General features: G+C 38.3%; 17 protein-coding genes, 1 long non-coding RNA gene and 2 other non-coding genes across 33 annotated transcripts in view; 11 read left to right on the forward strand and 9 right to left on the reverse strand.

Annotated features, from left to right (window-relative positions):
* Positions 1–9,159, reverse strand: part of adgrf3a (adhesion G protein-coupled receptor F3a) — a 17,256-nt gene extending 8,097 nt beyond the window's left edge. The window contains exons 1-12 of one of the 2 annotated variants that reach the window (XM_023285529.3): positions 8,497–9,159; positions 6,583–6,690; positions 4,873–4,927; positions 4,775–4,787; positions 4,541–4,669; positions 4,289–4,441; positions 4,062–4,165; positions 3,919–3,977; positions 3,688–3,812; positions 3,092–3,310; positions 1,059–1,301; positions 826–963 (exon numbers count right to left, since the gene is read on the reverse strand). In XM_023285529.3, the coding sequence (XP_023141297.2) occupies positions 826–963; positions 1,059–1,301; positions 3,092–3,310; positions 3,688–3,812; positions 3,919–3,977; positions 4,062–4,165; positions 4,289–4,441; positions 4,541–4,669; positions 4,775–4,787; positions 4,873–4,927; positions 6,583–6,602 (1,258 nt within the window). In that variant the 5' untranslated portion in view covers positions 6,603–6,690; positions 8,497–9,159. The remainder of the gene's footprint in view (positions 1–825; positions 964–1,058; positions 1,302–3,091; positions 3,311–3,687; positions 3,813–3,918; positions 3,978–4,061; positions 4,166–4,288; positions 4,442–4,540; positions 4,670–4,774; positions 4,788–4,872; positions 4,928–6,582; positions 6,691–8,496) is intronic. The other variant, XM_055006069.1, reaches the window with a different exon arrangement.
* Positions 9,160–9,305: 146 nt separating this feature from the next.
* slc5a6b (solute carrier family 5 member 6) lies at positions 9,306–22,064 on the reverse strand. Of its 3 annotated transcripts, XM_035955187.2 has the most exons (18): positions 21,925–22,064; positions 21,699–21,798; positions 20,238–20,317; positions 19,671–20,115; positions 19,518–19,583; positions 18,706–18,757; positions 18,555–18,622; positions 18,122–18,276; positions 15,426–15,566; positions 14,781–14,910; positions 14,374–14,462; positions 12,822–12,934; positions 12,657–12,727; positions 12,489–12,575; positions 11,298–11,470; positions 11,111–11,217; positions 10,910–11,031; positions 9,306–10,164 (listed from the first exon to the last, which is right to left on the reverse strand). In XM_035955187.2, exons 4-18 carry the CDS (start codon positions 20,016–20,018, stop codon positions 10,036–10,038), a joined length of 1,851 nt encoding a protein of 616 aa, XP_035811080.1. In that variant the 5' UTR covers positions 20,019–20,115; positions 20,238–20,317; positions 21,699–21,798; positions 21,925–22,064; the 3' UTR covers positions 9,306–10,035. The 3 variants fall into 3 exon arrangements, with proteins under 3 accessions (XP_035811080.1, XP_023141260.1, XP_035811082.1); XM_023285492.3 differs by lacking the exon at positions 20,238–20,317; XM_035955189.2 differs by lacking the exons at positions 20,238–20,317; positions 21,699–21,798; positions 21,925–22,064 and adding an exon at positions 21,467–21,654.
* On the forward strand, positions 21,952–28,430 carry cenpo (centromere protein O). Of its 2 annotated transcripts, none has more exons than XM_023285498.3 (6): positions 21,952–22,129; positions 22,293–22,447; positions 24,053–24,203; positions 24,446–24,717; positions 26,142–26,301; positions 27,212–28,430. In XM_023285498.3, the coding sequence occupies exons 1-6, from the start codon at positions 21,952–21,954 to the stop codon at positions 27,319–27,321; spliced, it is 1,026 nt and encodes a 341-aa protein (XP_023141266.2). In that variant the 3' UTR covers positions 27,322–28,430. The 2 variants fall into 2 exon arrangements, with proteins under 2 accessions (XP_023141266.2, XP_023141267.2); XM_023285499.3 differs by having other exon boundaries at positions 22,296–22,447.
* A 2,101-nt stretch (positions 28,431–30,531) lies between these two features.
* On the forward strand, positions 30,532–36,359 carry tp53i3 (tumor protein p53 inducible protein 3). The gene is made up of 7 exons (XM_023285497.3): positions 30,532–30,682; positions 32,146–32,213; positions 32,309–32,479; positions 32,600–32,867; positions 33,787–33,999; positions 35,304–35,500; positions 35,702–36,359. Exons 2-7 carry the CDS (start codon positions 32,166–32,168, stop codon positions 35,897–35,899), a joined length of 1,095 nt encoding a protein of 364 aa, XP_023141265.1. The 5' UTR covers positions 30,532–30,682; positions 32,146–32,165; the 3' UTR covers positions 35,900–36,359.
* Positions 36,360–40,139: 3,780 nt separating this feature from the next.
* On the forward strand, positions 40,140–48,404 carry dnajc5gb (DnaJ (Hsp40) homolog, subfamily C, member 5 gamma b). The gene is made up of 6 exons (XM_023285490.3): positions 40,140–40,296; positions 40,579–40,708; positions 43,216–43,429; positions 43,582–43,735; positions 44,764–44,829; positions 45,854–48,404. Exons 2-6 carry the CDS (start codon positions 40,596–40,598, stop codon positions 45,940–45,942), a joined length of 636 nt encoding a protein of 211 aa, XP_023141258.1. The 5' UTR covers positions 40,140–40,296; positions 40,579–40,595; the 3' UTR covers positions 45,943–48,404.
* Positions 48,405–48,500: 96 nt separating this feature from the next.
* Positions 48,501–56,977, forward strand: LOC111578619 (proton-coupled zinc antiporter SLC30A2-like). Its single transcript, XM_023285526.3, has 8 exons — positions 48,501–48,638; positions 48,724–48,920; positions 50,123–50,269; positions 51,433–51,586; positions 51,670–51,868; positions 53,906–54,011; positions 54,087–54,221; positions 55,479–56,977. Exons 1-8 carry the CDS (start codon positions 48,574–48,576, stop codon positions 55,610–55,612), a joined length of 1,137 nt encoding a protein of 378 aa, XP_023141294.2. The 5' UTR covers positions 48,501–48,573; the 3' UTR covers positions 55,613–56,977.
* Positions 56,978–57,251: 274 nt separating this feature from the next.
* On the reverse strand, positions 57,252–79,054 carry coq8ab (coenzyme Q8A, genome duplicate b). The gene is made up of 15 exons (XM_023285503.3): positions 78,468–79,054; positions 77,004–77,157; positions 73,633–73,941; positions 73,483–73,549; positions 70,472–70,543; positions 66,980–67,105; positions 64,839–64,924; positions 64,611–64,751; positions 64,433–64,514; positions 64,197–64,290; positions 60,136–60,277; positions 59,811–59,918; positions 59,660–59,725; positions 59,080–59,166; positions 57,252–57,856 (listed from the first exon to the last, which is right to left on the reverse strand). The coding sequence occupies exons 2-15, from the start codon at positions 77,136–77,138 to the stop codon at positions 57,563–57,565; spliced, it is 1,809 nt and encodes a 602-aa protein (XP_023141271.2). The 5' UTR covers positions 77,139–77,157; positions 78,468–79,054; the 3' UTR covers positions 57,252–57,562.
* Positions 79,055–82,203: 3,149 nt separating this feature from the next.
* On the reverse strand, positions 82,204–151,362 carry LOC111578615 (putative deoxyribonuclease TATDN3). 4 transcript variants are annotated; one of them, XM_055005754.1, is made up of 11 exons: positions 151,225–151,362; positions 89,805–89,953; positions 89,687–89,719; positions 89,514–89,587; positions 89,353–89,437; positions 85,922–85,984; positions 85,728–85,837; positions 84,291–84,346; positions 84,080–84,192; positions 83,820–83,900; positions 82,204–83,623 (listed from the first exon to the last, which is right to left on the reverse strand). In XM_055005754.1, the coding sequence occupies exons 2-11, from the start codon at positions 89,856–89,858 to the stop codon at positions 83,480–83,482; spliced, it is 813 nt and encodes a 270-aa protein (XP_054861729.1). In that variant the 5' UTR covers positions 89,859–89,953; positions 151,225–151,362; the 3' UTR covers positions 82,204–83,479. The 4 variants fall into 4 exon arrangements, with proteins under 4 accessions (XP_054861729.1, XP_023141288.2, XP_054861730.1 ...); XM_023285520.3 differs by lacking the exon at positions 151,225–151,362 and adding an exon at positions 91,017–91,148; XM_055005755.1 differs by lacking the exon at positions 151,225–151,362 and adding an exon at positions 90,358–90,485 and having other exon boundaries at positions 83,820–83,897.
* On the forward strand, positions 92,810–102,478 carry fuca2 (alpha-L-fucosidase 2). Of its 2 annotated transcripts, none has more exons than XM_035955193.2 (7): positions 92,810–93,126; positions 94,754–94,941; positions 95,077–95,416; positions 95,490–95,700; positions 97,027–97,217; positions 99,204–99,312; positions 100,876–102,478. In XM_035955193.2, the coding sequence occupies exons 1-7, from the start codon at positions 92,939–92,941 to the stop codon at positions 100,912–100,914; spliced, it is 1,266 nt and encodes a 421-aa protein (XP_035811086.1). In that variant the 5' UTR covers positions 92,810–92,938; the 3' UTR covers positions 100,915–102,478. The 2 variants fall into 2 exon arrangements, with proteins under 2 accessions (XP_035811086.1, XP_023141291.1); XM_023285523.3 differs by having other exon boundaries at positions 92,812–93,126; positions 100,872–102,478.
* On the reverse strand, positions 93,756–93,844 carry trnar-ucu (transfer RNA arginine (anticodon UCU)). Its single transcript is given in 2 exon segments — positions 93,756–93,791; positions 93,808–93,844. It is a non-coding gene; the product is annotated as a tRNA-Arg (tRNA).
* hivep2b (HIVEP zinc finger 2b) lies at positions 107,671–121,624 on the forward strand. The gene is made up of 7 exons (XM_023285487.3): positions 107,671–108,050; positions 110,964–114,882; positions 115,421–115,578; positions 115,746–115,921; positions 116,251–116,349; positions 116,758–117,545; positions 118,927–121,624. Exons 2-7 carry the CDS (start codon positions 111,064–111,066, stop codon positions 119,329–119,331), a joined length of 5,445 nt encoding a protein of 1,814 aa, XP_023141255.2. The 5' UTR covers positions 107,671–108,050; positions 110,964–111,063; the 3' UTR covers positions 119,332–121,624.
* Positions 122,363–129,729, forward strand: txlnbb (taxilin beta b). Of its 2 annotated transcripts, none has more exons than XM_023285489.3 (10): positions 122,363–122,520; positions 124,780–125,026; positions 125,331–125,422; positions 125,510–125,680; positions 127,634–127,828; positions 128,138–128,257; positions 128,342–128,416; positions 128,509–128,601; positions 128,833–128,928; positions 129,007–129,729. In XM_023285489.3, exons 2-10 carry the CDS (start codon positions 124,798–124,800, stop codon positions 129,526–129,528), a joined length of 1,593 nt encoding a protein of 530 aa, XP_023141257.1. In that variant the 5' UTR covers positions 122,363–122,520; positions 124,780–124,797; the 3' UTR covers positions 129,529–129,729. The 2 variants fall into 2 exon arrangements, with proteins under 2 accessions (XP_023141257.1, XP_035811079.1); XM_035955186.2 differs by having other exon boundaries at positions 122,383–122,520; positions 124,759–125,026.
* Positions 131,245–137,244, forward strand: LOC111578618 (uncharacterized). Its single transcript, XM_023285524.3, has 9 exons — positions 131,245–131,422; positions 131,614–131,707; positions 131,872–131,925; positions 132,147–132,192; positions 132,277–132,404; positions 132,499–132,613; positions 135,100–135,222; positions 135,309–135,446; positions 136,400–137,244. The coding sequence occupies exons 1-9, from the start codon at positions 131,314–131,316 to the stop codon at positions 136,517–136,519; spliced, it is 927 nt and encodes a 308-aa protein (XP_023141292.1). The 5' UTR covers positions 131,245–131,313; the 3' UTR covers positions 136,520–137,244.
* slc22a3 (solute carrier family 22 member 3) lies at positions 139,660–147,432 on the forward strand. Its single transcript, XM_023285527.3, has 11 exons — positions 139,660–141,165; positions 141,596–141,699; positions 141,796–141,950; positions 142,774–142,942; positions 143,047–143,164; positions 143,255–143,358; positions 143,499–143,713; positions 143,793–143,901; positions 144,776–144,888; positions 145,010–145,109; positions 145,433–147,432. The coding sequence occupies exons 1-11, from the start codon at positions 140,767–140,769 to the stop codon at positions 145,473–145,475; spliced, it is 1,629 nt and encodes a 542-aa protein (XP_023141295.3). The 5' UTR covers positions 139,660–140,766; the 3' UTR covers positions 145,476–147,432.
* LOC111578622 (afadin) lies at positions 148,033–164,825 on the forward strand. Of its 2 annotated transcripts, none has more exons than XM_035955183.2 (24): positions 148,033–148,354; positions 149,555–149,747; positions 150,255–150,355; positions 150,510–150,631; positions 150,741–150,829; positions 150,981–151,022; positions 151,156–151,361; positions 152,184–152,329; positions 153,002–153,096; positions 153,208–153,479; positions 153,752–153,895; positions 157,876–158,074; positions 158,166–158,257; positions 158,876–158,962; positions 159,056–159,121; positions 159,227–159,300; positions 160,423–160,541; positions 160,615–160,773; positions 160,908–161,005; positions 162,097–162,237; positions 162,344–163,165; positions 164,005–164,083; positions 164,178–164,229; positions 164,486–164,825. In XM_035955183.2, the coding sequence occupies exons 1-24, from the start codon at positions 148,259–148,261 to the stop codon at positions 164,577–164,579; spliced, it is 3,588 nt and encodes a 1,195-aa protein (XP_035811076.2). In that variant the 5' UTR covers positions 148,033–148,258; the 3' UTR covers positions 164,580–164,825. The 2 variants fall into 2 exon arrangements, with proteins under 2 accessions (XP_035811076.2, XP_035811077.2); XM_035955184.2 differs by having other exon boundaries at positions 148,034–148,354; positions 160,911–161,005.
* Positions 164,242–169,046, reverse strand: dusp23b (dual specificity phosphatase 23b). Of its 2 annotated transcripts, none has more exons than XM_023285516.3 (3): positions 168,889–169,046; positions 167,377–167,656; positions 164,242–165,080 (listed from the first exon to the last, which is right to left on the reverse strand). In XM_023285516.3, exons 2-3 carry the CDS (start codon positions 167,644–167,646, stop codon positions 164,895–164,897), a joined length of 456 nt encoding a protein of 151 aa, XP_023141284.1. In that variant the 5' UTR covers positions 167,647–167,656; positions 168,889–169,046; the 3' UTR covers positions 164,242–164,894. The 2 variants fall into 2 exon arrangements, with proteins under 2 accessions (XP_023141284.1, XP_023141283.1); XM_023285515.3 differs by lacking the exon at positions 168,889–169,046 and adding an exon at positions 168,632–168,805.
* A 75-nt stretch (positions 169,047–169,121) lies between these two features.
* trnal-cag (transfer RNA leucine (anticodon CAG)) lies at positions 169,122–169,204 on the forward strand. The gene has a single exon. It is a non-coding gene; the product is annotated as a tRNA-Leu (tRNA).
* Positions 169,205–170,770: 1,566 nt separating this feature from the next.
* Positions 170,771–194,389, reverse strand: gng2 (guanine nucleotide binding protein (G protein), gamma 2). 2 transcript variants are annotated; one of them, XM_023285502.3, is made up of 4 exons: positions 194,215–194,389; positions 181,413–181,478; positions 175,171–175,292; positions 170,771–171,736 (listed from the first exon to the last, which is right to left on the reverse strand). In XM_023285502.3, exons 3-4 carry the CDS (start codon positions 175,255–175,257, stop codon positions 171,608–171,610), a joined length of 216 nt encoding a protein of 71 aa, XP_023141270.1. In that variant the 5' UTR covers positions 175,258–175,292; positions 181,413–181,478; positions 194,215–194,389; the 3' UTR covers positions 170,771–171,607. The 2 variants fall into 2 exon arrangements, with proteins under 2 accessions (XP_023141270.1, XP_023141268.1); XM_023285500.3 differs by having other exon boundaries at positions 194,219–194,388.
* A 2,451-nt stretch (positions 194,390–196,840) lies between these two features.
* LOC118471307 (uncharacterized) lies at positions 196,841–202,890 on the reverse strand. Of its 2 annotated transcripts, none has more exons than XR_008600084.1 (3): positions 202,753–202,890; positions 201,007–201,053; positions 196,841–196,969 (listed from the first exon to the last, which is right to left on the reverse strand). It is a non-coding gene; the product is annotated as an uncharacterized LOC118471307 (long non-coding RNA). The 2 variants fall into 2 exon arrangements; XR_004848590.2 differs by lacking the exon at positions 196,841–196,969 and adding an exon at positions 200,725–200,860.
* A 1,658-nt stretch (positions 202,891–204,548) lies between these two features.
* frmd6 (FERM domain containing 6) lies at positions 204,549–238,553 on the reverse strand. Its single transcript, XM_023285517.3, has 14 exons — positions 238,393–238,553; positions 227,370–227,656; positions 226,166–226,256; positions 223,497–223,576; positions 221,488–221,564; positions 221,172–221,358; positions 218,979–219,134; positions 217,897–217,962; positions 217,125–217,193; positions 213,345–213,519; positions 211,577–211,885; positions 210,408–210,539; positions 210,155–210,246; positions 204,549–208,448 (listed from the first exon to the last, which is right to left on the reverse strand). The coding sequence occupies exons 2-14, from the start codon at positions 227,466–227,468 to the stop codon at positions 208,158–208,160; spliced, it is 1,824 nt and encodes a 607-aa protein (XP_023141285.2). The 5' UTR covers positions 227,469–227,656; positions 238,393–238,553; the 3' UTR covers positions 204,549–208,157.
* Positions 238,554–272,013: the final 33,460 nt, after the last annotated feature.

Below are 272,013 nucleotides of genomic sequence, written 5' to 3' on the forward strand. Positions count from 1 at the left end.
GCTTTTATCCCTGTCGAACATTCTACAGATAAAGCATGCATTGTAAAATAAAAAAATAAAAATTAATAACTAATAAAAAAAACATGAAACAATAGACTTTAAATAACCCCAACATTTCCCTTGTTTCCCCCCACATTAAAATATATTGATATATTTACAGTAATTTTACAAATATTACTTTTATATTTATTAGAGTAAAGTCTGAGTTTTCCTCTCATTTTTCCTTGATTGCTTAAAAGATCTTTTTGTTGACAATGATAAAGGCTTTTATAATTCACAGTTATGCCCCAAAATGGGAATTATGCCTCTTGCTTCCGGGTGAGGCTGAGAACTGGGTTTATTTTATGTTTTTTCATTGGTTTGCATCTCTTTTTGGTCTTTCTTTGGTCTCTCTTGTTTTCTTCTTATTATGTGGCTCTGTGTAGCTGTTTTGAATTAATTTCTGAGTGGTGTTTGTGGTTGTTTGATTGACTAGCAATCAAGGAATATTAACTATTCCTTTAAACAGAGGCTCTGGATCACGACTCTTTGGGCCCCTGAGCCCGTTCCCTGACCATCAATACACACTTTTAATCTATTTAAAGTTGTTTAATTTGAATATTTCCTAAAGGTAAATCAAATGTTGTTGGAATTTTAGTTAAAAGTGATATTAATATAATATTATATTCCACTGTGGGATTGTTTGAGGTCAATGGAGTGCATAAGTTTCACAATAAGAATTTGAACATCCAAATAAAACAGCAAAAAATGCATGTGCTGCTAGAAAATATGGAGCGATGTTGGACAATTTCACTATTTCCAGACAATTTTATAACCAAAACATACCATTTATGAAATTGATCGTAATTTTGCCACTTCTGGTTTGGTTGCATCTGTTCTTAAATATGCACTGTAGTTCTGCAGGTTTCAAGGGTGGACTACAGGTCATTATTTTCTCAGCTGTATAGACTATTGTTTCTTGACCTGCAAGGATCAGACATGCACAACATGTACTATCATAGCAAATTTTGCACGAGGGTTTACTTCAGTCAATTGGCAAAGAAGGAAAATGAACTTACTCTTGTATAATGGTTTCTGCAAGATGCCGTCACCTGTCCAGGTCACCTCATAAGGCTCACTGCTTTTACTTATCTCACATTTAGCTGTTACTTTCACAACAGTCCTTTCACTTTCACAGCGAACAAATGGTGGCTGGGTGGAAGTGTAGATGTTTGGCAGGAGGGAAACATCTAGGATACCGGTGGCTTTGTGCACTATGGTGACGAGAGATCGCTGTTGTTCGTATGTACATGTGTAGTTTCCTAAAAAAAACAAGAGTTAAAGCCGCAATGTGAAGAATTTTTAGGTTATTATATATGAGGGGACTGTTTGCGAGAAAAATAGAAAATCAAATAAAGTCTGGTTTCACTGGATTCATCTGACTTTGTTTCTGCAGCTTATTTGACTTAAACCTGCAGTGTGGAACTTTTGTCGCCCCCTTCTGGTGGTGATAGTAACTACACAAACACTGTAGACATACATATAATGTAGAAACAACAATCCATCTGCTACTTTCTTTTAAATCCGGAGCTTCATAACCTTTTCTTGGATGCTGTTGAAAGCGTTTTCCATCAATATTTCACCATATTTCAAGCTGTTGTATTCTACTCAGTGGTTGTCGCTAAAATTGCTCACTTATTCAGCACAACTTATTACTGGTGCAGGAATGTCACCACAGACATCAGGTGAAAAACTATGTTACACTGCAAAATAGAGATTTACCAGGCAAATATTGTTTCAACTCGTTAGTCCTGCACTTCGGCTTTAACGGAAGACAACAGATTTTTTTTCAGCCACTTGTGAGTAGCAAAAACAAGCAGTGAAAAAAATCATCATCTTTCCAGATGTTATGTATTTGGTGAGAAGATATAAACATCATTTTTGATGGGTTATAAGAAAACTTGTGGGAAGCCAGTAGCAGATGCAATTTAATGCAATGATGTGATGATAATGAAATATAACAACTCCTGTCAATACTGTCAAGCATGGTGGTGGTAGTATTATTAGGGTTTTAGATTGGACTTCCCAAAGTCCTGACTTAAACCCTATCAAGAAGTTGTGGACTAAAACAACAATTATGTATCAGGAAGTCAACAAATCTGACCAAACATTAGCATTTCTGTATGTATTTTTTTTGTCATATTTCCAGACCTACAAAAAAATCTTTGAACACACCAGAATGAATGACGGTGTTTTGTGACAAAGATGCATGTGTTTCTATATGATAGATGGATAAGTGGATAGATAGATGATATATATATATATATATGTATATATATATATATACTCATTTAAGAATTTTTAAAAAAATTTATACTACAGTTTATGAATATTGTTTCAAGGGTTGTGCAATCAACACTTTACTTAAGCAAAGGCTCAGAAGGATGGTCAGCAAAATGCACCTAAAGTGTCAAAAGTAAAAGTATTAATTTGACAAAGTTACTCCTTATGGTAGCGATATTATACTATAATAATATTGGATTATTGACTTATTTCACCTGTTAACATATAAACAAACTTTAAAGCTGCAGCTTCTCCTTGTGGTTCTAATTTTACCTCCTTTATATTGTGTTGAGTTGTTGGACTTTGAGCAACGCATAATTTTTTACCCGTTAGTTGTACATTTAGTGTGTAAAATCACAAATTTAGCACAGTTTCCGTAAAATGCCATCAAGCTTAGAATGTGCAGTTTTACAAAATCAGTGCAGCAGAACTAAATGACTCCACCACTTCATCCACCACATCACCCACAATGCACCTCCACCACTGACCGTTTCCTTGAAGATTCAGTTGTGTTACTTTTTCTAAGGAGAGATGAGCATATGACTGGGATTTTGGGAATCTTTCCATCTTTTCGTTTCTATCAGCTTTGATTAAGGCTGTCAGATAGATGCAGTAAAAGTACAACGTTCCGCTACAAAAGCCGAAGTAGAAAGTTGCATAAACTATACAAGTGCGTCAGAATTGTGCTTAAATGCACGACTTACCTGAATGTACTTCACTCTGTTGGGTTAAAGGTCTAAAATGTGAATACAGCGGCTGAAACCAATACCTTCCCAGAGTTCAGACACTTCTCTGATGGTGAGATTGGTCTCCCTTTTTCCTAATATTGCCACATCTGCGATTGTGCCTGAGGTTATGTCAAATATTCTGTCCGGTCTTTTCAGATTCCACTTTGGCGTAACGTTCAGGTCCTCCGTTGACTGGCACCTGAGGACGACGCTCTTTTCGTAACACACGAGGGTCAGCGGCATGTACAAGCGGACAAAACCTGTGAAAATAAGAGCTGGATTAGTGTAGAAACAACAAATACTGACACGAATCACCTCAGCTTAATCCTGGATTAAGTGTTTTGCACGTCTGGGAGACATATTAACCTCAAAAAGGTGCCCAGCTGGAATATACTCATGAGAACTGGCCCATTCATTTATGTCCTCTGTACTGGACATTTGCTTTTGATCGATATCTTTTGATTCATTTGAGCTACTCTACTAAATCCTGACGTGCTTTATAGAGGACATCCTGGCCTTTCTAATGATATCTCAAGTGACTGGGTGGGAAGAGAGGAACTTTGTTTTCATGCTGTGACAAAAGTACACTGAAGCTGAATCCTAACAGGTGCATCCACCACCGTCTTTGCAAATATACCTGCAGTCTCCAAATTAAGCGTCGCCGGCAGGAATTCGCTCAGCTTTAGGGTTGTTTCAATCAGATCATTTGAATAGACCCGGTCATCAATGTTCATTTTAAAATCTGCAATGATGCTTCCAATCCTTAAGCAAAAAAAAAAAAAAAAAAAAAAAATGAAATAAAATAAAATACAGGTTTCAGTCACATATGGAGCACAGGTAGCAGAACAGTATTTTATTTGTAACATACCTGTATCCTGTGATTGTTAAGGTGACAAATCCCCTGATAGTGCTGTACACTCTCTTCATCTAAAAACAGAAGGCAAATATTATTCTTGAATGCTAATTAATCAAATATTGTGCTGTTTATTTATAAACACTTGTTTGTTTTACCTCTATGAACAATGTGTCATTACATTTCTTGTATTCTTCAGATGTGCTCTCTCTCAGACAATTGGAATGATTTTGTCCCAGAGTGAGAGACCCTGAAACAGCAACTGTGGAGAAAAAAAAACATAAATGGAGTTTCTGGGATGTTTTCATGCCAGATGCACCAAAATGCACACTTGTTGTGCTTATGTGTACATGAATGTGCAAAGACAGTAAAAACAGCCACGTACCTGAATGGACAGAAACACACATTTGATCTGAGTTTGTTGGGAAGGTGCATTCTGAGTCGCCACAACACGTCTTGTTAGACCAACAAACGTCGTCACTCCACCTGTGGTTTGGTTTGCAGCTACACTTTACACCTGCCGAGTCCTCCTTACACTCTTTTTAGAAAAGAAAAGCACAACAGTTTCACTTGGAGTTTATTTTCTGCTCTTAAAAATTAGCACATGCAATGTTTGGAACACTAGAAATCTGCTCACCTGTCGTCATTTTCAAATCATCGACGCTCAGGTTGGTGTCGTCCACAAAAGGTCTCAGTAGCTCGGTTATGTTTCCGATTGCATTTTTGTCTATTTTCAGTTTGACATAGTACTTTTGCGTCGAGTTTTCTGAAACATGCAAAACAAACGGACATCAGAAAACACTACATCTGTTCAAGAACGATGCTGGGCTTCACAGAAATGCCCATTTTCACAATCTTAAAATCACTTTACCTTGTGCAGCAGCCTGGAAAAGAAAGAAATTTAGTTTAATGCAATTTGATGGCATCATTTTGAATTTTATAATGTCATCTGTGTTAAATGTGACAAACCTGACAGACGTTTAGAGACAGGATAGAAAGGAATATGAAGGTCCACATCATGTTTCTGCAAAAAAAAAAAAAAAAAAAAAAAAACCACATCAGAAGGCATTTCAAACAAAAACTACAACAATAACCCAATGAGACAAACAAACAGCACAATTCAGTGCAACTAGTCTGGCCCAGAATTCCACCTTTACAGTGTTTATAGTGGCCAGCTGAGGAAAACGAGTAAATTTAATGACATGTTTCACTGTGAGATAATTATTAAACGTGACCTATGAAAGGTGTGTCTATTGTTTTCCCATTTACATACATGAAGGAGGCACAATATTAAAAATCGATCAACTGAATATGATGCTAGTCTACAACAACAATAACAATGTTGTTTTGTCGAATATTCAAATAGAGTCTCTTTTCACTTCCCTGCAGTCAAAATACAAGTTACAAGGAGTCTGTAACTGCAGTTGCACTGTACGTTGCTCCTATAATGGAGTGTCAACCAGAAAGTTCAGATATTATTAACATGATATCTATATTTCATTTTTAAATGTCACAATTATTGTCAATACCAATATATTTTTTAAAAAATTTAACTGAAAATTAAAGACTTTAAAAATGACACAATTACACATGCGTACAATAATAATAATAATAATAATAATAATAATAATAATAATAATAATAATAATAATAATAATAATAATAATAATAATAATAATAATAATAATAATTTTATATTGTTACAGATTTTTTCCCCTATTTCATTGAATTACAGATAATATTTTTATTTAAATATCAACCAAAAACAAAAAGCTATAACTATAATTAATGATAATCTGTTCTTTGACATTGTTTGGTCGTACAATTACACTAGTTTCCCCTGTATTTAAACAAGCAATAAATATTGTTATTTTACAGATATTAGCCGATATTTGAAAGAAAAACTATATATATTAAATACAGAAAAATATATAGCAGTTTGAACTGTTACTTTACAGGTTTTCCTGTTCTAGTAAATTACAGATAAGGTCCAGTAAAATCACAGAAAAAAATATATGAATTTACAAATTAACAAATGCCAAAATTATAAATAACACCTACATCAATAATTTATATTTTTGTTAAAGATAATTTGTTCTTTTACAACATTGACCACAAAATTACAGTTTATAAAATGGTAAATAAACAAGCAAAATATTGTTATTTGACTGGTACTTGACATTATTTTCAAGAAGAAACTATGAATATTAAGGACTGAAAAATGGTGAATCATTTTTTCAACTGTTATTATACAGATTTTCCCTGTTTTTCTTAATTACAGATATTTTATTTAACAATATAAAATCACAAGAAGTATTAATTTACATGTTGACTGCAGAAAAAGAGGCCAAAACTGTAAATCATGTCCACATCTGCATTTTGACAAATAGTAATTTGTTCTTTTGCAATGTCTGGCCATAAAATTAGACAGTTCTATTGGATGTAAACTGGCACAAAATGTCATTAGTTTACAGATAACAGCTGTCATTGTCATGGTTTTTACAGTGAGTAACCCAGATGTGTCTTCTTTTATTACTTATAGGATCGAGCAACGACAAATACTTCAGCAACTGCTTCAGTTCACTTTAGTGCTGTGCTTCATTTTAATGGCTTGAATAAAAAATAAATTAACATTTCTGTTTTTGAAAAATAATAAATGTAGAAAATGAAGCGGCTGACCTGGTTTTCTTAGCATGCATCAGTGAACCGTCACAGCAGCATCTCCTGATGTTGAGGATCCGTCTGCGCTCATGAAATGTCAGCAGTACACTTACAAAGCTGCTTCAGCTGAGAAGGAAATGAAAAACACAAAACAGTATTTACGAGAAGCTGGTGGATTTTACTGCAGAGAGACATGCAAAGTGAAAAAGCCGTCATGTGGCTCTAATTTGACTTTCAAATTTACAGACTGTGTAGTGTTTGTATGATTAGCACATTCTGCTTGTACAGCTGCGTGACATGGAGTAAGAAAACACACACAGTATACAGAAGAAAGAAAGATATTAAAGCTGAAGCTTACTACAGTTAGTAAAACTGTCAAAAAAAGAAAATAAAAGAAAAAATCTGTGAAAATATATAAGATACATACAGTTTAACAGTGTGATTTTACAGCATTGTAAAGGAATTAAGTATAATTTGTTAAAATACTGATTTTTAAGTTAAGTTTTGGCCTGTTTTAAATACAGAAAAAAATTGCAATTTTTATAGTTGGGACAAAATTAATTAATGTTTGTAAAAACACCAATTTTTAAAACTTTGATGAAAAATATGATTGCTTTTGTGTGACCAGCAAATTCACCTGGGAATGTTTTTTTTAAAGAAAAAACTGAGTTATGTAGCAGCTTCATCAAAGCACACATTAGAAACATGCTGAAATGTTGATGAAAGATTTGAACAAGCAGTAAAACCTCCAAACATCTTGCGACTAAAGGAATTTTGCATCAAAGAGCGGTCAAAATTTCATGCAAGATGAAGCCTACAATAAGTTATTTCAGCTAAAAGGGAGCAATGAAGACACATTTATAGCCCTTTTTAATGAACAAATTATTAAAATGTTAAAATATTAAAATGCTTCCATCGAAACACTGTTGTGTTTCGATGGAAGTAGAGGACAGAGAAGCTTTGTGCAGCTGGACTCATTTATTTGGTTAAACTTCATCATAAAAGATCTCATATTTCTCATCTGACAAAACATGAACCCAAATGTTCAGTCAAATGATATTTATGAGGAACTGCTCTGTTTAGGTTGTATGCAGAAGGTAAAATTCACAATTCTGCACAGTATTGAACAAATGCATGAATAAAAACATGTATTTCAGATTCAGGGAGATATTTTATAAAATATTAACCATTATCCTTGACTTTTGGATTCAAAATACTGAAAATGACTTTTTTTCATTTTGTGCAACAGTTTGCTTTGTGTGATATAAACATTATTTTATATTTATGCAACATAACTGGTGTCATCTGATGAGATTAAAGCACGGTTCTTCTTTTTGTACCATGGAAGAAAGTGGTCAGTCAGAAACTCCACATACTTTGCAGAGGTCATTTTCACACCTTCAGGGGCTCTAAAGGGGCAGACCAGCTCTCTCCCCATGATTCCGGCCCAAAACATAACTCCACCACCTCCTTGTTGACGTCACAGCCTTGTTGGGACATGATGGCCATCCACCAGCCGTCCACTACTCCATCCATCTGGACCATCCAGGGTTGCACGGCACTCATCAGTGAACAAGACTGTTTGAAAATTAGTCTGCATGTATTTCTGGGCCCACTGCAGCCATTTCTGCTTGTGAGCATTGGTTAGGGGTGTCTGAATAGAAGGTTTATGCATAACTGCAAGCCTGTGGAGGATCTTACACCTTGATGTTTGCGGGACTCCAGAGGCACCAGCAGCTTCAAATACCTGTTTGCTGCTTTGTAATGGCATTTTAGCAGCTGCTCTCTTAATCTGATATATTTGTCTGGCAGAAACCTTCCTCATTGTGCCTTTATCTGCATGAACCCATGTGTGCTCTGAATTAGCCACAAATCTCTTAATAGTACGATGATCAAGCTTAAGTTTTTGTGAAATATCTAAAGTTTTCATACCTTGTCCAAGGCATTCAACTATTTCACACTTATCAGCAGCAGAGATCCTTTTTCTTTCCCATATTGCTTGAAAATGATGGTCTGCTTAATAATGTGGAACATCCTTCTTCAGTAGTTTTTCCTTTAATTGGGCTCACCTGGCCAACTAATTATCACAGGTGTCTGAGATTGATTTCAGTCATCCAAAGAGCCCTGAGACACAATACCAATACCATCCATGAGTTTAATTGAAAAACAAAAAAAAATAATCTTTATGACACTTAAATACAATTTGCATAATAATTTGGAACGCGGTGTACTGATTCATTAACATTAAGTAGCATTTTAATGTAGCTGGTGGCTGTAGAACTAATTAATTGACATTTCTGTACTGTTGGATGCAATTTACCATACAGCAATGCATTGTATTAAAGTATATGTTTATACTATTAACTAAAGCTGCCATAATAACATAACAAAGCACAATATTTCCCTCTGAAATGCAAAGTAGAATAAAAATGAAAGCACAAAGGAGAAATATCTCAGAATTATATCTCCCTATAGTACAGCGCTTGAATAAATGTACTTTTATTACATTCTACCTGCCTGGTAAAACTCTACATCTGTAAATATTGAGTTTGTAATGCAGGTTTTAATTAAATAGCACTAAATAAGACTAGTTAGCCAATCTGCTATTGCAAAACTGGTGCAGTGTGTCTTTAATCAGGTACTTCTTTAGGATAATATTTTTCCCAAAAAATTTGTTTCTATGATTTAAGGTAATTTTGAGTTGTAGATGATGAAAATAAATCAAGAAAACATAGCAAAACTTTAACTACAAAATATTTAATCCCCTTTAGAAAAAGGTTTTTACAATCAAAATTCACTAATACATTCTTAAACTGTAAGGCGCTGTCACGTCACAGGACTCCTGGCAAAGCTGCAGTAGTGCTAACAATAGTCAAGTATACAGAAACTAAGGATAGAAAACATGTCTTCTGGCTGTAAAGCTTATTAACCTGACATGCAAGACTCTTACTCTGAGAAGTCGTGGCTGTAAACCGTTTGGAAAAAGGGAAGACCTTATCAAAAGAATACCTGGCAGCTGATTAGGTGAAGATCTCAACAGCTAAAACACACATTCAGCTCCCAGTAGATCCTAACAGGACGCTGATTTTCTGATAAACTGTGGATCAACAACAAGTGCAGAGCTTGAAATCTGAAAAGACGGATTCTGTTGCAGCTTTCTGCAACATAAGAAGCTCACTGGACATCTAGTTATTGTCATATAGCAGAATAGTGCAGTGATGTCACGTGTAATGAAAAATGAAGCAAGTCACCAACTGAATGTCAGCGACAAATAACACGATCAGTCGTGTCTCTCTGTGATAAACAGACTCAGCTGCAAGTCCTTTCTTGATGACATGAAAAGCAAAAAAAAACATGACCATTGACCTTTTGGTGCGTCACAAAACAAAGGCACCAAAGTAAAAAAAAACACGTATATTTTAAGTGAGTGCGCTTTGTGTGGAGACGATTTCCAGCCTCACGTGAAAGACGTCAAACGGCTGTTTCATACTCGACAAAAGGAGCTTCAGGAAGAAAACTCTCCATCTCTTCTTGTGACGCTCCGACCAGTCCGTTACTTTCTTTGTGTTGTGGAGGAGACGACCTTTGTGGAGGTGCGAGCTGCAAGAATCAGTAAAAACAAAACAAAAACAAAAAAAAGACACTGAAAATCAATTTAAGTAGCTGATTTCAACTACTAAACATCACATGTTGTTTCTTTTTATTAGCTTGTTAACAGACTCACAGCGATGATGCTAAAATGCTGATGTTTAGCAGGAATTATGCTCTGTAATAGTCCTTGAGATATTGTCATTTCAATGTGTAAACAAAAACGGGTGCAGTTTTTAAGTTTTTATCTCAGAAAGTACTTGATATGTAAACCTAAAACCATTTTAAAGACTTTCCGCAAATCAGAGATATTCAAGCTGAAGGTTTTGATGATTTGAGATGGAAGAACTCAACTGTGATTTGAGTCACGTGTATTTTACCAGGTTTATTGAACGGATATGAACAGAAAGAAAAGGTTTTATTCACATGTTTATCATTCACACATCATCCTGTGATTGAATTGATCATCAAGTTTCCATGTCTGACAGCCTGCAAATGATCTGTTTGTGTGCACCACTGCGGACCCTCAGCTCTAAACAGACCTTGTAATCAAATTCTAACGTGCTGCAGGTGCAGTTTTCAATATTCAGTTTCAGTGGTCAGCAGCAGTGGCTACTAACTTCTGCATTTTGATCCTCAATGATGAGGAACAGACCTAAACAATACTACAAACAGGACAACAAGTCGATGTTGAGTTTAACTTCATTGCAGGAACCTGTTTTCCCCTGTCTGTAAATAAACTAATCCGTCTACTCACCGTCTGTCCCAGAGGAGTCACACAGCAGAGCTTCTTTTTGAGGTGTTCAGGTAGAAAACAAAGCAGCTTCCCCAACAAGGGATAGATTGTTCCTGGTGTCACATCTTCTTCTTTCATTGGGCCTGAACAGGAACACATGTAGTTAAACATTTAAAGAGAAAAGCTCTGAATTACAGGGAGCATGTGTAAGAACTTTCCTACCTGTGATAAAGCTAATGATGAGGCCAATCAGAATGACTGTGAAGCAGTTGAACCCGCTGTACCACATGTAGGACAGCGAATAAAACCTCTTCAGGCCGGAGGGTCGGCTGAAGGACAAAGAGATGATTGACCTGTGAGATGACCGGAGTGAAAACTGAACATACCGAGCTGTCGGAGTGATTCAAACCTCAGCGTGACGTTGCTGAGAGCCGTCTGAATGGCGGCAGTCGTGTCGTTTGACAGCAGAGCGACTCGGCAGTCAGGCGGCAGCGGTTTCATGCCGGAGGTACGAGTGACGATGCTGCCGACGCCGATCCAGAAAGATACAGTCAGACCTGCACCCAGACCAGCCACCGCTCCCTGGAAACAACAGGAAAACAACATTTTTCCCTCAACATTGGCTTATTTTTGTGAAAAATCAAATCATTTTATGTTACTTGAATTAACACTTTCAGTTAAAGAGCTCATATTATTCACATTTATAGTTGTAATTGAATTTCTGGGGTCTACTAGATTATGTTTACATGCAAAAAATGCATTATTCTTCTCATACTGTACATTACTGCTGCACCTCTTCTCGTTTCTGTAAGACCTACTCCCGAAAAAAAAACTCATAGGTCAGCTGTCTTGACAAAAGTGAGGCTACCTTTTGTAACCCCAAATCTCTAAATACAGGGATGCAGTTGTAGCAGAAGTAGCTTTAATGAGAACATATTTGCAAAGTGCAAGGAAGCTGCTCTTTTGTTTGATGGCTAAACTAGCTGCTAAATAGACAGTCCCATATTGTGCCCCTTTGTAAGCAAATTACTATTAGTCTCTCATGTCCCCACAGTGTATATTTCAGCTGAAAATACTGTAAAGATGGTTCATTTCACCATGACTGACCATAATAACTCCTGGATTTAGGGCTGTTTTGCTCTGGCAACCAATAAACTGCTTCTGTTCCCGCCCCCTTCAGGAAGAAAACACTCTCTGTGTGTGTTATCGACAGCTCTGGCTTGTAAGACTAGGTAGCTAACAAGCTGTAGGGTGGCTTGAGGAATGGCAGGAGTGAATGTGTTTATATCATAACTTCTTTTTTCCACCTCCAAGTTTAAAACAACCACAAAACACAATAGAAGTAGATTTTCACCATATGGGGTTTTACATCTTTCACTAATCCCTTAACAAGTCCAGGATTTATAGAACAGTTCTTCCTTTTTTTTTAAGTCACACTGCCTCTAGCATTCATTATATTTGTTTAGGCCACCGATAAATTTAATTTTTAGAGTCCCAAAATGTCATATGTCTCCCCTTTTTGTTTGATATAGACAATAGGCAGAATATACAATGATTGTATATTGCCAAATGACTCTACATCTACTGAAGTTGAACTTACGATGGCGTTGGCCCAGGGGAAGAACATCCCGAGGCAAAACAGGCCGAGAATAGGACCACCAACCATCCCAAAGATTTTCAAAGCCACCTGGAGTTCAAACACGATCATCAATCAGTGCGAATTCAGTGAAAAATGTTAATTATTAGTTTAAACATCATGCGAGTTTACCTGTAAAACTGAATCCCCCATGAGGTGAGTGAGATAGGCCATGGCCAGACACAGCAGTCCATAGGACATGGCTTATGGAGGAGACAGAAGTCAAAACTTTAGAACAAACTTGCTGTTCATGATGCAGCTCTTGTGATGCAGAACTTGAAGCTACAGAGAACTGACCTAAAGCTTTGGACAGCAGAGTTGCTCTGGCTTCTGTCATGGCGGGAAAATGTGGTTTGATGAGATCCTCCATCGTCACAGTAGCCAAAGAGTTGAAGGCAGAGGAGATAGTGCTGCACAGGAAATGCACCAGAATATACAAACCATTAATGCCATCTTTTTAAAGATAAGCAAAATATTAAGCATTTTATTTGAATGCAACTTAATTGAACTTTTTTTGGCACAACTTGTCAGCTGCTTAATCAGTTAGGAAAGTTTAACAAAAATGTTTTTTTCTTTGTTGTGAAGTGTTTCAAGTTACAAAGCATTCTAGATGTTTTGTTTTGCATTATTATAACCTGCAGCACACTTAGGTTTCAGAAAATATCACTAATTGATATCTGCATTTTACATTTTCTGTGACTGTTGAAAGATGGAACTTTTCAAGACAGCGTTTTCACATTTCAACTCAGACACCATCAGATATTATTTCATCTACTTGTCTAAAATTGAAGATTCTGAATCAGCTGCATGATGAGACATAACAGAGGACTCAAAGAGTAAAGCAAAAGATCATGCATTTTCATTTAATTTAATTAAACTCAAATGTAAACCTATTGTTTTGGTGGTACAATTTGTCACCTGCCTAATCAGTTAGGACAGTTCAACAAAAATAACTTTTCTCTTTGTTTTTTTGAAGTATTGTGCATGAGAAAATATTCTATATGTTTTGGTTTTTGTAACATACAGCTACACGTGTTCCAGAAAATATCATCTGCATTTTAATTTTTTGTTAATGTGAGCTTAAAGATGGGACTTTTCATGATTATTTCATCTACTTGTTCAATAAAGATTCTGACTTAATTGCATGATGAGAAATAACAGTTAAAAAGGATCCACAAAAATAAACAACCGGTTATGCATTTTATTCTTGTAATTTAATTAAACTTGTGAACACCTACACTGACAAGCGTATACTACAGGGAACTGACAAAAAACTGAGGACACATGATTAAAATTTATGTGTAGCTGAAAGGCCCTACAAGAAATTCTCACATCATGAAGGTTGTAATGTTCAGTTTTTCTTAAAATTAATATACAGAGATGCTTTTTTTCAACCATGTAATCATTTTAGAAGCTAAAAAATTTGGCGCTGTTGTATTAGAATGCATTAATTTTCCCCCAAAAAACTGCAAATGAAGTGTATTTATACATATAGAATTAAAGTTAGCCAAGAGAAAGTCTTGATAAAATGTATTTGATGAGAATGTTGAATGAAAAATGTGGTTGCCAATAACAGAACATTGACAAATTAATAACAATTGTAAAGTCTGTGCTCAGAAAAGTGTCACAACCAGTAAAATCAGAGGTAAAAATTTATCAATTGCAATGACAAACTCAGTTAAAGCAACTTTTACTTATCTCAAATCATGTCACGAACCATAAAAACACCTGAAATGTGAAATGTTTACTCAGGCATTATTGTATTGCTTACAGATTCTGTTTTGGCTATATTGAAGTGGGCACAATCAGACAATATGTTCATATACTGACACTAAGGAAAACCCTGTACCTGAGCGCTGCACTGAATAAACAGGCAACGAACAGTCCAGGCAGGCCGGGCAGACCCTGCAGCATGTCCATCACAAAGTATACCACCATCTGTGAAAAACATTAGCATATTTTCCTGGAACCTTCACCTTGATTTGCATGAATGTATTAGCTACCAGAAACAAAACACACATTCGACAATGCAAGGTCTCTCTGCCGCTAAACAGAATTACTGTAAAATATGCAAATAAAGCCTCGAGCTGCTGCAGTTTTTACATGTCTCTACATAATAACTGTTCTTGATTGTTCTTCATGGGTAATCTCTAGATGCAGGGAAAAAAAGCAACAATGTAATGAACTACATTTCCTGAACAGAAGGATGATGCCTCAGTGGATAAGGACACTAAAAGAGAGGAAATAGCAACTCACTGCATCCCTGGAGGAGCTTCCCAGCTTGTCTGAGTGATCTTCTCCACAGTATCGTGCAAACATGACCAGACCCATCACACAGCTGAGAGCCAGAGCGAGCTGCAGGGAGGGAAACACCATGTAGCAGGACCTGCAGACACGTACAGATAAAGCGATAACATCTGAGGTCAAATTCATGTCATTTTTCTGCTAGTGGTTTGCATTGAACTCTACAGAAATCACTTGATTATTACGAAGAGATTGTAAAGAGATTTCTGAAGCTATTCAATCAACTCCAAGCAGCTTCTGGATGTTTTTCCTGCTCCTGTCACATTTTACTTCACTGTGGGTTCATTTCTTACTGCTATATAAAATCCTGCACTTCTATGGAAACAGTACAACCATGACTAGAAACAGAACAGTATGACAGTTATAATGTCATAAATCACGGGAAAAAATTAAATCAACATGTACAAAATTCATGCAACAGAAACCCTCCAAATACACAAACATAAAGAATGCAAGTTATAAACTGGCTGTTAACTTTACATAATGTACCTGTTTAGTGTCCAAACAGTGAAATCAAAACACGTGTAAAATAGAGACTCACTGACTTTCTTTCACATTTGATTGTGTGATGAATTTCTTGTCTTCCACTCTGCATACCTGACAGCTTCTTTCTCTGTACGTGAGCTGAGGTATCTTTGGACCTGAGCCTGGTTCACTCCATACAGGGACAACATGAGGAAGATCCCTCCAACGCCCAGAGTCCAGAAGGTGTGTCTCTCTGTAGGATCTGGGTTCAGGCTAAAACCAGGAGAGAAAAGGGCACTTTATTAGTGAAATTACTAAAAAGACACCATATTGATTCAAAACAGATGGACAAAACGCTGTAAGACGTGATGAATAAAATGTGTGCGCATGAATTTGTCTCATCAAGCATTCAGCGTAAAGAGTGCACAATCAATAAAACATCACCACGTGCAGGAGTGTGTGATCCTGAAATCTGAACTATGTAACTTGAAGCATTTAATCAAAACACAGTAATTTGTTTACTGATTAGCTCTTTACTTCTGGTTTAAGTTGCACAAATCAGACTAGATGTTATTACTTCCTGTTTGCCATAGCTTCAGTGGATCTGTGTTAAAGTTAACTCAAATCATACATCACATTAAAGTCAATGAGAGATATGATAAGATAAAATTTTATTGATCTCGAAGGACATTCTTGTATCAGATACTGCTCAGAAAAAAACAAAATGACTTGATGTGAGAATTAATGCAGAGCCTGGTAGAAAAAGCGTAGAAGAAAATGGATTCTACGTTGCAAAAAAAATTGTTTCAAGTTGTTTTACTTATTGGCTGCCAGCTTCAAATTGAATATAAAATAATGTTTACCCCAAAAGTTTTAATTTGTTCAATAAAGCTGTACATTAAGTTTGGATCAAATGTCTGTGCAATACAAAAAAAGTCCTCAGCTTTTAAAAAACGTAGATTTGCTGCTCATTGTTTTGTTGTCTCTCTCTGCTCTTATCACTAAATCCTTTCCGAGTGGCAGGCAGCTGTTTACAGTGAATAACTTCTGATAAACTGACCACACCTTCCTGTTTAAATGTTAGCAGATGACAGATACAGGTGGTGACGAGCTGCTGGTAAATACTGATGAGCAGTAAGAAGCTAGAGAGCAAAATATTCCTCTCTGGAGTCGCTACATATGAAAGCAGAGCAAATATTAGCCTTAGATTCATTGAGTGGACAGAAGCATAACTCCAAATGAATGATGACGTTGCTGTGTCACTGCTGAATGTGAAAATAAGATCAACAACAATGCTGCATCAGTTGGCTCAAAAAGCAACATTATCTGATAAAAACCTTCTCTAAAACTGCATAAAACACGATTTGTAAGTGATGACAAGGACTGTTGAGCAACAAATTCAAGAAATTAGATTATTTTTCCTTCTCCCTCTTCAAATAAATTCACAAAATTAAAGCGCAGATTTCCATAGACCACCTACAGGACTAGAACTACATGAAACCCAGACAACTGATTCCAAACCTTTTCACAGATATTCCCTAACCATTCCTGATGCTGGTCACAAGGTGCACTCAAAAAGTTTTGAGAATTCACTTAAAAAAAAAAATTAAAAATGTACCCTTTAAATTTGCCTGCTGTCCCTTTGTGCAATGACACACTGCTCCCAGGGTTCCTGTCGCATCTGGAATGCTTTCTGGAAGTTTGTTCTGCTGGCGTTTATTACTCTGTCAAGGAACGCGGTGGAATTATAAGACGATTGGCGTACGTTTGTCCGTCTGTTATTCCATCTGTTCACAACATTACTCAAAAACGGACAAACGGATTTTGATGAAATTTTCAGTGAAGGTCAGAAATGACACAAGGACCAAGTGATTAGATTTTGGCAGTGATGCGGCTTATAGTCTGGATCCATGGATTTGTTAAAGATGTCTGTATCATTGCAAGATAGCAGCACGGCGTCACTGTAACTATGACAACCAGTGAACACTACGTCAGCTGCCTGCTGACAATCACATGATTGTGATCCTACTACAAATCCACCGCTCTGGACTTATCGGGACTTATCCGTCGGAAATGATACAAGGAACAATTGATTAAATTGTGGGGGTGTTTCTGAGTCCCATCAATTCCCGCCACCCGCTACATATTTAGGTCACGTTATTCGGTATCTGTACATAACGTACACATGCAGAACACACGCCTGTGCTCAGCGCAAGATCATTTTATGTGTGTTCTATGTTGACGTGATTTCTGATCATCAGTAACTAATAAACAAATGCTGCATTTCTAAAGAAAAAAAATGCTGCATTTCTGACAATGCCATATGGGGGAATGTCAAACTTGTGCTGAGAACAAACATCAGATTCTGTTTCAAACTGGCCCAACCTGCATGCTGTTGTCCCCCAGGGTCAAATTCTACTCTAATGCCCTGACGCATCTGAGGAGAACATTCAGCAAAAACTACCTGAACTCCTGCAGGTGCCAACATGACACAGGCTGCACCCACCAAATAACTTTTTCCCACCTGTCCTAACTGTTAGATATGTCTCTCTGCATAATTAAATGTATGTTGAAGGGTTGATGTTTTGACACATCGGTTACAGATCCAGCACACATCACAGACAGCGCTTGGTACTTGTTACACAACAGGACTTCCAGAGAGTGTTTCAAACACAGTAGCAGCACTGAGAGAAATGTTTTGCTGCACAAGAAGAATTTTTCAAAGGGGATAACAGCCAAACGGGAATAAAGTGCGGCATTCATTTTCTTAAGAGCAGATTTGCAACTTTTTGACCTCATATTCTCCTACAAACAAACTTGAGACTCACTCGAGACCAGCAATGCGGTTTCCCTCCCAGACTTTCCTCCACACTTCAGACACTCCTCCCGTCCTCAGAACTCCCACCACAATGACAGCCAGCTGCCCTGCAAACATCACCACCGTCTGAAAGACGTCTGTCCAGATGACAGCCTTCAAACCACCCTGTGAGGAACAGACATGGGAATGAATCTGATAAATGCTGACATTAAAATGCCAGACAGGAAACAGACATAGAATACAGGCATTTCTGGACATTTTTTGTAGAATTACCATCTTTCTGGGATGAAATGCATTTATTTTCTTCAAAGCAAAGTGCAATTTCATGGGATCTTGTTGGTTCTAAATGTGCTGCGATGACAATCACAGGCAGCAAGTCAACATCATTCAAATCTCAGAACATCAAGTTTAGCTCTATGAAAACAGTCGTTCGTATAACTCACCAGTGTTGTGTACAATGTGCACACTAGTCCAGTGGCCAGCACTGTTCCCCACAATTCAAATCCAGTTACTGAAAGAAAACACAGCAACACATTGACCCACAAATTTTATTTACTCATATTTATTGAGTCAAAGTAAAATAAACAATCTTACCTGCGTTTAGTGCAAAAGCTGGAGTATACACACAGACTCCCATATAAATAACCTGTAACCAAGTAAGTGAAAGAAATCACAAACTATCGACTTCATGAAGGTAAAAGGAAAGAAGATTTTGAAGGAAATAAATAGATGCATCTTGCAATAATATTTGCTGAATCCAGTGGTGTAATTTAAAATCTACAGCTACAAAAGGTCAACAAAATTTGAAAATATAAATTAAAAACAGATTTTTCCCCTTTTAAATGTAATCAGAAGTTGCCAACAGTTTCAGAGCAGCCTAACGTTTTGGAATTTGATTGCACTCCGATGGGTTAAATGCACTAAAATCACACACGTATCTGCATGTAGTTGCTGTATGACAACAAATCATTTTACCATTTTACCATGAAACGTCACATCTGAACTGGTTCTTAAAGACGACAACTAGAAATTAACTAGCGGCAGGTAGTATTTCAGGCTTTCTCTCATTAACTTTTCTGCCCCAGGTGTGAATGCCTTTTGGTAAAATGTGGGTTTTATAATTATTGCATTGTGGCAGAATCATGCAACAGTGGATTTATGAGCTTTTGGAGGTTCCTGGGGGTAAATTCTGTTACCTTTGTCTTTATTTTTAGCATAAAGATGTGACAGAGTCTCACGAATACAGAGAATATTTCCCATAATGTTGAAAAATATCTTTGAACTATAAATGCTTTACATCTGGGACAAAAAAAGTGCTGATACTGTTATGGTAGTTGAATCCCTATCAGGGGCTAAAACATTGAATCAGTGCATCCTGACTTAATTATCTGAAGTGTTGCACCCACCATTTGAAAGATGAAGGTCAAAGTTCCACAGATGCGCACTGTTTTGTTGAAGCGCAGCTCAAGGTACTGTGAAACAGAACAACATGAGGACTACAGGTCATGACGCTCCTTCAAATCCAGAGCAAGAACAACAAATAAAAAAAGTCAGCGTACCTGATAAGCGCTGGAGATGCGAAGTCTGTACAACACTGGAATGAAAACATGAGCTGGAATGATGAGGCCCAGAATGTAGGCGCACCCGATGAACCAGTACTGAGTACCGTGAGTGTAGATCTCTGCTGGGACGCCGATGATCGCCACGGCCGACTGGAAGGAGGCGATGAGCGACAGGGAAACTGGAAGGCACCCCATGCTCCTGTCTGCCATCAGGAACTCCTGCGTGGTTCGCTGACGGCCTCCAGACAGAGCGTAGTAGAGTCCGATGGCCATGGAGGCGGCGAGTAAGACGGCAAATATCACATAGTCTACAACCGTGAAGTGCTTCTGGTCGGACGGGTCCATTGTGATCGTCTCCTGGCTGCAGCTGGAGAAGATTGTGAGCTCCACAGTCAGACAAGCGCTCTTTGTTCACACCCATCAGTCAGGAGAGTCCAGCAACCTTGAAGAAGCGGAAAAGAAGCCGGTTGAATGTGTGAGAAAGCCACCCGAAGTGTTTTATAAATACACATCCAAACATTTTTATCACATTATCAGAGTGGCAGAGAAACAAACTTGCACAACCTGGATTCCCCTGAGCTGGTTTGTGTTTCTTCCCAGGTAAACATCAAGTGACTGCTGCCTATGTTGTCACCTAAAATGAACTGTTCAGAGCATAACGGCATCGTTTTATGAGCAGTGGGACTCGGCGTAGATCACAACAGTCTATAGTGCAGACGAAATTAGGTCACACAACTTTCCCCCACTTGTGCTGATCCAAAAATACTGACAACTGTTTTTGGAAATGGGAGCTTCGAAGGGGAGGTTCTCTGCTACTGTGGCAAAAAACAAACAGCAGCAGCCAAACTGTGAGTTCTGAAGGTTACGGATATCAAAAGTTTAAACAAGTGCGGCCAGCTGTGGATGGGAGAGATTTAGTCAGTCATTTCAAACATTTGTTCTCCTGAGAATAGACCATTATAGCTTTTTGGCTATAATAAAATGTTGAAGTTAATCCAGTTTGAAATCCACACTGACAGGGATAATAACAGCTGCAACAGTTAGCCGATTACCTAATTAGCAGATCAGCAAAAACCTATTTGGCAGATTTCTCAAGAATTTTCCAGTACACATGAAAATGTCAAATATTTGCTAGTTTCTGCATCGAAAATGTGAGGATTCACTGCTCTACTGTGTCTCATATGGTTATAAACTGAATATCTCTACGTTCTTTAGACAATTGCTTGGATAAAACAAACATTGTAAAGACAACAACTTCAGGTTGGGGAAATATTGAACAGCAGTTTTTTAACAACGACAAAAAAAGAAAAGACAATCGAGAAAATAAACAGCACCTCATCAATAGGGAAAATAACTGTGTACATCATTTGCTATCATATTCAGTTAAGCTGCAACTACAAGACATTTTCATAATGTGATGGTTATCAATTAACTATTTCTGATTCACATTTGTAAATAGCAAAACAACCAAACAAACAAAAATACACCTTGCATCTTTAGAAGTCTTGTTTTGATTTACAGTCCTGTTAAGGTGCTCTCATTTGATAAGCTGGAACCAGATAATTTTGGTCATTTCTTCTTAAAAACAACTCAGACTATTAATAATTGTCTAAACGGCTGCTGATTAATTTTCTGTCATCTGAAATTTTGATTAATTGGCTAATCAGTACAGCTGAAACCCAAATATAACCACAGATGAAAGCACAAAATACAGCAAGGTCAGTAAAAACAAGCTGTTAAGTACCACAGCAAGGAATATTATAGGTTTAATAAAGTCCCACTTGTTGACTTACGTTCTAATTTATGCTGATTGTTCCAAGTGCTGATATATTCCTCATGTGATGTGTAAAAGTAGCTCCTTAATGCACCCTTTGACCCTCAAATCTCTGACAACTGCTGCATAACTTAAGTGAACTTGAGGAAATGTGACCAGAAAATGCACTTAGTCAAAATAATTTCCCATCTGTGTGACAGAGGTGTGGTAAGAAAGATATAACCAGGTGAAATAACCTGAAACAGACTCACCTTTAGACGCCAGCAGTGGTTATCCGGGTGAGGCTCGCTATCAGTGCGGCGCCATGCTGTTTAGGGAGACGTTCAAGAGCGCCACGTTGGTCAAAAGCAACTGGTTTGAGCATTTTCATGAAGAAAAACAACAACATTAGACAATACAGGAAAGAAATCGTCTACTAAGATGGCTCTCATGTGTTTAGCTCTTTAGTAGTGCTCACAAAATGCTGAATTAACCCACCTTGGCTAACCTCTCTGTCTGCTCCATATGATCGCAAACTGTTTAGAATTTTCTTCCGGGGTTGCGGTTGTGGGCGGTGTTGCTAACGACGATGCAGCCGCCAAATTTAAAAACTTGTACTGGATGTTTGTAGCTCAACAGCGTCATTATTCACAGCGAAATAAAGAAAAAGACTCGCGAAACATGGAGGCAGCGTCCACGAAAGGTATCACTGAAGGCTAACTAGCTTAGCGGCTCTGCTAGCTAACCCGGAAAGCAGTTTGTTGTGATGCTAGGTTAGCTAGCAGATGCTAACGCTGTCAGTTATTAGCCCAGTGGGACAAACTTAACTCGTGGTTGTGAAATGAGAGTTTTTGTTTTTTTACCAGCAGGTGTTTTGAGTCATTTGAGTTTGCTGGAGGTTCAGGCAAGGAGCCGCAGGACTCAGCCTCAGCAACAGAGCCGGGTGAAGGAGCTAAAGGCTAAAGTTGAAGCGCTGAAGGTGCAAAAGCAGCAGCTGGAGGCAGAAATAGAAACACACCAGGTGAGATTATCAGTTTATACTAATAACTTTCATTACCAGAGGCGATGTTAACACCTTCACACTCTGAGACCAGTCAGGAATCTGTAGCTCTCAACACAAACCAAACACTTCCTGGAGGTAGCATTTATTTTATGGCTTAATTACACAGATAAATAACGTTATTAAGTGGTAAATCTATTGCACAAGGGCTAACAAAGTAGTCTGACAAACAACGCAAATGCAGGTCACCCAGAAGGCACCATAGTAATTATTAAGATTAAAACAAAAAGACTAAAGAAAGAAAAATGCAATTTGTCAATAATAGACACAAAGCAATGAACCCTATATTTTTTGTCTTATTTTAATTAACTTATTTTTATTTTCAGCATTTAGATTTTTAGTAATTTAAGTACTAATTATCATACTTATATTGTATTGCTTTGCCATGAGCCACTGCATTTGTCCTCATGTATTTTTATCTGAACAATAATCTGGCACAAGAATTTCCTTTTAGATTAATTAAGCTCTATCTTAGCTTAATATCAAGTCATTGTTAATTATCTATCACATCCCAAACACTTACTCATAAGTGCTTTCCAATACAAGATGATAGACATCAAGGCAAAGACTTAAGAGTTTTATTACCTAAATTTGCCTGAGTAATCTAAACATTACAGTTGAGACCCTACAATATGATTAATTATGCCAATTTACCAGACAGATTTAAATATAAGGGATAAGGCCCTACAATATGATTTAAAATAAAAATGTTCCTAATTTAAATATTATAGTTAAAATCCCTACAATATTATATACTTCATCAAATAACCTAATGAAGTAGCAATGTCCAACCCCAGACTTATGCCTATATATTTATACTGTATTATAATATTATATAACTGTTTACATATACCATAAGATCAATATATATTCCATATATACTGATGAACTAAAATACTTTATATTATTATATAACTTTTTGCACTTGGCGTAAGATAAATATGTATTACATACATACTGATTAAGTAAAAGTATGTACTTAAATTTGAATATGAGCATATGCTTTTCATCTGTTTATATTTGCATAATACATGACAAAATAAACAGTTTTTAACATTAATGAATATGTGATATTAATGTTTTCTAAATGATGAGACCGCATGAATTCAGGAAATACGCGTTTTATCCTATAATTGCAGTGGCGTCAGTGTCTTGTAAATACATGAGCAGGAATGTTTTATGTTTATATGTTAATTTAATAATTACCAACCTGCTGGAGGATCTTTTTTTTGTAAGTCATTTGTTTTGAATTAGCAATAAAATAGACAGCCTTATTTCACTATTCCTTGTCAATCGGTGTTTTAAAATGTCAAGATGATGTCCTTAACTGTCTTGTGTTGTCCACAACCCAAAGATATTCAGTTTACCATCACAGAAGAGGAAAGAAAACAGAAAATATGTCAAATTAACAAACTGGAATCAGAGATTTCTTGTTCTTACAAAATTACTACAACAATCAACTGTCAGAATAGTCAGATACTTATTACACTCATTGACGACAATGTGCGTTTATCGAGGTGTAAACGTCACTGCAGCTTTATATTCTGTTTTACCATCATGTCACAGAATCTCCAGAAACTGAGGTTGTCTCTGGACAAACAGTGTGCAGATGAAGAAGATGTGGAAATGGAAGAAGACTCTGAAAACTCACAGCTTTTACGACTGATGGCCAGACATACACAACTGAAAGATCTGCTGCACGCTCATCACCTCATTGGTAACAACATTTAGCTGTTTCACATTAAAATATCAAACATTTGCTGCTTCAGCTTCTCAAATGTGATGATTTGCTGCTTTTGTGTGTCTCATTTACTTGTAAATTGAATATCTTTAGGTTTCTTAAGTTCTTCGGATGATTAGTTGGAAAAATCGAACAATACAAGCACAGCACCTTTAGATTAGTTATTAGCTCTTTATCTGTCTGCTTCACTCCTCTCCTTCATTCTCTGTTTTCACCAGGTGGGTATGACATCATTAAAACTCATCAAGGTAAAGGAGTTTGTGTATCTCTGGCGACGGCATACGAGGGCGTCTACTTGGACACCTACAACCTGGAGATTGACCTGAAGCCGACAGTGAAGATCGGCCGCCACAACATCCCCCCCTTCATCCCCGTAAACAGCCTCGCCGAGGTGAACGACATGCAGACAAACATGAGGGCTTTTCTGGATGCCCTCAGTCAGCATCTCAACGCCTTTGCTGGACGCAAGCAGCAGCTGAAGCTTCTTAGGGTGCCAAACTTCACTTTTTTCAAAAAGAATATCTCAGAAAATGTCTCAGAGTAAGAATCAGAAGCTGTGTTTTTTGGTTTGTTTTTTAAAAAATGTATTTATTTGGATGGAACGTACAATCTCATAAGTTTACACAAGGTTGGAGTAAATAAGCTGATTTAACACAAAGCTAATTTTCATCCATTGTACCGAACATAAAAGAAAAACATACAGGGTTACAGACGTAGTAAAACAAAGACAATGATGATGAATTAATTCTGGCTGGGTTAAACCTACCTTAAGAGTTAGCGGCTGCAATGACTGCAATCAATCTCAAATATAAAACTAATTTCAGCAACTTTATAGAGGGTCGACAAGAGACGTTTACTAAATGGTGAAATATAAATTTATGTTACCTAGTAAACAAAAAGTCCCATATCAGTGTGTCACAGCAACATAATATTCTGATTGTTAAATTTAAAAAAAAAAAAAAAAAAGGTCAAACTTAAAAGTTACAGCAAATGTCTTTGCGACAGGACAATTTATAGATTAGTCAACTGACAGAAAAGTAATTGACTTAATTGCTTACATATTTTTTTTTTACAGCAAAATACTAAAACTTCACTGGTTCTAATGTCCGAAAACCAACTTCGGCTCTGAAAAACTGACATTGTGAGACCAAAATGTTAATCAGTCAATAATCAGCAAATTAATTTACAAGGAAAATAATCAAAACTTGAAGACTCAACTTCTAGTTTAATTCAAATTCATTCTGTAATTTTAGATATTGTTAAAAATATTACGAACTGCAAATAAAGTCTCAACAAATGTATTAAACTTGAAAATGTAGCATCAAGCACATAAATCAAAAACAGCCTATTTAACCTGTCAGTGCTGCAGTTTATTTTGTAAATTTTCTACGCTTTTTATGACATCGTTATAACTGATAATCTGACATTGATGAAACTGGCCCAACAGTACGGTGCTGGTTTTAGGCACAAATTACTCTGGAGTGAAATATGGAGACTTTGAAAATAATGCATTAAAAATAATATAATGAATATTTTTGGCTGAAGATAAATCTTCATGACTGTATGTTTGGGCTTGTTGTCCTGCTGCAGAGTGAATATGCACCTCAAATGCAAGATGGATAAAAATGTAAACATGTTAATTCCTTAAAACCTTTGCACAATATTATATATGAACCTAATTACATCCTCTCGTGTGGCTGAATGTTGGGCAGTAAAAGTCTTTGCTATCGTCCCAGAACTTTTGTTCCATTCATACATTTTAAAAGATTTAGAAATGATCAATGCCTATTTGAGTGTTTCGCTCTGTTCTCCATTATAGGAAGCAGAACTATGGCAGTAATAGCAGCACAAGGATCATGTAGTGTTTGTTATCAGAGAATATCTAACTGACAACATCCTCCTGCTTGTTTCTAGGAGCAACATAAGTCCGTCGAAGTGATGGAGAGTAATGTTCTGTGTTCGATACTGGTGCTGATGTTCAAGGTGCCGAGTGCGAAGACGGCCGTTCTCTGCACGTTGGACTACACAGACCACAGCAGCTGTCTTCCAACGCGAGTCCACTTTGAATGTGAAGGTAGGATTTGAACCGACAGCATCAGTATGTAACAATATAATCCTCGAACAGTGCAGCTCTGAAAGCACAGGACAAACCACTTATTTTTTTATGCTATTCTGTGCCATCAAACAGACAGAACTTTGCATTTCACTAGTTTCACAGCAAGCACAGGATCATTTTTATCCTTTGGAACATCGCATTAGAGCTAAAACAATCAGCCAGTTTATTAGTTTGTCGACTGATAATGATTTATAAATAAAGTTGAACTTGTGTGTAATTAATTAAGTTCAACAGTCAATCTTTCTTTGTTCTGTTTCTCTGATTTGCTCTTTTACGTCTTTTAAATTATATAACTTTTGGCTTTAGCACAACAAACAACTTGAAGATGTTGTTACCTGTCAAGATGTTCTCATGTTTCATCAAATAAATAAGTGAAGCAACAGCAGCCTGTCATCACAAAAACATAATTTTCTAAGGAGGGCTGCAACAAAAGATTATTCACACTGTTGATTAATTTGTCAATTATTTTCTTAATTAGTTGTTCAATATATAATGTCAGAAAATGGTGAAAAATGTTGATCTGTGTTTCCCAAAGGTCTAGAGGACATCCTCAAACATCTCAAAACGCAAAGATATTCAGTTTACAGTTTATAGAGTAACGAAACTGGAAAATATTTGAATTTCAGAAGCTGAAATCAGAGAAATTTGACCTTTATTGCCTCCAAAAAAATCACTCAGATTCCTGAAATAGCTGTAGATTAAATATTAGTTGACAACTAATTGATTTAAAGGTCAGAGGTTGAATCAAAAGTCAGTCAGGTGTTTGTAAAAAACAAAACAAAAAAACGTACACTTTAAGTATAATAATGCCGTTTTTGTGAACTTATGTCTTTGTAATATTTACTTTTTTTTTTTTTTTTTTTTGCAGACAAGCAGCTTCCCGACTCTGATCAGTGGAAGAAAAACTGCAGCTTACTTATGGAGACTCCAGTGCATACAGCTTTGACAGCCATGAAGAAAATGGGGGATATTGTGTAATTTATTCAGCTTTGTTTTAACATTTTGATAAAATAATAATGTACATACTCGTAGTTTATGATGAAACACTATCGGTTTTCTTGTGTTGAGGTATTTAGGTATAAATAGAGCTTTCAAGATCGTCTATGGAGGCTCCACTGGTATTTCCACGTTGCCTTTGTCCTTGAGTTTCTCTATAAATGCCGTCACCCTCTTGTGTAAAGTTTCCCTCTGAAGCTGCCTCAGACTCTCCATTTCCTCTCTGGCTCTCTGCTGCCGCCTCTCCAGCTCTTTCTGTGAAATCGAGTCGATTCCTGCGATGTTCTTCATCTGTCTGAGCGACACACTGCTCTGGATGTTTCCTCTGTGTCTCACTGAACTCGTGGGTTGAACCGGCGGAGCTGAAATTGATCGATTCTGCTCCGTCGGTTTGGCTTCTCCCTCATGATTTTGGTAAATTCGTCCATCGGATGTGTGATTAACTCTGCTGAAGTTTCTGTGCTGGCCTATTTCTCTCATGGCGATGCCGACGGTCGCTTTTGGTTCGCAGATTTTCACCATCACCACTTTTCTCCTTTCATTTAGCAGCGAGTCTCTTCTTTGTTGAAGCATTCTGCAGGTGTATCTGTGCTGTTTGTCCAACATGCTCAGTCTAAACTGCAGATCTCTGTCCTCCTTTTGGTTCAACACTCTCAGCTCCCTCTGCAGCACCGATCTTCTATAGATTAGATCCATTATATGCACCTTCTAAAGGAAGATAAACATTTGTTGTCACTATTTCTCTGTAAATTAAAGCCAAAAATGTTCTTTTCTTACCTGATTAGTGTTCAGTCATACAGGTGTATTTGCTGCCATGGCGTGTGTAGTGTGTGTAATGTAATAGCCCATTGTAATGTGTGTTAAGTGGATGCATTGTTGTTCAGTTACTGTGCATTGACACATTCCTTTAAGATTGAATTACAGCAGTCACGGGGCTTCTTTTGCACATTACACAACCAGTAAAGTAATGACTGGTTGTCATGCTGCTGCTGCATCACATGATCCTTCAATTTAGGTTGTGAAAATGGGGCTGGAATTTTTTAATCATATTGTAACTAATAACAAAATGTAATAAAAAAAGGTTCCCTGTATTTCAGAGATGAGTTTCTACATTATGGATGGTGAGTTAGCATAAACACAAGTCTGAATTACTCAGACTGTCCTATTTAAAAGGAATTATTGTCACATTTTCAATTACTATAATTAGGTTAAAAAAAAAAAGTTGATAAAAAAATATTTCTTTTGTTCCAGGTAGACTTTCTTCAGTAGTTTTTAATATATTTTTCTTGAGTAGCTTATCAGAGAGTCTGACTCAAATATTGCTTTTGAACTCATCGTGTGTATATCAAAAGTGAAATAAGATTCTGAAAATACAGCGGTTGTGAAAGTTCTCTTCTGAGAAAGGTTTGCTTTGCCACAAATCCACCAGCTTGTTTCATATTTCTTTTCCCAGTATTGTTTGACAGCAAACTTAGTCTTAAAGCCATAATGCTTAGTTTAAATTGATTAGTTCATTACTGTTACAGCAGTCGCTAACTATTCTGATAATCAGTTCGAGTCATTTTTGGAAAAAAAAAAAAGTAAAAATTTAAATGTGATTATTTCCTCCCCTATGGCAATAAAAAAACTGAACGTCTTTGGGTTCTGGACAGAACAGGACATTTGAGGATATCATCTTGGACTTTGGGAAACAGTGAGACATTTTTCACCATTTTTGTATATTTTATGTAACAAACCAATTAATTGAGAAAATAATGAAAATTTGCTTCAGTTGAAGCCCTACTTAAATCTCAGGGCTTTGGTGCTTTAAGATTTTTAAAGGTGTCATCTTGGACTCTGGGACTTTTTAAGTGGTGTTTTCAGTCCCATATACCAGTACACAGTACCAGTCAAAAGTTTGAACAACTTATCTCATTCAATGGTCTAAATTTATTTTAATTATTTTCTACATTATAGATTAACCTCTTGATGCCTGCATTTATTTACTATATATACATATATATATACATATATACACATGAATATATATATATATATATATATATATATATATATATATATATATATATATATATATATATATATATATATATATATATATATATATTCCTAAAGAAAATGTATGAGTGTTTAAGTCCATCTAAATACAGCATTATGACCGGTTGTAGATATTATGGACAGATGTCGCGATTTCGCTACAAACAGAAATATTCAAATTGCGTGAAGAAATATTTGTCACATGAAGTCTATTTTAACAAATCAGCTGTATAAGCAAACAATAAGCTGGTACAGATTTTTATCTTACCACAATTTAGCTCATTTTCGTCAATTTCTCCAAATTGGAGCCTCCATATATTCGCTTTGCTATCCATAGCGCTAGCTTGCATAAACAGGATGTAGGTCCCACTCCGACCAGTCCTACGACAAATTAGTGCTAAAGGTTCCAGGTACGTATTGAATATGCACTAACCGGTATTGGGGGAATGCAAGAGGTATGATGCCAATACTGAAGACATCAAAACTATGAAAGAACACATATGGAAACCAGAATATGTTTCATAGTTTAGATTCTTAATTTTAATTGAAATAAATAAAAACTTTTAAAAGAGAAGGTGTGACCAAACTTTTCACTGGTACTGTGTGTTCATCACTAATGAAAATTTGTGTTGTTATTGTAATCTCATCACTGGCAGGAATTTAACTCTACATGACTAAATTTCTCAATTCTCTTTACTTTTGTCAGTTTAAAGTCTTTTACATTTGAAGAGGAAGCAATTAACTGTTAACTGCTCCTCTAGTCATTCATATTTTTGACCATAACAAGTCTTTTAGAATACTCTTTCCTGGTATGAAATAAAGAAGAAATGGAGGAAAAAGACAGATATGACACACTAATAGTCAAATCAAAACTGAAGTTCTTTTTGTCTTATATACGTACACTGGAAAAAAAATTAACATTGATGAAATTTATTTTCATTAATTTCTCCCACATGTAGGACAAAATATTCTTCCCAAAATGCTTTAATCTTTCTAAAGTGGAACAGCGTTTTTTCTTTACTTTTACACATTTACTTTGTATATAAATTATAACATTAACTGTTGAACACAGTCTGCTCAATTAATATCCTGCAAATTTCCAGAAACAAGACTTTAGGAGTCTTTGGCTCATTCTTACAGGTCAGTATCCCTTTAACAGCCCCTGTCTTTGGTTAGAGAGCCTCCCCCTCTGGAGTTTGATCCCTCCCGCGCCAAACAGAGTCTAGTGTTGAAGATGGCTCAACAAAACTTCCCAAAAAGTCTCTCAGCCTCCTCAAAGCTGATCAGCTCTTGACTCTGCAGCCTGGTGAGTTCATTTTCTCTCATGTCTGAACATTATTTACATGTAGCAGAGTTAATAACTGTCATTTATCAGCTGTACGTTGTCTCCAAACTGTTACATTTTCTTCTATTCGTAGCAGTAATGTAATTTAATTAATCAGTTGTACTGATTAAGGTGCTTTAATTAAACAGTTTGACATTGCAGCGCATGCGCATTGCGTAACGCCTAATTACAACGTAGCCGTGGAAGTTCAGCGTCTGTCTGGTCACTACTGAAACACTTTACGGTCACTGCTGATTTCTGTTCTCTCTTGTGATTTCCCCTCTACTCTCTTCTTCCCCTTTCTTCCGCTAAATAGTTTTGTTATTAGTCGAACGCCTTTCACTACTCAGTTAAGCTAACGGCTAACTAGCTGTAGCTCGGCGCTGGTACGGAAAGCCAAAGGGGTCTAAACTTATCGGTGCGCGATATTTGTTAACGCTCATAAGCAAGTTTGGTTCAGCAAAATTACCAAACAACGACGGTAACAACAACATTTAACAATGTTTCATCCACCCATACACATTAGGAGACACAGAGCTCTGCAAAACTACACACGCCAGCTACTTTATTATTTATATGCAAAAATAAACGTATATATTCATAATATACACCTATGAGATCTAATGCAATCCAATACAACACCTCTGGTATTTCTACTTTTTGTTTATTATTGAGGTCATAGTGGGATGTCGTGGTTGTAGATTGACTACACAGCCTTTTAAAATGTTCCAAATTTTTGGTCCACTCATTAATATACATGAGGGATGCAGTAAGTAATAAAATAGTGTTATCAACTTTTTTGACAATGTCTACAAAAATAGGAAAAAAAACTTCAAATATTGGCACAGATTTAAGATCAAATATGGCGATTTGATCACACAACAAACAAGTGTATCACCAAGCAAAACATAAGTGATTAGAAACAACAGAAACTGTAAACCTGTACGTTAAATAGTCTATATACTAGTGCATCTCAAAAAATTAGAACAAAAGTGAAAAAGTGCATTTTCTCCATTATTTAAGAAAGTGAAAATGTCATGTATTCTAAATTGACTATATGTAAAGTGAGAAAATTGCAAAGCATGAAAATTTTCACTTTATGTGTAATGAGTTCCAAAGGTAAAACAGTTTACTTTTAGATTTAAATGAAAACGTTTTCATGATATTCATAGTTTTTGAGCTGCACCAGTGCATGTGCATACACAGAGTAAAAGCCTGAAGAGAAATCCATATATTTAGAAGTTTATTATGAAGAATAAACTGTGTAGGAAGATCCATAGTGGAACATTAACTTATACTTGTATAACTTATAGTCATTTTTCAGTTAATCAGTTTGCCCCTACATTTTTGTGAAACTGCCTGTTACAGAATATAAGTGTGTTTTCTGTAATAACTGGTGTTCTAACTACCTAATTTTTCTCTTATTTTTGTGTATCAAATCACAGTTGCCACTGCTGAAACTCAAATGCATCACATCCTGCAAACTGGAAGATTTTTGTTAAGAAGCCAAACAGTAAGTGTTTCAACCAGACCTTCATAAAGTTGAACTGTTTGCAGGAAAGAAAGGCATTTATTAAAAAACAAAACCTATTTTATTCTCTTTTTTAGGCCTGGCACGGGTGTTCGAGTGTTGCCAATATGATGCAGGCGGTGTGTGTTGACGTACCTGGAGGTCCAGAGAGTTTGTTACTGCGAAGCGTCTCCAGACCTCAACCTAAAGATGGAGAAGTCCTGATCAAAGTTCATGCAGCTGCTCTCAACAGGGCAGATTTACTACAGGTTCTGACAGACCACATACTGTACAATCTACTGTAAATGTCACTGTGTGATCTGTGAAAACAGTCATCGAACACATCTCCGCTCATTAAACCTGCTCCATTTATCTTGTGTTTCCCTCAGAGACGAGGCCTTTACCCACCTCCCCCGGGTGAGAGTGACATCATGGGCCTGGAGGTCGCCGGTACCGTGGATTCTCTGGGTCCAGGAGTGAAAATGGACTGGAAGCCAGACGACCGGGTCATGGCTCTGCTCTGTGGAGGAGGATATGCAGAATATGTTTCTGTCCCCGAAGAGCTTCTCATGTCTGTTCCCTCTAATCTGACCCTCAGCCAGGCTGCTGCCATCCCAGAAGCCTGGCTCACTGCGTTTCAGCTGCTGGTTTTTATAGGTACAAGCATCTTCTTGTTTTTGTGACCTTTGCTAAAAAAAAAAAAAAAAAAAAAAAAAATGCCACCATCTGAAGTCCAATAATGCAAATCAAAGGAGCTGCAAATAAATTGATAGTGGTTAAATATATCACAAAGTACCATTAGAAATGGCACATGATTCTTATTCTCTGGACGTTCAGGGATATACTTTTTGGTAGAGACAGTCAAAGATTTGAGTCTTCTTTCTGTAAAAAAAGAAATTTGAAATGATCATATATACTAAAATTATGGCTGATATCATGATATCTGTCAAAATGCAGACAGATACTTTTAATGTAATCAAATCTAATTTAGATCAGTGTCACATGAAGTGGGATTCTTTTCCTCAAATTTACAACTTAATTTTGTTCTATTATGTGATTTTGTGTAATTATAGCATAGCTGTTGTTACAAAATATTCACAGAAATATTTAATTTTAGCCATGTACTTTTTAAATTTATTTATAGGTTTTTCTTTTTAAGTATGTCCTTTTTATTAAATACATGTATAATTTTATTGTACTATTTCTACTGTAATTATTTTTATTTTATTTATTTTGTTAGTTTTATTTTTACATAAAATAATCATTTATGAAGCAGTTTTTAACTGTTAATAAGCAGTACTGGCAATAATAATTTCATATATAGTAAACACTGTATATATATTTAAAATACTTTATTATTAGAGATCATTGGAATAACTATTTCTTTCATTTGTCCAATCAGAAAATAAAACAAATGCATGAATCTATTTTGAATATAATTCAGATAAATGTTAGCTGAAGTGGGATTCATTTTCTAAAATCTCTGCATCATTTTTTTTTGACCTTTTACACAACTTTTTATTACAAACAAGAGGCCGATTTTAAATTCTGCACCTGTTTCTTGTCTCTGCTTCAGCCCAGGTGAAGGAGGGTGAGGTGGTTCTGGTTCATGCTGGAGGCAGCGGAGTCGGAACCGCCGCCGTCCAGCTGGTTCGTCTGTTTGGTGCCGTTCCCGTCGTCACTGCAGGGAGCGAAGAGAAACTGAAGATGGCCGAGAAACTGGGAGCAGCAGCTGGATTCAACTACAGAGAAGAGAGTTTTGCAAAAGGAGTTCAGGACTTGACAGGAGGTGAGCTGAGCAGACAGAAGACAGGGTGGTAACGGTCATTACTTTAGCATATTTGTTTTCTTCTTATTGCAGTGATCTAGTAAGCAACACATTAGTATTATACAGACGTTCTCTGGGATTTATTCTCCAGTGCCAAGATGGAAGCAGTCAATGCTCACAGCTACACAGTTCTTCTAGTTTTAAACTGATGAAAATGTAAAACATGGAGAGAGAGAGAGGAGTTTAAAATATTAGAATATCAACTTAGAGTTTAACTAGTCACAGGTTTAAACTTTAAAGGATTAATCTATCTTTGTTTTCTCAACAAATCTCCATCTTCTCCATCTGTACTTTCCAAAATAAATCTGTTACACAAGTTGGACATACGTAGTTTCAAGCTAAATAATTTCCAAAACAATGTATAAGAATTTTTTATTCTGTCAGTTGGGGACTATTTTGAACTGAGGATTGATAGTAGTCTAGCTTCAGGATTATGTATGTAATGCATTCAGAATAAACGATAGTGTCCCCCTGTCCATCTTAATCAAGGAGTATATCATTCAGTGAAACAGACAGAAGTGTTTTTCACAATTAATTTTAATGATAATAAATTATTGTTATTGTTGTCATTATTATTACTAATGATAAAATAAATTATTTTGTATGAATATTATGCTGTGTGGTACAGACAAAATAGACATGACAGACTGATAGCACTTGATAGAAGGATCAATTAATCCTTGGTTTTAGTCTTTTCATGGGATTTATTGAATATAAACAGATGTATCCTTGAATTTGTCATAAAAACATGCAGGAATTTTCTATTGTTGTTTTGTGCAATACATATATGCACTATTTGATTTCCTTTATTTTATTTATTTACTATTAATATTTTTTGTTATAGCCTTTTTTCATGGTTTTACCCACTACCTTATTTTATTCCACTTGTTCTTTTTCTTTAATTGGATGTGACATTTTTGGCGCTTTTATTTTTTTATGTGGTGGTGTATTGATTTAATTAGTAAATCTTTAATCATGTTTAATACTGTCTCTTCACTTTTCCCATGCTGGTCTTTTTCCTTCTGTTTGGAGTGTCCTTTTTTGCCCTGTCTGTCAAACACTTTGTCAACTCTGTTTTTTAAAGGTGCTTTATGAATAAATGTATCATTATTGTCGTGTGTTTTAGCGATGACTTAATTCTATTTAGGTTAGCTCTTGCTTTTGTTCATGACAGTTTACTATCATGTTTCTACTGGTAACTGAGGCTTCATTAATTCCAGTGCAGTGAAAAAGGATGGTATAAAATATTACCTGTAATTTCACAGGTAAGGGGGCAAACGTCATCCTGGACTGCATCGGTGGCTGCAACTGGGAGCAGAATGTGAGCTGTTTATCTGTGGACGGCCGCTGGGTTCTGTACGGGACGATGGGAGGCCGAGCCGTGGAGGGAGACCTGCTGGGTAAACTGCTCTCCAAGCGAGGCCACTTGCTCAGCAGCCTCCTTCGCTCTCGCAGCCTTCAGGTGAGAAAGCAGAAGTCGGACACCAGCTGTGTTTCTTCATCTCTGCGTACAAACATACTGACTCATGTCCAGTGGAAATTTGACAGTTTTGCACTTCTCTGTTCTGTCTGTGCCTAATATTCCATAATGAGGCAATTTATCAGTGAGTTTTGATACATGTCCGTCTGAAACTGGGCCTGATTGTGCGTTTTCTCTTCGCAGTACAAAGCGGACCTGGTAAAGGCTTTTTCACACAGAGTTTTACCACATTTCTCAGCTCAGTCGGCTTCCTTGAGGCCAGTGATCGACAGCAGCTTCAGTCTGGAGGACGTCGCAGAGGCTCACAGACACATGGAGGCCAACAGAAACATGGGAAAGATTATTATTAATGTGATTCCGCCTAAACAGGGAACTCAGTGATTAAAGCCTGCAGTAAAACGCAATGAACACTATGTCTTATGAATCTTACAACACAGTTTCACATGAAATCTATTTGTCATGTAGATATGCATTATCCACCAATAAAATGGTTCAAATACAACCTTTTTTTATTGCTCTTTCTTCTGTAGTGAAGATTATATAATGCTAAATGTTATTATCTGTTCATACTGGAGGCTGCAGCAGAATCACAGCTACAGTCACTATCATTTTCTATTATAGATCTTATGAAATATAACAAGAAGGCAGTGGAAAAAACAAGTATTTTCCAATTTAAATTTGATGCTGGCTCCTTGTCAGCTGTGCAGTAGTAGAAAAGTACATTAAACACAGTAACCTTACACTTCAAACTTTTCCAAGAACAATTTAATGCCTACTTATTGTTTCAATGTGAAATAAAATGAGTGAAAGTAACAGATATTAAAGCTTGACTACAACAGGGTGTGTGGGAGGAAGGCTTTTTTTTATATTGACTCCTTGCTGGTGATTAATATTGTTTTTTTTTCTTTTAATTTTTCTTAGTCAAGTCACTGTTGCTTATATAGTACATTTAAAGTACATTTAGAACTACAGCCAATGAGCCAAAGTGCTTTCCAATAGAGAAATAACAAGCAAATTGACCTAACTACTTTAAATATTGAGGTTAAGACTCTACAGTACTATTTATTACGTGAATTTAGGTTAAGAGCCTACAATATTATCTAAATGAGAAATTAATCGACTAACTTAAATGATAAAGCTAAGAATTTGCAACAGTGATGATGAACAACAGAGACATAGGTGTTGAGGATGATGATGGAAATGCATTGAAGTCAGATTGCAGATAGTCATGATAATAAGGGCTAGGATGAAGATGGAGGTCAGCTTGATGAGTGAGCTGTGGAAGATGTCCACATGGTACCTGGCCACCATCAAGCTCACAAAAAACGTCTGAAAATTCCGGGACAATGACATTGATGGAGACTTGTCTCCTTTTCTAGGAATGCTGATTTTATTTTTCAGGGATCAACATGGTCATGGGGTACATTTGGTGCCCTAGGGCAAGAATGTACTGATCTAGTGAGGACGACCTTTATCTCAGATGAATTGTACAACATTGTCTGTTCTTGTTACTGAAAACATATTAATGCTAGATTAATGACATGGTAATACTAGTCCTGCATCCATAAAGAAGTAAGGAGACTCAGAATAATGTTCTTCTTGCTGGAGATATTTTGAAACAGACTTTCACTAGGTATAAGCTTCAAAGCTGTAAGCATCATTTGTTTTCCTCTTCAGGCCTAAACAATAAGCCAATGCAATTTTAAAACACGTGAAAATATCTTAAAATGTTTTTTAAAATGTAAAAAGAAATAGTTGTTCATGGATTTACCATAAAACTAAATGTAATTATTTTTGACATTAAGTTCATAGAGTTTTATGTTGAGTGCTCAGGCGCATGTAGTCAACAGGAGTGGATGTGTGTGTAACTTTCTGAAGAAAATCGCATTTTTGAAAAGAAAGTAAATATTTGGTTTTTTCATGCCCTTATAAGAAAAAAACAACAAAGAATAATTTTTTATCTTAGGCTTTCATAATTCATGCATCGGGGGTTAATTAAACAGTTTGACATTGCAGCGCATGCGCATTGCGTAACGCCTAATTACAACATAACTGTGGAAGTTCAGCGTCTGTCTGGTCACTACTGAAATACTTTACGGTCACTGCTGATTTCTGTTCTCTCTTGTAGTTTCCCATCTGCTCTCTTCCTCACCTTTCTTCTGCTAAATAGTTTTGTGGTTAGTCAAACGCCTTTCACCACTCATTTAAGCTAACGGCTAACTAGCTGTAGCTCGGCGCTGGTACGGAAAGCCAAAGGGGTCAAAACTTATCTGTGCGCGATATTTGTTCACGCTCATAAGCAAGTTTGGTTCAGCAAAATTACAAAACAACGACGGCAACAACAACAACGTTTCATCCACCAATACAGATTAGGAGACACACGGTGCTCTGCAAAACTACACACACCAGCTGCTTTATTATTGGTATTGGTAATAATAAACGTATATATTCATAACATACACCTATGAGATCTAATGCAATCAAATACAACACCTCTGGTATTTCAGAGAAAAAAGATCAAATGCTTCTTGTTGAGACAAATTAAGGCCCCATCTTAGTTCCAGTTCTAGAAATGGTTTGAGAGATTGTGTCTAGGAAAATGTGTTCAGGGGAGCTGAGCAAACTGCATGAATGCAGTTCAGTTCATTTGTGATGGTTGTGGTTCTAAGAGGACAAGGACAGCAGAAGAGGAGTGTAGGAGGGACACTTACACTAACCTGAGGGGAGAGACCAGCAGCCGCTTGGAGATTTGTGGAAAAGGAGTCTAGATTTAACTTTTGTTGGGTCCGACAAAGACAGAAGTCCACATCTAGTTCAATCAGGATCATCCAACCATACATCTGAGATCAGCTCACTGTCAGTAGTTTCATATTGCTCAGGAAAATCCAATGTATCCAGTCAGCTCTTGGAGCAAAATCCACAAAGTTAACTTATGTTTAAACGTCCCACATTTGTTTAAAGCCAAGATGCCCAGAAAGTGGATTAAACTTCCAAATATCTCCTCTTTTTTCCAACTCTCACTCCACACTCTGTTCCTCTCCACACTGCCTTTGTTAGATAATCAGCTCACAGGTGTTCCTGATTGTTTCCTCCCATCCTCTTGTGTCCAGGTTAAATCATCCATCCATCCATCCATTATCTATACACCGCTTAATCCTCACTAGGGTCGCGGGGGGGTGCTGGAGCCTATCCCAGCTGACTTAGGGTGAAGGCAGGGGACACCCTAGACAGGTCGCCAGTCTGTCGCAGGGCCACATACAAAGACAAACAAGCACTCTCACATTCACACCTACGGGCAATTTAGAATAATCAATTAACCTCAGCATATTTTTGGACTGTGGGAGGAAGCCGGAGTACCCGGAGAGAACCCACGCATGCACAGGGAGAACATGCAAACTCCATGCAGAAAGATCCCGGGAAAGCCGGGACACGAACCAGGGACCTTCTCGCTGCAAGGCGAAAGTGCTAACCACTACGCCACTGTGCAGCCCCTCAGGTTAAATCAGACTAACAGAAATATATGCAATGCAATAAAAAAATAGAGTTATCACTTTTTGATGTCAACAAAAACTGAAAAAATCCCACCTCTTTCTCAATTTAAGTTTTCAATTTAGTTTTTAGCTTTGCTTTATTGCTATGAACATATTGGTATGGACAATATTGCCACAGTATGAAAGAAAATATGATAATTATGTTACATGACAAACAAAGTGCATTTATGATTTACCTAGCAAAACACAATAAATAATTATGAACAATAACAAGAAACAAAAATATTTTAAAAAGAAGTAAATGCGTGCATTAAATGATCTAATATGATCTATACTTTTCATCAGAAAACAAGAAAATAGAATTTTTATCTGACTTTATACCTATTTTTATCTTACTCTTAGTAAACATGTGCGTTAAATGATCTAATGTGATTTGTACTTTTCATCAGAAAATAGGAACATAGACTTTTTCCTGACATATCTATTTTTTTTATCTTACTCTTAGTAAACATGTGCATTAAACGATCTAATATGAGCTACGCTTTTCATCAGAAAACAGGAAAATATATTTTTTATATGATTTTATGCCTTTTTTATCTTACTCTTAGTAAACATGTGCATTAAACGATGAGCATTAAATGATCTGTAATGATAATGATAATAATAATAATAATAATAATAATAATAATAATAATAATAATAATAATAATAATCAATTTTCATCAGAAAATAGGAAAATATACCTTTATCTTACTTTTTCGTTTTACCCTTGTTTTAATGGTTCTACTGCCGTTTTTCTTATGCTGTATTTAGTCTTTGAATTTTTAAATTATATTTTTAACGTATTACGACATTTTTCGTGCTTTAATTATTGCGCTTGTATCATAGACTGTATCAGCTGATATTATTGAAATGATTCATATATACTGGAATTAGCAATGCAATAATTTCAACATTTAAAAATTCCACATATATAAATCAACATTTCACTATTTACCTCCATTTTTTCACTTTTCTTTTGCTACTTAATTCTTTTATTAATGAATGAATGAATGAATTTTGTTATTATTTTTTTAATTTTTACCCATGATCCCTTGCTGTCGCGCACTTCCGGCTCCACTGTAGCGGCGGCTCTGAACTCTGAACTTCTCTCCGGGTCCTGAGGAGATCAACACAAAGTTAGGAAACCGTGTGACACTCTCTCCAAACGGAATAAACCTCAAGTCAGTCACCGGACAACTTTCGGATTCTATGATTCGACGGAAAACGACAATATTTACTTGTCCGGTACGTGAGTTTCAACTTTGTGCTAAAGTTCCTCCTGTCGGTTGACGAACGTTAACCCCGCAGGCTTTAACGAGTTAAACGTGGACCTGCGTCTTAACCAGCTTAAACCAATGTGGTGTAATAATACTAGTTCTGCCGGGACTTCCAGCATTCTTAACTTTATTTGTCCCGTTTTATTTGCTTCCTTATTGTACTTCTGAGCCATCACAGTCATTCCTCTAGTCAGTCCGCACTGCATGTACCAGGAAATGATTTGTAGTCTTCATGGTTTGTGTTTGACAGCCGCCACAGACTGAAACATGGAGGATCCAGACAGAACTCAGAGGAGGTTGTCAAGAGCAGGAGACAGTTTGTACAAGATCCTGGGTCTGGAGAAAGGAGCATCTCCCGAGGAAATAAAAAGGGCGTACAGGTGTGTTGTAATAAGGTTTTCCCATTCATTTATTCAAAAAAGTGACACATAATCGCCACAGCTTGTATGAGACCCCATTTGTTATGTAAAGCAAGTTGATTTCAATTTCTTCAGTCCAGGGTTTCTGCAGTGCATTAAAAAGCATTAATAGTCATTAAATTGATTTTGTGAAAATTAAGGCCTTAAATGGCATTAAAAATCATTAAATTTGATTCTCAGTGGTATTAAAAATTCTTTCTGCAATTTTCAAGAAAAATATTTGACAGTAACAATATAATAATATATGATTATAGACTGCGATTCGTCAGATACGTGCATCTGCATAAACAGGCCGAACCATTGTGATAATTGTTCCCGGCCGGTTGGGTACAATTGCCAAAAACTGCATGTTTGTAAAGTTGTCGGCAGGCTGGACCAGGTGGAGGAGAACTGGGAAATGCAAATTCCATCAAAAATGGCTAGAAAACATGGAATTCAGAGAATGACTACAGCCTGTGGGTGGTCAGGGGTGGTTTCCGGGTTCAGAAATAGTGAAATGTAGGGACAGTTTTCATATAAAAATCATCTTTTACAAAAAAAAACCAAACCTGTGTAATTTGTTGAGTTCACGGTCGTGGCATTAAGATTTTTACAGTATAGCATTAAAATGGCATTAAAAAACGTTAAATTTGACTGGCTGATTTCTGCAGAAACCCTGCAGTCTAAGAACCACTAGAATCTGCACCCTGTGTAAGTAAGTGCTTAACTACTTACTATTACTGTGAATATGACTATCTTAGCGCTAGGGTTTGACTGATTATCAGTTTGGCAGATCCAGTATTCAGAATTTTTCTGATTATTGGTATCGTTATTTTTTTAAAACTGAGTTCCAACAAAATAAATTAATTTAAACGTGCTATTTTGCTTCTGATGCAGCCGCCTCTGTATCTATAATCAACACTGTGGTGTCGTATGCTGCCCTGCCCAAGGCTTTATCTGATTGGTTACACATGACAAGCACTGAAGGATAAATGTTGACAAGTTCCCCTTTAAAGGTCACATGTTGTGAAATATTTTAATTAATCAACGTCTCACGTGTCAACACAGTATGTCCTACAATTTTTCACCTCAAAATAGAGCAAAGGCGGTTATTTTATTTCATTATAGTGTGATTCACCGGATGTAAGTGGTGGGTTTATGTCTGCCATTGGCTGGTTATCTCAATGCTATGCAACAACAACAAGAAGAAGAAGCTTTGGGCAGCAACTTACCACACAGAAATGGAAACTGAAACTATATGTTTTGCTGAAGATTTGGATCGCACAGTCACGCTGCTCTACTAGTTATTTTTTCAGTGGATTATCAGTTTTAATCACAGTGCTTGTCTCCCTGCTTGCAAATGTTCCACCACAAGATTATCAGCCTCAGCGTTCCATCCTTTGCTTAGCTCCGCCCACCATCACTGGGGTTAGTTTAGAGAAATAGAAAAAAGCCAGAGCGTTTTGTTCCTCTATCGCAGAAAGGTAGTGTGGTGCAATCAGAACATTATAATTTACAGATTAGGTTGGTTTTAGTTTGGTTTCAGTGTCTGCAGCTTTAAATGCACCTGAACTGCTGCTAACCACACCCACTTCAGGAAGAAGACTCTCTCTGCCTCTGTGATCGACAGAGCAGGACAATTAATTATAAGGCAGCAGATGCTAATGTGAATGAGTGTGGAAGACTAGGACTTTCTATCAACTCTGACTTCCTCTCTGAACAATCATTTGACATGAAGAATTTGCCAATTTATCTTATGTGTTTGGTGTGTTGGTCAGACAGTGTTACGGCTGTATAATCAGTAGTTAAAGGGCTGCAAATTGGGAAGTGACAATTAAGTGATTGCTGGTTAACATGCAATTTCAATGGGCTACAATCGAGTCACTATTTCAAACTCCTCATGGTCTGACGTGTGGACATATGGTCAAAGTAAATTGTAACGTTAGCCATTTTAGCAGCACAACATGCTAAAACTAAGGATTCTTCTTGTTGTGGTGACATTGCCATTAAAAATAAAAGTAATCTTCTGCATGTTCAGTCCTCAGATTCCTCAGAGAGTGCATGAAGACTTTTGTGTTCACTCTAGCAACTAGCAGCTGAACATTTGGTGTACTTTGCCTGTGGCTGAGACATTTTACAGTTAGCGGATGACGCTTTAAAAAGTTAATAAACTAGTAAACTACAGAGAGAACTTCAAACTTATTGTGCTTACAGATTCTACACAATTGTCCAATAAAACAGTGTAAAGTAGGTATGGTCAGATTGCTAACTCCTGAAAGTTACACAAATAGTTGAGACAGACAGGTGTTCAGGGAATAGGGTTTCTAAAACTACCTGACCATCTAACAAACTGTTCTGATTTAGTATACCAGCTCCTTAAAGGCCAAATAATCTACATTTAAGTGCATTCAGTTGATTAAATTATTGAGTTAATTGCAAACTAGTTGGATAACAAAAAGTGATAATTCTAACTTTTTTTTTTCCCTCAGAAAACTGGCATTAAGGCATCACCCCGATAAGAACCCAGACAACCCCGAAGCGGCTGAGAAATTCAAAGAGATCAACAACGCCAACGCCATCCTCAGTGATGAGAACAAGCGCAAAATCTACGACGAATACGGCTCTATGGGCCTCTACGTGGCCGAGCAGTTCGGGGACGAAAGCGTCAAATATTATTTCCTCACGACCAAGTGCTGGTTCAAGGTAAGAGGCATGGGATGCTGTCTGAAACCTGCAAACAAGTGAATATCACACAAATAGCTGTGTAGTAATTGGAAGTGGGTTCAGCTGTGGATTTGAATTTGTATTAAATTGTCTTAAAAAACATCACATGTACTGACATTGATTTCCTGCAGGGTCTTCTGGTGTGCTGCAGTATTATCACCTGCTGCTTCTGTTGCTGCTGTTGCTGTTTCTGCTGTGGAAAGTGCAAAGCCGAAGAAGAGGAGGAAAATTTCGTCTACATGGACCCTGAAGACCTGGAGGCACAAATCAGAGAACAGGAAGCAGGTAAGGGGCTTTAGAGGGAGGCTATCTTCTGCAAAATGTCCAGAAAATCAAGGTACATTGTGATAAGTTAAGACGAAACAATCGTTAGAATGCAATCTGACCCCTTGTGGATGTACATTTAACTCCTCCAAATACACCATAGACTGTGCATAAAAGATGGATGTAGCCTTTAGGTCTGAAATGTAAAATGCCTTAAACCTGCATTCTTTCTAATGGCCAGCAGGAGGCGACTCCTCTGGTTGTCAAAAGAAGTCTGATTGTATAGAAGTCTATGAGAAAATGGGCTTGATTTATTATCTCAGTAAACATTTTCCCAATGAGTTTATGGATTCAGTTAGCAGCTTCAAGACTGTAAATACATCATAGTATAAATAATGGTCCCATTTAGAGTAAAATAGTCAACCCTAACCCCAGGGTATGTTTTAAGGGCTACCTTGTGTTTGAAAGGTTGCCACAAAGTATGCAAGCATTTGTACATTTTAGTAAAAATCAAGCAGCTTAACACCACACTTGAAATTGGCTTTACAATTTGAGGAATTGGGATTTTTCTGACAAATAATGAGATTTTATTTAAATTCAGTTTGATATTCATCATATAATAGATTTAAAACATGTTAAAAACAATTCTTAAGCTCTAAGCTGTCATAGAGATTTAAGGAATACTTTGATATTTTGGTAAATATGCATCTGGAGATAGCAGGTGGTTAGCTTAGCTTAGCATAAAGACTAGAAACAGGAGAAAACAGCAAGTCTGGCTCTGTTCTAAAGTAACGTTTGTGTGTCTACTGCTGCTGGTAGACAGTTTGTTGACTTTAGACAGAGGCAGGGTTTCTGTTTGCAGTCTTAATGCTAAGCTAAGCTGCTTGCAGCGACACATTTACTGTCCTGTGCAAGAAAATATCAAACCATTCCTTTAAATTTCTGTATTCACTTACATTGAAGCTCTGGAGACTGTCTGATTTATACATTTCAAGCAGTTTTGTGAGGAAGCAGTGTGGGTTTTCTCAGTGTTGAATTGTGTTTTACAGCTGGAGACCCTGTAATAGTTATTCAGCCCAGCTCTAGTGACTCTTCTAGTGCTGCTAATACTACAGGTAAAGCTCTCCCCTCTTCAGGTAACGTTCAACATCCTCAGCTCGCTGCCGCTTTGTGCTGCTTCAGATCTTAGGGCAGTTTTTTTTTTTTTTAAACAAGTTAATGTTTTAGCAGCTTCTAACACTGCAGCTGTGGACTGTGTTCCTGTGAAATAACACACTAACAACATTTCAGTGTAATTATACCTCAATACATGGGTTAAAGAATGCAGAATTATCACAGAGGGTGATGTATTTTATGATCTGTGTTGCATATCCTTTAGCCTTCTGAACCCCAAGCAGTTTTTGGACATTTTTTGGTACAATTAACCCACTGTGGGATCATTTTTTATTTCAATATTTATCTCTTCATCTCTGCATCCAAAGCCAGAATAATACATCATGTATTTAAACAGGCATAGACTTGAGCTAAATGCAGTTCTTCAACATCTTCTTGAATACATGAGCGACTTTCCCATATTTTAAAATGTCTCGAGGCAAAAACAGATAAATTAAAGCACCTCTGGGAAAGATTTAGAAGTTTGCAAAGCACTTTCTGCACAGATTAGGTAAATACATTCACTGAAAAAGAGGATTACATTTTGTTAAATAATTCAAGTCCCTCTTACAATTGTTGACCACCGTACTGGGCTACATGATAGAATCAGATCTCCTTCTTTGCTGCAAGATAAACTGAGCATTTGTTAACTTTTTAATGTAACAGTAGAATTTCCTCTGTTCCACTGTAACTATCTTTTAAAGTATCTTCCTATTTGTTGATTAAACTCCTAAAATCTCATGTCTGTGAATCGAAACTACATATTTGAAAGTTTTTTGTTTGTTAAAAATAATCCCTTCCTGCTTTAAAATCACTTCAACTCCCCTGCATCTCGTTCTTATTTTTGAAATATGAAGTCTGATTCTGTCATTTGTGTGCTTCAGTGTGAACATAATCAGCCACGAGGATGACTGCAGATTTTGCTCATTGTACGTATGAAAAAAGCACCATATGGACAAATTAAACTCTGTTTTTCTTTACCTTCAGCACGTGAAAGCGACCCGATCGTGACTCAGCCTCAAGCGTCCAACGGCACCACGGAGCACGGAGCCATCCAGATGCCCTGGAAGGAGTAGAAAGAAATAAACGCAGGAAGAGATAAGCGAGCTGGTGACTGAGTCGTGTAAACCCGGACGGCTTCAGGTTCTGGACTGCAGCTTAAAACCAGGTTATAATCAGCGTCTGTGCTGAGTTTAAATGCAGTTTGTGTCTGACGTGCAGAAAACATTTTCATCTCAGAGGCTTATTTGTTTACATGAATCAAGCAGCGATGTGATTGTGCCATAGTTTTAATTATTATTATTTTTAAACTAATGGTTTCATATTTATCGTTTAATTCTTTTATTTGTGAACTTTGGGCAGAGACGAATTTCATGCAGACCAAAGCCTCTGATGAGCTCCTGATTAATGTTTAGTGCACTTTATATTCACAAGTTTCTATTTAATATCCTAAAAATGCCATGATGGTCTGAGAACGCCTCGGCCCAAAGTTCAGAAACGTTTTATTTGTTTTATCAACAGGCTGATTCAGGTTTTTCAGGTCAGTCACAGCGCACATAGAGACACACTGTAGTGGTAAAACAAAGGGCTTCCTGACATAGTGGACCTCTGTGATGATTCTTTAAGATTAAACAAATGTTTGAACGTTGTTGCACATTTAGCTGATAGCTTGGAAATATATCAGAGAAGATTAATATTGTGATGTTTTTAAAGAAAAACGCTCAAACCCCTTCCTTCTGAGAGTTTGATGGTACCATTGTTCATCATGTCTGTGCTTTATCGCCTCAGCTTTACATAGGATGAAAAAAATCCCGATGGTAGTGTCGTCAAACTGAGCCATAATCACAGAACAACTGCTGCAATAAAGCACATATTAATTGACAGGATGTGAGACATCCAGATATTTAAGCGCCACAAGTTTAGGTTTGTAATCAAGGTAGCATTTAGAAATAGGAAACTGTTGCGTACAGATATTTGCGATGGGCCACAAACACAGCATTAGAAGTGATTAGCTTAGCTTAGGAGGAAAAAGCAAGCTTGATGTCTCCTAAAGCTCTCATTTGGCTGGTAATGTTTGTCACGTGTCGTATTTCTGGGGGTGGTTAGCCTAGCTTAGCATTAAGAGTGGAGGCAGGGGGGAGCAGCTAGCCTCTCTGACTTTCTGGACTCCAATCTGCAAGATAGTTTCATCTCTCAGCTCCACAGTTTGTTGTAGTTATTTATCTGTTTGTTATTAAACAAAGGAGATATCTGCTCATTAGCTTCCAGCCTTTATGCTAAGCTAAGCTAACGGCATCCAGACACAGACGCAAGTTAAACCAATTTTCTCTGACTCTTGTCATAATAGAGCACATATTAATGGACAGGATGTGAGATGTCCAGATATTTAAATACCACAAATTTAGGCTTGTAATCGTGGCAGCATTTAGAAATATGACACTGTTGCGTACAGATACTTGCGATGGGCCTTGAACGCAGCATTAGTAGAGCTGGAACTGGCAAGCGATTAGCTTAGCTTAGGAGGAAAAAGCAAGCTTGAGGTCTCCTAAAGCTCTCATTTGGCTGGTAATGTTTGTCGTATTTCTGGGGGTGGTTAGCCTAGCTTAGCATTAAGAGTGGAAGCAGGGGGGAGCAGCTAGCCTCTCTGACTTTCTGGACTCCAATCTGCAAGATAGTTTCATCTCTCAGCTCCACAGTTTGCTGTTTATCTGTTTGTGATTAAATAAAGGAGATACTTGCTCATTAGCTTCCAGTCCTTATGCTATGCTAAGCTAACTGCATCCAGACACAGACGCGAGTTAAACCAATTTTTTCAATTTCCGACTCTTGGAAAGAAAGTGAGCGAGCATTTAGAAGAAAGTTTTGCTGCTGTTGGTTTATTCGCTGCACACAAGTCAAAACACACAAAGTACTGATGACGGCGACACAAACGATCAGAACTTTGTCTGCGCTTGACACTAAAGCCAACGTGTTTAAACACTTCATTTTTCAGATTTATTGCCTTTTTATTTTTCTGGTTTCCTGTTTAATCAGAAGCATTAAGACGATATTTTCTCTGTGGTGTTTGGGATTGTTATTGTTATTGTAAATTCTGAGCTATATTTTTGATTGGAGGTTTTATGATGAATTGAGTGTATATTAAGATACAGCCTTAAATTATATGATCTTTATTCATCATGTTTAGAGTATATTTTTCTGTTTTTCTTCCAAGAGGAGTGCCAGTCTGACGCATGCTTCTGGACAATCCCAGTGTTTTGTGTATTTAAAAGTCCATTCGTATACTTTTATGTGCCACAAGTCATACTTGACAAACTTCACAAAAGTGCCTGAATATATTTTAGTGGGATATTTTTCTTTATTTTTTTGCTCCAAGTTTGATTTTTTTTTATCAAAGATTGTAAGAAAATTGTATATTTACTTCAATCATCTCAACATTCCCTTATATTTTTCTACTCTTTCCACTTATACCTGCTTGTAAACTGTGTACATTTTAAAATTCCTGCAAAATGAATGTTAATAAATTTGGATTATGCTGGAAAACGTCGTTTCACATCTCCTCTTTGCTCAGTAACCATTGGCTCCTGCAGTGCTCCACCCCTGACAGATAACTTGTGTGTTTTAGAGCAGGTGGTAAGTTGTCAAGCTTCACTTTAACTCCAGTTAAACCTAATAATCAGTGAGTCTCTGACGTGCAGTCACTTAAAGACATGGAGTTCTCAACGGATTCAGAGAAACAGCAGCTGATCGAGACTCACTTGGAGCATCTTATATGGTAAATCTTTCACCTTTTTACCCTCGTGTAAACTTAAATTCAGCACATTTTGCTTTGAAATGTCTGATTTTCTGTCCTCTGTCAGGACGAGTCCTCCAGAAGAAAAGTATTCAGGCTCAGAGTTCAGTGAAGAAACCTCCAGTGTGGATGGTTCGTGGGAGTCTGATTGGTTTTGTCAGGAGACGACTGGGATGTCTGAAAGTCAGACGAGACGTTCGGCCAGAAAGAAACTCTACGTGGCCTGTGCTGTCAGCCTCGTGTTCATGACCGGAGAGCTGATTGGTACAATCAAACACTGATGTCCTGCCCTGAATGTATTTACATTTTTGAAAGAATTAGGTTTTTGTATCCTGAGTTTTTAAAAATTTGTCTCAGTAAGCTGTCAGCAACATTAACCCTTCTGGGTTTTTTGCTCGTCACATTTTTTTTTTTTTTTTTAAACTCAGTGTGGGCTCATTTTTCACAGCAATATAAAGTTCTGCACCTCTATGGAAACAACACAACTGTAACAGGAACTAAAGAGAACTTAAAATGGGTTTTGTGCACAATTGTAACACCATAACCCATAAAAATTATTATTTTACAATTTTAAAAACCTGGAATCACCATATTTAACATTTTCCAAGCGCTCACAGATGTTACAACTACTAAAAAAACCTATGGTGGCTCCACATACTATTAATAATTTCCATTTTTAATTTGTTTCTATACTCGTTTCCTCTCTGTGAACACTCTGCAGTTCAGCTGAAAAATCTGAATTTCTGTCACATCACTGCTGGCCACAGCTGAGTCACTAAAGGCTTCACAGTTGCACCAAAGCCTGCAGAATTTTTAGTTATTTACAGAATCTGGTTCGAGCAAATATTTAATTTTTGGCATTTAAAAAAAATATGTAGATTAAAGTGATTTTGGTTAAATATCGCATCTAAGGACAGTCCGAAAGATGAAAATAATCGCTGAATTTTTGTCATGTGAGTGTTGGTTGGCGATGAGTCACTAAAGGCTTCACAGTTGCGCAAAAATATACAGAATTATTAGTTTTTTACAGAATGTATTTGGCACAAATGGTTAATTTTTAGTGATTTTTTTTGCACATAGAGTGATATTAATGAAATATTAACACTTTAGGCTTTAATCTGGATCATTTTCACAACAGAATAGCAAGAATCAGGCCATTTTTACCGTCACTGGCTCTGTAATTTTGGCATTTTTTGTTAAAAAAAGATTTAAAGCGAGTATTAAATTGATAAACATGAATCTCCAGCCTTTTCACAACCTGCCAAATGTGAAGTTTAAAGTACAGAGAGCTTCATGCTTTAAACAAGTGAGATTTACAAATGAATTCCTGTAAAGCACGTTGAGCGATTCATCCTGGTCTTTACTAGTCACATTAGAAGCTTCCTCTGCTTGGTAAATATTTCCTCTCTATCAGTTCACACACATGCAGCTTCTTCCTTACCTACTGCTGTGTTTCTCCTCTGCAGGTGGATACGCTGCTCACAGTCTGGCCATCATGACGGACGCAGCTCATCTTCTGACCGACTTCGGCAGCATCGTGGTCAGCATCTTCTCTCTGTGGATCTCGTCCAGGCCTCAGACACAAAACATGACCTTTGGATGGCATCGAGCAGGTGGGAAAAAGTCACAAAACAGAAAAAGTTAGAACGTAATCATACTTTTAAGCATCCCAAACTGGTACTTTTTGATGCCCTTGCAGCTGGTGATAGTAAAAAAAGGGATGGTTACAGCTTTGATGCAGATTTTAGCATGTTATTATTTTGCATTTTAGGTGTTTAAGCTGCTTTCTGGTGCACAGACTACTTTCTAGAGCTGCTTTTGCTAACTCTAAAATGTCTCAACAACAATCAAAGCTCACCAAATGTTCCGCTGTTCTCTTTACATATTTCTCAGTTTCTGTTGTCAGACCATGGAATTAGTATGAAAGTGACTGAAATGCAGCTCGTTAAGACATGATAACTAGCAACTACTTAACAGCCATTTCCCAAGCTGCCGATCTGCACAGCTAAACTACAGATTTTATAATCAGAAAAAACTCACCCCAGACGAGTTAAAATTCTGAGCTACTTCCATCTAAAACGACCACTCAGAAAGTCCCGGCCTCACACACTCACTCGCGTCTGTTTGCTGCCATGTGGCGTCAACTGTTTGCTCCACAGACACAGAGAGAGTCTCCTTCCTGAAGGGGGCGGGGACAGCAGCAGCTCAGCTTAATTTAAAGCTACGGACACAGATACGGCATGCTTAGTAAAGTACAAAAACTGATTGCACTAAAATGTGTACAATTATGGTAAAATAAACCATTTTTGTGGTATTGTGAGCTGAAAATTTAAAAAATGATGTGACACTTTGCTGAAAAGGGGCTCCAAAGTTATGTTAAGTTTCATTTTATAGCAGATTTTGCTCACTTTTAGGTTCATTTTGCAGCACCTGTCTTTGTGCGTAATTATTTTTGCTTTGCTTTAATCAGTATTTAGAGCTTTGTTTCATATACAGTCAAGCCCGAAATTATTCATACCCCTAGCAAATTTTGACTTAAAGTTACTTTTATTCAACCATCAAGTTTTTTTTTTCGTCAGAAGTGACACAGGTGTTTCCCAAAAGATAAGATGATGTACGAGAGTGTACATCATTGTGGAAAAAAGAATTTCTCAGCTTTTATTTACATTTAAAAGTAATTTTAAGCCAAAATTTGCTAGGGGTATGAATAATCTCAGGCTTGACTGTAAATGACTGTTTCCTGCATCTTCTATAACTCTCGTGTTGTTTTCCACAGAGATTCTGGGCATGCTGCTGTCCATCGTGTCCATCTGGGCTGTGACGGTAGTCCTGGTCTTATCGGCCGTCCAGAGGATCACGGATGGAGACTATGACATCGACAGTCAGATTATGCTCGTAACTTCAGGCTGTGCTGTCGGGGTCAACGTCCTGTGAGCGCGCCGAGCTCACTTTCTGAATCATTTCTGTTTGTTCTAGATCAGCTGCTCTACTAAAAATAGTCTGCTTTACTCAGGATGGTCCTGATCCTGCATCAGTCTGGCGCCTCACATGGCCACAGCCACGGGTTTCCCACCGTCCGGACGCACCAAGACAAACAGCATCACGGTCACGGTCATGGAAACGCGAGTGTGAAGGCTGCTTTCATCCACGTGGTGGGAGATCTGCTGCAGAGCGTCGGCGTCCTGCTGGCTGCAACCATCATCCACTTCTGGGTGAGCGGCTGCAAAAAAAAAAACACTTCAAAATCACAAGAAACAAGGTTCAGAGTCTACAGCTGGGCAATAGCGAGTCTTTCTGCTCTTGATTCAGGAATCTCAGCCGCTCTTTCTTGCAGATCACTCCAAGTTCTGACATATTTTAGTCTTTCTTACACTCCAACAGCTAGTGTTTTTTTGTCATGTTTTAGAAGTCAACCTCTTTTCATTTTCACCTTTTCTTGACTGACTGCAGGACATTTACATCCTCAACCTGCTGATATTTAGTTAAATTTGTTGTTCCGCTCATCTCACTTTCACACAATTCAAAAGCAGAATATTTAACAGGTGTAAGACTCTTTTTTCATTAAGTGCTGCTCTTTTCCCCCGAGACTATGATAAAAAAAAACCAACGAGGACTGCATAGAAATAAAAGAAACAAATAAACTGCCCAAAACGAACCAGTTATTTTAATAAATCTAACTCTCAGGTTGAAAACTCAAATTCAGACGACTGTTTCCGAGGTTGAAACTAAACTGTTAATAGAAAAAAGGCTGATATACTTTAACTTAAACCCTTAAAACAGAGTAAAAACAGAAAACTGTGTTGGTTTTACGGATGCAATGAGGAATAAAACCCTGCAATAACACAATTTTAAAGGCAGATATTACTTTTGATATTTGCAAATTAAAAAAAATCTGCTAAACATTTATCAGACATTATATTTTCTGTATACAATCAAAGATAGGATTAAACATTTTTAATAAGGTCACCTCCTTGCTCGGTCTCGCCACTGCTCCCGTCAAAAAAGGGGCAAAAATGCCCAAAAACATCTTTAAAAATTGCTGTAATTATTACCAATAAATGTACAAGACAAAAACATTCACTCTGGTGGACATTTTTGGGATCCATATGCAGCAATTGTTTTGACATTTGTCAGCTAAAATACACACCAACACCAGAAATGACATTAGTTATGTGTGAATCTGAATCTGGTAGCTTTCTTACATCGTCCTGCTGTTGTAAATATTCACCAGAGCAGCAGATGTGCGTTAATCCGCTGCTGAAAATAGTCCCTGTTTTAGTGTAAAAACTGCAGTGTTGAGGTGTTTTAGGAAATTATTTTAGAAAATGTTAGTGTAGATTCTCAGTTATCTGGATCACAGTAATCCTTCATGGTAATTTAGTTCTGAAAGAAGCCTCTTAAATGAGAAGTGAAACATCTCCAAGGGCCAAAACGAGTCGTCAAGTTGCTTTTTACTGAAGCTCTTAACTCCGTTGTGTAACGACTTGTGTGTCAGGATTTACGTTGTTTAAACAAACAGGACTGAAGCAGAGCCACACCTCAGGCTCATTGTCTAAAGATTTAGTTATAAATACACAAATGAACATAAACAAGAGAGAATAAATCCACAGGAAAAGCCTCTACATCAGGGGTTTCAAACATGCGGCGACTTTGTAAAGTGTAAAAATTACAGAGAAGACATTAGTTTTACAAGTTGTAGTTTTGTAAAACTATAAATTTATGATAATTTCTAGACCATGACAAGTTGTTTGGATCATAAAGTAAAATACTAGATTGTTCAGTTCCAGATAGCTGTGACTAAACCTTTTGTGCTTTTTTTTTTTAGATCCACTGTGATCTGGAAGTTGTAATGTGTAAATGATAAACTGAGGCATAATGTTGTTGAAATTGAACTTATTTCTTGTAAGAAATTTCAGGTTGTTCATAATGTTTTGTAAAAAGATTGTTTCTGAAATGTGAACATTTTTCAGAATGTACTTTTTTGCACTAAAACAAAAGAAAAATTTAGAGTTGTCGTTATTTATAGGTTATTATGCTGTAATTTTACTGGTCCAGAACACTTGAGATGAAATTGGGCTGACTTTGACACCCCTGCTCTACATGCACAAGTGTACTTTAGTGTCTAAACATGTAAGAACACAGAACGGACTCTTGGTGAAAACATGGAGTTAAATTAATAACATTTTTGCTCAGTATTAATCTCAACTGTGTGGTTCTGCGTCTAGTTTTATCTCTCGTCTTCCTCACAGCCTGAATATAAAGTCGCGGATCCGATTTGCACCTTCCTGTTCTCGGTTCTGGTTGTTGCGACAACATTTCCGGTCACGAAGGACGTTTTCAGGATCCTGATGGAAGGTAAACGCGTCCGTTCACCTTCATTCTAACTTTAATTACACCAGTTTATGTGATGTGTTTGTCTGCTGTGTGCAGGAGTCCCTCAGGATCTGAGCTTCAGCGCTGTCAAAGATCTGCTGCTGTCTGTCAGAGGAGTCGCTGCTGTTCACGGTTTACACATGTGGAGCATCAACATGAGTCAGTCTCTGCTTTCAGTCCACGTGGCTGCAGGTAAAACCAACACTGCTAATCTCTACATACACGGAGCGTAGGGGAGGTGCTGCACAAGTAAGAATAAAGGCTGATTTAGCAGCTTCCTACTTCTCTCCTACTTCTGTCCTGTTTGTTTGGTCAAACTGTTTACATTTTTCCTGCATTTGAAGTCTCTAATGTACAGAAAACATTGCAGGTAATATGTCACAGAAGTGTTGCAGGGCTGCAACCAACGATTATTTATCATCTGAACCCCAAAACCTCCCAGCATGCTTGAAAGACTTTAAAGAGCCAGAAAGAATTACTGGACTTTCAATTTTCCGACAGTCCTTGAACTACTCATCTGTGGAAAAATAATCCAAGTCAAGCTTAAAATCACAACTTTTCCTCCAAATCTTTTCATCCTGCATGTCTCGTTCAAAAATTTACAAGAAATTATACACATTCTATTAAAAAAAAAAATGTGCCCATTGGTGCAACTAAGAAGCCATGAGCAACCAAAAATCACAAAATGAAAGCACTTTTCAGCTGAACTGCAGGCAGTGTTTACACAGAGCACAGGGGAGACAGGTAGGTAAACAATGATTAATTTAAGTAGGAACACATCCAAATGTCTTTTTTTTTGTTCTAAATATGAGACAAAACATGCAAAATTTAAGTTCAAAGAGTTAACAAATGCTAGAAAAACTGCTGATGGATCATTCAACTAATCATTAGATCAACAAATTATTTCAGCTCTATAACTGGCTTCTAAGTATGTACATAAATAATAAAACTCATGAATTGTGGAGGTTAATAAATGTTCCTGAAGCTACTACTATTACAAGACGTATCGACTTATAAAAAGGAAGAGATGAGAACTACTTGAAGGAATTTTCATCAATAAATCTGATATTTTTGGCAGAATTCAAGGCTGGTCCAAATTACTGACCGTAAATGTTGCTTTATTCTACAAATGTAATCCGTTTTTCTTTTGTTTCTTGTCTGCAAACAAAGTTTTACATCTCAGTAAGATTAATCAGGATAAGCGTCGAGCCAAAACTGTGACCTTTTAAAGACCAAAATACATAATAAACTGTTAATATGTCATAAAAATATCCATTTCTGTTCTGGAGTTTTGGTTTATTTCGTTTCTGGAAATACAAGCAGGCAAATTCTTGCTCGTGCTGAAGATAAAATAAGGAATAACAAAGTAAAAGTCAAAGAAGTGACGTGCTGTCAAGTCATCGACGCCTCAGCACTGATAGAAAACGTTTCCTTTATTTGTTTACACAGAAGAAGATTCTGATTCCCAGATGATCCTCAGGAAGGCGACAAAGCTGCTGAGATCCGAGTTCGGTTTTTCCAGCATCACGATTCAAGTGGAGCGATGCAGGATTTCTGCTGACAGCCTTGAAGCTGTAAGATGAGTCCAGACCAGACTAATGACTGGAAAAGAAACGAATGAGGAAAAGAGTTCCTCAAGAAATGGTTGCTGCAGTGGAACAGCCTCTGACTCGAATGTTTTTAAGCAGCAGCGACGTTTTACAGCAGGACTGTTTTCCAGCTACACACTGCAGAAAGTAGTCAGACTCCGTCACTTTTTGCAAGTTTTATTAAATTAAAATAATAAAGTTTGCATTCTTAGTTTAATCTACTCCTAACTACCCAACATGACATATTTATTGATATTATTGTTTTGTGGATTTTTTGAAAGAAAGAAACTGAAAACTTGGTGGCTCCGTCCATCTTTTATATACAATCTATGATCTGAATGCTTTTGAGGAGAAATTTCAGTTTTACATTTTTAATAAATTAGCATAAATTTCCAAAACTGTGGTTTTACTTTGTTATTGTAAGTTATTAATTGTAGACTGATGTGAAAAAAGTCAGTTTTTCTATCTAAAACGAAACCTACAACACAGTAAAGTGTGAAAAAGTGACAGGGTCTGACTACTTTCTGGAGTTTCTGGTTCATGTTTTGATTGCAGGAGTGCAGTACTATAAAGCCAGCTGCTTTAACATTTAATTACATGTATCTGATGCAGATACACATAATTACATTCAAGCTAGTTAAGAAGAACATTACAAATACCCACATTGTCAGTTTTCTCATTACAGATATCTAGAATTCAGCAGCAGATATCTGTAATGAGAATTGCAGCTATTACAGCTAAATTATAATTAGCTGTAAATCCAGTTTTAGGTGTCTACAGTTTAGCTCTGACTAGTCAGAATTCTAGTTCAGGATGTTGTTAAGATATCTGCATTGTCCTTTTCAGATATCTTAAGTTTGAACTTGTCAGAGCGACATTATAGAGGTCTTGAACTGCAAATCTGCCAAGTGAAAATGTAATTACAGAAATCCTGAATTAGACTTTTAACTTGGTAAAATTGCAGATATCTGTAATTACATGTCGTAGGTTTGCTTCTCAAACTGCAGACAGTTTTACCACCTGCTAGTCAATTTCAACCACAAGTCTCTGATGAACGAAGCTATTTTATGACATTTTAAACAATCTTATCCACCACAGTTTTGTCTGAAACAGTGTTTAAATTTGCTGGACATCCATGAGCAGCATCATACAAGACAACTCAGACCAGTCATAATGACATTTGCGATGTCTGCAACTATTATTTTAACCAGTCAACACTGAATTACAGATATTTCATTATCTTTTGACAACAGATAGATTCTGGTATAAAAATTCAAACTGTGCAACTACAACTAGTCAAAATGACGTCGCTAATGTGTGTAATTTTATTTGTGGAAGCTATTAAACGTTAAAACAGGCTGCCAGAGCTGCTCTTCTTCTGTATATATGTAGAATCTAAACCTATTTATTCATGCTGAGAAAATCCTTGTGACAAAGTACCATTAATTTTAACCTCTAATTTAATATCAGTGTATCTTTTATGACCTCTTGTGTTTCCTTAGATCCCATGTTGTATAGTTTCCTGAAACATATGGATTTTTAACCTTAGTTAGCTGAGATCTGTTTCTTTTTTTAGCTTTAAAATAACCATCTGTGTTTATTTAAATACATTTTCCATGCCGAGTGGAACACATTTGATTGATTTTTGCAGCATTGGTGTCAATTTATTTCAACTGACAACCCGGTCGGATGGAGGAGCGCGTCCTCACGCCGTCCAGGCACATATGAGGTCGTACAAGAGGTTCATTCAAACAAACACATACAAATAATAAGAATCACACATTACTTCTGGAAGCTACGCTTAGTCTGGACGGAGGAACTTGAGGACATCTTCTGGCCGAGGCTTCCCAAAAACATCTTCTCAGATCAGAATGTATGAGTTAAATAGTTCAACATACCACAAACAATCCTAGAAAATCCCTCAGAGAACATGCTTGTCTGTCTTCAGGGTGCAGACCGGGGCCGTCCGTCCCTCCAGTAGTTCTTATACGCCTCCTGGAACATGTCCTTGCAGGCGATTTTGGCTTTTAGTTTGGAGCAGATGAGGAAGGAGCCGCCCATCTTCCTGTGCAGAGAGTAGGTTTCCTCAGGAGGAGGCGTCAGTCGCTCCTTCAGCATCACTGGGATCAGTCTGTGGATTCGCTCCGTGGTGCTCTGAGCTCCAAAGTCGAACGGCTCAGAGGAGGAGAAGGCTTCACCGAGGATCATGACGGCGTCGACGTGGGCGTTTTCCATCGCCTGGTCGCAAAGGACAGACAGGTTGTTCACACAGAACCTCGTCGGTGCACTTTACACTTTTTATTCATGTAGTATATTTTATTGTGCATTTTGTGTCCATCAGATATTTCTGCTTATTTATTTGTTCACTTCACTCTTTGCGCTTTTTACTGTAACAACAGAATTTGTCCTTTAGGATCAATAAAGTATTTATATCTATTCTATTCTAAACCATCCTATTGTATTCTATCCAATTCTATTCTATTTCACTATATTCTATTCCACTGTTCTATTCTATTCTACTATATTCTATTCCACTATATTCTATTCAGTTCCACTCTATTCTGTTCTATTCTGTTCTCATACACTGAGGTTATTCAAAGTTCTTCACACGCAAACGTGAGAAAAAAATGAGATAAAATGTGATAAAAAATACAATAAAATTAATTAAAAACAGTAAAGACAAGTTGAATACAGTCCCCACAGATTTATAGAATCATTAAAACTGACCGACTAGAACAGTTACAAAGACAAGATCAGAAAAATAAAAGCATAAAAGAGATAAAGTTTAATATAAAGTGAATAAAAGTGCAGACAAGTACTGGCAGCTTAGACTAGGGATTGGAATATTTTAATTTTATTTAATTTACTTACTTGTTTACTTATTCATTCATTCATTTATGGGCTGATACCAAACACTGTTGGTCCAGAAAGGCTGGAAATTGATATTTGGATCCACTACTAATTAAATGCAATCACTTCACTGGAACTGTATCAATTAAAATAACAATAGTTAGAAGCAAGTGACAGAAGTAAATTTTCTTTATTTTCTGTATAATTACCGTAGGCTTCACCAATCATCCATAATCTGTAAAGTGAGGTGAAACTGTAGAGGAGGAAATAATCAGTGTTGTTGCAGTTCCACCCAAATGACAGCAGAGGTCGATAAAGACTCAGATCAGACGCTGAGAATGTTCTGATTAAATCATCTCTTAACAATTCAGTTCATATATTTATTATTTAAAGTGTGTAAAACCAGCTGCTCTGTCTGGAAAATCTAAACTGCATGTTTTCAATTCCAGACTTGAGTTTTGGAGACATTTCTGCTGGAGGTTTTTGTATTTTTAACAACATTCCTCAGGACCGAAAACCTGTAACCTGCAGGTGAACTAGTAGCACCATCAACTAAATATTGTTTAAATAAACTGCAGCTGATGTGATTCATCACTATAAAGATTCATCACCTTTGACTCGTATCCTGTGAGGAACTTCATGTCTCTGGATCTCTGCAGGACGCCTTCTCTGTTCCGATCTGCAGCTTCCTTAATAATCTGATGAAACAAATACAGAATACAAGCCCAAATGTTAATGAAAAATTTTACAATTTTACACCTAATTATGACCAATTTTCTCTGATATTTCTGGCTGCATCTTGTACATACATACATAGTCATGGAAAAATTATTAGACCATGCACAATGCAAAGGGAACTCAAAGGATTGGGACTAAACAGCTGTAGCTCTAAGAAAACCACTGATCAGTGAGGCTCCGACTCTCCCATTATCAATATAAGATCTTGGTAGCAAATTAATGCAACTCTGGACAGAAATAAATGCCGTGACATTGCAGAAGCTTGTCGAAATGATGCCACAGCGTCAAAGCTAATGGTGGTCCAATGAAATATTAGAGTGAGTGACTTTTTTATGTATGTTGCTGTAACAAGATAAATTTCTTACTTGAACACTTTTATCTTGTGTTGCATTCAGACTGAAATATGTCAGAAAACGGTGCAACGTGACAATGAAAATTTCTGCAGTTTCTCACCTCGATGTAGGTGTCAGTGAAGCTCTTGTCAAATCCTCGTGTTGCTCCAAAATCCAACAGTGCAACCTGAAGACATGAAAACAGAAAATACAAACCGTGTGCCTCAGTAAAAACATTATGTGACGCTAAATACTGACTGGGGCACACCGACCTTATGGTTTTGTGGATCGAAGAAGAAGTTGGACCAGTTGGGATCAGTCTGCATGTATCTGAACTCAAACAGCTCCCTCAGGCATAAAATCAAGATCTGCTCACAAATCTGGCAACAGGAAACATGAAACACTGAAGCTGTAAGAGCTAAAATGGTTTTCTGTCCGACATGCCGACGCGTCTCCGGAGGTTTTAAAGGTCTCGTGTCTCGGTTTCTGGCCCGTCACCTTTAACACCTCCACAGAGACGCTGTCGTCCTGGCACAGCTCATGTGTTTACTGTAAGCGGTGTTGAGTTCGGGGCGATGGGACGCTCTGAATTCGTACCTCATTCCTGACCTCCTCGGACAGGTCGGTGGCCCGGTCCAGAGGGAAACCGTGCACCAGCGTGGCGGTGAGGACGTGACGGTTGCTCAGCTCGTCAATCACGTCGGGAACATTAAAGAAGGGATGATCCTTCAGCAGCTCTCTGCCAGACAAACAGTTAAAGGACACCTGAACACAACCCCAGAAATACCAACGCAGGACAATAAACAGTCGCTATTATTACCCAGACAACTTAAAGCAGCATTTATACGTTTATATATCTACATTTTATAGGCAAGTAGCAGTTTTGTCTCTAGAGAGCAGTGTTTTAAAATGGATTCTGTAAATATAATCTTGCAATACCATTTTTAATTTTTTTTTGCGACCGCCAACTGAAAACAATGAATTTAAGATGATAAAATGCAAATGTTTAGACATAGATTAGGTTCTACAGCTTCACAGTAATATTTAGCTTTGCTGCAGCTTGTCGTCTAAAGAAGGGACGACGCCTTTAAAAGTCCTGTTTTGTCCGAACAGGAGTCCAAAAACAAAAGATATCCATCAACTCTGCGGTGGTTTTAAGCATCTTTCACCTCATTCTTTGCTTTGTGTGGCCATCAGCAGCTTCAACATTCATTAGCAGCTGTTCTCTGTGCATCTGACGACTCAAAGACCAACACTGACTCTTCTTTGAGCTCTGCTTTTGGTCTCCACCAACTCCAGAAGGGAAATTTCTGGTTCTTTAGCTACATTATGTTCTCCAGCTAGTAGCCGTTTGATGCTGTTTCTGGTAGAGTCAAGTGGGTTTGTCAGAAAAGTCAATGATAAAAGTGAACCCAAACAGAGAGGTGAGCGCCATATTAACAGGAATGGAGCAGATTCTGCAAATGCTCACATAAGTTTGGCTTTAAACCAGCAATAGCTATTTTTTTTTGCCATCGCTAGTGGAGAATAGTGAACTTAAGTTGATATAATGAAGATTGTTTACATGTCCAGTAGATTCAGACCAACAGTGACTCTCCTTTGAGCTCTGTTGTTGTTCTCCACCAACTCCTGAGAAACATTTCTGGCTCTTTAGGTGCATGTTGTTCACCAGCTAGTTATCATTTGGTGCAGATTCAGGTGACGTCAAGTGGATTTATTAGAGTTTATCAGAGAAGCTGCCTGCTGCTAAAAATGTCAATATTAAGAGTAAACCAAAACAGAAACAGGAACAGAGCAGATTCTGCAAATGCTCACATCAGTTTTGTCTGAAAACAGCATAGTTAATTGTTTTTTGGAACTTTGGGGCAGCTAAAAACAAGCTGAGAACAGTGAACTTCAGTTGATATTATGAAGATTTTCAAACATTCAATAGATTCCGAGCAGCATCAACATCAGAGGGGTTTTCTGGGGACCTTATGAATCCACATCCAGCATTGATTCTCTTTTGAGCTCTGTTTTTGGTCTCCGCCAAAAGGGAAATTTCTGCTTCTTTAGCTGCGTTACATTCACCAGTTAGTTGTTGTTTAGTTCTGATTCAGGCAGCAAGTTTATCAGAGAAGTTACCTGCTGCTGAAAATGTCAATATTAAGAGTAAACCAGAACAGAAACAGGAACAGAGCAGATTCTGGAAATGCTCACATCAGTTTCGTCTGAAAACAGCATAGCTAATTTTTTTTGCCACTTTGGGGCAGCTGAAACCAGCGGAGAACAGTAAACTTAAGTTGATATAATGAAGATTTTTAAACATTAAATAGGTTCAGAGCAGCATCAACATCCATTCAGAGGTGTTTTCTGCATACCGTTAAACTTTAAGTTCAACAATGACTGTGTTTTGAGCTCTGTTTTTGGTCTCCACCAACACCAGAAGGGAAATTTCTGCTTCTATAGCTGCATTATGTTCACCAGTTAGTTGTCGTTTAGTTATGATTCAGGTAGAGTCCAGTGAGTTTATTAGAGAAGTTGCTTGCCGCTGAAAATGTCAATGTTGAGAGCAAACCAAAACTGAAAAATTAAGCTCCATAAAACCCAAACAATGAAGTGAACGATGCTAAAAGTGCCGTAGAGTTGATAGTAAGTCTAGACTCTCTGTGGATTTGTTACAATACATCACTATATGTATATATATTTACGTTTTGGACTGTTGTTAAGACAAAACAAGACTTTTTAAGGCATCACCTTTAACACAGTCCCTTCTTTTGATTACAATCACCCCTATCTGGAGACTGCGGCAAAGCTTGTCATTACCGTGAAATTGTTGCCTGGTGGGTCTTTCTAGGAAAATCTGCTGAGGAATCAAGTTCATTTATTTTTTCTACAACAGCAATAAACCCAAGAAAACATTCTGTAGTAAGCCTGAGTTACGGTAACCACCATGACCGGACCAACAACAAAAATAGTAGCATCATAGGTAAAACCACCTTCATCAACGTGAAATCCAAGAAAAAAAAGCACTGAATGCATAAGTGAATTCTGGGAAATGTGAAGCAAAAACAACAGCAAAAAACAGCTGACTGAGCACCAAAGGTGAACACAAAACAAAAGGGACATCAGATCCAAAATGTAAAACCAATTATGGCTAAAATGATAACTACGACTATTTTGAACCATATTGAGATCATGATTCATCGTTGATTTTATGAGCAATGTTTGTTTTGTTTGCACGTTAAAAAGAACTTCTCACTGCTAACACCTGCTTAACAAACCAATAGTACAATGTACAGATGTTCCCTAAACACCTCACATGCAGACTATGGCAGCTAGCTGGACATCTGTGCCCAGAGAAGCTTCTAGTCTCCACTCAGTTATTGCAGGTGTGTGACCGAAAATTACTTTGAAAAGAGGAAAATCAGTGTCCTAATGTCAGTTTTACCTAACTTGTAAAGATTTTATCTACATAGGTTGTTTTCTATGAGCAGAGTGTTTTTTTAACATCAATACTGCAACTAATCATGTTAATTTAACTGTACAAAGCCAAAATCATGATCATGATTACTGTTCCTTTAATTGTGCCCAACATCACAGCTGGGTTTGGAAACCTGGTGTCCTGAACACCTATAAGAGGTTATGAGATTAATTTTGAAAAAAATCTCACACTTTTCTCTGGAATTGAAGCCCAAAACTATGTCACCAAAACTGAGGCATGTTACCTTAACAGAAAAATGTCAAATATGAACCATTTATCACAGGAAAAAAATGTAAAAACAGACAGATTCGTCAGATCTCCTAATTTACGATGGTCCTTGAGCTACTAAACTATGATCTAAGCTCAAGATCACTTTATTCTACATGTCTCTTTTAAAATTTTGCCCAAAATAAATTGTTTGCAATTATGTACAGAACAAAATATTCAATGCTCCTCAGTGCAGCCTTAAAACCATGACTGATTCACCTGCAACCAACAGTCAAATGACAAAAATTCTGAAACATTTTGGTCAACTGCAGGCACCATTCTTCCCCCAGTTTTAGTAAAACCTGTTGGCACTTGGAAAAGTGTTGTATGTGTTGATTACAGGTTGTTTTTGTTTTTTTTTAATAAGTAAAGAAATTCAACTTTTGTTGTTTCTATTGTATGATTTATGGCACTATAATTGTGACATACTGCATAAAAGACATTTCTGAGTTCCCCTTACTCTAATACTATCCTGTATCTGTACTTTTTAATACTCTTTTTCATTATATCAGCACTGTCTGTTTTTTTTCTGGTCTTCTATCAAACCAATATGCACCTATTTTTTTTTTTTATTTTTCTTAAGTTGGATGAGCTACAGGATACATTGAATTTCCCCAACGGAATGAATAAAGTATCTGTCTATTTCCATCTACTTCTAGTCATGGTTGTGTTGTTTTCATAGAGGTGCAGGACTTTATATTGTAATGAAAAATGAGCCCACAGTGAGTAAAAATGTGACAGGAACAAAAAAACACCCCAAAAGTTCATATAAAACAATCTGGAGGGTTAAAATCACTCTTCAGTTGAACTACTCACATGCAGCCAATGAAGAGAGACCTTTAATATCAACACTGTTTGATATTAAGGGGTGGAAAAAAAAGATGGCACCCACAGATTGTAGAAAAGACAAGTAAAATGTAAAACTTACTGGAATTTTTTGGCACACTTTGCCTCTCTTATGTAATCACACTCCAGGGCTAACTCACGACTCATGACCTTAATAAGATGTTCAGGAAACAGCCCTGTCAAAAAAGAGGGCAAATGAGAAAAAAGTGAAAATCACGACTGCTGTGGGTTCTTATATTGACATTACTGCAGGTTCCAAACTTCACACAAAAGCAGCTGTTATCATAGAAACGATAAAAAATCCTCCAACAATGTTACCTCGAGGCAGCGCGTTGCTTAAACTCAGAGCGGTCATGATATTATTCACGTCACTGTCGATACTCTTGGCGACTCCAGGGTACTGAAGGGGAAAAAAAGAGATTTGATTGTGTGGATTTCTTTCAATTTGCTGAATTAGGTTACGGTTTTCGTGTTTTATCTTTGCGCAAGTGCTCACCTGGATCTTCATGGCCACCTCTCTGCCATCCTTCAGTCTTGCTAAATGAACCTGACCGATGGATGCCGCTGCAAACGGCTTCTCCTCAAAATACTCCAGCTTGTCCCTCCAGGTCGGGCCGAGATCACTGGTGACTGCTTTCTGCAGGGAAAAGAGGAAGAAAAAGTGATTGATTGAGGATATTATTAACTGTGTTTATGTAGTTTGCTGCAGCTCTTCATACTGTACCATCATCTGCTTGGTGGGCATGAAGTCTGCACTCTGTCGAACTCGCTCGAAGATTTTAGCCAGCTGAGGGTTGATAAAGGCGTCATCTGATGGGAATTAAGAAGAACACGGTGCAGTGAAACATGTAGACTGGATACTTGCTGGTCTGAGCTACCATTTAAAGTGCATGTATTGTTGACGAAAAGGTAAATGTGCTGAAATCATCTTGGTTTGTTGCCAACTAAGCATCAGGTGAGACAAACTCCCTAGAAATCTTTTTAAAAATTCAGGAAAGACGCTTTAAGTGGAAGTTACAAATGCCCTTGTTTATTTTAAATGATAAGAGAAAATGATATTACTGTTGACAAATCCATCACGTCAGGGTCCATTCAGTAGCTGTCGTGGACCTTTAGACTGAATCACACCATCTTAGTCAGCACATACAGTTGGTTCAGTTGTCATTTGAAATTTAGATGTTCAAATTCCATTTATTCTATCTAAACTCAACAATTTCTCGCAAGAGGAAAGTTATTTTCGAGAACCTAAACATTAAATTTTATGTAGGAAACCTGCATTTTCCACATTTATTTTCATTAAGACTTCATTATCTGATTTTTTGGACACTCTAGTGCAGCAGAAACACTTTTACCTGATTTAGTCACTTCTTAAGACATTCAGGAGTTACAGAGAAACTTATCAATCATTTGGTGAATGTAAGTTCAGTTTTAACTCTGGTTTTGGTCTCCACCAGCTCCTGAGGGAAACATCAGGTCCTTCAGCTGCTACATAACTCCATCATGTTCATCAGTGAATAGCTAAATTGCATGTTTGCTGTTTGGTGAGCTAGCCAAAAATGATTAGGCCCGCAAATAGACCAAATTTAGTACACAGTAAGAAATAATTCAGCCCAAGTTCGATACAAATGGTGCCCCAGAATCAGCTAAAGTACACTAAACTGGTCTGAATCCAGGTGCTGAAATTGAACAAGGTTTGTACCAAATTCTGGTCACCATACACGATCTATATTCAGTCTGAATGTGGCTAAATGTGCTAATCGTCAGTCCAAACTGGCGTAATCCATATAGCCAAAACCTAGACAAATCTAGCAACCGTTCAGCTGATTATCCAAAAAAGCCAATAAACAATGCCTTCAGATGGATGAGAGTGAACTAAAACAGCAACTGTAGGGTCTGACAGCAACACAAAGTGCTGAATAATAGAAAAAAGTCATCAGGCTCCTTCAGGTAGCAGCCATTTGATTCATCGTTCATGTAAAAATATGAATCGTAGCAGCTTTAAGTTGGTGAAAAATGACAATCTCTTACATCAAAATCTTCAAATCCTTTCGAAATAGGAAATAAGTGTTATTTAGCCAAACAACACGACTGTAATCATTAACTGAAAATGCAAAACAGTATTAATTAATCACAAAACTGTCTGTCCTCTCCTCTCTCTGCTGATAAAGATCATCTGGTGAGACTGAAAGCTTTACAGAAATCTTAAATGGAACTTGAGGCGATACTGTTCAAGAATGAACCCTGAAAATCTGCATCAATACACTGGAAATGAAGGTTAAATCTTCGTAATATTGTCACATGTTGTTTAAATTTCAAAACAAGTTGAAACATGCAGAATGGAATCACCTTCAAAGTGAGTGTTGCTGGACGACCTTGAGGCTTTTTGAAAGATTTCCAAGGTTTTATCTATCAGGAAGCAAACTCTGTAACTCGACTGCTGCAGCGATGTTACATGAGTTGCACAACAACACCGTACTGTAAGTTTAAAGTCGGCAGTGTAAGTTTAGACTCTTGCTGCCTACAATAGCTCAGCTGGAATGGCACTTATTGTGTTCAGCTGGCCCCTGGTTTATTTTCGGTGATGACATTTTGCTGTTGGTAAAAGGGATCTTGTTTGTTTGCATGCGACTCCGAATAAGAAACGTGATGAAGTGCCAGACGGTAAATCAGTATTTGGTCTGTGATGAAAAGTGAACCTTTATTTGCACACTGATACATGAGGATTTACTGCCCATAATATGCCTCAGCAGTGTCCAGATGTCCTTGTATTACATAAAGTCAGTTATTTACTGACTCAGTAAATATTAATTATTGTATGCGTTAACAGTAATTACCGCAGTTTTAGTGCACTTGTATAAACCTCACCTTGAATACTGAGCATCTGTCCGAGTTTTAAAGCAGCACCTCGGACTTTGCAAAGCGTCCGGACGATTCTTTCAGCGTTGGCTTCGGAGAGGAAGGTGTTAGAATCCAGTACAGCCTTTTTATCACCTAAAAACATAGAGATCATTTAGTAGAAGCAGAATGATAGTTCCTCTTCCTGCATCTGCATGGACTCCACAACTCTGTGTAAAACCTAATAACTCTTGCTATCCCTGCATCATCTGACAATGTTCAAAGGAGTTTCTTGCCAAGTCAGGAATGTTTCTTTCTCATTCTTAAGGTGCCACCATAAATATTCAATGGTGTTAAGGTCAGTCCATGACGCTTCGCAGTCCTTCGTTTTCTTTGGCGATCAAGTTGGCCTTCAACGCTTTGAGGTGGTTTGTGTGATCATTTTTGTCACGTCCCAGTTAAAAACCTTCAATCTACCCGCAAATTATTGCTTTGAAATAACCTCATTGCTTACATCCACACACTCCAACTGTGCCAACGCTTAACTGCAATGATTCAGCTGATTTCCTGGTAGCATATAGTATTTATTTATTTATTTATTTTTACAGAAAACAGATGCCAAAAACACCAAAACAACCAAAAATGACACCTTGAAAGTGATGAGAGTGAATCAAAACAGCAAAGTTGGGGGCCAGAAAGCAACACAAAAAGCTGAATGCTGAAATCCAGCAGACCAGAAGTACCACCTCGACCCAACTATGGTACAAATGATGCCCCAGAATTGGCTCAAGTATACTGGTCTGGCTCAAGTCCAGGTATTGAAACTGAAACAGGTCTTCACCAGATTCAGGTCACCACACATGGTCTATAGATGATCTACAAATCTGGCAACCATTAATGAGCTACAGTCGGCTTACTTTTGGTGCCAGAACTGAGCAAAGTGTGCTGTCACTTAACTTTAATGGTTCAGTTGACTACCTGGCAGAATATAGTAGGTTTGACAGAGATTTTTCACTGAAAACAGGTGCCCAAAACTCCAAAACAGCCAACAATGGTGCCTTGAGAGTGATGAAAGTCAATAAAAACTGTCAATTTAAGTGCAAAATAGCAAAACAAAAGGTTGAATGAATGAAGCCAAAAACTCTGTATTTTCTGCAATTATCCTCTCTTTGTTTTGACTTCTTGACTTATGAGATGTCACGTTGTTCTGATGCAACGTTTCCCAGTTTCACCATGCTACTTAGTACAGCACAGCCCTATAAATGTGTATCAAATGACATCTTAATGAATGTGGACACAAATGGTCCAAAACTGGCAGACCAGAAGAAATAATTCAAGTCTGGTACAAATGCAGAACTGGCTCTAGCACACTGGAAACATTCAAGTCAATGTCCTAAAACTAAACCAGGTCTGTAATAGATTCAGGGAACCACACATGATCAAAAGATGATCTACAAATCTGGCAACCATTACCGAGCTAGCTTGCAGCAAAGTAACTTCAGTGATTCAGCTGATTACCTGGCAGTATATAGTAGGTTTGTCAGAGTTTTTTCACTGAAAACTGATGCCAAAAACACCAAAATAGCCAAAATTGATACCCTGAAAATGCAGCTACAGTCCAAACTGGCTAAATCCACACACCCAAAATCTACACAAATCTGGCAACCATTGCAGGGTTCACTGCTGACCTTTAACCTCAATGATTCAGCTGGTTTCCTGGTAGTGTTTAGTAGGTTTGTCTGCATTTTTTCACTGAAAACAGATGCCAAAACAGCAAAACGGTCAAAAAAAAGCATCATGAGAGCGACAGGAGTGCAGCTGCTGTGAACTGGTTTTCATCTTGCTGTTGACAGGTTTAGTTTACGAACTGCCCTCATGTCATGTGGAGTCCCACAGGGCTCCGTCCTTGGCCCCATTTCGTTCAGGTTATATCTGCTGCCTCTTGGCCATGCTATTCACCCCTTCACCGCTACGTTACGTTGATGATTCCCAGCTGTATGTCTCAGTTTGAAAATCATGACAATCAGGATTCTCTGGATACTGCCCTGCTGACATTGAGGGCCAGATGGTTTGACACTGATGACACTCAAGTTCTGGTTGTTTGACCTGATCATGTTTCCAACAGTATCACTCCCCAACTTGGACCATGAACCATGAACATGTCAGACACAAATTTGGGAGAACTCTGGTTCAATTTCGCATCTACAAATGAGAAATATTGTCAAACCATGCTCCCCAAAAGCATAGCTGAGTGTCTCATCCACAATCTTATTTTCCTGTCTGGACTACTGCAACTCAGGGAACACATAACTCCAGTCTTGGCTGAATTACATTGCCTTCGTTACAAAATATATAATTCAGGATTATCTTGGTTACTTTTAAATACTACATTATCTGGTTCCACTGTACATCTTGGAACTTTTAACCCCTTTTTCTGCACTGAGACATCTCAGATCAGAGAAGCAGTTAGTATTTAAAATCTCCTGGTTCATGTTTAAAACAAAAGGGGACCATGCTGTTTTTTTTAAGACCAAAGCTCAATCTGTTAAAAAAGTTTTTAATGTTTTACTGATGCCCTTTTCTAATGTTTTAATGTCTCTAATAGTGCTTTGTTGGCTTTATTCAGGTTTTACTGTCTTTACTAATGTTTTATTGACCCTCATCAATTTTTACAAAGTATCTTGTAACTCCTGTTTTTAAAGGTGCTATAGAAATAGAGTTAATTATTATAATTAACAATATTGAGTAATTTTCTGCTGGAAATCTGAGGCACTGCCACATGTATCAGAGGTGAACAATGACTGCAAGTTACTTCAGCAAAGATGACAAAATCCACCTTAGCGTCATTTGAACGCAACTCAAGTTAATCTGACCTTTTGTGCACAAGAGTTAACAAAGTCAATGATGCAAGTTTGCTCAAATTAAACTGCTGATCTTGAAGTACTGCAAAATCTAAAATGTTTCTTCTTCATTTTTCATGTGTGAACATCTTGTGCTTTTAAATGTGTCAAATTCTTCCCGTAAAATGATTAGTTCCAAGTTTCAACGATAGATTTTTGAGTGTTAGACCTCCTTTGAGGCTGCAGCCAGTTCATTTATCTGAATATAAAGACTAGAAATAGGAAGGAAGGTGTTTTCTAAATGATCAGCATGTTTGGTTATGTTTGTTTAACCTGTACAAAAACTGAAGTCAGCAGTCAAACTATTTTCTTTACTGTGAGCTTGCAACACATTTCTGTCTGTACCCCAAAAGTATTGAATTCCAACCCCCAGTCCAGAGTTAGATTACCTGAGATGATAAACATCCTGAAGATAAATGAGCAAATATTTGTTGTTTACACATATTATCTTAATTGTCTCTGTTAAATGATAAGAAGCTAAAACCTGCACTAAATCATTTTTATGACATCACCAGCACATTCCAATATGACCACACTAGTCTTGATGGTCATTAAAGTCCCAACAATTAATCATTACCAAACCTTAAAACAAATAATAAAACATAAATCTTCCTCTTCTCACCTTTTTCTTTGGTTATGAAATTCTTCTTGGCGAATTCTGCCATTGCTCCGATTCCCAGTCCAACTGCCAGACCTGCAAAGAGAAATTGAAATTTGAAAAAAAACAACTTACTGAATAAACTGTTAATAGATTATCATCCTGTTTTTCTGTTTATGAGTCCCAACAATGTCCTTACATGTGCCCTACTCTGCCTCTGATAACAGCAGCAACAGAAAAGGATGTGATAACAGCAATCAGCAACCAGAGGAGGGTTTCATTTCTGAGTCCTTGAGAGTTAAGGAGCAAATTCAGGCCAGGAAAGAGTGGAAGTAATAAATGATACTGCTGTAAGCGTGCTGCCCTTTGATGAGAGGAAGGCTGGCAGCACGTTTTTATATTAGCTAGATCCTCCGGCATGTTCCAGAAACATTTTCTCAGCTACTGATACTCTGTAACTCCAGTCTGGTGGCAGAGGACAGCAGCAACTCCCACTGTCTGACCCCGACTGTGGAAATCTGCTGAGGAGGCCAAAATTAAGCGTTCAAGTCCTTCACCGTATGAGAAAAATAAAAATTAGCAACGATACTATTTAGGAAAAACAACCAGAATAAAAATAAGATGGACATAAATAATGAGAATCTGTTGGTTGTTCATATAAATTTGATGTAGCAAGTAGAAAATTGTTAAAAAAAAAAGAAAAAAAAAAAGAACATAAATATTTTAAAAACGTAAGTGCTGCAAGTCAATAGATCAAATCTAAGGCATTATAGGAAATTACTGGATAATAAAAAAAAAAAGAAATATGTACAGTGTGCAGAAAATGTGCTAATTATTCACGTGAGAATGTGCAAAATGACTGTATATGGTGTAAACAGCCCGAGATGTGAAAAGGATAATAATCCTATTTGTCTAATAGCATGGACTTTTTGCCAGATTGCACAAACTCTTGTCATGTTTACGTCCTGTAGAGCGATTTGTGAGTCTCCCATGAGCCTTTGCTGCCATGGAGGAAGTACCAGCGCTGCCAAACTCATTTACACAACTCTGTTTGTACAATTTATGTCAAAAATAGTTGCAAGTTAGCTAAGAAAATACCACAGTCCATTTAGGATTTTGCCAGTAATCACGAATACTGAATAAAAGTTGAGATTCTAGGTCATTTGATTTGTAAAGAAAAGCGTGAGCTCAAGTTTAGGTTTTATTATTGACTAATCAGATGCTTGTTTTCTCATTTATTCCACACATTTAAAGGATGTCAGTCAACCACAAATAATCATGAAAGGTCATTTTGTGTGTATTTCTGCTCTAAAAATCACTTCAATGAAAAATTCATTTGCAAAATTGTTGCAGATCAATTGTAAATTTAGAATCTTCATGCACATGCACACTTGAATGCAGTTTTTCTGCAAATGCGGAGAAAAACATGAGAGAAACACACATGAATTCAAACAATGCAGTTTTCAAATTGTTTAAAAAAACCTGTTTTGCAAATGGCTCGTGAGGAAGGAAATTCTTTTGACATGTCTGGATGACAGACGCGCTCGGCATTTTGGTGGAGAGTGAACACAAAGTGCAGCTGAAACTGAAAAGGTCACGTACACTTAGCCAGTGATTCATGTAAAACAACATGTTGGGTGTTTATTTAATTTAGCTTTTTTTGCTGACAGTGCACATTGTGATTCGTTCTTGGCTCTGCTCTGCTTCACATTCATACAAGATGACACCTTCCCAGCACCTGGCAGCCGACCAGCTTTCCCACACTGGCTGCAGAGCTCCGCTATGGGAGCAACCAAGGATCAAACGCCTGCAGTAGCAGCGCAGTACAACGTTTTAGCAGTTATTTTAAAGATTTTTCCTGCTTTGATAACAGATATCTAATAAAATCACAAAAAATATTAATTTACATGGTTACTGTAAATTGAATAAAAAACAAAAAAAGTCAAAACTGTAATGTCTACATCAAAAGTCTATATTTTCACAAACAGCAATTTCTTCTTTTCATTTGATTGTGCAACTGCACTATTTTTTACTGCATTTAATTTTTTTTACATCCTTATTTTACAGATGCTAGAAATGTTTAAAAGACAAAATATGTATCTTAAGGAATTAAAAATATTCAGTGTTTTTTTCTGATAGTTTACAGATTTCCCCTGTTTTGTTAAATTACAGATATTATCTAGTACAATCACAGAAGAAAAACTTAATTTACTTGTTAAGTTTTAAAAAAAAAAAGCCAAAAAAGTAAACAATGTCTTCACTCAAAATGTGTATTTTTATGAATAGTAATTTGCTCTTTTATAACGTTGGACCATAAAATTACACTATTTCTGCTTCATTGAAATCAGAAAAAACATTAGTTTACTGATATTTGTCATTATTTGAATGAAAAAGGCTGGATATTAAGGATTGGAAAATTGTAAACAATTTTTAAACTATTATTTTTTTGCACATTTTCTCTATTTTGGAAAATTATTTAAAAAAAATATCTAGTAAAATTACAGAAAAAGCATTAATTTACACAATGGAAAAAAACTGTCCATAATGTCCATAAACATCAAAATTGTATTTTTACAATTAGTTATTTGTTCTTAAACAACGTTTGACCGTAAAATTACACTATTTCTACAAATCTGAAAAATATATATTTTACTGATATTTGTCATTATTTGAATGAAAAATTATGTGTACTAATGATTTACAATTTATAAATATTTTTTAACTCTTAATTTATTTGCACATTTTCCCTGTTTTGGTAAATTACCCCGAAAAATCTAAAAAAAAACAAAAAAAAACAGAAAAAGTATTACTTTAGACATTGCTAAAAAAAAAAAAAAAAAAAAAAAAAACCTAAAACAAAAGTACATAATGTCCAAATCTAAAATCTGTATTTTTACAATGAGTTATTTGTTCCTTAAGAATATATGACTGTATTTAAATCAGCTAAAAAATATCACTATTTTACAGATAAAGTTTTACAGGCTGTTCTTCTCTGAGGTGCAACATCACCAACATGCCAGTAAAAACACACCCACCTCCAAAATTCATCAGCCGTCCTATCCGTGTGACCGGCACCTTCCTCTCTTTGGCTTTTTCACTCAGCTGAAATAAAAGAACTTTAATTACAAACAGCAACACATTCATTTAATTCAAACACCAATTAAAATAAAAGGAGACACTTGTACCACTTGTTTATGTTGCTTCATGTCGTTTTTCTTGCCGTTCCTCGCTTTATCGATATCCTCCGACGTCAGCCGCCCCACTGTGGAGTTGTCCTGGTTAAATAACCTCGTATGTCCAGAGAACAGCTGACCTGACCAGTCTCTGTGGCACTTCAGGCGTCTAGTAACAGACCTTCCACTGTAGCTCCCCTGGCGCTCATTTGCGCTTCTAGTAAAGCAGGCGCCGAAACAAGCTCCCACAGCTGAGTATCTGTGAAAGTGTGCCGCAGTCGCTCTGTGGATGCAGACATCCTTTGGTCTGTTGAACGTCTCCTGGATGAACAAATGAAAGTTTATCTAAGTAGCTGCTAAGTTCTGCATGACCTGCAGCACATGACGATACAAGAGGATGAAACTGTTTATGAATTTGTGCTGTTGAAGTCCCTGTTTCCCCTGTCTTTGAGCACATATTTTTATGTTTTCCCCATAAAAATAATCTCTTCATGCCTTAAAATCACTTAGATGATTTATGAAGTCGATGCCTCCATCTATAGATGATGAATACATAAAGTTGCATATTCGGCATCTTGACAGGATTGGTTCTTTGGATTTGTGACATAATAAACCCAAAAAGTCTGAATCCGTGTTTTTGAGACTGCCATCGCTATGCTGCAGTTTCAGGGTAAAAAAGCTCAGCCATGGTGTTTACTGCTAATTTCGGTTCCAGCATATAAACACCACCATATAGGCATGTTAACAATGTCAAAACAAAAAAACAGTTTTCCACCAGAGGGGATCTTTAAAGTATAAAATCAACTGCAACAGTAGTCATGTCCGTCCTCAACAACAGCTGCTGCATGCACCGCCTTTAATTACGATGGTGGTGCTACACTGCTTTGTGCTTCAAACCCACTGAAGCTGAGCTGCTCTTTACACAGGAGGGCCCTTGAAGCTGTCTCTATGAAACTGTGCAGTAAAAAATGATTATCGGACTGCAAACTCCTGCTAGAATGAGTATCAGGCATCAGTTTCAACTGCCAGGTGACGAAAACACAACACGAGCCTCAGCAGTGACTGTTGATGTCCACACTATGGCCTGCAGGTCAAAAGTCACCTAACCTGGTAACCTGAGGATCAGATTAATGTTACATACTATCATACAGCCCCATTTGCCACTAATTTAGCTGCACAGATACATACATGCTTTTGTGCTATTACATTTACATGTTTGCAGCAACCAAAAAAATCTCATTTAAAGAGGTGGAACCAGTGAATTTTGGATATTGTCGCCTAAAAAACATGACTTTAACTAGCACCACTACATCAACTAACCTTTTCAGGTCAAGAGCACTAATTACTCCCCCAAGGAACGGCGGTCTGTCTGTCTGTCTGTCTGTTCGCAACATTACTCAAAAATGGACTAATGGATTTGGATGGAATTTTCAGGGAAGGTCAGAAACAACACTAGGACCAAGTGACTAGATTTTGGCAGTGATGCGGCTTATAGACTGGATCCACAGATTTGTTAAAGATTTCTGAATCATTGCGAGATAGCGACATGGTGTCACTGTAACTATGACAACAAGTGAACACTACGGCCGCTGCCTGCTGATGATCACATGATTGTGATCCTACTACAAATCGACCACTGTGGACTTACCAGGACTTATCTGTCGGAAATGGTACAAAGAACAATTGATTAAATTGTGGGGGTGTTCCATCAATTCCCGCTGCCTGCTACATATTTAAGTCATGTGATTCGGTATCTGTACATAAAGTACACAAACCCACAACAAATTTTAGCCCTGGTAGTCCATCAAGTTCACCAACCCTCCACAAAATATGAGGGACACCTCTTGCAGAGTTTGGTCCAGTCATTGCATTTTTTAACTTATCTGCACCAGCTGTTTTCTAAGCCCAGTCTTTCATTGATATCCAATGTCACATACAAAGCATCAGAATGTTTCATTACTAATACAACAGCTCTGGCTGGAGGGTATTAGGTGTCAGAGAAGACTTTGTCATGGTGCCCCTTTACAAGCTAAACTCCCACAATGCTGTACTTGCCAACACATAGAGTCCGTATTCCGACGGACTCCCTCCTCAGGTTACTACAGTGTTAAACAGTAACAGATGTGACCAGGTACTACAGCTAATCTCCAATACTTGTTCTGACATGCGAGTAGAAAATACAGGATTTTGCTGCCTTTTGGAGCCTGTGGAGCAGGAATGTAATTTTTGTTCTTAACACACTGCGGAGCTATTTAATTGTCATGCATAAATGCTGGATTGATTTTAATAACTTTAATGTACCAAAAGTTATCTAGGAAAATGGCATTGGATTATGACTCAGTATTGGCAGACACAAAATATTATATGAATTGGATTGGATCGGCGGCAAAAAACTTGATAAGACATCCCTAAAGAACATTACAAGGGGCTTTTTAATGAAAACCAGCTAAAAGATGCAAATAAAATCTTCCTAAAGATGTTTCTCATGCCAAAGTGTGGCTTTTGCTGCCCTGTGATTCTTAATACAAACACATTTTTGATGAAATTGCAAAGTTTTACCTATTTATGCATTTGTGAAGTAAGTATGTAAAAAAATCTATAAAGCTAAAGTCAGTTTTTTGTGAACATATACATAATGTCACTTCATTTTAAGTGAGAGAAACTTATCTCAATGTTATTTGGAAAGCATTTATTTCCCTGTAAAGAATTAAATTCAGCAAGAAACTTTCCACATTTTTGTCATTATGCTGTTAATAATAATAAAACACTAGAGCGCCACCGATATATCAGTTGGCCGATCAAGAGTATATCGGTATTGTGTATGTTGTCCGATTTACTCTGATTTGAAAGCTTTGTTTTACAGGAAATAACAGCAAAAAGGCTTCTGGAAATTTAGAAACGGTGTAATGACATAGTTTGTCCTGCAGAGCAGCTCTGAATCCAATGCGGCACATGTAGCAGAGTCAGGTGAGGAGTCAATCGGTGTCTTAATGGTAAGATTCTAACTACTTTGTGTGAAATACACTGCTGGAAAGTTAATAAACAATGACCCCATAATTTCCAATTTCCATAACAGCTCTGACATAAATATAAACAGCATCATCCCATACATATTATGAATTTCCCTAATATCGGCATCAAGAAATCCAGTCTCATTCAGGCTCCATAAAACCCCTCTATCTGGCTTTGGAAATCCACTTGAATCCTTCACCACCTGCTTTAGAACTGAGCTCCTCTCCTTTCTGGTTTCTATTCAGGCATCCTCGGCCTCATAAAGCTGCTCGCTAACCGCTGAGCTGCTGATGGTGACAGGAACAACTACAGAAGGTATCTGGGTTTCGTGTTTGTGAAACATGAGCTTCAAATCACGGCTGACTGCTCACCCTTGCTGATCCGGCGCTGTGATGGAAGTTGACCAGCCTGTGGTTCCTGGTGCCGGTCAGGCCGCCTGGCGGAGTCCTGCTGGCCGCCTGCTTCACCCAAGTCAGACCCCTAAAGACCACCAAGTCACCCGTCATGATGCCGACCTAAAGAGACCTGCAGAGGAATAACATCAGGTTAGGCGGTTGTAAGGCTCTGTTGGTGAAACGCAGTGTAAAAAAAAATGGGTTTTTAACTGTAATTTTTTTCAAAACAATGAACAGATTTTCCCTGTTCTGCTAGATTACAGATAATAACTAGTAAAATCACAGAAAGAAAGCATTAATTTACCTGTTAACTGTTGGATACTTAGGATTGAAAAAAAATGTCAATAATTTATTAGGCTTTCTATTTTGCTAATTTACAGATGAGATCCAGTAAAATCAGAGGAAAAAAGCATTAATTTCCATAAGAACTGTAAAATTCACAAGCCAAAATGTTAAATAATATTCACATAAGACAGATTTTTACAGGTATTTGCTGTTTGTGTAAACACAGCCTGCAGTTCAACCCAGTTCAGCCGAACAGTAAGTTGTTCTTTTACAATGTTCACCATAAAACTACACTATCTGTACTTAAATCAGGGGAAAAAAATCTATATTCTACTGTTATTTGCTGTTATTTGCAAAAAAAAGTTGTTAAATCACATTTAAACCTGTTACATTTAAAACAAAAAAGTAGTAAAGTCACAGAAAATAATTATTATTTGCTTGTTAATTGTAAAGAATAAAAAATTCCCAAACTCTACATCATGTCAACATCAAAAGGCTGTATTTTTATAAACAGTAATTTGTCCTTGTACAAAGATTGATTATAAAACAAGGCTTTTTTTCACTGCAATTAAATTTTTAAAAAAGTTTACATTATTTATTTTAGAGATATTTGTCATTGTTTGAAAGAACAATAGGGACTGAAAAATGGTGAAGTTTTTGCAGGTATTGTTTTTCACTCGAAAAAATATCTAGTAAAATTACAAAAAAAGTATTAATTTACATGTTGACAGTTGGAAAGAATAATATCGAACACAATAACAGTAATATTACTTTAAAGTATAACTATTTAAATCTGCTAAAAATATATATCATTATTTTAAAGATATGTGCACCATTTTTTAAAAAACTTTTAGGATGTTACAGTAATACACCATTGTATTTTTTCTTGGCATGCTTGCTGCAGGTTTTCTCAGTTTTTCACAGGACTATTTTGCAGTGAGTGTAGAAGATAAAGTGGAGGAAGCATCAGTTTCTGTTCCCATGCTGCTGCTGCTCGACTAAAACAATCTGAACAAACACTGATGAAAGAGCAACATTAGCTCAGCTAGCAGCCTGATAAAGGAGCATGAAGTGGAAAAAATAAAGAGAAATCTAAAAAACAAAGACAGCAGACACGAAGTGCCTCTGAGCTGATGTTGAAAGAAGGAAACTCACCAGCAGAGTCCTCAGTGAGCGGATCGTTCAGGCTGCATAGCGCTGCAGCAGCCGCCGTTCACTTCGATTCAACTTCCACCAAAGCGCCACAAAGTTTCCTCCGGCGGGGCAGAAGGACACCAGAACCTGCCCCAGGCGACCCCGGGGGCAGATAGACTCTCACCGGCCAATGAGGCAGGGCACAGCCGCGGGCTGCGACCGTCAACAAACCTCTGCACTGGTCGGACGTTGTGTCAGTCGATGCTCGGCGGCCGCGTGTGACCGCTGACGTGTCAGGGCGGTCCCTGAACCTAACACGTGGTGCGTTCACGGACCACTCCCAAAACAAAGAAAGAAACACGAGTTATTGTGTTACTCCAGCTCAAATCACAACAGTTTCTACTAAACCATCTCTGATTTGCTTGAAATTTCTATGGGATAAAGTTGATGTATTTCTCAAGATATCTGTGCACTTTTACCTTAATATATTTAATACTTGGAAGTATTTTTTTAAAAAAGTTGCACATTGACCTACTTTCAGCTCACTTTTTCCACACATTGAAATTTGAGGCTGTTAAAAAAAAATAAAACTTGGATTTTCACTGTTATTTCTCAACATGTTACTGATTCAGAATCTGCAATACTGGACAGAAACAAAAATTAAAAATATTGACTGTAAAACAAACAAACAAACAAAAAAAATGTCCACATGTATTTTTAATAAAAGCAATTTGTTCTTTTACTTTTGACTGCAAAGGTATACTATTGTTACTGTATTTAAATGAGGATTTTTTTTACTTTGTAGATATTTGCCATTATTTTTTTTAAATGTCTAAGAATGAAGGATTGAAAGACAGAAACATGAGTTATACGGTTATTCAAACTCAAACAGTTTCTACTAAACCATCTGATTTGCCTGACATTTGTATAGCATAAAGTTTATATATTTCTAAAGATATCTGTGAACTTTTACCTTAATATATTTAATACTTTAATACTAAGATTTAGTTGCCCATTGACCCACTTTCAGCTCAATTTTTCCACATATAAAATATATAAAACTTGGATTTTCACTGTTATTTCTCAACATGTTACTGATTCAGAATCTGCAATGCTGGACAGAAAAAATAAATAAATTAACATGTTGACTTTAAAAACAACAACAAAAGCAAACTGTAAACAATAACCACATTGAAAAAAAATCTACAAAAAGTAATTTTTTCTTTTTATGTTTGACTGCAAAAGGACACAATTGAGACAGTAATTGCATAATTTTTGAGGTGTTTCAGAGAGAAACAAATGTACAGTGCCAAATAAAAAGGTACACAGAGCAGGTGAAGGAAAAAACATTCAGAAAATCAGTACTATTCATTAAATATTTGGGGCAAATCCTCGGACACCACCATTTTCAGATCTGCACATTTTAGATTGAACTTCAAATCTGCCTCCAGAATGACGACTGAATTTAATAAGCAATCGAGGAGACTTAATCACTTGTAATTTCAAAACATAACAAAGTAAAATACTTAGCAATACACTTCATTGTGTTCCTATTAGATGTTGCAGAAATTTACAATTTTTTTTCCTCAGATATGCTTTTTCCTCAGTTGGGTATACAGAAATACACAAAATTAGAAAGAAATGAAGAAATTCTCCCTGAGTTGCTCGTTCTCTGATGAATACAAGACGGTGTGATGAATAAAATAATGCAGCATGAAGAGAAGAATTTTTGGTTACTGGTGGTTTTCTGAGGAGTAACGTAGCTTTTATTCCACACAGGAAGTGAACATCACTCGCTAACTTTAGTGGAACATTGATTCAGTGCATTTATACATTTAATTGTTCATTCTCTCATTTTAACAGCCTCTTTTCATGCGTCTTCCTCAACAAAGCGGCACTAAAAGTTTATTTGTATGGAAATTTACTTTAGATAGATCATTAAAAAAAGCAAGAAAAGAAATAAAAATGAGGAAAAATTATAAAAATTAAAAGTAAACTTAGTATCATCTTAAATAGAAGTCTTAAATATGTCTCCAGCTTCGTTTTAAAGTAACCTGAGAGGAGTGGAGGATTCATGTAAGGTCGACATAGCCTTCTGGATTGTTTGCTTTTATCTTTGATTTATTTTTTTAATTTCCGTCTTAGGTAGACCTGAATAAAGTCCATTACGGTAATCAGGTGGAGATAAAAGTGTCAGTTTCTCCAGATGAATCTCATCTGACTTCCTCACAATGTAAACAGGATAATCACATCACCTCATCAATACTCTAATTTCCTACTAAAGAGAGAAGATTGTGTTATTCAGTTTTATCCTCACTGATAAATGTAAATGGGGCAGATCAGATGTAACAATCATCTGTAATGGACCAAATGACCAAACCGTTACAGATACAATACCAAGACAGCTAAATCAACACCTCTAGAAAAAGGTTAACAGAAACTAATCATTAATGTATGTAGGTTACACTACAGGACTGCAGTTAGTTTTCGCTTAATATACTTTTTACAGTGACAAATGAATGTACTTGGATGATTTTGAAAAGCACTTTAACTGTATTTAGACAAACAAATGATATAAAAACTTTCAATTTACACTAATTTAAAAGCCACAATTGTGTTAGGGGCTTTTAAAGTCCTTCTCAAGTCATTAATTTGGCTCCTAAAATCTTATCTCTGTGTATCAAAGTTATATAGTACATAAAGCACATAAACCATCGAAAATCATTATATTTTTAAAACAATTTCTGCTTGATCATCTAGTTTGCCTGAAATGTTTATAGTATAAAATATGGATATTTGGATTGATATTTGAGCAATTTTAGCTCAATGTATCAAATTCTTTCCAAGTTATTTTTAAAAATTGCCCATCAACCCACTTGAAATCTGAAGCTGTTTAATCGACAATATCTCAGAAAATATTAAAAAGCAAGAAATTTTCACTGGCATTTCTCCTATATTGGAAAAGTGGATCAAGTAATCTCTGAATATGGGTGAGTTGAAATATAAAAAAGAAAAAGTAAAAAAGAAACTGGCATGAAAAGTCCCACCTTTAGGCACCTATTAAGAAAGAAACTGATGAAGCAGAACTCGACTAGTGACATTTTTTAATCACGTGTAGTTGCATGTCACAATAGTATAAAAGAAAACATATGGAGTACTTTTTAATATGAGATACTCATGCACCAAAGTGAAAAAAACGTGCTCAGAGATGGGACTTTACATTGCGGTTTCAATTTTTTTCATATTTCAACTCACCGACAATCAAAGATTATTTGACCTACTTGTCAAATATTTCAGATTCTGAATAAATGGCATAATGAGAAACAACAAAGAAAATTCCAGGCATTTACATTTAATAGCTCCTGAGATATTGTCATTCACATAGTTTAACATTTTGACAAGTTTAGCTTATTGAGGGGCATCGTGCAGAGTCTTCTGTGACATTTAATGACTTCTGGCCAGAGTTCATGTGTTAAATCAGTCCAGAACCAGGAAGAAAAGCATTCCTACATTCCAGGAGGATGGAAGAGGTGCTTCATCAGTTACTATAAATGCATGTTTATGCACACTTTAACTTTCTGTAGAGTCCATCTTGTGACTTTGGTCTTATTTATAGACTATATGATCTACTTGTCCAATATTGCAGGTTCTGAATCAATGACATGATTAGAATTAAGAGTTAAGAATTCAGGCTTTTACCTTGAGTTGTTCCTGACATATTTTCTTTCAAACATCAAATTATTTCAACGTAAGAAAGTGGATCAACAAGCAGTTTTATTAAATATATATATATTTATCTTGGAAAGTATTGAATACATCCATCTAAAACTTCACAGTTACCATTTTAAGTATACAGTTAGTTCAGGCAAATCCTAGGTGGTCAAGCACAAGGCCCATAATGATTTATTTGGATTGACTCCCAGAGAGGGGCTTTAAAAGAAAGAAGCTAGATCCTAAATATCCAACGGTGTGATTAAACTTAAACTATTGCACAAATTTAATACATCGGAGCTGAAATGTAGGAGCTCATGAGAAGCACCTGAAGGCAACGCTACCCCAAACACGTGAACTGTGGTTGATCCAGAACCATTACAGTCAGAATGACAAATCCTCTTTCAATTAGAATGAGAGAACATGGCCTGAGAACTTACTAATTTTATATCACTGCTCTGTTTAGATCAACTGAGTGAAACTGTAAATGTAAAAACCCCGGCATGCTGTGATTATTCACTGCAACCTGATGTCAGTGTTCAATTAAGAGACCGTGACTCACGTCGGTAAGCTGTTGTTGTAGCATGACGAGGTGTTTATGAAACGCTGGATGTTTCACATGTATCACGTGCATGAAAAATACACAACTCAAGTGTTAAATTGTATCTCACCTCTCTTTTTGTAAGAATGTGGACATCAACAGTCGCATACAGATAGTCCATAAATTGTTTAGATTTTAATATGAGGCTCTGACAGCCCCACTGACCCTGAGTGCCTTTTCAATATATTTACATCTCAGGGCACCTGGGTTCAATCAGATTAGCGCATAGTGCATTCATGTGGTGCCAGATTAGTGGAAAAAATTAGTTCCAGGTTGAGAAAATTCCATGTTACACCCTCTCAGGTCAGAAAAACAGCCTCACAGACACAGAAACATGGCAGGAAAATAAGTGAATATTTTTGTCGGTTGCTAAAAGTTTTGATTACTGATGCCAAGTATTGCATGTAATCTGTAATATGGTATCAGCTGCTGTCCATGTATGTGACCTGGGGTTATTCATTAGCAGCAACCCTGATAAGTTTCTTTACTCTTTGTCATCACACGGATACAAAAAACAGCTGTCAACATGTTGTTTAAACACTCTAGGTGTTAAAATACAACCTTTTTAAAAGAATCCATGTTCTTACAAGCGCACAAACGCATCAAAGTCGAAAAAACTGCTTCCCATCTCACACGAATGCACTATTATTCATTAAGATAAATTAAAGATTGCATTTGTAACAGAAGATTATGGACATTTCATTCTGTAAACAAGGCTTTGTCAGGGTCTGATGGCAGATTTCAGCTTCGGGAAAAGTCGGAGAGCGTTTTGTGTCGTCACCTCCATCACCTTCTCCAGCGACACTCCCTTGATTTTACTGATGTACTCGGCAGAAACGCTGATGTTCTTTGGCTCATTTCTCACCTGCAATCAGGACACAAAACTAAAATTACCTGACACACATGAATTTAAAAAAATGGAATTATACAGTATTAAAAACAACAAACTATTAAAATGCAGCAGCTTTTATGCAGTAGAATCAAATTTGCTACAAAAACTTTGGATGAAAATGAAAGAAAACATTTACTTTAATCAAAATGAATAAAAGAGAAGATTTTACCTGCTTTTCTGGACCGAGAGCCGGTGAATCAGTTTCCAGACAGATGCTCTCTAATGGAAGCTGTTTCACAAGTTTTTGCTTCTTGGTGGAAAATTCACAAAAAATAACATCAGTCATTAACACCCAACGTGGCAAAGTCAGAATGCCAGTGCTGTCCGAAGTCTGTAAATTCCTGTGAATTAAGTCTGTGTATTTTGTCTTTTTCAGCATGTAAATGACAAATAACTTGACATCTTGCAGTATCAGGTGCTCGGATGTACCTGTTCACTCCGTACTATAGATGGAGGGATAGAAAAGAAATATCCAGCCTTCACTCCCTCCATGGCAACAGACGGTTTCCCATCAAAGGCATGTAGAAGGGCTTTTTCAACACCTAGTGACATTACAGAGGAACTGCAGGTTATTTCTCAAACACTCGAATAAAAACATTTAATCCTCGTGTAAACAGAAGATGTGAACTTAGCAGTTCACCTTGTTCCTTCAGGAGGTGGATGGTGGGTCTTCCTGCAGACCTTGAATGAACATTCCTAAAAAAAAAAAAAAAAACACAAAATATTATAGAATTTTGTTGGCTATTAGATGTGTGCCTGTTGGTTTACGAATTCTAAAAAAGCATTTCAGCACAACAAACATAAGAATACAACAACAATAATTGCCAAAAGGTCCAAAACTTGACAAAACTGTGTATTTTGGGCAAAACCACTGAACTCCACGACTCTGACTTCTCCTCATTTAACCCTCTGAATCTTAGGCAGTTTCTGGGTGCTTTTTGGAGACATTTTCCCTCATTGTGGGCTCATTTTCCACTGCGATATTAAGTCCTGCATCTCTGTGGAAACAGAACAACCATAACTAGAAGCAGATAGAACTGCAAAATGTCCTCTGTGCAGCATAATAAAGTTAGAATGCTATAAATCACAAAAAGACAAAAATTAAAGTTGAATTTCTTTGATTATTTATCTTAAAAAAACTGAAATTATGTGTGCAACATTTTCACTACATATATTTTGATTTTCTTTCCATACTTGTCTCTTATCATTTGTTTGTGAACACATCAAAGCCCATGAATTTTTCTCATGTGACTGGTTGTCAGTAATAGCTTAAGGGTTAGGTTTAGCTTGCACCAAGAAGCACAGAATTTTTTGTTTTTTACAGAATCTGGTTACTGCAAACTCTTTTTTTAAATTTTTTTTTTAAGCAATTTTAAAGGAGATACATAGAATAAAGTGATTTTGACAATGAAATGTCACAATTCTAAGCTTTTAAGCTCAGATTGGGTTAACTTTTCCAGCACAACCCAAAGCCACACATGAGTAGTTCAAGGGCTGTTGGAAAGTTGATAATCTGTAAAAGTTTGTGGCTCTGAATAATGGTGTAATTTGGGTGATTTTGAAAGAAGAAAACATTCCTTTCCTTGGATTATTTTGGCTCTTACAACACTTCAACAGATACTACTGAGAGACTGGAGGAAGAAACATCTTAAGCACAATGTTCTACAACAATTACACAGTTAACGGTTTATTACAGGGTGACTAAACTATGTTCTGAATCAGCTCGATCAATAAATGAGTAGTCAATGTAGTGGTCTTGCGTTGTCAGTGGACTGTTGTACTTATCCTTGAAGGAAGTGTTTGTGTAGTTTGTGCTGCACTATCTCAGTCATTTCAAAAATCTCTAATAAATTCTTCTTTAATGAAACTCTGCTGCAGAATGTCAAACAGGAAATTGAGGAGATGCCAACAGCAGCTGGTTTTTAATCACTGATAAACATCTCAGGGAGGATTTCTAGAAATAAAGAGTTTGTGTGCAAGTGGACTTCTTCAAATTAAACATGATCAGCTGAGTAACATCATCATTCCATTAACTAACTCATTAACTCATCAACTCAATCAGCACAGTGACACTCACAGAGGCAGATCCAGCTCCTTGGCTATCTGTGCCTGACGAATCAGGACCTGCCTTTGATTCTCTTTATCAGTGTCATTGCTGACGAATCTAGGGGTAAAATCCAAACCAACCTACAAGAGAAAAAGGCCAAACTGTAGTAAGACTGTAATTAATGATGGAAACTGTAATTTCAATCAAAAAGGGTGACTCTCTACCTCCCCTATAGCGACAAGTTGATCTTTGTATTTCTCTATGATGGGCAGAGCAGCATCAAGATCCTGCAAAACAGATAAAAATACAGCTTTTAACAAGTCATAGCAGCATCAGGCAAACAGTTTTACTAGTCTCTGAGATTTCTGACTACCATTAAAACACAGTTGGGGATTTAAATAAATTTAGAAAACATTTCTCTACAGTAACAATGTTCTCCTTACAACAGATTATCTGCAGACCTTTATGAGACCACTTCAGTGGAACTATTAGTCTCTAGAATAAAAAAGAATAAAATCAATCATCCAAAGTAATAAGCTTGCTGTTTCAGGAAAGAAGCGCTGCTGTGTTTTAATGCTGTAAGCACCACAAAGGATTATTTAAAACAATGTTAACAGAATAAAAGAGAGAAACCCATGAAAAGCAACAGCACAAATAAACAGAATAGACTGAGTAACCACATAGTAGACATTTATAACAATCTTAAAATTACAATGTGGTGAAATACAACAACCATATTAGGGTCTTAAAGTGCAAATATACAGACGGGCGACAAATTAAAGGAAAAGCCAACATAAAGTGCCGAAGTAAGAGTCCTCCTGGGCATTGATTCTCCAAGTCTTTGGACTCTGCTGAGGGAGTTCAACACCATTCTTCCCAAAGATATTCCCTCATTTAGCGTTTTGATGATTTTGGTACAGAGTGCTGTCTAACACATTAGTCTAAAATCATCTACACATGTGAAACAGTTGAAATCTTAGTGAGGTGTAATTTCGTTCCTCATTAAACCATTCAGTGACTCTTTGTGTCCCATAGATGGAGGCATTGCCATCCTGGAAGAGAGCTCTCCCATCAGAATGCAAACATTTCATCACAAAATAAAGATATTACTGAGAACAACTTTGTATTGGTTTGCAGGGCACGTTCCCTGTAAAACAGCCTTGATGATCCGGAATTTTCTTCTTCTAAATTCAGACAAAACTGAAAGTACTGTGTTTGACTGTAAACACCTCAGAAACACACTATCTAGATAGTCACTCTGGATGGAATTTCCATGGCCTCCAGTTCTACTGTGAGAAACCCTGGAGTTACTTTTGACCAGAAAATGTACTGTAACATAGGCCAGCAACAATCTCTAGGACAGCCGACTTTCTCCTGTGTAGTATTGTTACAATTATGGACATTTAGTATCAGAGTGATGCTAAAAATCTATATAATATGTTTACTGCTTTTAGGTTGGACTACTGTGATTCCATATTAACAGGAAGGAACAATAACTCTCTAAAAATAGTTAATCCAAAATACTGCAGCTAGAGTTCTGGAAGGAACCAGAAAAACAGATGATATTCCTCCCATATTTTCTCCTCTTCATCCACTCCTTGTAAAATCCAGAACAGAATTTAAAATAATCTCTTCTAACACACAGCTCTTAATGACTAAACTTCAACCTCATAGAGCTATATTATGCCAAGAGAGCATGTTGCTCCTGGACTGGATGTTTACTTCTGGTTTAAGTTTCAAATAGCAGTATGAAAAAAAACCTCATCTTTCAGACTCCCAGTTTGTGTTCAGGAGGTAGATACCCTCTCTACTTTCAGGATTAGTATTAAAGCTTTCTTTTTAAAGAATAATATAGTCAGTTCTGCTCAGGTGACTCTAAGCCATCCATTAGTAATACTAATAGAAGCCCAGGCTGCTTGTGAGCTTCCCATGATGCACTGCACCTCTCTAATTTTGAGTGTCCTCTCTCTCTTGTAATTTGTGTCGTCTCTGAAGACATCCACAGCTGCACAGCCAATCAACCTCCTCATTCTTTACTGTTCTCTTCCGTGTTGTTTGTCCGATTTCTCTCTGGTGTCTTTTTCTCTCTTCCGTTTGTCATCACCCTAACCAGTCGAGGCAGATGTCCACCCTTCCTGCACCTGGATTTTTAAAAATTTTATTTATTTATTTATTTTTTTAGCCTTTATTTATACAGGTAGTCTCATTGAGACACTGAGTCTCATTCTCAAGAGAGACCTGTCCTTAAATACCATAACAACACAACATTGAGTCACTGATAAACAACACTAAGGGACCTGTACTGGACAATACAACAACAAAATATAACATTGAGTTCCAGACAAACAGGGTCATAACAAAACACAACATAGACATCAAAATGGATGTGCAAAGCGCCAAGCAGTGAAGTTAAAATGTAAAAACACTAAGAGCAAGAACAAGTCCTAAAAGATGATATTTTCATAGTGTTTAAAAGACGTTTGAAGTCCTCCAGGGGAATCAAGTGGGACAGCTTCAGACTCTGCTGTAGTGAGTTCCAGGCTGAGGGAGGAAAGTAAGAAAATGCTGTCTTTCCGAGCTCTGTGCGGACTGAGGGGACGGTGAAAGTAATGAAGTCCTGGGAACGTTGACTATGGCTGAACTGTTTATGTGACATGAAAGAGGATAAATATGTGAGCAGCAGACCAAGGATGGATTTGTAAATGAAATGATACAAGTGGAGAAGTCTGCGCGTGGACAGTGATGACCAGTTAACCATGGAGTACAAAGTGCAGTGGTGTGTGAGAGGTTATAAATCTAAGTGCTCCATGATTAACAGCATGCAACAGTCGGAGAGAGTGGGTCGAGGCATTCATGTAAACAATATCTCCATAATCAAGTACAGGCAAGAAGGTGGCAGCTACAAGCCGTTCCCTGGCATTAAAAGAAAAACAGGATTTGTTCCTGAAAAAGAAATCCAACTTTAATTTCAGTTTCTTTAAAAGATTTTTGATGGGGGTTTTAAAACAGAGGCTATCATCAATTGTGATGCCGAGGTATTTGTAAGAGGTCGCCAACTTGATAGGGGTACCTTGATCCTTGATCCTTGATCATTCACCAGCCTTTCGAGAACCTCAACTAAGATACAGAGTTTGGAAATGGGTCTGTAGTTGTTTAACTGCATAGGATCACCGCCTTTCAGTAGAGGGAGTACAAAAGCAGATGTCCAAACATCAGGAATGACATTGTTTTGGACAGAAAGACAGAAAATATGTGATAGTGGTTCAGCTATGGTATTTGCTGCCAGCCACAAAAAGTAAGGTGGGAGGTTGTCAGGACCTGCAGATTTTTTAGTGTCTAGGCCCTTTAAAGCCTTCCAAACCTCTCTGACAGAGAAAGGTGTGAAGGTAAAAGTCTTTCTGCCTGAGGCATGACTCATAGGGGGAAATTTGTCTGATTTACCATAAGATACTGTGTCAAACAAGGAGCTGGACGCAACAAATCAATGTCACTAAAGTGCTACTGACAGGGAATCTTTGGATCTGCTGGGTTTCTTTCTATTATATAATACTGTATAGCTTTCACCTTACTATGTGAAGTGTCCTGAGATGACATATGTTGTGAATTGGGGCTACATTAAAAAAAAAATTGTAATTTTAAACTGTGTCATCCGTACCTGGAGAGAAGCTCCTCTCTGTTGCTCTGGGGAGACTTCTTGGACAGGGTGGACTCCTAAGCAGGGAAAAATAAAACCTGGAAACCTAAGAAAAAACGACACTGTCAATTAAAACAACCCCAAAAAAGTTAAATTACACCATTTAAAGTTGGCATAGTTACCTCTGTGACAACTCAATAACCTTGTCAAATTCTCCAGCATGCTCAGCCACGGCTAACAGTCCCAACAATCCAGCCTAGATGACAATACAATGACAATAATGTCGTAAGAAATGTATCTTAAATAAGCCCAACAATCACTATTTGATTTGAAGTGTTTAAAAGAGGCGGCTCACCTTTTTTGAACTCTCAATCACTTCTTCTATGTCCTGACGACAAAAAGAGACAAAGTTAACGCCTCGTAAGTTTCAAAGATAAAATAGGAATAATTATGGATTTGAAGTGCGCTCATACCTTGTCAAAATCCCCCGCAGAGATATGACAATGACAGTCGATGTAGCCATGCATGTGGACGCCGCTGTTCCAGTTTAACTGGTGATCAGGTTATCTGACGATAGTTTCCGTCTCCAGATGTTTCATCCGCAGATTCGTCACGGTCAGACCTGGATTTGCATGAAATAAAGATACCAGATGAAGAAGACCTCGCCGAAAAACGCCAGCATCATTACTTAATAAAGTCTATATCCATGTTAATATCATCTACAGACAGTAAAAAGAAATGTGCGGGCCGAAATAAAAAACACTGGTTCAGGAAGTGGTTCGCAGGTTTGACGTGTAATTCAAAATATAAGGTGCAGCAAAACGCAATGGAATCCCCCTTCACATTTGTTGGATTTTTACCTGCTGTATCTTTGCATTCAATCGGTTTGAGACTCTTTTTTTAATAGAACCAGCCAGAAAGAGAAGATTCTCCCCTGTCTGGGAACACTTTGACCTGATTTCTCCTAATAAAGTAGGCACATAACAAATGAAGTGTAATATGTATAACTGTGACAACACCACACACCGCTTGTTCTAATTTTTTTTCTGGTATTTTAAAAGGTGAAGTGTCTGTTGTGTTCCAAGGAGCTGGAGAAATATTGTCCAAAAAAAGAAGCCGCCTGGATCCCAGCACTGTGGAAAAAATGATATTTTTGAATGAAAACAAATAAAATGTTGTCCCTACTTTTGTTTTACAGGTTGTCACTGGTACCACACGCACAGTCACAAAACAACAAGTTGCAAAAGCACAATAAATTTCATTTATATAGCCCTTATTACAATTAAAAGTATCTAAGCACTTTACAGAAAGCCAGAACCTGACATCAATCAAGCAATCAAGCTACAAATCTCAAATATCTCCCCAATTTGTTTCCATTTCCCCCTCTGTCCCTGCTATCAGGAAAAGCAGACACTATATTAAGTATATTACTTGTTCATTGGAATTATCAGTTAAGCACAATTCACAGCTTATCATTATAGGCACTCTGCCTGTTTTACTTTTATTTGTCCAGTTGATGGCGCAGTAGAGCAAATGAAGCACCATGAAGCTTCGAACCACGAGTGAACCAATTGGATGGAAAACCTCTGTGCTTCATGAAGCTTCATCTCGCCATCACTACTTAAGACACAAATAATAACTTATAAAAACTTCTGTCAGAGGAGCGTGCTCAAACTGTGACTCACCTCTGGCCATGCAGATTACCGCTCTGGCCACAGTACGCATGCTCGGTGCACATTGCCGCGGGGACACACACGCAGGCTCTTAAAGGGACAGGCACGAGAATACATGAACATAAACCACAACTAATGGAGGATTTTAGTGAAATACAATGTCATGTATGACAATCTCTTACATACAGACAGTAAAAAGAAATGTGCGGGCCGAAATAAAAAAAAACACGTATTTTTCAAGTACGGTGAGAGGATTCGAAACCACATAATCCAGCGATAAAATTACAAGACAACCGTCTTATTGTGCTACCGATCAGCTTGACAAACATTCCGCTTCATCTACATAGATCACTGTCATCCTGTCAGGTGTTTAACACCTGATGATTGTTCAGGAAACACGTCCGTGTTGACTGGAGATAGTCACATCTTAACACAGGCTTCCTGGTTAAGAACGAGTCAGACAACTATTTATTGTCTCACCAAGAAAACCCACAACATGAAAGCACGTCCGCTGCTGTGTTGTGTGTTAGTTTGTGTGTTCAGTGGAACAGATCCAGAGCAGAACTGCAGGTTTAACTCGGGTTTGTTCTCAGAAACACTCAGACCCTCAGTAGCCTCCCATCAGAACAACACGCAGCAAAACATCAGCTTTATTTGCTAAAATGCATCGGAACAAACTGAGACCACGTTGTTTAAACTAGTCACTCAGAAAACAATAAAAACTCGTTCAGTCATCCACGTCCTAACCGTCATTTCAGAGCACTTTAACCGCTGACAATATTTCTTTTTTAAAGGAAGTGAAGGGATCCGACCTGGTCAAAACAAACAATATATCTGTGTGATTTGTGTCTTCCCAAACACCCTGGCTGGTTTAGAAATGGCAGAAGATACTTTTAAAGATATCGCAGAGGAAGACTAGAGTGAATTGTGGTGTTTGACAGTATCTGATTTAATGACATGCTCCTAATCCACCTTAGAGTACATGTAGGCTAAATATACAAATATGGCAGCACAATATCTTCAGAGTCCAACAGGAATATCTGTAGCTGTAACGTTCAAATGTGACTGTAGTCACTTCAATACATGCAATAGGTGCTCGTGGCTCATTGTGTAGCGCGAATAAACCTTTGTTTGTTTTTTACCAGATACAATCCCTTCACTTCCTTTAAAAAAATATTGTCAGTGGTTAATGTGCTCTGAATGACGGTCAGGACGTGGATGGCTGAACGAGTTTTTATTGTTTTCTGAGTGACTAGTTTAAACAATGTGGTCTCAGTTTGTTCCAATGTATTTTAGCAAATCCAGCTGATGTTTTGCTGCGTGTTGTTCTGATGGGAGGCTGCTGAGGGTCGGAGTGTTTCTGAGAACAAACCCGAGTTAAGCTCGAAGTTATGCTTGGATGTGTTCCACTGAACACACAAACAAACACACAACACAGCAGCGGACGTGCTTTCATGTTGTGGGTTTTCTTGGTGAAACAATAAAGTTGTCTGACTCGTTCTTAACCAGGAAGCCTGTGTGAAATTGTGACTATCCCCAGTTGACATGGGCGTAACCCTAACCCTGGAGACGGAAACTATCGCCAGTTAACCTGATAACCAGTTAAACTGGAACACCGGCATGCTCCAAAACCAAAACAATAACGGCTTCCTGATATAAAAATGAAGTGCGCATGTGCGGACACGTTGGCGCGCTACATCTATAACTCCGCGTAGCCCAGAGGAGCGGTGTCTATTAAATTTGATTAGTTGAACCTCAGCGGTGAGTAAATTGGTGTAATTCAAACATTCCCAGAAGAAGCTGCATTTTTTTCAGTTTTTGAGGCGCAGCATTTTCTCCGTTTGTCTGTTTCATTTCCGTCATGTTGATGTCATGTTGATATCATGTGATTTCGAGCCGTTTATTTGTGTCACGTCAACTGGTGTTGCCTTAAAATGGCTCTAAATGTGGGTTATTTACTCGTATCGATGCTGCTGATCGGCACCTGCGGAGCCGAATACGAACCGAATTGGAAGTCCATCGACTCCAGACCGCTGCCCCAGTGGTACGACCAGGCCAAGTTCGGCATCTTCATTCACTGGGGGGTGTTTTCTGTGCCCAGCTTCGGCAGCGAGTGGTTCTGGTGAGCTCCTTTTCCAATATAATATCACAGAATCTCAAATTTATGAGCCCTTGATATCCAGGAAACCGCAGCTATACTAGTTATACACATTCCTATTTGTAATTAATGTACTATAGCGTGTAATTAACCCCAAATACTGTGTGTGGGTTGGAAGCATTTGAATCAGATTAAAATATAGGTATGACATAGAGAAATCTAGGCTGAAAAACCTCAATTTATGGTGCATTTGGTAGCTCTTCTGGAGCTCTTGATCATCTCTCATAGTCTTCATCAGCAGTTGGAGTTCATATGAGGTTGTTCTACTGACCAACATCTGTCTTATTTATTTCGATTATTTGTGGCATATTTAGATTTTTAGAAATTATCATTTTTAAAAAGCATAATGCTAAAAAAGTGCAACTTTGCTGTGTGACAAATATATATAAAATATATAAAAATCTCATCACTTGTATTTGTTTTATATTTTGCTTACAAAATAAACTTGACACTGGAGAAATATCTTCGCGAGATTCTTCGTAATAGTTGAGCATTTGGGGAAAACTTCAATAATTTACCCAACTAAAATACAGTTAGATCAGAGAACATAAGACAGAACTTTAATGATCCCGAAGTAAGGACTTGAAAAAAAGCGACTCCGGTGGGACTCGAACCCACAACCTTTAAATTTCTTCGCCTCTAACCTAGAAGTCCAATGCGCTATCCATTGCGCCACGGAGCCGTTGAAGTTTGCAGCGGTCACATTTCTGGTCAGTAAGATGTCATGAAACTCATTTAAAAACCGGAGTTGGTAAATTTGAGATTTACGTTTTATTGCGTGCCTTATCGACCGGAACCGCAAAATATTCACTTTACTGCCATATAGAACAAAGAAAATCTTCAAATCGTCCGATTTGAGAAGCTGGAGCCAGGGAACATGTGGCACGTTGACTTGAAAAGTGACTACAACTAGTATTCGATTATTAAATTTGCTGTCATTTAATTTTCTGGCAATTGACGAGGGTGGGAAAAAGTTGTTTAAAGTTCAAACAACACTTTAAATGGTGAACTGGAGTGTCAAATAGTTCATTTTCTGCATTCTGATGATTATTATGCACCACTTTGCAGACTGAAGTGCATATAAGTTACTTATTCTGTGTTTAAATATGTAAAACTAAATGCAAAAATCAAGCACCAAGGGACAATTCAAAAAAATAATGCAATATAATGAAGTATATAATGTGTTCATTTGTATCATTTGCTATAAATGTTGAAATATTTACCCTCAGATCGCCGATTGAAGATTAAGGATTAAAAGCTCCAGTATGGCTGCTAAAAGAACACTTTTATTATAACATGAAACCTCCCAGAGTTAAATTTTTGTAATCACCAATCATGGATCTAACCTGTTATTACATAGGGAATTTAGAATTCTAACATTTTCAGGATATTATAGGAGGTTAATGTTAAAATATCTTTAAGTAGATATATTCTAGGTTTATTTTATGTGACTTACAATTAAGTTAAGCACATCTGGGGGTGTCATCTTGTGTTATTGTACTATCCCTTTTGTCAACATTCTTTCACTTCCCCAAAAAGTTACAGTAAATGTTTCACATAGAGCCTTTTCTGCATTCAATTTGTGTTCCAGGTGGTACTGGCAGAAGCAGAAACTAAACCCGTATGTTGACTTCATGCAGAAGAATTATCCTCCAGACTTTAAGTATCAAGACTTTGCACCTCAATTCACCGCTGAGTTCTTCGACGCCAAAGAATGGACGGACATCTTTGTCTCATCGGGAGCAAAGTACATCGTCCTGACTACGAAACACCACGAAGGTACAACACGAATAAAACTGTGTTTTTATAATGCTTGATAAGAGCTTGTGCACAAAGACCAAACATCAAGTGTATTATTGGGAGTATCAGTGTTTCAGTCACACAGGAGCTGTTTTTTGTTGCTGTGCTTCTCAGGTTTCACACTTTGGGGCTCAAAAAACTCATGGAACTGGAACGCCGTAGACGTTGGACCAAAGAGAGACCTGGTGGGCGAGGTGGTGGACGCTCTACGCAGTTACAGCGACCTGCGTTTAGGACTCTACCACTCTTTGTTTGAGTGGTTTAACCCACTATTTGAGCAGGACGCTGCCAATGTTTTTACTACCAACTACTTCCCCACCACTAAAACTCTGCCTGAGCTTTACGAGCTCGTTGTCAAGTACAAACCGGAGGTGCTTTGGTCCGATGGGGACGGAGACGCTCCTGACAAATACTGGAACAGCACAGGTTTCTTGGCCTGGCTCTATAATGACAGGTACACTTGGAAAAGAAGTTATTTTGCCCTGTTTTCTCATCATAGGTAAAAAAACTGAACCTCTTCTTTACAGTCCAGTACGAGACACTGTGGTGACAAATGATCGGTGGGGTCAGGGCTCCATCTGCACCCACGGCGGTTATTACACTTGCACCGATCGCTACCAGCCAGGACACCTGCTCCAACACAAATGGGAAAACTGCATGACCATCGACAGCAAGTCCTGGGGTTACAGAAGAAACGCTCCTCTCAGCGACTACCTCAGCATCGAGGAGCTGGTGGCGGTGAGAGTTTAAGACCTGTTTTATTAGGCAGCAAAACTCCTGAACTTGATATAAAATATGATTAAATGGCTATTTTAATGATCGATTCATAATTGTAGTCATTTTCAAGAAAAAATATGCCTCTCAAATGTGACAATATGGTGCTTTTCTTTGTCATAAATGACAGTAAACTGAATATTTTTAAGTTTGGGATCGCTAGTTAAAATAAGCTGTCAAAACATCATTTTGGGTGTTTTCATCTTATTTTTCACTGTATTTGTAACAGTTAATTCCTTTAGAAAATCATTAATTGCAGTCATTCCCAACCATTAGTAACAGTCTTGTTAGAAATGTGTCTACTAAATAGAGTCTAGTGTGTGAAAAACAAAAACAGTTGAGACTAGTAAGAGTTTTTTTCATTCAACAAAGATGCAAAAATATACAATTTTTAAAAAAGATTATGATTCTGTGGTAATCACAATCTGCTGTAATTATCTGAAATGAATGTGACAGATATTTGTTAGCAAAACAATCTGAACTTGCTTGCTCTGGAGCTTTTGACCAGATTACACCTCATAGGAAGGCATATTCCGAGCACCTCTTACGGCTTTTCATACATTCTTGATGTCAGAAACAAGCAGTAGTGCTCCATCTGCTGGTAAATGCAGAGTGTAGCAGCCAAAATCCCTGGAAAACAAGAAGGCCTTGAGTGTGTTTGTTGAGACAGACATATATCCTGTTACTATCTATCTTCCCTTTTACTTTGTGTAAAAACACAAACCATAATCCAAAACACGTTTTTAATTAACATTTCCCTCCTTCCTCTAACTGTTTTTGCAAGAATCACTGAAAATAGATGCAAATAATATTTTTTTACCATTTGTATTTGATTTTCAGAATAAAGGTTTAATTTTTTGTCTTGAATTGTCAGGAAAACGGTGGAAAACATATTTAAAATTTGAACAACGGGCTATAACCCAATGATATTCAGTGTGTTATTGTAGAAGACAAGGGTAACCAGCAAATATTTGCTTTTAAGAAGCTGAAACCTCTGAACTATTAGCACTATATGCTTTTAAAAAAAAATCAATATACATTAAAAGCCCTTATTTAATTAATTAATCATGTAATCAATTAATCGACCAGTTTGAGGGGCTTAACTTGCAAGTTTGAGCAACAGTTCCCTAAAAGAAGACCCCCGTCCAGCTAGAAATCTTTATATTCCAAGCCTTTTTTTGTAGTTTTGTTTATTAGTAGCTATGTGTTAAACTCAGCCAATTATGATGTATTAATGTGCAACAGACGCACAAATCAGCTTCAACTCCTGTATGTTTTTGTGTTTTTCAGACACTAGTAGAAACTGTGTCCTGCGGAGGAAACCTGCTGATGAACATCGGCCCGACACATGACGGAAGAATTGCTCCGATCTTTGAGGAGCGTCTGAGGCAGATGGGTCAGTGGCTGAAGGTGAACGGGGAGGCGATTTACAAAACAACAGCGTGGCGAGCTCAGAAAGAAAGCGTCACTCCACATGTCTGGTGGGTTCCCATTTCTGTTGGTACGCTAGGGTTGGCTTACAATGGCCAACACTGGGTAAATTGTCTAAGAATAGTGTCCTGCAGAGCCTTTATGCACTGCCCAGCCAAAAAAAAGCACACTCTAATAATTTGTTGGACTGCCTTTAGCTTTGGGTATGGCACTCATTCAATGTGGCATCATTTCGATAAGCTTCTGCAATGTCACAGCATTTATTTTTGTCCAAAGATGCATTCATTTTTCACCAAGATTTTATATTGATGATGGGAGAGTCGAACTGCTGCACAAAGTCTTCTCCAGAACATCCCAAAGATTCTCAGTGGGACTGAGGTCTGGACTCTGTGGAGGTCAATCAATCTTTATTGGTCATTGCACATTTTCATATACAATGAAATTTCATTTGAGCTGCCCTGCCAATGACAGCTCCGGCTGCTGCGCAGTGCTGCGCACACCTTTCTTGAAGAAAAAAGAAAAAGGACATGTTGGGATCTGGGTAGGGATAGCAGAGGGTAAAAGAAAAAAAAAGGCTCGTTGTACCAAATGAAACCTCCAATGTTGGGAAATTCAGTTTGAGAAGGAACCTAAAAAATCCATGTGTGAAAATGATGTCTCATGCTCCCTGATCCACTCATTCATAATGTGAGCTCCGTGAATCCTGGCATCGTCATCTTGGAACATGTCCATGACATCAGGGAAGAATAACTCCATTGATGAAAAGACCTGGTCATTCAGTATATTCAGGTAGTCAGCTGACCTCATTCTTTGGGAACATACAGTAACGTTGCTGAACCTGACCAACCCCAGATCATAACCCTGACCCCCACAGGCTGGTAGACACTAGACATGATGAGTGCATCACTTCATCCTCCTCTCTCCTTACCCTGATGCCCTCATCACTTTGGAACAGGGTAAATCTGGACTCATCAGACCACATGACCGACCACGTTTGATCCTCAAAGATGATGGTTCTCCACTATCCTTCAGGTCTTAATAATGCATTGGATGGTTCATAACCTGACTTTAGCAGTTTCAGAAATCTCCTTAGTTGTTTTCTTTGCTTGATGCAGGCCAATAATTTGACCCTTCTGAGACGGATGAACATCCTTTCTATGACCACAGGATATGTCTTCCAACATGGTTGTTTAAGAAATGAGAAGCTCCTCACTGCATCAGCTAGGGTTAAATAAGTTATTGCAGCTGAAACATATTCATCACTACAGTAATTATCCAATGGAAAGCTCTTACCTATTTGCTTAGTTAAATCGAGGTGGCAACTTTTTTTGACTAGGCAGTGTATTTAATGAATATATGTCTGTGTAATATGTAGAGTTTAAGTTGTTGTCAATGAAAAATGTAGCTTGAGATGGACAGGTGGAAGCTCCACAACCAGTGGACGTTGTTTCCCATATTTTCTTCTTAGGTACAGCATTATCAATCAACAAATTATCCATTATTTACAGAAGTGAAGTACAACGGTCAGTTAAACCTCAGTATGTTGACTTTATTGCACAAGCTGAAAGGATATAGAATTACTGTGTAAACTGAGGTCTAGCTGGACTTCACTGAGTGTCACAGAAGTCTTTGTCATGGTGCCTTATGGTTAAACCTTCACAATGCTCTCTGTTTGCCAACAAGAATCTGCCCATCACCTCTGGTCACTACAGTACAAAACAGTGGCACAAACAAGTACTACAGCTAATCTACACTACTTCAAAGTATGTATTATATTGAAAAGTGGTATGGGATCAGATCTGCAGATAGTACATATTAAATGTCTCAAATCAGGGCCGAAGGAACTTGATTGTTGGAGTGATGGTTACAGCAAATGTGGCACATGCTAAATATATAAATATGCCTACCAGCATGCTGTATATTCTTGATAATTATACATTGTTAATTATATTTAATGCTCACATAACAACCTGTACATTGACGTTTAGCTCCAGTTTATATCCTCAAAGTTCTTTAATGAGCCTTGCCTTCAACAGGTACACCTCCAGACCTCAGGAAAAGTCCATCTTTGCCATTTTGCTCGAGTGGCCGAATAACGGATCAGTGATTCTGAATGAACCGGTGGTTACACAAGGACAAACTCAGGTAAGACTGGAGCGCTGCAGATATTTAAGTCAGGTTATTAGCGTCTTGCAGGTACAGTGTATTAATATTGGTGTGCTTGGCTCTGAAACACCAAAGATATGGAATGTAGTCAGAAAGGTTTATGTGTTGTTGTAAAAACTAATTATCGGATGGGATTTCAGTTCTAGATTCACCTCTAAAAAATCTACTATTAATCTTTAAACATGGTGTTTATTGGATGCTGGTCAATAAAACACTTTCCAGTTCCTGCACGGTTGCATTTTCTTTAAGTGTTGATCCAGAGTGAAGTACATCCTCAGCACTGACACCACTGAACCATGAAGTTGTTGGTTACTAATTAGCAGTAGAGAGTGGGGTTGGATTTATGTCTAAGTTTTTAAACTAAAGTCCGTGCTGTTAGTCAGTAATATCTGTATGAAGAGACTATAGTGATTAGCATGTTAATGCTGGTTAAGTCACTGTATAGTGGGAGAAAAATTAATCTCACTCTTGTTTTTGTTCAATTAATCGATCAATAGTTTTGTCTAAAAGTGTCAGAAAGTAGTGAGAACTTCCCACTAGAGTCTGGTATTTCAAAAATAGCATTAAACCATCAAATATTCAGTTTACAAAAGAAAAAGCAGCAAATCCTAGCATTGGAAGCAGGTGGCAGCTTGTTGCTTTAACCCTTTGAGCCCAAAAATTCACCAGTGGGTTTGAAAGGGATCTTTTCACAAAAATTCTAAAATTACAACATTTATCAGTGCTAGAAACTGTAAAAACAGAAAGAATTTAAAGACAGAAATTACCCAAATTTTAGATAACAATTGTGATACTTCATCAAAATCACTTTAGTCTACATGTCACATTAAAAATTAGTCATAAATGAACCATTTAATCTATCGAAATTCTGTAAAATAATAAAAATTCTGCAGTCCTCGGCACAACCATTAATTCATTAGCTGTGACCAACAATTAAGTGTCAAAATCTCTACTTTTATTCAGATGAACTGGGTTGAACTGCAGGCTGTGTTTACACAGAGCAGACAGGAGACAAATATAAAATGAAATTAAAAATGTAAATAGTAAAATATCTGCCCCCCCCCACCCCCGCGCAATATTGGTAACATCTGAAGAAACTTGGAAAAATAGGACACGTTGATACTTTTTTATTTTATTTCATAAGATAAATATTCAAAGAAAAACTTTTCAACATTATTGTTTTCTTTTTTCATGATTTATAGCATTATAGATGTCTTCTACTACACAAGACTATTTTAATTTCTGTCTACGTCTAGCCATGTTTGTGCTGTTTTGCTGTGTTTTTAATTTAAAAAATAGTTAGCAGTTAATTCTACATCAGTAGCTGGTTTTACAGATTGCAATAAAAAAAAAAACTTTATATAATTGAAGTTCAGTATGTCCACAAACGAGTCAAACCCTCCTGTTACAATGTCCAATAACCACTCTCCATGAGGTTGACTGGTTGTTCATGGAGCACTTCTCTCTTCTTTTTTTTTACTCTCTTGTCTTTGTCAGCATGTCAGGCTTGTTCATGTGTTGCTTTTGTTCTAAAAAAGGTAGAGCTTCTCGGTCACGGGTCTCTGCAGTGGGAGCCTGTAAAGCCCAGCGGACTGCAGGTTCTGCTGCCCCAGCTGTCCTTCAGCCAGATGCCATGCCAGTGGGCCTGGACACTGAGGCTGACAGGTGCCACTTAAAGGAACCTAAAGAGGAACCGACAGAGCGACCCAACTCTTATATGTTCAAATTACTGAACACAACTGGTATTGTCATGAAATCGGTGATATTCTGGGAACAAAAAGGGCACATGGTACTGTGATTTGTACTATGATGAAAAATGTCTTTTTTAAATAATCATGCAGGGAATCAAGAATAAGCATTTTACATGATTATGATAAAGGTTGTACAGTGTGAGTGAAAAGTCATCTTTAAGTCTAGAAACATCTATGAAAACCTTGCTATACCATGTGTGCATTAAACTAATGACTAGATGTGACATTTATGACCTTTGATGTCAAAACATCGGGGAATATGTTTGAGCTTTTGATTTTTGGTACAAAATTCTGCACTTTTGTTACTATTTTTACATATTCCGTGATTTTTAAGAAATCTGTCGCACTGGTCAGTGTGGCTTTAGGTGAAGGAATGTTCAACCATATGAACCCCAAAACCCACCAGGGGATTTGACAGGCATGTTATTGCCAAAAAAAAAAAAAAAAAAAAATCAACAAAATTACACAATTTATCAGAGCCTGAAACTGTAAAAAAAAAAAAAAAAAACCACAAGCTGTTCCATCTGGAAAATTAACTAAATCTAAGTTGAAAATTGTAATATTTGATCAAAATCATTTTATTGTACATATCGAATTAAAAAATTCACTAGAAGATAAACAGTTTGCAACAGATAAGGCAAATAATAAATGAAATAAACAAAGCATGGCTCCAAAACCGTTTACAGAGGGCCAAGCTGTCGGCCCTACTACTAATTTTTATAAATTAGTAGTAAAATATCTCTAGTAAGTGGAGCTACTATTTCTTCCTGTATTGACAACACTTTGGAGTCTAAAATCAACATGTTCTTCATGTTGATTTCTGTATTTTTCTATTCTTGCAAAGCAAATAATCAAAGAAATTAATCTTTAGCTTGTTCTTTTTTAATATAATTTATGGCATTATAACGTTCTCATACATTTTTGAGCTCCCTCTGCTTCCACCCATGGTTGTTCTGTTTCCATAGAGGTGCAGGATCTCATCTAGCAGTGAAAAATGAGCCAACAATGAGGTAAACTATTTGGGTTATTTTTGCTTGTTTGTTTTTTTAATCACCCAAAGTGACACCATTTATAAGACATGGGAAACCAGGAAGAATAATTGGATTGGATTTATTATTAAATAAAGTGTTTGTAGGAACCAGATAGTTCTAAGACTTTTTGGCTGACCTGCAGGCTGTTTCCACTGTTGTTCTATTTTTATTTGTTTGTTGTTTATTATTTGCCTTTTTTTCTGTAAACTATCTTTGAGTGCCCTGAAAAGTGCTATAGAAATAAAATGTATTACTATTATTATTACTGGTAACACCTGTGCCCACTTGGAAAAATATTGCACACTTAAACTCTGGGATTTTGCTTTTTTTTCCTAACATAAATAAACTTCTTTTAATGATTTATTGCATTGTAACCGTGTCGTACTGCACAAAAGACATTTTTGAGTTCTTTCTACTTCTAGTCATGGTTGTGTTGTTTCCATAGAGGTATAGGATTTTATACTGCAGTAAAAAAATTAGGCCACATTCAGTAAAAACAAAAGAAACTGGTTGGGGTACAGATGTTGAAATAAAGCAGCTGGATCTCTGTTGATGTGTTGTGCATTAACTCCAGCAGAAGCCACGTTTTCTGATCATTTCTCAGCTTGGGGTTATTTCAGTTCCCTCCCCGTGGCGCCCTCTGCTGTCCACACATAGAACAACACCTGATCCGCCTCCTGTGACATTTTAATAAAGAACCCGCCGTTGTGAAACTGATCCGTGCGCCCCGCTGTGCACCGACGACCCGAGGAAACAACACTCCGTCTGAAGCCGCAGTAAGGAGCGTCTAACACCGGTAAGACTCCGCTCTCCGCAACTCCACACCGCGGCCGTGGCGTGTTTTTCAAGCCGATCGAGTGCACCTTTGCCCCGGCAGATCCGCAGCAGCAGCAGCGGCGGCGGCAGCGGGTAGGTGTATTTGTCACCTGAGCTGGTGGGTCCGGTGCAGGGTGCACATCTCTCTGTTGTGTCTGCTCTCTGTTGCACGCCTTTAAGGTGGGAGGTCCCTGTTGTGCAAATGTTCCATGACGTGCAGATGGGGGGTTTGCAAGGGGTTCTCACGTCCGTGCATCCCCCCTTTTCTCCCTCTTCCTCTCCCCCCCCCCGCAGCAGGCTATCCCCAGCCTGAGACCCGCACATGGCAGCTGATCCACCAAACAAACAAACAAACAAACAAGCAGAAAGCTGCGAGGATGCAGATCAAGTGAGCTCACATTTATACTGCAGGGTTTGGGAGAAATGGATGGTGATTGACACGAAGATAGAGCCGCAGTGTAATTTGATTTAATTAAAGCAACTGCAATTTAATTATTAAAATTAATAAGTGAAGGATTTTCGCTAATCTAGGAATTTTTATTATCGATTAATGTGTGGATTTTTTTAGTCGATTAATCAACATTACATTTGAGTGACAAAATGAGCCCACAGAGGGTTTTGAAGGCATTCCTTTCATGTTTTTTAAATGTTCCAAAATGATACAATTTACTACGAATCTGGAAAAACAGGAAGACTAGTGGGATTTACAACTTTAATGCGTTAATCACGTGTTATTTTTGATTTCAGCTGCACATATTTGTAAACTCATGATATTTAAACTCAGCAATTTGCCAAAAAATAAATAAACCATCTGTATTAACCAGATTCTGTAAATAAATAAAAAGAAAATGTGACCAACACCCACATGACAAAAATTTTGACTTCTCGACTGAACTGCAGGATGTGTTTCAACAGAGCAGGTAGGAGAATATAGAAACAAATTCAAAATGAAACTAGTAAATGTTCCAGGGATTAATCATGTGTGACTATCATTTTGTTGTTGTTTTCAGTTTCATCTAAAAAAAAAAAAAAACACATTTTTTTTTTTTTCGCAGTATTTTTAACACCTGTGAGAATTTTTGTCCAACCGGTCCATAAAATGTAAAAACATAAAGAAATACAAGATTTTCCACTTTCAGAGTGTGGTTCCAGCTAAGTCTAAGCTTAAAATCATGATATTTCATCAAAACCATCCAATAGTTCACCAAAAAAATAAACAGTTTGCACTAATCAGATTCTATGAAAATATATATATTAAAAAAAAAAAAAGAAAAATCTGCATTTTCACAACCAAAAAGCCATCAGTGACTCTGCAGCAACCAACAGTCACATGAAGAAAAATTCAGGGTTTTCTTGGCTGAACTGCAGGCAGTGTTTAGACAGCAGATATGACACAACGATGTGAAAAAAAAATCTAAATAGTGAAATATCAACAGTATATGTACGGTTGTAATTTTTTACAGGTATTGGTAACACCTGGAAGAATGTTATGTGTGTTAATTCCAGGTTTTCTTGATTTTTTGTGCATGAAATTGGAAATTTGATTGGAATTTCGTATTTATTTTTCTTAATATATTTTGTAATTTTGCTTCAACGTTACTTAAAAATTGCTGATTCACTTCACTTATATTACTAGCTGGTGGCTAATTGACAAATTGATTAATCCTTTTAGCCAGAGTTCAGCGCATTAAAAAATTAGGAGCTAAACAATTAAAATCAGTTTGAAACAATGCAATTAGCAAATCGCTAAAGCTGCAATTTAAAAAAATCATGCTGTCCTAGTCACAGTCACACTGATGATGGTGTCTCACGTAGTAACGATTCATCACGATTTAAATCTACTACACAATTAATATTAAACTCAAGCTATATTATGTATGTATTTATATACATATTCATGTCAAAAAATCTGTTAGACATCAATTTTTGAATTTCAGTACGGTGTGTATGATGAATGCATAAGGGACTTAAATGAAGGCAGCATTTTATATAAAAACCCGAGAATACTTTCTATATATCTGATTTTATGCAAATTGACAGCAGCTGTACTTAAATGTCTGTCAGCTGAAGAACTATAAGACAGTTTGATCACATATCTGTCTGGTCGACTGCCTGCTCCTTCCGCTCATTTCTGCAGCCTTGGCGCTGTAATCTGTGGCAATAATTATATATGTAGACAGGAACTGGGAAACTGTTAGAGACGTTGGCATGGTTGCCATGGAAACACACAATCATGTCAGATTATTTTCAGGTACTGCTGTGATAATGGCATAAGTACGCCCGCTCAAGAGGCTGACTCGAAGAGATGGATAAATGAAACGGTGGATGATTGAGTTAAAAAAAAGAAAGAAATAAGGGGGGAATCAGGAAAAGTTTTCTGAATGAATTGATGCATCAAAGTGAGACGTGGGAGGTTTTAATGCCGTTTAGTGTCAGTATCAGCTGTTTGTTCAACCTGCAGGGTTCAGTGTCCCCTGTAAGTGATATCTCAGGCAGCCATATGACTGCCACTACAGCCAGCAGGGAGGAAAACCTCATTCCTTCCATTCATAAACATTCCCCCACTCTCTCCCCCCTCCCATCTATTTTAATATCATTAGAGGCCTTCTAGTAGTCGGATGCATGTGTGGCATTCAATCACATGCAAATTTGTGGCAGATTTGAGCCGGTCAGCGGAGCGGCGGTGTAGCTTTAGATAGTGGAAATGCCAAGCAGTGTGGAACATCCTGGGGGACAGACCATTACATTTATAGAGGCGGGCGACTTGACCTTCACTGCACATTGAGTATCAGCCATTTTAGTGCCGCTCCTCTAGATACTGAATACAGCATAATGGATCTCAGCTGCAGTGCAGTTAGTTAGCTTCAACTTCATCTTTGGCTTGTTAGAGGCTATATCTAATAATAGCTCCCTGCAATTCCATACTGTGGAGGGACTCTGTCAATACACAGTCTCTGCATTCACTGCTGCTCCGGCACACTGCGACTTCACTGTTTTCTCAAGGAAATGCGCTGTGAAATTACAGTTTTTCAGGCTGCTCAGGAAATAAAAAGCTCGGATAGGATTTGTTGAACTGGGAGGTGAAGTTCAACAGTAAGTCATTGCATAAGTTTAAAGCCTTTGTTCTGCTGCGTAAGCTTTACGTTTCAGAGCAGGAGAGCTCTGTAAAATACGTCTTAACCACAGCAGCCAGTGCAAAACCCAAAGCCAAGGACTCCTATTCATAGAGGCACCCAGTTGTTCTCACCCAATGGCACAGAGTGAAACTGAGCAGGATGGTCAAAGCGGGTGAAGTATTTATAGTTGTGTAAATTACATTGTGTTGAAAGGCCAAAGTTTCACACAAGCGACAGATCATAAATTCATTCAGAATCAGGGGAAAGACCTCATTTGATGTATTAACTGACAGAAAAAAGGAGCAGCTTCTTAACAAATGATGGCACGAAGACAGTTTGGCAGGTCAGACCTACAGTATATCCAAAAATCACTGTAAATTAATATTCAGTTCACTCAAATTTAACTGTTATCTGCTCCAAAGCAACACTATTTAGGTATCCATGTCAGCAAATGAATAAAAAGATGGAGCAGCAAGGTGACAGCACTAATCAAATACATGCAGTGTAGTTATAAAATACAATATTTCCCACTAGAATGCAAAATGAAACACAAAAGTAGTTAAATAAACCCACTTTCATATGCAAGTCACACTTTAAACTTGTTGCAAGTAAATACAAAATATTGGTAGTTTCATCACAATATATAATTGATTGTGAGCTAATATTACTGGAAAAGTATCTAAAAATTAACATTACCTGTCAAATAAACAAAAATTGTAAACTATTAATAACTTAATGAGCTAAGAATTTGAGTAAATGTATCTCTATTTTAGTGCTGACTGCAAAAATCTGTGGAAAAAACATGATCAGGAAGCATCACAGGCTTTGTTAATTCAAGAATAATAGAATATTGCATTGCATATTGCAGAAGTTTGGTAAATACTGACTCTAGTTGTTATTCCTACATACACTAACGCAAGTGTTTAGCTTCAATTCTAATTATAATACACATTATCATTGATTTAAGATGAATAACCGGTTTAAAATGCAAAATATGACAATGCAATCTGTGGCTTTAAGGTTACATCTCTATTTGCCTCTCTTTCTTTAGATTTCCCTAGTTTTTGCGTTAATGCAGAGGCTGTAAAAGCTTAATGTCGCACCAAACTCACACATCTGATTCACAGGATGAGGTTTGCAGCTGCACATAATCTGCAGCATTGTCCTAGTTTTTCCTTTTTTTTTCCGTGTTAATGACACCCTCATCACGACTCTCTCCATTCACAAAGCAAATCCTGTCGTGACGGGAAGAACTGGCTCTGAACAGGCTGTGGGTGTCTCAGAATTCAGAGAACATGTCTAATTTTTGCAGCAGCAGCAGCCTCACATCCAGCCGCCTTTCATTGAGCTCCTTCTCAGCATACGCGCTGAATAGCATCGCGCTGTAGGAAATGTACATTCAGAGCTGCTGCACCATGTGATTAGAGTCTTTCAAAGCACTTAATGCATTTCTCCTCTGCTTTGCATACACTGTAATGCTCTGTCCAGTGTATGAGCATAGATATTAACAGTCAATGAATGCAGGTACCTGAATGGATTCATGACTTCTTCCAGGTCAGACAGTTTCAGGTTAAAATAAATGCGTTTGAATGAAGTGTGGCTATGCAGAATAGTGGCATTTAGCTCTGTGGATCATGATAGCCGGCTCCCCACTCTGTATGTGGAGTGAGGCAGCTGCTGCTGTGCTTTGAAACACAGCGAGAGAGAGGAAAAGCGTCCTTAAACGTGGGCTGTTGTGTAATCCCTCCCAGGGCCCCTTTGCTATTTTTGTGCCTGGGTCCGCACGTCACGGTTGGGTATTTTCTCTGGTGACTAGCTCGCATCAATAGATCTTCTAATGTACACCCAGTCGGCCAGCAGCTTCATGACTGATGGGACTTTACCTTGCTAATTTCTTTCATTATTGTTGCCCTGACATGAGGAGAATGGAGAAATGGACTATGCAGCATGAGGAATGTCACATGTGACTGTCGATATGGGACGGGGGACTGTTCAAATGTCAGGTTTGTATGAGGATTATATTTGATATCTGAATGTCAGCTGCTGTATGAGCCGAGGCTTTTTCTCCCATCAGACCGTGTGCTTTATGTCATTCTGATCACAGCTGTTGATTCATTCTGCATGCTATGTGTTATGTTGCTGTTGGAGGGTTTTACCATCCAGCTCCTTTGAAGCCAGTCATCTCCTTATGATATTTATGGATTTGTTGTCAGCATGAGACTTCATGCCTGTTCCCTTTAATGGCCAACTTAGCCTCTAATGATGTAATGCAGCGGCATAACGATGCTCTCCGTAGCCAGCATTTGTTTGCTCATTGTCCTCTGTCATGTGCGGAAAGCAGTCAGGGATGTGCCCAGCGAATGTGTGCCGTTCAAATAAACGTCTCCGTGAAGACATTTCTCCATCCATGCGGACATACTGTATCACAATCAGCCCACAATCACCCTGAAACACACCTACTGCCACCCACCTGCCTCCTGTTGTTGCACGTCATTGCTGCTGTGTCATATATTTTCGTATAGGTTAGTGCTTGTTGCCGGGAGTCAGAGTCGTTTGCTGTGAAAGGTCTGCTGCCTTACAAAAAGTCTGAATCTGCCGAGAGACTTGTCAATGAATATGTCGGCTCTGTTCCCTGCTCAGTTCAAAGGTATGCATTGTTTCTGAGGGTCTTATCTCATTGTCACTCTGCACCCATATTCTCCTTCCCTCCTCTTGTGGCTCACAGAGGATGGAAACTAAGCAATGAGGTCAGATCGACCTTGAAAGGGAGCTCCCTACCAGGCCTCTGAATTTTGTTACCCCCAGGCACCCCACTTAGTTTACCTCTGTAAACCTCCCCATTGAAACATGGACCGCTCCAATCTGAGGCCACCCCTCTGCTTACCATCTTTTATATGCCTTCGTTATTTTTTCTGTATCCTACTATGGAAGAAGCCTTCAAATCTGTATGAAAGCGGAGCCACTGAACCGTAAAGACGGAATGGGCATTTGCACAAGAACACAACAGGGCTCGATTATCATCCTTACAGCTGCTTTCAAGCATCTCTCGGCATCTCCAGAGTCACCTTGGATCCTTATCCTCTGGTTTATGCTTGAGCGGTGTATGGTGTGTTAACAAAGAAAGAAAGGGAGTGAGAGAAAGAGAGTGAGAGTCGGAGGATGTCCTAATTAAGGGGAACTCAGAGGGTTTGAACCAGATAATCTTACATAACCTCGTTAGGGAGGACACAGCATTTGATACTGAGAAGATGGAAATGACGTGCCCTCAGATACCCATCCCCGTGGTAGGGGGAGAAAGTGTAGCGGCCAAACCAGTTCACTTAGCGATGTTTGAGCCTGACATGTTTACGTACAGTTCAGCAGGAGGCTCAGTGTGGTCACTATGATACTCAGACAGGTTGAAAGGTTTGAATCCCGCGAGAGGCAGAACATGATACAGTAGCAGCTTTGAATAAAAAGAGCAGAAGTGTTGGGCATTTTATGTAAATATTCCGTCAAAAAAAGAGGAAGGGTGCTGATAATCTCTCACACTTCATTGCCACTGATTTAACAGCACCAACTGTGTGTGCTGGCATGCATCAGCACCACATACCATATTCATAAAAATGTTTATTTCTGACATTCTGTCCTCAATCTTCTGCAGAGTTTTACATTTTGGTGCAGCATTTTCCCTTTTTTTGCCATACAAACATCCAGTGAAGTTTATATTTTGTTCCTTATAGCCAACAATGTTGTCAAAGGCCGTGAAATTCAATAATTTAAATTTAATATGTAATATAGAATGAAGAAAGTATCTGAGTGGCATATTATAGATAGATATTAGGTTTTAAAATGTCCTCCTGTTTTATTTCTTTTTGTCTTTTCATAGACTGTCGAGCTTACTAATTTTGTTGTACTGTCTTGTACTGTAGTACAATGACAATAAAGTGTCTAATTTTAATCCTAATTAACTTTTTTTGGCATACATTCAGTGAAGTTTATATTTTGTTCCTAATAGCCAACAATGTTGACAGAAGCTAAGCAGAAGAAATTAAAATGGAAAAGTTACATCTAGAATACTGTAGGAAAGGACTGAGGAAAGAATCTGAGTGGTATATTATTAATATTTATTCAGTTTTAAAATGTCCTGTTGCTTTTATCTGTCTTTTTTAATATCGTCTTTTTATTTTAAACACATTTTACTCAGAGAGTGCTTCGAAATTTCATTGCCTGGCTGTCTTGCATGGCAGTTTATTTACAGTAAAGCTTTCTAAGTCATTGCTAAAATTATAATACCTGCAGGTTTCCAAAATCAAAGTTGTCCTCTTTATGGTTGTTATGCAATATCAATTTCAATATCTGGCTGTTTATTAATTTCAACATAGATATTTTCACTTAGAATCGTCACTTTTTCCCTAAAAGTGAATATTTCAGTAAAAGTGACATTTCACATTATGGGAAAGGAGTTAATTTTGAGGTTGTTTTATTATTTTGTTGCCATTCCACACACACACACTCAAAATAAACATATACACATGTACACCCATTCGTGACACACATACCAAAGCACTGGCATGTGCTATAAATACCACTGCATGCATTTATGTACGTTCGCAGGGCTTCAGGAAATTTGGGGCATCTGCCAGGGTTGACATGAGGTATCTCGGTAAAGAGACTCATTTTTTTTCCATTTCTGCTGTGCTGCAACTCGTTACAAATTTTATACCGCAGCTTTATTAGGAGGACTTTTGGGAAACAGCCTTGAATAGCTCCCACTTTCAAACAGTGGATTTACAGTCGCATTATACCACAAAGGATAACTTTATGCTCCTTTTTGCATCCAGACAGCTGTCTTGCGCATCTTTATGTGTCCTAGTTTATGTTACTGCATTTATATCTGTGTCGTCTAACTCTTAGTTCTTTCTTTTTTCTTTCAGATGACCCTTCCCTGCAATTCACATGTATGTTAATATCACTACAGTTGCATAACAGATATTGTCCTTGAAAATCGATCGCAAAGGAAGTGACATTGAATTCATGGAGTCTCTTGAAACTACTGCAGGGGTGAAAAGCTCCACTGAGGGTCAGGACAGAAATGCTGCACAGAAAAAATGCACATCAGAGGCTGCACAGAGTAGGAGGAGACCATCAGTCGAATTGGAAGGAAAGGGGTGGCACCAACAACGAGAAGAAGCTCAGAGCAGAGACACATGTGGTTTCAAAGAAATGTCTGACTCAGGGAAATCACTGCAATTAGAAGATCAGCACTCCAAAACTCAGTCCACAAGCCATCAAGACTATGAGGTGTCCTCATATCCACTGCAGTCCACAAAGTCGCTTTCTGTTGGCAGACAGAAAGTTTCTGCACAGACTCCAGGACCTGCATCTCACAGGAAGTCCCCCAGTTCACTTGAAATCCAGCAACTGTGTTCCCATTCAGGGATGGATCAGCTGTCAGAGACAGCAGGTAAAGTGGAACAGAAACCACAAAAGCCTGGGAAGTATGTTTGTGATTACTGTGGAAGGGCATGTGCCAAACCCAGCGTGCTTAAGAAGCACATTCGCTCACACACCGGGGAGCGGCCCTATCCATGTGTCCCCTGCGGATTCTCCTTCAAAACCAAGAGTAATTTATACAAACACAGAAAGTCCCATGCTCACTCAGTCAAAGCTGGAACTGTGCCATTCTCAGAACTTGGTTCTTACAATGCCAATACAGACCAGGGGTCCTTTGAAGGAGAAGGAGAGTTATTCTCTGATGCTGAGCAAAGCACGGACACAGACGAGGACACTCTTAATGACCCGCTGCTGCTGCTGGACTCTCCAATGGAGGGATCAGATAACACTGCTGTAAAAGTACTAAATCTCATAGCTCAGAAAAAGGGAGCCACGTCAATGTCAGCTCAGGATGGTTCATCCCAACCCCAAGAAATCAATGCACCTCCTGCCGCTGCCGAGGCTAGTCGTGCAATTCAATCTTGCACAATCAAACAGAGGCTCGCACTTCGGCTGTCTGAAAAAAGAAGCAGTGACTCTGACCACAATCTGTCCCTCCCAAGTCAGTCGAGCAAGGGCAGCACGGACTCCGGATACTTCTCGCGGTCTGAGAGCGCCGAGCACCAGACCGGGCCTCCGAACACCAACGCAAAGTCCTATCAAGAAATCATGTTTGGGAAGTGTTATCGGCCAAGCCCTAAACAGACGACAGCTTTCGTGGTCTGTAGCACAGAAAGTGAATATATCGGGAAACGCTCGGAGAAAGGTGTTTCCCGTGTTTTCACCCAAGAGAAAGACACTGTTGAGTCCATCAAAATAAACACAAAGTCATTCGCGAGGGAAGAGGTTAAAGAACCCCAGTTAGACGCTGGCTCTGATGTAGGGCCTCTGATCAGAAGCAACTCGATGCCAACATCCTCAGCAGTCTGTCTGACGATGCCTCAAGCCCTCAGAGGCAGCCACTCGTTTGATGAGAGAACAAGCACCGGGGGCATGAGGAGACTCAGGCGGCAGGCTGCTTTCGAACTATCCGCCCATGATGGCCATGCAGACGCCGACAGCCACGGAAAGATGAGTGAGAGCAGCGTTTCACCCTCAGGATTGGAAATGGAAAATTACCCGTCTGCGGCGCCCAGTATGAGCCATCAGCGACATGCAATGGAACTGGCAACACGGAAGCGCCGGAAAGAGAAGAGGGAGGAGGAGGATTTGCCAGGTCATTATGAGGTCCATCATGAGCAGTGTGAAGAAATGTTTGACTCGAGCAAGGACTATGATGTAAAACAAGCTGCTGTGGGCATTATGGCTTTAGGGAAAGGACTTTCTCAGTGTGACATGGATATATCAGTGAGTCCTGAAATGTCTGGTCGAAAAGCCTTAGGGAATGTAATTTCAGTGATTCAGCACACAAACTCAATAAACAGGCCTCACTCTGACCAGTCAGAATCTTACAAATATCACAGCCAGAGACAGGAAAGTATTTCTTCATATCAAGCTATGGAGGCTAGTGACTCATTCGAGATGGAACGGAGTGACAGTAGATTAAGGCAATCAGTTCAGATGGGGCCAAAGCTTGTGCGGCAGCCCAACATTCAAGTCCCAGAAATCAGGGTCACAGTAGAGCCTGATAGTCCAGAAAAAGCTCCAGAGGTGCAGGTGAAGGAGCCTGAGAAGCACGTGGAGGAATTTCAGTGGCCTCAACGGAGTGAAACTTTAGCACAATTCCCTCCAGAGAAGCTCCCTCCAAAGAAGAAAAGGCTACGCTTAGCTGATATTGAGCACTCCTCTGGTGAATCTAGTTTTGAGTCTGCCTGCACCAGTCTCTCACGCAGTCCCAGCCAAGACAGCAACTTATCTTATAGCTCCACCTTCTCCTTTGACAGGGAAGAGAGCCTGAAGTCGGTCTCTCCAGCCAGGCAGGATGAATTTGGCAAACCGCTGGAGCTCCTAGCTGTGCCAGGGAGTGGGCACTCCCTCTCGGTGCTCAACCAGCGTCAACAACATGAAATGAGACGCTCCTCCTCGGAGCAGGCACCGTGTAACTTGCGCAAGGAGTTCCCAGAGGTACGCAGCATATCATTTGACTATGGCAGCCTTTCTCCGACATCCAAAGTTAGACACGTGGACATGAGTGCTGTGAAGGAGAGGAGGAGGGGGAACTTGGTGCGACAGGAGTCATTGAATATGGATACTGAGGTAACACAAGTCCCATCACAAGTGTTTCCACAGTACCTCAGCAGCACCTCCCCTCCATTCACTGTTCTGCCGCAGACTTTGCCAATATTTTCTACAGGGAATACATTTCCCCAACTGTCACATCCAAGCCTGCTGGTTCCTGTTAGGATTCAGACTCATGTGCCGTCCTATGGCAGTATCACGTACACCTCAGTGTCGCAGATTTTCGACAATCAGTATGGCAGTGTTAGCTCCACAACGCCCACCCTTCAGAACCAAACTTCACGACTGTCTGGAAACCCTGATTCTCATAATGTATTAGCTTATACAAAACCGTCTTCAACGCACACCCTCAGTGTTGAAGCCCTCGATCTGTCGTCGGCTAAGCTGAAGACAGGCATCCCTCTCTCTCTGACCTCCAGAACCATCTCAACCACTAACGCCTCCAGTGGTGGCGCTAACAAACGGATGCTGTCCCCTGCCAGCAGCCTGGACCTGTTCATGGAGGTCAAGCAGCAAAAACGTGTGAAAGAGGAAAGAATGTTTGGGCAGATTGTAGAGGAGCTGAGTGCTGTGGAGCTGGGAAAATGTAATTTGAGCGAAGAGAAGGGGCACAGGTCAGAGATGCAGGGCACATCAACACCTCATGCTCAGGATGACTCACGTAGGAGTAAATTTATCACACTTCAGCAAAAAGCGACTGAGGCCACTGACCACGGCGTCGAGTCAGCTATGGAAAGCAGCTCCCTGGAAACGAGCTCGCCTCCTTACTCCATGATATCAGTCAACGAAGTGAAAGAAGTTGGCATGGAGAAACGGGTGCAGATGGACATGGCGGCACAGCTGGTTACCAGTCAAGACATCCTGATCTCAGATGCCGAGCATTCGAGGCTGTTATCTCAGTTTCCAAGTCTTCGCACGACGACAGGTGTGAGCTGGTGTTATCTCAACTACACCAAGCCGAGCTGCTCCCACAGCAACGCCCCGTTCGCCTCCGTGTACGCCACCTGGTGTGTGAGTTCCCACAACCCGAACCCACTTGAACTGAGTACCAGCACTGCTCTGGCTCTGCTGAGGTCCAAACAGAGGGGAGACAATGTTATTTACACCGTGGCTGCCATGTGTCAGCCTGGCACTGGGAAACTGGTGTCATCCCTCATCCTGTGGAGGCAGACCATGGAACAGGTGAGAAAATAATCATAATATCAGAATCTGTATATTTAACTGGTCTTTCGAAGAAGGCAAGTCCTTACATTAAGCTGCACTTGGAAGTATTTCACCCTGTTCAGCAAGATATGACTTTTTTTAAATGTGTGAAGTTTGAAGGACTTTATCACTCAGAATTTGGCAAACTGCACATTTCAATCATTTGGCAGACTGTTCCCTTGGCATGTGTCTGCAGAGAGCATCTGCCCACTGCTGATCACGATATTTAACTTTGATTCATCACTTGTTTTGCATTTTCTGTTAATAAAAAAGATGAACAAAGTCTTACCACTGGAACAGCTTTGGATTTAGAAGCATAAAATGAATATATTCTGGTATAATAATGAGAGGTTGCTGTCCTGGGCTTTTCCCCCAGCTGCAGCAGCATAATTCATGTTTGCAAAACATGCTGTGTAATGCCACGTGTGACACACGATATTGCCGGCATTGCGTTACACTGTCGATATGGCGTCCACTTAAAATGGATGTTAACACAATGTTTGTTCATCTGATTCAGCTGCAGAGGAAACCGGAGCCCAAAGAGGTGGACATCACCTACGGGAAGAAGGTGAAAGACATCAGCTGCAGAGTGAAAACTGCCAAGGAGGAGTGGAAAGAGAGGGAGGCTTCCACAACCCAAACAGTGCCAACACGAATTAAGATCTTCGAGGGAGGGTCAGTCAAGATATTAGTTATCATAACACTTGTCATTTCTGCTGACTGGAAATACAACAGTTATTTTAGGACCTTAGTGCGTGTACCTAAGCTCTTTTTCCCTGTTTCGAGCTGTGCTATTTTATGTATTTATTCATTAGAAATAAAATACTGCTTCTCTATTTCAGGTATAAGTCTAATGAAGACTATGTATATGTCAGAGGTCGAGGACGGGGGAAATACATTTGTGAGGAGTGTGGCATCCGCTGTAAGAAGCCAAGCATGCTGAAAAAGCACATCCGCACCCATACAGACGTGCGACCGTACATCTGCAGGGTTTGCAATTTTGCTTTTAAAACTAAAGGTGGGTATTCTTTCGGGTTATAAATGAATATACTTCAGCGAATGTAGGGGTGACAGACAGGACTTTATACATTTTGAGTACTAAAAATGGATAAAAGCTGGTTGAAAAATTGTGTGAAGATCAAACTCTAAATATATTACCTGCACCTGCAGCAAAAGCAGTGTAGTTTGTGCTGCTATTTAGAGCTACTACAGTATTGTGCAGAATCAGCTGATCACTTTCCTGATTTTTCTCTGCATTTTCTACCACTGTTAACCTTTATTTTTTCCAAAACTGATCAGTGTCTTCCTGCAAGCTTTGTTCAAACTGATTTTACCTTTCGTCTACAGGAAACCTGACTAAACATATGAAGTCAAAGGCGCACATGAAGAAATGTCTTGAACTGGGAGTATCGGTGACGATGGATGAGACGGAAATACAGGAACATGGTAAGATGCTAATATGACTACACTAGATGACACTAGAGACATTTCATCTTTTGCAGTCGAAAACAACTGCTGATTTAAAACATCACAGAAAGCCCCAAAACTTCCATTCTGTCTCAAATGCTAGTAGTAGAAAATTCAGTGTCTATAGGACAGCCCAAACCGTCAATAATCATAAATGGAGGACTCTAATTTATAGAAAGAGCCTGACAAGTAAGACTTTGCCAATAATGTATCAACTAATGTACGCAGTAAGTTCAGTTACTTATCTCTGCAGAGGCAATTAACTAAAATCTTGATAATGTCTCTCCTCTGAGTAATGTCTGAGTCCAAGTTTCAACCACACGATCTTGTAGTTTTGCCATCATAGCGCAATAAAACAAGCTAAACTGATGTGTTTGTCTTTTAAAGTGGACGACATCCAACAAGAGTCGAAGGCAGAGGTGACTGCGACGACAAAACATCAGTTCTCAGATGCCGAGGACTCTGATGGCATGGAGGAGGAAGTCGACGAAATCGATGAGGATGACGACGAGGATGATGAATACGAGGGCGATTCCACTCCGAAATTGCGATCAAGAAGTACCAGTCCTCAGCCGTGTGGAGTTACGTCTCTGTCGGTTACAGCCACCGCCGCCATCCACGGCTGCTCCCTCACCTCTCTGCCCGGAGTTGACGTCCGTCAACAGCCGTCCAGCCGGCGTTTGGGCTCCGACCATCAACCCGTCCTGACATCTGACCAGAGAGAGAAGTCAGTGGATGAAGACTCCCTTACCATGCTGTCTCCAGAGCAGAGCAGCTTCCTCTTTGACCCTTACTCTTCTTCTCTGCTCTCCCCTGGCTGGGAGTCTCCGATCAGGGAGCCTTCGCCGTCGCGTCTGCGTTACCCGTCCCCGAGGCGAGAGCTTTCTCCGAGAGGTCGCTCCTCCCCCAGATGGGATACGTCTGCGCTGAGGCCTGGCTCGCCCAGCTTCACACCCATCCAGCACCCATCACCAGTGTCCATCGAGCGACCATTGTCTCCTGGAACGGAGCTGGCTGGAAAGCGAGAGTCCTCAGTCCGAGGCAGGCAGAGGGTTGTGCTCAGGGCTGTTTCACCGCGTAGAGGCTCCCACCAACATAAAGGCAGCGGCGATAAAACCAGACATCAAGCAAAGATGGAGATGGCTCAACAACAAGGAACCTTTGAAATGGAAATGGTACGTAACACACTCTGGTCTGCACCCCAGTTCAACTATAACTCTGCTCAGGAGCTTTTACCTTCTGTTTATCTGCGCAACAACTAAAAAAAAATTACCTTTGATAAAATCTGGTAGATAGCTACGCCATGGGCAAAATATTAAATGATAAACGAATGATAGTTTGGAGCAAATTTAGTGTTTATTTTTGATTGATTTTGTAACACTGCTGCCCCTGAATGAAACAAGAGGACCAAAACCCAATAACACCCAATAATCATGGGTCCACCAATATTACCCCTTCTATATGCTTCTTTATTTTATTTTTTTATTCTGTACTTAGACTTTTTAATTCTCCTTTTTATGTCATATCTATCTATCTATCTATCTATCTATCTATCTATCTATCTATCTATCTATCTATCTATCTATCTATCTATCTATCTATCTATCTATCTATCTATCTATCTATCTATCCATCTTCACACTGGCTGTTTAGTTTTTTATATTACGTTGTTGGGTTTTAACTAAATTCTGGTAAATTCACATAATAAATAACATTTTAGGATCTTAACCTTTACATTTAAATCAATCTTATTCTCTACTGCAAAGCACTCACTCATTGTCTGTTGTTTTTAACGTGCTATATAAATAACAGACTTGACTTGACAGTGCAAATGCTAACATGCTAAAAATTGTCAGGTAAAATGTTTAGCATGTTCAAAATGTCTACTTGTTAGGTTTGCTATGTTTGCTAATAAAGCCATTTTGCTGGTATTTGATCATAAACCGAAATATTGGACAAGTTAAAATGAGCAAATGATTCTGCTCTGTTAGTTTAGGTTTTTTTTTTTGTTTTTGTTGCAAGGAGAGAGCACCATAAATGTACATTCAATATAGTTAGCTAGCAGCTAGTTTTCCACAGAGCAACAAATACACTACATATAATGATGCAAAACTTAAATGTCCATTAGTGTGAGACAATGAATTCAATCAGTAAAAAACAATAAATAAAAGGTGATTATTGGTTGTGACAATTGTGTGGGGACTTCAGCCATGAGATTGGTTTTAAACACTTTTGCCAACAGTATTTATCCTCCAAGAATGTCTCTACAAAATGCAATAACAATCCATCTAATTGGTGTGGCAATATTTCAGTTAGGACAGCAATAGTAGAAAAATGTCATCTCAAGAGCTTTACTGACGGAAAACTAAATTCTTTCTGCTATTTCTTTCCATTGAATTAAGAATTTTTTTAAGGAGTATTCTGTTATTGGTTTTGTTCTCTGAGTGCTTTCAGTTTTTCAGTTTATACTAACATTTCTTCATGATAAGTTTTCACATGAGAAATTATTCTGTGGATGGTGAAACTGCTGCTAAAGCTGCCAGTATGTCGTTTCAGGATCAAAGGAGCAGCTTGGCTTCCACTCTGCCTGGCGCTGCCAGTTCTCATCAGCAGAACATCTTCAGCCACCTCCCTCTTCACTCCCAGCAGCAGGCCCACAGTTTGCTCCCCGTCGTTCCTGTCGGAGGCCTCCAGATGTTGCACTCCCCGCCTTCCTCCAGCACTGATGTCAGCCCCTCGTCGGCGCCGAGCCCCCAGAGCAGCGAGGGCCAGCGCTGCAGCAGCAGGGAGGGATCAGTCCACGGGCCCGAGACGGGAGGCGAGGACCAGCTGTCCTGCCATCCGGCCGCTCAGGAGAAAAGTCCCGAACCCGGAGTCGGGGACAGCAGACAGGAGGAGAACGTCCAGACCTGCTTGAAAGCCATCGCCTCGCTGAAGATCACCACAGAGGACCCTCATTAAAACCCCCGTTTCCGTCTTCTTGATTCGATTCAGGAACAGCTGCCTCCCTGCTACACAAAGTCATCTTCAGCCCTTTAGGCACATAACCTCATCTTTATCCCATTAGAGGCAATATAAGAACACTTCCTCTGGTCTTGCACATACAACAGACAACTTCTTTCAAACATGAGTGGAGCTCAGACCTTCACCGTGAAGAAGAAGAAACCCACCCTGTCTGATGTGCTCTTGTCTTTCGAGGATGTCTGAAACTATTGGACGAGCAGTGGGATGTTTTTGCAAAGGTGGAGAATCATTATTGGGTACAGGTGCAATATGGAAAGATATTATGCTAATATGCCTTTGTCTGACATAGTAGTTTGCGTACAATTGCACATAAATTATATTTATGGATTCTGTACAAATGTCCTTAACATATACTCCTTCTTAGATGCATACAAACAGTGTATTTTACTGTGTGTACTTTGAAAATAGACTGTTGTTTATGTAATCATATCAAGGTGTGATGCAGTAGTGCAGTAAATAAAGACTATTTATAAGGGGAAAAGTATGTGTATAACGAAACAGTCTGACCAAATTTTAAGTAGACGCTTCTTGTGCAGTTTGGTGCTTCTGATCAAGCGGCAAGGGTCTGTGCCTTTATTTTGCTTTTCATCATTTCTTTATCGAAAAGGTTGTTGTCGAATAAGGAAATATGTCGAGGTACTCTTTACTCAGAAGTGTCTGCGCTTTCGGAGAGTTTGCTCAAAGAAAAGCTTTTTCTTTCTTTCTTTTTGGTTCTGTCGGTTTTGCTGACGGACGGATGCAGCTTGATTTATGTGAAACAATCTTAAAAAAAAAAAGTTTCCTATGTTGCATTTTTTCTTAATGTTGTGATTTTTATCTTGGTAAAAATGCATGGGATTTGCTTTTGCACAAAAATAGAGGAAGTAATTATGTAATTATGAATACTGTAAGATGTATTTATATATTAGAACGTAAGCACTCATTGATACTGGTAAATATTTGACTACTATTTATATGGTATATCTGTACTTATGCAGCAGTGATGCAGTTATGCAGTGAGCCACGCTGGCATTCGCTTTTGATCTCATGTCTTTGCTTTGATTAAACAGACGGCTTTTATTCTCGCTTATACAGATGACCATAAGCATTTTATGAGTTTTTAAAGATGCACTTTCATCCTTTCATCTTTGATGTTTTTTAACTGACGTGGTCAGTGGTAATGGAGGAGTAAAAAAACAAAACAAAAGAAAACAAAAAAACATGTTACGTTCTCTTGTGGTTTTAAAACATTCCAGTTGTTTTTCACGTTTCTCATTGTGTGAAACATGTTGCACACAAATCCAAGGGGCTACGATGATCAGTCAATAGTACGTTTTTCTTGCATTTCAAATGTAACTGGATAAAATCAATATCACTTACTGTAAGTAATACTAAAGTAACGATGTTAACAGCATGAGTTGGTTGACTATTACTGTGCTTAAGCTCAAAATGTAAGTAATCATTCACCAAATGCATTACTTCTTCTCTGTATATATCTGTGTATTTTTATGATTTAAACTATTTTTGCAGTGTTGAATTCTGAAAACTTTTTATGTGGATTGTTTATATCTCTCTAAGAGGTAAAATGTCTACAGTTGCTGTAATGGCAGAGGTTTAATGAGGGCGAAAATAGCACAGTGTTGATCGCCAACACGGTGTGTCTCATCTTTAAAAAACAAAAAAATGTATACACGTCTGCAAGTGGTTCTGTTATCAGTTTGAGAATGGATTTCAAAATTTAAAAAAAAAAAAACACTTTGTTCACTCATGTTTACATAAAAAATTTAAAAGGTGCACTGCTTTAATTTTTGTGTTTCCCTTTCTGAAGATGTATGTAGCTTTGATTTCACGGTTGTATAAATTTTATTTGTCGTGATTAACGGTGCAGAATGCTCATAAAATGTGAAGGGAAAGTGAAGCCTTTTATTTTGCTTTTGCATACAGTATGTATTCAGATTGTGTTTGTGTTCTGTTTTTTATTGTGTATTCATATTTACTGAACTGCATTGTGCCTCTCATGTCTATGGAAATTCCCTGTAAAACACACAGAGGACAAATCATTTTACCTCTCAGCTAAGATTTTTTGAGGGAAAAAGCCTCAGTAGCCAATCCGTTGTTTAGCTATTTGCATCAAAAACTGGTTAGTCAGGATGGAGTGCCTCTTTTATGCTATGAGGAATTTATTGTTTGGTGCTCTACTTTTTCAGATTAAATTCAAAATTGTTTTAAAAAGAATATACTTCTAACCCAAGGATGTGTGTTGCAGCTTATTTCGTGGTTTTCAACTCGACTCCTGCATAATTCACCACTGTTTAAATCAGAGCTCACATGAAAAGGTTTTCAGATGAAATCATTCACATTTTATCTTTAGGGGAGTGTGAGAAAGGGGAAAAAAAAACTACATCTCCAGAGTGAAAAATTGGAGAATCTCCGACCAGTGACATCCTCTGGTGAAAAATTATTACTGCAGTCATAACATGGAACAGGAAAAATAAATGAATGCTTCCAAAAATAGTTCTCACCTTGTGGATAATATTCAAACAGACACGGAATCAAGTTCAGAAAATCTGCATCATCTTTACTGTGTGTCATGCAGCAGAAGTAATACTGCAGGCATCGAATATATATTAAGTGAGGAAGTGATCTTACAGCGTTTTATTCTGATGCTCTTCTCTCGGTTGGGAAGGAGGTTTTGTTCTAATTCTGACCAATCAGAGACACGGATCTTTTTTTTCTTCTCCTGCTCAGTCACTTGGCTTGTCAGGCCCATTTGTTAGAATAATTATATGTCTGTTAACAGGAACCCAGCCTAAAATAAAATGGTTTAAAGCGGCAAAGGCGTCACATAAAATGGCTGCTTGGGATCTTGGTAGGAGATTCATTAACACAGCGACTGTGTCACACACTCTGGGGGTAAATTCCTGCTAAGATTACAATCGCAGGAGGCCTATAAGTTGTTTTTTCTAAAGTGAGATGTCCTGAGACAGAGCTGTATTGTACAGTTCCTCCCTCTCTCTGCTCAGAGTGAGCTGTGAGCTCCTCTGGTTTATTTTGAGGTGGTCTTATCACAGCTGTTGTATCTGTGGTGGCAGCCTGTCCAAAGCCCCCTCGACACTCTTCCTTTTCCCCCTCTGGCCCTTGGTCCCGGTAAGACCCTGTTTGCTCATTACCCTGCTTCTTTTGAGGACATTTACACCTGATTAGCGCAAAAAAATAACCTTAAATCTGGTGCTGGTTTCCAAACCTCTTCTCGTACTTACACGTACTAATGAGTGTTTCTCTGAATTTGACGGCTGCTTGAAGCTTGCCAAGTTAGCTGAAGATGAGAAGGTGTTAACAGTAGCGAGACCTGCCTGTGTCATTTCCTAACAAAATGGGGAAGAGACACTTTGTTGGAGTAAATATGACATTTTCCTGTTGTTTTCTTGCTCAGTGACGAAACCAATAATGCCCTTTTCCTACAGATGTGTATTTTTCCATTTGAACATGTGCCTCCTTTAAAAAACTTGAATATAGATGGGCTCGCTTATGCAACATTAACACTTTTTACTGAATATTAATAGTTGAAAATTGCAGTTTTCTTGCGCACAACCACTGACAATGACATCAATGAGAGTGGATTAGAAATAAATAAATAACGTGCCCATATTAAGAAGTTCCTAAAATAGCCCATGGGTCTGGAACAGGTGCCATGTGCTCTGCTTGTGAAAGCGCAGGCAGTGGCTGCACTAATTTTATGCACGTAAACAGGCTCTGGCTGTGAGCCTGTACAACGCAGGACCGACGCAAACAGGTCATAAGGCATTATATTACTGATCCAGTCACTTTGGTCAACTGTGAAGTTCTGCTGCTACTTTAATCGATGGTGTTGATTCACTTTTTTGCCACAAAAGAGCCATTTTCTCCACATTGCCTGCCGTAAAATGTTCTCAAAACCATGGAAATAGATTTTGACTGCAGCTGCTACAATCATGAAAAAGCATCTAGCATTTTCCACATCTGGAGTTGCTATATAAAACTGCAGTGTATAGGTGCCCTTGCTCAAATGCGCCACAGTGATACTTGCTGAAGGTGATGGTGAAGGTATAAAAACCACAAGTCACAAATGCAGTCGTTTACCAAACCAGGCGCAGCAGCAGAATGTTGTTGACTGAGTTCGAACTGAATAGTTACTCAGTTATTTGGATGGTCAATCAACAGAGTGTTGTCAACTACTGTGATTAATCATTTTCCTAATTTTTCAAGCAAAAGTGCCAAATATGCTTAGTTAATTTTGAGGATTTGTTAGTTAATAAAAAAATTGGTCTCTTGATTGAACAAAACAGCACATTTTTTAGAGCATCACACTGTTTTCTAACATTTAATGAGAATTACCCAAGAAACTAATTAGCAGATTAATTGATAACAAAAACAATTATTCAGTCAGAGCCATAATTATGATCTAAATGTAATTAATTGGATGCTAAGCATAGCCAGATCAATACAGAACTTTAAAGGTAGATGAAATGAAATAAACAGATGTAACAAACATCTGAATAGTGTACAAAATACAACTTGAAATGTGAACTTGGTATTGCTGTAACGTCTTATTAAAATAATGATATCAACATGGATCTGCAGGAAGCTAATACCTGATGGTATATCAGCTTGATCAGTTTACTGGAATACATTTAAATGAAATATTAAAATAACTTGTATTGTTCATACCAGTTCAATGCTAAGACAGAGGATAAAACTCGACTTAAGTTTGCATTTTTCATATTATTGGTATTGCTGCTTTTTAAAGAATTGATTCCAATAAAATAAATTAATTCAAAATTGTGCTATTTTGTCTCTGATATAACCACCTCTCTTTCACACAGCACTAGAGCACTATCTGGTTATGCATCATGTGTAATAGCCTAAAAACACTGAAGGATAAATGCTAAAAGCTCTCTTTTAATGAAACAAAAAATAAACAAAAGCATTTTAATTAAGCTTTGAATTGGAGTTTGTGTTTTTAATGCAAATATTTATCAGTTCCAAATATCAGTTGCTCTCCTTGATTAATAATAATCACTATTAGTCCTGAAAAAACATATCTGTCGACCCTTAGCAGTCTTTGTTAATGTTATTAGTGACAGTTGTGCTTTTCCTACTATGACAAAGCTTTGATTTAGTAAATCTGCTTTCAGTAAAACAGTTTTTGGATTAATTATTGTTTGAAATTAGCCCTCAAAAAGGCTAGCTGAAGTAGCCAAGACATAAAAATGACCACATTAGACACTCAGAATGATTCAGAAGTCAGCTTTGCTCCCTATACGTTTATGACTACACCAAAGAACTGTAGTTCATGTCAGAGTTTATCATAAGAGTAATCCCGGAGTATTTATTCCTCCATTACAGAACCAACTGTTTCCCTCTCAGTACTACAGAATCAGAACAATGGAGGCTTGTCAGGAGAGCAGCCCTGCACCCACGGGTGCATTGCCAGCCGACGATCGCCACATTGACCTGACAGAGGACCTGGACCAGCAGCTGGAGGACATCATTAGCACCTACCAGGCTGCCGAGATTCCAGCTGAGCCAGAGGACACAGAGGAGGTCACTGCCGTCAAAGAGGCCGACGCCCGCAAGGACCAGAAACTGGAGAAGAAGAGGCTCAAAAACCTAGGTGTGGTGTTTTTTTTTGTTTTTTTTAAATTTCAGAATGTGTTATTGATTTTAGCTGAGGTGGGTTCAATTCGGCTGAGTCAGCAAAAGTCATGCTGAAACCGATAGGCGTGTAAGCAGAGCCGTAACACGTGTAGGAGCATCCATCTGCAACAGACGTGCAGGCAAAATAGTATTTCCTCGTGCCTTTTATAGCTGCATCAGGAGGATTTTTCACAGTATGTAATTAAATTCCAAGACAATATCTGTTAAAAATCAGCTGAAGATGGATGGTGTTTAACTGGAGATTCTCTGTGGCTGTTCAGGGAAGGAAGCCATGCTGCTGATGCAAAGTCTGAACAAACTTGGCACTCCTGAACAGAAACTGGAGGCCATCATCAAGAAGCACGCCGAGCTGGTGAGTGGATGATGAATGAAGGCGAAGAGGAATAAAGGAGCTGTATCAAGGAAAAGATATATTCACTCTCGTGTTGTGTTTTTGCAGCTAGAGGAGCATCGCAGTGATCAGAAGCAGATGAAGGTTCTGCAGAAGAAGCTGCTCCAAGTGATGAAGGAGAAGGACCAGCTTCAGAGCGAGCACAGCCGGGCGGTGTTGGCTCGGAGCAAACTGGAGGGACTCTGCAGAGAGCTGCAGAGACACAACAAGACTCTAAAGGTATTCCAGCTACAGCTCGACAAGTTGCATCAGGATTCGACATCAACTGAACAAAAATGGTGTCTAATCTAAGTTGCTGAAGTTGCCGTTTGCTGTTAACCGAGCTGCGGTGCCAGGTGGTGTCACCATATGTTCGGCTCTACAGGAGATGACATCAGCTGGCAACAAAAATCAGCCATTATGTCAAAGCTCAAGATTTGACCTCTTATGCTGCCACACCCACGACTCCTGCTGTGATGCCGAGTGTTGCTCAAACCAGCAGAATTCCATTTTAAATATAGGAGAAGATTAGATAGTTTTGCAAAGATTTCGTCACATATCAGGCGGGGAAATGGAAGCAAAGCAATACACACAACATCAACGGCATTGTCAGTTTGGCTGCAAGTGACGGGGAAATTAAAGGTTTTCTTAAAATTACAAAAAATGTGAGGGAATTTCATGGTTAACTGACAGTTTAGAGGGTAAAAGTAGGTTGTTTGCTAACCTTGTTGAGAAAGCCACCACCGAATAAATGAATTAACCTTCGATTTTGTTCACAACAGCAACCATTTTAAAGCATTTCTCAACAAGGAGGATCTAGGATTGTTTATATTGTATTTAGACAACACTGCACAGCAAACTGACAAGACAAAATAATGATTTTTGAGAAGTAACGTAGATATAATAACATTACTACTATGTCAGTTATCTTTAAACAGAAGAGTTTGGAGGGTAAAAGTAGGTTGGTCTTTGGTGTGACTACTGCTAACAGTTCACATTAGCGTAGATTAGTGATTATGAATTATTATGAATTTACTTTCAGATTCTGGGTCAATTTTTGAAAGAATTCAGCAGCTATAATGCCATATTTTGTTCACAACAGCAACGATTTTTAGAGCATTTCCAAACTATCAGGGCCAAGGATTGTTTGTATTGTATTTAGATAACACTGCCACAGCAAACTGACAAGACAAAATAATGATTTATGAGAAGTGAAGCTGAAATAATAACATTACTACTATACTGATCACCTTTTTCTATAGTAAATAAATGTGTTTAGAGGGCAAAAGAGAATTGTTGTTTTGGTGTAGCCATTGTTAACAGTTCACATTAGCTGCCAATGAAGCGAAAGATTAGAAAATATGGATCATTATAAATTCACTTTTGGATTTTGGGTCAATTTTCAAAGAATTCAGCAGCTATAAAACTATAATTTGTTCACAACAGTAACAATTTTTAAAGCATTTTCAAACTGGCAGGGTAAAGGATTGTTGGTATTGTATTTAGACAACACTGCCACAGTAACCCAACAAGACAAAATAATAATTTCTGAGGAGGAACCTAGAAATAATGACATTACTACTATATCTATCACCTTTTTCTACAGTACATTAAAGAGTTTAGAGGGTAAAAGCGGAATGTTCTTTTAGCATGCCCATTGCTACCAAATTCTGACTGTTTGAGATGTGAAAGAAAAACAGAAAACAACTCTTTTCATATTGCAGCCATAATGTCCCCAGAGCATGCACTAGAATGTGTTATTTACAGGGCTGCAAGTAATACTAATTTTCATGAATAAATTATCTGAGAATTGGTTTCTTAAATGATCAAAACAGCTGCAGATTAATTTTCATTCTATCAAGTTATGCAGGAATCAAATGATTGTTGCAGCTCTAGCAACTACGAACAAATATGAAGCCTATGAAATTCTTTAAAACTGATTTCAGTCTGAACATAAACATTTACCGTCACCAGAAGATATCAGACAGTCAGTTCTAATCAAATTTTAGCCTCCTGTGTGGCTGACTGTGGTGCAGAACAATGAAATAAAACAGGATGTGCGTGTTTTTTTTAACACTGGGTAAAAAATCCTGAACTCCAGGGAATTACACAAGCTCAAAGTATGTTGTAACTCCAAATGAATCTTGCTGTGCAGTTTGGTTTGAGCATGAACATTTGTGCTTGAAATCACAGGAAGAGACCCTGCAGAGGTGCAGAGAGGACGACCTGAAGAGGAAAGAGATCACCACCCATTTCCAAGGGACGCTCAGCGAGATTCAGGCCCAGATCGAGGAGCACAGCACCCGCAACACCAAGCTGTGTCAGGAGAACAGCGCTCTGGCAGAAAAACTGAAGGGACTCATTTCACAGTACGACCAGCGAGAGGCGGTATGGATCCCAGCTGCCACATACCGAGCAGACATGCGTTTAGACCAGACAGTCACATAAGGTTAGGAACCATTAAAGGAACACATTAGAAAGTCAATGAGCACTCCCAATGCAAACTAGACCTCGCATGCACTGCACTCATGCAAACATCTCTACACATCTGGGTGAATTATTTGCAAATATCACCCTAGGTCTTACATTTATTAGTTACACTATTTCAGTTTTATGTAGCCAAAGCTCCCCTGAGCGAGAAATTAAACAGCTTTTCTGTGTGAAAACGACTCATAAATTCACCTGAATGTCTTCCAGAACCTGGAAAAGGTCTTCAAGCACAGAGACCTGAAGGAAAAGCTGCTGGAAACCAAACTCCAGCAGGCAAACATGGTCCTGAAAGAGGCAGAGGAGAAGCACAAGCTGGAGAAAGAGCTTGTACGTTCTGAGCATTTTTAACTAAACATTTGCAATTGTAAAGCCCTAAAGCTCATTTTCATGTAACATTTCACTGTTCCACAGCTGCTAAAGCAGACGGCGGAGTATAAATTGCAAGTGAAGGTCATGAAGGAGCAAGAAATCGATATGAAGACCCAGGTACAGTAACAGAGGTGTCATGAGCAAAAAGTGTCTGGTTTTTCTGCCTCCCTGGAGACACGTATAATGTTTTGTCACCATTTCTACCTCAGCTCGATATGTACTCCAGGAAGTTTGATGAATTCCAGGGCACCGTATCAAAGAGTAACAGTGTCTACAGTGGCTTCAAACAGGACATGGACAAAGTAAGTGCGGTTTTACAGGATATTTGAAGTCAGCTTCACGATATTGGTTAGATTATTCAGTTTATCTGTGAAAACAAAGATGACAAGAGGAAAAAATCCCATGAGCTTTTCAGTAAAACTTCAAAAAAAACTGACAAGCTACAATCCTATACTTGAGTGTTGCAGCTAATTTTAGAAGATGCTTTGATTGTGTGCAATGTAACATGATTTTTTTTTATTCTTGCCATGTAGATGGCCAAGAAAATGAAAAAGCTGGACAAGGAGTGCCAGTCATGGAAGACTCGCTTTGATGGCTGCAACAAGAATCTCATTGACATGGTGGCAGATGTAAGAGACATTTTTTTGTTTTCAAGAAATCTGTTTACTAGAGGAGACTTTAACTGATGATGTTTTAATGCTCTACAGAAAGCGATCAAGGAGAAGGAGTTTGAGCTTCTCACCATCAAGAACCAGAAGCTTGAGAACCTGTGTAGAGCTTTGCAAGAGGAAAGGAAGACTTTGTTTGAGAAGGTACAGGGAGCTGGCAGTCAACAGGAAGTCGTCAACACCGCTGAGAAAACAGAGAAGGAGGTTCCTGAGGTGCAGGAGACCCCTAAAGACCCCCCAAAAGAGGCTCAGCCCATCCAGATCACTACAGCTCCACTAGCTCCTGCAGCTCCAGCAGCTCCAGCCAGGACGCCGCTCACATCTCCCCTGACCGATGAACTGGCTAAACTGAAAGCCGAACAGGCCCTTCTGAAGGAAATCGCCACTTCTTTCACGATCTCTCATACCGTGCCCACAGAAACAGATGCCAGCCAATCACATGGACTCTCTGAGGGCATTGAGGAGCCACAAGAGAACCACACAGAGGAGAGCAAACAGCAGGAAGTCAATGAGGATGGATACCAAGAAGAGAGAGATCTGGAAATGGAGTCGGTTGATTAATGTTGAAACCTCCCCGAAAAGAAACCTGGTTCATGTGAGATGCAACAGCAATAAAAAGAAAAATGCTGGCTTTGTGTTCAGTGTGTGAGGCCGATATGTGAAGATTTAAGATGAGGTTCATTTTAGCGCCTGCAACAGGCCAACTATAACTGAGCAGTTTTATGGATTTTCTAACGCATCGATTAAAAAGAAAAGAAGTTATGACACCTTTCCCTTTTTTTCGACACATAAGACCAGTACAGTTATTTTGAGGCTTATACAAGGAAAGATATGACTACTAAACAGTATTTACTGCAAAAAAACATGTTTAAGAATCTGCCATTAGCTGCTAGCGGGGTGCAAAAGCTAAACATTACCTTGTTGAGAAAACTAATAAATGAATTCACCTTCAGATTCTGGTTTGATTTTGAAAGAATTCAGCAGCTCTAAATGCCATATTTTGTTCAAAACAACAATCCTTTTCAAAGCATTTTCAAACTGGCAGGGTCAAGGACTGTGAGTATTGTATTTAGAAAACACTGTCACAGCAAACTGATGAATGAAAAATAATGATTTCTAAGAAGTAATGCTGAAATAATGACATTACTACTATTATAGTCACCATTTTCTACATGAAATAAAACTGAAAATATAATTAAAATGTAAATTTTAAATGGGAATAAAGAAAAGAGCATAGTGGTAAAGCAACAGAAATTCAAAGAAAATAACGTTTGCCATTTTTGTGACCAAGTATTTTATATTAAAAGTATTCGAGATGTTTAGTTTTGTGTTATTGTGACACACAACTACATATGGTTTAGAAAATGTCACTGTCTGACTTCTGCATTATTAATTTTTTTGTTATTGAGTGCTCAAAGGTGGGATTTTTAGGTCAACTAAACAGTTTTTTTCACATTTGAACTTATTGGAGGTACTTGTCCAACACTGCAGATTCAAAGACATGATGAGAAATAAAGTGAAAATTGTATCCTTAATACCATACTATTAAATAGTATCTGTAATAGTTTCTGAGACACTGTCATCCAAACATAGCCTCAAATTTCATTTTGCAAGTGTGCCAAAAGTGGGTAAAGTAAACTTCACAAATATCTTTATAGCTATCCATATTTTATGCTAGAAAATTTTCAGGTAAATCAGAGATGGTTGAGCATAAGTTGTTCTAAAAATGTGATGATCGGAAATGGAATGACCCATAGTGATGAATCCAGTTTCAGGTCAAAAAGTAGTAAAGCATCAGCAAAAGCAAGCAAACATGGATGTCTTATGTCAACCACAGTCTTATGTGAAAGGAAATATGCTGCAGTCTAACAGATAATGTGCTGTAGTGAACAAGTACAGCATTGATCAGACTCAAACGTCCAAATCTGCAGAAAAACAACCGTCACTTGACGTCCCATTACCCCATGCTGCTACACTCTGTTCAAATGGAAGACATGTGGCTCACATTTGTGTCTTTTATTTTGTTTCGTGGTGTTTATTGATTAGAACAGCTGGAATGAGTGAATGAGACGCAGCAGAAGCAAACGTAGGCCCTCAGTTCTTCAATAAAGCCCACATCTCAAATGCTAAACTAAGGTTTGCTCAAGAAGTATTGTGCAACTTTAAAAAGCTTCTCCACAGCCACAGAAGAGCACTATACAAATGTACAAACAGGCTTCCTAATCAGTGAAGTGGCCCTTTAAATCGCAGCAGAATCTCTTTTGTTTCTAAATTTGCTCAGACTGGACTTCGAAAGCAGACGTTGCTGATAAGAAGCTGCATATCTCATGAAAGAGCAAACAGAAAATGACTGAAAGTCCAGAGGTGACCGCAGCTTCTTGTGCAAAGGCTCTCGCGGCTTTTGTTGAAAATGGAAAAGCTCTGCTGGACCTCGCTGAGAAGGAGAGCAGGGAAGGTAGGCAGCAATTTGTGAGGCCAGACAAGTGTACATAAAAATAGATGCGCAGACACCACGCTCTGCAGTTGGCAGGCGATTTATGGTCGCACCACGAGCGGGGCCGCCAGGAGGCCTGTCAATCATTATCTATAAAGAATCAACCTTTGCAGACTGTTACATACTAACTATATGTGCTTTCTGTAATGCAGGCTCTTGCCAGGAATTCATCAGGCAGAAAATCCGCATTGAGCAAAGACAGTCGCTGCTGGGGCTGATTGAAGCTGGTGCAGCTTTGTACAGCAGGTCCTGAGTCGTACCATCAGCATATAAACAGCCTGTAACTGTAAAGGCTTTTAATACTTTCATTGCTGCCACTGAAACACATAGTTTATGAGTGCATGCTATAGATTTATGAGCCTCATAGCACTACAGATTCTACTTTATATTCTTATTTTGTTACTTCACAGCCTGTCTGTTAAGAGGAAAAAGGACGCACAAGATCTCTGGAGAAAATACAATAAGTAAGAGCAAAAAATAGAGCTGAAGATCAAAAATAAACACTTAAAACTCTTATTTTTATGGCTTTTGAAATTAAAAACTATAATCTAGACTCATTGAGAACACCAAACTGGCACCCTGTAGTAATAAATATCTGTATGCATCCACTCATTTAATAACAAAATACAGGAATCTGTACAGCTCTGATGAACTGAAACAACCCTAAAAACTCTGATGTTTCCAGCTGTGCTGCTTTGCGGGATGCCGTGCACGACTTTCAACAGCTCGAAGTGAGTTATTGAAGTTTAAAATAAAATCTTAAAAACATTCCTAACAAGGCCGTATTTTTACTCAGTGCAACCAATGTAACACAGGTGCAGTGGGATGCCTTTCTGCAGCGCCTCGACGATGAGTTACAACTGAGTGCTGAGCTGCTGGACGCCGACCATCAGTCCAAGTGTATTCCACCAGATACGCCTCTCACCGATGCCAGAACAGGACAGTGAGTAGAGGATTTGGAAATGCAGCAAAATGCCAGTTTAAATATCTAAGTGATGGTGTTACATTTTGCCCTTTTGTTCCGTTTTGTTTGGTAGAAGAGTGACTCTGCAGAAGTATCTTGCGAGGAGTAAAAAGACTTTGCTGGTGTTAATCCGTCAGTTCTCATGCCTGCTCTGCCGTCTGCATATTAAAGATCTGGAGAACAATCAGGTAAATTCCACACATTCAAATGCTTTCTCAAAAAGGACGAATGTCGGTTTTCAATAAAATTAGGGCTGCATGACATATTGTTCCAGCATCGATACAGCAAGGTGAGGCAAACTTTTTTGCTGCTTAATACACAAAAAACTTGGAGTTTTTCAATAACAAATCTACTTAAACATGAATTTAACCTGACTGAGGGATTCTCAGAGGCACAGATTTTTTTTTTTTTTTTTACTTTATGTTCCAGACACAGGTTTGTTGATATGCAGGCTCCACATGTGCACAGCAACATGAGCGAGAAAAGAGGACAGAAATACGAAAAAAAAAGATTTAGTTGTAGAAAAGAAACTGTTAAGTGGGGGAGTCAGAAAACCCAGATGCAGGCACAGAAGCAGACAAACTAGTTTTAGCAGAAAAAGGAACTTTACTGAGAATGAACAAAAACCTAGGGATACAAACTAGGGATGAACTAGGAATAGGCAGGGATGAAGGACTGAAAGCTGACAAGGTAAACCTAATTGGGAAAACGGGCAAGACAACTAAAATCAACAAAAACTTCAGACTAACAAAAGGGGGGAAAATCTAAGAAAACTAAACTGAAGGGGCTGGTGAGCAGGTTCAGGGAATCTGGGAAATGGTGGAACACAAAAGGCGGGTTGGAGACAGAGTAGGAACAGGTGGGAATCCAAACGGGGAAAGTAAGTCCTGGTGGGGAAATAAACAGGAACCGGCAGGAGTACAGGGGCAGAGTTGTATCCATGAGATGTGGGGGTCCGGAGATGATGCAGAATATGAGAGTCTATGGTCCGGCAGGGAGTGAATGACAGAGCTGGTTTATATACTGGGAGGTGGAATTATGAACAGGTGACTGGTGTGAGCTAATTACGGCAGCTGATTCTCATTGCTGCAATCAGACTGCAGGCAGGTGGAACATTCAGGAAGCAGAGAGACACAAGAGAGAGGGAGACATGGAGACAAACAGACGGAGCCAGAGGTACAAGACAAGGAGAGAGAGAAGACATGGGACGAGTGAGGGAGAGGTATAAGAGAGAGAGACCAGAGAGAGTAAGAATAGGGAGAGACAGATGGCAGACAGGAAAAAGGAGGGAGAAAGAAGGAGGACGGAGAAGAACAAGGGCAGGAGCAGGGACCATAACAGAAACACAATGCCAGTTTCAGAGTGGCACAACAAATGGAATATTAAACCTTTTCATAGTGACTGACCGCGACATCCATGTGTAATCGTTGGGTCAATCTGACATTAAGAGATAAGAGATAGTCCTTTATTACTCCCCAGGTCAGGGGAAATTTCCAGTGTTACAGCAGCGGAAATCTTTCAGAGCAGCACTAACCATGTGTACAGTAAAGATAATAATTATAATAACAATAATATATACAAGAATGAAGAATGAAAAATTAATAAATACAGTATTACTACACTATAAGTGACATCAGCTTAAAGTGGCCTGTGGAATAAATTTAACTGTAAAAGTGCAGAAAATGCCAGCAGTGCAAGAAATTGTTGTGCAGATTTTACCATGGTTTAAGATGATATGATGTAAGTCCAGTTTATGTTAACATCAGCCAGTGATGCTGATGTTGTAAAGTCTTATAGCAGATGGGATGAAGGACCTGTGATAGCGCTCTTTCTTGCAGGGTGGATGTCTCAGTCTGCTGCTGAAGGAGCTGCTTAAAGACCCCACAGTGTCATGCAGTGGGTGAGAGGGATTGTCCATGATGGATGTGAGCTTTGCCAACATCCTCCTCTCACCCACCTCCTCTATGGAGTCCAGGGAACAGTCCAGGACAGAACCAGCCCTCCTGACCAGTCTGTTTAGTCTCTTTCTGTCCCTTTCACTGCTCCCTGCTCCCCAGCAGACCACTGCATAGAAGATAGCAGACGCTACCACAGAGTCATAGAATGTCCTGAGCAGAGTCCTGCACACTCCAAAGGACCTCAGTCTCCTCAGCAGGTGGAGACGACTTTGGCCCTTCTTGTACAGAACCTCTGTATTGTGTGTCCAGTCCAGTTTATTGTTGAGGTGAACACAGGTATTTGTATGAGTCCACCATCTCAATGTCCAAACCCTGGATGTTCACCAGTGCAGTCTGAGGTGTCCTCCTCCTGTGGAAGTCGATGATCATCTCCTTCGTCTTACTGGCGTTGAGCTGCAGATGGTTGCACTGTCCCCTGATGACTTTGGAGCGGTCTCTTCTGGTTATATACTTAGAAGCTGAAGTGATGTTCTTTTACATGCCGTAAATTCCTAATTAAATTAATTTTGAGTAAATTATTCTCTCTGAAAGTGCAGACAGAACCAGTACAGTGAGTTTAGAGTTTGACATTATCAGAGAGCAGAAACTGGAAAGCATCCAGTCACGTTTCCTTCTGTGGCGGCCAGAAAACATGTCAGTTAATGAAAAGCCTCTTTAAAGATTCCAATAAATTAAATTGGCATGACTATACATTAAACTGTGACATTATTTGATAGAGTTCCCTGGATGGACACTCTGTTCAAGTGGTGGTGGTGTCATTTGGCTGTCTGGAAGGAGCTTCATACTGGCTGCAGGACACATTCTGTCAGTACGACATGCTGCTGGACCCGGACAGAAAGGTCAGGAGTCAGCGCTGGGCAGCAGAATATACACTTCTCTCACCATCTGGTTGATAAATTCATAAAATCTGTGTTGGGTATTGCAGATTTATGCTGCATTTGGTCTTGGAGCATCTCTGAAGAAAGTGTTAAACTTCAGTAACATGCTGCTCTACGCTGAATATGTGGCAGACAACATGGAGTTTCCACGAGGGCTTCCGTCGATTCAAGACGACATGTTTCAGGTTAAACATCACATTTTCTGCAGCAGAACCTAGAGGCCTTCACTCTAAGACATCATTTTTTGGCTCAAAAAAGAAAAAAAAAAAAGTTTGCCTGAGTCTTTTTAAATTATGACAACTTGTAATGAAATGGGGAATTTGCCTTTCCACTACAATCAAAGATGTTGTAAATTACCATTTACTTAATAATTGGTAGCATAAATATGTGTTTTTAAGTTGATTCTTCATAAAAAGTAGTTGTTCTAGCTCGCATTTCACAATTATTTTAAGAGAATTTTTAAGTATTACATATATAACTACCAAAATACTAGCTTTTAAGTGGGCAAATTTTTTTAAAAAAGGGTTTCGCCAATGTTAAATAGGTAATAGGGGACTTGAAATCCTGACCTTAAGATCAAACAAAATTACCTCGACTTGAATTCAGTTTAAATTATAAAATAATGCAGAAATTTCAGTTTAAACTACACACAATATTAGACTGATGCAATTGTCAACATTATGACTACCCAATCCATCAAAATAACATTTGCAGTTTAAAAGGTTTATCTAAAATTATCTCAATTAGATATTTCATCTTGCAGCCATGCATTTAATTCAGTGGTCCTTGGTAATATTGGTCCTTTGAAATACTTTTTAGAGTGTTTGTGCAAGAAATCTGAAGTCCTACTTTGTGATTTAACAAAAATACAAGAGTAATTCAGTGCAAATGTGTGTAACTATGTGACAGTGAACCAAAAAATACGAGGTCATAAGCTATCATGTTTTTGTTATGACAATGTCCTTTCAATTATAAAATAAATAATTTATGGCTCATGCACAGAAGATGATGCAGAAATCAACAGCTGTTTTTTTTAAACTCATGTTGAAATGTTATACATATTTTTACCAAAGAAGAAAGGATATTGAGACTGATAAATAATTTGTTTTTGTCTTTTTTTGTTGCATTTTTACTCCAGCTGGGAGGCGACTTTGTTTTGGATGAACATGGGAGGGTGCTGTTCTCTCACTGCTGCCAGAGTCCCATCGACCGACCCTCAGTGGGGGACATTTTAAACTCTTTAGATAAGACTAGTTAAAAAAAAAAAACAGCTATAGGTGATGTCAGCTGATATATGTCTTTGTTAGTATAACAGTAACTATTAATCCATAAAAAGATGTAAAATAATGAATACTGTGAGAGTCAGCTCGAAGCAATTACACATAGAGTTTGAGTTTCGGTGGGTTTAAAATAACAGATGATTACATCCAATGCAAGCTTACATTACTTGAGCCTTACTTTTGCAATAAACATCCAAAACTGACTTTGTAATGAAATTCCGATGAAAAGCACAGATCTTTTTGTATCTATACGTCGAGTACAGTATATATTCCAAGTTGAATCGACATTTCTTCACGTTACAGCCTTTGGTCTATAGTTTTTCAGCTGGGTAAATTATTCCCTGATAGATTACACTGTCAGTGCAGCACTAGAGATAAGACAAGACATATAGACAGCTATAGTAATCTGCAAGGGCCTCAGGACCCTCAGTATGCAAAGGCAATATTGTACATATATGGAATGCAAGCATAAAAAACAAGAATTAAATAAAATCAAGTAAAATAGTAAAAAAAAGTGAAGTGGAAAGTACAAATGATAATGCATAATGGATGGCAGAGCTGAAAGTTACTGGTCCCTAACTTGCCCCTACTTATATTTTTAAAGAATCAGATTCTACACATTGCCTTTGTAGTCATTATGCTGCTTCGTCTTCACTGACAACATATGTATTCTTCATGGTCAATAAATCTTTAAATTACAAAAGTGAATAAAGTATTGTTTACTCTGAATGATGGTACAGGTTTAAAAAATAATTTTATAAACAAAAATCTGAAAAAAATGCATCAAGGAAAAGATGAAAAGGCTTAAGCAGCTTGACTTGTCTGTGAAGTGTCCTCACAACACGCAACACTCAGCTTACTGGTCAATGTGCAGCGACTTCGAAAGAGAATTAACTAACTGAACTTTTCAGAAAGCCAAATAAGAGGACGGTTGTCTAATCAGTTACATCACAGACTGTGTCGCTACGTAACATAACATACGTACATAACATCTGTAAAAACCAAACATTCATTAACCTGGTTTATAGCATATCCGACTTCTCTGAAATGCTGACTTTATGGTTGATGTTTACGTTAATTTATGAATTTGATAAGACAAACTGGAAATGTATACACTAAAACTAGAGTTACAGCCTCTTGGCTGTGTGCCTTCACCAGTCACGTTGCAGTGTATGACCACGTCTGTCGAGTCTCACATGTAATCTATGAAGTTCACTGAGGGAAACAAGAGTCAAGTTAATGTACAGTGCAGTGCAAAAGAAATCCTCTATTTTTGAACATTTCTCACACTTAAATGTTTCAGATCATCAAGCTATTGTTTATATTTATAGAATATTAAACAGAGAAAACCCACAAAACATAAAACGCAATTTTTAAATCATGTTTTTTGAGGAATGACTGACAACCTATATCACCCTGTGGTAAAGTAATTGCCCCACTGAACCTAATAACTATTTGGTCCCTTGGCAGCAACAACTAAAGTTAAGTGTTTGCTACAGCTTGTGATAAGTTTTTTACATCGTCATGTAGGAATTTTAGCACATTCTTCTCCGCAGACAAATTTTAATTCAGCCACATTTGATGGTTTTTGATCACGAACTGTCCTTCTAATGTCTTGCCACAGCGTTTCAACTGGATTCAAATATTTTTGCACGGCACTGTACAAGTTGGCCATGAATCTGATTCTGATTGCCTGAGCACATAGTTGTTGTCATGACAGTAGACTTGCCTTCAAATAAGAATGTGGCTGCAGTGAAGCCTCACACACATCTTCAAGATCGATAATCACCAGAGTTTCATAGTGGGAACCCAAAATTTGTGTCACCAAATCAGTATCTCAACAAATGTTGAGTACAGTCGCAATCTGTCCTTCTCTTGTTGAGTTATGGTGTTGTGACATCACAGTAAATTTGGCCTTTTGGTTAAAAAATGGCATCACTTCATTATTTTATCTTGCAATTGCATCATAATTAGCCTTTAAATTCTTGAGTAACGGTCAAAATGTGTTTTCATTTGACCACCAAACATTTCTGCCCAATCTGAAGAAATTCCCTCATGGTGTTCCTGATATATCATGTTCACAATAATAGCATGGATTTATGGACAACCAGAAAATATAATGTTTAAAGCAGGAAAATCGACCTACTTTACAGGTTCTTGTTTCCCTAAATGGGTTCATCAAGGTTGTGTCTGAAACCAGTTCAAGTAATGATTAGCAAGTGACTCTACAATTAAAAGAAGCAATGTTCCCAGTACAGTCAATGTTTAGGAATACTCCCTACAGATCTTCAGCTGACAATGCAAATGTTGCAACAATGGTCAACACACACAAAAGTTAAAAGAGAACAAGACTAAGACCCATGCCAGCAGCTCTGTTAAGCCCATTTCAGACATGGGATGCATAACACTGGTGGCCATCTGTGAATAGTTCTCTTTGCTACGTGAAACAACAACCTCCAAGCAGCAACCTACCACAATGAACATTTCAAGCTTTGCCACAGACTAAGATGTTTCACCGAAACCATATCCTTCACTTCCCCTGCCCATGATGACTGTGATTGGTCTAATGAAATATAAACAAGCCAGATAAGTTCTTTTTATTTTTTTTAAATTTTATGATCCCTTATTAATCCCACGAGGGGAAATTCTGATTTTCGCATCTCTCAGAGCGACGGGTCAGCCGCAGTACAGCACCCCTGGAGCAGGAAGGGTTAAGGGCCTTGCTCAAGGGCCCAACAGTGGCCGCAACGGGGTTTGAACCTCTGAACTTCTGATCAGTAGTCCAGAGACTTAACCGTTGCGCCACCACTGCCCCGTAAAACAGGTATGCATTGGCCTACTGCAGAACGACAGTGTGGTACAGCCACAATGACCTGTAAAGCCAGACTACTTTTAAAAGCTCCCTTGCTTTTGGAGGTGCTCACATGGATCCTGCTATTGTAAGATGACAAGAATTTATTTAATAAACTCAGAGGCAAGACTCCTACAAACAACTAGAAGCAACAGACTAAACTTAATTTGCTGTTAACATTTTGTCAAAACCTGAAGAACAATCTTTATTGGTGAGTCTTATTAAACATTCCTGTTACAATCTCTCTTTTAATCACTACGAAGTTTGATTTGTATGCACATTTCAGTGTGTGATGGACGTGTGATTTCAGAGCAAAGTGAATGTGATTTTGGCCATCAACTGTGTCATTTGCATTCTCTATGATGTCTTTGTATCAATATTGGTGCTGAAATACGGTAAGTACATTTCATACTCCAAGTATGTTGTATGTGCATGCTTATTCATTCATGTGACAACATGCAGGTCAAATTATGCCGAGTTCAAAGGTCCATCCTAGCAGGACTCATGTTGCAACTTTTAAAGAAACGTGACTAAGCGCTCATTCAGATATGAAGCAGACATCTTCTGATGCTGTCAGGTTCATGGAAAGAAAAGCATGTCTGAAACGGACTTTAGGCTCTACTTTGGCACAACACTCACTGAGCTACATGCTAATATCAGCAAGTTAATTTTCTCACAAAGACAATTTTAACGTAACGATGTTCAACATGTATAATGTTCATCAAATTTACAGTCTCAGTATAGTGGTGTTGGCATTCTAACATTTACTACTTACCTCGAAAAACAAACTCCAGCTTATGCTGATAGAAATGCTATTAGTATTCAGTCACAAAGCAAAGTGCACAAATTAGGGTTCAGTCTCTCGGGAACATGAATGCTTGTACAGAATTTCACAGCAATTTGGGTTTTCAGATATGACACATCAGTAATATGTGGAGTCACAGAGTTTCTAGAAGATAAAACATATCTTTGTGCTAAAAATGTAGCTCTTTTAAGTTTCATAAATTCAGTTCATTAAAGTAACCCCTGATAAAAAATATAGAAAAAGATGTGTGGGGCAAAAAAAATTACCTCCAGAGAGAAAGCTAATTTCTTTCACCGATTAGAAGAAGGAAAGCGTAAAAGCTAAAAGGAGGAAAAGAGACCCCTGGAGTCTTGTAACCAGGGTCCATAAATCACAAACACAGAAAGTTCGCTAGTGCTGAACTTTCAATGGCATGATAAGCTTGCTCAATTCCTTGAAAGGATGACCAGTAAACTGACTGAAGAATGAGAGGGAAGAGGGACTTTGGCCAACACTGGCCCCACTTGTCTCTTTAAAAATTCCACTTGAACAGACACAGCTCTTTGTGCCACACTAGATAATGAGCAGAGATGGCAAACGTGGACAAGTTCATTGAGCACGTAGGAGACTTTGGGCCTTTCCAGAAGAGGATTGTCACACTTGGTTCAGTGCCGTTGATATTTTTTGCTTTTGTACTTATTGGTGTAGTTTTCATAGGGCACACTCCAGATCACTGGTGCTGGAGTCCTGAAGCCGAGCGCTTCCAGGAGGAATGTGGCTGGACGGATGTCGAGGTGCGGAACGTTACTGTCCCTCGCTCTGGACAGTCCGGATCCTTCAGCAGATGTGAGAGATTTGCAGTGGACTGGAGCAAAAACCAAAACAAATGCAATGAACTCGACTGGCTGCAGACTTCTAATTCAACCCAGCTAGTGCCATGTGACAGCGGGTGGATGTTTGATAGCAGCCACAGCTCTACTGTCTCTGAGGTGGGTACAGTTTGTTCAGCCTGGCTACATAAATAGTATTAAAAGTCAGATATAGGACGCTGCTATCAGTAGATAATTAATCTGCAAATACACTCTGCAGTTGCTTTTGCAATAGACCTTTCTTTGACTATGTACTTAAGATGAAATTTGCTGTTCATGAGGTGTTGTACATCTGTGCAGCATGAACCAGGTTCACCTACAGCTAAAACAGACAAACTGTATTCCAATGACAGTTTTTAGAGTAATCCAACATATATCTATTTTTTAAAAATGTCTTTTAGCATTTCTTCCATCAGAAAAGTTCTTATCCTGGTTGAAAATCTTCTCCAGGGTCTTTCGAAATTTGTTGTGTTTCTGAAACTTGTCGTACACAGCATCACAAGTGTAGCTGTGCTAACTTTGGCTCTGGATGAAATTTCTTCCGGTCTAGTTTTCACTGGTCTGTGGGAAATCCTGGCTTGCCGATCTGAATCAAGTTTCCCTGGCATGTGGATTTTTTGTTGGAGCTTTTATCAACGGCTACCTGGCTGACAGGTTTGTTGTGCACCAATAAGTATCAGTCACTTCCTTTTCACCAACATACGAGTTTTAAAGAGATGCAACATCAGTCTCTTCTTGGTCTTTTCACAGGTTTGGTAGAAAGCCATGCTTCATTGCATCTATGGTGGGCATGGGCATTTCCGGTATAGGGGTCATGCTGTCACCGTGGTACCCGCTGCTTCTCATCTGTCGCTTTGCGCAAGGATACTGTGGAAAGGGAGCATGGATAGCTATCTACGTACTCGGTATGTTTAACCATTACAACTCATCAGTGACCGAAGTGACCTCCCCTCATTTGGAGAGCTAACACAGATACAATCTAGCTAGCACACAGCAATATGTACGACTGATAGATTCTTGATGAATAGCAATATGGAAATTGTACAACAGTATGTTCAATAGTTTCCCCTGCCATTAAAACACATCCTTGAATTTCAACAAAAAAAATGTGCTAAAAGGGAGATTTTTTCAAGATTATCACGTAAAATACTTGATAAGTCAATCTAATATTTTCCAGATACCATTTTAAATATCCATACACTGGGACACCAAAGTTTCAAACAAATCTGAGGAGGTCGAGCAGAAGGTGACTGATGATTTGAGATTAAATAGTCTGACTCACCAGATATAAGATTCAGGTATAAGCCACTAATCACATCAGTTGGCATCTTTCACCCCTTCTGCTATCTGTTTTCTTTGGTAAACAGCAACAACCATCTCTAGGCAACAACTTACCACACCAAAAATTTGAAGTTTTGCTAGTTTTTTCATTGAATTATCCATTCTAATAACAGTGCTCATTTCCCTGCATGCAAATGTACCACCACAACAATTTCATGTCACGATTTTAAGGGGAACGGTATGCCCTTCGCGTAGCAAGAAAACTGTGACTAGTTTAAAAAAGACAAACAGACCGGAGTACTACAACAGAATGATAATGTTGTGTAGCCAAGCGATTATGTTCTACAAAATTAAATGGAATAACCCACTGTTTTATCGTCCAGGCCTGTTTTGAAACATCTAAGAAGTTAGTCTGTCCGCTAAAACACATTTTCTTCTTTCGCACAGTGATTGAGTTCTTTGGCTCCGACAACAGGAAGTTTGTGTCCATGGTGAGTCGGACTTTCTACTCCGCGGGAATGGTCATCCTGCCTGGTTTGGCTTACTATCTGTCCTCCTGGAAGGCTCTGCAGCTGGCTACAAGTCTTCCCTGTCTCCTGTTTATCACATACTACTGGTACGAATATAAATTGTCTTAAAGATGCCAGATTTTGGTTCTGTCTTCATTGAAGCACCAACATTGGTACCAAATCCACCACAAAGACGTGTCTATTTTTAAAGGATTGTTCCTGAATCTCCACGCTGGCTATTTTCACAAAAAAGAACTACGGAGGCCATGAAAATTTCTGCAAACATTGCAAAATGTAATGGGAGATGTTTACCACCTAATCTTCCAGAGGTACAACAAGATTTTTGAAAGACTGGGCATTGTGATTACCTCAGGAGTTGTGATTAGCAAAAGCTGAAAACTGTTCCCAATATTTTTCAGATAATTGGTTTGGAGGAAAAGAAGGAAGTACACTCTGTATCATTTATGGATTTGATCAGGACACCGATCATAAGAAAAAACACACTCATTTTAATTTATGCCTGGTAAGTCAGTTTGATGCAAGTTCCTGTTATTTTATATTGCTGTTTTATACTACATGATACTAATATACCTAGCTGCTTGTACCTGGTGGATGTGCTGCTAATTTCAGAGATGCATTTTACTTGATATTCCTCTGATCCAGGTTCACAAGCACTGTTGTATTTCAAGGCCTGGTCCTACGACTTGGAATCACAGGCGGCAATCTCTTTTTGGATTTCTTCATCTCTGCTGTGGTGGAGCTTCCCACTGGAATCATCTTCTATCTGCTGGTGGACAGAGTCGGTCGACGCACCCTGATGGCCGTCACTAACCTCACTGCTGGCATAGCCTGCCTTGTAGTTCCCATCCTGCCCACTGGTAGGTGTAGCGTTCATGGCTGGTAAAGGGATGATGCATCTACATGGACCCTGTTCTCATTCTTTTCTTTTCCCCACAGATTTTTCCTGTTCAAGAAAGTTAATTGCAATCCTCGGGAGGCTTGCTGTCGCCATCGGATTTGAGACTGTGAACTTTGCAAATACAGAGATGTACCCGACACCTCTAAGGTGTGAAACCATGCTGTGCTGATAGACATGGATGTTTTTAATGTGCTGCGAAAGATGAGTTGTTGTACTGATGTGCACATCAGACCAACAAGACAGAGACGAAAAATGCAGATGCAAAATTTAAAGTGGATATTATAATCAATGTAACAAAGCCAGTCAATATTCACATCCTATACTAGTTACACCTTCATTTTTAAAATCTCATTCCATGTTTATTTTTTTAGCCAAAATACCAATCTGCTATCTAGCAGAGTTGGTCTGTCAGTCTGTCAACCACATTGTTTCAAACCTCGACTATTTGATGGATATCCATGAACAAAAACAGTACATTTAAAAACTGTTAAAGAACAGCTATGATATGTATGTTATTATCACAGTATAATGTACAGTATTGCTGTACTTAATAATTTACTTATTGTAACTTAATAAAAAATGAACCTAAAAAACATTAAAGTAGCACTAATATAATAATAACCAGCTGTAAATGACATGCATGTAGTGGAAGCTAACAGATTACTACATAGGCTGAGCAGAAAAATATTGTAAATATATATATATATATATATATATATATATATATATATATATATATATATATATATATATATATATATATATATATATATATATAAAAAAAACAAATTTGTATTAATAGAAAAAAAATTGCAATGTATTACAGAAATGGCAGTAAACTAAGTAAAGTGATTTTACTAAAAGAAAAAAAATCTGTAAATTGTTCCAAAGCTTACAGCCAAATATGCTAAAAACAGTGTAGAAGCGCTAGCAACATAGTTATGAAGAAACGAGAGCTAAAACAAGAGCTAAAAGTCTATTGTACTTCATACCAGCATCCTTTTCTCTTCATTTTTCACAGAAATTTGGGCCTGTCAGTATGTTCATCAGCTAGTGACATGGGAGCAATTGTAGCTCCGTTCCTGCTCTACAGACTGGCCAATATCTGGCAGGAGCTGCCTCTAATTCTTTACGGTGAATTTTAAAGCTTTCTTCTACGTGCCACCATTCATTGGATTATATCTGGTTGCTTAAAACAGAATTTAAAGATGCTAATTTTCCCTCTGAGAATAAAATCTGTGCCATATTTTTTCAGGTGTGATGTCGGTGCTGTACAGTGCACTGGTGACAATGTTACCTGAGATGATGGGAGTCCCACTGCCAGAGACTATCGAGGATGTGGAGAATATGAAAGGGTAAATGGATTTTACTGAAATTATTATGAAATCTACTAACATATTCCAATATTCACTGCCAGTCTTATCCATAGCAGATGACAATCGGGGGTAACAGTAACAATAACATCCTAAAAATTATGGGTTGGCAACACTACAAGGAGCAAGTACTACACAGCCAGACAACAAATATAGCTCCTTGTTTTCCAAAAATGTTTGAGGATAACAGAAAAGACTAAGTTAAATGCATGAAACAGAAAAGTCAGAACTGGAAGAGCAGAAAGCGGAAAGATTCAGGCTTCAATCCTTAATGTGTCTTTTTGTGTGTTTGTGTTTTTTGACAGGAAGACAGAAAAATCAAAGAAGGGGAACAGTTTGATTATATGATGAAAGACTGAGGCCTTGAAGCAGCAGGAACATTAGTGGATTATTTAGAGATACTCTGTGTTTACGCTGCACATGATGTCCTATTGTCGGCTGCTCATTAGAGCACTGGAAGAAGAACTGCAGTGGCTGTTATTGCACACTTGTGTTACATTATTATGAGGTGTTTAGAGGTGTTGACTGGAGATTTACACTGTGAGAGGATGAAGCACATCTCTGCACCTCTCATCTCAACGGTGCTAATTTTCAGCAGTGAAAGCTATTTATATCTGGAATGGGTGATATCAACAGCAGAAATCTGTCTACTGTTTTCAATGCCTTTTGGTTTGGTTTTATATACAGTTGTTGTTGTAGAGTTGTATATACGGTAAAGTAGTTCACACACACTTGTAAAGATCATGTAGGTCCTGGCAGTCTTGAGTTCCCAATGACTCTTAATTTTTTATGATACTGTCAAGCATGGTGGTGGCAGTATTATGCTCTGGGGCTGTTTTGCTGCCAGTAGAACTGGTGCTTTACATAAAGTAAATGGAACAATGAACAAAGAGGATTTAGTTGATCTTGGATGCATTTGGGTGCTTCAAAAACAAAGACAATGACCAAAAACACAGAACAAAAGTGGTAAAGAAATGTCTAAATCAGACTGGCCTCCTCAAAGTCCTGACTTAAAGCCCATCAAGAACCTGTGGACTGTGATAAAGAAACAAGTCTGTGTCAGAAAGGCAACAAATTTAGTTGAACTCCACCAATTCTATCAAGAAGAGGGTCAAAGATACAATGAGAAGCTTCTCAGAAGCTTGTAGGCAGGACCAAATACGCCTTGTTGAGATAAAAATGGATATTTAACCAAATATTAGTATTGCTGCATTCATATTTTTTGATCCAGTAGATTTTGTCATATCTTCAGAAGATCAATAATAAATCTATGATAGAACCAAAATGCATGATTGTGTTCATAGGAAACTCAGAATTATAGGAATCATTGAAAACTCAAGGCTGCCATGATAGACAGTTTTTACAAGCGTATGGAAATTTTGTTCACAATTGTATGTCTGTTACTTAGCAGGATACCTTCAAAATTGATTTTAAAGCACTTGGAAAAAAGTGACTTTCCTTCTTTTCACAGACACACATTCCATTTCACCACCATGTGTAAACACTTTATATTTGGATTCTTAAAGAATAAGTATGGCAATGTTTTTCTTATTGTCAACATATCCAAGGGAAGGGGACTTACATAGTTTAATTCCTCTGTGCCACAGAGCTGCTTTGTTGCCTAAGAACCATTAAAAACACATCAGTGAGGCACACAGTTGTAAACACTGACATGCTCCTTTGTAAAACCGAATGCAGGCGCTGTATTTTATTTTGAGTCAGTGTCACATACACAGTCCTGCTTACTACTTCTCCATGTCTGCAACTAAAAATACTCCAAAACAAGTGCACTATTCTCTCCAGTTTGAGTAATATTTGCTTAAAACTACAGTACCAGCTGTTTCACAAAATGTTTAATGATTTAAAACAATTAAGTGTGTATTCATCACCTGTTTTTAAAGAAAGTATTGGATCACAACTATCCTTAATTCCCAACTGCAGTGCATAGAGAGACATTTTTTGGTGTTTTGGAAATACACCTGTATATTTTCATTTTGAAAACACAAAAGCTGGTATTTTTTCTACTGCTGCTTCAAAATTTAGTCAATCTTCACCAAATTTGATATATTGTTGTGCAGAAAATATTACTGTTTTCCCCAATTAGCTGTAGTCCTTCAGATATCATGACCACATCAGTCAGTTTGGTGCAGATGTCAATTTGTATGCTGTTCTATCATTTGTGAACTGCTTTTCTTTTATTTAAAAAAAACTGCAAAAAAATGTTGAAGATTATGTAACCTTGACAAGAGTTATGCTCTCTGAAGTGCAAATAAAATATGAATCAGAATTATGCTGATGAACTGCAGCCTTGTGTGTGTTTATTATTATTATTATTATTATATTTTTCCCACTAAAAAGAGCTTTTCTGCATATCCCAACATCCAGACAACAATACCCTTGATTGTTTGCTTTTTTTAATGCTATACTGTATATCTAATTGAGGGTTGTTTTTGTTGGGGCTTTTGTTCCATTGTAGGTTTACCCAGAAAGCTTTCGGAGCAGCCAACAAAAGCTGCCCCACATACATAGCGCTGACTGAATGGGAAGACATGTAACCATAAATTGTGCTGAAAATTACTGGTATGCATGAGAAGTAGGATTCCCTCAAGCGTAAATGCCCGTGTCACCGCGGAAAGGAGGATGAAAACCTCTCATGGCGACAGTGAAAACGCTGCTGCACGCTGTCAGCATCACATTCTGCAGTATTCTTTAAAAACATCTAAAATAATCAAGTCAATCACTGTGAGAAAACGGGCAGATTAAACTTGGCAGCGGACTAGAAAGATGGGAATCACTTGCTTGTGTCAGACGTATGATTAGGAAACAGTTTGCCTCACATAACAAAGATGCACTGACCTGTTAAATGAGGGCAGAGGGGCGTGGGGGCTTCAAGAGGGGATCAGGATGTGAGGATAAAGTAGGCAATTATGTTTAAGGACTCGCTGCGGAGGACAATGAGTTTATAACGAATGGGAAAAAGATTGATGAAGGGTTGGGGTCCGAATAGATGCAACGCCCACAACACATTTTCTCAACTTTTCCATCACAGGATATTTTCTTTCTGTCTGTTTCTGGACGAAATTTGCAAGAGCAAGTTAAGACACAAAACTTTTGAGGTAAAAAGTTGAAAAATGCCAGAGGAGGAAGAACGAGAGAAACTAGCCAAAGTCATCAGACAGTGGAATAACAACAGACTGGACCTGTTTGAAATCAGCCAACCTGATGAGGTGAGTCGTCTGCAGGCGTCAGACATGATCAAGAAGTTACACAAAAAGTCTGGAAGCTTTAATTCTGCATTTACCACCACTGTCAAAGCTGTATTCACTAAATTTAGCATGCACATACATTTATTTACTGTTGAAATGTACTTCATTATCTATAATAGAATGTTACTTTAGTGCTAAAATTAAACAATTAATTAATTAGTTGATCGACAGAGAAATAATCAGCAACGATTATATTGTCAAATATTTTAACAACATTCAAGCAAAAAAAGTGTAAAATTTATCACATTTTCAGGTTTCAGCTTCCGAATGACAGGATTTGCTGCTTATCTACTGATGTATAAATTAATTTTGCTTACATACAGTAAAAGATTGCAATTTTACAGTTGCACATTGTAAACAAACAGGTTATAATTAGTGAAAATACTGATGTGGACATTACATACAGTTTTGGCCTGTTGTAGTTTTTTTGTTGTTGTTTTTTTTTTTTTACCTCCGTGCTACTCTAATCTACTTAGAGAAGTCATGGAGCTCCACAGTTTGAGACTCTGTTTTGTTAATGATTTGTTAATTTGCTTTTTCAGCATGTGATAGACAAAATTTCTTGAATTCCTGTATCAGTTTCTCTTTTTCTAACCATTTGTAGCGCATGGTTTAGGCACGAGTGTGGTGAAAATCAGGGTAAGGACCTTTTATTTGGCCCTAAAAATGTTACATTCAGCCCTGGTAATGAAAAATACATCTAGTTTTGGCTCATGCTGTACTGCCACATGTTTAATTTCTCTGTTCTTTTGTTATGGAGTCCCTCTTAACTGAACATGAATGTTCTTAACCTGAGCTGCAAAATAAATCCCAAATACAAATGTCATGAAACAGATTTTCTCTCACAGTATCGACTACATTCCTGTTTTTAGGTTGAAATTTAAAGCTCACTGAATGGTTGATTGTTTGGTTTGATACAAGTAGGAAGCGCAGCAGGAAAATCTCTCAGGGACATTTTAGAAGCTTTCGAAATTCCTGAATCCACTGCAGCACTTTCTAAAGAGAAGAGCGGCCTATTCATTCTCAAAGCCTGTTCAGCTCAGTGGTTTCAGAACACTTCATGCAACATAGAAAAGTGTGTTTTTTACAGAGAAAAATGATTAAATGGATGAATGGGAAACCACACAACGCACTTAAGACCTGTCGCCTGTTCTCTGGCAGAACCTGGAGTTTCACGGCGTGATGCGCTTCTACTTCGAGGATCACGTTGTCGGCAATGTCGCCACAAAGTGTCTGCGTATTTGCAGCAACTCGCCAACTCATGAGGTCATTGAAACTCTCTCAGAGAAATTCAGGCCGGATATGAAAATGCTGACGACTAGTTATTCTCTGTATGAGATCCACACCAATAAAGGTAAGAAGTTTGAGTACAGGTTAAAAAACTGCACTTACATTACAGTCCGGTGGCTGCTGTGTCTACTCGAAGGGACACGTTGGTAGTAATTCTCGCTATATATTGTTAACGAGGGCATGTAATTACGGCATTTTGCATCAATTGTCAGAATTTATGAAATTGTTGAAGTTATCTGACAAGCAAATTGCTGGTTTCAACCTCTAAAATATGAAGATTTCCTGATTAAGTCTGTTTTTATGATAGTAAATTGAATAGAAAGAAGTGCTCTAGGAACTTGTGATAGCCATTTTCTCTTGTCTGTCAGTTTAGAGCATTCTGATGTTTAATCAATATTGAAAAGAATTGGCAATTGCATTTCCAACTTTGTGTTTTAAAACAATTCACATAGTATAAAGATGTAACATGAACACACACGAACTGACATTGTCCAGATGTTCCATGCATAGTCGCATGGCTAATTTAACAACATGCTCTCACTATTTTTATGTATTTTGTTTGTGGAATAAGAGCGCAAACTGGATCCGGATGAGAAACCTTTGGTGGTACAATTAAACTGGAACTTGGACAACAAAGAAGGACGCTTTGTGCTCAAGAAAGACAGTTCAGAGGTAACCCTAAAATCCAATATACTTCACTGCACCATAACCAGAATCTCAATTTTGAAGTAATGTGCTGATTATCTCATCATTTTGTGTGCAGTTTTACACTTCTTCCACCACATCTAACTTATTTATAATCTGTTTATGTGTTGAAACAATAAAGGAAAGCTGTCAGGAGAAAGAGAAAGGAGGCATGATCCAAAACTTTAAGAGGACACTGTCAAGAAAAGGAAAGAAGAAAGAGAAAACTAACGCAGCTGACAAGGTTTCAGAAGATGAAAACGGGTAAAATCTTTCATTGTTCACCCACTTATTTATTTTCCAGACTACTAGTCACTGGCTTACTGTATCTAACCATCAAAACAATGTCTTCTCCTTTTAAATTAATATCCAGGTCAACTGAAAATCTACTGAACAACAACAGCATTTGTTTGTGTAGCCTTGAGACACAAAATAAAAGGCAGCAGAAGCAGCCTGCCGTGGGTAAGTCAGTTTACACAGCAAAGTCAAATGCATGAACAAGCCCATTGTGGTGCATATTGTGCAGCATAATTAACTTTGAAGGACAATATTATATTACATAAATCAAATATCTGCAAAGCATTCCTCTTTTTATCTCATCCTGACTTTTCAGATCAACCTGGATTACCAGTTGGAGTTAAATTCTGTGATCACTGTGAGTATGAAACCAAAAAAAAATGCTCCTTTCACTGTAATATTTTTTATTTTGAAACATGCCATCTGTGAGCTCACTGCCTTTCCCTTCTCATAATGTGCTCCTGCCCCCTGCTGGTGCGTTTACCTTTCAGCTGAGGAGCCCTTCCTGTCTGCAGTCATAAATTACACCAACAGCTCCACAGTTTATTTCAAGCTCTCACCTGCTTACATCCTCTACGTCGCCGGCCGGTTTGCTCTGCAACGCCATCGCGGCCGAAGCTCTCCGCCCTCAGGACGCACATACGGTGTAACCTCCATCACCAACAAAATGGTGGCCATGACAGGGAAGGTCATCCAGGCAAGTCCAGGGAAACTCGTGGTACACCTGCATAGATAAAACGGAATCACAACATAAGAAAATAGTCAAATAAGTTGACATTTTACTGTATAATCATGTTGTTGCACCTTAAATATAGGCTAAATATAATATAAAATAATAATAAACATGCCTTTCCAAAACAGAGCAATGTTAAGCTTAATCTACATAAAAATAAAAGCATCAGGCACCAGTTGTTCCCGTCCGCTGCAAAGCTTTTTGTCTATTGTATGCTTTCCCCATCTGTTTTATTGGAGTACAAACTGCTGAAAGGCAGGTGTAACTACACTCAAGCCTGCATAATCACTCTATAAACAAATCAAGCATTAGATTCTTAAAAAGTCAAGCTATCAATATTACTGCAATATCCTGAAAAAAATACAATTTCCTCAGGTCTGATAGCTTTCTATTTCACTCAAATGTATGCCTGATGTTTCAAATTAAGCTGATGGGGCACCTCAGTTCAGAAAAACAGCCTTTTGTCTATTTGCTTTCTCAGGCAGCTTTGCATTATTTAAAACCTCCAGTTTGGTCTCCAGTCAGCACAGAGGTGTCCCCTCCAATGATTGTTTTGTTGCATTAATCATACTAATACTATTTATTAGCTTTTACATATTGTGTTGTTTTGTGGAGTTCTATGGGTTTTTGTTGTCCTTGTGACAACAGATCTAATTTAGCTTTTGCTTGAAATTACAAATAATTGTGCTCTGTCTGTGCAAAAAGAAATGAGACCTCTAAATCAAATGTGCAGGTGTTCTGCAAGTGAAAATGACCCTGCTGTGTGTGTTGTATCTGCCTTTACAGAGGCAGCAGACCATCGCCGGGGCTCTCGCCTTCTGGATGGCCAACTCCTCTGAGCTGCTAAACTTCCTCAAGCACGACAAAGACCTCGGTCCACTGACACAGCAGAGCCAGCTGGACCTGTCGCACCTGGTGCACAAAGCTTACAGGTACAGATGACAGACTAGAACGCACTGAACATATCATCCAAAACCTAGAGCTGCACCGATTAATCGGCTAGCTGTCAATTGTTAGATTAACTGCCAGCTAATTTGATAATTGTTGATGAATTTCTTAAGAAAAACAAGTAAAAAGTCTATCATTTCTTATTCTTAGACTAGAATATTTGCAGTTTTTTCACTCCTCATGACAAAGTAAACTGAATATCTTTGGCTTCTGGACAAACAGAGACATTCAAGTCCATTTGTTTGACTCAGGGTAACACTGAATGGCATTTATCACCATTTTCTGACATTTTATAGACTAAACCAATCAATAAATCAAATACGTAATGGATTATTTGACCATGAAAGCAACTGTTAGTTACAGCCCCGTATCACTTAATCAAGCATTTCTTTTCACCAAGTTTGCAAAGATTATCTGTCAATATGTTTATGTAGTTGTGAACAAAAGTCATATTTCCAGAAGACCTATGATAAATGTATGAAAGAACCAGAATGCATGATTTTTAGTAAATAAATTGCAAACAATCTGACAACAGAAAAGCAAGATGTGTCTTAAATGTATGAAAATGTTTATGCAGAAACAAAATGAACAGAATTATACAGCCTAACTGATACAGTTTATGGATTCTGTACCATATTTTGTGTTTATTCCCAAAGTTGCCTGCTGCAGTGTCTACAGAATGAATTAAAGAAACATTTACCAACTTTTCTGATCGATCCTGAGCAACATGGTCCACTGCCAGCTGGTATAGGTACATATTTGATCATTTACTGTATAAACACTACAGACACTATAATGATAGTCAGTACACTAGTGTTGGAAGAGCTGTTGGAAGAGACGTTTTTTTGTTGTGTCATTACAGAGATGGTGCTGAACACCCTGATGAACGCCATGTCTCTGCTGCGCTGCTGTCGGGTCAACCCAGCCCTCACCATCCAGCTCTTCTCCCAACTCTTCCATTTCATCAGCGCCAGGCTTTTCAACCAGCTCATGAGCCCAGAGTCCAGCACTCCAGGCCTGCGCTCCCACTACTGGGGCGCTGCTCTCCGCCAGAGGCTCACCGGCATCGAAGCCTGGGCTGAGCGGCAGGGCCTGGAGCTGGCTGCTGACTGCCACCTGGGACACATCATCCAGGTATGTAACTACCTGCGCTGCATGCCAGACAGCTGGTAAAAAAATCAGGCTTCACATGAAATCCGTGATCGGTGTCTTATACCACGTATATGCCGCAAGTTTCTACCTCAAAAAATAAGCTAAACCTGAATCGAGTGCTTTCTCTACAACTATTTTATGTGCTTTTTTTGGGAAATAATAAATTTCTGACCTCTGAGATTTCATTTACAGTGTCAGAGCACACGTTTCATTTGGAACAAGCTGTTAAAATAGCTTTGCCTGCCTGTTTCTAGGCAACCACGCTCCTGACCATGAATAAGTATTCGACGCAGGACGCGAAGGACATCCAGAGTACCTGTTTCAAGTTGAACTCACTGCAGCTGCAGATGTTGCTCGTCGGTTACCTCTATGCAACCAATGAACCTCACATCCCCCCTGTGAGTACTCTCAGCCTGTTGTTCCACTCCATTCATGCTCGCAAAACCAGACATTTTTGATATCAAAAGGAAAAGGCTGTAGAAATACTAGTGCAACTGATTATACAAAATATTTGGGTTTTTTTTAGGAGCATTTGGTGTTAAATACAGACATAAGCTTAAGGAGTGCAGTGAGCTTGTGAGGGGAGCAAGAGCTTCAGCAGGGGCTCAGCAGAATATATTTAACGGTATGAATAATTAACAAAGATTAATAATATCTGAAGAATAGTAAAGTGAGGTGTCACTTTACCTTATTGCTTTTGGGCGTAACATATTTCTCTAATATCCTACTGAATGTGACGTGTGAAGAATAATGCTTGCTGTGAATATTCATCCCTGTATGTGACAAAAGCAATATCAAATCTCCCACTAAGCCAACAGGGGAGTTATTTTGTAAATGTGCAGTGTACAACTACCTGCTAGACTTTAATAGAGCCAACAGAGAAACATCTTTCTACAGAAATATGGTACAAGCCCAATTTGGTCCATAATACTCAAACCAAACATCAGCGTTTGTATGTCATTACTATAATATGAACAGACATGAATGCAACACATGATCACAAGACATCAGTCAAACCAGCCTCAGACTGAGTTCTTATATACATTTGAGTTTCACAATCTCTGAAAACAATAAGAAACCACTAGTTTTAATGAAGTGTCTCCTTTTTTCAGTTACAACGCAAATATTATCAGTATTTATCGATATTAACATTTGCTGCATTCATTTATGCTCACATTCTTCTTGTGTGGCACATAAACAAGGAAGAAGATGCAATTTTTTGCATCAGTTTGAATGAGATTAAACTGACACTGAGCTTTGAACAAAAAAAGAGCTGTTAATTCAACGATTTGCAAACTTATGTGCATGTGTTTCAGTGAGGAACACCCAAGTAACAGAAATACTCAGTCCAAAGTGATTACACAGTTGAATTAGCTACCTCCTAAAACCATTTCATCAAAAACTTTAAATTTTAACCTTTAGGAAAAGCAGGATTTATTGCAGAATTCTGTGTTAGGCTTAGTTAGAGCAACCTAATTAATAACTGTTTGTGAAAGTATTTGAGGACAAATTAGCCTATTTGTTATTTTTAAAAAAGATTTCACAATTAATATAAATTAAGCAAATACTTCACATTGTATTTAAGTTGCATTAAAAGCATAAGTTAAGCCGTTATCTACCACAGCTGAGTGGAAGAGCATTTTTAGATAGCCGCCTCGATAAGCTACTAACCTCATTAAGTTAGCAGCTTAAGCTAGCCGCGCCAAACACAGAAACACTAACTGGGAAAGTACAACTTTCAGTATAAAAGAAAATATCAGCGGCAAATACTTACCTTCCTGAAGTAAAACAGTGAGCCGTCTCAACAGAAAATAAAAATCCAGAGTCCCAAATGAAGTTGACATTTGTGGCTGTTGTGCTGTAAAAGGCTAGCTAGCTAACCGACGGCTAACGAAAGGAGTCTGTTAGGGCACTAACTTAAATATGTTGCCTTCTGAGTGACGTTTGGTGTCAAATATTTCACTCACTTTTTCCATTATAGTAATACTAAAGTGTACACTGCATGTATTACTTCTAGTAGTACTACAACAACGCGGTAAAGCAGACAAATATACTAGCCTAGCAATATTAACCTCCTCTTCTGAGGTTGCCTCTGTTACTTTTGCCATGGCTACCGCTGACTGTAGTCATGGCAACTACAACCGTTAACTATAAAAACTACTACTGCTGCTTCTGTAAGTACAACTACTAGACACTACTACACCTGATACTACTACCACCACTATTTAATCTGGTATTTAAAATCAAATAATTGTTTTATCTATTTCTAAAGTCACCACAGTGTAGACATACTAGTCACGAGTCAAAGATATGCATTGATGCTTATTTAAATATTAGCATGTAAGAACTATAAAAATGGCGCATAAAATAGAAATAATATAACTACTACTCAAACTATAAAAAAAAAAAAAACTATGTCATTACACTGTTAATGTGTGATGAGACCACTTTCAACAATTTCAAATACTGTTTGGTTGTTTTTGCTGGAGTAATGCATCCATTTAATTAGCTGATCATATAATAATAAGCACTTTTCAGAATCCAAGTAACAAAATGCAGCAAAATAAAACAAACAGATCATAAAATCATTAGATTCTAAAAGACATTTTGGTATATGTAGTGCCATTAAGTATTCGCCCTTCTTGGAAGTGTTACACCTTTATTTCTTTAAAATTTTAAATTGTAGTCAATATATTTTGACTTTTGACAAGAATTCACCAAAAAATAAAAATCATGTCAAAGTGAAAACTGATTTGTACAATGTAATATCAATCAATTAAACATGTGAATTTAACTTCTACATGCACAAGCCTTCCAGGGCTTGCTGCCAAGAAGCATCCCCACATCATGATGCTGCCACCGCCATGCTTCACAGTGGGAATGGTGTGTTTGGGATGATGTTCAGTCCAAATATATTGTCTAGTGTGATGGCCAAAAAACTCAATTTTGATCTCATCAGACCAAAGAAACTTGTTCCACTCGACTTTAGAACCTTCTGGTAAACCTTAGTCGAGATTTAATATTGGCTTTTTTCAATTGTGTCTTTCTCTTTTCCACTCGCCCATAAAGCTTCACTGGTAGAGAACCTGATCAACAGTTGTTATATTGCAGTTTCTTCCATCTCAGCCACTAAATGGCCACTGGTCAATCAGTCTGTGAGTATGGCCAGCTCTAGGCAGATATATGTATGTGCCATATACCTTTCATTTCTTGCTGATGGATTCAATTTTACCTCAGGGTACATTCAGTGACATGGAAATTTAAGTTATGCTTTTCAATAACCTTTTTACTGAGTTGCTTGGAGTGATCTTTTGTCCTAGGGGTGTAGTTATATCCAGGAGTACCAATTCATTCCAGACACCAATGTCTTTATACCACAATCACTTGAGACTCGAGAACGGAAATTAAAACTCAAGTAAAGGCAACTCAGGAAATGTTAAATGGTAAAGATATATTTCAAGAAGGGACTGAGGGACGTAAGTGACTCTGCCAACTTGATTTCTTCAATCATATCGTTCTAGAATATTGGGCCCCAACTGCAAACACTCCTCTAAGCGGTTAGAGATATAACTGGAAGAGGAGCCATGAAGGGCTTTAAAAGTATCAATAAAATCTTAAAATCTATCTTAAACATAGCGGGAGCCAGTGTAAAATGGCTAAAACAGGAGTGACACAATCATGTCCCTTGGTTCTGGTGAAAATCCTGGCAAGCCAAGTTCCAAGTAGCATCTGGAGTTGATCATTAGATTTTTGGTTTAGGCAGTCATAAAGGTTGCTGCACTAATTCTGGTGTGATGAGGTAAAAGCATGTGAGTCTACAAGTTGAGATAGACTGCATTTTAAGGGAGCTGAAACATGAATGTACAAGCTTTGTAGTGTGCTGCTTAAAACTTAAGATTACCATCACATTATATGCCAAAATTCTTTGCAACAGGCGATGGTTTAGCATTGGAAATATTACATCTACAAATGATCTAGAAGTGCAGAATACATGCAAGTGTAATAGCAGTTTAAATGCAACAGAATTTAAGTAGAAAGTAGCAGAAAATGGAAATACTCAAGCAATATAAGTCTGCCTATTTACTGTAACTATAATGTCTACATTAACCTTTGATTTATTACTACAGCTAGTGGCTTCAAAGTTGTAGAGTCATCATTATAACTTTTGTGTCACGCTTGTACATTTTGCTATGTCTGCATTGAGGTGAGGGTTCAGGGTCGTCTCGAGTATTTTTCAGAGTCGCAGCAGGCGGATCGGATGAGCCTCCCCTGAAGCCTTGTCACACGATGACAAATGCCCATCTACTCTATACGCCGGATCGACCTTTTCCTGAAATATTTCCGCCGTCCGATCCGCTGTCTGTCATCCTCGCTGCAGGATTTGATCGATGCCGTCGTGGCTGCTGCCGAGGCCTCGGCTGATAACCTGATTCGGAGCGAAGGACGGGACATCCAGCTGGAGGAGAGCCTCGACCTCCACCTGCCCTTCCTGCTGCCGGAGGGAGGATACTCCTGTGACACCGTCAGAGGAATCCCTCAAGGATTTACAGAGTTTATGGAGCCGATTTGCCAGAAAGGTAAAGGATCTTGACTTCACGTGCAAAGGTTGAATTGTATTTAACTCTAAAATGGCTTCTTCTTGCATTATTTTCCTTCCTTCTGTTGCAGGTCTCTGCTCTTTGATGTCTCAGCTGAACTCTAAAGGAGACTGGACCGTACATTTCAGTGAATCTGCAGCTTCTGAAGAGAGAACACACCTGGTAAATAAATTCTTTGTTTCCAGATGTGCTGGGCTATGATTTGAGATCAAGTTAACCCTCCTGTGGTCCTGCGAGTCAAAATTGACCCGTTTTAAAGTTTGAAAATGTGAGGTAAAAAAATCACAGTTAAACTTCTAATGTCCACATTTTCAACATTTTTGGGAAATCTTTGAACATTTTTTGGTGGGAAAAAAGAAATGTTAAAAATGTTTCTTAAGAACATTCACAAAAAAAATCAACCAACCGAATTTCGCTGGATTTTGGTTGATTTTTTTGAGAATGTTCTTAAAGAAAATATTAGAAGTTTCACTGATATATATGTAATCACTTTAGACAGTTTTAGGATTTTTTGGAAGATTTTTACTCATTTTTTGAAAATATTTAAAAGAATTTTCTTGCCAAATTTGGGGGATTTTTTTTTTTTTTTTTAAATAATACTTTTAAGGGAAACTTTTAAGGAATTATTGGAATTTTCTTCCTGAAGGTTTTGCAAATTTTCAGAAATTTGGGGAATTTTTTTGCTGATTTTTTGGCCTTTTTTCAGACAAGGAAACAATACTTTTTGGTGCCCGTAAATGAGGACAACAGGAGGGTTAAACATCTTTTGTTTTTAAACAGGCAGCACACAGGCAGCCAGAGGTTGTGACCATCACACTGAACAAACCTCTGAACAGTGGGATGGGGGTCAGCATCGTGGCTGCAAAGGTGACTTTCAAAATGTTATTTTTCTTAAATGCAACTATTAAACTACCAGTAAAGTGTCTCAGTGAATGAACAATCTTTCTTTCACTGCTGCAGGGAGCAGGGCAGGGTAACATTGGCATCTATATTAAATCCATCGTAAAGGGCGGACCAGCTGAAATGGTGAGAGATGGAACACGTTTGAAAAAGCTGAACTTGAGGTGTGAAATTATTTTTGATGAAATTGCACAAAGGAAAGACTGAACTAAATTGTGTGTCTGTGTGCAGAACGGCCGGTTAACAGCCGGAGATCAGCTGCTCAGTGTGGACGGTCAAAGCCTGGTCGGACTCAGCCAAGAAAGGTAGAAACACAACAGTGTGGTGGACAGTTAAGAGAGAAAAGATGAGGTTTTTATCCTTCTATAGGACGTCGGTCCAGACTGAAATGTCTCAACAACTACAAAATGGATTGTGATGAAATTTTGTAGATACTCAGGAATTCCTGGTGAATAAATCCTAATAATCTGCTTTTTTCCTCATGTACCACCATGAGGTTGACACTTGTGTTTTTGAAGGAAATCTCTCATCAACTAGGGCGGAGCGGTTAATGAATTTCAAATTAAAAGCATCATTTGAAACAGTGCAATTAGCAAATCAAAAAGCTTCCAAATTTAGGTATATATTGTGCAACACATTTGACCTATGACTCAATTTTGTTTACTATTATTACTTTATTTAACTTGACTGTTTTATACTTACATTCTGCTCCTATTTTAATGTCAGAAATTGTTTACAGAGAGGTCCTATTATTTTCTTTAATTATTGGCTGCATTAGAATATAGATTACTTAATATTCTTAATTTTATTTCTAGTAATGATCCATCACATGCTTTACATCTGTTACACAATGTTTTTTAGACTAAAGCTTTAAGATTACTAAACCATAAATGGTAAAATATTTTACATTTTTAATAAAAATTCCATTTTTTGTTTTCCATAATTTCCCTAAATCATTTTGCCCTATCACTGACACTAAATAAATTACCATGAGAGTTTGCACAAACGTTAATATTCCTCTCAGGTAAGATTATATTTATATGTATATAATAAGATTAATCTTGTGCAATATTATTTTCCTCATTCAAAGGAATCTGTGCAACATCTGATTTTCTACATAAAGAAGAATATGCACAGTATCAATAGCACTTATGTATATTTCTTGTTCGTTAGCTGTTTTCTACTTTAATTACTTGAGTATTTGAATATTTCTTCCATCCTTTGCATTAGCATTTAGCTCAAAGCTAACAGCAGCCTCACATTTATTCTTCTTTGCATGAAGTTCCAGAAAATGTTATGAACAGGTGGTTGAGAATCCTGTTTTTTACTTTAAAATCTCCTCCAAAATAAGAGTATTTCAGTCCAAGTTCAACATTATCTTTCAGCTTTTTTTTTGCTTCTCTAACCTCATTGTTTTTTCGATTCAGGGCAGCAGCGATCATGATGCAAACCGGCCCCGTTGTGACCTTGCAGGTTGCAAAGTTCGGAGCGAGTTATCATGGCCTGGGGGCTCTGCTGAGTGAACCAACTCCAGAGAGAACTACTGGTAAGAAAATACCAGAAGGCAAATCTGTATTTTTCCACTCTGCCCTAATGAACACCTTCTCTCGCTTCACAAGGCGATCGAGGCCTCGCTAAGCCAAACGGTAAAGCGTTCATGCTGTACAGCGTCATGGATCCTGGACCTTCAGAGCATCTCCACAGAGGCAGCAGACGACAGAAAGAGCAGATAATGCAGAGAAACAGGCAACTTTATCGCTCCAACCCCAACATGACCAGTGGGTATACTTGTGTTCTGATCACTTATAGCTGCTGGGCGCTTACAGCACTCAGCTTTAATGTGAAATACATTAAAGCTTGAGGGTGAGTCATGAGAACAGCTCCAGCATTTTTATTTTTCTCCTTATTCCAGCAGACATTTGCCTGGAGGATGAAGATGAACCTGGTGAACCTGCTGTCAGAGGAAACCACAACTTCGCTTCGGTTTCCAGCATCAACCTCTGCACTGATGTGAGAATTTCAGTTTTTGGTGACGAAACATTGAAGTGGGAGAAACAGAATCACAAATCATTTACTGATACGAAGAAGTTCAAAGTATTTTTCTCGGAAAACCGTGAAGTTTGTCAAGTTTTGCTTATTTGTCAAAATATCCACATTTTCAGTGTTTAAAGAGCCCATATGATGCACATTTGCAGGTTTAGAACTGTATTTTTGGGGACTAATAGAATAAATTTACATACTTTATTGTACAAACCCAATATTATTTTTGTCCTACAGTTCATTGCTGCAGCATTTCTTCTCAATCTCTGTCTGAAACACTCCGTTTTAGCTACTGTCTCTTTAAAGACCCTCTACCAAAAAGCCCAGTTTCCTCTGATTGGTCAGCTGATCCGATACATGCGAGACATTTTTTTATGTTTTGCAACCCTAAATATTTGAATATAGAGATGTAGCCCTAGCAGAGGCAGCTCTAGCAAGAAAATAATGGGCGACAACAATGAAGCTGCTCACGCTTTGTTTGAAGTTGTTATGTAAATGTGTTACATCGTGATGTCACTAAGTAACAGAAAAAAATCCTGGACATCAAACAAGGCGTTTCAGGAAAGTTAGAAACGGTGTTTTCTGTGAGGATAACTCACTTTGGAGGAGACTTTGAGCTTTAACAACACAAAAATCTATTTTAAAAAACAGAAAATCTCAAAAACCACAATATGGGCTTTTTAAAAATACATTTAACCACACTATATTTGTGAATATCTTATTTACACACTGCAAGTAAAGTTACAATTTTGAGTAAAGGTGATTTTTCTCATCTGTTTTGGATGTTTTTGGGCAGTAAATTTAACATTATGTAAGAACAAAACATGTTTTATGACTCAGTTAAACCTTCACAGTGGAAGTAAAGTTAAAATTTTGAGTAAAGGTGATTTATCTCATCTATTTTGGATGTTTTTGGGCAGTAAATTTAACATTTTGTAAGAATAAAGCATGCTTTATGGCTCAGCTATGCCTTCACAGTGGAAAGAAATACACCATAGTTGCAAAAATGTGCAACTTTTGTCACAAATGGACCAATTTTCTGATTTTGTATTTATATTCAGACATTTCACAGGGAATACTTGACGCTTCCGACCCCTAAATCCCAGGACAAGGGCATATCTGAATCCAGTCGACCGCAGCAAACATTCAAAGCATCTTTGAGACCTTTAGATGGACAGAGATCCAATCAGAGGACCTTCATGGTATGTCTGGACCATCATTTATTCTATTTATTTCGCGTTAAATTGAGGAAAATTGCACAAGTACAGCTGGTTAAATGCTATTAAACGGTCTTTATTCCCTCTAAAGCGCCAGGCCCAGTCACAGGAGAACTTGTGTATGGACAGTGGAGGCCCCCTGCTGGACAAAAGGCAGAAGGACCAGGCAGCAAAGCAAACCACGAGCCACTACTCATCTTTCCCGATTCGCTCGAGCGTTTCCACCCACGACATCCTCTCTGAGAGCACAAAACCACAGCAGGGAAGTCGCACGAGCAACGCCGGTGTCTGGAGAACGCCGTTTTCACAGCATTCAGCACCAACTCCTTCAGTCCAACCAATACGCATCGACATCCCCATAACCAGAGCAGTGAGCACCCAGTCAAACCCTCCACTCACCACCTTCCAAGTGAAGATGAACCAAACTCTCAAAGTCAACAAGCAGAGTCCTCAAGCCGGTCAGATATACGCATGTTCAGTTTCTGCAATTAAGAAGCTACCTCAGTCCTCACAGCAGCAAAGAAACCAAGCAACCAAACCCCAAGTGAGCATCACTCCAACCAAACACGTCTCCTTCCAAGAGCCTCCCCATCAGCAGAAGAAGAGCTCAGGCCCTGTGAAGCAGAAAGACCCCCAGGAGATGTCGGGCCCCTGGAGGAGGGAGGCCCAGGAGAAGCTGGAGAAGCAGCAGAGGCTTCAGGTGGTGGAGCTGCTGCAGCAGGAGGTACAGGAGCTCCAGGCCAAAGCCAAGCGCTCGGCGGAGGAGAACGACCGACTGCGGAAGCTGAACCTGGAGTGGCAGTTTCAGAAGAGGCTGCAGGAGGTTCAGCAGAGGGGAGAGGACGAAGATGAGGAGGAGGATGAAGATTTGGATATGATGGTGACGCTACAGCAGCTGGAGAAAAGAGTGCAGGTAGAGTGCACCCACAGGCTGATGTTAAAGGGAAAATAAACCCAACACGACTTTTTTTTTTGGTGCATTTTGTACACAACAACCTGCAGAAAAATGTGACTAAATTTGGTTCAATTGATGGCAAAGATTTTCTAGAAAAATTTACATATTAAACAAGAAAACTGACACAACACTATGTGAAATATCTGTTTGAAGCAGAAAGGGTCACACTTCTTTTTTGTTTATGTTTAACTTATATGGAATTATGTAGAAAAAAATAATTAAAAATGGAAAATTATTGGATATTTATTACTATCATTTTTAACTTATTTCAGATGGAGAAAAAAAACATCTTTTTTGTTTGTGTTCCACATATATGCACTTAAAAGACAAGTTTTTTGTTTGTTTTTTTAAATCAGTTAAAAATTCTACTAAAAATTAAGAATCGATTAATATTGGAGCAGATTTTCACCAATTTTTAATTGTTAGTAGAATTTTTAACTGATTTATGATTAAAAAATAAATAAAAAAACATCTCTTTTGTTTGTTTATACTCTATGTATATAGAATCAAAAAAATCTAAAAGTTAAAATTAAAATGCAGAGCTGCTGTACTGGATTAGATTTTACTGGCGTGTCTAATAAATGGACTGGTGAATGTAAGGAATCTACGTTAACATAGCAACCTAAACAGGAAATACAATGTGTTATAAACATAACCTGAAAATAAATCAAAAATTTACATAAAGTTATTAGTGTCTTAAAATGTTACAATAAAATGATTTTATTTACATTTACCATCAACTGCTCTTCAAAAAGTAACTGTGTTCTGTATCTATGCACCATTTTTTCCATGTTTAGAATAAGAAAAGGGAGAGTAATGAGCTGGAGAAGCAAGCAGGAACTCACCTCTCCCAGAAGGAAGATAGAGCAAAGACTGGTAATAAAACATATTTTTAAAAAATTCAAACGCATCTGTGTTCATCTGACATCTCATTTTAGATTAAACGGCAAAACTTTTGTGTTTTTTGCAGATCAGAAACCAAGCGAACCAAGTCGACGTGTTCACAACGTGGAATCAAGAGAGTGAGTTTACAGTTTTTGGCACAAGAAGTTAAAATTTTATTTAATTTAACGCACAGCTATTGATGCAGCATTTTTTCAGAAATGTCCACGAACAATTGTGCACAGCAAGAAAGCAACTTAACTCTTAAAAAGAATCTCCCTGAGTAAAAGAAGTCTTCAGATGACATGTGCATTAAATATATTTCAAGACTGTTTGCGTCCCCCATGAGAATTTAAGTATTTGTGCTTATTTTGTGTTTATTTTGTGTTTTTGCAGTAATCAGGAGGAGAAAATGAGGAGAGTGTCGGCTCCTGAGAAGCTCACCTTCAAGGAACGTCAGCATCTCTTTTCTCTGGCGTCCAGTGCATAAAAGCAGCTTAAAGCCTTTTAATCAAATCAGAAAAACGTCTAAATAAAGCAATGTAATAATCTGCGAGCAGAGCGACGGTGTACAGCAACATGTTAAAAAGTAGAACGCATTTGCACTAGAAATGTTGGAGTAATTTCTACATTTAAGCTGAGTACTATTGTCTGTATCAATCACTCTTTGGATTTATCAACTGTTTACACATTATTTTTCATGTTTTCCATATAATAAAGCCTTAATTTAGGAGTAGTTGGCTTCATTTTATGCTTATTCACTGTAAAATAAGAGCTTTATGTTGCTATATTTGTTCTGTTAAAGCTACTTAGTGCGCTGGTAAAACTGCACCACTGCTTTCTCTTGCCCATCGGTTTCAATCGAACCTGGCCTCAGTCGGCGGATCTCGCGGATGGCATCTTGTCCAGAAATCTTCCTCGTCTTCACCAGGTAGCAGGCCAGCATGGTCCCCGTTCTGCCGTGGCCGTGCATGCAGTGAACTCCCACACCCTGGCGACAAACAACACGCCGTTTATTTACTTCAGCCGACTGTAAGGCAGCAAACATCCTGCAGCAGTCAGGAGATGAGACGTTTACACTTAAGCTTCGCAAACAGAGAGGTCTTAGCCCTCCTGTTGTCCTTGTTTACAGGCACCAAAAGATACTGTTTCCTTGTCTGAAAAAAATCCAAAAATTCAGCAAAAAAATTCCCCAAATTTCTGAAAATTTGCAAAACCGTCAGGAAGAAAAAAAAAAATTCCAATAATTCTTTAAAAGTTTCCCTTAAAAGTCGTATTTTTAAAAAAAAAAATAAAAAATTGGCAAGACAATTCTTGGAAATATTTTCAAAAAAATTGTAAAAATCTTCCTTAAAAAATCCTAAAAATATCTAAAGTGATTACATATATATCAGTAAAACTTCTAATATTCTCTTAAGAACATTCACAAAAAAAATCAACCAAAATCCAGCGAATTTCGCTGGATTTTGGTTGATTTTTTTGTGAATGTTCTTAAGAAACGTTTTTGACATTTCTTTTTTTCCACCAAACAATGTTCAAAGATTTCCCAAAAATACTGAAAATGTGGACATCAAAAGTTTCACTGTGAAAAGATTTTTTTTCCCACATTTTAAACTTTAAAATGGATCAATTTTGACCCGCAGGACGACACGAGGGTTAATGTCATAGCTGTGTGTTACCTGAATATGTTTGGGCTTCAAACTATTAATCAGAGAAGAAATTATGAGAAGTATTTTCTCAAATTTTATGGGACAAGTGATAAATTTGTAAACGAAGGAAAATGACTTGCAAACACCATTAAACAATATTAAATACTCCCAACAACCAGGTAAGCTTTGTGCTAATCTTGGTGCTGACAGTCTTTGTGAAAGTTGCACAAATAGTCTGCAGTCCCATATTCTCACTAGGGGTTGATCAGCAATACCACTTATTAGTAATCAGGGAGACATTGGCATCAAAATTTAGAAAAATGCCAACTCCAACACACCTCAACACAACTTTGTTGAAATTCTTTTTTTGTTGTTGTTTATTTATGTTCTACATATATCTAATAAAAAGAGACTTTTTTTAAAATTCAGAAATCAGTCTAATAATTAAAATATGATGAAAATCAGATGTAATATTCACAGATTTTCAATTTGATGTCTGTTTGTTTAAGTTGTACATATATGCAATTAAAAGATACCGTTAAAAATAATCAGCTAAAAACAATACCATTAATTGCTAATATTCATCCATTTTTTATTAATGCTATCATTTCTAGCTGATTTCTGATTTAAAAAATAACATTTTTTTGTTAGTTTATGTTTAACATAAAGGCAATTATGTAGAAAAAAAATGAATATTTAGGAATGGATAAATATTGGATCCGATATTCATCAATTTCTATTTATGACTTTAATTTTTAACTAATTTCCGAGGGGAAAAAAAAAGTCTCTCTTGCATTCTACATGTATAATACAAGTTATTTTTGTTATTGTTTTTTTAAATCAGTTAAAGATTCTACAAAAAAATTAAGAATTGATGATTATCAGATCAGATTTTCACCAGTTTTTAATCATTAATAGAATTTTTAACTGATTTCCAATAAAAAAAATTAAAACATCTCTTTTGTTTGTTTATGTTCTACATATATGCAATTAAGAGAGACATTTTATACTGGAAATCAGTAAAAATGACACTAATAACTAAAAACTGATGAATATCACATCCAATTTTCATTCATTACAGTCATTTTTCATTTAAATTAATTTTTAAAAAGTCTCTTTTTATTATGTTCTGCATTTATGCAATGAAAAGAGACATTTTTATTGGAAATCAGTTAAACATGATACTTATAAGTAATACTGATCAATACTGGATCCAATATTCATATATTTTTAAGTATCAGTATTACTTTTGACTGATTTCTGATTTAAAAAAAAAAACATGTCTTTTGTTTGTTCGTTTTCTACATCTATGCAATTAAAAGAGACTTTTTTTAATTATTATTTGAAACCAGTTACAAATGTTAGTAAGAACTGAAAATTGATGAATATGGGATCTGATTATCAGCTAGTTTGTAGATTTTTAAAGCCTTTCTCCTTGTGGACTTTTCATTTTTGCATTTTGGAGAAAGCGCAAGGTTGTGAAATATTTCTTTCCCTGCTGCAGCTCCAGGGGTTTCATGAATATCAAGTAAACTTGATGCCAGATGTTTTAGGTTACAGCGCTGTGCAGCCCGGCAGAGTTCTGAAAATACTTTAAAACATCCACTAAACACAGCCGGTCAGTATCTGAGATCCTACCTCCCCCTTAGAGTTGGCTTCTTCCACGATGGAGAGGAATCTATCGATCTGACTCGGTGAAGGAGCAGTGAAGTCTGCGATCTTGATGTGGTGAAGCTGTAAGTCTGGACATGAGTCATAATAAGGCGGTTTCCTCTCACACAGGCAGACCAGGTGTTTGATGCTGTTGTCCAGCAGATACTGGTATTCACACGTCATCCTGGGCAACGCCAGTCCGGCTAGTTTGCCTGGTTCCACCCAGGAGAAGTTGTTTGGAGCAAAGGAGGCCATGGGTGGCAAACTGGGGAGAGGAAACAGAGATGGAGGAGTCATTATCAGAAAATAGTCTATTAAAACTCTGGATAAAAACACAAGTGGATATAGAAAATGCATCTTGAATTTCTTCAAGGTGATGAATAAAGTATCTATCCATCCATCCATCCATCCATCCATCCATCTCGCATAAGAAAATATTAATATTAACGTTATTCATACAGGATGTTTGGAAACAAGGGTTTAAAAAGTGTTTTGACTGACAAAATGAACGCAGTATACCCAGAATACCCAGAAGGTCGGCCAGTAAAGACAGACCAAGCCACACAAAATTAGGATAAAAAAGGCAAAAGTGAAAAGACAGAAGGCATAAACTCATTAAGGCAGTATTAATTAATACTAATAAAATAATGAATGCAATAAAAGCATTCATAAAGCACAAAAAAAAAGGAAAATATAGATGGTTCACTGTATTTTTGAGCACCACCAAGTTAATACAGCTGTAGTTTGGTCAGGAGAGACTGATAATAAATTAGTTGTGCATCTTGTGACACGTATTTTGAGCAAATATTACCTTTTCAACGTGTTTATTAATTCAAATTAAGCAGTTAAGAGTTGTGGGAAAGTGCAAAAAACAGACAACAGGAGTGAGACGCAAACAGTGTTTAACCGTCAAGTTATTTGTCTATAAACATTTGCACAACGTTACAGGCTAGACTGGATAGTTTAGAGACTTATTCTGACAGTAAACATATTTTTAACATAATAAGACACAGGTCTGGTGTTGAAACACTGCAGGCCTCACCAGACACCACATAGTTTGACTGAAATAGTAAAAAAGAAGGCATGAAGGTAGCTGCTAGCTTAGCTAATGTACCAAGAAACTAACTTCACAACCACTTAACAGCTTGCTAATGTGAGTCAGCTTCAGCGAAGACATTTATTGCCTTTCTATTATTTAACACAGTCATATCAGTGCCATACAAATTATTCACAAAATTACCTTTTTTTGAGAAACAGACGCTCTGTTCTTAATAAACTGTTGCTACTTAGCTAGCTCGTTAAGCTAGCAGCTAACTAGCATCTACTTCGGCGTGCTAACTACTACTACTACAGCAGAACAACGCAAATACGTTATATAACCGAGGCATGCTGGAGTCCGTTGCAGTGTGAGGTGTGGCAGTGTCAGACAGTCCATCAGTCTGTGATGGATAACAGCTGTCATTACAAATCAGTTTCTGAAAGGAAATACGAACTTACTTAACGTGGTGGAACGTTAGCTGACCGGTGACCGTTAGCAGTCAGACAGGAGACCCCAAATGATGCCGGAACAGCAGCTTCGGATAAACCGTTGTCTTTGCGAACCGGGTCCGTTTATATTTTAGGGATTTTAATTCCATTCCAATAAAAAATAAATGATAAAGAGAGTATTTTTTTTATTTTTTTTTTATTTCACATGCTACATAATACGGTCTAGTGCACTTTTACAGTATGTCAGGATGGCCGAGCGGTCTAAGGCGCTGCGTTCAGGTCGCAGTCTCCCCTGGAGGCGTGGGTTCGAATCCCACTTCTGACAATAACCTTTTCTCATCCAAGCATTATATTGTTTACATTCTACGCCACATAAATCGTCTATGCTCTGTTTTCTAACATTATGCTTATTTATTCTTATTAGAACTATTATTATTATGCATACTGCTGTTATTGTTGGCTGATAATGTGTTTATGTCAATCAACTGAAGCACCAGTCTTCATTTGGGTGATCTTATTTATCCCTCCCAGGACGCATCCATGACCGTATTCGGAAGTCTAAATGTGCAGGCTCTTACTAAACCAAACGCAGCATACATTTAAAATGACAAATAATATAAATTCAGCTAGCAAATGGTCTTCTTTTTAGAGAAAAGATTAAAAATTGAATTTCTTTTGTTAGAAATGGGCTCAATATAGCCAATTATGCACAAAAAAATTATTAAGGTGTTCAACTGGAGACAAATTCTCAACCATTTTGGTAATTCATGCCTTTGTCAGGTGTGTCTTTAAAGGCCAACTTTCAGATCTGAAAAAGCCACCTTAAAATGCAGTTTTATTCGAAAAACTCAACACCAAACATGACCAGATGGTTGGTGGATGCTGGCATGTCAGTTCAAGTCGTAACCAGACACTCAAATTCCCACAGCTCTGCCATTTGTCATCTAAAACCTCATTTGTCATTTGTCATCTAAACAGACGGCTCTGAATGTCCAAGAACATGATAATGTCTCCTAAAAATGTCTGTCAACTTCACCGAGTCCTTCAGGAAGAGCTGGATGACATCCTGTTAACCAGCATCAGATTGCAATATGAATTCAATGTGTTGCAGATGTGTCACTTGTTACTGACTTGTGATTTGTGGTCCATTATCTGACACTTAATCTGTTCATTATCATTCCAATATAGCGCATATCTGGTTGTTTTATGACATTTGTTCTATTGGAACAAGAAGTAATTTTTTCCATAGAATTTAATCAAATATTTCATGCTGCTTTCATATTATTGGTCTGGTATGCATTTAAATTGGAACATAATATTCGTAAAGTACGTATTATCCACGCAGTTGAGCTTAAATAGCTCTAGGGGGCAGCAAAAAGGCAACACTTTACCTAAATAGGATAAAACAAGCCCAGTTAGAGTTGATTATTACCTGCTAGATGACTGCTGGAACCATTTTTACAAATTTATGATGGGCGAAAAGCATTTTTCAAAATTTATTTTAACCATCTCAAAGCTTAGGACCCCCAAAATTACAAAAAAAAAAATGTATAGACTATATTTGCATGCAGGTATAATAAGATAAAGGTATGAAAGGTTGAGTAGAATAAGCAGATGTGATAATGTCCCACTGATTTGTAAAGATTAAAACTGTTTTTTAGTTTGTGAAATGCGGTTTCGACTCCAAATCTGTCACCGGGTGTTTCTTTAAATTGTAGAGATGTCTTTGTTGAGTCTGCATTGAATCATTTCTTGTTTTAATATTTCTTTTTTACTTTCAGATCGAGGCTGCCTCTGCTCCATACAATCTCCACATGAAAGGAAAGAGAGAAAGACCACCGTTTGTCCATTTCATGCAATAGTTGATGATACAAACACAAACATTCAGAACTCACAGCACAGCACAGTTTACTTGCTAGTCATTTTATACAAAGAGTAGAAAGAGGGTTTGTATCTGAAGGAGACAAACTGCATCACATTTGCCAGATAAGATGTCGATACACAGAGACTGATTTTCAGAAAGGTAAAGGTGTAAATAGAGTCACAGAGTCGAATGTTTCAAACATCCCAATAAAAAAGCTTCCACTAACCTGTTGGTGTAAAAAAAAAAAAAAAAAAGAGAGAGAGACTTCACATACAGTTATAGAAAGATATCTAGGTAAAGTCGGAATAAACACAAAATAAACAACAACTTAAAAAACATTCCAATAACCAGGTGGCGTCTAGTGGTAGGCGTAGTTTTGTCTGCTGTCCTACGATGCTCGAGCCACCAACAAACCATCTAACAGAACATCTGGAAGTCCCAAAAGAACCACAAAATATTTTTTATTTATCTATTTTTTTTTTGTTTGTTTGTACACATCACAACCTGAAGACCTGGTAAGTTGACTGGTTGTCCATCAGTTCTCTGGGTGGTTATCATCATCACACTCCACATCATCATCATCATCATCATCATCATCATCATCATCATCATCATCATCATCATCATCCCTTTAGTGTCGTCTAAAAGCCCCTTCAACATGCCGCACACCCCTCACAAAAAGCAATCACAGCCCCTTTAATGGTTACATGTTAACTCTGGTTTTTAATTGGTGCACTCTTTAGGTGCCATTCGACAGAGGGGGCAATAATCGCCGAGCCCTCCTACTAGAAGATTTCTACGTATTTTGAACGTCCACGTTCAAAGTGTCACACCGAGCAGGCTGCTGAAGGGCCATGCCGAAGTTTACAGGATGGCACAGAAGAACTTCTTCTCCCTGAACGGGTTCTCTGACGCTGGGACCGGCGACAGCAGGGGGTCCTCTTTGGCGTGAGCTTCACAGTACGACATCAAGTCCGCCGCTGCTTTAGACACCTGCAAATATGGACACATACACCCATCAGCCACAACAATATGAACACTGACAGGTGAACAACAGCGATCATCTTTTAATGCAACGTTGAGTCCTGACGTCAATGCTGATGTTTGACACGTACCACCCGCCTAAATGTTGCAGCTTTTCACTCAAAAATAGATTTTTGCTTTGATGTAACCTCCTAATTTGACATGTAATAAACTTATTTTGAGTTTTTTTGTCAAATACAACAAGATATTTAAGATGCATTGTCTTAAAACAAGTCTCTCTATCTTGCTGAAATGTCTCTTGTTAAATGAATTTATCTTAAATCAAGTGGGATGAGACATTTAGACTAAAAATAAGACAAATAGACTTGGTAAGATTTTGAGTTTTTGCAGTGTAAGCCCCCAACCCCCATGGCAACAGTAGTCCTTGATGCCAGTTGCGACCCTCAGCAGGATAATACCCCAACACACCACAAAAACTGCTCAGGAGTGGCCTAAGGGTTCTACACTCCCCAGATCCAGATCTTATTGAGCATCTGGGATCCTACAGATCCTAAGACACTCAAGTTTCAGTGTGTGAAAAAACCTGCTGAAAGTAGATCGATGGGCTTTTGTTTTTCTTTTTATAATGTGATATGAGAAAGCATTTGATATATCAAGCAGAAATTTCACAAATATCTTATATTTTATGCTATAAACTTTTAAGCAAATAAACCGATTTTGTTCCATTAAGTTCTGCAGTAAGTCTTTTCTTCTCCTGGACGACGTGAATGTTAATCAGTGTTATTAGTAACACGAGGAGGACAAACTGAGGTCAGCAAATGTAGCAAAAAAAACACTTTATTGTCTAAGTGCATTAACTAGAACATGAGCCAAAAACTGTGAGCAGTAAAAATAATTGTGTTAAACTTCATTTAAAAACAAGAAAACTGAAAGTTGCAACCACAGCTGCTGTCACATGATAATTTATCCTCTACTTATTGCATAAAATGTCTTGTTTTTCACTCTGGATCTTTCCTTTTTCAGACTTTATGCCCGTCGGCACATCTAGGAAGTGACTGACGTGTGACTGACAGAAGTCAAGGGTCAGACTGAAAACCACGTCTGTAAAAAAACCAAACATTCTGCAGCTGTCACTCCTTTAAAGCTGCTGAAATAAACAGTGGGATGACGGAGAAACTCGTATGGAGGGAAGCTACGATACAATAAGCCTTTATTAATCCCACAGTGGGGAAATTTACATTGTTACTGCAGCAAAGGGGATGAGAGTGCAACCTTTTAGAAAATATGTAATTAAAAATGAACCAAAAATATACATAAGTACTAGTTCAGATTGTCTTAATTATTCTGGATGTGGAAATAACAATATTGAATATATGATTAGTGTTGTACAGATTCTTTTATGAGTAGAAATGGGGATAGAGAAGTAATACTATTGCATGGATTTGTCCATAATTATAAAAAATAACAATATTGCACAGATTCTAGTATATGTAGAAAAACAGATATTGCACAAAGTTTTTAAATATATAAAATATTCATAATTCACACCTATAATGTGTAGTTGTGAGGTCATTTTTACTGCTTATAGTTTTTGGATCATGATTTCAATAATGCAGTTAGAGAATTAAGCTTTTTCATTTGGTGTTTTTATGTTAAGCTGACCTCAATTTTCCTGCTTTGACATAAGAAAACCTACAAAAACGTCAGATAACAAGCAAATAAAAACCTGCTCCTGTCTGCATTATGTAGTCTGTAAACTCTACTAACTTAAAACAGCAGCTGCTTGGAACTATAAGAAATATATACTAATATAATAGTTCAAAAGTTTGGGCTCACCCAGACAATTTCATGTTTTCCGTGGAAACTCACACTTTTATCCATGTGCTAACATAATTGCATAAGGGTTTTCTAATCATCAATTAGCCCTTCAACACCATTAGCTGGGTCAATATATAATTGTGGGACTTTTTGTATCATAGTTGATGTTTTTGCTGTTTTCAGGCCTAAAATCAACACGACAGCCTATAACCAAACACCACATGGCATTTTTACAGAAAGATTCTTCTAAATATTATATATACAATTGATTAAAATGGAAATTGAAAGTTATTTATAAAGATATTGTAGTAAACCTGTTGACATGTGATGAATCCACACTTGACTCACACACTACTTTATATTAAATAACTCAGAAAGTCTTGGAGTTTGGCCAGTTTTTTCTCCAGGAGGAAATGACATCATGTGGAGCAGGTCATGTGATCTGGAATTAACACACTTCCTTGAGAGATGTTTTTTTTTTGGGTAACTTAGTTGAAAGTGATTTCTCAGACACAGATACAATTTGTTATTTTCCATATAAAATTTGATATATTGGCAGAAAAGAAATATCTGTCATGATTATCTCAACTTAATAAAAAGAACAACATAAGCTAAATTTTATTATTGTTTAGCTAATTAGAATGTTATTTCGTTGACATTTTAGTGATATCCAGTAATTTTTTATTAATAAGTGGTTGTTTACATAATGAATAAAGACGTGATCATAATGAACATAAAAGCATGAGTTTTTTTTTTTATTTTTAATAAAAATGTATGCAAGATTTATCCTATGGACTTCAAAAGTCCCTCAATTATTGACCCAGCTAACAAAATGTAGCATTAGTACACAGGAGTGATGGTTGCTGGAAATGTTCCTCTGTACCTCTATGGAGATATTCCATTAAAAATTTCCAGCTAGAATAGTCATTTACCACATTGACAATGTCTAAACTGTATTTCTGATTCCTTTAAAGTTATCTTCATTTTTTAAAAAAATGATTTTCTCTCAAAAATACGGACATTTCAAACTTTTGAAAGAATTGCAGCCACATACCTTACCTTAACTCTCTGAGGAGGGTTTAAAACACATGTAATCTTTAAAAATCACCCCAATTATACCATTTATTGGTGTGTTCCATCAAGAAAATGAACCAAAACTAAGATTAAAATCAAGATATTTCATGAAAATCATTTTCTCGTTTTAAAATGTGCTGTTTTAATTGCCTAATAATCAAACCAAATTGCTATTTTATTTCAATTAAATCAATTCATTTGCTGAACAAAGCTGGAGATGTGATCAATGGTTTAACTAAACGCAAATAACATACAGTTAACAGTACAAACTAGGGGTTTAAATATATATTTATATACTGATTCATGATGTTTGCTGTCTCATTACAAGCAACAATGAATCTCAGTAGCCACTTTTTTTTTTACAGCATATTATTGTATCTTTATTATAGTAGAAGAAACACAGTTGGGCGATCTGCTTGAAACTTTTTTTTTATTATAAACAATCAACAATAAGGACATTTCTAAGTGACCCCAAACTTTGGAACTGTAGTGTATGTAAGTTAATGGACGAAACTTGGCTTAATAACATGACCCACAACCCTGCGGCTCACCTTTATCCTGTCGATGTTGGCCTCCATCTTCAGCTGCTCCACCAGCTTCCTGGCTTGTGCGATGCTGGCCGTGTTATTGCTGGCCATGAGCGCGGTGGTCGGTCAGGTCTAGTGTGCTCTGTCTGCAGAAAGACGGCCACAGACATCTTAGTTCACCCATGAGCACCATCACATACAGTACCAGGCGTTCAGAGGGGAGTAACAGATACCCTGTTTATTATCACATGCCTGCGAACACACACACACACACACACACACACACACACACACACACACACACACACCAGCGTATTATTTATGGTGTCAGTTGCTAGGCAGCCTGGCAGTAAAGGGGGGAGGAGAGTGTGGGGGCAGCGCTTTGTCCGGCACTATATTTAAAATAGATAAACGGATAAGAGACATTGCTGGTTTTGCAGATAAAAGCTCTCATTTTGCACTGATGGTGGTGTTTTTCTGGAGGAAACGTACTTATTGACACTTCTTAGTCACACATAAGAGCAAAGCGAGTGTCGCCGCCTCACGTGACGGGCGATAAATCAAGAATTTCATGTGTAGTCATGTGAAAAAAGTGTGTATTTTAACATTTGGTAACATTTGATCCAATTTGATATAATACCTACAGCAGGGGTGTCAAACATGCGGCCCACGGGCCAAAACCAGCCCTCCAGAGGGTCCAATCCGGCCCTCAAAGTGTAAAAATTACAGAGAAGACATTAACTGCCAATTGTAAATTTATAAAACTATAAATTTAAAATAATTTCTAGGCCATGACAAGTTGTTTTGATCATAAAGTAAAATATTAGATTGCTCATTGTTCTTTTGTCATTTTGTGTCTCATTTTTGTAGTATTTTGTCTTTTTTGTGTTGTTTTATTGTCTGACTTTTGTCATTTGTCTCATGATTTTGTCATTTTGTTCCTCGTTTGTGTCGTTTTGTGTTTCCATTCTGTCTCACTTGTGCCTTTTGTCTCATTTTTGTCATTTTGTGTTTTGCTGTATGCGATGTTTTGTATCGTTTTTTGTCGTTTTGCTGGGGTTTTTTGTATCGTTTGCGTTGTCTACTTTTTTGTTGTTTTGTTTTTCGCTTTTGTCATTTTTGGTCTTGTTTGTGTCATTTGTGTGATTTTTTTGTGTTATTTTTTCGTTTGTCCATTTTTTTGTCACTTTATAACTTTTTGTCAAATTTTTTCTCTTCTTTGTTTAGTTTTTTTGTGTCATTTGTCTCATTTTTGTCATTTTGTGTCTCATTTTTGTCATTTTGCGTCTGATATTTGTAAGATTTTGCTTTGTTTTTGTTGCCTTTTTTGTCTTTTTTTAATCTGACTTTTGTCATTTTGATCATAAAGTATAATACTATATCATTCAGTTCCAGATACCTGCTGACTAAATGTTTTCTTCCTTTGTAGACACTCTGTGATCTGTAAGTTGTAATGTGTAAATCATAAACTGAGGCATAATATTGCTGAAATTGAACTTATTTTTCTGAAGAAATTTCAGGTTATTCATGATGTTTTGTACAAAGATAATTCCTTAAATGTGAATATTTTCAGAATGTACTTTTTTGCACTAAAACAAAGGAACATTTTTGAGTTGTTGTTATTTACAGGTTATTATGCTGTGATTTTACTGGTCTGGCCCACTGCAGATCAAATTGGGCTGAACGTGGCCCCTGAACTAAAATGAGTTTGACACCGCTGACCTACAGGTAAAGGTGACACAAAAATTAGCTTTTCAACAAAAATATCAATAAATGTAATGTTCTTTTGGAGAAAAAAGTAACTACACCTTTGGCCTTAGAAGTTCAACTCTAGTAGAGAAAAACTTCTTGTAGGTGTTTTGTGTAGCTGTCTACCAGTATCTGAAATGATTTGCTGACAGTTTTGACTCTCTCCCTTGTAAATCTCTTATATTGTATCCATATATTCATATATTAGTGTGTCCATACTGCTAATTGTGTTTATACTGTAACATGCTGTAGATACCAGACTGTTAAAAATGCACTTTACTGCTGCATTTGCACTTCTGGTTCGATGCTGCAGTGTGTTGTCTTGGTACTTGGACTCTGTTCAGTGGCAATAAAGTTAAATCTAATCTAATCTAATCTAAAATTGGTTCAGTTGGAAGAGCAACACTGAACTCTTTAGCAGAAAAACACTCCTTGTAGGTGTTTTGCGTAATTGTCCACCAGCTTCTGACATCAACCTGCTGAAAATTCCTTCAGTTCCAAGATGTTGGAGAGTTTTTTTTACATGTACTTTCTATTTTTAATCCCCCTTCACAGCATTTTCTTTGACTTGGCCGCTCCATAACCCTCCAGTTCTTCTTTCAGAGTCATTCCTTAGTGGATTTAATCATGTGCTTAGGATCATTATCCTTCTGGAAGGTCAACCACAGGTTCAACTTTTGGACAGATGGCTTCATTTTATCTTCAAGCACTCTTTGCTGTGATGTAGAAGTCATTGTTGAATCAACCATAACACTTCCACCTCCATGCTTCACAGTTTGTTTGAGGTTCTTTTACTGAAAAGCTGTTTTTGGTCTAATATGTCTACTTACTGTTGTTTGGTTCATCTGTTCAAAAACATTATTCGCCTGTATGTTTACTGACAAACTGCAGTTTTGCTCTAATGTTGTTTTTGGACAGCAAAGGCTTTTTCCTTCCTTAATCCACGATCTCCTGTTTGTAGATACAGAACTTTGACACTAACAGCTGTAGACCTACTTGCAGATTCTCTAATGAAACGTCGGGGTTCTTGGAGATGTCTTTTAGAGGAACCTGTTGATAACATTCCTCACAATGGAGTGATTGATTTTAGGTAACTCAGAGATCTTTTTAAATACTTTGCCAGACTTCTAGGCAACCACATCCTGTTTTTCTGAACGCCTTAGGAACTCCACACACTCAGAAAACAGCAGAATTTGGACGTCAAAGGTTTAGAAAATACATGTTCTAATCATTGGCCTAATGTGGAACTCCTGATACTAATTTGCTTAAATTGAAGGTGTGATAAATGTAATTTTTTTTCCATGTGAATCCAGCTACATAATCCATCACCTTTACTTGCAGGCACTATTTCAAAGAGGATCGTGTTCAAATATGTTAACAAAAGTCAACAATTACTTCCTCTTTACATGACTGTTTTAGGATCATGCACTTTAAATTATTCAAACACATCAGGAACTTCGTGGAAAGCAAATAAAATACTGCATATCTGGAGAAACTTCAGAGCAGCTTCAGCACTTCTCGGCTTTAACTCTACAAATCTGTAAGACTGAACGTCTTTCTTACAAACATGTTCCCTCACTGGATAAGATAATGTTGGAGATCTGCATTCTTTGTCACTTATTTGTCACTTGTCCATGTAGTTTTCGTTTAGTGTCCTCAGATGCTCCCTCGTCTTCTAAAACCTCTTCGATTAAACGCGTCAAGCTCCAGAACAGCTTCATCCTCAGTATGTGATCAATCGTCCCTCCGTCATCCGGCTGTTTGCTCCGCGGTGCGACTCAGCGTGGCGTCAGCACTGATCTCAGTGAGGCTCTGGAGCTAATCATGAATATTAATGCTCCACTGTGGCACATCTGCTCATCAGGACGGTGAACTGCTGCCACAATTAAAAGCTCGGCAGAGTCACAGGTTATTTTACACAATAATCAGATCTGTTAATGCTGGACTGCTCCTAAAAGAGCTTGTAAACAGATGTACTGGATAAATTTGATAAAATGTGATAATTTTTTTTTCTTTTTCTTAGTTTTCTTTGCGAGTTTACAGATGTAGAGGTGTTTATTTTCTACTACAATGAAGCTGAATGCAATAGTTGATTTAATGTGGAATGTTTCTTCACTGCTATTATATTTTATTTTCATTTATTTGTAACTGTTTCATGTATAAAGTGGCAGAAAATAATGCAAAATTTCAGTTTCGAGCCATAAGTGCTCAATGTGATGTAAAAATGTTGCATTTAGCTGATAACATGCAAGATGCTTTTACCAGCTTTTTTTCTGCACTTTTCTCAATAAATTACCTTCAGGACTCTTGGCTATTTGTACTTTTAATGCCACTAAAGTTTAGTGTAATGCAACATAAAAGACTGCTGTTAAACCAGTTTATTAATAAACCAAACTTTTGAGGATGGTTACACTTAATAAATCAGTCTGAGGTTGATGAGATTTAACAGTAGAAGAGTTTTTGTCCATTTTACATTTAAATCAAAAGAGTTTCCACATGCAAAATGAAAGCTAACAGACTAAAGCACTATTTCTTATCTTTTATGACTTTGTGGAAAAAAGTATTAAATGAAGATCGACAGTATATAACTAATTCCCGTTTTTTTAAGAGTGAAGCATTTCCTCCTGCACCACACTCGAACATCTCTGAACAGCGTCAGTGCAAACCAAACGACATTTTGAAGAGGATTTATGTGCACGACCCGCAGCCGACTGCACAGTATTAACAGTGTAAAGTAAACACAATGTTTTATAGTCAGTGCAGCTGAAGGATCCTGGTGGTTCTCTTCCTGTGGAGGAGAATGTCGCCTTGTAGGGGTATAATGTGTCGAAAAACAAAATCTAAAGTGGTGTTATTAGTGTTTTAAAGTAAAGAAACTAATGTGTTGGATTTTTAAAACTTGATGCGTGATGTTAAACTAATTATTTAGTTGGTTTTTGGTTTCGAAAATCGGACATCGTAAAGAAACACAAATTTTTAGAAGTAAATTTCTATTATTCTGAGTGGAAAATGTGAAGAATTATGAAGAAATATCTCAGGATTGTATAAAAACTTCACTTCAGTTCCTCTCCAAAATAAAAATAGGGCAGAGACGCACTACAAAGTCATGACTGATGAGAAGAAATTAGTTTTCGGTGCCTTTTGTATCAAGGCCTTAATATTGTTTCAACACTCAGGGGAGATGACAAAACAGGCCAACCTATCATCAGACTATTGATAGGGATACATGTCACCCTTTAAGGTTTCTGGGATGCATGTAAAAAAGTAGGTCTTATGTTTTTTAAAAATAAAATACTGTGGTACAATAGCCTAGTTTAGAGGGAAAGGTGATGTCTTTGATAAAAACCTAGAGGCAAATAGAAAACTATGAAGATAAGACTCACTTTTTGTTCATTTAACCAGCATTAGGCGATATTAAACTGAAGCATTTTGTTGTAATATTCATGATTCTCATTTTCTGTATTGTACTGAAAATAGTCAGAGCCAGTTCTTACTTAACATGGCTTCTCTCTTTGCACCAGACTATTCGCCTGATGAAGATCTAGCACCGATATTTCACACAAATAAATAGATTTTTGCAATTTGAGAGTGTGTGAGAGTATGATCAAAACTTTTTGTCCTTCTCCTACGTACCTACCTCATGAAATAGCTGTGCGAAGACTTCCTTTAGTTTAAGTCACAGCAGAAAAGTAACTACACCTTTGGCATCAGATGCTAACACTGAACTCTAGCAGAAAAACGCTTCTTGTTGGTGTTTTGTGCAAAATTCCTTAAGTTACAAGATGTTTCAGGATTTTCTTGCTCATACTATCTGTTTCTAATCACCCACCTACCAAACCTACCAATTTAGTAAAAAATTACTACTTTGGAAATCTCAGTTTAGCGTATCAGGATGCTAATGGACAAACCAGAGAGCCACGTTGCTTGCATGGCTTAAAAAAAGCAAAAACTGAGGTAATAACTTGAATTTCCATGCAAAAAAAAACACACAAAAAGGCAACCAGCAATTTAGCAGAGCTGTCACTGAGTCCACAAAGTCGCTTTCCTGCTTATTATTGTTGGACTGTGCGAAAATGCCACCCTGACATTTTCTTATCTACAGAAGGAGGGAGGGCTGAGGAGATGATGGTGACATGAAGCAGATGCCCCTGCTGGAACAGGCTGCTACCTTAAAGGCAACTAAAAGGCTTTAAAATGAACAATAAACAGAGTCTCCTTTTAGAAGTCTTTCAGGAGAGAATTTTATTGCTGCTCAGCTGCGTCATAAATCCTCTGTTTCGTTTCTTATCTGTCAGCTGCTCAAAATACCGACTTGCTGCACGTGACGCTGATAACTGTGACATCCCAGCTGATAAATAATGCATTCAGACGGACAGAGGCCTTAACTGTGTCAGCTGTCAACAACTTTATGGGAGCTGTCACGGCTAGTTCGAAATCTCTTTGCAGCTGCAGAGCCTTCACTCACCACTCGTGTTGTAATATTGAGAAAGGAGCCACTATCTCCCGCTTGGACTTACCTTTTCTACGTTCTCCTCCGCGCTCTGCCCGCAGTTCAGTCAGCAGTTTGCGTCCCGCCACACTCTCTGCAAACAGGGAGGAAGAGATAAAGCAAGTGAGAATCGGAGCTCTGCGCGCTTTCATTCCTGCATTCCAGATAAATTAGGCCGAGGCGCTTGTGTGCAGCCTCTGTCCTCTGATCACTGTGTGTCAGAATGTCACAGCTCGCTCTCACAAACTCTGCTCAGAGGAAAACACCGATGCAGAAACTGCACAACACTCTGCAGAGGGGATAGATGGAGGAGTTTGGGGAATGGGATTTGAGAGTTAGGTGAGAAGACTGTTACTGTACTTATCTGCACTGTAAAAAAAAAAAAAAATAAGTGGAAAAAATTGGGAGCAAGAGTGCCAGAAAAAAACTATTGAATACTGTGACATTAACCCTTTGATGCACAAAATGGGTCAAAAGTGACCCAAATCCAATGGAAAATGGGAATCTCCTGACCCACACTGTGCATCAAAGGGCTAAAAAACTGCAATAATCGAGATAATAATAGCAAATATCTATAAAATAGTGACATTTTATTCAATTTAAATACAACAAAAACTGTAAAAAAAATAGTGATAAGAATAGTAAATATTTGTAAAATAGTGATATTTTAACCAATTTAAATACAGTAAAAAAATCTCAAGAAAAAAACTAAAAACATGCAAACTGTTAAAAGATGCAGCATTAGGATGAGTAATGTGTGTGATAGAACCAAAATTTTATAACTTTATTTGCTCAAATTGTAAGGCTGTACATTATATCTAAAAAAAAAAAAAAAAAAAAAAAAGTCACAGCCCTCTGATTCCAGCTTCTAAAAGTTGAATATTTGTGTTTTTTTAAAGGCAATAATCTGAATCTCTTTGGGGTATAAGGAAATAATAATAAGAGTAAACAGTTAGTTGCAGCTCTAATCAACGTCACATCATGGGAAGTGCGATGTGAAATAAGGCAAATTAACTTTTTTTTGCCACATGATTCTTGGCTTCCTCTTCAAGAGAAGTCTATCTGATGGAACATAATTTACTCTGATTTAATTGTTCTTGGAAACATGGAGATTTTAATTAGATTTACTCACAAGCCACAGAGTTTATTGACATCCCTGCTCCATATGTGCACGACAAAATCAATGGGGAACAGGAGAGAAACACTAATAAGGAAGAATTTGTTCGCAAAGTGAAATGTAATGTTAGTTGTATATAAGTTACAGCTATAGAAGGAATTAACGTTGAAGAAAATGACTTACTTTTTGCAGTGCTCTTTTTTTTGGCCATTTAAATCTGCATCACAAAGCTCTGTATGACGAGTGCAAAACCAGATCTGAAGCCAATCCAAAGCAAAAAATATATATTTCTTATGTCTTTGTCAGTGTTATACTATATGAGAAAGGTTGCAAACAGATTTTTAAAAATAGTTTTATGATTCAGATTCACTCCCCTGCAAAATTAGACCTCGAATGATTCATTCTGTCCAAATAGTTATTCAAGTCACCTGGTTAAAAAAATTAAAAATCATGTATTTTTCAATATATATATCACAGAAAAACTAACTACAACACTGTCAGTGGTTTCCAGGATGGAGTTAGATGCAAAAGTTGACCCTTCCCATGTCTGTACAATAAATGTAAGCTACAAACAGCAGCTAATTAGCATAGCTTAGCATTAAGACTAGGTTGTGACTGTTTCAGGAAGCCGCCACACCCACTCAATAAATAATCCAGCACACATAATCCCTCCATAAAACCATAATGTATTATTTTTACTGGGATTAAACAAACAAGATATGAAGCATTAATTAGTGAGATTTAGATGCGCTGGTGGGACACTGACTTGCACAACTCTCAGCAAAAAATGCAAATAAAGATATTTCTCCAAACTATTCCGTTAAGTTGCTCTCGTGTCGCTGTTGACCCCGACTTTGTCTCTCGTTCTACAGATTCATGCTGAATGCATCTGTGATTCTGCATCTCTGCTGCTCCTGATAAATGGGCCAATTACGCTGCATGAGCAGATCTGCAGAGGAAGGGAATTCCACCCGCCGTAAATCACTGCAGCGCACAACATTAAAGCAACGCTACAGTGAGGCATCCATTAACAAAACCTCGCCAACAGCAGTGGACGAAGCGCTGAGCCAAAGTATTCTCACAACTCTGGAACTGCTTAGAGTTTAAACAACAAAAAAAGAGAGAGAGTAGGAGACCTTATTTTAAGAGCGCAGTCGCCACTGCAGGTCCACTGGAGCCATTCGTCAACACTGTTGCACTGTGTTATGCAAACTGTGTAGAAGTTTGATCGCTGCAGTGATTCTTTAACTATTAGCTGCTTCACAAGGAAAGATTTAGTGTCATAAACTGAACACTCCACGTGGGACATTAAATTAACTCAGCAAAAACAAACAGTGTTACTTTGCAAACTTGTTTTAGCATCATTTTACTTCAACAAATATGCCAGAGTTCTTAAATGCTGCATTCAGGGTTGCAACTAAGATGTAAATTAGTAGGAAAAAACACCACAATTTAACAAAATGATGTCTTCAATTCTCGTTTTTCTCCAAATGTAAGTGTCAAACCCAAATAAAACCTATCATAAATGAAAAGAAAAGTAGCAAATCCCCACATTTGACAAGCTGGAACCAGCAAATGTTTAGCATTTTGCTACATAAAAAATATTATTATACAATATTGGTTGGCAGAGAAGTTTCTATTTCTTTGCTTGGCTCACTGTTGTGACTGCAACTAAATCATGTTTATCTGTCATATTTTTCTCATCACATAACTCGCATACACTGTAAAACAAAACAAAAAAAAAAAAAACGCTAAAAAATGGTGAGGGAAGTTACAGAAAATATTTTCAAAAAATTGTGGAATTCTATATATTTTATAAAAATTGTAAAATCTGTAAAAACAAAACAAAACAAAAAGAAACATATGATATCTAGAAAATAATTATATTTTTAGTGGATTTAAATACTGGACAAAGAGTGTAATTTTAGCACCACTGTCAATAACAATAAACAAACAAACATACAAATAAACAAACAAAAAATACCACTGGTAAAAATGCAGGTGCTTGAGGCTGACAGGTAAAAATTATTTACCATTCATCATTTATTAACCAACGTAATTTTTATTTCAATATTGGCAAATATCTGTAAAATTACTATTTGTGGCTTATTTTTAAATTTTTTTTTTGCTCATGTTTTAATTATGTTTTGTGTAATTTTGTAACCATGTTTTGTATTTGCTGCTGCCTGTCTTGACCAGGTCTCCCTTGAAAAAGAGGTTCTTAATCTCATACTCCTGGTTAAATAATGCTTAATAAAATAAATAAATAAATCATTTAAACATGGTTAAAAAAAAGTGTATGGTATCTCCCCCCACCCAAAAAAAAAATGAACTACCATTTTTAAAAATACAATATTTTTTAAATGTGGAAATTATTTACAGTTTTGGCCTGTTTTTTTATGGTTAACATGTAAATTATAATTTTTTTCTGTGATTTTATTAGTAATTTATTGTAATTTAACACAACAGTCAAATTCTGCAAAATAATATCAAATTGTCCAAAAAATTGCACGGTAAAAACGGGTTGAAGACATTTATTTTACAGTTTTTTTAACATATTAAACCTGTTTCATAGGTCTTCTGTGTCAGTCTAACCCAGTTACAATTAATCACCTTTATTGACTTTTACTGTCTCTGCTCAAAGATGGAGTCACATAACAAACAGTCCAAGTCACGTGACCTACGACTCGTGACAAGTTGTATTTGTTCTCCGAGACTCGTCTCTCATCAGACTCAAGTTTACATTTGGGAGTTTCCCAAGAAAACTGTTCAAACATCTCCGGTTGTTTGCTGCCGGCTATAAGAAAGTAAAGGTGAAAGTTTCATACACTGGATGAAATGTATGAAAGTGAATTTACTCAGTTTGTTGCTGGTTCTACCTTCAAAATGTACAGTTTGTGTGTCATGTTGAAAGCAGCATAGCAGTGGTTTTGGCAGAGTTTTAGCCCATTTATACAATTTATGCTTCTGTGTTTTCAGCCCTGCCCAAGACTTACATTCCTACACAACTGTTCTCTGCATTACAGTTTGAAGGAAACACACTTTCTGCTGCTTTGTTTACGATGTAACGCAAATATATTTCAGATCAACATATCTTTGCCATTTATTTTATTACTTTACTGTTGCTCCTTTTCACCCAACCAAATATATATTAGATGGGATTGAACTCTTTTTCATAATAACATAAAAGCTAAATCTAACAGATTTAAGTGCTTCAAGTGTTGGGCTGAGATGTGAAGGCTAATCTTTCTCATATCTGTACTGTAAATATGAAACTAAAAGCAGCAGTTAATTAGCCTAGCTTAGCATTAAGGCTAGTTTATGTGTTGGACTACAAAGCAAATATAATCCCTCCAACCTGGGGCCCCAGAAATGTTAGCAGAAGTTTCAAATAAGGATCATATTGTAATCCCAAAATGTGATAAATGTGTCATTTTTCTTCCATGGAATTTTGGTGCTGAACCCTAAAGAAATAAGATCCTACGCTATGATTTTCTCACATGGACTTTGCGGTTCCTTCAGTGGCTAAAGCTTTTACTTTCTACATTATTTAAAATATGCTTCTTTCAAAAATGAGAACACAGTTTAGCTTTGTAGCAGTTTTAAAGACATTTTGACACATTTTTCCATTGATTGCTCTACAAAAAGTGTATAGAAATCTACTTTATATTCTTGAAAGCTGCTCCAGCCTGTACTCATTTTTCATTTTCCGTTGTGATAGATTACACAGCTCAAGCAACAATCTGCTAATATGTTTTAATTTAGCACAGAAATCAAGAGCAAAACTAGTCTAATCAAGACTGCATGCATTTGAATGTTTAAATTTGAACAGATAAAAAGTGTAGCCAATACACAATTTGTACTTAAACCAGCATTAGCAGATTTTTTTGGGCCACTTGGGAGCAGCAGAGACAAACTGTAAACCCAACCTATGATCAACTTTGACATGTTCACAGTTTATTATTTCATTAGTATTTGCTTCGAGCCACGTCTTCTGCCACCTTATGTAACCACAAATTATTCCACTATACAAATAAACTACATTCTATGGTATGTCTTTTTATTTTGTTTGGTTTAGGCACCAAAACTATGTGGTTATGTTTGTGAAAATGTCAATTTTTATGAGTTAGAAGTTTGGTGATGTTTAGTCACCAAAATGACTTGGCTAGGGTTGAAAAAATGTCATGGTTTGGGTTAAAATACAACCATTTCACCACTAGTTTGAAGCTTCTAATCTATTTTACCCTCTAATGTTTGACTGATTGGCTGTAAAGAAGTGACAGTAAAGCAAAAGGCAAAATGAATGGCAGAGAAACGCCGACAAGAAACATATTTGTGTTACATCACGAACTTAATCAGAAATTACACTTCGATCCAATTTGTTTGTTTCAATATCCACTTTTACTTTAGCTCTGGTCTGGTTGACAATAAATTTCAAGCAGAATATTTGACTTTTTGGCTTTTAAATGCTCCAATATATTGACCAGGTAGTTTAGTGATGAAAAAAAAATTGTGTAAAGTTGGTAAAAACTGAACCAAAACGGTAAAGCTGTGCATCATAAAAACCAAAACAATGAGCTAAAAATGCTAAAAGAGAACTGCAGACTCGTGACAATCACAGCTCTTTCCACATACAAGGCGTCATATAATTCAGTATAACTGTTAAAATGTTGATTATAGCCATAGAGATCCTTGGATATTTTCACTTTTCACATGTTACCGTTGAAAAATAAAGACGCGGCATTAAAAGTTTGGACCGTGACATTTGAAAAGTTGATGGAAGTCATGACTGCGCTCTCACATCTTTCTGTCTACTTCCTGTTTTATTTTTCTTGGATCAGTTCACTTCGTGCAACACAAAAGGCAAGACTGTTCTTAAAAAAGAAGAAGAAAAAAAGTTGCTGAATTTGATCTCCTCTTGAACCGTTGGTGTCATCAATTTACGTTGCAAAGCAGCAGTGAGATCAGTGGAAAAGAGACGGAGAGTGTTAAAACAGAAAGAGCAAGCAAGTTTTTTTTTGTAATCTTCATGCTTTAGCACTATTGTTCTCCACATTTATGCCAGTGAAGCATCTTCAGCTGGACTGCACCGAGGTGAGAAAAGACAGAAAGGCGCGCTATGGGATGCGATTGGTGATCCATTTCTCTCCTGTGTTCAAACCTTCTGCTTCCCGTCCCTCCCTCGGTGGCAGACAGGTGTCCATAGATGAGACCTGAACCCCCCCATCGAGCTCCGTCCTGCTGCTAACACCAGCGAATCAATCTGACCCCCTCCACCATCCTTCCCCTGCCATTTGGAGCCTCTTTTGAACCCCTTCCTCCTGGTTGTCGGGGGGTCTGTGTTTGTGACGAGGTCCTCCATAGATGTGATTATAGCTGCTGGGTGTCGCTGACTTAAAGGGTGATTAAGCGCCGCAGGAAACATCCTGGCGAGGGAAATATAATTCCTGGCCTGTCAAGAGTGACGATCTCTCGCGGTACTCCCACACGTGCTAACCTCCCCCTTTTTTCTCTCTTTCTGTAGTGCACACCTCATTATCCAGACTTTTTAAAAAATTCTTTACACCATCTAAAAACAGAAACTAAGGCGACCAGGCGGGGGGTGTTCTGTCCTCTGTGATGCCCAGGGTGTGAAATTAGAGCGTGGTAATTAAAAATGTGTCCCCAGTTTAGCCATCTGGACCCTGGAGAGCCGGCGATTAACCTGCGAGGGTCTAGGGGGACGAGGACGAGGTGGGAGGTAACCTCTTATGTAGCATTGACTATATGAGAACGCACTTCCTAACTCATGGTCGCTACACCTGGAAATCCTTCATGGCCCATAAGGGTGATTCAATTGTGTTATATTGCTAATAATCTATCTGCTTTATAAAATTAGCAGTAACTATTTGAGTGAGTTAACGTTTAAAATAAGACTGATGCATGCCGAATGCAGAATTTTACAGACTGAGTTACTTCTTTTTTCACTACAAAACCCACAAAACGATTCCTGCACATTTTTTTAAAAAAGTCTTAATATTTAGAAGTCCTAACAGCAGAGGTGCATGAATGTGCAAAAAAACACTGGAGCGCACACTGAAAGTTGAGTCGCAGTGTGACTTAGTGACCGTACCATCCTCAGCGTGTCCTCGGACGAAGAGCTGCGATGTCACCGTGAAACTAGAGGCAGCAGAGGGCGGCTAAAGAAAGATTCACACAGCAGTAAACCCATAGGAGAGGATGCACGAGTCGAGAGGGGATGAATAAATAAATAAATAAAAGCTGGAAATAAAGTTTATCAGTGAGACAATGGAGGCGATGTGACGGTGAAGCCTTCTTCCAGGGGAGGCTTTTACAGCGACCGCAGCAAGGAGAAGTAACATAAACCGAACCTCCGGAGTTATTAATGAACACAATCAAGGCGATATCGACTATTGACTGTAACACGGCACGCATCCCTGCCCTTGAACAGGAGAAAGGACGCACCTCCCTCTGCACACGAAGCGACGGGACACCGAGAGACGAGCTGTCAGGTCGCAATCGACTGTGGAGATGATTCTGAGGGTGACAGCTGAGTGTCCTTCTCCATCACAGCTTCTGCTGAAACCAGATTCTCACACCAACCGGGACATTTAACATCATATTGTACAGAAATCTGGAAAAGCTCAGTCAGTGTTGAAGATGTGACGTTAAAAATGACTGATAAGACTTAAAAAAAAAAAAAAGACTAAATGTAAAGCTAAAACATAATAAAAATGGGGTTTTTTGGAATATTTTTGTCACATTTGCCCTCTCAACTGCGTTCTTTCCTGAATTAATAACTACAGCAGATGTCTGTGTACCATTGGTGTTGTTTTTGCCATTATTATTAATGCATTACTAAAAACAAAAAGAGCTAATAGTTTCTGCATCACCTACCTGATTGTTTTTTTGTTTCTGCCAGCTTTTGTTAGAGTCATATGACGTCAAAAAACTCCTGAATATTTAAATTTCTACAGCAACAATTTGAGAGAGGTCCATTAGCGTCCTTTTAGTGCAATGAACCACACTTAAAATAACTGAGGCATGTGCACAAACATCGGAAGATAATGTTATTGTCGTTTTTTTATTTAGCATTTAGCATGTTAGCTACTACGAAAGTAGTGTTTTTGTATTGTAATATCTTGGTGGATGTTTCTGGTTTTGTTTCATTTATGGATTTTAATAAATACACACATCGTATTACTGAAGTTATTGAGCATTAGAACACGTTTTTTTTGTTTTTTTTTTTTAACTTAACTTGTCGATAAATAAGAAACACATGACAAAGCCTTTAGCTGCAAATTAAGTTTCGAGCACTGAAAGTTTAATCACCACTGTGTGGGTGCAGGTTTATCAGACTTAATTGCAGAAACAGTTCATCAGTCATGGTTTTCTGGGTAAAATCAAGAACAAGGTACAACTTTCGGCATACGTAAAAAGATACTTTTATGAAACAAATGATGTAAAGCCTGCATGTGCATGGTGCAGCTCAACAAATAGTTTCTTAAGTCTGACATTCTACTGAAAAAAGCTGTTGGTAGAAACAGCTGCTATAGTGTCTAAATGACTTTGGTAGGACATTAATAAGTGGTCAGGTCAAAAACTAAAATAGTCCAATCTACCTTCAAGGAATTGGTTAATATTAAGCACAACATCCACAGATGCCATTAGAACAACTTCAGATAAGTAAACTGTCGGAAGAAAAAAACATTTTTGCAGAGATTTCACCTATGAATTACCCAGTATTGATGTAATTTTGGCATGTTGGTTGGTTTGTGTCAGACTATGCTGCTTATAGTAGTACAAAAATAGGTTTTGTTTCCGCTTGATCATCTTTGATTTGCTTGAAATTGTCATCAAAACATAGCCTCAAATTTCAATTTGCAAAAAACAGGCTGAAAGTGAGTCAATGGGGGTTTATTTTTCATTATTATCTCAGAAAGAACTTGATATATCTAGTTACAATTTCATGGATACCATTTTGAATATGCATAGTTTAGAATAAAAAAGTTTCAAGCAAATCAGAGATGGTCAAGGAGGAGGTTGTTGTTGCTGTTTCAAATATTGTAAAAGCGTCTTATAAATATTATTTTTTATTCAGCAATGGCCATCATGTGTAATTTGATTTTCCTAAAGTTACCTGACAATAAAAGCTTTACTCTCGATGCATAATCCTCTGTTAAACTGAGCCTTAACTCTCTCTCCGTCGTCGTGCCGCTGCCTCTCGGTCAGACCACCACCACCCATGATCATTCGATTAGCCGGGACATCTGTGCCACCCCCAGCATGCCCTGCCCATCCTACCGTCTTAGATTCTGCGGTGCATCTCTGTGCATTTATATGAGTGTGTGCTGGGGGTTAATCTAGGTCCCAGAAGGGGGGAGGGGAGGAGGCAGTGGCCCAGGAAATGATGCATCCCCTGGGAGTCAAAGAGGCAGCAGGGAGGAGGCTTATTGCTCCAGGGAGTGCAAATGTGGTCTATTATGTTTATTAAATCAAACGATCAAGGCCTGCCGTGTTTCTTCTTTGTTGGCTTAAAGCAGCAACCAAGTGGTTTTCTTTTCCTTCAGACGTCTATAGCAGTTAAAACCTTTGATATGCGTGTTACGTAACAGCAGTGTAGTTAGTGGGCTAGAAACAATGCACAACACTGGCTGTCACAAGAACAACTACACGGCTTCAGAAAAAAAGAAACACGTGTTTTTGTGTGACCAGGGTGGAAAATTAACACCAGCCATCGGCCAAGTGATACTGATGATTTTTGGCTGCGAGTGATAGAGCTGTTTAAAACTCCCCTGGACACTTTGGACAGAAACCAGCCATCGTGCGGAGCTTCTTTTCCAATCCGTAAATCATATTTGAAGGTGGCCGGTGTGATTGCCAAGTTTAAAAGGTGAGCTTCCTCTCCCACTTGTCACAAATGATAGTTTTGTAGACAGGAAGCTCATTTTAACTGCGAGGATTCAGCAGGATTTTTTGCTTTTGCCTTCAGCGAGGAGGCATAAACATACTTTCCTCTGGAATCAATCAGCATGCAGTGAATAACATGGCCAGACTCCCAGGCTGTTAACATTACAAACATCCAGGCTTGTTTAGATTCCACAGACAGTTTGCTGCTTCAGATGCTGACATACTTTAACTTTACCATCATCGGTGTGTATCTGCTAGTCAAAGATCTCATCCAAGTTGTCATAAACAGATAAAGATTGCTTGTCAATTCATGTCCTTGTAGTCAGCAAGTACAGAGCAAAAAAGATTGTCAAATGACATGCAAATTACTCCTGAAAACCTATGTGAACAAGACTTACTGACAAACTTAATCTGGACTTGACACATGTAAGACTTCAATAAAGTCCCTGAAGACTCAACTTGACTTTAGACTTATTTTGGAAAAGATATGAAAAACTATTTAATTGGACTTAAGATGTGGACCTGAGTCAGAGCTTCATTCCAAAGACACCTGAGACATGATTTAGACTTGACAGCTTCAAGGACTGACTCAGTGCAGACTTTACCCAACCAGAGACTTGACTCAAGACTTAAGAGCAAATGCGTTTTTCCGTCAGTGACTTGATTCGTGGCTTGCAACTTAGACTTGCTTCAAAAGACAAACACAACTCTAGTAGTCTTGAAACTTGCAGATTTGACTTTTGGTTGGACTAGCCTCGAGCTTACATGAAGCATAAAAACACAGCTGTGGTGAACTCAACACTCGAGACTTAAGTGTGGGATCAGTGACTTTTGACTTATCCGATACTTGACTCTAAAAACTTAAGTGAAAATACTTGTGTCTCGTGTTTTACCCTCAAGAACATGAGACTTGTTTTGGCAAGACTTTAAGCAATAGACTGAAATATAGTCCTGCTACACTTGAGACTTAAGACATGGTCTAAGATCAGACCAAAGTCATGAGAAGAAGGACTTAGGTGACTGTTCTGACAAAAAACATGATATGAAACTTGCTTGGTCAAAACATAAAAACTTATCTTTAACAAGACAACAGCAAGGCAAAAGACTTAAAATATAGTCCTGGTACACTTGACACTTGAGACATAGGTTCAGGTCAGATCTAAATCATAAAAATAAGGTCTTAAATTAGTTCTGACACAAAATGTGACTCGAGAGTTGGTCGTACAAGACTTTAGAATTGATGTACACAAAAAAAAGACAAAAAAGAGAAAAAGAATTTCACTTCACTCCCTAAAGACTTGAGACAAGGAAACTCTTACGTTTTGCCAATTAGGACTAGAGATGTAAGATTCAAAACTTGGCTGAGCAGGACTTAAGTTGAAACTGCTGCAACGTAGCCCAAACTGAGTCACAAACATCAGGTCTTAACTAATTCAGGACTGTCTCACAAATACTAGTGGCTTGACAGGACTTGAGACTTTCTCTACAACCCCAATGAACACCTCTGGATGCTTTTATTCTGACAGACCGCAGCATGGTTGAGTAAGCTTAAAAAACAAAAATCAACACTGTCAACTGCAAACAAATGCAGCGAGTACAAAGGTCAGAGCCCTCGGCACGACAACATCCTTCCTTCCTTCCTTCATATATATCTCTAAGAGACCAGATAAAGATAACAAGGGTTCTTGAAACTCTCCACACTTTGCCCTGTACTGGAAGGATTTTTGTCTTTTTGCTTTCTGCCAGCAACACTCAGCTCTTTCTGGAACTCTTAAGGTTTCTGGCATTTATCGTCCAGCAGTTTGTGAGCTGCTCTTTTAGCCTCAACGCATTTGAAACAATCTGTGGCCTCGGAGCGGTTCGTCTTGGAGATACAGTGCGGCCCGCCTGGTCATGAGCTCTTGCGTAATTGTGACTGTGCATGCATTCGTAATGGGTCTGGATATATAACACAACACACGATTGGGCGATTTCACGTGACGGTGCCTTCGTGTGAGAAAAAAAAACGCCACATCTGTGTTCGTTTTCTCGGTTTTCTTGTGAATGCATGCTGCTGTCAGCGACTGTATCTGTCCATGAGCAACATAAAAACACCAACCCCCCTCCTCATACTCCTCCTCCACCTTCCTCCTCCTCCTCCTCCTCCTCCTCTCCCGGCCATCTGCCTGACACAACCACTACATGGAGCTTGTGTGTGGTCGACTGCTTTCTCCTCACGGTATGGACGCTTGCGAGAGGGTTTGGCCAGAAAAACCTCACGGGAAGCTTGTGGGATTCCTCCTCTGGCTTTTCTGCTGCCTCTTGTCTTTCGCATCCCCCCCTTTTTCTCTCCCCCTATCCTCCCCATCTCCCTCATCATCCAAATATCCCCTGAAACAGATGCCCTTAATTCCTCCAGCTCCACATTACAAGATGTGGGAAGAAGAAGAAAGAGGCAGGAAGAAGAAGAAGAAAAGGGGGGAGAGGAATGGGAGTCTATTCTCTTATTCCCTGCCTCGCATATAAACATGCATGAAAGGAAATAATGGATGGCGGGATGTCAGGCAGCAGCTCACCTCCGAACAAAGGGGCTTTTTAGTGATTTTTAGAGGGAGGAGGGGATTCCATGATGTAAAAACCAGCCAGCAGCATCAATCTCACCCCTCGAGCGCTTGACAAAATGACAGCGTGGATATGAAACCCCCTCCTCCTCCTCCTCCTGTGGAACACACCCTGTTTGGATGCAATTAACCCAGATGCGACCACAACAGCAAAAATGACAAACACCACCTTTCCATGATGATTGGGGAAAAACACAACTCACCTACCTTTGTTACGGTTCCGTGTTCTCCGTGCGTGATGCCGAGCACATCCAGCCCCGTGGAGTAGTATCCACACGTTCTCCCCGATCGCTTCCCTGTCACACACACAGTCAGTAAGTCAGCGAGGCAGGCGATTACATCCACAACACTCCTCTCTCTCCCTCTATCTACTCCAGCTGAGATCCTCCCTCCTCCTCCTCCTCCTCCTCCTCCTCTTCCTCGCTGCTGCTCCGAGTCTCCACCCTTCAGCCAAACACTCAGCCTGCAAGAAACTACCCTCCTTCTCTTTCCACCCTCCCTTCCTTCCTTCGCTCTTTGTGTCTTTTCTTTTTCTTGCTATTAAGACACACTCCCTCCGTCTCCCAGAGGTCCACAGGAAAAGCCTCCACTGTCTCTCAGTAAACAAATGCATACCAGGACAGCTGACAGTCTGATCAAGCTGCATTTTCTTCTTGACATTTTTTTTTCTTTCCCGACAGGAACTTCAAAAAAAATTTCAAACAACCACAACAACATCCTGTATCGTAGCACACACACACACGACATGTGCCACGCCACAGTGGAAGCTTTTAATCTTTGGTCTGCTTGCATATTACGGTGAAGTCATCAGAGATTAAAAAAAAAAAAAAAAAAAAAGAGAGAAAGCAGGAGCCATATACCGAAGCTGGAACATAAACAATCATCGTGCTGCACGAGTTTTTTTTGCATAGAGAGAATTTTCTGCATGCACAGGATGCACTCAATTAGGCCGAGATCAGCAAGATGAAGCGTGCGATGTATGCTTGTGTGTACGTGACAAGGAGTCTCATCTTAACCCTCCTGTTGTCCTCATTTATGGGCACCATAAAATATTGTTTCCTTGTCTGAAAAAAATCCAAAAATTCAAAATCCCCAAAGTTCTGAAAATTTGCAAAACTTTCAGGAAGAAAATTCCTGACGGTTTCCCTTAAAAGTTTTAGTTTAAGAAAATCCCCCAAATTTGGCAAGAAAATTCTAGGAAATCTTTTCAAAAAATGAGAAAAAAATCTTTCAAAAAATCCTAAAAATATCTGAAGTGATTCCATACATAGCAGTAAAACTTTGAATATTTTCTTTAAGAACATTCACAAAAAAATCAACCAAAATCCAGAAAATTTCGCTGGATTTTGGTTGATTTTTTTGTGAATGTTCTTAAACATTAGTAACATTTCTTTTTTTCCACCAAAAAATGTTCAAAAATTTCTCAAAAATGCTGAAAATGTGGACATCAGAGGTTTCACTGTGAATTTTTCTTTTTTTCCACATTTTCAAATTTTAAAACGGGTCAATTTTGACCTGCAGGACGACACGAGGGTTAAAGAAAAAGGCAGTTTTTTAGTCCCTTATGGCTGAATATGTTTATGTGTGTAATTGTTGGCAGGTTATTTAAAATATATCCAAGCAGATTCAAGTAAAATCTGATGGACCAGCGATAGTGAAGGGAAGAACAGATTATTTCTGGATGTGGATGAAGTCATTGAGAAACACTGGGAAGGCAGTGAATGAAAGACTGAAATTTCTCAATGACTATTTGAGGGATATCCTGACAATCTGTATGGATACTCATGTTCAACTGAGGATAAAATGTCAAACTGTTTCACCATTTAGTACTTGACTTTGACTGTCAGGAAATAAACATGCATTATCGGCATCATCATGTTGACGAACGACACTGTGACTAGTGAGAATTTCCTTCCTGATATCTAAAATGTCGCTCTGACTAGTCAAAGTGAGAGTTACAGATGTGTGTAACTCAGTTTTGATCAGTAGAAATAATAGTTGTAAATATACCAAACGTTAATATAACTACACATGCAACACTTTCCATTAGATGTCATTCTAGCAGAGCATTTAAACAGAGTTGGCAGAAGTAACAGCAGTAGCCGTGGTGGGTAAAATGAAGAGAAAATGTCACAAAATACAAAAAATATATTAACAAGGACTTTGTTGAGAACCTTTGAGAGTTCTAGTCAAAATTTACAAAAGCGTCTTCACAGTAGCGGTGCTGTATGTTTGATAAGCAAGCCACCCACCTCCTTGTATTTGCTGTTGATGTAACTACAGATTACTGCAATGCTGTCAAGTCAAATTTCTAATTGAAGCTATCTGTAATCACATTTAGTCTTGGCAGAATTCCAGTTTCAGATATCTACGACGTAATTGTGGCCAGTTCAAACCCTGTTTAAGATATACGAACAGGTAAATGTAGGAATATTATGACAGAGAATTTAACTGCAGATGTCTGAAACTGGAATTGCAACTAGTCATGGTTCAGCTGCAGATGTCCGCCATGTGAATATAGATTGCTGCATTAAGAAAGCCCATGCACATGGATGCTAACAGTGACATCACTTTACTTTATAAAATGTTAAATTTAAAAGCCAGTAACTGAGTTTATTAGTTTGTTCATCATAGAAATTCTGAAAATATCATCAGCCAATAAACCCGGCTGTCTATTGTGTTTATAGAAAAATTCTGAGGACACTAAGTGCACTATTTAAGAGCTTCCTAGTTCCTGAAGTGAGCTTATTTCTCTGCATTCACATTTATGTGAGCGTACTGTACATCTGCTTTCATGCATGTTATGTCATTCGCCTGCAGGTAAACTCGGCTAACCTTATTCATCTTCCTCCCACCGTCTGAACGTCACGTTTTCTGCGAGTCACATTTTCCTCGGCTCCATTCATGCAGATGTTATTTTCTGTGAAACTTCCAGTCACAGCTCACATGCAGGGAGAGCTGGAGAGAGAGAGGAGGAGGAAGATGGAGAGCCGGTGAGTCACGGATACTGTGGAGGCCAACGGAGGAAGCCTCTCGTCACCAGGATACCACAGTGATCTGGGATAGCCCTTCCTGGGTCTGCCAAGCCAGCAGTTCCCAGTCTGTTCTATCTGATGTATCCATGCAGTCCTATCAGCTCATCACCTCAAATACCCCTCCACTGGCACCATCTGTCATGTTCCAAATATGCTCTCAGGAATAATCTATAGGTACTTTACAAGTTTAATACTGATTAGATATTTCAGACCAGTTCAGCTGTTACTGTTTAAGTTCCTTTGGGGAAATCACCAAATCGATGAAATCAATATATATCAGTTCCAGCTGCATACAACTCCCCGACCCTCACAATGGAGTTACAGTGCAGTAAGGATTGTACGAAACAAAACAGTTTAAAACAATATCATTAAGAGAGGAGAGAATACTAAACAGAAAGACACAGTTGATCACAGTTGGTCGTATCGAAACAATATTTGTCTCAAATCATCTATCATAAGACAGCTATTTCAACTGTTTAGCCATTACCTTGGGTTTTTCAACTCTTTAACAATTATTTTTTGCTCACTTTAAATTTTAGTTGACCATTTCTACTGTTTTATCCATTAGCCAACTTTAGCCTTTCTAAACATTTTCAACTGGTTGTCCAATAGCTTACTCCTAGCTAACTATTTTAATTGGCAATCCAATTAGCCTGATTTTAGCTACTTATGTCAACTGTCCTTTCATTGGCCTACTTTTAGCTATTTCCTTTGCTTTTCCTATAAACCTACTTTTAGCAAACTGTTTCAGTTGCTCTTCCCATAAACCTACTTTTAGAAAATTATTTCAGTTGTTTGTCTATTAGCTTACTTTAAACTTCAACCACTAGATAGATAGATAGATAGATAGATAGATAGATAGATAGATAGATAGATAGATAGATAGATAGATAGATAGATAGATAGATAGATAGATAGATAGATAGATAGATAGATAGATAGATAGATAGATACTTTATTAATCCTGAGGGAAATTCAATCCATTAGCTTTCTGTTAGCTAACTATTTCAGCTGTCTATCCAATAACATTAATTTTAGCTAACTATTTCCATTAGCCTACTTTGAGCTAGCTATTTCATTTGTTTATCCATTAACCTGCCTTTAGCTACCTAAGTTGTTTATCCATTAGCCTACTTGTTAGCTAACAGTGTCAACTGTCTACCGGTTAAAACAACTGAAATTATTAGCTAAAAATAGGCTAATGAGCCTATTTTTAGCTAATAATTTCAGTTGTTTTAACCATTATTTTGTTAGGTAAAAATTTCTACTATCCATCCAATTAGCCAACTTATAGCTAACTCTTTGAACCATGTGTCTATTACTTTAGCTTTAAATAACTTTTATTTATCCATTAGCCTACTTTAAGCCAACTATTTCAACTCTTTATTAGCTGGCACACCTTTAGTTATCTATTTCAGTTGTTTAACCATTAGCCTACTTTTAGGTATATCAGTTGTTAGCATACTTGTTAGCAAACTGTGCCAACTGCCTGCCTTTATCTATTTCAGTTATTTATCCATTAGCTTGCTTGCTAGATAAACACAAAAAAATCAACTATCCATTCAGTTAGTCAACTCTCAATGAAGTCTTTGAACCATACATTTATTAGTTTAATTTTAGCTGTTTTATCATTTATCCATTAACTTTCCATCAACTGTTTACCCATTAGCCCACTTTTAGCTAACAATTTCAAATGTTTATCCATTAGCTGGTCTTAACTATTTCAGTTGTTTACCCATTAGCCTTCTTTTAGCTAACAATATTAAATATTTGTCCATTAGCCTGCCTTTAGCCATTTCAGTTGTTTATCCATTAGCTTTATTTTAGCCAACTATTTAAAGTGTTTATTTATTAATCTACTTTTGGTCAACTATTTCATTTGTTTCTCAGTTAGCCTACTTTCAGCCAACTATTTCAACTGTGTATCCATTGACTTGCTTTCCACCTGCGTCATGAATCATAGCATCAGTTCTCCTGGTTGTGAATCATCGTGGCCTTGTTGAGCATCAGCAGAGACAGTAACAGTGACTCTCCTCCCTCCATCACTAGAGTGGAGATAAATCCAGAGATCTGTTTATTTGTAATCTGATTACTGTGTTTTATTATCGGCTCTGCGGATCATCTCTGAACCTTTTGTGCCTTTGATGTCGGTGCAGCTGTTTGGGTTAATAGGCTGGTTTACTAAGAGCTGCTAATCCATCTCTATGAGAACATGGGCAGATGTGGAGACTTCACAGGCAGAAACTGGCCTTTTCTGCTGTGTTTGAGTGTGACGTTGACATTCTGTTGGTTTTTCAGGAACCACGAAGTAACATTTAAAGTGGTTTTGTGATCCTCAAGGGTTTCTTTGTAGCCTTAAAAGCTGAGAGCAATCCTGTGGCGCATGTTTAGCAAGGCCTTCACTCCCGGACGGTGTCATTTTAGGTGAGCAGGAGGCGGGTGATGGATGTCGGAACGCTCCTGTACATGCACCGTTTCAGGGTTTCTGCAGAAATCAGCCAGTCAAAGTTAATGCTTTTTAATGCCATTTTAATGCTATACTGTAAAAATTTTAATGCCACGACCGCGAACTCAACAAATTACATGGGTTTGTTTTTTGTAAAAGATGATTTTTATATGAAAACTGTCCCCTCATTTCACTATTTCTGAATCCGGAAACCACCCCTGACCACCCACGGGCTGCAGTCATTCTCTGAAATCCACATTTTCTAGCCATTTTTGCTAAAAAAAATCCAAAAATTCAGCAAAAAAATTCTCCAAATTTCTGAAAATTTGCAAAACCTTCAGGAAGAAAATTCCAATAATTCCTTTAAAGTTTCCTTTAAAAGTTTTATTTTAAAAAAAGCCCTAAAATTTGGCAAGAACATTCTTGTAAATATTTTCAAAAAATGAGTAATAATCTTCTAAAAAATCCTAAAAATATCTAAAGTGATTACATATATATATCAGTAAAGGTTCTAATATTTTCTTTAAGAAAATTCACAAATTTTTTTTTGTGAATGTCCTTAAAGAAGCATTTATAACATTTTTTTTCCACCAAAAAATGTTAAAAAAATTTCCCAATAATGTTGAAAATGTCGACATCAGAAGTTTCACTGTAAAAAAATTTTTTTTTCCACATTTTCAAACTTTAAAACGAGTCAATTTGACCCGCAGGACGACACAAGGGTTAAAAACGTGCAGTTTTTGGCAGAAAAACTGCCAAAAAACTGCAGAAAGAATTTTTAACGCCACTGAGAATCAAATGTAATGATTTTTAATGCCATTTAAGGCCTTAACTTTCGCAAAATTAACTTAATGACTATTAATGCTTTTTAATGCCCTGCAGAAACCCTGTGCTTGTCTGTGTGTGAGGGTGGGGTTATCATTGCAGACGTTGTGGAGGGGGAGGAGGGCCTGGATTTTCATTTCTGATTTGTGACCATCTGCCTCCTCCAGGCAGCTGCTGCTGCTGCTGGAGCCGCCCCGCCTGTCCTGTCCCGATGCCCCATGGGATTTACGGAGAGGTCACCGCCGCTGTTGGAGACTCGCCGTCACCTAATGCTCTCAAACAATCGGCTCAAATGGTCCCGATGCATGGAGGGCGTCACAGAGGAGGCGAGCAGAGGGACACGACGCCGTTAAATCTGCTAAAATTCACCAAAAACAAGGCGCGAAAATGCTCCGAAAACTGAGCTGCACCTCGTTCAACAAGACAAAAGAAAGGATGAGGGAGAAAGGGGTGGGGGGTGGTGACGGTGACGGAGAATGGATTTCCCCCTCTGTGTTGCCATGGCGACAGCAGTGGATGGTGCATGACTGATTTCCTGTACAGCTGTGGAGGAGAGACAGAGAGAGAGGGAGGGAAAAAGAGGTGGAGCTCGCCGAGGAAAGCATCCATGTTTTCTCTTAAATTATATCAGTGATGTCTGCACCAATGCAAAAAAAAAAAAAAAAATACATAACTCAAGTGTCTCTTACTTGGTTTTCAAGGCTTTCAAGCACATCTAAGGGCCTTCTTCAGAGAGCTGTAGAAACAGTGTAGAAAAAAAATATTCAGGTTGACCAGCAAACTGCATAGAAACACTGATAATGAAATAACAGCACTAAAAAAATTACAAACTGCACGCCTCCTTTGGATAATCATTGGATATAAGACTGTTCAAAATTGTTTGTTTAAAAAAACTTCATTTTGTTTTAATTATTTAGAATAGAATAGAATAGAATAGAATTATTTTTTAATCCTTGAGGGGAAATTTGGTTGTTATAGCAGAAAGAGTTACCATCACCATAAATAAAAATATGCGTAAGTAAAACAAACTGTAAGAAAAATCTAAAATGAGAAATGCACAATAAGTGTAATAAACACTCCAAACAAAAACGTCTAAAATATTCATAATTTATCTACTATTTAATAGAATTTTTATAAGTAAGTATTTAGTAAGGAATTACTTTTGTTGCCAAACTATAGTATAAAACCTATTAATAATAGTAATTTCAAAAAAATCATAGCTGCATTTGTATAGCAACTTTCAAAAACAAAATTACAAGGTGCTTCATAATAAAACAAATGCCGAATTAGAAATTACCAATAAGATCTTAAGTGTAATAAAATAAAGTTAATCATTTTTTGTCCTTTATTTTCATCAACATATAATAAAACTAATAATAATAATAATAATAATAATAATAATAATAATAATAAAGTCATCTGATTCTATACATTTATTTAAAGTGCACAATATAATGAGATAAAGTAGTTAAGTCACATTTTTTGTTCTAAATTTTTCTCTACATGTGATAGAATTACCACTACTACAACTACTACTACTAATAATAAAAAGTGATCTGATTCTATGTATTTAAACCCATTTCGAGGACACAGGTTGCAGTTTTTGTTCTTTTTAATTTCATTTTAAAGTAGTTTAATACCTTTAGTTAGCTGTTTTGGTTGTTTAATTGTTTTAATGTTTAATTTGATTAGCCTACTTTTAGCTAATTATTTTACTTGTTTAACCGTTAGCCTACTTTCAGCTAACTATAGCAGTAGGAACTTAGTGGTTTAGTTTCTTTCTGTCCATTAGATAAACCTCCTCATTTAGTAATATTCAGTAATACAATAAGCTGAAACACAGCATCAATACATCTGAATTTTTATCATTAATAATCTAATGGCGTCTCTCAGCAGCACTGGTAGAGCAACAATATTCAGGCAATTTTTTTGGTTTGGTTTTGTTTTGTTTTTCAAACCACTGTTGGCTAAAAAGTAATTTTTGGTCACTGACTCTCATCATTTGTTTCTGCAGACAGGACTGCCATCTGGAAATATATAAGAGGTCATGAACAGATGATAATAAGCTTTTAAATGTACCGCTGAATTGATTAAAAACCTGAAATGGTTGCTAAAGTTCTGCTTTTTCAACTGCAGATAAAGCTCATGAGCTCCTCTTTACACTGTCAATTATATCAGGTATTTACATGTAAGGTTCTTTCGTCTTAAAATGTAATTGTGCTGCTCTAAACACCCGCCTAGTTGAAATGTTTCCATTCAGCCTTAAGTTCCTTCGTTTCAGCTGCAGGTTCTGGCTCAGTCTGGCTGGGTTGAGTAGTTTGAACCACTTGTTTCCAAGTTTCATTCCTAACTTAGCTTTGAACAAATCCACAGTTAAACCTAAATAATACTCACTGCAACTCAAAAAAACCCATCCAAACAGATTCTTTACTTACCTACGCTAGCAGTCAAAAGTTTTAGAATGCTCCAATTTTTCCAGGTACCCAAAAAAGTCCTTTTTCAGGGAACAAGAAATGGGTTAACAACTTAAAGCTGTTCTGCAGCAATGGGGGTTGATCAAGCCTTGAAAGTTGGTGCTACTAAATCCCACAGGTGTCCCAACTTTTCTTGATTACTTCCAACCCCCTCTGTTTGCATAAAGTAGTGTTGGAACACAGTGTGGCACCAGACCCTCCAGAGCATTATTAGAACAGCATTGCACTGCAGAAAGTAGTGTGTTGCTATAAAAATAGAGAGGAAAAGGCAATAAACAACCATCATAACACTTAAAATGTAGGAGAAACTGTGAAGAAAGTCAAGGTGTCAGTAAATAGTTTTCTTCACCATCAAAAGACATTCAGAAACTGGAGGAAACTCTGACAGGAAGAGAACTGGAAGACTCAAAGCCACAACAGAATCAGAAGACAAGTTTCTGAGAGTCAGCAGCTTCAAGCACAGCTTAATAGTGGCTGTAGTAAGAAGTCTCAGTTTCATCTTGAAAATCTGCCCAAAACAACTTGAATTGTAGCCAGAATAACACAAAATCTGTCTACAACAACCTAAAATGTGGCTAAAAATGACTGAAGTTGTCCAAAATTAATTGAAATGATTTCAGATCTTTCTAAAACAGCTTAAAACCTTTTATAATTACTTACATTTGTCAAAATGACTTAAAATGACTCAAAATTTGACCAAAATGACTTTAAATCCACCAAAAACAAAAGGAATTGCAGCCAGAATAACACAAAATGTGTGGAAAACAACCTAAAACGTGGCCAAAATGACAAAACCTGTCCAAAATTACTAGAAATCATTCAATACAACTTAAAATGTGACCGAAATGACACAAGAACCTCTCCAAAATTATTGAAAATGTGTATAAAACAAGCTAAAATGTGGCAAAAACACATTTATGGGAACTTCTGCAACAAAACTGGGAAGAACTTTCTGAAGAATATTTGACTTCCATTGTGGAAATAATGCCACGAGTGTGTTCAGCTGTTATATCTGCCAAAGGTGGTACTTTGATGAGTCAAAGGTTTAGAGTACATGTTAGCTTTTACCTTCATTTATTTGTTCTGTGCTTTCATTTCAGAGTACACTGAGACAGAAACATGCTCATTTCCAATTAAAACAAATAGGAAAAAATGCGGTGTTTTAAAACTTTTTGACCAGTAGTGTCAAAAGACTGAGACTCTGCGCTCATGTGTCAGACAACGTCGCCCCCTTCAGGCCACAGTGATAATAACATGACAGTAAACGTACAGCAGAGGGCAGCAAGAACCAAGGAAACACTTCACACATCACACTGTAGCTTCACAAGGACAAACTTTGTGATAATTTTCTGATTTTCTGTATTTTAATAGTAGTTTTAGTGAGTTGTTTGTGTGTAATATACATTGTTTAAATCGTACATTGATAATAGAGATATTGGTAATATAAGAAGAGGAAGGGCTGAAATAATTATTTGAAAAATCAACTGAATGAATTGCCAAACATTTTGACAATGAAATAATCAATTTAGGTGACTTTTTAAACAAAAACGTTATTAAATGTGAACGTTTTCTGGGTTCTTCCCTCCTTTGTGACAGTAAACTGAATGTTTTTGAGGTTGTAGACAAAAAAAACTGATCAATATTTTACTATTTTCTGACATTTCATAGACCAAACATCTCATAAATTAATCAAGACAATAAACAACAGACAAATCGAAAATTGAAATAATCTTGAAATGACCAGACAGCAGCAGAAGTTTGGTAGATAAATGTACCTATTTATTTGATATTGAGGGCATTAGTACCAAGAAGGCACAGACCAGACTTCATTATAACAAATCATTTTTTTTTCTCTTTTTTGAAACATTTTTGTAACAACAGGGTGACAAAAAAACTGTTTTTTTTTTCCAGCAGGGGGATCCTTTCACAGAAAGGATTATGGACACAGACATACAGACTCTTACAAAGGTGTAAGTTTGACCATATACTGAAGCCAGAGGAGGAAGTTAGAACAAATCATAAACACTTTAAGGACATGGGTTATGACTGTATGGCTATGTACCTTAAACACATGCTGCTTTAATAGAAGAAACATCGCTGTCCATCAAAATACGACTTCAGACACTTTCCATTAATGATTAATTACAATAACAGTGAAGGAAACAAACTGTAAGAAAGATAGAAGTTGCTTTTAATTACACAGCAATATCAAATTCATGTATTTGTTCTGTATTACACAAAGATGTTGTTTAAAAAAAAAAAAAAACTCGTTCTGATGCTGTATCGCCAGTTTGAACACGCACTTAAAGCTGAAAGAAAAAGGATCTGAAATCATTATGAATGAGTGGGCTGTACACATAAAATGACACAACACACAGCTAACTCTGCTGACTGACGGCTGGAGATATCAGCCAATCAAAACGCTTCTTAAAATTACGACATCTGCAGGTGATGAGTGAACATATAGAGGGAAAGTTTTTAAAAAATGTTTGCTGTCTTGCTGGGAGTTAGATGAGAAGACCAATCGCTCTCTCATGTCTGTAACATACGTTTGTTGGTTAGCGTAGCTTAGCATAATGACTGGAAACAAAGGGAAACAGCTAGCGTAGCAAAACCCACCAACCAGAACGCCTCATGAATTAACATGTTATTTACTAAAGAGATTTATATCTTTATAATGTGGTGTATTAAAGGAGAAGCAGTGCCTCAGTTTTACTAACTTTAACAGCTTTTGTCTGTAGCCACACCATGCTGATTCAATGACATCGTGTTTTTAAACCGAAGTAATCCACAACTTTCACTTTCACATAGTTAACGTCAAGATTTTACAACATTATATACAGAGAAAAATCCTACATTTTTCTTGAATTTGGCGACCGTGAATCGCGTCAACCAGCGAGCTAAACAAGATAACGGCTAGTGGACTGTCTCCACTAAGCTTTACCTGAATAACAAAATGTCCTAATAGAGATTCACGCTGCACAATTAATCAATTTTAAATCGTAATTTGTAGCGTTGCGACAAGCTAATCACAAAGGCTACAATTTAGGATATTTTAGCATGATAATGTGGGATTTTCCATATAAATAACACGCCACTTTGGGCACATTTTGCATGTCATTTATGGCATTTAAACAACACATGAAATAGTAAATGTTGGGGTAAAAGTCAGAGGAAAGTGGCCAATAAATAATAGAATAAAGGCTACAATTCCATTTTACATAATTCGAGCAGACTGAACTTTAAGAGGTTGTATAAACTGTCCCATTGATCATGAAACACTGCTTTTGTTTGACTCACATGAGCTCGGTTTCATCATCTAAACGCCGTACTTCGTACATTTCACAGCACGTCTAACAGAGTTTAATCTGTCCTGTCAATGGTTTTACTAATTCATGGCATCACATGGCGATTGGTCGAGGCTAAAGTGAGGACGACAAGTCTGGGATCAATAATCTCCCAGAGACGACATCCTCACATGTAAAGATGCACCTCTCCGGCAGAGACTGTCTTACAGGGGTGAAAAACAAAGACGCTTTCTTCAGTTAAGTCACTAAGCAGAAGAGCTGTGGAGATCTCTGACTATCCCAGCATCCATCAGGAGACACCTTCAGATGAGTGAGGAGGTTTTATGTGCTAAATCCTAACAACCCCATGGAACATTTCCTACACTTCAGGTTGTGCACGGATGAAATGAACGAGATGAAAAAGCGTTTAAATGTTAATTAGCGAGCTGCAGGGGATGGTGTGCAGATGTCAAAGCCAGACCCACTGTTTCCAGTCTTAATGCTAAACTGAGCTGTAGCTGTGTCTTTAGTAGATGGTTTAGATCTTCTCATGTTCCTCTAAATCATCAAACAGCCTTTTTCAATTCATGTTTAACAATAACTTAAATATTTCAACTGCTTGCAATTCTGTGGTCATGATTAAACAAATAAAACTCTTTTACATCAATCTTAGAGCAAGAAGTTACAATGATCTTTTTAAAAAAATCTGACATTATTGATATAAAACAGACAAAACTTTATAATAAAACCTCCTTTGTCTCGACCTTTGTCTATCTCTTGTAGCCTTTCAAAATCCTGTCAGCTCAGTTCTCCTGAAATTTACTGAGATTAGAACAACAAAACCAGTCTTTCTTGTTTAGAGCCACACGTCCTTAATACTGTCGCCTACATTTGCTCATAATACTGAATTAAATCAACCTCACACAGATTAACTGTTCATATACAAAAAGACAACGTCTGAAGAGAGTCAGGGTAAGACGAGAAGCTGAGAAATAAAAAAAAAAATGTAACAAATTCCAGTTTAAAACAAGAGATAAACAGAAGACGAGCTAAGGGAAGGTGTACATGTATGCATCAACATGTGCGGTTTATTTTGGCTGACAGCCAATCAGGCTCCATTTTGAGTTTAGATTACAGGGAAACTTTTGTGGCCACGAACTCGACACAAGTCAGGACACGCAGAGACTTACTCGACCTAATTCCCCTCAGGAAACTGACGCTGAGGTTTCACAGGACATTAAAAAAGAGTAACATCCAGATCTTTTTGATATTTAAATGCTGAATAACGAGCTCGACCTGCTGCAGAAGTGTGCGTGCAATGTTAAAAACTAAAGCAGAGCCTTGAGTTCTGATGGCTTGGGTCTTAAAAACTGCCTAAGGTGAAGGTGTGTGTGATTGTCAAGGCGAGGAGACACCTGCACAGTGTGATGAAGGCACATCGGCTGTGTTCACATGACTCAGAGTCCAGTCTGAGAGGGGGGGTTGGCACGCTGCACTTCCTGTTGAGGTAAAACAAAGTGGTGTAAAAGAAGAGAGTCACGGCCGCTGCATCCCAGAGGACTGTGGGTCCATCTTCCCTCCCTGCGTTGTGAAGCTGGACGCAGAAACAGATATTTATTTCCATCTCTTGTCTTTGGTTTTTAGCTCAGAGTGAATCTGTCCTTCGCGTCGTCTGTGGAGAAGCTTTGATTTGCTCGTCATGTCTGTGCATGAGTCTGTCTGCTGTGAGTCGACGTGTACAAACGGTCTTTGTGTGACTTTGTATGCAGGCAAACAGTCTGGAGGAGACAGATTTGAATGAGTTTTCTTTTTCTTTTTAAAGAAGGTGACATAATCCCTTTAGTTTCCTTTGACACAGTTTGGGTTGCATTTAAAAGACACAGGTTCCATCTGAGCCCAGTGTTCCTTCTTGTGTGTTCGGTTATTATGTGTTATGTGTCTCAAGTGAAGGAACAGCCAACTTGTTGCCTCTTTATTCTCAACCTTTCCTCCCTCGTCTCGTTCCCCGAGGCCCGAAACTTTCCTCCACGTCTGACACGGAGCGGCGAATCTGTCACCCTGAGGTCGTTTCTGCCTCCGTCACACCACGAACTCGGGCACCTCGTCGCTGGTCAGGTCCAGGGAGAAGTACTTGTTGGTTCTCTTGATGTGAAACGAGTGCTGGTCGCCCAGCATGCCGGCGCGCTGGTCGGCCAGGCCCTGGTAGCCGCCGCCGTCGCTCAGCTCCTGAGCGCAGCCGAAGGTGTAGCTGTGGGCGGTGTCCTGGCAGAGCTCCGCCCACTGCAGGCAGTCCTTCTGGTAGAGCCGGATATCGTCCAGGGACTGGCTGTGGCGGTCGGTAGAAGACTGAGGCTTCCTGCACACTGACGTCTGCGGGTAGAAAGCAACAAATCAAATGCTAAGAAGAAAGCTGCAGCCAATCCAACATATCAGGGAAAGTTAGGAAAGTTTAATGCGGTTATTTTATTATCAGTCCATGGCGTTAATGCATGGGAGTCAAAGTCATTCTAGTCCAGGGGCCACATTCGGCCTATTTTGATCTCCAGTGGGCTGCACCAGTAAAATCACTATACAATAACCTATAAAATAACCACAACTCCAAAATCTTCCTTTGTTTAGTGCAGAAAAGCATGTTCTGAAAATGTTCACATTTAAGGAATTATCTTTTTGCAAAAATATTGTGAACAATGTGAAATTTCTCAAGAAAAATACGTTCAATTTCAGCAACATTATGCCTCAGTTTATCATTTACACATTACAACTTACAGATCACAGCTTATCTACAAAGGATCAAAACATTTAGTCACAGGTATCTGGAACTGAACGATATAGTATTTTACTTTATGATCAAAACGGCAAAAGTCAGACAAAAAACAACAAAAACAAGACAAATTATTACAAAAATGAGACGTAAAATGACAAAAAAATTTGATAAACAACACGAAACTAATCAAATACAAGAGACAAAATAGACAAAATTTACAAAGTGACAAAAAATTGACACAAATGAGACAAAATGACAAAATATGACAAAAGGAACAAAACGACAAAAAGTAGACAAACACAAGCGAGACAAAAAACACAAAATGAGAAACAAAATGACAAAAACATGAGACAAATGACAGAAGTCAGACAAAAAAAGACATTAACAACAAAAACAAGACAAAATATTACAAAAATGAAAAAAGAACAATGAGAAATCTAGTATTTTACTTAATGATCAAAACAACTTGTAATGGTCTAGAAATTATTTTAAATTCATAGTTTAACAAATTCACAACCTGCAGTTAATGTCTTGTCTGTAATTTACACACTTTGAGTACTGGACTGGACCCTCTGGAGGGCCAGTTTTGGCCCGTGGGCCGCATGTTTGACACCAGTGTTAAAGTTTGTTGAAAAGTTGCTTTTTGGTCAGTTGATGTAATTTACGTTTATGATGAACTCTGGCTGCATTTCAGATTGTTTTCGTTTTACTTCCTGTATGTCAGAGTAGTAAAACTTGGTATATTTTGCATACTGCATATTTCTGGATTACCATATAATATGGAAGTGGTATTAGAACCCACCTTGTGTTTAAGTTGAGCAAAATGTTTTTCTCGTGCGAGCTCAACACTAATGAGTGTCTTCTACCAATGCAACATTGCAGACAAAAACACCACCATCCCAGCACTTATTATCAGAATTATTTGCAACACAGATAAGATGCTGAACAGGAAGCAGCGTCTCACTACTAAACACCCATTTACAAAGAACTAGAGAACAGCGGTTGCTGGAGAATCTTGTTTTTCTTGTTTTTATTTCGCCCATAAAAACTATGGCACATTAGCACACAATGGAAAGAAACAAAAGTCTTCTGACAGACTGTCACTGATAGTTTTAAGCTCAACTGAGCTGAAGAGGAGTCACTGTCATGGAACATTAGATGAAAAATAGCAAAATGGGCCCTGAAATGTTAAACTTTTATAACTTTTATCGCAAGATTTTGTGTTTCTCTTAATGCATTTCTTCATCTAAGTGCTTTGGGGCGACAGTATTTGCTGTATCTGGGCGCTGCTGATGAATTAAACATTAATTACCTGCGGCAGAGACTCGATGCTCTGTCCTCTCATCTTGACGACGGTCTCCGAGGAGCTGGAAGTGGACGAGCTGACATCTTTTACTATCAGACCTAGAGGGAAAAACAAGAGATAGTTTTAGATATAGAATGTCGCAGCCTCTATCAGCTCACAGGGAGCAGGTGGCAAAAATTCACAACTCTGGGTTTTACTTTAGGGTTGTTTGTTGCTTTTCACATGTACTTAACAAGTTAAAAACATTGAGAAACTCTACCTGAGTATCCGTTGGTCTGATCAGGCGACATGGTCAGCATGTCCTCTGTGATGTGGATGCATAGCTCCTGATCCAGAGCCATCTCATGGAGCTCCTCGTAGTCTTTGGGGTCGTCCACCAGCATCTCAATCTCTGCAGGGACGAATGTTATGTGAATTATTACAACTTAAAACATAATACCAAACATAACTTGGACCTGTAGCTGGGAATCTGCACCATTCTAGTGTCTCATCATTGTATCTGCAGGTCTGTCGGTGCAGAATCAAAGCCTAGAAATCCCTTCACAAGCCATCAGTGTTCAGTATTATCTGCTGACGACAACTTCTTTCTTTAATTACATGTTGTGTTTGCTATTGATGTTAATTAGGTAAGTTTTACAGCTTAAATTTTGCTGTTATATTGCTCTAAGAAATGTTACTTGAAATCTAAAATCACTGAATCAAAAATGACTGATAATATTACTGACTGAATTTATATTTCTGCTCATCAGATATGCTGTTGTTTCCCAAACAAATGTCTTGATGGTTTGTTCCATCTCAAATAATCTAATTAGTTTTGTTGTTAATGTTATGTTTCATGCATATGATGAATCAAAGACATAATAAGAAATAACAGCAAAACCTTCAGGCTTTTGTCTTTAATCATTCCTAAGATATTGTCAGTAAAACACAGTCTCCAATTTCAACAACATGCTGAAATTTTTGATTAATTTTTTTCAAATAATGGTCATTTAAGTTTTTATTCCAGAGAGCATTTTGGAAAATAAAAAAGTTTCAAGCAAATTGAAGGTGGTGGAGCAGAAGGCCTCTGACAATTTGAGATGGAATAACCCTGAGAGACTTTGTTTTTACATGCATGTCAGCATGTCCCACTGTCATCATCTAGGATGTGTTTTTGTCTTTAAAGGCTGCTAAGATATTGTCATTCGAACATAGCCTCAAATTTTAATGTGTGAGAGAACAAGTCAAAATGATTTAAATTACTACTTTAAAAAGCAGCAAAAGGCAGTATTTAGTAAATCAAGCTAAAATTTCACAGATATCATTTAAATCATCAACAGTTTATGATAAAACGGTTTTAAGCAAATCAGAAGAAGAGCCCTGATGATTTGAGATGGAACAACCCTGTTAGATTTTAGTTAAACGTATGTACGGTAAATGTTCTCTCACCATCATCATCTAGGATCCGTTCCTTGCCGCTGCTCTCGATGCCGGAGGTGTGCGAGCTCCCGTGGCTGGTTGTGGACGAGCTGCAGGTTCGTAGAGGCCTGTGCGGGGCCTGACCGGGGGCCCTGAAGCTGTCCGTCTCGATGCCTGATGTGTGCGAGCTGCCGTGGCTGGTCGTGGAGTGGCGAGACAGACGCTTGTGATGAGACACGCTGCCTGCGCTGCTGCCGCTGGCTCGAGAACGTTTGTCCAGATGGTCCATGTCAAGTTCGAGAGCATCGCTGATGTACGACTCCCGGTACTGCTTCTTCTCTGGAGTCACATAAATAGAGGCAAACTTTAATATTTAACAGGTTACAAAGGAGGAAGGAAGCGCTGCACGGCTCTCAGGGCTGACATGGCAGGTGCTACATGATGTGGCAGGTAGAAATACAAAGATACAATCCAACAAGTCTTGGTTAATACAATGCAGCGTAGACAACCTGGAAAAACTCCAAGTTCAGGTGAAAAAACAACAATAACCATTTATTCTTCGAGTGCAGGCAAAGGACATTCCTTCTAGGTCTTTGTCAGACCTTGATGAAGATCTAGAGTCGATACACCTTAGTGTGTTTGTTTGCATGTGCTCGAGGAATAAATTTATATTTTCCCTGAATTTGACTTTTACATGGCTGTTTGCACTATCTTGTATTAAACAAAAATTCCTATTTTTTGTTTTTTAATATTCAACAAACTGGATCCACTGTTGCTCAAAATGTTATTTCTTTGTGGCAAAACGTAAACACTGTCTTTAAGTTGCAACGTTTAAAGCAAAAGTTCAACATTTTGGTAAAGAACTATTTCTGGTGTATAGTTAGATGAGAATAGGGACTCCAATCTTAAAACTGTTCATTAAATATAATGATACAGTCTGCATCCAATAAGCTTTCTATTCTTCATGGAAAGAATAGAAACGTGGCTCTAAAATAGCGACCAAATTCACTGAAGTGCAGCTCTAAAGTTGACGAATAACAGTTTTTGTTTAATTGCAAAAGTGCAAAGTGCAAAAACCAAAGTGATCTTAAAAAAAAGGGGTTAAGTGTTCCAGGCAACAACAGACTTCAGGAGGTTATTGCTACATCCTTTTATTGTATTTCTGGCAAAGCAGCTGCTGAAATTGAGTGTTTTCTGTTGTATTTAACTTCAATTAAATCTCTAAAATCCCAAAAAACTCATCTCCATATTAAGATAAAGTTAGATATTTATGATTTTTTCCATGAAAATAACCTCTTCCTGCTTTAAAAGACTCAGATGTCACTCTACTGTGTTATTTTCTCTGAAAAAAGTTTGGATCTACGACGTCCCTTCCTCGCTGTCCACTCGTTGCAGCTCGAGCACACCAGCTCACCGATTTTGCTCAAATACTATAAATCTTCTCTACACTCTACACAATGAATAGTTGTAATATTGGAGTAATTCAGCCATTCTGAAGCAGAATAACGATGCAGAAAACTCAATTTTCCAAGTTTATACTACTGGTTTGTTAAGTTTGTTCCCAAATTTTTTAAACCATCATCAGTGCACTGCAGTTTCAAGGATAAAATGTGCCAATGTGGGGTGAATTGCCTGTTTCGATTATTATATGTCTCCAGTGATATATAAAAATAAACACCATACGGACATTTAACAAGGTAAAAAACTTGGGGGATTTTGAAGATTTATAACCTTTATGCTATGGTGTTCTGGCACATACTCCGCAATTACATAATCAAGTAAAACTGCGGGAACATACCTTCGTTTTCCTCCAGTCGTCGGACCTGTTTGAGGACAGGCTGCAGGTTCATGTAGAGCCGGTGGCTGTTGCTGAGCAGCTGCAGGAGGTGGCGAGATCGCATCGGACAACCGGTGTAGTAGATGAGCTTACGGGCTGAGGGCAAACCGTCAGGGAGGATCTCGAACTTCTTCCCCTGAGAACGTGGAAGGAGGAGGAAAAAAAAATGTTGATTATAGGACTCTGTGATTTACAGCAGTTCATAATAATACAAGGATTATGAAACTGGAATGTGGATTTGATGATTTAATGAGTAAGCGCCAGGAAGGCCTGAAGGCAAACATCGGCATAAGAACAAAATCTGTTCCTGAAAACTATGCTGCAGCCGAACACAAAGTAGCAGACCGTTTGTGTATCTGTTCTTCATTTCCACATTAGAACTGAGCATTTTTGAGCAGTTTTGATGATTTTCCAGGGAGAGGACATGTTGGCTGGATGCACGGAAAAAACTAAAATGGTGGGTTTGTGCTTTCTCCCGCGCCTTTTGGCAAAGCCTCGACCCAATAACAGCTGTCTTTGGTGTCAGCGGGGTTGTTTTCAATTCAGACCTATAAACATTTCTGCAAGGGTTTGGACTTTCAGAGGCGACGAGTGGGTTTAAAACCTCCGAAAAATGCAAAGAGCCGCACATTTCTGACTACAGGGCCGAGCTTCACTGTATTTATCCAGACACTTTTTAAAGAAAGCAGCTGAATCCAAGTACATTTAAAGCTTATGTATAAGGTAGGATGGCACATTGTAGAAATTTAACTCTGTTTTGTAGGGAAATGAGTTCATAAAATCCAACTGACAGTTCTCTGAAAGCAGCTTTCCTATAAAAGAACATTTCTGTGGGCAGAGGCAGCAAGATTTCCTGCTGAAATCCCTGGACTGGCAGAAAAACTCTGGGTGGGAAACTGCAGGAGAAGTTCTCTTCCATCCCTCAAGCTGAGTATTTATCTTTAACCTCAAACTGCTGCTCTGCTGCTCCAATAGGCCACCAGTAAAACACCGAAGTCGAACTGGGCAGCAGCCAGGTGTGAATGAGGCAAATTGAGAGTCCAACAGGCTACTGTGAACTTTATTCTCCCAAGCAATGCTTTTTTATCTTAAACCTTTTAAACCCTCGGCTGTTTTTGTTTGGTTTTTAAAGCCTATATTTACAGGCTACATGTCTTAACTGTGCATGGCGTAAATTTATATGTTATAGGACATTTTTTTAAAGAATTCTCTTTCTTTAATAGACAGTAGACAGGAAATGAAGGGAGGCAGAAACAGAGTAAGACAAAGACATCCAACCCACAAACCGGAGACGCTGCATTTCATGGTCACTGACTAAACCTCAAAGCCAACAGGGAACTCTGTTCTAGGACAGTTTTTATGTTGATAGGTTAGATGCATTCAGAAATTGTTCAGGTTTTATATCTGTATGAAAATGGGATTTTCAAAACACAGTAAACATCTGTGTATGAAGTGACAGAGAAGGGCATCAGTGGAGCTTTTTAACGACTTTGTCGCTGCCATTGTTGGGATTTTTCTTGTTACCATCAGGCCTAAAATATTCTCTACATGCTTTGCGGTTCATCATTCATGTCATAACTTCCAAGTTACAACCGATCCAATTTCACTGTACTTTCGCAATGACACTAAAGGCATTTTGGGAAGCTCTGAAATCTTTGAAGTCTGTCTTGGTGTGTCTGCAAACTAAACAAACATCATTCAGTTCAAGTTCAAGTGACAAAGTACTTTATGGTCAAAGTACAGTATTTCTAACTATCATACTTCTAACTCCACAGTCATGCAACAGTCTTCTGCTCTCAGGTGATGTGAACGTTTGAATGTCATCAACATGGGAGTCTTGCAGTTTAGATTTTTCCAAATCTGCATCACGCTGCAGCACCACTGCAAATATGAATGTACAGAAGTTCAACAAAACAAGTTTTAAAGTGATTCTCAACCAGATTGGCTGCTGGTAATCTATGTAAATGGATGATAAAGGTTTTGATTGGTTTGACTGTTCTCTTTTAAATGGTGTTTATGTTCTTAACTTTGACACCAAGACTAGCATTTTTATTGTAAATGTATATATGTTATCTATGTATATGTATGTATGATTACTAATAATTGCTTTTTGTATCAGTCCTGAAACAAATATCTCAGTTGACCCCTAGTTTTGATGATTACACTAGCATATGTAAGCATTCAGGATTTGGCTATTTATGATATGAAATGGGCAAAACTAATGTAAAAACCAGGACCAGACATAATAAATCAACAGCCTCCCTGCTGGTGGTAACTAAAGACCAACTCACAGCAGCAGATGGGTGTCAAGTAGCAGGTTATTAAAAGGTAGCTAGAAACCACTTTAGAAAAGTTTCTAGTTTCATGTAGTGCACACGATCAGTCCATTTAAAGTTGCTGGACAACTGTTCAGGCCACACACATCGAAAACACACCATCAGCAAGAAGCTGCTGTCCAACTATTCCTCAGCATCGACCAGAGAACTGGGGAGCCAGAGGCTGGCCGAAGATCCAACACCACATGACACGGGGTGATGACTTCATCTCAGCTTTCAGAGGCAGCAGATCAAACCCTCACAAGAGAGCACAAATGGAACCTTTTGCCTGGGAAAGGCTGAATTCCACCCTTTTCTAACACGAAGCAGAAAACACTCCCTCCTCTCTGTAAACCTTGACACAAAAGATGAGCTAAAGTTATTCCAAAGGCCAAACCCCTGAATCGAAAATCCCCCCCCAAACCATCACAACATCTGGTGTTTATTGACCCACACGTCCTTCTGCTCTCCAGCTCGCCTGTTGCTGCAGCAGCGGTGTTGGATGACGTGACTCGTGGGTGGGGTGGAGGAGAAAGCCTGTTATTCAGGAGAAGGGTGGGACGGGGCCGCGAGAGGCCCTTCGGGTCCACAGTGAAACCACAGCCACGCCACCGCTCATTCACTCTCACGACGCTGCAGACGCGGAGAAACCGCCGAAAAAACAAGAATGAGGAAAACAGGATGTCTTTTCCGTGAACTGTGTGGCAGATGCGACGGTTGTTTGCTCCAAAATTAGAACAAACCAAAACTCCCTCTTGGGACAACAAAACAAGTTTCCCAGAGACCTTGCAGCCTCTGTTGGATAAAAATACAGAGGTAGCCAAAATTAGAGCCACAAGGAGCCCCGTTTTGGTGCAGCAATAAGTAATAACGACCTCCCTGGATTGTGATTAATAGCCAACTGGCTGAAAATTTGAATCCGTCAGAGTGAAACAGATATATAGTAAGCTGCTCTGCCTTCCTGCGATAACAGAAACCCTATGGAAGTAAATTAAGCGACTGCTGTGCTCAGCTTAACGACAAGCTGACTCAGAGCAGAGATGAGAAGATTTAACGGGGTTTTCTTTCAAAGGGTGCAGGGACAACAGTGATAATTGATGAAACAGATGACTCACGAGGCAGCTATACCGTAACAGAGAAAATCCTACTGCTGATTACATGGAAATATATATGTAGTATACAGTATGTGAGCATGTGTGTCTGTGTGTGTGCAGGGAAAGTCTTTCTAAATCCCTGATTAGTTCCAGAGGACTTGCAGGGCCAAGATAAAACAGCAGTGTGGGGAGAAGAAGCCTTGCGTAAAAATTTCCACGACCCTGAGCAGGAGGGAGGCTTTCACAAACATCGCAGTGAGCCAGAGGATGCTCGGGTTTCGTCATCTTAGAAAACAAAAACAAAACAAATGATGATACTGCATGTGACTCACCACAAATACCAGTTTTCCCACATTGGTCCAGGGAAAGTCGTACAACAGCTGCCTCACAGAGCCGACATTCTGCAACACAGACACACAAGTATGTGGATGCTTTCTAGCTGATTAAAAATTCAACAAAGAAGAAATGACAGCGCTGCTGCAACTTACTGTAAAGACTCCCGACAAGCAGCTTTTGTCCTATATTCAGCTCTGAGTGTCTAACTTTGTTGTTTAAAGCAAGTAAGAAATCTACCAGTGCAGAACTATCAACTTGTTTCAGCCGTTTTCCCGAATCAGGAGCCAAGAGAGCATCAATATATTGTATTTTGTCTTTTGGCAGCAACTAACATTTAATTTCACGTCTGATTAATTTGTTATTTAATTTTTTGATCAACTGATTTGTGATTTTGGATATAAAATGGCAGAGAATGTGAATAAAGCTCACAAAAAGACAAAGCTGACATCTTAAAATCACAGATTTTAGATTTATACCGTAAATTAAAACCAAGTAAACTTTATTATCCCACAGGTGCTTGACATAAAACATGAAAGAAACATCAATAAGCACAATAGATGAAAAGAAAAACAGAAGCTTCACATGGTTTGATTGGCATTTTGACATTGAAAGTTTTCAGATATTAAACATACGAAATCTACGCACCTTCACATTAGATAAACTGGGACTAGCATGTTTTCTACTACATTCACAACAGCAGCAGCAACAGAGTAAAATGTAAGTAGGTGCAAGTGTAGTAAAAGTAAAAATATAACCTTAACTGCTTACCTGGAATATTTGGATCCCACGTAAAGTCAGCCCCAATGTAAGAGATGCTTCAACTTCTTTTTTGTCCTGTGGAAAGAGAAGAAATCCTTGAAGATGTGAAAGAAACTGAGCAGAATAACCTGAAACCTAATGAGCTGTCAGTGTATCAGCCCTCCGAATCCCAAAACCCGCTGGCAGCTTGGAAAGGCATGTCGTCTTTACAAAATCGCAAAAAATTACATCATTTATCAGAGCCAGAAATGATAAAAACTGAGAAAATTGTTGGATTTTTTAACTTTGAGACAACATTTAAGCTATGAATTTGTGATGTGCCATCTGGTTGGATAACCTGATCAAATCTAAGCTTGAAATTGCAAAACTTTCATCAGAATCATTTTATTCTACAAGTTTCATTGAAAAAAAATTGCCAAAGTTAAATTGTTTGCTCTGAAAAAACAAAATATTCTGTGCTCTTCGGCATAACTGGGAAGCCAGTAGTGATTCAGCTGATGACCAACAGTCACGTTACAAAAATTCAGGGACTTTTTGGCTAAACTGCAAGCTGTGTTTACATAGAACAGATAAGAGACAAGTAGAGAAGCACATTATACATGTAAGCCGTAAAATACATAGTATGGAGAGTTACCATTTTTGCCAATATTGATAACTATTTGCAATTACAACTGGGCACTTGAGAAAATGTTGTATATGTTGATTTAATTTTTTTTTTTTTAATTTTGTAAAATAAAGAGATTCAACTTTAGTTTTTTTTTCTGTTTTATGAGTTACTGCATTATAACAGTCTCAAACAACATCCCTGAGCTCTCTCTACTTCTAGTCATTGTTGTGCCGTTTCCATAGAGGTGCCGGACTTTATACTGCAGTGAAAAATGAAGCAAAAAAAAAAAAAACACAACAAACTCCTTAGAATTCAAAAGGTTGAAGCCTTGCTTAGCCAAAAACTCCACACAAGTAGAAAAAACAATAGTACTGATATTACATGCATACTCTTAGGCAGCAACAATAACTGTGATTGTGTTGGAAAAGCCTTAATTTACTAGCACAAAAGCTATTTATAAGGTCATTTGAGTCCCATTCCTCACCTTGTAGAGTCTGTAGTAGTGAACTGTGACGTCATCCAGCTGAGCACACTCTTTAATGTACTTGAGGTGAGCCTCTGAAGCTGTGAGAGCAAACTGGTCTTTGTGCATGTTCGGGATATGCCTCAGGATGTATTCACGGCCACGCTTGGCTATCACCTGAGCAGAACAGAGAAAGAGAGAGAGAGAGAGAGAGCCATCAGGCTTGGCTATCCTGAAGTTGTACAGGCTCATTATAGCAGATTGGCAGCACAGGTTGCCAATGAGGGTAATGAAGCTGCTTGCCGCAGGGCAAACAGATGTCAACCTGGAGAGACTGAACGGTAGCCAGAGGCAGCAACCGGAAACGCTCCTGCTGAGCGTTGCGAGCAGCTTTTGAAGATTTTCTAAGTAAGTACGCTTTCTAAGCACCTAAATCTGTGGGAGATTTACTGTAGGGTAGCACACACTCTTCATCTTCAAACAATTTCCTGTCACCGCTGGTTTGGAGTGGTGATAAGGAGGCTAATCACAGGAAGTGGAGGGCAATCAGACGGGCGTGGCTGTCATATTCAGACGGGTGGTGGTTGGGGGGCAGTGATGCCCGAATAGCCATGTCATCTGGAGAGTTTCTCAAGATTAAAATAAAAAAGGAAAAACAGTGTGTGTGCCACTTCCAGGGACAAAAATAAACCTGGTGTCCCAGTTCTTATTATCCCACATGCTCAGATGTGGAGCTGCTGTTAAGTGTTTGGTCAGTGTGATTAATGGAAGGTGGCTTCAGACCCGCATACTGCAGGACAGGACAATGCCTAACAGACTCAAACACATTCTAACACAACCTTCACTGTACTTTCAGCTCCTTGGCCAGTGATACAGCAATTTATCTTTGGTTTTCTACATCTTAGACCCCTTTATTTCACTGGTGTAATACAAGGACATTCACTGTGAGTCACTGGTATATCAGACAGACTCACCACAGAAGGCTTTACTAGTCTGATACACTAATGTGTTCACTGTATTACTCACTTTTAACATTACTTTCAAGGTTTTTTGTGTGTACAGTGGCTCCCTACCAGAATGCAATCAAAATAAAGTACAACAGCCACTGGAATGCTCATTATAGAACAGTTTTTCTTGCTGCAGTATCATTAAGTCACATTCTGATTCACATTTAAATTTTAGTCCATTGATCACACACAGTAAATCGTTGGAGGGGTGAGCGATCTGGCCGAAGGATCACATCACAAGCTTTTAGGATAGATCCATGATACAAAAACTAAATCAGCTCATGTGATCATTAGTTGTACATTTGGCTGCCTGGATACACAATTAGCCAATTCAACTCAAAGATAAAAGCCCAACCTAGAAAAACCTGGATCCTGTTTTTCACTCCGATTTTATTCACAAACTTCTAAACAGTAACGGTGGTTTGCCTGCTTTGTTGGTTTACTCGCTGGTAATCTTCATCCACCCCGACAGGACGCTAGTAACTGGTTAGAAACGACTGAACCTTCAAAATAAAATACTCACAAAAACACCTGTATTGATGCAAACTATATGATTAGTCTAAAAATTAGATCCTTTACTAAATTCAGATCAATATAAGCCCATCAGATCGCCCACCCACAGATACGTTGTAAGCAAAAAATGCCCTCAATCAACCTGTTCCAGCTTCTTCACAGAGAAGATTTGTTGTTTTTCTCAAATTTAAATTATTTTATGTTGGACATGATCAAGTTTTGAACCTTTTGGGTGGTCCAAAGGAGACATTTAAAGATGTTACCTTAAATTTTGGGGAACTGTGATGCGCATTTTGCAACAGCTAACTGGTTGTTAATCGAGAAAGTAATAAGAATAATTAATAATAAAAATTACCATTAGCTGGATAAAATAAAATCATATCCTACACATAAAAATAAAGGCCAAATGTGAAAAAGACAAGTGTATGCGAGTCACAGGACCCAGACAAGTGTCCCAAAAGGTATTCAAGCAAGACAAAGTCATGTTTTGCTTGTGATATTACTATAAAATGTGGTCAGGTGTACGTGCTAAATAGGGTGGAGAAAATCCACATATGATTTGGTGTGAACAAGGAGGTAAAGTGTGTGAATGTGCAGGATGATTGTCTGTCATCTTAAATCTTCCCTCTTCTGCCCTGAGAGGTTTGACAGTCGGGGGCTCAGCACACATGCGGTGTGCATTAGATATACTCACCCACGGGGGGAAGTACACTTCAGGTTCAAAGTATTTCCCAAAGTGCTTGTTGCGTTTGAAGTTGCCGAGGTCAGCCTGCAGGGCGAAGGCTGCCAGGAGGAAGTAGGCCTCCTCCCTTTGGATACACTGAGAGAGCAGCACCTGTTTCCTCAGGTGCCAGTAGTAGTAGTACCTGGCCGCCCGGTCACTGCAGGGCAGACAGAGTAGATTTAACCAGCTTTAAAGGATAACTAAAGCTTAATGGAGGGATGTCAGTGTAGTTTGTACAGGTATTTTTACATTTGCATATTGTTTTTACATGTCACTCTTTACTGACCTGATCAATCTCCCATTCTCAACATAATACTGAGCTCTGAAGTGAATGATCATCGGAGGCCCAAACTGGTCAATGCCCTGAAAAACATGTGAGTGGAAAATGCTTGTTTATTTACTACAACCAGCAGAATTTATTACTCATATCAGATTGGATGAATAATGGTTATATCAAGGGTATGGAAAGTGAAAAGTGAGACAAAAAGAGCAGCTTCTAAGCAGCTTTTAGGAGTTTTGTGTCCAGCTGGAACAAGTAAACAATTATACAAACATTCCAGCGTCATTTCTCAGATGTTGTATCACATGATATAAGCAAACACAGCAGAACACGTGTGTTTACTAACTAGGCTGATATGTCATTAGTTAATACATGAACTAAAACAAAGCAAGTGACACACAAATGTAAACAGAAAAGTGACTTCATCGTTTTGGTTGTTAGTTACACAGGAGAAAATAATAAACATTTTCATAATTTCTGATGTATTTAAATCACTAACATTTGTAAACACAGCAGTAAAAACAGGCAAATACTTGCAGCTATGAAACCTTTTAAACACTTGACATGTTTTTATCTAAACTGGAGAGGCATCTGACCCGAATTTATTCTGCAGCTTGACAACAAGCCCAAACATCAAGCCAGTTATGAAAAAATATCTTCAGCTGCAAAAAGAACAAGGAGTCTGGCAGCAGATGGTCTGACCCTCACAGAGACCTGATCTCCACATCATGGAGTCGGTCTGCGATCGCGTGAAGAGACAGAAGACTCTGAGACAGACTGAATCAACAGAAGACTGTGACAAGATCATCAAGATGGCTAAAATAAAATACCTGCCAAGTAGCTTGTGCATTGTAGCGCTCCAGACTGCACTTTTTGAGAGTGTGCGAGTCCAAACTTCACACGGTTGCATTTGTGTGAGTGTATGGCGTTCATTAGAGACACTCTGGTCGGCGTGGGTAGTTACTGTGTTAATCGTTGTGGATATTCTTCACTGCTCTAGTTAGTCTGTCCCTGCCTGATGTGTGAAACTATCTATGTAGCTGTTACTGTTTTCCAAAGATAGATGCATAGATACTTTAATCAGCTCCTTGGGGAAATTCAAGGTATCCAGTAGCTCACACATGTCACATACAAGACAGATAAAGAGAGGAACTATGTACAAAATAGCATGCAATTGATGTGCAAATTGTGTTGGTCGAAGACATAGAATAAGGTGCCCATAATGCTGGTATTTACAGAAATATGCAATAAAATTGTTAATTTTTACAATAAGGTGCAAATAGGTGGTATTTACAATAAAAATGGAGCATCATATGAGTACAGCATGCAATAAATAGAGTAAGATGAAGCATCTACAGCTCATTATTTTAAAACAAACAAAGATAAAGAAAGGTCAGACTCAGACTAACCTAATGATAAAGAGACAAGTGCAGACAGAGGGACACTGAATGAGTAATTTGTAAAAAAAAAATAAAAAAATAAAAAAAGTAGCCCCCAACATTCAATCAAGATGACTAATGGAGTGCTAATGCTGAAAAAGTAAACAAGTATCAACAGTGGTCACAACTTTGGCTTCCCACAGTTAAATGAACATGATCGATTGTAGTATCGATGTTGAAAATGCACTGCGCTCTTGAAAAATGCCAAGCATATAAAATCACTTAGGAAAATATGACATTAGAGCTCCTTATTCAACTCTATTTAAAGTGGTTTTTGGTGACACTGAATCTTATGGTGGCACAACCAACTAAGAAAGTTGGAAAAGTTAGTCTGGAGTCCTGCATTTTGATAGCAGAGTTTTAAATTTCTGATTCCAGTGAGTAGAAAAGCATACCTTCCTGACACTGAATTTTATTTGTATAAATTTTGTGGATCCCAGGTAGAGGATCTATTTAATCCAGTTTTTGTGACTTAAGCTGGAAAGCTATGTGAAATGTGTGTTGACAAAAAGAGACTTAATGTCCTCTGCTTAACTTGTGATTGAAACGTCAATAATCCATTACATCACTTCTCACCTTGCTGGCTTCTCTCTTCCATTCTTTGGGGCAGTACTTGGACAGTTTCTGATCCAGCTCCATATAGATGTGTTCATTATCTGAAGGAGGAGAGACACAGGTTTAGCTCAGACACTCTGTCATCAGCATGTGAGTGTGTACACCTGGATATATACAGTGGAGAAATCCCCCCTGAATGAGCCCCATTCAAAGACCCCCTCAGAGCAGCCACATCAGTCAGCCTCTGCACTTGGCTTTGTAGTCTGAGCTTCTGCTGCTGCTCATTTCTTCACCTCACTCCATCACGTCTTAATCTGCTCCTGAAGTGACGCCTTTCATGGGTCGAAGGCTGCTGATGCGACAGCTCAACAGTTTCTATACAATAAGAACCAGTTGAAAAGCAAAAGACACATAAAGGGCAGCAGCAGAGCCTCTCTGACAGAACGTCAATGCTTATTTTATCAACCTTATCTGGAATTTGACTGTTTGTTTACATGGAACTGTAATGACTAGATCCGTGAAGATGCCTTGTTTCTACACTGTTAAATTTAAAACATTTCCCACGAAAACTTTCGGTTTATTTGGTGATGATTTGAGTTCTCCGCAGCTGAGACTTCTGCCGCCATGTTATTACACTTGAGGTCACTTATGTTTGGTTTGTGGCACTTAAGGAATCCAAAAATTACATTAGAAATACTCAATAGCACTATCTGCTTCCAGAAACAATATTCCTCTGACTGGGGCCGATCCACAGACCTATTTTTGCGGTCGTGCATTGGTAGAAGTGGAAGTGAACCAGGGGAGAGTGGGAAAGTACATTTTTTGATATTTGGGTGAAGTGACCCTCAAATTTAATTTTGTGGTCTTTGATGTCAATCCACATAGAGTGGAACATCATTTATGAAAGGCTATGTGGATGTTTAAAATACAACTTGCAGCTGCAACAGATATGAGTGGTAGAAATATCTGGAAATATTTACCAAAAGATTTTAAATTTGTAATTGTAGAGTCCTAAAAAACAACAACTATCCACATTTGGAAGCTGGAACTTGTAAAATCTTGGTGACTTTGCTTTTTACATAAATGCAGACTAATATTAAAAGCCATCAACTCATAGTTTTAGCTCCACGCTGCAAAGCAAATTCACATCTATATCTCACCTAAACTGTGACAGAATTCATGAATACAGGATTTATTTCATTTTGTAAATGTTTTCAGCACAACTAAGCACTGGTATATCTGAACGTGGGTCTGTTGTAGACGCTCTGGTCAGGGGTGACAGTGGGTGACACACAGGGAGTGGGTGGCCTCTGTTTGTCTTGGGGATTTCACGCTGTTCAGACAAGCACTCCAGGAATGTCCCACAATCAGACCCATTGGCTCCTGCTCAACTGACCTGCAGGGCTGCTATTGGCTCATCTGGAGGCCAGCTGCCTGAAAACACTGCCTTCGCAATTTACTCTCCCTTTGCAGCTGCCTACAACTGTCACCCGCTGTCAGCCCCACCACAGAGCAGACACGGTGACTCATTCTGTACGTACGACCCTCGTCGAGCCTCGTCACCGTAAAAACAACTTTGGTCTTGCCACACAATGGCAGCCAGTCAGAACGAGGAGGGTCTGGTTCCTGGGAGACCGTCATGACAGATAGGTGAGAGATGCTACGTTGAGGGCTGATTCCTGTTACTCAGCCAAGTTACTGGTCTGAGGAAAGTAACTCCTTGGTTACACATTTTTTTTAAGAGGCTCTGCTATGCTTAGTGACTTTAAGTGTGTTTTAATAATGTATTTTTAACTGAATTTTGATTAGAAAAAGTTAATGGACACAGCAAGATGTGACAAAGAAAACTTCTTACACTCACTTGAGAGGGGTTTTGACTCTGTGGCAAACATTTAACTCACATAATTGATCAGCAATTTGCACTTCCTTTGTTGTTTTTGCCACATGAGAGCCTGAACATGGGCCATACCAGCTGACATGAAACAATAATAAAAACTTTCTCATAGGAGAACAATTCCTAAAGGCCTTCTTAACATCTTTTTCACAATATGACCAAAGTATTGTTGGTTTCTTCTGCTTCACGGTCTTTTTAGCAGTTGGCAAACCTGGGCTGTGTCCCAAAACACATATATTTTCTTCTTTCTTTGAGTACATACTGTAAATGCCCTCATAAAGTCGACACTATTCTCATGCGTGTAGTCATGCAGTTCAGATAAAACTGGGACATAATACTTTATCATAATAAACTTTCATCAAGTGCAGTCTGTGGTGCAAAATAAGATGTCATCTGTCTCTGTGCTCAAGTCGGCTTAGCGTGTTCATGCAATGTAATGGCGCAGAGGATTGTGGGTGAGAATGCACTACATCTGACACACTATGTACTGGGACATATTTAACATTTGTGTGGCATACTATAAAGAATAATATGTATATTGGAATGCAAAGCTGGTTTTGTTTTCGGCTTTCTCTTCTCTTTTCTATGTGTCATTTTGAAAGTTTGCTTCAAATCTGCTGTACAAATGATATGGAACCGCAGCAGTGCATAGTTAAGAATCAAAACGTGTTTATATAATTAAAAACAATCAGTGCAGCAGATGAGTGACTTCAAAGTAAATAAACTGTGTGTGGTGCACAACAAAGCAACATATGTGACCTCCAATCGAACCCCAGAGATGAAGAGAAGAACTTACTCTGAATAACACTGAGTCCAAACAGGTGACAGTCCTTCAGTCTGAGGAGGTCACACACCTGGACCAACAGTTCCTGGCATAAAGTCTTCACCTGAGGAGGAGAGATCAAGAGATTTATAGCTTTCCCAGGGCATCTATTAGCAATATCATAAATATCACAACCATAAATAATGACACACATGCTACCAGACTGTTAATGTGTTTATCTCAAGCTGTTGTGAAATGCTGTTAGGAGTAAGAGCATATATGTGCAGCACATTTGTATGGGCCTAAACATACTTAGGAACCAAGCTTATTGACTTTGCTCAGAGTTATGTGAATACCACAGCTGGCAGCTAGTTAGCTTAGCAAAAAGATCAGCAGCATCTGGAAAACAGCTAGCTCTACAATATTTGGATAAACTTTTAAAAGTTTCTATTTTAATGTTGCATGCTGCTATTGTTTACTTGTTTCTACCCTTTATCCTCAGCAGAGCTAACCAAGCTTTAGATTTATTATACAGACATGAAAGTGGTGTTAATCATCTCAAGTTTCAGCAAAAAGGCATGTATTTTCCCCGCATGTGACCAACTATCAAACCATTTCTTTAATGATGAAAGTGTTAAAGAGCAGGGAAAGTGTTTATTTTTATCTATGTCTGACTTCAAAATCTATCTACAAAATAAAACTGCCTGTTTTAAATTTGCTGTAACTTTCTCAAGTCTAAAACGCGCTGACAGGTTTGAAAGGCATGTCATTTATTTTAAAAATTGCATGATAAAATTCAGGAACTTATTAGTCAAAACTGGGCTGTACTGCAGGCTGTTTACACATAGCAGATAGGAGAGAAGTATGGAAACATGCAACAGTTAACTGTCCACCATTTTTTTCCAGTGTTGGTAAAACCCGTGGACACTTGGAAAATTGTTGTGCAATACTACTTTATATTACAGTACTTTTAATTTTGGTATTAATTATGACAATATAGTGATTCCTCTCCACTTTTTGCCATGGCTGTGCTGTTTCCATAGAGGTGCAGAACTTCTTACTGCCATGAAAAATGAGCCCACAGTGAGTAAAAATGTGACAGGAGCAAAAATGGCCTAAAGTTGCTTGGGCTTCAGGAGGTTACAGCTGATTTGGGGGTGCTCTCTAAGTTATTCTGTGCCTCTAATAGACTGACATCAGCATTGTTATAAATAAAAAAGTTTTTGTATCTACTCACATTGACTATGACATTGAGCGTGTCATCATTGGGCAAAAACACACAAACACAACGGCGGTCCTGCATGGTTTTGTTGTTGTGGAAGTTCAGTTTGTTCATCTTCGTGTGGCTGGGACTGGACAGGCCTCTTCGCCTGCTGGGGGCCCTCTGACGACCCACCACCTCCACCACCACCCAGTAGCTGTAGACCTGCTTCAGCTGCAGCCCGGTACAGACACACCTACGGGCTCAGCAGGCCAAGCAGCGCTCACCAGACAGGGCATGAGGACGAGAGCTGCAGCCAGCCACTGCAGAGACACAGAGAGGACGACAGACTTGATGTTAGTTCATTCTGCTGTATGCAAATGTATGGACCGTAAAGATGTGCTCTGCAATCTGAGGAGGAGACAGCGGCTGCGTGGTTGACAGAAAAATTATGAATTTGCTTGAAGATCTACATTAGCATTTAAAAACAGCAAATCTGCACTAACAAAGTCTGACAGGATAGGAGAAACAGATGACAAAAAAGGAGGGGAGCATTCCTGCTTATGTCCATGATTCTGTGACATCACTTCAGGGGAATGTCAATGACCGCAGAGGAACATGTGAACATATGTCTGGAGAGGAACTGATGAAATGTAATTACAGCGTGAGGGAAACACTGATCAAGGGACGCATTTTTCACAATTTATGTCACCTTCTTACCTAAAACATAACAAAATTCCGTTCTCAACTTTGCTGCAAAAAAACAATCTATTGCAACACTCGACTTGAAAAGCTGTGACGAAACTTATGCATGAAGGTTTAGATGTCGACTGGGTGTCTTGACTTTGTTGGCTCTACAAGCCAAACAGCGCCACATTTTCCTCCTGGCATCGCTTTTGTCAACTCACTCAGTTCTGTTGGCATGCTTTCAGCTGTTTGACTAGCTTGAATTTTTCACCGTCTGCTGGTATTCATATGCAGAAGTCAGACTCGGGCTGTGTCTGCTCCGAAATCTTTCTACTTTATATCTTTGAACTAAAGTCTGACTGGGAAATACACGCATTTAAAATTCTATTTTCAGCACTGGCTTGAAATAAAGGCTTACTTATTCTCTAAATCTGATTTGTTATCATCGCAGAGCAACACCAATTTCTGTGTTCAGAAATAGTGACTTTCTACTGCACCTGAACACAAGTCAGGTTAGATTCGCACTTTAACTTTTAACAGCAGTGTGTTGCTTTGTTTTCTACCAACTATATACCTCTCTCACACCCAGACACACACTAGAGTACAGAAACACCTCCACCTTTACCAGCTTTCCTATGAACAGCAAGTGGCTCACAGCTTGAACTACGCCTGAGGACGTGTGAGACCTTCAGAGGGTGTGAAAAGTCTCAGACCAGACAAAAGAATGTTAAAGAACAATCAGTCCAGATTATCACTTCTTCCTGTTGAGAGTCTCTCACCTTGAAGCCGTGTTGTCATTAAAAACAGATAGGATGGATACTGGGCAGGGTTGCATTGCAGAGTGAAAAACAATTAGCATTTAAAAAGATATACTTAGAGAATGCAGTGCTTATTCACAGGGAGTTCAGCTCAAATGTTTTGTAAGCTGTTTCACCTTAAACAACATTTCACTGCTCCTCCTACTGCAATTTAACAACACAAGAAAGTGGATTTAAGTTACCGTCATTAGCGCTGGGAGAGTAAAAGTGGGAAAACCTGTCTTAAAAATCATTAAATAGTTGCTTTAACAAATCAAGCAGCAGTGAAAACAACCCTGAAACAACTGACACCAATAAACAACATCCTTTACTGCAGAACTGGACCTCTGCTGCACAGCCAGGAGGTGCTTTTCAGACTAACTGGCCATTCAGTATGCCTGCTGTCGGCTTAGTTTCTGCCGAGGCAAGTAGCATCGCGGGCAAAGCAGCCATAAATACATGCACTGTTGACATACAGCATCAGTTCTCATTAAAGCTGGTCATTGGATGTGCAGTGTGGCAGGCAACCAGCCACTCAGCCAAGTCTGCTGATGAACCGTGACTGGGGCGGCTCCCTGCGCTGCTGCTGACCTTGACTAAACACATCACAACTGCACTGCACACGCAAAAACATATGTACATGGAGACAAAAATAGACACACATAAACCACACATGCTCGCACTGGGTATGTTCTTGCTTTCTTGCCATGACCATATGTCAGGTGCTACTACAGAACAGCTGAGCTGCGTGATGGCGGCGAGGTTAATTAGAAGTGAGACCCATCTAATTGGATCACTTCCCTGCATCACTCATTTCCCCTCCAGAGTGCAAGAGTGATGCAAGTCAACCAGGATAGATGTCATAATTGCAGAAAATATCATGTTTTTAATCGTTTTACAGGCCAAATTGATGGTAGTTGAGACATGAAAACAAAAAAAAGAGCCAAACTTTAAACCATGTCCACACTTCAGCTGAATTTACACTCGATACAAAGAGGTTAATGTCAGTTCCACTGCAGATACACTGTAAAAAGTAAACTTTTCTTTAAACATGCTGTTGATGATGGGTGAATATTCCTCATGCAATGTGGTGTTTGTGCCAAAACTGAACATAAAACAACTGACTGAAGTTTTGCAGTGGAAACAGTTTTAATTTATCTGTTATCACTATTAACAAACTGTATCTGCAGTTGAAACTTGTAGCCTAAGCTGACCAACCAATACTACTAGCAGACTATGATTGTAGCTCCACAGCCACCATAGCTCTGACATGTAGTCTCATTTATTAAGCATATTGATTTTTGCCATTTTGGCCTCATTTGCACACCAAATGAGCAAATTTTACTTGATGCAGAGCTGTGCAGAGTGACTACCTTTGACATAATGCACAGCAAGATGGAAAGCACAAGTAGAAAGGTTGAACAATCTCAAACAGAGCACAGTAACTCAACTCTGTCCATCTTATCTAAAAATGAATGCATTCCACAGGTAAAAGGCAGAGATTTAGCCATTTTTCTAAAGGTTCGACTTTTCTTCTGGATGGAAACATTTTCGGAAATGACTAGAAAGTGATCATATGGTTATTTTCATAGGCAAAGGTTAAAAAAGGTTTTGTTTCTCTTTCTTGGAACTACTCCGGTGACGTCACTGTGTCTCCGAATGACACTAATCCAAAAAAACAACTTTAAGAACCATTTTAACAACTAATATTCTCAGACCCCTGTATAAGGTGGAGACATTGACAAATATATGCTTCTCTTGTCTCCCTGAAGAAAAATTAATGGCCCTTAAAGCGGGTTTGGTTGAAGTCATATCATATAGCAGCTTTCAACCAGAAATATGATTCCGGACTTCCACAGACACATCCTTGTTACTGTCCATTTATAACACTGCTGAACTGGTGAATGGTGAAAGCGGATGCTGATTTTAGTGACAGTAGTAATTCAGACGTAACTGTGTGTGCAGTCATTATTGATGGGTTTTAAAGTCTATGGTGTCATGTCTGGTTTACACACGAGACATCACTGCAGCGGGGATGTCCACCGTGAAATGAAAGGCTGGATTCTCTTACACACTGTGTGAAGAAGCAGAGTGCTGGATAATGACATTACTGCTGCTTTCCATCCCCCTTTCGCTGCTGTGCAAAGAGTGACGCAACACCAAAGTCCATCTAAAGCAGCACATGCACAAAGAGCAGCCAACTGAGCTTCCTCCTGCCTTTTAGTCCCAAACAGGGATTCTGTCAACGTGGCAAACCTCAGAGTCCAGCATGACACCAAATCCCATGTTGGGATACCAAGAGAGAGTCTCTGTCACAAATACACCTCTTTTTTTCTCATTCTGTCCCATCAGAGGAGTTTAGACTCTCTTTGTCCAACTACTGCAGAGCTGCAGAAGCAGAGGAGAGTGGAGGCGAAGAAAAAATATCTGCTTGGAGATGGAAGAACAGACTCATGTAGGGAGGCTGTCACCACACTGATTTAACTATAGCTTCAGGTACAGAGTGTGTCAAAGCTAAAGAAAAATAAGAGAGAGGATATATACAGCAAAGTGAGCAAGAGGGAGGGAGATGGAGAGAGAGGCAGTGCTCAGAGCTTAGGCATGAAAAAAGAAAAAAACTGCTGCAGTCAGGAGAATTCCTCACTAACATCTGCTTCTCATTCCAACAATGGCGGCCTTTGATTCCTGATGCACACAACGAGCTACACCGCCGTCGTCTCCATGCGCAGGCAATCCTCTGACAGCATCCTAAAACCTGGAGGCACTGCAGTACAGGCACTGGAATACCTGATCTGGAGCCATGTGAACTTTCTGGCACTGTTTTGTGGGCGGGAACACTTAACCAATTAGTCAATTAACAAGGAAATAATGAGCAACTATTCTGAGAAACATTACTTCCGCTTTCTAAATATCTCTGGGGTTTGGACTGTAAATCAGACAAAGCAGACATCTGAAGATGACACCTTGGATTTGATTATCTATGGAGCTCTCAAATGTCTTTAATTCAATTCAGTCAAAAAACGCAGAAAAACCTTAGTAGATTCCTATAATTCATGAATAGCAGCTGTGCTTCCAAACTTTTGAAATGTTGCAATAAATACATAAAATAAGGAAAAGTACATTAAGCTTATTTCGATTCTTTTGAGCAATAAGCTAAGTTAGCATCAGAAGATGGTGGTACAGACTACGTTACACAAAACTGTGATAAACATTGACAGCAGTAGCGCAAACAAAACCAGATGTAGCTTAAAAAAAACTGAAAGAATAATAAAGTTTGGCCATTTGCATAAGAAAAATAGTGAGGTCTACAGGAATTGTTAAATGTTGTCTACATCAGAAATTATAAAAAAAGCTGTCATGTACATCTCGCATTATGTGCTTTAGCTGTTTTCAACGAAGTCAGAAACCACCTAAAGCAAATGTAAAAACGTTTTTGCTGAATTTGGAGAAGTTTTGTTGAAATCTTGCTGTTTCCATTAACTTTTTGGAATGCAAAAAGTGCATCAAATACATTATGGAAACACAGCTAGTAACTAAACACCTGCAGCGACTAACATTTAACAGAAATAAAAGTACCGCAAAAACAAGCAATATTATGGTATTACATGTCTCGACATTGCTGAAGCTTGAAACACTTTACAAAGAGCTGTGTGTGAGCACCAGAAACACAAGCCAAATTCTAATTTTATGCAACCATTCGTACGGACGTCAGCCTGTTTCATGGGCTCCAGATTCTGACACAAACTGCCCTTGCTGAAATATTTAAAGGGTTGCCTTCCAAAGGGCACAGCTTTTATAAATAGTGCCAACAACTGGATCCAAGTGGGCTTTTTTCCCCTCTCTCCCTCAGTTCACTGCCAAGAGATCAGTTTATTCAGCTAATGAGAAATGTTGCTGAGCTGAGTAGCAGCTTTAAATCACATTGGTCACAAGGCAGCATTAGTCTTAGGGAGACTTTGCTTCTCTTCTGTGTTTAACCTGCTGATGCACTAAATGAGAGGCCGAGTGTTGCAGAACAAACAGGAAAAAGCACACTAGTGGGAAACAGGCTTCGCCACACTGCTTCTGGATGGTTTAGGATCTATTCTGGATTTTTTCGTGCATGATACGATGTTGGGAAATGTACTGGAAATAGACAAATAGACTATGATAATGTTTCCTTTAGAAAAAGAAATCCTTCTCTGTTGTCAGCAAGTCATAGATGCTCACAAACAATACTTGTGACACTTGCTTTGCTTTGTTTAGCTGCTCCTTTGTAAATACCTGGGTGCGCTAGGTGTGTGTTTTTAGCCTTTAAGCCTAATCTCAGGCGGAGGCAGAGCACTATTTAAAACCTTGATTCCCATGATCTCCTGCCCACAAGATCATCTAGTTGATATTTACATGCTGACTGTCAGAATTCATTGTCTGGCCCAGAGTAACGCCTGAGAACCGAAAACAGATTTTACCGACTTATCAAAGGCTGATGAAACTCTGGATCGAAATCATGATAATTATCCACAACACAGACAGATCCAGCTGAAGTAAATATATCATTCTTCCACATGTTTCCTCACACATATCTATGATGATAGAGGGAAATACTAGGGTGTTCTCCTTGATCAAATGTCACACTCATTAACTCTAGAAGGTCAGGCCTGTACACAGCAGGGTACTATAATGCTATTATATAATTCACAGAGAAAAGACCAGGAATAGATGGTAGGTGGCCTCAGGGTAAACTACTACAAGCACGAAGAATGCACATTACTAGAATTCACAGAAGAGGTTAATTCTCAGTGAATCATTGTTTGGGTTTTAAATTTAAATCACTCTTGCATCCTATATCCGAGACTCACCAGAATCTTGACTGCCCTGCTTGAGTCAAGTGTTGGCCAACAGTTAAAGACACCAGGATTTAGATATTTAGAGCCACAGTTCAATTGAAAAAAACAACAGATAATGCAACGCTGTTGTAAAAGTGTTTTATGTTCACTGTGTTGCAACATGAACCATCCTAAGCAGTTAAGCTGACTTTTCTGATTTTCTTCATAAACATCACATTTATTCCAAATTTCTGCAATCATTTGGAAGCAAGTTACAATATGCTGCTTGTGTGAGAACCATAAATTTAAAAAGTACTCATCAATTCACAGGCTAAATGTCTTTTGTAGAACAGAAATAATTCCACTTTACTGTTAACAAAGCTATATCTGTGCTGTTGTAGTAGCACAATAAACCTCAAGTTATTTCCTATGCCTGAGTGGAAGGTTTGTAAAGTTGTGACTTGCATATGATACTCATGTTTCTGGCAGACAAAACAGTTCATCTTGTAAAGCGAATTGTTGGGTTAATAATCCAAAATGGATGGAAATGCTTGATTAGTTTTAAAACCAACAACATATGGAGTCTGCATTGTAGTCTTGTGGTGGCTTTCTACTTTTTTCCCTGTGTCAACAAAACTTTCATTAACTAAAAGAATCAACGTTTTGCTCACAACTGCTTAAAGTAATCACATCCTTGACTGCATAATGAAAGGCCATGTGTATTCATATGGACACACTTCCTTTGTTACAGTAAGAAAATGGCAACAGAGAGCTCAAGCAGCGAGGATTCAATGAGTTCTCAGGGAGGTGCACTTAAACTCGGCTACCTTTACGGAAAAATTACTTCAACATTCATAGCATCTGGCATCCATGTGGCTCTGAGCAAGGACTGCGAGTACTCACACACACTCACACACACACACAGACACACACACACACACACACACACATCTTAAACTACCGGCGCTGCCAGGCATGTTAGAACAGAGTCAGTAGTCGCTCCCTTCCCTCCCCGCCCAGCATTCAGGCTTGGACTCTGCATGAGTAACCTCACAAAACTAGCAATCGCAGTGCAACACACCGCAGAGACGTCAACCCGACCATTACGTATGCTCGAAATAGCGCAAGTAGCCTTAAAGGAGAGGGTTAAAATAATGAGCTGCAATTATAACAAACCCCAACCAAACCCTGTTGTTTTGTTTCAATTGAAGAACTTCCATTTTGACTGAACCAAAACGTTTGTGCAGGTGATCTTCTGCTGTTGTTTACACTGTCACACCTGAGGGAGAGTTAAAACACTGAAACGTGGTTTGTCTTTTTTTCCTGGAAAAAAACTGTGTAGGAAGTTTTGTGCAGCTTTTTTATGAAATGAAAAGAAAATCCTGTAAAACTTGAGAAAATGTGTAACGATGTACAGTTGCACAAAATCAGCTTTCTCAATTACTTGATTAGAGGGCTGCATAATTAATCAAATATAAATCACAATCATGACTTTGGGTTGCCACAATTAAGAGCATTGGCTGCAATAATGCTGCTTGAAATGCAAGAAAACTCTACCTCTTGTAAATGAAATCATTTGATTCCAACATGGGTCAAGCTGATATTATGACACCTTAATTCACTATTTTCAAAACAGTTATTGGTGACACCTGTCTGAGTTGCACTGCAGTAACTGAGTGAAGACTAGAAGCTTCTCTGTGCAGTCAATAAGCCAATGTCTACTATTACCTGCATGTAAGGCATTTCTACTTATAAAATGTTCAGCAAGTAAGATGTTTTGGGTATTTATATTTTGCTTCTATAAGGTGCACTTTATCTTTAGTTTTAATCCAATATAAAGACTAATACATTAGCAGGAAAGTCACACAATGCAGCTCAATTTGTTTGTCATTGTTGCTCTGGAGCATTAAAAGTAAAAATAATGCAACAAGGCTTAGAACAGGAACTACAGAAAAACATACTGAGACATAAACATGCTGCTCAGATGTATTTCTGTACTCATTGTCTGGTGTTATTGACCAATCAATGGATCTGGGTCTCCATAACATGTCTCCCTGTTTCCAATTCTACCAAAATCAAAGGAAACATTAAGAGTCGCAGTAAGAAGCATGTGAAGTAAGCTGATAATATCCTCAGGGGATGCTGGCAGGTTAAGTCTATCAGGTCCACTTCCTTCAAAAGACTAAAGCTTCACTAGGGAGTCCAGGAAAACAGAAGGAAAAACACAATTCAAGGAAAAGGGACAAAGGGAGACAAAACCAGGAAGCACTGACCCATTTTTTTCTTATGTCTTCTTAGCAAACTTGAGACACTGATATGAAGAGTCAAACAGCATCCCTGTGGTTGCAGTGAAAGCTGATGTTTTCAGTTGACATCACTGTTTGTGATGTCTGTTGCAGAATGTTTTCAGCACTCACAGGGCCATAAAGAGAGTCAAAATACAGGATTAATAAAGAAATAAATATATGATTTCTTGAAATTGAGCTTTCTGAAACATGATTTTCCTGAGATACAAGGTTTGAATCCAATAGCAGCCACATGGACTAGATAGTGTAGACTGACAGCAGCAGAGGGCCCAGGGCACATGTATAACTTACACAGACAAGATTTGACTGTATACACACCCTCACACTGTAGACAGTGTGGACACAGTGGAGATAAGACATGCAATAGGACAGTAAGAGATCGAGTTTCTCGTACTTTATGGCAATAACAGTAATCTCATCCTTTCTCATGGAGCTGTGGCATTCTTAGTCCTCAGCCACATTCTCCTGACAGTCAAAATACAATTTCTCTCTCACCTTATCTTCGAGGAGCAAAGCTGGAGGCTGATTAAGCGATAAATTCAGAAGAAAGCATTTTATAAACAAGCTTCTAAAACGTTATGAAGAGCTCCTTCTAGCACGTATCGGACTTCCCTGGGAGAATTTGCATTCTGAAGAGACGATTATGTAAAATCCGTATAACAGGTTATCTCCAGTTACCTATGTATAGCACCACAGATGCTTTCTTCTTCAGCTCAGGTAGCAGTTTTTGTATTCACAGCGGAGTGTTAGCATCACAGAAAGTCAGCCCCGAGGCTAGGGATTCAGTTAAGCTTCTGATGCTGAGTTTAATGCTGAGGAAATCACTGATAAATTTAAAAACAACATCAGCGCCAACATTCGCTGAAGTCATGTGTCAGTGGGGGTTTTGTGGCAGCACGAAAAAAATGAAGGTTAAGAGTTCCAAAGCATATCCGCTATTCACATAAAGTTTTAGTGGTGCTCCAGTGGGAATAGCCTTGTGCAATTATGGACCATCCCGTCGCACATTCCTACACAGACTCATCTGAATGAGTCACCGACACACATACCAGCCATCTTTGTTCACACATTTCCTTTATGTTTCCGACTCCAGCACTGCTCTTCCTGTGCAGACAGCACCTGCATCATCTCTCCCCATTCACATCGCTCTGTTATACCACCGAGCCAAGACAATGTCACGATCTCAACAACACGACTTTGTTTTTCTTCCCCTACAGCTGGAGCAGAGACCTGGATCAAAAGTTCTGTAGCTGGGGAATGGACCACAGAAGGTAGCTGATTAACCTGCCATATGCGCTGGATGAGTTTCAAGTGTTAACAGGGGATCCCCGGACTGTGTGTGCAAACTGGTTTTGCACGGCTCAAGCCAAAAGTCTTGATTTCATCTGTAAGCTGCCAGTTTGAGAAATACAATAAACATCCTTGTGGAACAGTGTTTAATATATTACATCAACATCCTTATTATGGCTTGACAAAGGGCATATGAGTGTCAAATTAAGTTAAACCAACCAACAACAGGACATAAGTTCAAGTGGCAAAACATCCTTTCTCCTGAAGTGCCCTTGAGCAAAATACCAAACTCCCAGCGGTTCCACAAAGCGCGCAACTTCTGACACTGACCACTCTGAAAATGAGGCAAATCTAAAAATAACTCGACTTTAGCCAGTGCACGGCAGAACTTTAAAATCCAAGCGATGTTTACATCTTAAAATAAACAGAAAAACGTTTCTGTTTTTGCTCTTGGTTGCTCTGTGGTCTAATATTAAACAGGGGGGGGACATTGTTGGCATTCCTGGGGACTAAGACAACTTTGCAGTTTGCTCAATAGGAAAACAAAGGGGGAATTTGCAGCACAAAACAGGATTGATGGGAATGGGGTGCGCATAATTCAGTGCCATACAAGTTGTGGCATCCACACTTCATCGTGGGTGTTTTGTGTAGCAATAATGCAAGAATAACGACTTTTAAAGTATTTTACTGCTTAAAAATATACAAAATGTGGGCAGAGACACTAATTCCTCTGCTTTTCCACGAAGGCATCAGATTGATAAGAAGGGTGATGAGCTGAGCAAACATTTAGAACTCTTTAAAACTGAATAAAGTATGAGTTGAACAAGTCTGCTTTATATAAGTAAAGATACAATGCCACAACTATGTAGAGTCATATTTCGGTGCAGCATTCCCAGTGAATATCCTGGCAGCATCACCGCTGATGAAGCAACCCTACTCATCTGCCCTGACTTTGCCTCGTAGCGGACATAAACTGCTCAAAATACTCGTGTGAAATGCTAAATATACTGAACAAACTTGAGAAAAATTGGAAGGAGACGTTAAAGGATTAACTTAGCTTTAAAAAGACGCCACAGCTAAGCTAGCAAAAAGTCGTAACCGTTAAAAATCCCCCAGTGTGAAGTAATTTAAAAAAAAACGGATGAAGGCATTCAAAATTCGAGGTAAAACTCACCTTTAAACGATAAAACAAGTTATTCCCTTTAGGAGAGTTAATCCAAATAAGCTCTCTTGAGGAGCAGAGGACGAAAAAATCCACAGTTGGGAAATACTTCACGAAGTTTCGGGAGCAGAAGAGTCGCCGCTCACCGCCACCGACCACAGCCACAGTCTGTCCCCGCTGGAGCCGCGCATAGGAATACATGTGCGGCTAGTGGACGCGCTGGAGGAGGGGACGCCGGGTGAAGATGCGGATTTTCTTTTGGCTATAATCAACAAAACAGACCAAAACAATATTAGAAAAATATTTAAATAACTACAAATGTGCCGAGGAGTATTCTTACTGTACATTTGTGAGTGTTAATGCCGAAAATATCCGCCGTGCTCGCAGCGGATCACCTCCCTTGTGAGGAGAGTGACTTGGTACGTCCCACGCTTGCCTCTCATTCCATTCCTCCAGCAGGACTGAAGCTCTGCAGCAGTAAATTTGGAAAGTGGCGGCGGGGAGAAATAGCAACGGCGTCGGTCGTATGTATTAAAAGCGTACTCAGAAAAAGTTTTGTGATGTAGGACAGTTTATTTTGGAGCAGTTGCAGCTGGTTTTCTTTTATAAGCCTTTCCTCAGCTGGGCCACTTTGATCGACATTCGGCAACAAGGATAAGGGAAGGATACCCAAGGAGACATAATTAAATAAAATACCCAATTATACATTAGTACGCGGCAATAAAATTATCATAAGGTGACTTTGAATTTAATGAGCTGTCAGTTTATATGAAAGATGCAGCACAATTTGCATTGGCGTAGATTTTTGGTGGAGAAGAGTCCACTCTAGGGACTGAGATGAATGTTTACAGTAAATTTGCAGTGGAGAGCAGCACGTATTGAGACCTTTGTGCATGTTCCAACTGCAGGAGCCACCCCTGTAGAACCTCTTTCAGGGTTTGTTTTCAGTAGAGAAAACAGTACCTACTCCAGGACACATGGGTACTTCAAAAAGTTCTTGACTGCAGCAGAAAACACCACAGGAGAAAGTCTGCTCTTGCGTTATTTTTCAACACAGTCCTTTTGATTTCCGGTGCGCTTTGTCCACCGATGTTCAAGTTTCAACATCCCTTCGCGTGAGAAGGTCACATCTTGAGCCTCCAGATAACCCTCAACACCATGCATGATGTCTTCATCAATTTGAAAATTGCGAATGGGATTTCAGCTTGGGAAACAGAAAGAAGTCAGGTGTTGGCATTAAGGTGCAGTCCAAAGCCACATTTGGCTGCTTCTGCCACACCAAAACCAGCCTTAAAAGAAGTTCTACAAGGGCGTTTCTTGCGGTTGAGCACATTCAAAAGTTTGGGCCTGGCCCAAAACAATCTGCAAGTTCCTGCAGTGGAAAAGAGCCAAATTTTAGTAGTTAAAACACAAGCCTTTGTCCTTCCCAATAAAAACACGAAAGAGCAGAAGACTTGTGTTTTGACGTACTGCTATAACATCACTAATGGGTGTAACAATGCCTCAGACAAGGACAGGTCTGTTTGTCTTTTTACCCTCAAAATGGTAAATTATGAGCTCATGTAACCATTGAATCTATTGTGGAAAACAAAATTAGCTCTCTAAATATATTAAAATTTTAATCGTCACCTAGTATCTGAATTTTGTGTTTTCCATAGTAAATGAATGCAGAAAACAGACAAAATGGTGGAATAAAATGTCATAGAATGCAGGAAATTAAGTGTTTGATGCACAAAAAATACAAAATGTGTCTCTCTCCGGTATGAAAATGAACCAGACACCCATGACGGTTGGTGAGTTTTGTTGGGTATTCATGAGCCAAACTAACTACAAATCAAAAGACAATTAAATCAAGTGAAATAGTGTCAATTAAGAGAAAAAAAATAAAAAGTAACAGTCATAATATCATATTGGAGTCACTGCTGGTCTACAATAAATAATAAAGGAACCTGTTATGTTTTAGTGCTTCCTACTTGGTACATTTAACAGGGAAATTGGGAATCCTTCAGAACTGCATGGTGATAAGTGTACATTTGTTTCATGTTTATTATGACAAGCTGCTTGTTGACTGCATCCTCCAGCCTTCACGATGTCAGCCGGTGGTTTGAAAGCGAGGAGAGCCCCTCTTAGCTGACATTTTGACCTGTAATTAGTGCTCGGGGGCCCAGACTCTGCTCCAACTGCTTGTCAGGGAGAGAAATGAGTGGCAAACATGAAAAGGGGCGCCGAAGTGTGCCTGGTCAAGACGGGCTAACCCCCCTCTGGCCCACATCGGACAGGGCTTTGAAGTGACATCAGAAAGGGACCTGTGAACAACAAAGCTACCCACAGACCATTATCTTCAACAAAAAAAAAAAAAAGAAAAAAGCAATCTACAGACCACAAACCGCAAATCCCTGGATCAGACACTAAACTGATCAGGTTACTGTCATGTTCAGAGGTGCAGGACTGGGAGTGGGGAACCATAAAATGTGTGTGACATCTTCTCTCAAAGCACTTTTCTTTCTCACTCAGTGCAAAGCCTTGTGAGCCAATGCCACTCCAAATGTGACATACCTGACATATTCCACGCCTCATTTCCCTCCTCAGAATCCCTCTAAACCGCAGTCCTTCCAGCCTTTGTCTGCAGAGGTCCCGCTCTTGATTTGATTAGCTGGCTCTGGTCAGGCTGGAGGTGCAGCAGGGAGCAGGTTGGGCTTTCTGTAGCAGCTGTATCTTGCTAATTGAAATAACTCCCCCTATGTTTCTGCCTTCCCCAGGGGGAAGATGAGTAGCTTCCCCCACCAGACCTCAGTCATCGTGGAGAGTCCTTGCCACCAGCTCTTCCCTCGGCTTAATGTGACACATGTAGCTGCTTCTCTACAACCCAAGGAAAGTAAAAGCAACACATTGTGTCACTCTCATGCACTTTGCTGCTCTGTAACACAGAATGATAAACCCCAGTAGTGATTAAACATGTTGTAATCTACTGTAAATGTTTGGTGCAAGAGAATTTATGCAAAAAAACAGCAGGAATATTATGGATCGAGCACATTAGGATTCAGTCCAAGTGACTAAATCTAATACAATAAAGCCAAAAGTGTATTTTATATGGTTCACAATCAAAAACACAAACATTAATATGTCGCTGTAACATCCTGTATTCTTCTGGTTTCAGGTTTTCACAAGGTTTTGGAACCTGTCTGCGCAGATTTTTTTCCATTCAGTCAGAGAGCATCAGTGAGGTCAGGAACTGATGCTCGGTGATAAGACCTGACTCACAATGTGTAGTCCCAAAGGTATGAGAAAACAGATTATTTCTTTCCTTATTGTTACCTATTTTTTGACAGTAGACAGTGAAGATGCTTGAGAGAGTTGGCATGATATTGAACAAAAGTTAGGGCAGAAAATGAACCATGCAGCCTGTTTAACAAAAGTGATTTGTGAACACTACATGGATTTATACACAGATTATATACATCAGATTATATGCTATATATGTCTTTTATATGTTCATGTAGGATTTCAACTGTGGTGTTTCTTTTGATCAAGTAAAATGATCAAAATGACCATCAAAGAAGATGATTTCATGTTGAAAATTGTTGCTTTCACGTTGCACATTTTGTAAAATGGGCCCAGTGGACTTAAGTTGCATGTGTAAACATTCGACTACCATTTTAAAGTGCCATTTTTCTGGAGCTGGCTTTGCACAGAGACATTAACGGTGTGTCCATGTAATTATTTGACAAATTTCATATGAACTTTTGCAAAAAAAATTCAAAAAACTAAAATGCCAAATATGCTTGTATTCATTAGCTGCCTTGGAGAGAATAAACTCGGCTATATAGTGAAGTCAAGAGGTGGTGTTAAAAGCTACTATAGAGCCTAAGGTAATACTTGAAGCCACTGTGATGCTTCACCTGGATGATCTTTGTTATTTTCCGTGAACCAAAGTCAGAGATAAAACTTGCAGTTGAACACTTGGCCAATTAATTTTCTTTCACCATTCATCCCAATTAAGCTCGAACATGTTCCATCCAGTAACTATTGCAACAACCTGCAGCCTCGGTGGTCAGCAAATTGTTTACCTTCCAGGTGGAATGTCTGGCCAGGCAAAGCTGCTAATTGGCTCCTACAGCTACTGTTACACATGGCTGTAATAAACAGAGTAGAAGAAGCTGGAAACAAAAACAGACTGACAAAAAAAATCTTAAAAAAGAAGAAACAAAACTTTGGCAATCTATGGGAGAAAAATGGACGGAGGTCTTTCGGAATTGTTTTCAGTCAAGAAAGTTGTAAGTACTCATTCATGCTGGCTGGTATTGGTCAAGTTTTGTGGTGTTCGAAGGCAAAGACAAGGAAATAAATAGTCAGTTTATTTTAAAAAAAGGTGTTTCCATCTCCCATGAAATACCCCCAAAAAACCCAGTTCAAACAAGTGTAACTTTTATTGCAATATCGTGGAATATTTTTTCCAATTTTGCCGTTTCCATTAACTTTTTCTAACGTAACACTTCAACATGCAGATCAAAATACATTATGGGAACACAGCTATTATTATGTTAAAACAGGAAAGGACAAACATACTGCTGACACAAATATAGGACACGTTTGTCTAAAATATATCCCAGATTTCACAGTTTTTAACCATAAATCTAACCTCTGAGCATAAACATATAAAAGCAAGTCAAGGGGGGCACCACATACTTTGTCTTTGGCTGCATAGTGCATGTAGCTGTTGTTGGACTCCTGCGTATTGACACATAACTGGTCAACAGTTTGGGAAGAAGAAATTCTTATGCTGCCATTTATTTGTAGTCATGCATTCCCCACATTTACTGGAACTACTTTGTCTGCACATGAAACAATTGTGCATATTTGAGCTGTACTTGATGAGCCTTTTGTTATTTTTCTCCCTCTTTGCCCTCTGAAGAATGCTTGTAAATGGCTACAGTTTAAATCTGACAACAAGCATGTGTTTTGGAAACTCCTCGCAGCTTGGACATGAAATCTAAGAAGCCGTGCGTTCAATCAAACCCCAGCAGATGTTGTCTAAATGTGGTCATTTGCGGCTCTGTTATGTAAGGATGCATACCAATCTTACTGAACAACGCCGGAGCAGAGCGATGGGGGAAACTTCCCTTGTTTAAGTGCCAGATCAAATATTGCCGGTCATCTTTATTTTATGCACTTCTTTCTCTTTTTTGAGTGAGTTAGGCAATAAGGCAGATGGCTGGTCAGTTTGCATGGGATCCTTGATTCAATATTCTCCCTCCTCAGGGAAATATCAGGGAAATAGGGGCGGAAGATAAATTACAAAGTGTTATGGGGAAAGCAAGGCTTGACTCTGGTGTGCTGCAGTTTTATTAGGGTGCAATATTAAAACAGATCGCTGGAAGTTTTAAGGATGAACTTCCTCGTCCTGTAATCTCGACGGCAGTAACTCTGAAGCTCCGATGCACTGTAAAGTTAGCCGAAGAGCAATACTGCAGAAACGTGCTGACATCCCTGCAGGCCGAGAGCGAGATGAAGGCATCGATCTAAATTATTGTGCCAAAGCTGTTTTACAGATGCTGCCGGAGAATCCATTAATTTCTCCACAGCGCCGGTAATGGCATTGTGAGCAGAAATAATGGTGTGGAGATTAACAGTTTATTATATAGTCTAATTATTATACACGCAAAAATAATGTGGTGCAGCTCTTAACAAATGCCGTTAATTCCCGAAGAATCGTCAACATTTTCCCTCCTGATTTTCACATTGTTCCATCAACTGAGACAATCGCTGCTGTTTTTGTTCAGACAATAGAAGCGAGCGTTTGGCGCTAAATCATTCAAGTCATACTCACATCTGCACAGTCACCGGCTCAATGTGCTTCTCGTTCGAGGCCGGACGATGCAGCCCGGAGAAAGTGAGAGGGGAAAATATCAACAATGACTCAAAGTGAGAAGGCGACGGAGGAGGGTGGAGGAGTCAAGTCACCAGATGGTACAGTGAAAAGAATGCACAATGGTAACAATACACTGATTTCATTCACGGCGCTTATGTAAGGCGACACCGCAATACTATAGAGATGCAGAATGTAGCGTGATGGTGGCATCAGTGGTTCGAGATGTCATCTGTAAAACATCAGTTGTAGAAGGACGAGGAAGATGCAGAGATTTATTTATAAATGTGTAGCATAAGTAGACTGCATGTCCTTGGTGTCCACATCTGACCATGTCCAGGTCCATAAGGGAGTGTAATTAAGACTCAACCATTTGCTCTCGTTTATTTCCCCTTTACGCCCTTTTTTGTTTCTTTTCCCCCCTTTAATTACAGATACCGGAAGAACAAGGAGACAAAGCTTCCTCAAATATGCCACGTCTGAAAATCTCCATCTCCACATTCAATGCCTTCCTTCCCTCCCTTTCCTTCCCCCTATGACCCCTCTCCTCTCTCCCTCTCGACCCCTTTAACCCTGGCCCTTTGCTTGGATCCTGCCAATTAATAAACCACTTTTCATCTGTTATGGCTTAGTCTTTGTTAGTGAACTGATACCTGAGAGGGAGGCAGATCCTCAGGAAGACATGGGCATCAGTAATACCCTACAATGAGAGTAAATGACCAAATCTGCAGCAGCACAGTGGGTTTTGTTTTGTGTTTGCTGAAATGCAAACAAAGTTTAAAACAACCCTTATTTTGAAAGCATCCAGGTCACTGATAGAGAGGAATTCAGAGTAGGCAGGACTTAGCTGTATCTCTGTGGTGCTTCAAGAGATACCATATCTGTGCAGGTGCATCCCTGACAGTAACAGACTCTTATTTTGCCTGAGTCATTCAGGTGAATCAGTACTCTACTTTCCTCGCTCTATTTTCTGACTTTTTTTTCTTATGAGTTTGCGCTTGGAATCATCTGAATGTTGGAAATACAAGCCATGAATATACAACTGCAGTCCGTGTTGTCACAGAGGGACGTTGTTTTGTTTTGTCACAGCGTCCACGTGGCTAATGTAGCAACCTGGGGTCAGTCTAGTGTGGTCGATCTAAGCACCAGCTGTCATACCTGGCCTCGTCCCCATTCACACAGACACCTGGCAGGCTGTCAACTCGGCTGTGGCGCTCAGCAGACGCTGTGTTCTCTGTTTAGTCAGGTCCATTTGGAAGAGGATCAGTATTAGTACAGCATGCTCTTCATTTAGAGGAAACAGTTCTGGAGACGTCTTTTGCTAACAAGCTGCAACTGCTGGGATGTTTTTGCGCTGAATTTCTATGAGACGTAAATCAAATAATACAGAAAGTAAACAGAGACAGTCTTATTTCAACAAGTAGCTGCTCCTAACGTGACAAAGTAAAACCTGTTGCTTATTGTTTTGCATAAAGAAGTGTTTACATAAAGCATTGAATAGTAAATGTGGTTGGTTTTGTTCATTAAGTGGGTCATGTTGAGTTTTCCAGTGTTTCTCATTTAAACGTGTTTATTTTAGAGGCCTATCACATTTTTAGACTCTGATTTGAATAGTTCAGCACGCAATGTTTTCTGTTTTTGACCCAGTTTTCATTTTTGCTGCCTATTTGGGTTAATTGCTATGCTTTAACTCCCGATGAAACTTGTGCTAGAAATGCTGGGTGTGGATCCTGACCTGAGTCCTTTTGTATCTTCATTCTGGTCCCTCTTAGCCACAGTGATGGAGAATGGTCTGACTGCACCTCATTATCCTTCTGCTATGGATAGAAAAAACACTCTAACTTGTTTGTTTCTGTAAACTGGTTACAGTCATCTTGGACGGATCTAAGCCCAGGATGCAGTGATGGTGCCCCTTAATAATAGTGATGGAGGGAATGTCTTTGTGGAACCTTTGCAGGATTCAGATCTTCATTTAAAACTTGCCAGCATTGTAGGTTGCTGCTTGATATTGATATTGAAGGCTGTTGCTGGTGTTACCTGTAGCAAAGGGAATTTTAAAGACCGTAACAGAAAAAAAGTGGTGAAATTGCACTCTATGGATTATACTCACAGTTGGATAGATCGATTAATTTTCAGATTTCATAGATTATTAAACTGCTGAAGTCTAGATAGGAGTTGAATTTTGTTAAAGTTCTGACATTTAAAAGCACTTCTGACAATCTTTTGAAGCATTTTTTTGTCATACTAAAACCCTTTCTAGACATGGGAAACATAAAACTGGTGACTATATTGTTCTTCTAAAGCGACAGCATTGCGTGTTTCTAACATTGGGTACCAATAAACTCAGAGGAAAGATTCCTACAAATGGCTGAAAGCAACAAACTGAACTTCAGCTTCTGTTAATGTTTATTATCTGCCTTTAGTATAGTAAAGTTTTATTTTTCTGGACATTTCAGTTTGTAATAGATGTGAAATTGTAGCGCAAAGTGAATGAAAAAGGTATTTCCATGTGTCTTTTGCACTCTCTGTGATGTTTTTGATAAATATCGGTGCTGAAATGTGGAAAAAAGTCTTCCCTAAATCACTTCACATAACTTGAAGTATGTCATTTGGGCATGTCTATACAATAATGCCAAATAATGGAAATATCAATCGGTTTGACCTTGTAAGACTGCCATCTTTAAGACTTTTTTTTTTTTTTTTTTACAGAAAAGTGAGCAAAGCACTTAATCAGACATGACATTCAAATGTTGTCAAATTAATGGAAGGTAATGCTTGTCAGACAGCAGCTTAGGTTTCACCTCCACTGATGGATATCTCACTTAGGAAACAATCAAGCATTGACTGGAACTGCCTTTAGCACTGAGCACCATCCTCATAAAGATCCCTGACGTGTATGTGTTAAATTATTCATTACAGGTAGTGAATGCTTTTGCGAGATGTGAAATTTATTTGAGCTTTGCCAATGTGTGGCCTCTCTGACCAGATGAAGACAGCAGCGTATTGAACAGAATATTAAGACAAACAGCTAATGGAGCCTTTTATAAGAATCGTAAACTATTATTGATTTTCTCCGTCTGTCAGTGGTGGTTCAACTTTGCCGAAGGACGAGGGCTCTGAGTGGTCAGTCACGAGCGGATTTGTGCCTTTGAGCAAGGTTGGAGAAGGATGGACAGTTGTTTGGTTGGTTGGATGGATGGTTGTCCTTGGGCTGATTTTGTCCTCTACTGACACAGCCAGATTTGTTGGTTTTACAATATCTTTGTATTGTACAAGACCTTGCAGTACGAATTCACTGTAAATATGTATCAAACAATGGCGTAAAAATAGCACCGAGCTAGACTGCTGTAGCTCTCCACCTGTGCTATTAATAACTACCATATATTAATATTGTGTGTTGTCAAGGTTAAAGTGTGTCAGTGAAAAGCTCCTGAGCAAGCAGCTAAGACTGATGCAGTGTGCAGAAACACAGGGCACCTTGAAAACCACTTATTTTCCCAACCATTCCATCAACCACTGTTATCCAACCCTGAGTTTATTGTTACTTCCCAAAGCGAGAGGCACATCCGCAGTCCATTAACATGAATTAAGATGTTTACCTTTTGGTGAAGCCTCGACAGCAGCCCTCAGTCAGCGGGTTATTGTCCGTCCCGCCACAGGTCACTGGCTGTTCCCGAGTCATAAATCACCTGAGCTAACCTCGTCTGGCGTCTCGCATCAGTTTTATAGCGGATTGTCACAGCGGGGATAAGAAAATCTGTTGCTGGGATTAGCGCTGATTGTAATCGCTGATCCTTCCCGGCCATAAAGGTCACAAAGCCGGAGGCCGAGGAAAAGCTGGAGGCCCGACAGCAACAAAACAAACACCTCCCCTCCATCAGCGCCTTCCCACCCCCACTAAAAGGAATGTGGCTGTTTGTTAGCTCCACTGTTAGCTCCCCCGAATGTTAATCTATCATCCCATAGTAGAAGTGTCAGCAGGTTAATGTTGTAAATGTGCGCTGAACACTGGCAGGTCATCATGTCATATTTGCTGTACACTGAAGCTTCTGTATCAACTTCCTCCCCCCCGCTTTACTGCAACAGAAACATTCTCTGAATATGTGAGTTGGGGGGAGTTGGAGTGCAAAGAAAGACTCACAAATAAATCTTACCTGTTTTACTATGTTGGTCAGACACAGCCAAGAAATTCCACTTCTAGTTTTAGGTCTGGTGGGGTTTGGTTGAGGTAGACAAATTTTATTTCCCAGGATAACATCCACCTATTTTGCACCAAAAAGACTAAAACCCTGGAAGCATTTTTTTCTTTAGCCATGTAATGATTCAGCAAGTGACAAGTGGCCATAGAGATGATAGAAAAAGTAAGTTTTGCCACCTACACACTCATTTTTACAAAGAAAGGCCTCATTGTTGTTGTGGCTTTGCTTTCTTGAAATGTTTTTTAAATAATGTGTAATTTGATCCAGAATGAGCCAGTACCATTCAAAACAGCACAATTTCCACTTGATCCATATTCAGGCCGGTGAGTGTAAAGCCGACATTATACATGATTTACTTCCAACACTTGATTAATCAGTTAGCTGTCAACTATTAAATGATTAACAACTAATGTGATTCATCGATTAATCAGTCATTTTTGAGTATGTTTTTTCAGAAAAAAGTGAAAAAAATCTCAGATTCTAGCTCCTTAAAAGTGATTATTTTCTGGTGTATTTTCTCCTCTATGACAAAACTGAACATTTTTGGGTTATGAATAAAACAACAGGTTGCCATCTTGGACTTTAGGAAGCACAGATTGAATATTTTTGCCATTATCTGACATTTTATAGGACAAACAAACAACCAATTAATCAAGAATATTCTGTGCAATAATAATATAATATATAATAATTCTGTTACTTTATTATTGGTGCAACAGCTGACAAAAATCATGGTTTGGTGCTATTTTTGGTGCAGCAAAAACAAGAAATACATACTTTTTTCCTTATTTAACACTGATTTACTGAACAGACTACAGTTGTGTCTTACTCAAAATAAACGTTTTCACAAGATAAATACATCTAAATAAATATTCTCTCAAATAAATTAGAAATATATTCATATTTAGATTGAGCTTTACACGAGGACTGTGCAACATACATATAAGGAGTTATACACAGAACCAAACAAAAAGTCTTTCTGTTAAAACAACCAGACATATTTAGTGATTCCTCCTGGGATTTTCAGTTTGCAAACTCACAGCTGAGCTTTTTCTGTAAAAACTATGGAATAAATCAATAAAAGGGTTGATGAGCTGGACAGTGGGAAAGGCAGGACATTTTTCATATTGCACCACTGATGTGAGATATTTTCTCATTTGCGTATGTTTGAAAATGTTGTGGTCAACACACAAAACCAAAATTTAGATTGCAAATGTTAACAAGCACGTTAACTCACCTTCATTTAAATATCAGAGCCCCACATTAACAGAAGGACTGTACACAGATATATATGTAATGTTTTGCTGGTAAACACGGTACGATGATTTTGAATTTATGAAATAGGTAAGAAAAGTAAGAAAACTGTGCTCATATGTCTACACTGCTAGCAGGTGACTATGTTAGCTTAGCATAAACACTGGAAGCACATGGAAACAGCAAGTTTGAAAGATCATAGTTAACCCTCCTGTTATGGTGCAGGTAAAATTGACCCATTTTAAAGTAAAAACATCCTTTAAGAAAATAGTTTAAAGTATTTTTTCCATATGAAACTTCTTGTGTAAACAACATATAAAATGAAAATGGTTAATTTCACATATTCACACTGAACACGAGAGGTGTCTTGCCTGAATTTATCAATTCCATAGCAATTAAAATGTAAAATAAATGTTTTTAAAAAATCAAAACTATTGTATTTTATATGTAGGTATTTTCAATGTACATTAAAAAAGTTTTAACATGCATTTTTTATAAAAACAAGTGAATTATCTTCATTGAACCATGATCTGTGACAGGTAAAGAACACCACTGTACCAAACATTGACTGAAGTGGTTCGTAAGGGAGTTAATAATGAGATATACACAATGTTTATTGAGATTTTTTTGGTTTCTGATATTTTTGGATATTTAAATATGCCTCAGGACCATCATTGCTGTTCCTGAGAAGCGAACCTAACAGGAGGGTTAACATGCTAAATCATGGTTTTCATGCTTAACTAAGCTAACTGCTAGCTAACGCTAGCTCCAGTGACCTTTTTAACCCTGAACATTCGAACGGAGGCGGCTATCCGTGTGACTTTGTGGTTTAAATGTGACTGCGTCTTTCATGCTTCAAAACAAAGCAGTCTTTTTTTTACGTCATGCATACATGAAATCAGTTTGAAAAGAGCTAAACAGAACTACAGCTGAATTATTCACAAGCTAGACCACCAAAACAAAAGCATTTCATTAAAAATCCTGCAGACATTTCTACAGTGTGCTTTCTGTTTGGCAGCAGAGTTTTTCTCTAGTAGCTTCCTTTAAGTCTTTCTGGGTAAAAGGTAGAGTTTGGATGGTGGTGAGTCTGAAGCAGATGGACAGATAAGAGATAAAAAGAGCAAACTGTGTGCTGGTTAGTTCAGGGTGAAACTACAACCGTCTAGCTTTTTTGCTCCTTTGCGTCCATCTGTTTTGTTATTTCCCACAGCAGAACATCTACCAATGTCAAAAATGAGGTTTAAATCCCATCTTGTCGTCTTTATGGGAAGCGGAGGGGTGAAAAGTCACGAAGACACAAGATGCCAAGAGTCTCTGAGGGCACAGCACCCTTCTTGAGGAACTTTGAGTTCCTTATCGGCCTAAATCTGAGTCCTTGACTGTATCCTGTAAACTAAAACGCATGTACGACGAGACAAAACAGGATAAGATAAACAGAGGACACAAAACACACAAAGGGAGGGAGAGAGCGCTGTGTTGTTGTAGAAAAGGAAAAGGGGTAAGAGCAAATATTTGCCTTCGCTGGAAGGGTGTTTGGGTTTCGGGCACCTGGTGTAAAGTCCAGAAACTAAAGTCGTCACTTACGAACTCTGAAACACCAGTAAACATAAAGTTAAAGGTCCAAACTGCCAGGTGTTGTTTGACCTTGGATTGCTACATGCGTGTCATTTGTTGCTGCCCGGATGAAGACTGATAGGATGCTCCAAGTGTCGGCCCGGAGGATTATAAACCCTGTTAACGCTCGTCGTGAAGGCTGGGAAAGCTTCAGAAAGCGAGCGCCTTCGCTGTCCTCCCACATGTTGGTTGTGTCTCCACAGGCGGAGATAGCAGCAGGGATCGGAGGAGGACGTCGGGATTAATTTACTGGGAGGTGGTGGGCGTGTGAAGTTTTCAAGGATTAGACAATGAATCAGCAGAATATTACCGATAAGAGACGACTCTTGAGTACTTAATGTTAATGCCACCACCGTGTATTTATGGAACAGCTCGACCTGTCGTGTTTGTGTGACACTTAAAGAGGAAATATTTAGCTTTTAATCCTCCCACTCGCTGCTATTCTTAGAGACACTGGATTCATGACTCCATATAACATGAAGCTTTTAGTATGTTATGATTTGTATATTCTAATAACACTTTTTGGTAAAAACTCTTACTATGTTTATTAAGTTTTTCCTCGTCTCTCGGCCCCATAGAGTTTACAGTACTATTGTGTCTTGTTTTTGTCAGATTTACCAACAAACAATTACTCTTTCATTTCAAAATCAGTAGGAATTTGTTTCATATTCGTTTTGGCAAATAGCAGAAGTAGAAGACGGATAACAACATTTTTAAAAAGCGTTAAATAGTCAGAAAAACAACAAGAGCAGCAAATCAAGCAATTGTAAACAATAATAAATAGCAGAATTAATTATGATGTTTCCATTTTTTATCAGAAATGAATAAAAAGAGACTTTTCATTTGTATCTGTTGATATTTTGAGCTAAAACATGAGGCTGTTTTCCACCTCTGTGCATTTTACGGCCATAACAAACCAACTTTCAGGGCTGTTTTCACAACAGAAACAAGTACCCATTCCAAAATAGGTCCTTCTGAGCAGCGTGAAAAAACTACACAAAATCTGTATTCTGCGCATATGTATAGGCTGTTTTTTAGCATATTTTGTCCAATTTTAGCTTCCTGTGAACGCATGCTGCCTTTACTATGTTGTAGTTTGTCTTTTTGTCTGAAAAAATAAGAAAAGTGAAGCTTTAAAATGTCCAAAATTGAAAACATGGGCACAAACTGCAGCTTTTATATTTGATTTTACACACACACACACACACAAAAAAAAAAACCCGAAGAGGAAAACAAACAAAAAGCGCAATTTTTTCAGGCCTCTTGATGTCTAGGTTCAGTAAAAATTACAATCAACAATATGGAATTCTCCATGTAGCCTAACATACCAAGCCTGCATTGTTCTATAGAGTACATGCTCTTAGAAGTAGAGTTACTATGCTAGATGTAACTCCTTCAGGGGAGTCATAGGTGTCTTGGTGGCCTCATACACTAGTATCTTTCTTGCAGAGTCACTCAGTTTTTTTGGACAAACTGCTCTCTGCAGATTTATACGTGTGCCGTACTCCTTTCATTTCTTAATGATGGATTTAATTGTAGTCCAATGGATTTCCAATGACCGAAATTTTGGCATCGCTCATATTTGCTAGACTATGACTGGACATTCCCCGTCAGAGGACAGGTTGTCTTTGCCATGCCAGACTAAAAATCTGAGCTGATACGTCGCCGCATAAATCACGTCGTACAATAACAGACATTTTTATAGGAGGAAACATTGCACTTCACACGACATTTGCAAATGACCGAGTCTCGAGTCAGGCCGTTCACGTGGAACAAAAACACAGCGTGCTCCATGGAGACATTGATTTAACACTGGAGGAGGGACAGGGAGGGTCAGGAGGCTCTTTCAGCCTCCAAGGGACATATTGAGTGAAGGGACCGTCCTGTTCTGTCTCCTCTCCACAGCGCCGAGCATCATGTGCCCACACAAAGGCTCAATGCTTGCGTCTTATGCATCCCTCTAAATGCGCTGCAGAGAGAGCGGCTAAAAATAGAAGGCTGGATGAAAAGTTTCAAGGCCCTCGGGGTTGTGTGAGAGACGCACATTGGTCCTGCTGTGAGCTCACTTTTAAAGGTTTAAAGGTCTGGGTTTTTTTTTACCCTGTAACATGTGTAATGTGTAAACCCTGTAATGTGATGAACGCTGGAGGTTTAGCATAAAGGTGAATAACTGCATTAATATCAAATCGTCCAGGCGGTTTTCGGATAAACTTTAATCATTCCAATGGGGCAATATCTTCAGTTTATGTTACGTCTATTCACCGGAGGTAATTCAATAAACATTTTAGCTTTATTTAACCCTCCTGTTGTCTTCACTTATGGGCACCCAAAAAAAATATTATTCACTTGTCTGAAAAAAATCCAAAAATTCAGCAAAGAAATTCCCCAAATATCTGAAAATTTGCAAAACCTTCAGGAATAAAATTCCAGTAATTACTTAAAAGTTTCCCTTAAAAGTTTTATATTAAAAAAAACACCCCGCATTTGGCAAGAAAATTCTTGTAAATATTTTCAAAAAATGAGTAAAAATCTTCCAAAAAAATCCTAAAAATATCTAAAGTGATTCCATATAGATCAGTAAAACTTCTAATATTTTCTTTAAGAACATTCACATAAAAATCAACCAAAATCCAGCGAATTTCGCTCACTGGAATAAAAAAGAGTAAAAATGGATGTTTCAGTACTAATGCTGCAAAGCCAACACAAGATGGTCAATAAAATAAGAATAATATAATTTTTTTTTTCAATATTTTCATCCAAATCTGTTAGTCCGTTTTTGAGTACAACAGACAGACAGAGGGACAGACGGACAAATGTTCCTTGGCGGAGTAATAATAACTGTTTCAATGCGTTGCTCGATGACACATGACTGTAACAGGTCACTGTTTGAGAGACTCTTAACAAGGTAAAGACTTGATGGTTGGTTCCAGTCAGTAGCTGTAGTCAGTCAGACCTGACACTGACAGAGTTCGAGGTCATATCTGACATCAGACTGTGGTTGTTACACTCTCTGTCCATCATGCTGCCCGTCAGTTACATCACCATCTGATTACATCACCCTCCACTGGGGCTGGTCAGACATCCCAGCATCTCTGGTGATTGGCCCTCTGCAGATTCCATACTACAACCCGAGATGCTGCGAGCTAAAACCTGAACTGTGGAGTCATTGTTGAACAGCAAAGATGTCACCGTCAGCTGCTGCTGCTCTGTGTCTGCCAGCCTCAGATATATTTCAGAGAGAGCTCAGTCGGCGTTACCAGCTCTGGCTGCTCGCTGGCTGGCTGCTCGCTGGCTGCCTGCCCCGCCTTCAAAGCAGACGCTAATCTCAAGATTGACTCAGGCAATAAAAAACAAGTGTGGTCAAAGTAGCTCAGCTCTGATCGAGGGTCTCGCATCACTTTGAGCTTGTTGTACTCCTCAGGTAGAATTTCACTCGTTCAAGTGGGCTGAAATATGAGCTCAACTGATGTGTTGCACAACAATGACACACAGGAGCCCAACAAATGTTATGAATGATGCTGTTTTTTATTTATTATTGTAATTTCTGAATCATGCTGATGGTCAAGCAGCGGTGACTGGTTAACCCCTCAAGATCCGAGCTACTTTGTTGAAGTTTCCACCGAAAAAATATCCCTAAAGTGAGTTGTTTTCATCATCAGGTCGGAATGAGATTTGAAAATTTCCAGCAAATTTGCAAAATTTCATTGCATCTAGTCTAACTTAATGAATGTAGGATGCAAAAATAAGCCTGCCACTGGATGTACATTTCAAGTAGCTTTAAATGAGCAACATCATGGCAATAGGAGACATATTGCTTTATTGCGATTAACTGTAGTCAGTCAAATATGAAGTGTCTGAATAAAGTATTCACTCTCTGTCAGTTTCCCCTTTTGTTTCCAATCTTGATCCATGTTCAATTAAATTTGTTTTGTTGTTGTTGTTGTTTTTTGTTGTTGTTGTTTTTTGTTTTGTTTTTTTTTACAAAATTTACCAAAAAAGACTCTTTCATGTCAAAGTGAAAACTGATTTCTGCAATGTAATGGCAATTAATAAAAAATACAAAATGTAAAATAAGTGATTGCACAAGTGTTTCCTCCCTTTAAAGTGACTCGAAGTGGAAAATTTCCATTTTATTTGGAAATGTTTGCTAAAAACTGCAGTTCCCAGCACCTTTAGGAAAGAATTGTGTGTAAAACTCACCAAAAAAAAAAGTATTTCTCGCCAGTTTTTTTAGTACAAACCAGTGAGCTTGAAAAAAGTAAGAAAATACTAAAAGGTGGAAAACACACTCATGATTTTCAGGTTTTTAAGGGGATTTATTGGCAGCAAAATGAATGTAGAATCCACTAATCACATGACATGCTGTACATATTTATATTTGTATCTAAAAATTAATTCTTGGCCGGAAATACACGCATGGGAGATGGGTTTTTGTGTGCCAGAGGGATTTAATCATATTAACTGGAGATACTAAAGGCTTTTCTGCTTTTGTGACAACAGCAAATGAACATATCATTGGGTTTTTGCAAGAAGCACAAACAGGTGTTCACTTATTCACAGCCAAACACACTTTCTAATTGTGAGATTGCAAGTTATTCTGCACCAAGCTGTAAAATGCGAGAGCTGCATTCATTGATATTTTGTCTGTCCTGAATGACAATGCTCTGTTTGTCAGAAGCCTTTAAATAAAACCATTTATCATCCTGTTTTTATTAGCTCAGTTTGCTTATACGGTTCAGCGTAGGCAGATAATTGTATTCGCTAAATGTCATCTAACAATGAAGTTACCAGAATCGGGCGTTTGCATTTTAAATTATTCATAGTCAGCTTTCAGAAGCCTCTTTAGCTTTAAAACGGAGGGAGACACACATAAAGAGGAAAAGCTCGGCTTTTTTTGTTTCCAGATGGACTCGGTTTATTCGTGGGATGATGCTGTCGTCAGTAATTTCACCTGTCATTACCCACACAAATAGAACTCCCTGTTTAATCTGCAATTCCATCACTGCGTGCCTCTATTAGTACAAAAAAAAAAACTAAAGCTAATGACTGGAAACGATGGTCTTTTCATTCATTTAGAGGCTCACTCACACAGCCTGACTCTTCATGCTCGATAGTCCGCGATGTGCCTGTTCTGTCTTGTGGTTTTATCGCCGGTTTTGATCTTCGCTTGAGGCCTTTGTTCTTTGTCAAACACTTCTTCTGATGTTTGTTTAAAGTGCTTCAGAAATAAATCCGGCTTTGACTGGACTTCATTTTCCACACATGAGATCCTACCCTTTATTTTGTTTCACTTAAATTTCCCAAAAGGCCCGTTTGGACGAGTCACGTCACATCTTCGCATTGAGCGACTTCACAGGATGTTTTGGTGCTTCGTACAAACGAGCAACAGGCTCGGCGAGATGAGGTTCATGACAACGGAGCTCGATTAACAGACTCATGAGTGGATGTTTCCTGGCTGCTTGTCAGACCTAATGAGCAAACTGAAGAATTATGATTCTCCAAGTGGATGAAATGAGCTCTGTGTGAGTCACGCTGTGCAGGAGCTTCGCCCGGCTCAGCAGCTGCTCGTCTCTCTGTCTAAACAACATCCACAACGCGCTGCATACCAACCACAACCTGCTGGTGTTTTCACATCCATCAGGACGTATCATCATCCTGCAGATTAGCTTCGACTTTCCAGGGATAAATACGTTGGAATTAAAAATGTAAATGTTGGCTGCTGTTCAATCCCTAAACCTTAAACGGTTCCTGGCTGGTTTTCTGACTCCTGACTCATTTTTTACTGCAAAATGAAGCCCTGCATGTCTATGGAAACAGCACAACTAGAGCTAGAAGTAGAGAGAACTCAAAAATATCTCCTGTACAGTTTAACAAAGTTATAACACCATATATCCTACTTACTAATACTGGCAAAGCATGGTGGCTCCACATGCTACACGTTTAAATATTTGCATTTTATAACCTCTACAAACTAAATGTTTTCGAACTTTCAAAAGAGATTTCACCATGAAGAATGTATCTTTCATCAACTTGCTAACAGCTTGCTCCTCTGTACATCGTTGTTGAGCCGTGCCACATTTATTCTATTGCTCCAGCATGTTTAATTTTGCTCAGTCTTTGGAATTTGTTTTCATATTTGTTCATCCGAAAAGTCCACAAATTTTTTCCATGTGATTGTTGGTCACCGCTGAGTCAGTTGTGGCTTTTCAGTTGTTTTTTTCTAGAATCTGGCAAAAAAGGTTTATTGTTTTGTTGGATATTTAAATAAGATGTGTAGAATAAAGCGACTTTGATGAAATATCACAATTTAACTCTTCTGTTTCGTTAATTTTCCTGGCGCAACTGTACATTACTCATGATTTCCTCAAGGGCCACCACAAAGGTGAAAATCCACCAAATTTTTCAGTTTTTACAGTGTTTGGCTTTAATAAATTATCTAATGTTAGCGATTAATTACATACAACATGCCTTTCAAACCCACTGGTGGGTTTTAGGGTTCTGAGGGTTAATTTTCAATTAAAAAAAATCCCATTTTCTGTGGCTGCAGCATTACATCACTTTGTAGTGTAATTTCAGACTCATTTTGCTGTCCGACATGCTTAGCTTTTTCACTTTAAAGTCCCAGTGCGTTTGAACAGACCACATCGAGCCCTAGTGTTGGCTCACACACTGGTTTGTGACTCTGCTACATCAATTTTTCCATTAAAACAAGCCCAAGCCTTTGGACAGCCCAGGCACACGACTGAGTTACGATGAAGCACAACACACGAGGGGGAAGGTTCCCATTTCAAAATAGAAAAACACACCTGAGGGTACATTCCCCGTGCATGATTGAACTGCTTCCTGGACCTGAGTCAGGCCTGCAGGCTTGTCAGGTGTCTATCACTGAGCAGGTATCCTGGATTCTGATTGGCTCTGAACGTTTTTTAAACCCAGTGACGCAGCTTTGAGTGTTCTTACATCTGCATGACAAGACATGAGGAGACGACATGTTCTCGCTGCAGTCATGCCTGAGTAGTATCCGGATTCTTCTGGAAGTCCTGATTAAGCAGGGCGGTGAGGTCAACCATCATAAGGATGTTTACCTGCCTGCTGCTTGTTTGTGCTTGCCAGCTGATTGGGTGTTATCGCATTTAACACCTAATCTGCTGTTGTATTTCAGCTGCCGTATAAATGTGTGGCAGCCTGTAATTACAACATGCTAACTGTTTGTTTTTAAAGGCTTTTTCTTTACTGCTTTGCCCTTCGTCGTAAATGTGCTTTACAGTATCTGGCAGGATGGTTGTTGGTGGGATACAGCAATCAACAAAGGGAATTTTGTGAGCTATTAATCCCCTGCTGGTCGGCCTGTTTCTCTGTCATCCAGTAATGGGCTAATTAAGGGGAACAGTAACCCGTGGGATCACCACCCACCTTGTGTGCAACCCACTGTGAAACATACCTGTTGTCTATATCAGGATGTCTAGTTCAAAGCAGGGAGGGTTTTTTTCATGTTAATGATGTGGAACAAAGTTTGCTGGTTCCCAAAAGAATCTTGTCTCATTTTAAGCCAGAAGAAAAGCAAAGACTAAGGAAAATGGGTCAACTAGTGTTAACTAGCTGCAGGTGCGGCAAGTTAGTCACGACAGTATGTGGACAGAAACATGCTAATAATGTTTAGCTTCTTTCAAATGAGTATAGTTTAAAAGGTTAATAGTTAATCTGTTGAATCACTATTTAAAACTGGAGATGGAATTAGCTTCAGCGAAATAATTATTATACAGCCCGAGGATATTTTCGGGGTGAATTCTTGGTTAGGGCTTTTCTTGGAGGAACCTTTAAAGGTTTGATTCAGGGAAGATGCAACTGGAGAAATCTATCATGATTAAAAAAGGTTCCTCCAGGGGTTTTTTGTCGTTATGTGCTGGCCTGACATTTTACACCTTTGATTTTATTTTCAAAACTTATGTTCATTGCAACTGTGTACATATTTTAACATGTATATAATAATAATCACAAGAAGAAGAAAAAGAAACCGATAAAAGTACCAAATAATTAGCTAAAAGCAAACAGGTAGTTTAAGGAATAAATAGTCACTAAATGCAACAAATAGTTAGCTAAACATAATAAATATTTAGCTAAAAGGAACAAATGGTTAACTAAACAATTACAGGTAATTCAAACAGCAGTAATGTCTGTGGAGATGGATGCACAGCTGTATGCAGGTTATAGCCACAAATAAATCGGATTTAAATTAACAATAATTAAAAATATAGCGTCTTTCTGCATTCAAACCACTCTGTCAGTCCAGAAATGGACTTATAAAACATCTTGTATTAAGTCATTGCAAGAGTCTAAAATCCAAAATAGTTAATTTGTTTTCATTTCGATAGACCATCTCCAAACACTGGGTGGATGTAGTTCCTACATGTCTCTAGTTTTTTAATGGGAAAGTCCAATTTTTATGATACTCATGGATGCTACTGTTTATTTGCAATACTGTTGACTGTGCTTGTTCTAAAATAAAATACGATTATGGTATTTTATGGTACATTTTAAAGACTTTTATTGTTAATTTTAAACATCTGAGGGAACTCACAAAGCACCATGTCATTAAAAGGGGAGGACACCATAAAATTTACATGTGACTTGTCTCTGTTTTATTTTTCAAACACCTCAAATATGGAACTAATCCAGCGGCCAGTTGCTGTTTCTCCTCTCTAAACACATTGTTCAATGATTAACCGCTGCTTTATTTCCACTCTGGGAGTCCCTCACCTCTTTGCTTTGACTGTGTGATCTCGTGCTGCGTCTCCCTCCACCACCAATATAATACTTCACTGATCAAACTCTCAACTCCCCTCCAGAGCCACAAAGTCGGCTTCAAAGCACCTGTAGATCAGCTCCTCCCTCCACACATTAGTCTGTCTGTCCCGACTGAAAACCGATTCTTGCTGGCCGCCACGCTTTGTTTTTGTTCTACTCGTGTGCATTAATGAAAGTCTTTGATGTCTTGTGAGCTTCCAGGAGCTAAAACTGAAAATCTACGTCCACATCTGCTCTATTTAAGCTTTTTACACTGTGGAAAATGACTCCATTATGCATAAAATATTGCAAAAGTGAACAAAGATTAACAGAAAATGTGCATGAACTGAGTGACATGTCCCTAAGCTGTGCAGCAAACACACCCTTTGCAATGCTTTTACATCATTGCTTTTAGATACACCTACGACATTCACAAAGCACTACATTTAGTTTATCTATATTCCAATCGGGGCTCACATTTACAGTAGCCGACGCCTCCGGCTCTATTTGCTCTTCAGAGGCTTAGGGTTTTATGGCAACTGGTATCATGAAAGTTTTTGTAGATATTTCAGTTAAAGTGAGTGAAGTTTATGACTTTGCACCAGCATGCATGCAACCGGTTTCTCTACTCAATGAAGATAATGACTCAGAAAAAAATGGAAATGCATGGGAAAATAGTTTGTCAATATTTAAGAGACACAAATTATGTTTTCAGGGCAGCTTATGCCTTATTCAGACTCCCCTGTTTGCATCTTGTTTTGTTTTTTCACTGCATAAAAAAGTGCATTTTTAAAAAGTTATATTTTAAGAATGAGGCTGGTTATATTCTACATTTCTATTACTATGAACAAATCCTACAATATCTCAAACCTTTCTGACAGATACATAAATTCGTTGAACTTATAAAATCTTTCAGGGATCCACTTTAGAGAAGATCATTGGTCAGTGTGGCCAAAAAAACATGTTTCCAGATACAACATAAATCAGACTATACAGAGAGCGACAGTCTTGCCACTGGCGGCCTGTAATGGCGTGTTTCTGTCACCACAACTCGATATGTGGTGAAACTATTGTTTGATGTCTTCAGTCTGCCTGGCACCAGATCTGGAGGCCACCGGCTTCTGTAAACAGTCCTCGCCTGCAGATATGTTTACGGCTTTTCCTCGAACATCGGTTCACTGTGTCCCTGCTGCTCCTGATCTGAAGGTCACCGACTTCCTGAGGATTGTCAGCGAGATCCGCGTGGCGGCCGTGATGAACTGGGCCAGGAAACCGGTTTACTGGGAGTGTTGAATGGAGGCTGAACAGACTGGGAATATGGTTGGAGCTGGAGGCGGAGCTGGAAACGATAATGGCAGTGGAAACGGTGGTAACGGCAGTGGAAATGGTGCTGGTTTCTGTATCCAACAACACTTGTCCTAAAATAAGTTTAACAGCTCTCTGGAACGCTCTGCAACATTATTCAATTCTTTTTTTGTTTCTTCCTTTCTGTCTTGGGGCAGTGGAAATGAATATGTGTCACGGCCTCCACTTTTCTATTTCAGGTCCTTAACGGTGCAATTTTCTTCTCCTAAAAACAAAAGCCTGCTTTTAACTGGTCGCTTTATCCGCCAGCGGTCCTGATTGCTTTGGCTGAATGAGGAAGCATGCCGTCTCCATGCAGAGCTCAACCACCTGCCTTTGTGCAACATGCAGCCACCAGAAAATAATAACTAAAAAACTGCCGACGAGATGTTATCGTCCTAGGATGAGGGAGATTAAACCCAGTTTAACCTCAGGGACGGTGGGGGAGCTTCGACTTTGCTATCTCATGGCTGAACTCTCGTCTTTGGGACCCGGTTGACTCCTCGGACGCAGGAACGCATTACAAACAGCCGCTGGAACGGCGCGTGGAATAAACACCGAACCTAAACAGAACCAGATGTGATCGGGCTCTGGGTTGGGCCGATCCCCAGCGTCACCGAGGAAAAGCAGCTCCAGCTTTAGGCCTTAGCAAAACAGCTCTCTTCCTGTGCCTCGCAGCAGCAGCTATTCCTATTCTGAGGCCCTCTATTCAGCCATGTGTGCACTTCATGTGAAGGATATTAACTCGGCGAGCGACTCAAGTGATGCCTTTGAGGTGACCTGGTGACTGCGAGGTCTGTTATTTAAGCAGAAGTGTGTAATTCCTTCAGCCTTGATATGGTCTGAGCTGAGGCCGCAAGTATGCTGTTGACACAAACCTGCATATTTGCTGAAAGACAAACTCAGATTCCGTCTAAAGAGAAACAGTCTGCAGCTCTGTGAAGCAGCTTTGAAATGAATGTCACAGTGACAAAAATACCAAAATAAAGTTAGAACATTTACCACCATCACCATCTCACTTTAGCCTGTTAGCATTGTAGACTTTATCTCTTACAGGCTTTTGTTTTTTAGCTGCTTCAGTCAAATTTTCAGAATTCTACAAATCTAAGGACATTTTATTCAGCTTGTCTGCACTGGAATTCATTTATTTGTTAATATTTTTCTTTCCTTTACCTGTGAAACACTGAATAACCACTGTGTAAAAGGGTGCTATATACATAAATGTGCTTGTTTGTTAGCATTAGCAATTAGCACTACACAAATAATACAACTTAAGCTTACAGGAATGGCATTAGTGGCATCAGACGATAAAGAACAGCAGAATCAACCTTTTCTCCTACAAATTATGCTTATATTTAACTAATAAGTAGCAAATATGTTTTAAAAGAAACGCAAGGTCTTATGGAAGTAGACACAATGCAGAAATTCATTTTGAATTTTAAGTTGTCAAATGTTTTGTATTTGTGACTTGTCTTTCTTAAAATATCTACTTGTTTTAGTGGAAGCAAGATGTTAAAGCAACTTGATACACTTGGATTAAAACTCCGCAGCAGCTCCCTTCAGCTCTATGAAAAGTTTTGGTGTCTTTTAGCTCATTGTTTCAATCAATTTTTACATCTTGATTCACTCTCAGTCCTCTGATAACATTCAATCAACCTGCTCAGTGCAAAATAAGCAAAATTAGCGACAGAGTGAAGCATTTTGTTGGTGGAGACCAAAAGCTTTTAGTCATCTACAAGCCCCTATCAGGGAAGACACCTCAGTACCTCTCCAACCTCCTACACTCCTCCCATAACAACTTCCACCTGAGGTCCAGTGATTTCATAACACTCTCTATCCCCAAGGTTCGCACTGTCTTTGGCTGGAATTCCTTTCGCTTTGCTGCAGCAATCGATGGGAATTCCCTCCAATAATCTCTGAAACTGTCATCACTTCCATCACTTTACATCTTTAAGTAGAAGCTGCAGCAGACCCTAGCTGACCACTGCACATGCTGACAGTTTTCATTGAATTTCTAGCATTAATTTAGGGTGTTTTTAATCTCCTTCCATCTAAAATGGTAAAGTTTTTCAAATGTTTTACTGTCTGCTTGATCATGTCTGATTCACTTGGAACTTTCTCATCATAATCTATATAAATTGATAAGATATTTGTGAAATTTTAGCTTGCAATATTAAATATTTTCTGGGATATTTCTTTGAACCAAAACTACCACAACCTTCTTTCAACACAATTTTTCGCACATTAAAATTTGAGGTTGTTTAAGCGACAATATCTCAGGAACTAATAAAGATAAAGGTCTGACTGTTATTTCTCAGAATCTACAATATTGAACATGTGAGATGAAATAGTCTCTGATTATTCATTGCAGGCGCTTAACACACATAAACACTTAAATCTTTTCCTGAATTGTAACCGAAACCACACGGAAGAGGTGAAGTTCAGTCCCCAGTGTAAAACTCCTGCAGTTCATACACTAACACCAACCACTTCTTACAGCTTCTGTGCACTTTCTCAACTTGAAAAAAGACATTTCCGATGAATGTAAAGTAGGCAGCAATTATATCTACTCCACAGTGTAACTGGCAGTGTAATTTCTGGGTGACAAGACAGTTGATTTCTTAAAGGTTCCTGAGAAATTTTCATTTTCTCCAACATTACAGCCTGAGTGAGGAGACAACGAGGCCCCTGATAGTTCATAAAACTGTGAAGCTCTAATGACAGTCGATAAACTCTGAGCTGAAAACCTTGATGGCTGTCTTGGCAGCAGAAACATGCTTTTGTTGTAACTCAACACTCGGGCCGGGGAAGTTTGGAGAGGCAACAACCTTGTGGGATTAGTCTCCATGGCCCATGTATATTTTCACTGAAAACAACAGATTTTCACATTCCGCAGCATCATTTATTCGTCTGACAAGCATTATGGCTTCGCATTATTAGATGATGCAAAACATTTTCCTCCCGTGTGGAATCTGGCGCGTTTTTTCTGTCCTCATGTTTTTTTTTTTCTCAAGTTTTGAGCTAAAGCGAACGTCCAATTTGTAAGTTCTTGACGGGATCCACCCTCGTTCTTTGGGAGGAAACCGCTTCCATACCCTCCAAATTGAGCTTCGCCGCAGCTCCGAGGCTGCTGTTACACAACTGGCGGGTTGGACGGCGGCCCTCTCACATGCTGATGTTAACTACATACGCAGCACTTTCCGCGGGTCAAACCCAGCTTCCAAACCCACAGACTATCTATTAGAGTCAGAGTCAAGCTGTTCATTTGTGCTTGTGGTTCGGATTCCATTTGTGTTACAGTAAAAAACTTTAGCTTTGTCATGGTACAGTAGAAGATGGAGAGTCAGTTCCCAGTAACTCAAACTACACTGCTGGTACTTGACACACATGAACTTCCTGGGAGTTTGTTGTGCACCAATGGAGGTTTTGTTGTAAAGCTGTTTAGTTTATGTTTATCCACATTCACATCATAGTATAGATAGAAGCGACATAAAGATTCTCATGCTTAAGACATGAGAATGTTCATGTCGTCAGATTTTATCATTGGCTCACTTGAAGATTTTTCTTCTGACATTGAATTTAGACCTTAGATGTCAACTGGAACAAAAAAATCTGTGCAAAAACTGTGAAAATCTGGCAGCAAGAGTGCCAGAAAAAAAAACTGTTCAAATGGTAAAAAGAGTAAAAATACTGGCTAATATCTGTAAAATATATGTTTTTTTAGCTGATATAAATATGATAAAACAATGAAATCTTATAGTCACACACTGTAAAAGAACAAATTTGTAAAAGTTTATAATAATAATATTAGATTTTATTTGAAGGCACCTTTTCTCCGAACTTAAAGACACCATACAGACATAAATATACACAAAATACACATTAATCAAACAGTAAAAATAATACAAGAGACAGAGCAACTGGTGTCAGATGGAATAGGCAATTTTAAACTAGTTTAATTTGCTATTACCCAGCTATTACATTTATTGCCGTTTAGCCACTGTCAACAATGTACCAAAGGCTTATTTTGACTAAACAGACTCACTAAAGCGGGTTTAAACTGACTTTAGAAGTTTTTTTTAAATGCTGCAGAGATTTCCATGAAGTAAAAGAACCGTCTGGATGACACATGACAATGCAGTAGCTTTAAACGTTCACAGGAAGTGTGAAATTTGTTAGAAGTTTGACACCAAAGTAAGGCAAGAGAAGGAAAAAGTGTGGTTATGGTTACTGTAGCTTTTGATGCCGTATCTTGTGTCAAACAAGAGTTCTACAAGCCAACAAGTTGAGGGGCAGAAAAGGAATGTGAACCTCCATGTGTTCGGTCCCTGTCCTCCATTTGTCCTCATGTTCTCCTTAGAACCAGACCACCAATAGAAAGTTCATTCATATCTCCGTGGCAGGAATCTGTACACGATCCCACATCAAGAGGGGGTCATGAGTTTGTTTCCCCACCACATCCAACATGTCTGTCAGCAGCCATCAGCCAGAAAGGCAAAATGCGAGCGCGATGCCAAATAATTAGTGTCGTTCGAACTCCACTGCACTCTGATAGAACGCCACATTCAGCCAAACCGGCTGGCGTAGAACTCATCAGACAACCCTTTATTATCATTCCACGAGGCTGGCAGCGACCGCAGAACAACAAAAATAACAAGAGTCATTTGGCACCCAAACATCTCATGCATCTGTCGCGCACGCTGAGGCTTTGATAGCTTCTGGATCGCCCACAGAGAGGACCAGATTCCTCCTCTGAAAATAGCGGGGCTGTTAAAGTAGATGATGTGTTTCAAATTTGCTGCTCTTTTGAGGAGATGCTGGAGTGGGAATTTCCCACTTGTCATTTAATGTGGGAATGTAGGGAAGCTGACCATAAACATATGGCAGCAGGGGTGGGGGGAAGAAAAAAAAAGGTCAGTTTCTTTTTGGTGTAAGAATGATGTTTACACCGCTTTCTGAATATATAAATATATGGTGTTGTTCTGACTAGCTTTTTGCCCTAAAACAGCACCTGTAATTGGAGTTTTTATTTAATTTCTGCTACTATAAAGCGCTTTGATGGGATGAGAATCCTGAAATTTGTGGCCAAATTCCTCACCACAGGAAGTGTTTGCTGCAAAATGAGATAATGGTTGTTAGTGATGTATAATTTACAATCTGTTCACTGTTGTGTGGATGTAATTCAGGGACACAGCTTCATGTAGCAACAAAAAAAAATGCTTCAAAATGTAAAAATCTGACATATATACAGCCTTTAGTATCTACTGTACATCTCTCACCAACTGGGGATCCTCATGTACATTGCAAAATCGTGCAAATGTCTCTTTCAATGGATGTCCAATATATATTTTTACAGATATGCACATATATTTTACAACATAAATGCAGATTTATCTCACAATATGGAATTTTGTGTGTACATGTCTTTAAAATGCATTCAGTTGGCGCTATACATTTGGGTTTTTTTTTATTTAGGAAGCTGTTTATTACTTTTGTATGTCTTACATTGCCAATTTAAAATGTCTTAAACCAAAATTAAGCCCTAAAGTTAGTAATATACAATCATTCAAACTGTATTATTAATATAATACCTCATACTGTAGTTATGAGCAGCTTTAAGCGATTATTAATTAACCCATTAGTCGAAGTGAAAGAACAATATTGTTTGCTGAATAATACAAAATATGTCTTCAGAGAAGTTATTTTTGTTTGCAAATAAAGCGTAATAATTCACATTTACAATATACTTGCTTATAATGTCCAGTGCTGCGTTGCATGACCTGCTGGTAGGTTTGAACGGCATATCATTGTCAAAAATGAGCCAAAATTCATTCATTCATCAGAGCAAGAAACTGTAAAAACTGGAAAATTTGTCAGATTTTTAACTTTCTAAGGGTCCTTTGAACAAATCATTTGATATGAAGTTTCACTGAGTTAAGTAGCCTAAAAACTAAGTTTAAAACCATGATATTTCATCAAAATCACATTTATGTGCATCATTTTACATTGCTCCACAAATAAACCATTTGTAGCAACAAGATCCTGTAAAAAAGAAAAAAATTCTGATCTCCTTGGTGCATCCTAGAAGCCATTAGTGACTCAGCTGCAACCAACAGTCGTGTAACAAAAATTCAGGGATTTTCAGAAGAAAAAGATAGGAGGCAAGTATGGACACAAATTGAAAAATCCAAGTGATAAAATACCTATAATATTTTAGCCATAACTAGTAGAAAATATGATTATTTCAAAAAAAGTGAAAGCAAACTAATAATGACAAAATATACGTCATGATAGATAGATAGATAGATAGATAGATAGATAGATAGATAGATAGATAGATAGATAGATAGATAGATAGATAGATAGATAGATAGATAGATAGATAGATACTTTATTAATCCTAAGAAAAATTCAAGATAACAACAGCAAATAAAAATCAGAAAATATAAAAGCAGAAAATGTGAATAACTGCATGTGTAAATCACTTGTTAGAAATCTTTTGATGTGTTAAATATTCTCTATGTGTGACAATATATTCAAATATTTGCTGTGTTCAATCTGCTATTGCATCATGTGATAGAAATCTGAAAGTCTTCTTCCTGTTAAACAGCCAATTTTCCTGCAGATAGTATATATAGTGTATTTATACGCATACAATACTGTGACATTTAGATTCTCATCACTGAAGTATTCAAACTGCCTGCACTTCATACTGCACATGCCTGCACAAAGACCTGTGAGTAAAAAGCACAGCGACACAATACAATGTTTATTTGTCGTGTAAATCCTCTGCTATTGTTCAGAGCATCTTTTAAATGTTTAACCTGAACGTTGGCTCAGCGTGTCTCTACCTGCAGGAGGCTTTTACCGAAGGAATCAAACACTGAAGAACCTACAGAGCAGTCGGGGGGTTTGTTTGTGTGCTGTTCCTCTGCTTAGTAAACCTCTGAGTTTTGGGATTCATCCAAGCGAAGCTCCTGTAAATAATGTTGGTGTTTACAAGTGATTCTTTCTAAGTAGACGGAAAAAGAAGAGAAAAAACTAGCCAGAAGAACTAGTCGAGATAACAGGTTTAAAGCTTAAAACAGGGATTTACAGGCATTTCATAATTGATTTCTGCGTGGAACAAAGCCGGTTGAGTGTGAGCGATTGTGTTACTGCTCAGTGAGGGATGTCAGCAGGGCTGTGAACAGGTTACGGCCTGTCCTGCGTTTAGAAGCTGGATCTAAGCTGACATGTAGGAATGTGTCTGCATACGGAGCGTAAAATCTGTGCAATGCAATCGGCCCTGAGCACCCAAAACGATGACCGTGAGCTGAAAAAAGTCTCGATCTTTGTGGGTTTAAAAGGTCAAATTGAAGTTTTTTACGTAGCAGCTGTGGCAGGTAAATTCCAGGTTTGTTGAAAGGGAGTAGCAGTGTGTTGGCTGTGGAGTGTGAACACATTTTCCTCAAAGATTCAAGCTGGGATTCATTACACTTTGAGTTTGAAGGATGTGTTTGCATGATGTTCTTCCCGCGTTTGATTTATTCAGTCGCATTATTTTCCTGCTAGCCAGTAAACACAAATAACTCTGTGTAGGTTTTTTTGACTGTTAACTGCTTGAGAAATTTATTTGTTCAAACACAATTCAAAACCAAGATTGGGGACCCTCATAGTTTTAGATTTTGTTCTTCAAAATTGGGATTACTGACATCATGAAAGATCTTGAGGTCACTGTACTTCTGCGGCTCTTTTCATGTACTTTCCGTAAAGCAATGAATTCACAAAGTATCGAACAAAAACATCAAAAAGCCAGCGCATTGACAGATTTGCAGATTAGGACTTTGAAACAACCCACACATGCAGATCGAGTGGCGCTTTCATTCAGACAGAAGGAAATTCTTTGAGGAGACGGACGCCGATCTTTCCACCACGGACCTCCACGACCTCGGCTGCCTGAGAGTCGACCTCTAACCCGCTGACCGACCCTTCGCCCGCTGCTGACGAATCAACGGTGGTATCTGAGGGCTGCAGGCGAGCCTCTTTAGTCAGGGGAAATGAATCGTCCACATGCTGCAGGAGGAATGTCACGGTCCAGACGGTCTGGAGTTTCCCCCGCGGGAGTTCAGGAATTCAGGCACCTGTGAAATTCCCTTTAGCTTTTCCATGTCGGGCATCAATCCTCCTGAAGTGCATCTGCAGGCACGAAAGCTGGAAGATGCCATTGAGAGATACTGCTCGTCTGCCGCGAGGTAGTTCTGCACATTTGTTTGGTGTTTAAGCGACTTATCGGAGCTCTTGATTTAAGTTCTTCTGCTTTTAACACAAACAGAAAACCACTAAAATCATGTTTATTGCCAATATTCTCCTGTATCAGTTTAATTTCTGCCCTTCAAAACAAAAGCAGGGTGTGTTTATGAATAAAATGCGAGAGTGTGATTGTTAAAAAAAAGCCAAAAAAATGGACGCAAAGTAGTTCTTCCTTCATAAATCCCTCATACAGAGTTTTATCACCCTCCGACCATGCTTTCTTTTTTTCTTTCTTTTGTACAGAGTGTGTGAAGTTCACAGGATGACCAGACGAGGCCCTTTTGATGTGCTGCACAGTCGAATCACTGTCAACGGAGCCTGCAGCCCAGACAATGTACCGGTGTCACATTTCATAATCTCTGCAGGCACAACCTTTGAAGCAGCTCGCCCGTGTTTTATGAATGACGACGCCGCAGTAAGAAAGAAAAAGAAAGTCTCTGGGCATAGAGGTGGTGGTCCTGAATCTTAAGTTTGACTGTGGCAGTAAGTTCAAGGTAATATGAGAACAGAAATGTGCGATTTTATCCTGAAATCATATTATTCATTTGTTCAACACAATAGGTGCTTCAATTATCTTCTAAAGCTGACTGAAAAAAGTGCAGTCAGACAGAACTTTATGCAAATTTATGTCCACGTCTGTCAGTCATTTCACTTTTAACCCTTAGATGCAGGAGTGATTGGACCCTAGACTCTTCCATTAGTGGGCCAACAATGACCCGCATAAGAACCAATGGGTTTTTAGTACATTTTTTGTCATTTTGGTTAAGAATAATCATTTCTATTACTGTTTGTATTATACTTTTGTCTGCAAAGAATGATTTCATGTTCTTATTTTTCACTTTATAACACATTTTGAACATTTTGATAATTGAAAAAGAAGAATATTACACAGAAAAGCAAGAGAAGAATGTCAACATCCATTTTGTTGACGTTTTTCCACTCTTTTCTTCCAGCTGTTGCTGCTCTCCGTCCCTCCAAGTTTGTTCACTTCATCACCTCTTTTATGATATTATCAGTGATAAACAGCTTGGGGTAGTAATACAAATATTACAATTTCTTTAAAACTATAAAAGGTAACTTAAACATTTAAATGGAATGATATCAAAACATGTTTTTTTGAGGAATAGCTGGAATATGAAATGAGAAAAACTTTTCATTACAAAGATATTGCAAGAAAACGGCCTCACCGAGTAATTTTTGACACACTTATGCATCTAAGGGTTAATGAAGCCCGGTTTGCAATTTTTTCAAATCAAGTGAGTTTTCCATATCAAATATCCTTTCAAAGCACTCCATCAAACTGTTCTATTGAGTTGACGTTTCTAAGACATAATGCACAATATACTACCTTCATTGGAGTGTACGGCATATAAAGAAGGGGTAACAGCTTTAAAAAAAACAGTCATGCTGTCATCAAAGTTACAGCAGGAAAGGAGTAAAAACAAGGAGATGACTTAGATTCAGAATCAAAAGTGCTCTCCAATGTGCTGATCATAAATCATCTAGTACAAGAAATTTAAGGCGGTAATTATTCTATTCTGAAGCGAATATGACTTGAATTTGAATTTAAATATATCCTGTTTAAGTCACATTCTAGGGGCTTAAATAATGTTTTAGATATGAACTTTTTGCCTCAGTGGATGCGTTTTCATCCATTGCTGTAAATAAATGTGTGTATGAACTTCTTATTTGGATACATAATTAAATAGAAAAAGAAAAAATGACACACTGTGTCCACATTTTTAAAAAACTGTTAATTTATACATTAAAAATCTAAAATGTAAAAGGTACAGCCAACTTATTTTACATGTTGCATTGTCGGTAATAACATTACTTTGTAGGAATCTTTTATTTTATCTTTTTACTTTGACATGAAAGAGTCTTTTTGCATAATCTTGTTTAAAAAAAAAAAAAAAGCCAAATTGGTTAAATTAAGAAGAAATACATAAAAGTGTGCAGCCAAATTATTTCACATTTTATATTTTTAATTGACTTTATTTTGCAGAAATCTGTTTTTACTTTGACATTAAAGAGTCTTTATTGTACGTTGTTGTCAAAAATGCCAAATTAAGTAAATAAACATAGATACATAAACTGTGTAGCCATTTTATTTTACTGTTTAAATGTTGACCTGATATTACTTTGTAGAAATCTGTTTTCGCTTTGACACAAAATACTTTTTTGTACATTTTTGTCAAAATAAGCCAAATTAGTTGAACTTTGTTGAAATCTATTTTCACTTTGACACGAAAGAGTCTTTTTGTACATTCTTGTCCAAAA

This window comes from Amphiprion ocellaris, chromosome 20, assembly GCF_022539595.1.
Source record: "Amphiprion ocellaris isolate individual 3 ecotype Okinawa chromosome 20, ASM2253959v1, whole genome shotgun sequence".
Lineage (NCBI taxonomy): Eukaryota > Metazoa > Chordata > Actinopteri > Pomacentridae > Amphiprion > Amphiprion ocellaris.

Bases quoted from the DNA above. Each gene is read 5' to 3' on its own strand.
- cenpo (XM_023285498.3), top strand. From the start codon at position 21,952: ATGATCGCAAACTGTTTAGAATTTTCTTCCGGGGTTGCGGTTGTGGGC. The intron at 24,718-26,141 runs GTGCCAAACTTC...GCTTGTTTCTAG, and splicing joins AGCAGCTGAAGCTTCTTAGG to GAGCAACATAAGTCCGTCGA. The intron at 26,302-27,211 runs GTAGGATTTGAA...TTTTTTTTGCAG, and splicing joins AGTCCACTTTGAATGTGAAG to ACAAGCAGCTTCCCGACTCT.
- LOC111578618 (XM_023285524.3), top strand. From the start codon at position 131,314: ATGACTGAAAGTCCAGAGGTGACCGCAGCTTCTTGTGCAAAGGCTCTC. The intron at 131,708-131,871 runs GTCCTGAGTCGT...GTTACTTCACAG, and splicing joins GGTGCAGCTTTGTACAGCAG to CCTGTCTGTTAAGAGGAAAA. The intron at 135,447-136,399 runs GTTAAACATCAC...TTTTTACTCCAG, and splicing joins TTCAAGACGACATGTTTCAG to CTGGGAGGCGACTTTGTTTT.
- tp53i3 (XM_023285497.3), top strand. From the start codon at position 32,166: ATGCATCACATCCTGCAAACTGGAAGATTTTTGTTAAGAAGCCAAACA. The intron at 32,214-32,308 runs GTAAGTGTTTCA...TCTCTTTTTTAG, and splicing joins TTTTGTTAAGAAGCCAAACA to GCCTGGCACGGGTGTTCGAG. The intron at 32,480-32,599 runs GTTCTGACAGAC...TGTTTCCCTCAG, and splicing joins ACAGGGCAGATTTACTACAG to AGACGAGGCCTTTACCCACC.
- LOC111578615 (XM_055005754.1), bottom strand. From the start codon at position 89,858: ATGCATGGCTACATCGACTGTCATTGTCATATCTCTGCGGGGGATTTT. The intron at 89,720-89,804 runs GTATGAGCGCAC...TTTTGTCGTCAG, and splicing joins CTGCGGGGGATTTTGACAAG to GACATAGAAGAAGTGATTGA. The intron at 89,588-89,686 runs GTGAGCCGCCTC...ATTGTCATCTAG, and splicing joins TGATTGAGAGTTCAAAAAAG to GCTGGATTGTTGGGACTGTT.
- LOC111578622 (XM_035955183.2), top strand. From the start codon at position 148,259: ATGCCAGAGGAGGAAGAACGAGAGAAACTAGCCAAAGTCATCAGACAG. The intron at 148,355-149,554 runs GTGAGTCGTCTG...GTTCTCTGGCAG, and splicing joins AAATCAGCCAACCTGATGAG to AACCTGGAGTTTCACGGCGT. The intron at 160,542-160,614 runs GTAAGAAAATAC...TCGCTTCACAAG, and splicing joins AACTCCAGAGAGAACTACTG to GCGATCGAGGCCTCGCTAAG.
- slc22a3 (XM_023285527.3), top strand. From the start codon at position 140,767: ATGGCAAACGTGGACAAGTTCATTGAGCACGTAGGAGACTTTGGGCCT. The intron at 141,951-142,773 runs GTATGTTTAACC...TCTTTCGCACAG, and splicing joins GATAGCTATCTACGTACTCG to TGATTGAGTTCTTTGGCTCC. The intron at 143,359-143,498 runs GTAAGTCAGTTT...CCTCTGATCCAG, and splicing joins CTCATTTTAATTTATGCCTG to GTTCACAAGCACTGTTGTAT.
- LOC111578619 (XM_023285526.3), top strand. From the start codon at position 48,574: ATGGAGTTCTCAACGGATTCAGAGAAACAGCAGCTGATCGAGACTCAC. The intron at 48,639-48,723 runs GTAAATCTTTCA...GTCCTCTGTCAG, and splicing joins CACTTGGAGCATCTTATATG to GACGAGTCCTCCAGAAGAAA. The intron at 48,921-50,122 runs GTACAATCAAAC...TCTCCTCTGCAG, and splicing joins CATGACCGGAGAGCTGATTG to GTGGATACGCTGCTCACAGT.
- dnajc5gb (XM_023285490.3), top strand. From the start codon at position 40,596: ATGGAGGATCCAGACAGAACTCAGAGGAGGTTGTCAAGAGCAGGAGAC. The intron at 43,736-44,763 runs GTAAGGGGCTTT...TGTGTTTTACAG, and splicing joins AATCAGAGAACAGGAAGCAG to CTGGAGACCCTGTAATAGTT. The intron at 44,830-45,853 runs GTAAAGCTCTCC...CTTTACCTTCAG, and splicing joins TAGTGCTGCTAATACTACAG to CACGTGAAAGCGACCCGATC.
- coq8ab (XM_023285503.3), bottom strand. From the start codon at position 77,138: ATGACGGGTGACTTGGTGGTCTTTAGGGGTCTGACTTGGGTGAAGCAG. The intron at 70,544-73,482 runs GTGGGTGTGTTT...TTCTCTTTGCAG, and splicing joins ACGGCTGATGAATTTTGGAG to GTCTGGCAGTTGGACTGGGA. The intron at 64,752-64,838 runs GTACAGTATGAA...TTTTCCCTGCAG, and splicing joins TGCCCACCAAGCAGATGATG to AAAGCAGTCACCAGTGATCT.
- fuca2 (XM_023285523.3), top strand. From the start codon at position 92,939: ATGGCTCTAAATGTGGGTTATTTACTCGTATCGATGCTGCTGATCGGC. The intron at 94,942-95,076 runs GTACAACACGAA...TGTGCTTCTCAG, and splicing joins GACTACGAAACACCACGAAG to GTTTCACACTTTGGGGCTCA. The intron at 99,313-100,871 runs GTAAGACTGGAG...GTTCTAAAAAAG, and splicing joins TTACACAAGGACAAACTCAG to GTAGAGCTTCTCGGTCACGG.
- dusp23b (XM_023285516.3), bottom strand. From the start codon at position 167,646: ATGGCCTCCTTTGCTCCAAACAACTTCTCCTGGGTGGAACCAGGCAAA. The intron at 165,081-167,376 runs GTAGGATCTCAG...GTTTGTCGCCAG, and splicing joins AAGCCAACTCTAAGGGGGAG to GGTGTGGGAGTTCACTGCAT.
- frmd6 (XM_023285517.3), bottom strand. From the start codon at position 227,468: ATGAACAAACTGAACTTCCACAACAACAAAACCATGCAGGACCGCCGT. The intron at 217,963-218,978 runs GTGAGGAATGGG...CTCTTTCCACAG, and splicing joins ACTACTACAGACTCTACAAG to GACAAAAAAGAAGTTGAAGC. The intron at 210,540-211,576 runs GTGAGAGAACAT...TCGTCCCTGCAG, and splicing joins ACGGATCCTAGATGATGATG to AGATTGAGATGCTGGTGGAC.
- hivep2b (XM_023285487.3), top strand. From the start codon at position 111,064: ATGGAGTCTCTTGAAACTACTGCAGGGGTGAAAAGCTCCACTGAGGGT. The intron at 116,350-116,757 runs GTAAGATGCTAA...TGTCTTTTAAAG, and splicing joins GACGGAAATACAGGAACATG to TGGACGACATCCAACAAGAG. The intron at 117,546-118,926 runs GTACGTAACACA...ATGTCGTTTCAG, and splicing joins GAACCTTTGAAATGGAAATG to GATCAAAGGAGCAGCTTGGC.
- gng2 (XM_023285502.3), bottom strand. From the start codon at position 175,257: ATGGCCAGCAATAACACGGCCAGCATCGCACAAGCCAGGAAGCTGGTG. The intron at 171,737-175,170 runs GTGAGCCGCAGG...CCATATTTGCAG, and splicing joins CCAACATCGACAGGATAAAG to GTGTCTAAAGCAGCGGCGGA.
- slc5a6b (XM_023285492.3), bottom strand. From the start codon at position 20,018: ATGGACCCGTCCGACCAGAAGCACTTCACGGTTGTAGACTATGTGATA. The intron at 12,728-12,821 runs GTCAGTTCTCTG...CTCCTCCATAAG, and splicing joins TCTGCTGTCCAAAGCTTTAG to CCATGTCCTATGGACTGCTG. The intron at 11,218-11,297 runs GTTTGAATCACT...TTTGTCCTTCAG, and splicing joins CTCAGCAACGTCACGCTGAG to CCGACCCTCCGGCCTGAAGA.
- txlnbb (XM_023285489.3), top strand. From the start codon at position 124,798: ATGGAGGCTTGTCAGGAGAGCAGCCCTGCACCCACGGGTGCATTGCCA. The intron at 125,423-125,509 runs GTGAGTGGATGA...GTGTTTTTGCAG, and splicing joins TCAAGAAGCACGCCGAGCTG to CTAGAGGAGCATCGCAGTGA. The intron at 128,258-128,341 runs GTACGTTCTGAG...ACTGTTCCACAG, and splicing joins ACAAGCTGGAGAAAGAGCTT to CTGCTAAAGCAGACGGCGGA.